The sequence below is a fragment of the Mercenaria mercenaria genome, chromosome 8, assembly GCF_021730395.1.
Source record: "Mercenaria mercenaria strain notata chromosome 8, MADL_Memer_1, whole genome shotgun sequence".
Classification (NCBI taxonomy): domain Eukaryota; kingdom Metazoa; phylum Mollusca; class Bivalvia; order Venerida; family Veneridae; genus Mercenaria; species Mercenaria mercenaria.
In genome coordinates, this window is record NC_069368.1 from 12,031,974 (window position 1) to 12,275,766 (window position 243,793).

Genomic DNA, 243,793 nt, shown 5'->3' on the forward strand with positions numbered 1-243,793 from the left:
CTTTTAGTTTTCTGCCAGCAAAACTTCAGATAATATTCAAGCCCGATTTTAATTTTCGTCCGGTCCATTTGCTGAAAACTCAAAATGTTCACATAACAACGCATTAAGAACATTTGTACAACGTATATTTTCATTTTGCGTTTGCAAATATAAATGATGAGTTTTTAAAATCTAGGTAACGGAATTTTTACATGATATAATAATATTCCACATAAAGTGCGTTGAAATAGTTTTTTAAGGAAATAAGTTTATGGAGAAGAAAAGGTGATTTTTTTTTACAAAAAGAAGAAAATGATAAAATAGTATATTTTGTCTGAAATCTGAAAAAACTGAACATTTTGTTGTTAGCGATGTCCACTGTGTTGTGTAAATTACGATTTCCTCAGATAGACTTGCCAGTGTTAGGTGATTGTCAGTTGTAGATGTAATGTTGAATTGTTTGTTTCATTGTAATGCCGAAAGGTGTCCAAAATAAGCCAAACAGCAGATGTAACTAATTTCGTTTTAATAAATATCTTAAGTTTACTTGGTACATATTTTTTAACTGGCACTTAATATCATTAATATTAACTCAGACATGTTTGTTCGCTTAACTTATTGAAAACTTATCTTATTTTGCATAGGAGACGATATTCTAAACCAAGCACATCCACTAGCAATATAAAATCTATATAACCGGAGACAATGATTTTCGTGATGTCAATAGTTTAACAAATACTTCTGTGTCAGTTAATAATATTTTACCAAAGAGATATAGCACTGAATTAGTGTGAAAATCTCTTATACTGCGTCTCAATACTAGGAGATTTTATAGAATCTGATTGATTGATTGACAAATAAATAAATTCTAAAGATATTAAAAGTTATATTACTTGAGAGCACGAATATGTTACAAGATATCTAGGAATGTAAATGACACTAGAATACACATTGTGTGGAGAAGTATTTCCTAGAGATGGTGACACATGACAATGCAAAGTGACATCGTGACAATGCGAGATGACAATGTGACACTTCAATACGACACACGGCAATACGATATCACAACGCGACAGTACGTTCGGCAATGTCATTAAATGAACAACTTCACCTAATCACGAAACAGCATACTATCTATAGTGACTGTTAGTTGTTACAACAGGAAAAGTGTATGTGAAGTGTGTTTTCGTTGATTATCTGTGCTACGAATCCTCACTCTATAACTGAAAGTTTGGAAAGTTGTACAAGCAAAGCGTATCTTTGAATTGTTTTTAATCAAATTGTGTTGTAAATAGCAAAAATAAACATGTCTACTAAGATTTCTTCATGTTAATATATTTATATACGAAAATATTTACCATGATGTTTTAACGCTATTGTAACTATTTGTTTCAGTTCGATGAATGGTTGGTTATTATTGCGACACGCATGTATGTCATGTCTTCCTAAAGACAAAATTGACTTTCTGAAACGTTATCACTGGATTCTATAACATATAAATGTTGTTTTAAAACCAATTTAAGGTTTGTAGGACAGGAATTGAAATGGATTTATCGTCATTTTACAGACATTCAAATAATAAATCACAGGTTTTGTTGCGAAGATTAAATCACTGTTCATTTACTTGAGGCGAAAATCGTTCTTTATGTCTTTTTAATGTTGAATTTCTGTACAATGAAAGAGTTTTGACGCAGACATAAAAGCTAATGCAAGTCATCTAAATTAAATGGGATTCTACTTTGATCACATAAAACAAGATTGGAATGTTAATGTACAGCTGTAGAAAATGAAATGTTTGTGTATATAGGCTGTGGGGAAGACATTTATGGCTTTGTTCCTGGTCATTTCTTAAAAAAAAACTTTTTCATATTCTATAGACTTTATTTATTTCTGTAATGATTTTGATTCTTGAAATTTAGAAACAAGTTTCTTTCAAGCAAAGTAAGTCCATTTGTTTTATTGTAAACAGCAGTTGCTGGCGTCGAACCGCTTGTCAGTCTAAATATGACTGATTAATACCCAAAATCACAAATTTGCTGACAATCATATTTTCTCAAAAAGACTGGGATGTTTATACTGTTTATATATATTCTTTTTTGTTGGATTTAACGTCACACCGACACAATTATAGGTCATATGACGACTTTCCAGCTTTGATGGTGGAGGAAGACCCCAGGTGCCCCTCCTTGCATTATTTCATCACGGGCGGGCACCTTGGTAGAAACATCGACTTTCCGTAAGTCAGCTGGATGGAATTTAATTGCCAGGCAATCGATAATATATATTGAAACACCGAAGACTTCAGGTTGTTCAACCGACTATAAAGAACTGAAATTGGAACAGTTTCTATATGTTTGTCAACGAACTAATTAAATGTTCTCATCAACATTTTGGCATTTTTTGAATTTGGACACATTTCAGTTATTTTCTATATTTATGTGACTTAAGTATTTTAAACTTAGATAAAGAAATGAAAGGCATATGGAATAAGGGAAATAAAGCACTAAGATCAATCCTCATTTGCGTATCATTAAAGCTTTTTCACTGCATTATACCACCATTAAATATTGCTTACAAAAATCCTCATCTTGGCTTAAGGTATATACTTACAGTGTATGTAGTGCTTCAAATACATATTACTGCATTTAATCATTGATCAATTATTTTTAACATACCATTCAGTACAGTTTAAACACTATCTTGGAATTCATTATCTACTCAACAAAAACGCAGCTCTGTTCACTGTAATAAATACGTAAAAATGTTTGGATAGTTAATGGGTCGTGAAGCATAACAAATGCGAAAGTACGTATTACAGTAAACGTAATGACATGTTAGACACAATTATTGAATTATTTACCGTTAGTCAATATTTTAGAAGTTTCGATTGAGATCACTGATCTGCATCCCCCAAAGAAGTAAAATATATTGGAAACTTCAACTACCGACAGCCTGGTGTTTCTCTGGCATACAAGTTAATGCCGATCCGACACATTGGTGTATTTTGATTAAGCAAAGCAGCAAGAAATATTGAGTTTTATTGCGTTTTTGGTTACGCAACGTTGGTCTTGGTGTCACTGTAGATATGTTATGACACTCTTCTGGTAATATATGAAATTGCTTTTGGAGCCTGTCTAAGCAAATGTAACGTAATATTTAAACGATCACGGGACTTTTCTTGTAACCTCATTTACTTTAAGATGTTTTTGTAAAAAAACAAATTACATCATTTATTTTGTGATAGATTTGTAATTTTCTATAGAAGCACATTCTTGCTGAAAAAAAAAAACTTGAAATGTAAAATCCTGGAAAGGAATGTAACCCACTTGGAATGAAAGAGCATGCTAAAGTTTTATTATAACACAGAGATTTTTACTCCCAAATTATTGCTATGGAACTTTCACATGCCTATATTAGAACAGCAAATACAAATACTTAAATTAATTGTACTAATTGTGCTTAACGTAAAAGTTTATTTATAGGTGTTTCCCAAATGTATACTTGAAGAAATGAACAATTACTATACAGTATCTTTGAACATACGAAATAAACATGTTTGTCTGTATAGACTGGTTGTTACAGGATACACTCTGGAATTTTCATATTTTTCTTCAAAAATTAAAATCCTTCATAAAGCACAACAATCACAGCAACAGCCACTTACAAAAAAAAAGAGGGGCCTCCGTTCCCAAGTGGTTTAGGTCGCTGACTTCAAGTCACTTGCCCCTCACCGATGTGGGTTGCAGTTTCACTCGGGGCGTTAAATCTCCATGTGCGGAAACCATACAGCTGGCTTACGGAAGGTCGTGGATTCTACCCAGGTGCCCGCATGTGATGAAATAATGCACGGAGGGCCTCCTGGGGTCTTCCCCCACCATCAAAGCTTGAAAGTCGCCATATGACATTGTATGTGAGTCGTTTCATTTTGATCAGTGATTAGAGAAAATAGATTGAAATGGATTTCCTTGGATAAAACTCTACTCGACTAAGACTGGATTCATATTTACATAAAATCTGTTGATCCAAAGGCGGAGCATTCAAGACCTGAACCAATTTGTCGACAACGCGTGTACATGTCACGTCGTACTTTTATACTGCGGAAACGGTGCGTACAAGAACATCAACATCACAAAGGCATGTCACGAACCAAGTTTTCTCTTTATTTTATGGCTTTCCTATCTTTAAACTCAGAATTACAATACAAATAAATTAAAAAAAACAAACAAAAAAAAAAACAAAAAAAAAAAAAAAAACACAAAAAAAAAAACGATGGAGTACAAAGCATTAAGCTTGTTAAAAAAGTCTCTACGACCTGTCAGCTTGGCACTAAAGTCTGAACTGAACAGTTGCGCTGAAATCAGATTATTGGCACAAGCATCAATAACCTTAAGGTATTTATTTGTTTTGGCAAGACAATAATTTCCAGTTAACACCGATTTGTATGACAACTCAAAGCACCGTATATTTTATGGTTATGTAACAAGTCTGTAATATTACACCGTTTTTCGGCTTTGACTGAATTAACAACGTTTCTCCAAAGTAGATTTTAACGAAACCTCTCATAGTTGTAAGCCAACATATTGTTTTTCATTTTGGTAAATAAAAGGTATAGATCTGTATGCCTGTTTTGAGATATTTTCACATTATTAAGGAGACCCACTAACTTCAAACTGATTCTGTGACCCGGTTTTTAGTTTTCGCATGTATAATAAGTTTTGGTCATAATGTTATTCTTAAGAAAATAGAAGTGTTGCCGATTTTGTCAATTAATACAAATATTGCCATTTTCTCATGGTTTGATTTACGTTTCCGTATGTCAGATAAAGGATATAACGCTGTCACTTCCGTGTTTCAAACGTGCAGAATTACATGAAGTTTGATTCATTTATCATGTGACTTGTTCAAGATTTTCTGTGAATGCCTTTTCTTAAGTTTTACTTTTCTGCCAGCAAAAACATCAGATAATATTCAAGCCCGATTTTAATTCTCGCCCGTATCACAGGACGAAAACTCAAAATGTTACATAACAACGCATTGAGAATATCGGCACAACGTATATTTTCATTTTGCGTTTGCAAATATTATAGATGAGTTTTTAAAGTCTTGGTTACGGAATTTCATATGATATAATAATATTCCACATAAAGAGTGTTGAAATAGTTTTTTAAGGAAATAAGGTGGATGGAGAAGAAAAGGTGATTTTTTTACAAAAAGAAGAAAATGATAAAATAGTATATTTTGTCTGAAATCTGAAAAAAATGAACATTTTGTTGTTAGCGATGTCCGCTGTGATGTGTAAATTACGATTTCGCCAGATAGACTTGCCAGTGTTAGGTGATCGAAAATTGTAGATGTAATGTTGATTTGTTTGTTTCATTGTAATGCCGAAAGGTGTCCAAAATAAGCAAAAAGGCAGAAGTAACTAATTTCGTTTTTATAAATATCTTAAGTTTACTTGGTACATATTTTGTAACTGGCAGTAAATGCCATTAATATTAACTCAGACATGTCCGTTTGTTTAAATTTTAGCCTATTTTGCATAAGAGACGATATTCTAAACCAAAGCACATCCATTAGCAATATAAAATCTGAATAACTGGAGACAATGATTTCCGTGATGCCAACAATTTAACAATTACTTTTTAGTCAGTCAATGATATTTTAGCAAAGAGATATAACCCTGAATTAGCGTGAAATTCTCTTAAACTGCGTCTCAGTACTGGGAGATGTTGCAAAATCTGATTGCTTGATTGATAAATAAATAAATAATGCAGATATTAAAATTTATATAATGTGAGAGCACGACTATGTTACAAGGTATCTAGGAATGTAAATGATACTAGAATTCACCCCGTGAGGAGAAGTATTTCCTAGAGAGGGTGACACTTGACAATGCAAAGTGACATCGCGACAATGCGAGATGACAGTGTGACACTTCGATACGGCACACGACAATACGATATGGCAGCGCGACTGTACGATACGTCACACGAAACTGCGAAACGACGCCCGACAATGCCATTCAACGGTCAACTTCACTTAGTCACGAAACGACATACTAACTACAGTGACTGTTAGTTGTTACAATAGGAATAGTGCATGTCCAATGTATTTTCGTTGATTGTCAGTGCTACGAATACTCACTATATAACTGAAATTTTAGGAAGTTGTGTTGTAAGTAGCAAAATAAACGTGTCTAGGCCTACTAAGATTTCTTCATGTTAATATGTTTACATGCATGTATGACATAATGTTTTCGTGAGTTTAACCATTGTGAAAATATTTACCGATTAATTTCCTCAGATGGTCTTTTAACGCCATTGTAACTATTTGTTTTAGTTCGATGAACTTTTATTAATGGGACATGCATGTATGTCATGCCTTCCGAAAGACAAATTGATTTTCTAAAACGTTATAACTGGATTCTATAACATATAAATGTCGTTTTAATGCAATTTAAGGTTTGTAGGACAGGAATTGAAATGGATTTATCGTCATTTTACAGACATTCAAATAATAAATCACAGGTTTTGTTTCGAAGATTAAATCACTGTTCACTTGATGCAAAAATCGTTCTTTATGTCTTTTTAATGTTGAATTTCTGTACAATGAAAGAGTTTTGACGCAGACATAAAAGCTAATGCAAGTCATCTAAACTAAATGGGATTCTTCTTTGATCACATAAAACAAGATTGGAATTTTAATGTACAACTATAGAAAATGGAATGTTTCCGTATATAGGCTGTGGGGGAAGACATTTATAGCTTTGTTCCTGGTCATTTCTAAAAAAAATCTCTTTCATATTTTATTGACTTTATTTATTTCTGTTATGATTTTGATTCTTGAAATTTAGAAACACGTTTCTTTCAAGCAAAGTAAGTCCATTTCTTTTAATTGTAAACAGCAGTTGCTGACGTCGAACCGCTCGTCAGTTTAAATATGACTGTTTAATACCCAAAATCACAAATTTGCTGACAATCGTAATATTCTAAAAAGACTGGAATGTTTAAACTGTTTATATATATTCTTTTTGTTGGGTTTAACGTCACACCGACACAAATATAGGTCATATGACGACTTTCAAGCTTTGATTGTGGAGGAAGACCCCCAGGTGCCCCTCCTTCCATTATTTCATCACGGGCGGGCACCTGGGTAGAAACATCGACCTTCCGTAAGTCAGCTGGATGGAATTAAATTGCCAGGCAATCGATAATGTATATTGTTAGACGGAAGACTTCAATTTGTTAAACCACTATAAAGAACTGAAATTTGAACAGTTTCTAAATGTTTGTCAACGAAATAATTAAATATTCTCATCAACATTTTGGCATATTTCAGTTATTTTCTATATTTATGTGACTTAAGTATTTTAAACTTAGATAAAGAAATGAAAGGCATATGGAATAAATACATATTATTGCATTTAATTATTTATCAATTATTTTACCATTCAGTACAGTTTAAATGCTATCTTGGAATCTATTATCTCCTGAACAGAAACGCAGCTCTGTTCACTATAATAAATACGAAAAAAATGTCTGGATAGACAATGCGTAGTGAACAATAAATATATGTCGTGAAGCATAACAAATGCCAACACATATTACAGAAAACGTAATGACACGTTAGACACAATGATTGAAGTATTTACCGTTAGTCAATATTTTAGAAGTTTCGATAAAAAATCACTGATCTGCATCCCCCAAAGAAGTAAAATATATTGGAAACTTCAAGTTTCGACAGCGTAGTGTTTCTCACGCATACCAGCTAATGCCGATCCGACACTTTGATGTATTTTGATTGAGCAAAGCGGCAAGAAATTTTGAGTTTTACTGCGTTTTTGGTTGCGCAACGTTGGTCTTGGCGTCACTGTAGATATGTTATGGCACTCTTCTGTTGATATATGAAATTGCTTCTGGAGCCTGTCTAAGCAAATGTAACGGAATATTTTAACGATCACGGGACTTTTCTTGTAACCTCATTTACAGTATGATGTTTTTGTAATAAAACAAATTACATCATTTATTTTGTGGTAGATTTGTAATTTTCTTTAGAAACACATTCTTGCAGGAAAAAAACAAACTTGAAATGTAAAAAACCTGAAAAGGAATGTAACCCTATTTGAATGAAAGAGCATGCTAAAGTTTTATTATAACACAGAGATTTTTACTCCCAAACTATTGCTATGGAACTTTCACATGCCTATATTAGAACAGCAAATACAGATATTTCAAAATAATTTCACTAATTTAGCATAACGTGAAAGTTCATTTATAGGCGTTTCCCAAATGTATACTTGAGAAAATGAACAATTACTACACAGCATCTTTAAAGGGACTGGCCTCCAGATCGTTCGACAACCAAAAAAATTTTTTTTTTTTCAGATATCTTGAAATAAATGCTATATTTCTTAAGAAGGCTTTAAAACTTAATTACTGACACATTATATGTTACGGAAACACATGAGAATTTGCTGTTTTTACTACTTTTTACGATGAAAATCGAAAAGGTAAACTGTTTTTCGATTATAAATATCTATATTTTGAAGTCGACGGGAAAATGTCTTTATTGCCGCGGCGGTCCGGGGCTCGATTCCTTACGCGGTCGTTTTTTTTCTTGATTTGGAATTTTTAAAATATTTTAGAAACAAAAACTCATATTCTAATGTTCATAATATGACCAAACTTCAATTTGAAAGAAAGATTATTTTTTATCCAAATCTGGAGGTCAGTGCCTTTAACAAATAAAATAAAAATGTTTGTATGTATAGATTTGTTTAACAGGATACAAACTGAAATGTACTTCCGCTAGAATATAATGGTTGTAATTTTAACAATGACTGCTACCACATGAAATTTAATGTTGAATTTAGCCCTTTGTGTACAGTGGTATTTTATATAATTCCGATCGTTTTAGATTATGGGGTAAAAATTCAATCATTATGTGTATAAGACAAGTTGCTGGGGAACATGAATGGTGTTGCACGTGTTATTACTTCTCATAAAATTGAGTTTGCTACTATTTCGCTTGGTTGCAAAGATATACTTATAGAGTCTACTGATAATTTTCACTCTCCCCAAAACAATAGCATAGGAGAAGTTGTTCGGACATAATTTACCATGAAGATACCTTCCAACGTGACGACAATATGTGCACAGGAGTGTATGTGTGATAGGCTAAGAAAATGACATAACTTTAAAGTATTTAGCTCCTTGAACACAAACATTTTTCTTCGTTTTTTGTTTACATTTTACAGTCTAATTACTTATGAAATGACGTTTATGTTGTGAGAAGCGCTTTCCCAAATTAAAACTCAAAGTAAAGTAAGTGAACCGTTTAACCCATTTAATATTTGCAGCTAATCTTGGTAAGTTTTATTCCAATCCCTACAATTACTGATTATTGATGTAAAGTTGGCTTCAAATACGGCCAGTGGTTTAAAAGTAGATGCCAAAACAATATTTCGTGAATATCCTGAACGGACTACCGGTCGGACAGACGTACACAAGAAAACAATTTATCTGCCCTATTTAGGAGCGTCATAATTCTTTCGTTCAGTGATGTTTGAACAACTCGTGGCTTAACCCCACGTGTAAACGTTACGGTAATTGCTTTATGTCTTGATGTAACATTAACAATAAAAGACTGTTACTGTACAGACATAAATCTTCTTGCTATGGGACTTATTGAAAACATAAATTGGAACAAATTGCAGGCTCGTTATAGTGTTTATGAAAAATAAAAATAATATTTCTATATCAATTTATAAAAATGATGTTTTATGGCTAAAAATCTAGTAATGTGTCCAATATAACAATATTATGTGTGTACATTTTGCGTGATGCGAGATAATAAACGGTGTCAGTCCGTAGCACAATTTACCGTGCAAAGTACCTCGAAGTAGACACCGAAGCCTCGCAATAAAAAATAAGGGATTTTTAAAAGAAAAGAAAAAAACAACAGAAACAACAACACAGACACTGTAAGTAAATATCTGTTGTTGTTTCACAATCAATGCTTGGGATTGTTGCTTCACGGAAATTGCTAGATATGACTACATGTCCATAAACGAAACTTTAACCAGTAAGTTGTAATATTTCCACATTCTGTCTGTATGAGTTACGTTTACATCAAGGGCATTGATGCCAGCATCGTCTTCCTGGTATATATACTAAACTTGTAATACATGTGATTAGTGCAGTCATTTGAACAGCTACAGTAAGACGCAATTTGAATTCAAACTATTGCACCGGAACATTGTAAGCATGCTCTTGATACAACATGTATTTCTTAGTTTTTTTCTTAGCTTGCGTACATAGCACTAAGACTATATTCATATTGTGAATTGTCTATTTTTCCGTTTTACGTTTCTTTGGATTGTGCAACCATGGATGAAAACTGTTCCCGAACCAGATATTTTGTAAGTTAGAAAATCTAGAGAATAGTAAGACATAATTCTCTGCATATAAAAGCATTTAAAGTAATACTTCATGTGTTTATTACGTAGTAGCTATTTCTATCAAAATTGTTTCAGGAATGCACATGTAAACACTTGCTATTACAACGTATCACGCTTCAAGTCGATTTATAATATCAAACAGCGAACTTTCAATGTCAGTGAAAAAGTTTTGGCCTGATTCAATACATCATGCGTCATAGATTATCAACATTGCCTTAAGTCAGGCCTGTATCTCTGGATTTCTCTCTGTCTGTTCTTGGGGCTTCATCTCACTCTGTCCCTCTGGTCAAATCGCTCTGTGTCTGTACTAACAGAGGATGAATTTCGGATTATTCATTTTTCAGATACTACTGCACTCACGTATAGTCCTTGCAGTAAAAAAAATGATATAACAGCCAAGATTTCAGTTTAATTTCACTGATATATTCCAGTATATCACCAAAAAGAATGAAATAAAACACAACGCGGCTATGGTGCGATTGTTTTGTCCAAGAGGAAGTAAACTTTCGGTCGTAGTGATATCCTTCAAGAACTGTGTATGAGGAATCGAGGGGGTGTTGCTTTCAATTAGTTGAAATAAGGGTTGTAAACCCTCTTTACAGGTCTAATAAAACGTCACGAATTAGTTTTTCACTGGAGTCAGATATGTACTTCTTCCTGACACAGTACTCCATAAGACTCTGTCAGGATACGAGTTATATGACCCAGGAAAGTGCCTACGCCTTTAGTATCTTGAACAATGAAATGGGTCCAATCGCTATGGTGACTATGTCTTAGACTAGCTGCTAAACGCTGAAGAATGTCCTTTGATAAAATGTACAGCTTGTGAGACAAATATCTCGTATATAAAATTTTCCTCTGGCTACCTTACCTAAATGATTCGTGTACCAACGATTCGTAAATGATTTCAATTATGAGCTAGATAATTTCAGGGATCAGGCAAAACATTCAATGTTTCAACTATCAACCTTCAACTCAAAATCAGCAGCTTAAACTCCTATAGGCTGGAGATACTATACTTGACTGGTTTTTGTGTCGAAGTTCCCTTCAGACAATGTCTTTGAACAACAACGTACGAGTCCTATCGCATAGATGCTCAGCCTATGTTCTCTTAATTAAAGCTGCAACTCATTAATATTGCCCTGACTCCCGGATGCTCATCGCCTATATGCTATCACTTATAGCATACAACTACCGTATAACCGTGATGCCTTGATTGTACTTCGCCAATAACGCTGAACCTCGTCTATAAGCTGGAACTCTCCTACTTTCTCAGTAGATCACCAAAACATATGTCTCTGCCTCAGCTTTCCGATGCTGCAACTCTTCTTTAGTCTATGAAATTCAAACGTCTCCTTTTTAATAATTTATCCGCCCTGACAGTGTAGTTGCAATATCTTCCTCATCAAGGTACTGGGATGAATTATTAGTTGAATCCTCGATGTCTCTTCTTCCATCGCTGGATACCGAATGATCTCTCCCTCATCCATCTACCTATTTATACCTTAGCAGACGTGAGCTTTGATTGGTGCTATTTATAGAATTTGTTTCTAATTGGTCCAACTCTGTACATAGCGTTTTACAACGGGGACTTGCTCTAACAAATATCTGGTTCCCTTTAACTATTGTATGTGACATAATGTGTGATGCTGGGATCCAGCTATCAACATAACGAACCCAAATCAGCCACAAATGACTCAAATCCTATTATTAACAGCAATTCAACAATCATTATAGCAATTATAGCATGAAATGGAGACAAGCATTATCTGTGCTTATGTGTAACGTTATCAATATATCAAACATACAAATTATTCTGACAGACTCCAACCTTACAAGTTCGTAACGGTTCCAAACCTTGAAAGTAAATTATTACAGCATTCTAGCTGGATTCAATAAGATTGTTTAAACCGCCAGTTTCACTATTTTAAACTCAATGCTGTCATTGCAAGCGAGGTGATTGTACCCCTCGGGCTTTACCAAACTTGTTTTCATCAATTTCAACCGTCTTCCACCCTTTCCAACTATCTTTCCATTATCTTACTCTATGACCTCTAAACATACGTCTCTACAAAAAGTTTTAGTCAGCTAATGCATGGTCACCCCCAATTAAAAAATAACTATCTGGTTATATAGTTATTCAGGACATTTTACAACCTGTTAAGTAGTGAATGTGTACCTAGAAAGCAATTTTTGTTTCATATTTCAAATTTCTTCTCGTTGCACTTTCTACTTGAGCATCGCCCTACCAGCTGATCTTTGGCATTGCGGAAATCTTGCCAAAGATACGCCGTGAATTTCGGTGATTATCTTTTATACAGCCTACCAACACGGAAAGACATTGTTGGATCGGATTGCTCAATAGATGATTCCTATGAATATGAAACGTTATTATACCACACGAAAGGTTTGCATATTATCTAAAATATCAATACAATGCTCTAGATTTTATTATGGAATACGTTCCCCTATTATTGTTATAGGCAAATGTCGGTAAAGAACTGAAAAACTACTTATATGTCTGACACAAAAATTGCGACAAGAATAATGACATTATCGTGAATTTACTAGTCTGGTCACGTCGCTTACAAATGCATTGCAACTGACAATAGTGTAGTTAACAGATACTAAAATCTGTGAAAACTTTACGAACAAACAGACTGCTTGTTTTTCTTAAGATTCATTATAAGTAAGTATACCAGTCAAATGTTACAAAATTGTCAGATTCAAAACGTCACAAGAAATCCATCTTTTCGTGCTTTGAACAAAAGTCTGTGGCTGGACGTTGATAATGACACTAGTGAACGATTCGTAGCAAAACAATCGCGACTTTAAAGATATCCAATGGTTATATTTCATTACAATAGTTTATATATAGGTATTTACTTCAAATTGAGAAAAAAAAACATCAAATATATTTAACTTTAACTTTACTTAACATATAAACAAATTGTGTATGTAAAGCTGCATTCATAGTTAAATGTAGCAGTAACAGTTGATTGTTTAAAAAACTTCCAGTTTTATAGTGTTAGTACACATTTTTCTTGTTCATTCATACATGTATATAGCGTGTACTGTTTTATCAGGCATAGTACTGTTAGTACGCATAAACCTGGTAATTTTATGTTTACATAAAGTATATGTATTTTGTTAATGTTTTCAAATATGAATGTTTGGTCTAGTATATCTTAAAATACTGAAAAAAGATTCAAAAGAAATATGCTTTTAGTTTATATCTTGAAGCACTTTTTGGTAAGTAATGTCAAATATAACATAAATCGTGTCGATGAATTACTCTACAAAAAAAACTGCTGAAATCAAAGTATAGTTGCGGATACATTACGAAGAAAAACATATTATTTATTAAAGGCTATTCATTTTCGTTCTAATATAAAAAAAACTTATGCCGTTTATATTCGAAGCTGTGACTTTAAAACAGCAGTTGCCTCCATCGTACGATTACAATTTTGAACGTCAAAACATAGTTGAAGATATTTCATCCGCACCTTCCTGTAGACGTCTGGAATATGGTATATCTATTCTTGTTGTTTTATGTATTATCAAAAACGTCAAACACAGGAAATTTCCAGATCAACCTTGTTTATAAAAAATCATCCTGTGGAACTTTCCGTCTAACACATCGTCACACATACTCAGTTTTAATGTTTTGCTATTTATAGGAGAGGATGCCACTCATTATTTATATTTATTGAAGTTACCAATCTCCTTTCTGCATTTAAAAGAATACATCTCTTCATCAAATGGAATAAAACGTTTTGTGTGAAAATCCTCTTATAGCAAATCACAGATATCAACGTTATAAAGACCTTTCACTTAATGTATCTTGCACTCTATAAAATGTTCTGTAGCTAGTATAATTACTTTTAGAACATCCCTTGTATTGAGGTCGTCTCGGTAGAGTATGAAAAATATTAAATAATTAATTCATGAACATTTTAAATTACGTTTTAGAAGTAGGCGTACTTTAAGTTATTGCGACAATAGATACCTTTTAAATGGTGACTGAAAATGGTTTATCGTCCTTTTGCAGACATTCCAATAATAAGACTTAGATTATGTTGCCCAGTCATAGTTATTTTACATTGTACCATCAATAATGCCACTCAAATTCTCCTAAATGTCTTTTTAATACAGAATTCCATTTAGAAATGAAGAGTTTTGTCACAGAAATAAAAGCTATTGCAAGTAACCCTTGTCTAAATTAATTGGAATAATTTTTTGATGTAAAAGGTCGGCATTGCATTTTAATGTGACAAAGAGTTCGTTAAACAATGTGATGGAAATAACATGTAAAACGCACGATCGAAGCTGCCGATATGCAGGTTTTGTAACTTTATTAAATAAAAAACTCTCCAAACAATAAGCAAAAATCTAAACAAATCAAGCTCAACATAACATGGTGTTAACTTGTGACTAAGTAATCAGAAAAAATTGTTTATTATTGAAAACCAACGTTCTGGCTTTGCGACCAGCAAGGCACATCCGTACTATCCGTTTATCCCCACATCCATACTATTCGCTTATCCCCACATCCGTACTATCCGTTAATCCCTATATCCATACTGCTGGTTTATCCCCATATCCATACAATTCGCTTATCCCCACATCCATACTGTTCGTTTATTAATGCAATGATAGTTAAACTGTATGGATCAAATAAGACTGAATGGATGTGCACCCTAACTTTGGTTTTAGCATAGCGGCGTACAAATATTGAAGTTTATTTTGCATAAACAGAAAACTAGCAACATTGATTGATTTGTCTTTCGAGGTTACGTTTTATTATTAACTTTAAATCATAATCTGGACTCAATAAATTGCTAGGATAGAAAGTTAATCAGTTCACATGATCTCTTTTATCAATAGTTTATATGCTATATGCACGATTGCACATAAAGTAAGAGTTCTGACTATTTCTTAATTGTACTCTGAAGCGTTCATGTTTCACAAGACAAATGTGACAGCCGAACTGTTATATAGACGTCTTAAATAAATACTGATTATATCGGCAAAAACAAAATGTAGCAATTTTGTTTTTTGGTTTTACAAACATGACAAATCTAGGAAGTACCTTCACATAACGATAAACATTCAAATACACATCAGTTAAAGCGGAAAAGCGGATGACCGAAACGAACATAGGCTCCGACACGAAGTTTCCGCAAGACATTTTGCTATCTGACACCGAGGATTTTATGTGAAGCTACCCGGAGGAAGTCCTGTATTGATTTCTTTGGTTCAAAGGCGCTTTATAGAATTTCTTCGAGTAACTCCGAGACGAATGTATACACCCTCTAGGCTCTTTGGTCAGATTAGATTTTAATCACTTGTTTAGAACTCTGTCTATTTCAGCCGTGATCCACTTAAAAAACACCAAAAGAGATTTTTTTTACATTTATCAAATTATAAATCTTCCAGTAGCACATTATTTTACTTAAATTAGATACTTATCGTAAATAATAAATATTATATTAATCAAATTTTAAAATACATAGGCAAAATAAAACATATAGACAACGTGGACGAAAGGAACGCATACCTACTAAATATCTGTTATAGGTCTTAGATTTAAGATTACCGCGTTCGTTATTATCATTACTTATGTCCAGTGTGAGGGGATCACTAAAGCTGAAAATATCTGAAAGCTGGATCAATAAACGAAATAGTGTAAACATATTGTATTATTCAGTATAATGCATTGGGACGAATGACTGTGTACATGGAAATATGCTTTTCTACAGTTCTTACTGTTTTTTATTTCCTCTCTGGCTTTCCGGCAAGACTACTTTACAGGAACATCATTCCTTGAAAAAAGGAAACATTATTTGAGCCGTGCCATGAGAAAACCAACATAGTGGCTTTGCGACCAGCATGGATCCAGACCAGCCTGCGCATCCGCGCAGTCTGGTCAGGATCCATGCTGTTCGCTTTCAAAGCCTATTGGTATTAGAGATACTGTTAGCGAACAGCATGGATCCTGACCAGTCTGCGCGGATGCGCAGGCTGGTCAGGATCCATGCTGGTCGCAAAGCCATTATGTTGGTTTTCTCATGGCGCGGCTCATTTGTAAACATTGTAAGTCTAGTTTATTCTAGCATGAGTATAAACAAATGCGAAAGGAAAATGGTTGTACTACTCAGAATGCCTGCTGAAGCCAAAACACAAGAGTATTGAATAAAGATATGTATTTTATGTTAATCATTCAGATTGAAGTTAATAATTTTCTTATAAAAATAGAATACCAGAAGACAGCTAAACATGTGAAGAGTGTATGTTCATTTGAATTGCATGCTAACAATCAAACGTTACCACAATACTTAATTTAGTTCGATTTTGTCCAATTACCTCGAAAAACTAAAAGAGTAGGCAATAATCCTACCATTTTTACTATTGTAGGTCCTTGCATTGTGCATGTAATAATCGGAAATGAGGTCACTTTGACCTTTAAGTAATGACTCTCAAAAATAGTGATAAGGAAACAGCCTCAATGCCATATCAAATTTCTCGTAGCCTTACCCATGTGTAAATGTTACGGTAATTAGTATTTATACCTTGTTGTCAACATTTGCAATAAAATATAGTTACAGTATTGTGGGTTGTAACATTATCAGTGTATAATATCTTATGTCTTTGATATCATTTTAAAATTAAATTCATATTATTATAACTGTGTGTCTGTATTTGCAATTACAAAATTTGGAATAAATTGTAGGCTAGTTATAGAGTGTATGAAAAACACAAAAAGTTATTTCTATATAAATTTATTAAAAAAGAAACGTGGTGTATAACAAAAAAAAAATAGCTTAAATGTTTCAAAATATCTCTCAATATTTATAACACTAGCGGGGAATAATGTGTACAGTTCATGTGATGCGAGATAATATACTATTGTAAGTCCTGGCATAGTCCTTAAAGGTCGTTTTGACCTTTAAATAATGACTTTTAATACAACAGATAAAGATTATAAATATAGTATCAATGCCATATCAAAGTTCAATATGATAAAGTGTTTTGGTCATTTTGCATCATCTAATTTATATTCCGTGGCTCGTGGTGTTACGCCATGGAATGCGATTCTTTTCCAGATATTGTTCTTTTAAGATTTAATTTCATATTATTATAAAAACTGTGTGCGTCTGTAAACTGATTACAAGGAAAGTTATCGCCAGCAAAATAATGTTGTTAATTGTTAATTGTTAATATAATACAGTACTAGATATTGAACCGTTTTTCAATTTTTTTTTCAACTGCACAACTAATGTTCTCCTATATAGAATCCAACGATTTTAAGATTTGGACATAATTCAGTTTTTCTATACTTCTGTGACTTTAGTAACTTACACTTTTAATCCCAATGAAAGGCATAGAACACATGTAATAAATCACAATCAATATATGAGTTGCATCCATCAGCCCGGGAGATCGTGGGTTCGAGCCCCACTGCCCGACATCGCCTTCCCATATGACACCAGTACTGAATTTTTTTTCAAGAAAGTGGACTGGAGAGTGATTCAAATAAGCTTGAAACTTTCATTACAATCCATCATGCATTTACCGGTTAAAACTTGGTGATAAGTCATTTCATTGTAATGTCAATTTTCATAGTAAATACTAAAGAGCTTTTTCTTGTTTTTATGTATGATGTGTGATATGGTACAAATATCATTATATCTAAATTTCAGCTTAAGTAGTGGATCTGAATTTATTTGATTAGACTTTAAACATTTTCTGACGTCACATAAAAATCGTGTATTTGACAACTTTTCTGCATTCAGGTAAGTAGGACATTGATAGGTAGGACTATCTGCAAGGGCAGCTACATGGAAATTAATTAAGAAGTTTAAAAAAATCTTAAATATATGCTTCAAAATCATCAAATCAGGACTTAAGTATAACATTCAGTCTTAAATGTTACATAACAGCAACCAGCATCATTTAAAACAAATGTTTTTCATAATCTAAACTTTTAGGCACTATCTCTACATGATGTTTATACAGGGCCGGATCAAGGGACAGGCCGAGGGGTCCCGTGCCCCCCCCCTCCCAGTTGGCTGAGAAGTGAGGTAGTTTAAAAGGAATGAAGTCAGCATCACGGATTCAGTGTTGTTATTTTTTTCTGGTCCTTAGGGACCGTGAGGTCATTTAATATCTGTGTAACAGAATTTCGCCAGTCTGCGAGAGGTGTTGCACTATTCATTACCTTAACATGCACATATTCTGTCAAAACGATCTGCTATTATTTTGGTTGGTTACAATGTATGCTTTCGGTGGATTTTCTTATAGATTTTATTTGCTACTGAGGAGGCAAGTCTCTAGAAGTACATGTAACACGACTCAACAGTGTCATTCGTTGAAATATTACAGATGTATAAAAAGTGCTTATGTGTGAAGCATTGCTGTTAATGAATACTCGAGTAATTGATGATGAAAGAAATCACTGGCTTGCTTTTTCTAAAGAGAAAAGAATAAATTGGATTCGGTGTCGAGGGCATAAAACTTTGTGACACTGCTGAGATGGTTATGTAAATACCAACCCAAGACATCAGTTTATCTTAACTAAAATGATAAGATATTTTAAGTTTTGTCGCGCTTTTCTTGCGCAACGTTGATCTTGGCGTCGCTGTTAATTTGTAAAGACACCTTTCTGCCAGTATATGAAATTGCTTTTGGAGGTTTCCATGTCTGAGCAAATATAACAAAATATTTTAACGATTTTGGGATGGTTTGTGTTATTTCACTGGGACTTTGTTATCATACAGATTTGAACTTTTATTGAAATATCTAGTTTTAGTGATGAAAAAATCTTTAAGTGTGTCTCAAAGATATTTTCCTTTTTCCCCTAAAAACTCAAGCAACTAACTTAAAACAACAAAGAACAAGACAGTTCTGTAAACTTTAAAAAAAAAAATCAAAACAACAACACCCCATCAAAAAAAAAAAAAAAAAAAAAAAAAAAAAAAAAAAAAAAAAAAAAAAAGCAACACCAGGGTACATTGTGCTTACATTTTGTTATATACACCTACTTTAGACCGCCTCGGTAGCCTAGTGGTAGAGCGTCCGCTTCGAGTGCGGGAGGTCGTGGGTTCGATCCCCGGCCGCGTCATATCAAAGACGTAAAAAATGGTACTAGCAACTTCTTCGCTTGGCGCTCAGCATTAAGGGGATAGTGCTAGGACTGGTCAGCCCGGTGTCAGTATAATGTGACTGGGTGGGGTATCATGCCACGTGTCTACGCGATATTCCAGTGAGAGCAAGCACTATATAAGTTGGGCATTTTGCTCACTGCTACAAGTAAGACACCGTCGTTTATTATAAACAAAATATTATGGAAAAGACGATAAACACCCGAACACACACATACCTACTTTAGTGGTCTGAGATTAAACCACCTTTGTTACTAACTTTACACATAACGTTATCAAAGTAACAAATATATTTCATTCATGTACATAAACATCAACTGCGTAAATGTATATGGCACAATATAACAAAAATCAATTCATACCAGCATTTATTTAGCTAACATATTAAGGTAGTTCTGCACGTTCGGATTGAAATTTTTTCTACAATGTAGAATCTGATTAAACCCCGCAGCATTTTTTCACAATGGGAGTCTATGGGAAAATCACACATTTTCTACAATGTAGATTTTAATGAAGCTTCTCACAGTCGTAAACAAATTCTACAAAATAGAATCACAAATTGTCTATAATATGGTGAAATAAAATGTATAGGTCCCTGTACTTATTTTTGACATACTTGATCTTTATAAAAGTGAATCGCACATTTCAAGCTAATTTTAAGACATTACTTTGAATTATTTTACGTGTCAGATGTTTTAATATCATATTTTAACTTAAGAAAGATATTAACATTTCCATTTCACGGGTTGCCATTAATTCATAAAATGATTTTTATTTCCGTACGCCGAATCCAGGCTTTATTCTACGTTTTCCGGATAAATGACGTTACGCTATCACTTCCGGTTTATCAAACGTGCAGAACTACATTAACGGGCATAATCACACTAAATAACTTTTATTTTTTATTCCATATAAAACCGACACGCTCCAACAGGCTGCATTATTTCAAATGTACGTAATTTATATATTCCTGCAGAAATTTGTCAGTTTCGAGTAAAAATGAAAAGAAAAGTTGGGTAACATTTGATGTAAGAAAATAGTCTTCATAATGAAAATGCTACCAAATTGCAAAATGTGATTTCAGCAAAACGTGGCATTTATTTTAAGAGAAAATACTCTCCAAAGCAAAAGCTAGTAGAAATATGAATCAATTATCTGAAGACGGTAAGGTTTCAATTATTTCGTAAATTCTTACTTTTTGTAAAGAGAATTCATGTATTATTCATAACGTTAACGAGATCCTGACTATCATTGTATGATGTTCTCCCAGTTTGGTGAAAGATTTATTAGCTACGCTTGATTGTCTGTATAGCATTGGAGCATTATTTAGTTTTCATGGCAATCAGATAAAGAACTAAGAGGGATGTTCAAAAATATCCATAGAAATGCTCATGTATCTTCATTTCTACTTCGAGGAAATTTGAAAACAATATGAATTCGAATTATTAAATAAAGAATTTTAGAACAAGAACATTCTTTATCTATTTTTTTTCTAAAGCAATGCCACTGCCGCTTAAGCGGTCCAACATTGACGCTGTCACTTTTGGTACTCAAACTGAACCACCATTATTGTTATAACCTAATGACAAAAATGCAGGACGCAAAAGTGTTGTAAAGAAAAGTAAAATTCACTTTTTAAATCAAAATATGTTATCCTGAAGAACTATTCTAGATGAGACAGAGGGCTAAAATCAAATACAATAAAACGAATGTTTAAAAATTGAAATTCCTCTTAAATACGTATTGTATTGTTTCTCTTATGCCTTAAATCGGATCCAACTGACATTCTATACAAATTAGAACATAATCCCATATCACAGGTACTTTATAATTAATAGAAACTTGAAAGAAAAATTAATCATTAAATAGTTTTTCGGTTTTCTAGTAACACATATATACAACATTTAAATACATTTATGCTTGCACTTTGTGTATTTGCTTCTCACAACTTCTTGACACTTACATAAAACATTTAATGACATCTGTCTTATTGAGAAAGGTAGATGATTTTTTTCCGATTAGTTATAAATATTTCAATATTGAAGTCTGACACGGTTTGTTTTGAATTTCTTAATTATGACTTAATGTTCATATGACTTAAACACGTGTTTTGATTAAATGAATTATATTTTCAATTGCTATACATATCATAAAATGCATTACTGCCGGAGGATATGCGCTTGCATTTTAATAACTAAGAAGAAAACTATGTAAGTCTTTTTTAAAAAGTTAGTACAAATGCATAGGAATGTGTTAAGCAATAAAATCATTTCGACAGACCATGAGTGTCGGGTTCATGTCATTTATTATTTCAAAATATCGAGATACATGAACTATAAAGCCGTTATTTCAAGCTACATACACGAAATGTTACATCAATAACTACCATAGTATATATACATGTAGATGCACAGGTATAGGTCAAGTTAAGGTAGCTAATGGGGTCCTTGGCTAGCGCAAGAGTGTCAGCGTTCGTTCGTAAAACTGTCGCATTTTTAACCATGTTCAAGTCTTAAAACTATTGTATTTTAAACCATGTTTAAGTCTTAAAACGATCGCATTTTTAACTATGTTGAAGTAGAATTCGATTCTGTTTGAGCCCATAGGGCAAGGAAATAAAGACATATTCGCGAGTAAGTGTAGTTATGAGTCCGACCAAAATAGGATACGTGGATTCAAGCCCCTACAACCACAACATGCTCACATGCAACCATAGGTATATATCCTAAATACAGGTTCAAATCTGGAGTAGCTCTAGAGACTATGGTTGGTCATACATTAATATCCCTACATGCTGGGCACAATGTATGGACGTGAAGATAGTTAAATCCCAAAGGCAGTTTCACTTTCTAAGAGTTAATAAAAATAGCCCATTATCATAGCCTTTGACAGACGGACAACTTTGCCGGTAAAAGGGAAAATAGTATCTCGAAAATTCGGTCACGTAACTTAAAATTTCGTATTTTCTGGTCTATTATGTCTATTCAATATAAAATAATATCATATGAAAAAGAAAATCACGTAAGCGGATGCTAGTGGGCCTGAGAGGTAATGTGTATTTCATTCCCTCTCATAAACATGCTAAATCAAAACGAGGCTGCTGTCAATAGTTTTCCTGGATGCATTCTGTGCTTCCAGAGATCTTACATATTTCATTTCTAAAAATGACAACTCCAGCACAGAGTTCGAGGCAAGCGATTTGAAACCACATACAATAACTCGGACAAAGAGACACATGACGCTTTTAATCTTCAATCATCATAATTTTTTTTCCTCAATATTTACGGGTTTTTATGTTGGTTGAAATTAAACTAAGTAAAGGTTAGAACCGACAAGCAAAATATTTGCCAAAATTCAATTCGTTTATGAACGCTCGTTTAATATTTATTTGCTACGGATTGATAATAGAGATACTGTTGATGTCAGTTCTATAACAAAGTAAACAGAAATATTACGACAGTAATTTGAAAAACTGGTGTGTTCTAACGCTGCTTGATTTCAAAGATGTAATTAAACTGACATAAAGATATTCCTAGATGGAAAAGTTCATATCTAAACCAGTAGAGATGTTATCATTTGACTGAACAAATTTCCATGATGTTATTAAATTGACATAAAATAATTCCTGGAAGCAAAATTTTAGAAATGGATGTAAAAAAACTAAATGATTCAGTTTCATCTCTTTTACGAGTAGTGATGCTTTCACTCGACTGAACGGATAATTTTGAACGCACATATTTTGTGAAATGCTTTGGTTGCAGGTATCAAAATAGAAAAAGTCGAACCTCCACAGGTCGCTCAACATGACAAAAATGAAAATGTTGCAGGCTCGGTTTGATTGAGCCTGTTCATCAAATCACATCCGAAGTAAATACAAAGTAAATGACACTAACGTTATGATACATTTCATTTCACAAATTTGCTTCAGTTTCGTTTGATTACGAACTGTTGGAAATAGCTGAGAGAATTACCATACCTATTACATTGAATGTTGCAATTAATAATATTACAGTTCTTTTACGCTATTTGAACACTGTCTTGAAAAAAAGATTTACAAAATGAAAAGATGTATTATATATTTGTGCCGTGCCATGGGAAAACCAACATAGTGGGTATGCGACCAGCTTGGATCCAGACCAGCCTGCGCATCCGCGCAGTCTGGTCAGGATCCATGCTGTTCGCTAACATTTTCTCCAATTCCAATAGGCTTTAAAAGCGAACAGCATAGAGGCTGACCAGACTGCGCGGATGCGCAGGCTGGTCTGGATCCATGCTGGTCGCATACCCACTGTGTTGGTTTTCTCATGGCACGGCTCATTTCTTAGAGCGAGCTCAGATATTATGTCATTAATCGGCCAAGCGCGTTTCCAAGCCGTGCTATTGCAAATGGCTTGATTATTAAAGGTATACTATGCCTAAATTTCACATTTGAAATATTACTGAGGGTTAAAGATTTATTTTTGAGAAAATTCAATTTTGTGCTTTGGCAGCAGGAAAGAAAAGAATTGTCCATATAGTGATGTTGAAACTTAAACGTTAACCTTAATATATCATGACTAGAACAAGGGTGCAGAATGTCACAATATACGCCCGTCACAGCAAATTTGTTTACACTAGCACCTGTATTTGCAAATGGAATTTTAATTTCTAGTTGTTTACAATGTTGTTTTTTTTAGAAATTATTGTAATCTCTTTATTTTTCTAAGTCCACAAAAAAAATCTTACCAGGCAGAGATAACTTAAATACACCCAAAATTTGAAAGTAACATCAATGTTGTACCACAGAAAAGTGTCTTGGTTTTTCCCTACGGTCAATTATAAAAAAGTTACAATGTAAGTTAATTTATAGTAACATCTAAGGAAGTTAATCTTTAAAGAGAAAAAAAAAAAAAAAAATCGAAAAAAAAAAAATTACAAGTCCACACAAAAATCCTTACCAGGAGAGATAGCTCAAAATACACCTCAGAATTGGATGTAACATGCTGTTGTACTACAGAAAAGTGGTCTCGAATTTTCCTACGACTTGTAATGAAAAAGTTACAATATAAGCTATTTATAGTAACAGCAAAGGGAAGTAATTCAAAAGAAGGGACCGTGCATGACACTCTCGTCTCATGATGGTGTACATTGTGCCAAGTTACATCAAATCCCTCCATGCATGAAGAAGAAATGCCCCGACAAAGTCATTCTTGTATCTGACCTTTGACCTTTAAGTGTGACCTTGAACTTAGACCGAAGGGACCTGGTTCTTGCGCATGACACTCCGTCTCATGCTTGTAAACAATTTGTGCCAGTTGTATCAAAATCCCTCAATGCATGAAAAGAAATGCTCCGGACAAAGTTTTCATTCTTGTATCCTTTGACCTTAAGTGTGACTTGACCTTACCCTAGGGACCTGGTTTTGCGCATGACACTCCGTCTCATGATGGTGAACAATTTTGCCAAGCTACTCAAGTCCTTTCATGCATGAAGAAGATATGCTCCGGACAAAGTTTTCATTCTTGTATCCTTTGACCTCTAAGTGTGACCTTGACCTTAGACTGGGAACCTGTTCTTGCGCATGACACTCCCTCTCATTATGGTGAACAACTGTGGCAAGCTACATCAAAATCATTCCATGCATGAAGAAGATATGCTCCGGACAAAGTCATTCTTGATTTTTCATTCTTGTATCCTTTGACCTCTAAGTGTGACCTTGACCTTAGACCTAGGGACCTGGTTTTTGCGCATGACACTCCGTCTCATGATGATGAACAATTGTGCCAACTTTCATCAAAATCCCTCCATACATGAAGAAGATATGCTCCGGACAAAGTCATTCTTGAATTTGACCTTTGACCTCTAAGTGTGACCTTGACCTTAGACCTAGGGACCTGGTTCTTGCGCATGACACTCCGTCTCATGATGGTGAACAACTGTGCCAAGTTTCATCAAAATCCCTCCATGCATGTAGAAGATATGCTCCGGACAAGGTCTTTGGACGCCGCCCGCCCGCCCAACCGCCCATCCGCCCGCCAGGGGCGTTCCCATAATACGTCCCGTTTTTCAAACGGGCGTATAAAAAAGAGAATTACACTAAACATTCCAAGAAATGCACTTGACTGTGAAAGGATGATATGCGCTGATTCTGTTCGACAAATATAGAAGCTTAAAACATATACACTTAAAAGAGAAACGTGCAGATGGTTATTTTCCACTGTTTTAAAATTTTCTTTTTTGCTTTATTTGTCGACAAATTGTATAATACGTTCAATATGTTTTAATTTGCACAGACATATTTCCAAGTAACAAAAAGTTGGAATATGGACAAAAAGAATTTCACATTTTTATAAAGCTAGTGAAAATACATTTTAGCTAAAACACGCTAATATTTAAAGATTTTATGGCACTTTCATTAATCAAAATTGCGAAAATATGCGGTGTCTGCTCAATAACTTGAACAGTTCTTAACCACTATACATTATGATCCCTGCATTATTAAAAAGTTGAAAATTAACTTTGTCTGTTCAGTGATGTAAGTTAAATGATTAAACCTTATGTTCGCCAAATTTGGTCAGAATGTTTATGAGTATACCATCTTGGTACAGTGTATCAACAAGCTAGATAGTCCAAGTCGCTCTTGAGTTATGGCTCTTGCATTAGTAAAATTCTGAAACAAAACCAGTGTTCTTTCAATTATAGGGGTATTGTTTCTTTGATATCTACTACGCTTGTACAGAATGTGTATCTCAAAAAGTTTGGATAAGTATTTTTAGAGTTATGGTCATTGAATAACTTAAAGTCAAGTTGATAATTGCCCGCCGAATAACAAGAGTATTTTTTAAGCAAAAGATTATTCTATGACTTGCGTAGAATATTGTGACACATTGGCACTCTTGTTCAACAGTGCGTTTATGGGAAAATTTCTGACATTCCCAATAAAAACTGTATCAATATATTCATTTAAAACGGAATATGGTCAGTGATCTCATCGTCATCGCATCTTTAATACTTTCTAAATAGACGTGAAAGATTTCCCTCCTATTTAGGAATCTGCAGAACTTTGCAAAGGCATTAGTGTGATAATTACAACAAGTCAACAAAGCGTGTGAAACATTCAAATCTAATTAGTGATTTTTACGCAAGTTTTCTGTTGTCTGAAAAATACCTCGTGAACCTGTTTTATGACACAAAAACGAGTGAGAATTATTTTCGTTTTAATTCCATGCAAAAGCACTTACTGATCTAAATTAATGAACAATTTCTTGAACGTAAAAATAGTTTCCACTGAAGCAGATACAGTTATCAAAATTCTGCTGAATGTATCTGTGCATGCAAGAGTTTCCTTCTTGTGGAGAACTTACATGATATAACAGAAACACAGATACATTGCCGACAATTAATCATATGCATTAAACTTGTAATCTGTATTATTAAAACTTAATCAGGTTAACGTTTTGCCCTACATTTACATTGCGCTTTTCTTTTTACATCTACAAGATAGAGCTTATTTCGAAATATTATAAAAGCATATAAATAATGATAACGGATTTGCAATCCTTTATTACAACAAGAAGCCATAGATATATAATTTATTTGAATATTCTGAACAAAATAATAAAGAACGAGTTGCATAGTTAAATGAAAAATAACATTTATGTTATATAATAGAGTTATTATAACAGTAGCACGATCTGAGATGCTGTATTCGGCTGAGTGGATTTTTGCCAGCATGGATCTCACGAGGCGCGCAAGCGCCGAGTGTGATCCGACCTTGCAAAATCCACTCGAGCCGAATACAAAACCCCAGATCTAGCTACCGTTATTATTACCCTTTTATTACATACCTCTACCTTTTTATAAATGTTGTTTTGTTATTGAACGAAATCTTCAATGTTCATCGATATTAAAATGAAACTCAGTGAAGTTTTTATGTGCGCTTTTTATAGAACTGTGTCAGGTCATGCACATTAATGAAAGTAGTCCGGCAGCATGCAATACAAAAGGTACAATACGGAATTTAAAAGGTAAAATATGGATTTTTTGCTGCCTGTTCATATTTAATTGTGAAATACAAGCCGATTTGTTTTACAGAATTTATATAGGTATATGATAAATGCAATTATATGCACATTAACCAATTCGGCTAGTGCTCTGTTGACACAAATTTTTACTGAGATCTTACAAAGATGCTGTCAAAGTATCATTTATAACATATTATGGATTTCCTTTCACACCTGTATTCAGCAAATCTGTAAATGGTAAAAGGAGTCATATGACACTAAAAAACATAATATTTTTATGATTAACAGTGACTGTCAAACAAGATTTACAGTCAAATTAATTAAACATGGATTTTTTCGTTATACTTGCTCATTTCTTGATAATCCCAATAAAGGTAATAAATTGAGTAAATACTGAAATCATTTCAGACGAAACTCTCTATTATAGAAGGATTGTTGCAGAAATGAAATTGATAGCCTTTGATGTACCGGATTGAGCTGTGTTACAATGAATAGGGGTACATATTTATTACTGGCAATGTGTCATGCAATATGCAATTAAATGCAATGAAACAATGACATACATTTTCGACGTAATTCTTCATTCAAAAATCACCAAATAAAAAAAAAGAGTAAAATCATGCAGACAAGCAAATCATTATTTGAATTTATCACGTATTTCGGAGGAAATGTTTAACTCCCAAGTAATCATATAATGTAGTATATATTATGTTCAAATCCACTTAAACGTTCAACTTGTTGTAGTTCATTCCTATTCACTTCCTCTGTGACCGTTGTGTGGTGTACCAGGGTCTAAGGTTCACGCTACTAAACTACAGCAACAGCAACAGTAACAGCTGTTCTCTATAATAACTACTATTTAATATTTTCTATTTTCTACAACATCAATGTTCATCTTGAAAATTCATTAATATAATCTCTAACATAAACTCTGTTATTTCAAATAATCTCTAAATTTTAACATTAATACTTCATCATTAATTGCCTCGGTCCTAATCTAACTTATTTCGTATGGAGTATCAGCATACGTAACTACAACCGGACAATGCAAAATTGATACTGAAGTTCTGTCTCAGAATTAGAGGTATTTAAGGAAATCTGCTCACCAGAATGACTAAATTATTTTTCCCGAAGAAAGGCACGCAGAATGTCCATTAGTAAATAAACATGTCATGATTCCTATTTAGTCAGCTTGTCAAAGCAATTAATAACTAGACAAAACAGCAACCATTACGTGGCCAGAGGGTAGCTAACCTGGGCGAGATATTATAATCTGTCAGTTTTTCATACGAGTACAATCTAAAGCTATTTGAAAAGGGCATTGCGAAATTCTTTTATGTATGACTTGTCACTGACCGAAAAACTGGATGAATAATGCTTAACTATTTTGTATAATGAATTTTTAAAGTCATTACTAGTATACCACAATTGAAAAAACATGAAAACATGTTCAATCTCTACTTTATGTCAAATTATCTGCTTCTTGAACATGAAACAGAACACTTAACTGTTAAGCAGTGAATGCTGGAGGAGCTCAGGATATTTTAAATGATTATTAATGTTTTAAAATTTGTAACAAGAATATGACGAATGGGCCTGCGCAAACAACTGATAAAACGTTCGGAAAATCAAAACAACCCGAAAATAAACATTCATTTGAAACGATCCTTCATTATTTTATATGACGGTGCTTTCAATCTTTTCAGTTTCGAAAGTGGTTGTCAGATATCATTATCATTCTGAGTACTAAACAGTAAATAAAAACTGTTTTAGACAGCAACGTAATATATATTAAGCCTGATCTAAACGCTACACGCAAGTCTCACATAACTCGTAAATTATCTTCTTTGGGATCATGTACATTGATTCGTACTGTAATAGAATTCCGCTTAAGCGAGTGCTAGGGGGCGGGAGGGATGTTGCACATCTCATAACCTGTCATGAACAGACCCAAACAAACCGGGTCTACTATTATCCATGCTTCCAAAGGATCTTGTCAGATTTTATTTGCTGATATGAATCTTTCTTATTTGAAACCCGTTATTTACCAGTCTTTGTAGTTTATAGTAAATATGCGAGTCATATTATTTTTTCCACGTATTACTAGGCTGTAAAGATTTGCAAGTTACTTCTGCAATATTATAAAGAAGATATTTAATTAGAGTTCGAATATTCCTGTGCAATTTTAAATTAATACTACATTTCTGACACTTTTCGGTAGATATATCAGCAAATGGACGGCATTTTGTGATTCAAAGTCATATCAAACACGTGCATTAGTCACTATTAGTTTAATCCAGACGTGGAAATCAATCCGCAAGTACATTACATAGTTTACGAAGACAGCCGAGCTCACCTCAACCATCATTTACAGTTATAAGATTCGTGTACTAAAAAACAATCATTATTCAGGTAAAACTCAAATATTACGTGTACAAATACCTCCTGTTTACAGTAACTTTTTGTTCTTCTCCGATAAACGTCATTAGAGACAGTATCTACTGTATTTATGTAATACTCTGTTGAAATGTAAGGAAACGTTTTGTGAAAATTCAGCCAATTAAAGTATGAATGTGTTCATTTCTGACCAGTCCCGCTGCTTTTATTGGTTGAAGAATTAAAAATTTACAACTTTTTTGGAGTCTCTTATATCTACAGCATCATTTTATCGTTTTCTAAACAAAGATTCTGTTACGTATAACACTAAAGAGTCAATCGGCATGAATTTGTAAAAGCGGTGTGAAGAAAGTTATTTGTTTAAATTATAAATTTTATGCATTCCCATATGTTGGCATTCAAAAAGGTTTTAATGCCTTGTTGATTATTTTCATTATTTGTATGGTATCTTTGGTAATAACATTGAAACGTTTTCCCCTTAATTCAAGTATTTTCTCATTAAAACTGGATTCGGAGCTTCATATAAATGTATTATCTATAATATTGATCATCAGGTGCAACTTGACTTTTACAAAATAAAGAATTCGAATTTTAAAGGAAAACGCTTCATTTTATTATTTCCAGATTGACTTTTACACTCGCCACATCGTTAATGTAAAACTTTTACCTTAATTTCTTATAAATGCAAGTTTGAAGAATTATTATTATCTCCCTTTTCTGTCTTGGTTGATTGTAATCAAATGAATAAGTTAAAACTGGTGTTTTTGTTAAGATTAGTGAAATGTCCCTATATCTATCAAATTCAAATATAAAACTAAAAATTATTTTGAAATAATAATAAATACCTTGCTTCTTACATTAAAGTTCATATTAAAAAACATGTATTTTATAGGTACCTATAGCTCTATGTTATTGATCTGTTATTCCTAAAATAACTTTCCAACAGAATATACAAAAAAGAGGAAATGAACATGGAACTTAAAAGGTAGCTCTAATTATATAAACTTAATGTTCATCTATTGTTATTAATCCTTACATTATCCGAAACTGATCATACATATGAACTATTTAAGACGCATGTCCCTATTTTAAAATCAGTCTATTCATTGCTAGTATTTTGTATAAACAATATTTGTTCTGACATGCTATATTTAGATTGCAACACACCCATGAATTAATAACAAGTGAACAGTTTTGTTATTTCCGCATTCTAAACAATGTAGCTATGCTCTAACTCAATGAAACATTTGTGTGCAAGACCTCCCAACGCAAAGCGCACATCGATCGCAAATATTGGCGGTGTTACAAAGTCATAAACTGAGGAATTGCTTTACTAAATCAAAGCCTTGAGACGTCTGATGGGGGCGTGTTCTGGAAGATTTATTTTCTGTTTTATGGCAACTATTGTGTACGTCAATGCCATTCTTTAACAGCTGGGATAAAGCAGAGAATACTCGAATTAACACTTTGTCTATCAAAAATATCATGACACTCTAATTGTAACAAAGCAAATGCCAAACTATTAATATACATGTTTGAGAAACAAATAGAAATGTGCCTAAAATCTAAGATAAACCCTACGGGACATAAACTGAAGCAATCAAAATGGTAAATTTGAATGCAGTGGTGGATAACCTTATTACTGATAGATCATATATAATCTGAATGGTCAGTACGAATGGAGACAGGTTAAGTTAGGACTGCTTGATCATTGATAATTCATCCGCGATGTTCACGAATGGGGTTATTTTGTGAAGCGCATGAACATCCTTTGATGTGATTAGGAATTAAATAAAGATTCTATGATTTTCAGAAGTACACTTTCAACTTTGGTAGCGGGCGGGTATAATAAATATGACTGTCTTACTGGATAGAATAAATGTACAATTACTGTTTTTCAATGACATTATAAGTGTGTGAGTTCACATCTTTGTAGATAAACGCATATTGTAAGACAAACATCATTTCACGGATTTCTATCTGAAAAGCAATACAAAAAAAAACAACAACTCAATTGCTTGTTTGCCATTTTAACGCTATCCCTTTGACCATTAATTGTTGTCGTAAAAGTGTACCACAAAAAGCGTCTACTTTCCCTGTAACAACCTACTTGCAAAAGTAATTGATAGGCTTCAAACAAGTTTTTTACGAAAGGCACAACCAGTCTTTTGTCCATCGTTCTTGTGTCGCTTCAGCAAAAGTAATTGATAGGTTTCAAGCAAGTATTTTATGAAACGTACAACCAGTCTATTGTCCTTCGATATTGTGTCGCTTCTGATCATGATGCGCTGCTTGGAACTTCCTGATTGGTAATTAAGGTTGGTAACAATATCTTTTTAAGAAATGCATGTATATCATTTTCTATGAAAAACAAATCCTTTTCCGAAAGCAATCCTGAAAAGTGGTTTATCATTTCGACATTATCTATCATTATAGACTGTAAACAAAACTGTGCCACAAATTGTGTCTATATCACCCGGTTATGTCACATCTAACTAGCTAAAGTGATTGATGGGTTTGCAAGAGAGAAATCAAGTTGTATGAGTAATATTTTGTAATATTCTATTGTTAGAATAAATTCAATCGGAAGATCTCTGATAAGTATAGAACACAACTAAGAAAAACAATAGCAGGCCATATTTGATTGAGTCTGGTCATGAGAGGTTACGTAACGTGCAACACCCATCACGCTTCTATTACAAGTTAAACACTTATCGTGGCCATTTTATCGAAAGTAAAATTGAATGGACCCAATGTCACCAAAAGATTTGAAAATTTAACAACACTGAGTTCAATAGGGGTCATGGGACTACTACTTTTAAGGTGCCTCATACATATTAAAAAGATGCGCACAAAGCTACACACCATTTTCCTACGAAAATGTAAAACAAATCAAGCAATGTTTTTAAAACCAGTAGCGTAACAAATCGTCCTTATGTACAACAAACTGAAATCACGTTATTTTCATTATTTATTACCCCTGTTTACCAGTCAAACGGAACAATTTGGTATTGTTTAGTTACTTATAAGGTGACCCGTCCCGCGTTTTAGCGATATATCGAAACTCCGTTTTTCATTGAAAGAACGGCGCACACAACTATGCCTGTGACAGTTAATGCACATATTAAGAATTAAATTCAAAGGGATTATTTGATTCTGTTACGGGCAAACATTACAGACATTCCAACAATAAATAGTAGATTGTCCTTTGAATCAATATTAATTTACTTGATACCAACAGTAGTGTCAACAATTAATCCTTAATTCCTTTTTAATAGGGAAATCCCTGTAGAAATGACGAGGTTTTATCACAGAAATGGAAAGTTTTGCAAGTAATCCTTACCCAGATTATATGGAATGATTCTTTGATCTTTTATAACAGGATCTTATTTTCTAAATATACAGCGTAAGAAAATGGAATAGCTGTGTATATTGATTATGATAACAATATAAGGTGAAAACATGATGCACCTGTCGACTATATTTTTATAATATAGGAATACAACACACTAAATAGCTGTTCTTCTTTATTCTATATAACATTTTCATATTTCCTATGGTGAGCTACCAGCTAGTTAAATAATGACAATGAATAATTGGGTTTGTTCATAAAAATTAGTAATATTGACAATATCTGTTGAATTTCCTTGTTGCTGTGCTTTCTGCTTTGTCATATAGTAGATGCGTATCAGGTTCATTCTTTTTCACATTTCTGTATTCCAGGTTTTATATGGGGAAATGATAAGAAGTCATAATGTATAATGTTCTAAACATATATATGTTCTTAATTTCTCTGACTCTATATTGACATGATCAATTCTTTACCTGATGAGCGTTCTTGAAAGTCACTGCAGTTACATGGAAAATTGGTAACGAAAATTTTCCATAAAAATAAAATGACGCGAGGAAATGATATAAATCTGCATTTTATGAACACTGCTAAAAGGTCATACATTATGTGTTCCAGATTTTAACAAAATAGATATATAAATTGTAGCATCAAGGTTTTAATGTCATCTTTCTAGTAAACATTTGAGGGAGTTCTGAATACAAATGGTCACATATCATGTTTATAATGACTATTTTATTGCATTAATCTTACTGTTCAAAGATATATATTTATATATGAATATAAGTTGAACTAATGTTTCTCCCTATCTTAAAGTAAATGAAATATAAGATATCTATGTTCAAATTTAGTTGAAACAATAAGCTTACTGTTGGACTGTTCCATTTATGAAGAATGTTTATTGCCTGACCAGCTACCGGCAACACTTGTTGCAGGAAGTAGGAAATATAATTTGGAGACGATAGAAAAAAACAACCTTAGCGTTGTATAAATACAGGCAAATAATAGGTTATACTACTGACAATGTCTGCTGACGCCAAAGCAAGAGCTTTATATTCAACGACAGTCTGTGTTTCTTCAAAACTATATTCTGAACATATTACTTTCTACAAACTTTAAATAAAGGAAATGAATAAAAAAGAACGGAAGCAGGTTCCAAGAGAATGTTAATGGATATGGTTACTGTTTGCAAAAAGATTATTTTAGACGGTATGACGTCCCAGTAATGATGTTCACAGACAAGTGGAAAAACTTCAGCTAAAAGTGCATGCTGAACATTAGATAGCATAGAAAGACCAAAATTAGTTGAATCGCGGAATACGTAAAATTCTTTTCTAACCATGTGCCATTTTGACAAATCGCGAAGTATAGAGTTATCATTATCTTTTTATCACTATCAAGTTTGTATTTATATGATGGCTCTCTGAGAGATTATAAAACAATACAATAATAATTTATGTCAGATATCAGTTATCGTTTTAAGAATATAAAGTGTATGTATAACAGATCCGGTTCCAGAAATATTTCACTGGGTTGCGGTGAGCGGCGACAGTTAAAGAATGAAGGCGGCATCGGCGAGCCGAGTGGGGTTAGGTACGGAAGGGGGTAACCCCTCATGTTAGGTAGGTCAGGGCGTGTCCGCCTGGAAATGTTTGAAATATATGAATAAAATGGTGGCCCCTGCTGCATTTTTTCTGAGTTCAAAGTTTGAGGTACGGGGGTAAGCCCCCTCCTGACAATGGAATCACAGGGTCTCTCCATTGTCATGTTTGAAATATAGGTATGAAATGGTGGTCACTGCTGCATTTTTGTCTAAAATTTGAGGTACGTAAGGGGGTCATGCCCTCCTATTTAAGGAGACAGATGGTATTTCCACGGACATTTTTGAAATATAGGAATGCAATGGTGGCCTCTTGTGCATTTTTGGGTCTAAATTGTGAGAAAATATTATTTTGATATTCGACCTTCGTCTTTTGATATCTTTTTATGAAACAAAATGGTATTCGGTCGAAATATACGTGGAACATAAGTCAATTTTTATTCTTAAACTTATATTTTCTAGCATGCAGTCATGTTGTGTTCAGTTCAGTAATTGTCTAACGAAAGATGCCAATGCGAAAACACGAAAACTCGACAAATAATGTATTTGTCGTGTTTTCGTGTCGGCGAGGCGAGAACACAAAAACTCGACAAATAAGGTATTTGTCGTGTTTTCGTGTTGGCGGGGCGAAAATACGAAAACACGAAAACTCGACAAATACTTAATTTGTCGAGTTTTCGTGTTTTCGTGCTGGCGGAGCGAAAACACGACAGCACGACAAATAAAGGGCGCCAAAACGACATATTCATACCCGCCAACACGAAAACTCGACAAATAAATGTGTCGTGTCGGCGCCCTCTAAACGTCGTGTTTTCGTGCAAAATTTGTCTTGTTTTCGTGTTGTCGTGTTATCGCCCCGCCATTACGAAACACGTAATGGCAGAAATCAGCGAACATATATATCATTTATGTTTTTACATTTCTAGAAATAAGCATAGGAACAATAAATATCAACACTCCATAAAATATTACAAACATGTTAATAAGAGTTTCCGCATGCAAGGTCCTTCCGTCAGTATATTAATGCAAAAAGAAATCAATGTTTGGCTGACCCAAGAAAGTAAAATGAATTTAAAGCATTAAGTGTGGACAGCACGGAACACTGTGGTATTTCTAAAATATGTAAGCTAATGCAAGCCCAACAAATTTGTTTATTTTCAATTGAACAAAAACGCGAAATTTTGTCGCGCTTTTGATGCGCAAAGTTGATCTTGGCGTCACTTTAAATTTGTAAACATGGCAATCTTCTTAAATATATGATTGCTTCGGGACCTTTTTCATGCACAATATTAGCAACGACCTGGGGATTGTTCTTGCAATTTAATGCCACAGTGGACATTTTGTCACATTCATGTGAGGAAGCCATCCAGCTGGCGCACGGAAAGTCGGTGGTTCTACCCAGGTTCCCACTCGTGACGAAATAATGCACGGAGGGGCACCTGGGGTCTTCCTCCACCATTAAAGCTGGAAAGTCTCCATATGACCAATAATTGTGTCGGTGCGACGTTAAACCCAACAAAATAAAAATAAGATAAATAGATACCAGTATTCAGATATCAATAGTATAATAGATTTATGGTAGAAACAGAGATTTTGGGGTGTGAACGTTTACGTGAAAACATCTTAAGGTACATTTATATACTGCAATTATGCACAAGAATATGTTCCACAAATGGTAACTTATAAATAGTTTACATATTTATTATTCTGACACAACCAGATTGTGTACCCTATTACACTTTGCAGACTAAAAGTATGACGTTAATAGCCACTGTTTGTACGTCACAGTTATTACGTCCCGGTGTAATGAAGTATTTCGACCCCCATAGAATAATTACCCCCGGTCATTATTCTATAGAAAAAGTGACCCCCAGTCATAGTATTATGATCTAAGGCCTAATTGCTGCATTTTATGCCCCCACTCGGGGGAGGGGGGCATATAGATTTGCCCTTGTCCGTCCGTCCGTCCTTCCGTTTGACCATTAGCCCCAGATACCATCACTTGACACAGAAATCAGAGCATTCCGCAACGGGAAAAGGGATTCTATTTCTAGACGCTGTATCTTGGTGTATACATTTTTTCAGGAAAATACCAATTCACAATACGTTCACAAAAAAACCAGTGTGAATAATCCCTGCAAACTTCGGTATGAAGTAATTCTTCAGAAGAAAACTGCACAAGAAACTGCTAGCATAGAACTTAGTATTAATAGAAGTTGCAATACTTAGCAGTGGCAGTAAAGTACGGTAGCGGCAACAATAGAAAGTAGTAGTAGTATTAGTAGTAGTATTAGTAGTAGTAGTAGTAGCAGTGGCAGTTGCAGTAGCAGCAGCAGCAGCAGCAGCAGCAGAGGAATAAGTGATAGCAACAACAGCAGCAGGAGAAGAAGAGGGAGATGTACAAGACGTATTGTTGGAAGCAGGTATAGTAGTATCAGTAGTAGCAGTTGTAGTAGAAGTAGTAGTAGAAGAAGAAGAAGAAGAAGTACATGGAGTAATAGCAATAGAAGTAGCGGCACCAGTAGTAGTAGTACAATCAAAATGTTAACTATTGGCAATGGAGGGTATTAGAGTTGTAGATCTAGTAAAATTGTCCGTTAGGTTTGGTGGGGATCACTTTTTAATAGATATTATCGTCGAAAGTCATTTTAGGAGCCGGTGTTTTACACGGAAAGAGTAACATTTTTAAATAGAATAATGTCCGGGAATCGATATTGTATGAGAGTTCGAATGTAGTAATATCGGCAGTGAGTATTTTACATGGAAGGAGTCACTTTTTCTATAGAATAATAACCGGGGTCGTTATTCTATGAGATTCGAGGGGAGTCATCTTTAGGGAGTCAGTATTTTACTTGGAGGGGTCAGTTTTTCTATAGAATAATGAGCGGGGTGTGGGGGGTCGTTATTCTATAGAGTTTTCAAAGGGAGTCAGTTTTTTATAAGGGGAGTCAATATTTTACAGGAAAGGAGTCACATTTTCTATAGAATAATGACCGGGGGCTCGTTATTCTATGGGGGTCGAAATATTTCATTACACCGGCATCAAACGTCGTGTAGTGGCACGCTGGAAATGAAAACCACACAAAACGGTCAAAGTTTTTATGGATGTCGCGAACGCTGTAAATAACCTTGTTGTCGTCTGGTCATTTAAGACCGTGGAGTACATTAAACTTTACTATAATAGAATTCCCCTCAAGCCGGCGCTAGGGCAGCGTATATCAAAACCTGTCATGAAAGATTGGGTCAAACTGATTGCTATCATTTTGCTTAGCTGCATTCTAGGTTTCCAAAGAATTTTCTAATAGACTACAATATTCTAAAAGTTGGCTATATGGGTACATGTATAAGCAGTCTGGGCCCAAGTACTATATTTCTTACAAATGTACTTCTTTTCCGATAGCAGTCAAATGAAAAATGTCTTGGAAATGTAAAATTCTAATCTAAATTGCAAAAGCAAGACAATATTTTCTGGATGATTGTTCCTTTTTCTTGCTATGGGTTGTAACTTTATCCATGACAAACAACCATTTATACTTGCTTTGAAATTATCTTGTCAGCGAAACATTTATCACCGAAGCATTTGTTGATTTATATATTGTATGTCTAGGAAGGCCTGGTATTTGAATAAATTTGAAATTATAGATAATTCGATGATAAATTTCCTTCAATTTGCAGCATGACATTAATGTACCACATTGCATATATCACTGCTGTTGTATGTAAAAAACCGAAAAAAACTAACGAATTAATAAGAAAAGCAACAGTCGTCACTAATGTAGCGAGATCTCAGCGATTTCTGCCAAGTCTGGCGAGCAGAAGAATGGCGGTACATTTTGAAAAGCCAGACTTTTTTCGTAATCGATTGTTCAGTATCTATTTTAAACAAGAAATATCTTTAAAAATGATGGTCAGCGAATTGTAATAAGGAAAGAAGTTTATGAATTTTTCATCTAACATTCATCTTTCATCTAACATTTTGCAAAACTAAACACCGCACTTTAACAATTTAAATGGCTCTCTTTTAATTTTTCGCAAAGGTTTCGTAGGGTTGCAATTTTGTTTCGTTTATCCTTAGACGAATAATTACAGCAGTAGTTTGATGAAGATTCATGAAGCGGTTTATGAGAAGAGGTCATTAAACGTGTTTATATTTTTAGCTAAATTGGTTCCTATCCCCATTTGTAACAAAATAGCAGGAGACCTTACGATATTGTTACACATCGAGTTTGATAAAAATCCATTACATTTTAGTGGTTAATGTGAAGAAAGGCATATCTACTTTTAGCTATAGTGGTCCCTAATAGGGCCCAAGTTCCTATATAAATAAATTTGGAAGAGGACCTTATATTGATGCTCCAGACCAAGTATGACAAAGATCCACCAAGCTGTTCATGAGTCGCTGTATAAAGGCATTTCTAGTTTTAGCTCTAGCAGCCCCTAAAAGGGGTTAAATGTCCCAGCTGAACAAAGTTGGCTGCGGGCCTAATAAAGATGCTACAAATCAAGTTTGATTAGAATACATGAGAAAAAATCAATTAAAGGATTTTTTTTATTTATTATTTTTATTTATTTCTAAAATAGGCCAACTGATCCAGCTTTAACAAATGCGTATTCGCTATTCATGAATCTTTGGACAATGACGTCACACCTATAAAAAAGTGAAGGTCAAGCAAAACATACAATTGCAATTATTTCAATATTTCTGTTTCATAAGCAAAGTTTGACCATAGTCATACCACATAGATAAACTGTATGCAGCGTACCTTCATTTCAGTGTAATGAGATTGAGTCATTATATGCGCATGCGTCGGGCAGTCACCGTCTTTTTCTTCCGGCACAACAAAACTAAATTTTTCACTTCTTTTCAGGGCCCAAATCACTCTCTCTCCTTGGTAAACAGGTAAAACAGTGCCCAATTAATCGCCAAATATAACATACCTACTAATTTACATCGTTCTGTTAGTCTTAGGAATTCTGTGGAATTTTAGGTAGTACTTCCGGTTGTAACATTTTTTTTCAGTCACTTCCGGTTTATCCGAGTAATACTCAATTCGGGTAAACAATTAGTTTTGAGGACTTTCCAGGTTATAACATCGGGTTGTCTTTAATTATAGACACCGTGTCTGCTTTTATACAGTTCCTGCCAGTACTGTTTACCCACTGACTGATCTAGGTAACTTCCACTGAACCAAACATGAGACTTTTCATAACCCTCATGTTCTTATTCATAATCATTCTTGGTTTTAGGTTAACAGCACAGTACCAGATCCCAGACTTGGTCAGCACCAGCAATATTACAGGTTTGTCAGTGAGAGTCCAAACCAAGAATGCCATTGTCAACCACACCATTAGATCTGTTAAGGGCAGGAGTAGGCCTGTCCTAGGTAAAACGACCCTGGTATTTTTACACTGCTTGTTGGTCTGTCAATGCCCAGATATTGAACTAAATCCTGGACCCAGTACTTCCAAATCGCAATACTTATGTGGTCACTGTGAAGAGGAAGTCACCTGGACCCAGAAGGGCATTCTGTGCGACACCTGTGAACAATGGTACCACACAGACTGTCAAGGTATCGGAGACAGCACGTATGATCGTCTTTCTGACTCAAGGTTTGCCTGGCACTGTCAATACTGTGGACAGGCGAACTATTCCTACTCCCTAATTGAATCCCTTGACTCCCTTAATGATAGTAACAAATACTCCCAATTAGATTATAGTTCTACCATTTTAGATGCGAGTCACCGACCAGATCGGTCAGTTAGGTCACTCTCAGATACCCCAAATTTCAAACCCTCCCCAAAAGATACTTCTACTCCCAAAACAAAGGTCAAAAAACCCTCCAAAGTCAAACATGACAAAAGTGAGAGGATAACCATTCTTAATATTAACTGTAGGTCCATAAAAAATAAAATCCCAGATCTCCATCAATTAATACAACAGGTCAAACCAGATATCATCTCTTGTACGGAAACCTGGTTGAAACCAGATATCCAAACCTCTGAAATCTTCCCAAGGACCTAAACTTCCAGGTTTTCAGGGATGATAGAACCTCAGGCCAGGGAGGAGGTGTCCTTACTGCAATCTCCAAACACCTCATTTCTCAAGAACAACCTGAACTGAAAACCAACTGCAACCTGTCCTGGGCGAAAATTACTATCAAAGGGGCCAAGGATATATACATTGGCACATACTATAAGCCCCACGAAAATGATGAGGACTCCCTCACAGAGTTATGGTCATCCCTTTCTAAAGTACCCCAAGACAGTACAATTTGGTTACTCGGTGACTTCAATCTACCTGATATAGATTGGTCATCTGAGGCCCCCAAGTCCAAATGCAGATTCAAGGAAATGTATGAGGACTTCATTGATAGGATAAATTCCTTTAATCTACAGCAAATGGTCAAGATCCCAACCAGAAATGAGAATATCCTGGACCTATTCCTCACTAACTTCCCTTCCCTAGTTCAATGTACTAAAACAATCCCTTGTCTAGGTAAATCTGACCACGACATTGTTTTCCATGAAATCAACATAAAGATAGGCCGTCCCCTCCAGCCCAAAAGGTCAATAAAATGCTTTAACAAAGCAAATTGGGATGATTTCAAAAGGGACCTATCAGAGTTTGGAAAGAAATTCGCTGATTCTGACCACTCTGACCCCGCCTTAGATTGGAATCTGTTCAAAGATGAACTAAATCGACTTAGTTCTCTACACATTCCAACTAAAACTACTAAGACACGCTGCGACCTCCCATGGTTAACTCCCAAGATCCTTAGGCAAATCCGCAAGCGTGATAAAATGTACACTAAATTGAGGAAATCCAACCAATCCCCATGTAAAAGTATCACCTTTAAAGCCCTTAAATATAGCATCCAAAAACAGCTAAGGAACTCATACTGGTCTTACCTAGAATCAGTCATATTCATGGACGATTCACAACCAGGTAAAAATAAGAAATTCTATTCCTTCATAAAACATAAGAAAACAGAAAATTGTGGTGTAGCACCTCTTAAGCATGAGGGTCTAACATATACTGACCCTGCCACCAAGGCCAATATACTAAATAGGCAATTTGAGTCGGTCTTCTCAAAACCACAACCACTCAGTTTGAAGCAACTCTGCAAAAAAGTTACTACAAACACTTCAGCACCCAACATGCCCATGATCTCCGTTACAGAAGAGGGTGTTGATAAACTCCTGCAGGGGCTCTCTCCAAACAAAGCCTCTGGCCCAGACGAACTCTCACCAAGAGTTCTAAAAGAGCTACACCACGAGATAGCGCCCATCCTTACAATTATATTTAGGTCATCCCTGGAAACTGGCTGTGTCCCGCCAGATTGGAGAAGTGCAGTTGTCGCCCCTGTTTATAAGAAAGGTCCGAAATCCAAGGCCAGTAACTTCAGGCCAATATCTCTCACCTGCATAGCTTCCAAATTATTGGAACACATTCTAGTCTCCAACATCATGACACATTTTGACAATAATGACCTCTTAAGCCAGTACCAGCATGGCTTCAGATCTAAGCATAGCTGTGAATCACAACTGATCAGCTTTACACAAGAAGTTTACGACAACCTTGAGCAAGGTCAACAAACAGATGTAATAGTAATGGATTTTAGTAAAGCATTCGACAAGGTTGATCACAATAAATTGATATTTAAACTTAATGAGCTGGGTGTCCACCCTCTGGTATCACAGTGGATAAAGTCATTTCTGAAGGGTCGAACCCAAAGAGTAGTTGTAGACGGCTGCACTTCTGACACCCTGCCTGTCCTGTCCGGTGTCCCTCAGGGATCCGTCCTAGGGCCCTGTCTCTTTCTGGCTTACATTAATGACCTACCAGATTCTATTAGAAGTAAGGCAAGACTGTTTGCAGATGATACCATAGTATACCTTACAGACAAGTCCTCATCTGATGCCCAAACACTACAAAAAGATTTGTACGCCCTTGAAAAGTGGGAACAGGACTGGTCAATGGAATTCAATCCAGACAAGTGTGAGGTGCTGAGAATTACTCGCAAACGAAACCCTGTCATGTTTCCTTACACCCTGCATGACAAGGAACTGAAATCTACCGATACCGCTAAATACTTAGGTGTTACATTAACTAAAGACTTAAACTGGTCTGAACATATTAATACTATTTCCTCTAAAGCAAACAACTCTCTTAAATTCATCAAAAGAAATGTTCAGACAACAAACAAAAAGGTCAAAGAGAAAGCCTATAACACCTATGTCCGTCCACAATTCGAGTATTGCTCATCCATCTGGCACCCCTGGCAAAAGTCCCTCTCATACAAAGTCGAAAAAGTGCAAAGATCAGCTGCACGGTTTATCTTTAACGACTATAACTATACAAGCAGTGTAACCCAGATGATTAACACCCTAAACTGGCAAACTTTAGAACAACGGCGCATACAATCTTCTCTCATCTATTTTTACAAAATCCGAACAAATCATGTATGCGTCGACCATAACCATCTAACTCCGACCAGAAACCTGAACTACTTAATTCCACAGTCCCGTACTCAATACCACATGAATTCCTTCTTCCCCCGTACAATCAGACTATGGAATGGCCTTCCCCAATATGTACAGTCCAGCCCCAGCCTCAACATATTTGCTGAGCGGCTGGCCACTGTACATCTGAAGTAACTTCCTTCACTATGTTTTTTAACTTAGCACCTGTAGTAATTTTTAATCTTTGCACCTAATGAGTTTTCTCATTTTTAACACTGCCCAGACAAGCGCCTTCCAGTCATAATCGTTAATGATTGTTGGAAGTATCATGTAGATGTAGATGTAGATGTATATAATAAAACAGATTTCAACTGAGTTCAATATTTGCATACCATACTAAAGAAAAATATTCATATGTAATAAATTAGTTAAATAATTTATAACAAATATATCAAAGCAAACAAGTACTCATTTCAATATGCAATCTGAATAAGTCACAAAAGCAAGAAACCTTTTCATATACAGACGACAATTGTAACAAGGAAAATCTTTTAAAAAGCACTTCTCTACATGAAAGACTCTTATCACACCCTTATTCATGTGATACGCAGACCGTATTCAGCTCTTTCTTTAATTTGATATATGTTGGTATTTGAACAGGTTTTTATCTTACTTATTATTTTGAGATATATCAATATTCTTGCTAAATATACTGAGCCAAAGTTAGCTTTAAAACTGTGAACAGCGTCGTTTAGGATAAACGCTTTGTCTACATTTCACTCAGCGTAGCACAATCAACAGAGTGAAAGAAATTGACACTCTCGTCCAATCAGGCAGAGTGTTGCATAAACCTTCCATTTTGATAAATTATCTATAATGCGTTATCAAGTAGTTTGATTTGCAAACTGGAGTCACATGGCATAGGTAACGAAAACGAATTTAGACGGCGTCGCCGAAAAGTATTTAGGTTAATGTTCATCACTTGAAATAGCTTTTCTAGTTGTTGAAATTGAATAAATCAGAGTTTCGAAAGAAAACATGACATGTTCATTTCACCACTTAACAAAATATTATTTACCTTATCTGAAAAAGAATGTATCTGTAAGTAATATAAGGAATTTTAGTTTTCCTTCGATTATTGAAGCATGTGGAAAAAGTCTGTTATTTGAACATATAACTTTGTATTTGAATTTTGTATAAACTTACAGGACATTTAATTTTTCTTTTACAGAACAACTATGAATCAAAATCAGAAAGTTGGCTACGATGACTTGTTACTATGCCTTTGAAACATGCCTTCAGATCCAATTTCTTTAAGCAGGATTTTACACATCTGTACTTCTTTGATATGTTTTTCAGATAGTGCTCGGCAGATTGCTTTAATTTTACCTTTTGGGATTGTCAATACAGGTCTCATTGATTTCATTTGTTAGAGATTGAATTGCTATTCTGAACCGATCTGCTGACTAACTCATACATTATGTCATACATAGATATAAACTTTTGTATTACTTAGACATCAGTAACTGAACATGTCCTTTTAAAATTATCTTAGAATGTCACCTTGTTGGTATTCAAAGAATAAGATTCGAAGAATACGTGTTTGTGACGTCATTTATAAACGTCATTATTGCTTTTAATTTGATTTCAATTTGTTTTGGTAATTGATGTATGATGTATCTCAAGGTCTGATAACGGAGGTTTCATCTTATAGGCATGAACACTGTAAATAGCCGACCTTCTTTATTCTACATAAAATGGACAAATTTCCAATGGCTGCAACACAAATCAGACCCATTTTAAATGTCTGTAACATAATTTTTCTTGAGGAATATTGCCAATGTTGAATAAAAATCAAAAGAAAAGTTGGGATCATGTTTGATGCCAAATTTTTTTCTATTGCAAAATCAGCTAAAACATAGTCCTCAAATTGTAGTGGTGCTGTATGACCTAAGAATACATGAAAAATTATATCATGCTACCATTTCATAATGAAAATGTTTCCTAAATTTCAAGCATAGATCTGTCACGGCATTTCAGCAAACACTTGCAAAGAAATAAGGAAAATAGCTCTACGGAAAAAAACAAACTGAGAACTATTTGAATCCGCCATTATCATACATATGTTGTATTTTTTCCCATTGTCCTATTTATTGTCTGTATACCTCTATTTTTGGAACAGTGCCCAGTATTGATGACAATTACATGACTTTTAGAGGCAAACTTATGAGTCAAACTTTTAAGTCATAATTATATTTATTCCAGTTTGGTCGTATTAGATTCTTAGCAATTTGAGCGTTTACAATTCTTAGATATCAGTTTTTTGTAGTGCATACCAACACAAAGATGAAACGATTATATGGCAGCTTTCAAGATTTTTGGTGGTGGAAGACACTTTAAGCCCCTTCGTGTATTATATCAGTTACTGGCAGGAAAATTGCTAGAACCACCGACATTTAGTAAGTCAGTTAGATAACGAAGAGATGCAATCTGTTCCATGAAGTTGCAACAAACCCGTTTTCTGTATCTGTCAGTTTTTGAGAGGTAATCAAATAAGGATTATTAAACTTGCAACACAATATATTGAAGGAATAGTTTATCATGACAGTTGTTGTTTTCTTAATGCAGTGACCATACGTGTCACTTGAAAAGTTGTTTCAGTTAATTTTGAAAATTTGCGCATTCAAAGTTACAAAAAACACAAGATACAGTCTAACCTGTTTATATCGGTCATCCAAGGAACTGACTGCAAGTGGCAGTTAACTACTTTATACAGGTTTTCGTTGTATGACTTCAAAATAGGGTTAAAACTTAATTATGCTTATAATTAACACACGTTGTATTGTTTGTTTATTGACTGAGGCAGTTTCTCTCTCCAAAAATACATGTATACGGATTAGTTACCGCATCAGTCGCAAGTAATCTTCTAGCTTATTAATCTTTAGCCGGTCCATCATTTATTTTGGGCAATACATTTATTTTTCGAAGGGGTGTTCACTGAAAATTTACTGACCGAATAGCGAACAGTGCAGACCATGATCAGCCTGCACTGCACTGGTCGCAAAGGCAGAATGAGTTGCCGCCAGCAGACTAAAGTTTAATGTTATCTAATGAAAAGAGCGACATCCTGTACTGAAATGTATGTAATTGCTGGCATACAATCGTGCAAGTCACTGAATGTGAATATATTTAACTAAAGTTCTTAAAACAGCGGGTGGCAAAATGGCTAATTATTATGGTGTAACAGTAAAATTGCTAATATGTAGGTATGTGAACAAATAAGTAACATCTTTTATTTCACAGCCTAAATGGTTGTAATGTGTTAATACCAGTGTACTTATAGGAGCAATAAAAAGCTTTCATTTTGTTGCAAATTGATTGATAGCAAATCAGACGCAAAAACATAGTAAGAAAAATTAAAGCTATATATTTCCCTTTAGTCACTTGTGTGATAAGACGCTTGATGCGTTGCGGAATACACTTGAGTGACTAAGATTCTGGAAAACGGAGAATATTCAAACTGGAAGGCCAAGGGAACGAACAACAGCTTATCGTATATTGTTTCTTTTATGCCTTCACTGGAATCCACATTTATAAAAGCAAAAAACATTGAGATCTATTTAGTCTGGACATGTTATGGAGTGAGCTTACAATTAATAGCTATATAATTGTATAAGCATACCTTTAGAGTAGATAAATGACTCTGAAAGTTGCCACAAGCAGATTATATAGTCAGAAGACAAATATAATTGCTAGACAATGGTATCTAGTTATGCCCAGACTCATGTAATGGGTTTAGAAGAATCAGAACTGCACTGATTTAAAGATGGAAAGAACTGAAAATCAAAGTGCTTTTCAGTTTTACCATTTTGATTAATTTCAATGCACTTAAACATTCAAACATTAACAAATACTGTTTTGCCGTGGACCGATGTAATCAATGCCTTTAATGCAAGATTTATAACAAAAAACAAACAGAGATGTTATAAGGGCACGTTGACAATCAATCAATTCTCGATCAAAGTTATCCGATACCAAAACTGATCTCGTTTCATATCTTAACATGTAGTGAAGTATAAAATAATAATTCTTTCATAATTATATGGTGCAATTTGTTAAAACAACCACTTTTTACATTATTTGATCACTTACTCGGCAATACAGAGTAGGAGTAGGTTATTCAACAGGTCTATCTGAATATGAAGAATGTTCCCATGAGTTATAAGGGATTTGCTACTAAATCAAACTATAATGCGATACTATACTACCAATAGGGTTTTGTAACTGATGTTTATTATCATTATGAATCAGCGAAATAAATTACGTAAGGATGGTATTGTCTAGATATATAAAAAAAAACTATCGGGAAAAACATAGACAGTTTTGGAAAATGGTGGTCCCCATTGCCCTTACCGAATAAACTTGGAAACCGCTCCTAAGGGCTTAAATTATTGACTTGCACAGTGCAAGTAAGCAATTAAACAATGCAAGATTTTAATGAAATGTAATTTTACTCTATTCTTTAATGTAAAAGCTATACATTGTAGATTGATTTTAATTTTGTGTCTGATTTTTCTTTTCATTTTGAATAATTAGACTTTCGGGTCAGGAATAAAAATTTTCCGACATTTGCAGCTATTTTAAAATATCTCATTGACAACACTGTGTAAAACAGTCACAGTATATGCATGATTTATGAAATGTATTAGATGTGTCCTTGTTTCATCTGGAACATTATTATCTCATAGTTTGCGGCTAAGTATATTTCTATGGAGACTTATCCATCATTTTAATGTATCTAATATTTTTACGTACATAAACGCCCAACGCGAAGATATTTTTATTGTTTTTTTTCAGAAAGAGTAAGAATATGTCTTGTAGCCTGTGTCATTGTTCATAGATATTGGTACAAGAAACTTGTATGAACATATGAAGTATTTAAATTTAAACAAAACAAACGTTCATTGCGAAAACAACACTATGTATTGCATTTATTATTCCTGCAATTATCAGTAAAATAAATATCATATTCCATTGCTGAACTCACTTTTCATCGATGATAGACAAATATTACCAGAATAGAAACATCGCATAAGTCTGCCTTAATTTTTTTCCATCAGTCATTGATGTTTAGCCAGTTCGTCCTTGAAATTTTCACAGAAAAAAAGCTAAGATTAACCTTGAGTTGTGTACTTGACTTCTATGCAATGTTAGACATAATTAAATTTGCTGTCAAGGAAGTTTTATCCAAATTTCAGTTGCAATCCAGATTACCCATATTCACCAAGGAAACATTTGAACAAGTCATAGCGCCGCTTCCTTTTTAGATGTTTTCAGAAACAGGATGACGTCAATTTGATTTGAGGGATTAATCATTTTTATTCTGAAAAAATAAATACGCAAAACGTTAGTTAGCATATTGAATACCTCCGAATCTTCTCACGAAATATCAGTTTTATTTTTTATCAACATAAAAATATTGGTTGTCTCCTTTTGCAGCAGTGGAAAAATATCGTTTTTCTGAGCATTAATCATGACAAAAGTCAAACAGGGATAGTCACATTTCAAAAGCACAGATATAATGGCATGCAACGAACCCCAGTCTTAACCTACACCTTAGTGCTAAGGTGTAGGGCAATGCAAATATTATAGCATGTACCCAATACCTTTGCTGAAAGAAAAGCAACATGAGAAACTCCGATTCGCAATAAAAGATTAAATTTGTCTTTTCAGAAATATCATTGATTTCGCTATAAATTACATTACACCAAGACACCCCCTTCTTTATTCCACATAATGATATAAACAATTAAATATTGAGACACTATTTTCAGTGCGTTATAGCATTTCTAAGATATTAAAACCATAAATAGCCAATTATCATAACATGTCTTTAAAATAACTAATGTTGCTATTATATGAGGTTATATTACATTCGAGAAGTAATCCGATTCGGTTTTATGAAACAACAGTGAAAATCTTGCCATGAAAATTGCTTCAAAACAAGTGTACTTGATGAAAATAATTACCCAGTGCAGAAAACTAGACGGAGGTCTAGACCTTTTCTCAATACAATAAAAACAAAAGTAATTTTCACATCCATGTATGGCTTATTATACTATATTTCTTTAATAACATGCGTTAATACTTAAGAATTCACGTGTAATACTTAGTAGTCACTTCCATTTCATATTTGTTGTAAACTATTAATGATATTCTTGTTAGGGACACGTATATATGATAAAAACCATTGTAAAATAAATTAGCACCATGCCAGTAGAACAAATTTGTACGTGTCAAAAGCTAAAATTTTCAAGTTTGTTTCCCGAGGAACAAAAAGTACAAATAGCAAAACTAAGTTAAACGTACCCACAGAAAAAAGAAATTTTCATACCCAAAGCAAAGCAATAAATAAATAAATAAATAATAAAAATGAACTACTAAAGAAAAAATCAGTTCCCATAGTAACACAGTTGTCTCTTTTTAACTTTTTTAGCAAAAATTGTTATGTTTTCATAGCAACAAAATGTATTTCGCTCTCATCGCAACGAAGAGTATTGGTCTCGTAGCAAAGAGAAGAGGCAAGAACGCAACAGAACTGTTGCCTTTAGATAATGTAATTGCATATGATAACCTTAACTTGACCAAGATTATCGAAATACTATGTCGGTGTCAATGATCAGTATGGATACGTCCATTGTATAAGAAGTGTTTGGTGCGTTGACTGCATGAAATACGGCGTCTAAACTTCACAGTGAAACAGACTGTTTGAAATGCATAATTCATAACATGGATTAATATAGATGCTTAGACACTTCTCTTATATCTTTAATATGTCTTCGTTGTTTAGCGCACATATTTGTATCAGAATATATCGCTTTTATATCGTTGTCTAAGAATATTTGAGCCGCGCCATGAGAAAACCAACATAGCACGTTTGCGGCCAGGATGGATCAAGACCAGCCTGCACATCCTCGCAGTCTGGTCAGGATCCATGCTGTTCGCTTTCAAAGCCTATTGCAACTAGAGAAACCGCTAGCGAACAGCAAGGATCCTGGCCAGACTGCGCGGAAGCGCAGGCTGGTCTGGATCCATGCTGGTCGCAAACGCACTATGTTGGTATTCTCATGGTGTGGCTCATTTCAAGTTGTTCTGTTTGCTGTTTTGTTTAAATACGTTTCTTCCTTTGTAAATATATTTTGTATTATCATAAATCGCCGTTCCGCAGTGAGTGCTATATGATCGGTCTATATACAACACATGTTTACTGGGCTAGTAAGTCAAAATTTTAAAATAAATCTGTAAAAATCATTTTCTTATAGCATGTAACAAGCACCTGTTGAATGGCTTGCCGGTAAATGGTAAAAACTATTGGGTCTACGTCTATCCTTGAGACCTTTGGCAAAATGTTTGCTACGACCGATCGGCAAGCCGTCCAAAATGCGTATAGCATCAACAGGTAGCCTATGAACTATAGGTGATATAATGTCCAAAGTGTCAGAAAATATTTCGACGTTTTATGTGTGCTTTTTTTCAATATTCTAATGTACATTCCCGTGACAAATTCTATTTTTGTGTTTCCAATGCATTGAATAATATGAATTTGGTGAGGTAGTAAATTCTGTATTGTTATATTCTAAATGTTGCAATTTTTTGTGCGTTAGTTAGAAACATTACTGAGAAGTAGGTTACGAAGTTTCCCTTTATCTGGAAAAACTCCAAACGTTTAGGTTAAAATATATAAGTGAGTTTCAATTTTCATTTTTTGACAGTAAATTAACAGCTTTAAATCTTACTCAAGAAAGAATTTATTATTCATCTTTTACCTTTCTACGTACTATACATAAGACATTGGTTACATAATTTAAAAAAGAAAAACAACAGACTATGAATGAATCTGTTTCTCCTTGTGCCAAAATTGATCTTAGCACTGAAATCGGGCATTAAATGAATACTAGTAAATGTTCTTTAAATAGACTTTTGAAGTCTGCTTAGCGAAATTCATTTAGTATTATATATGATCGTTACAAAGGTCATTCATTTTTAAATTACTTAAGGAGGTAGGTTACCTTGTTACCAGGGTAAAGTCAAATTAGTTGAACCGCAGCATTTTTTTTGTATTTCGTGTAATTTAATGTTTTAACTGATACAATCTCAATTTCGTTTATCTCTGTCCCTTCAAGTACAATTTTTTTCCAGGTTTGAATTACATGACCCTCAAAAGGTATTTTATATTGAAAGGAGAAGGAAAATACGGATATTTAATACTTTTCAGTGTATTTTGGTTTCATTGTTTTCCGTAGAAGTCTGCGTAATAGACAATTTTACTAGTATGCGCGTAAGCTTTCTAATATATGCTTAAAATGCACAGAACTACGTACTTTAAAAATAAGCAATTAATTTTGCGGGTTAACTGACACGTAACGTCATGAGGTCAATGACGTCATTTTAAGGCAACAATGTTTTGAAGCGTTTCTGCGGCAATGTATTCATTGTTTCTGCATTGCATTTTTAAACCATGATGCATCAGATCGGAGACAGGTTCATGATTTTCAGAAGAAATGATATACAAACACATTTAGTTTGTCGTAAATGCGTCGTAAATCGTCACGTTAGCTTCCGGTTGGACATGCGCATATTCAAACATTTAGGTAACCTACCTCCTTAATGTGAGTACGGCAAAACTGAATAAAACTGAATAAATAATCGTCTTATATTATCGCTTCTAAACTAATGTACTTTCAAATAATTCTGCTTTACCAAACACTGCAATCAAGCTGCAATATAATGTATTATTTAGCGATACATTTTTAATCTAAACTAACTTTTTCATTTTAAAATAATAGATATATTTTAAGAGACAAAGTAGTCATTTAGGCAAAATATATCCAATATATACTTCAGTTGATCTCATTACATTGCAAACAATTGGTATAGACACATGCAGTTATCGTGCTAGTTTAGAATAATTTTGGAACTATATCTACCATGTGCATGAAAATGAACATTGCATGAGTAAATAATTGTCCGTGTGTTATATATAAATGTATCGCATGAACATGTTTAAGTTTTGTTACATTTTGTAAGATAGTTAAAACAAATTCATATATATAAAAAGATTTAATAAGGTTAAGTATTGTCCCTCATCGACCACATTGTATAACAGATATGAAGCTGTGTTCACCGCAATATGTGCAAAAGGTATTTGTCTGAAATCACAAAAAAAGATGATCTGTAATAAGATCTTTTGGAAGCATAAAACGCGACCAAGCAAAGAAACAAAATGGTTTGACTGAGTTGTTTTCTCCTAATTTTTCTTCATCTGATCACACTCATTCATGTTTGGGTGTATCACAATAAGACTGTACTATCAAACTTGGTGACCAAACATCGAGTATAGACATTTAATCCTTGAAAGAGTGAACATGTATTTACTGACTGACACAATCCATGTTTCAAACAGAACACAGTCAAGATAATCAAGAAAATAGTTCTAGATGCAATACAAATGTAAATTTAGAATTTCTTATTCCCTTAGAACTGTTGTCATTTGAAACACTATATACAAAAGAAACGTTGTCTGCCTTCACCTTTCTCTATTTTATCATAGTGTTAATCGGAGGATATATACTACTTCAAAATTGGCTTTGGTTTAAAGTGTAAGAAAAAAAAGCATTGCAAGGCAGTTAAAAGTAAATAGAAAGCAGTCTGTTTGTACTTTTGGAATAGAGAAAAGTGGAAACTTTACAGGTCGCTCAACACGACAAAAATGAAAATGTTGCAGGCTCGGTTTGATTGAGCCTGTTCATGGACGGTAGTGGAAATGCATGCTACCGTCCACGCCCTCTAGCCCCGGGTTGAGCAGAACTCAACATTTACACATGCTAAAAGTACAAAAAACAATTTAGAGACATCCGCAGATGTATTCAAACGGCGGTGAACATGGAACCTTCAATGATACACGCGTTGAGGCGTGTAATTCCATGAAGAGCGGCGTTTGGTCCCCAGATAAAGTAAAGGGTTTGCCCCAAACGAGAAAACAATGGGCAGAACTTAACAAACTGGAATTTAGGAAGGGGATCTGAGGTTAAGGAGCCTGCGTATCACAGGAACTGTCAAAAGACAAAATTAAAAAGCAGGCACCATATCCAAGGGGTGATTATACAATACCCAAGGCTATGATAGCGGGAGTATTGGAACCACCCAGGCCGAAATGGTCATGTTGAGAAACTAAACAGTACCAATAACACGACATAAAAGTCGTGCTGAACGATCTGAGAAGATCGAAATATAACAGCCCTGATTGAATGTACGGGCCACACGGCACAAACAACGCTGCTGTTGTTTGAAGTCATCATAAGACCATACAATAACGACATTAATTTGGCTGAAGTGTTCGTTCTGAAATCTCACCGCTGGTCAATATTTGAGGATTTATTAGGAAATTAGTTCTATGCTTCCTACGCAGAAATATAACATCAACAGGAAAATGTCTGTGTCGGCAGCGCGAAATATTATGACATTTAATAGACATATAACTGATGTCAGCCCCTAATATCAGTATATTCTAGACTGAGAAAATCGACAAGAAAGTTTGAATCAGTCTTCGCATCGCTGTTTATTTGTAATGGCATCATTCTGTATCTTCGTCATTTCCAACATCGAACAACTATATTTGTCTGGTTTTGCAGTCTTGAAACTAATTCTGAAGCCTATTCTGTCAGAACGAATAAAACAGAATATTTTGAAGTCCCAGGGCCGTTTGTCCATACTTGCAGCAAGTTTTATTGTGTTCTAGCAATTATCTAGTTCCATTAGCCTTTTATAGGTTGGTCACATTGCCCGATCGGGATTTGAAGTCCAGTTGAGTTTTCATTGCCTGGATGGACTTATTTTATGTATGAATAAAGGTAGGAATTGTTCATACAGAAAAAATTTAACCGCCAATACCGATGTCCTACAATAATTTCCCCTTTGAAGACAATTATCAATTTAATGTTGAAACAAAAAATAAAAACAATATTTTCAATGAATGCGCAGGTTTTGAGGTGAATTTCAGTGTTTTTGAGATGAAATAACATTTGTGAGTTTCTCAAAGACATTACGTTTCGTCAAATTATGGACACAAGCAGTATAAACTGCAACAATCAGAATGATTCTGAATAATAGAGTTTCTATTTTGATTGTAGACACAATGCATGATTTTTATTCTACTAATATGTTGATCATTAGGTGTAATGTACACATGCACACATCAGACTAACAAATATTTTACAGATGTATGCAAGTTCATTTCAAATTAAATCATAAGGCTACTTACTATAAATATATAAAGGCGAAATGTATAATATATGTACAACTGCTTCAACTCATGATACATTATAATAACTTTATTGTAATTTCGCCGTACAACGTTAATAACGAGGTTAAGGAGGTAGTATACCTAGTCTCGATTACATGCCCCTTGGTCAATGTACTAAAATACAAATTAAGACGGGAACCTGACAAGTAGTATACCTTAACATTTGTATGTGCGCATGCCCAACCGGAAGCTAACTTGAGGCTTTACGACAACGTTTACGACAAACTAAATGTGTTTGTATATCTATTCTTCTAACCTGTCTTTGACCTTATGCTAAATAGTTTAATAATGCTGAAATAATGAATAAATTAACGCAGAAACGATACAAAACATTGTTGCCTTAAAATGACGTCATCTACGTCAAAACGTTTCCGTGCAAAATTAATAGCTTTTATTTTGAAAGTTCGTAATTCTGAGCACGTTTTTATTTGAGCTATTTAAGCACTTTTATCTACTTATATTGAAAAGAAATGAAGGAAAATGGATAATGGTAACTTACCTTATTTGGTATTTAGTTGGGCGAAAGGTTACTAATTCCGGCAATTTTCAAATAAAGATTGGGCAGTATGATTCATAATCAATAATTTTTCCGTTTCCATTGACTTAACTTAATGTTACGATGGAAACGTACCTCATATGTAAAATTAAAAGGTGTTGACACTGGTGTATTTGAGGAACATAGCTTCAAACTTTTATCTGTATTTCAACACTATCAATGAGAATAATAATTGCAAGCACAATGATTTTTTTCCGTTAAAAAGCCGGGCATTGAGATAAAAAGGAAGATAAATGATATTTTAAACATCTCTGTTGTCATGGCTACTATAAACGTTGAGATAGATAGGCTTCCATGTCAAATATTTGATGGCACTGAAACCAGTTACCATACATAGTTGTTTAAAAATAAGAGAAAATGCATTACCACGAAAACACGAGCGCGGTGATATATACATTTTAAGCTTATCTTAGAAAGCTAACGCGCATACTAATAACAAAATTATCAACTACGCAGACTTCTACGGATAACAGTGAAATGAAATAAACTAAACACTGTTAAATATAATATTTTCCTTCTTCTTTCAATATAAAATACCTCTGAAGGGTATGGATAAAAATTGTACTGGAAGGGACAGAGATAAACGAACTTGTGATTGTAGCAGCTAAAACATTAACTTACACACGGTCAATTTAATTTGAATCTACCCTTGTGACAAGGTATACTACCTCCTTATTATAGATTGTAAAGCCAAAGTTCTGTATAGGTATGGACTTGTTTGCTTGAGCTGCTCTTGTCTGGTCTGAATATTAAAACATTGGTGGCTCTTTCCGCCCTCTTGTGGTTAAATAATTATTAACTGAGTACCTTATTTTGGTAGCGTCTTTATAAACAATCTAGTAGGTGATTTCAACCACTAAGTTTTAAGAGATAAGGCTCCATATAGTTTGATTACATCTTACTTTGAGCAAAATAGTTCATGAATTATGCATAACATTAATGAGATAATGGTTTGCTTCTATTGATGTCTTCGTAGTTCGTCGAGAGTTTTATTATTTACGCCTATTTATCCCTATAGCCTAGGTACAATCTTTATAGACACATTTTAAATCATATTTCTACATAACGTCCAGATAAGGATCCTGTCTGTATTATAGTTTAGAAGGCTCTGCAGCCATGCTACATGACTTCATGACCTCAATGACCTCAATGCAATGGTAACTTAGGTATTTTCTCATTTTCTATACACCACTGTAACAGCAGTTTTATTGAGCTGATAATTTTGGCTAATTCATCATTATTAGTTGTACTTAATTCAATTGTAGAACGTTAAATGTGTTTGTATGCTTATATGCCATTCTTTTGTTATTTCATTTTAAGAACAAACTTTATTTGAACACAATAATGTGTTTGACGACTGACAGCCATTGATATTTCAGCAGATCTATCAAAAACATATTTAACTAGTATGTCTTCTCAAATAACCAGTACTGATGAAGAAAAATACCAATATATTATCTGACAATTATTATCCCGAAGTCTACGGTATAGGTAGATTTCCCGAAAGCACAGAGCATCCCAAACACTCTCTAGGACAGGCTTTAGTGGATATTATCAATAAAAGCTGAACTCTTATAAATGATTATTGAGTGGTGTCCGTGAGACTGGTATTGAGTGGAATCCGTGAGACTGGTATTGAGTGGAATCCGTGAGACTGGTATTGAGTGGAGTCCGCGAGACTGGTATTGAGTGGAATCCGTGAGACTGGTATTGAGTGGAGTCGGGATATGACAGGTAGTCATTGTTGATATAAGATATCTGTGATCGATGTAATAGCTGTATTTTTTATGAAAACCTGGTTTGAAATATGGTAAGAACACCTTTTCCGTTGTTACATTAACGTTTGATGTGTGTGTAAGTGTTCGGTTTTAGGGATTTATCAACACTACAGTGCTGCTTTACTGGGATACCACGTAGTAGACATTAGACATAAAAACTCCACCAAGTCACATAATATTGACACCTAGCTGACCAGTCCAAGTACCGTCCTTTTAATGCTGAGCACCAAGCGAAAAAACTACTGCTTTAGTACCATTTTTCATTTATTTGGTATGACGTGGGGAGGAAGCGATACCACGACCTCTAGAACTCGAAGCGGGCGCTCCACCGCAAGGCTACCGAAGCAGTTTTAATGTTAAAAGATCCTGTCCTTATTCACCACTTTTGAATCTAGTATCTCACCACTTTGTTCCGCTATTTCTTTTCAAACATCCAATGAAACACCATATAAAAATAAAACTAGGGCTAAAAGTTTGAACTACATTTTTACCATTGTCAATATTCAAAAGTTGGTACTTTAATTCATTATTTGTTACAAATTTCTAGCGAATGACTATTCTACATTACGAGAAAAATGAAATGAGCAGTCATTCATTTTTTAAACCTAAAATTGATATATAAAAATATAATAAATACTTTTCAAACGACACTAGCTGTCTTTTATAGATTTATAAAATAACTTCTAATAGACACCTGTAGTCGTAGAATACAAACCTTTAACGTTTTACATGTATGAGTTTTCATAAATACTTTTTCACGAAAACGATTACAATGATTAAATTTAAAAAGCTGCCTCTGAAAACCTTCAAAAATATGATATAAATTACTGATAAGTAACTAATCAAAAGTAAAAACATAAATGAATGTCCGAAGCTTTTTGTTAGTTGAATCACGATAATAAATTTCTAACAAATTTACAATATTCTATCCCACCGGGACATAACAACTTCATGTGGAACAAAGTGTTTTAGCAGTTTAATTCTAGATTCAACAAGTTGTGAAGACAACACTATTATTCAGACTGCCTTTCTGTTTCGTAGCGATAATAAACCGGCATCACCAGTTTACACTGTTTAAGAAAGTAGTTTTGTATATAGATCACACCAAAGTACACTTATATATTCACGCATGAACATAAGGATATACTAAATGGAAAGCTCATACTGTTTTGATGCAATGCTGCAAATAGTTGAATTTGCAAGCGTGCGTCGTCCGAGGGTACTTATAATGCGAATGTGGTAATTTGCGAAACGGCTAAATCATATCATATAAAATTTCTGCGAAGTGAACTTTATGCGGTATTTTGCGATATATATATCAATCAAATGCGTGTGACATGTAGATTCAAACTCAAAAGCTGTAAAATTTGCATACCTTGGCGGGCATTCGTTAAATCAGTTTAATGGGCTCAATGTTTTTTTTTCTGTTCCTTGAGGATCAATGAGGCCAGTCAATTTTACTACACAGAGTCTCGATCAAACTGGTACTAGCGAGCATGAGGGGTGTTGCAGTTTTCATTTATTTAATTTGCTTTCCTTCTATGTGCTTCCAAAGGATCTTTTTTTTATAGATTTTATTATGCAACATAGTTATGCAACACAGTTAACATTAATTATAGTGTATATATAAATAAAGATATAAACTATTTTCGTATATTTATTCTAGACCAGAATTATCTAATAGCTTTATATAAGAGCTAATAGGAACAAATTGACATTTACATTTGCGGAATTGTCTTAACTTGCCTCCAGTGTGGAAGTTTATTACAACGGATTATTTAGTCTGAAGACAGGTAATAGATCTTTTTGTACAAGGGAAAAATAATGTTACGTGTGGCAGACATACACTATAGAAACATGGTCACAATAATTATATGAAAAACATAAATCATATATACAGCATAGTTTTATGCATGCATTATGATTATGTTGGTGTCTGCTAGCAGAAAAGTCTTACAATTGTATAAAAGAAAATTTAATAACAACTGTCTAACTGAAAAATATTGTTTACTGTTTTCTATAAATACCTTTTAATGGTAATCTAAAACTATTTATATAGCATTTTAGTGTCGTTTGATTTTGTATCATTAAATGGACGTCAGCCGCAAAGCAAAGTAATATCAGACACTGTTTGATTGCACATGTTCATGACAGATAATAAAGTATATTATGCCTCTCACGCCTCCGAGTTTGAGTTTTTGTGCTACATCGATTTTGGCATCGCTACCATTTTGCAATGACACCGTTCTGCATCAACGTCATCTTCAACAACATATGACTGTACCTGTCTGTTTTTGTAGTATTTAAATTACTACCTGTCTGAAGAAATGTAACAGATTATTTTGAAGTCTAATGGTCTTTTCTTGTCTATGTATGTAAGACCTCTTTACAAACATACTATTTTAACTGTATTCCAAAAGTTAACCAGTTATAGCAGCCTTCTAATGTCGGGCGTTGAAGCCCAGTCGAACTTTTCCCGCCCAAATGGACTTATTTATATGAACAGAAGTAAGACTGATTTATACAGAAACAGTCAACTGCCACTTTGGAATATCTCTAAGTAGTTTTCCTTTGAAGACTATAGCCAAATATTGACGAAAACATTGAAAACTATAGTTTCAATAAAATTGATGCAAAATACACTATTTCTATGATGGAATAACATTTATGAGTAACTCAAAGACAATATTTCGCCAAATTATGGACAAAGCGGCATGAAATGCAACTACCTGTGAATGAAAGGGTCTGCATTATACAGATAAAATTTCTTATTATAAACTCCGAATGCTCTATTTGATATGTTGATTATTTGGTGGAACGTACGCATGCACACGCCAGAATACTAGTAACGAATATTTTACAGTTGTGTGCACTTCATCCGCTGCTTCATATTTAAACATAAGGTAACTTACTTTACATAAAAGCGAAATGCATTGTACTTGTAAAATTGCTTCTACTCTTGATAAATCATTATGACAAGAAAATAAAACAATTGTTTTGCTTTCACTGAGCAACGTTTTGTTCTGGACCCGTTCCTGTCTGAACATTTAAACAAATATTTCCTTACTGCCCTTCTTGTGGTTAAACAATTATTTCCCTTTCCTGTTCATGTTCACCTCGCGATTAAACAATTCGCAGTGCTAATTATTCTTTTTTTGTAATATAATCAATAATTTGATAACATTTATTGCAGAAATACTGATTTCTTTGAGCAATTTATTTTGGTAGCAACTTTATAAACAACCTAGTTGGTGATTTCAATCATAAGTTTTTAGGTGATAAGGCTCCATACAGTTTGATTAATCTTACTTTTAGCAAAATAGTTAATGAATTATGCATAACGCCAATAAGATAATGGTTTGTTTCTATTGATGTTTTCGTAGTTTGTCGAGAGTTTTATTATTTACGCCTATTTATCCCTATTACTTTGGTACCATATTTAGAGACAAATTTAACACTGTATTTCTGCATAATTTCCATATAAGGAGCTCGCCTGTGTTTACCGCAAATGTATCTTCCACAATATAATTATTGATTTATGCTCGTATAAACTAAAATAGAGAAAAGTGGAAACTTCACAGGTCGCTCAACACGACAAAAACGAAAATGTTGCAGACTCGGTTTGATTGAGCCTGTTCATGGACGGTAGTGGAAATGGATGCTACCGTCCACGCCCTCTAGCCCCGGGTTGAGCAGAACTCAACATTTACACATGCTAAAAGTACAAAAAGCAATTTAGAGACATCCGCAGATGTATTCAAACGGCGGTGAACATGGAACCTTCAATGATACACGCGTTGAGGCGTGTAATTCCATGAAGAGCGGCGTTTGGTCCCCAGATAAAATAATGGGTTTGCCCCAAACGAGAAAACAATGGGCAGATCTGAACAAACTGGAATTTAGGAAGGGGGTCTGACTTAACCCGAAACCCGACTTAGTTTCCATTCTATTTTCGGCATGAGAAAACGACAAAGGCTATTATGTAAACAGATATAACACACATAATATGTTATAAAGTCACGACTAAATCATAGTTATCCATATGAACCAACTTCTACTTTTGCAATTTGAAACAAGTAGTTTCCAGCAAATATTTTACTTAGACTTACAGTACTGCATCATTAGTAGTATATTTGACTAAATCTTAAAATGTCTGTTGCTGCTCGGTGTGGATATGCAGTCTTGCGCGAAAACATTCATGTTCCTCAAGAAACAGATTCGTTAGTTACGACTGCACAAACTGAAACTTTTAAAGGCTTAGGAAATACTTCATACAGCGAACAACATAAAAATACAATTTTGGCTACAAGTACATCAAGCTTTGAAAGTAGATTATGTTTCATATTCGCCAGTGAGTATGTAGTTAAAGTGTTCAGAAAGCGTGAGCAACATTTTTTTGTTTGTTTTGGTATCTGAGATAAAACGTTACCAACAATGACGTTATATTCAGACTTTGGAGCGGGCGGAACGCAAAAATGTGCACTATCAAATTTAGCAGGATTTACGCTTATGATTTTCTTGTCAGAAACAAAGTCACTTTAAACATTTAATATATTTGGAAGGCCGTTTCAGACCCATCAATGATGAAAATATCATCTGCATATAGATGGACACACACTTTCTACGCCAACAAAGAAACATAGATCACTTTTTGAAAAGACAAATTAAATAAACTGTTTGATCAAATAACAACACTGAATGCTCTCAGTACAGAAACATTGAACTACCTTAATGATCAAATAATGACAACACTGAACGCTCCTGTACAGAAACACAGAATGGCCTCAGTGCAATGATAATTTAGTTATTTTCTCATTAACTATACACCACTGTTACAGCAGTTTTATTGAGCTGACAATGTTTGGGCAATTTATCCTCGTTAGTTGTACTTACTTTTATTGTAAAATGTTATATGTGTTTACCCAGGCTTATATGTCTCGTTTTAAGAGCAAAGTTGATTTGAACACAGAATTGTGTTTCACGACCGATAGCCCTAGATATTTCAGCAGATCTAGCAGATCTATCGAAAAAAAGTGTTTAACTAACATGTCTACAGAAATAATCAATATTGATGAAGAAAATTAACATTGTCATAGTCTTAATACGTTATCTGACGATTCTTATCCCGAAGTCTAACATTCTGTCACTAAAAACACAGAGGATATAGGTTTTAAACATTATCTTTGGATAATAGGCGTGTCTGTATAACATCATTTCCAAAGCACCTGACTATATCATAAGTAGAAAATTGCAGTTATTTCCTTTGGCATTTACAGGTATGACAGTTGAAGAGATGTTTTACTTCAGTTCTCAATGTATTGTGATATAAATATGATATGAATATATTGACTCTTGAAAATAAATACATCATCAATTTAAGTTACAGTGCATGGACTATTGTTGCATCTACAAGACGATCCTTTGGGAGGAACCTAGCCTATCTATAAAAAGATTTAAAAAGTACAGCACACGTCAGACATTCTAATAACGGCTTAAGCGTATATTATCAATGAAAACTGAACTCTGTTATAAATGAACATTGAGCAGAGTCCACAAGACTTGTATTGAAATACAATGCTTCTTCTACGAAACTATAATACCAGACCGTCTGGTCCCTACAATTAATTTTGCTGGAATGCTATAGAAGCAAGTTGTCTGATCTCCGGCATTGATGTATTATACTTTCGTAGCCGTAAGCGAATGTGTAACACACAGAAGAAATATAAAAACCTTAATTGTCGTACAATCGTGAAACGATTTTATCTTGTTAATTATTTCTTGTAAGATGTACGTTATGAAAAGTATTCTAATTATATTACCAACGAGAAAACCTTGGGCTTTTTTCATTAACAAATGTTTGAAGTATGTACGTGCTTTGAACTATATATATATAAACTTTGCATTTATCAATAATATCTTGCAATGTCGAAGGAGAATATGTCCACTTTTGCTCAAAAAAGGCTTAAAAACTGAATCTCTCTAAATGGTATGAATTTCAGATTTTCTTTCATAAAAATATCGTTTTAACTTCACGCACTATTTTACAATTGACGCATTATCAAAGAAAATATGTGACGTAAATGAAAATAATTTTTAACAGTTAAACAAATCTGAAATTTGCAATATGAGCACAACTGCCGACTACAATGAAAAAGGCCATAAATTTTATGAAAGAAGCTGGACCTATAGTCAAAATATCTTTGTGGTCATTGTGTGTTCGCACTACTGAAAACGTTCCTATGTGATCTAGATATCGCATATAATGCTTATTTTCTAAGCAATCTGTGATTTAAGCAATATTCAGTAACATGTTTTGAACAGAAAAATGGATTTGTTTCTGAAAATCCGAATTCACTCATAGAGGAGATTAATATAAGTTCTGGTACTATACACTATACATTGTTTTCCAAATATAACCATTTTGAAAAGTTTCCAAATTGTGTATGCCATATAGGTGAACTTTGTCCTTTGCCGAGTCAATAGATCATTCAAAAATTCCCACCTGTCCTGCACATTAAGACCAGTGTATCACAATTTATCTATTACCATGTCATTTGGTTCACTAAATAATTTGCTGAAATTAAACCTTGGGAAAAAAAGTGCCACCACGTGAATCGAATTACCGGATTTCCATTGACAATCTAACTTATGCGTTTTGCAATTAATTTTATCATTCGATTTAGGCAAGATAAAAGATTCTTTGATTTTTCAATTGATGTTGTTAAAGCATTATAATATATTTGTTAAAGATGAAACTTTGACTGGACAATAAATCTTAAATCAAACGTGCTACCCAGTCTGATTTTAGAGAAAAAAACCTATTCTTTGATAGACCTTATGGTACTTTCCAGTGTACTAAGTGGTATAAATACAATTACATAAACTATATACGTGTGTTTTACATTGAACATTGGCCGTGATGTTACATAGAGCATATCTTTGTGATAACTCTCTCCTGTTAAGTGCCTATCATCGTATCTATATATTTCTTTTAAACTTTTTTCATTTCAAAATATTGGTTCAGTAAATGTAGACATACACACAGCAGATATAATCGTAAAAGTCTTAGTGCTTGGTTGATTTATACTGATGTAATAATAAAAATCACTGGATATGATAAAAAAATCCCAAGTGTACTTACTTTGGCATTAATTTCGCATGTGATAGCCTTAAAAATTCTATTTTGTTATGATAATCTTTCGGGATTTGACAGGTCGTCATTATTGATATAAGATATCTGTGATAGCTGTTCTTTTCAGAAACCGACTTTGAAATATGAATAAAAGAACAGCTTTTCCACGTTGTATTTGGGAAATAGATTTTAGTTTTACGTGCTTTGTTGGCAAATAAAGCACGGTTTTGAGCTTAGAGGCGTAGTAAGCTAATCACGAAGGCCGAAGGCCTGTGTAATTAATTAATTACGACGTATCTGAACGATAAAAAACAAAGCACGCAAAACTAAAATCTATTTCCCTTCTAACTCGTTCGAATTACACCAGGAAGGGATACTAATCCGGAATAAAATACGGGTTTAAATTCGAGAGAGTAAACCGGAATAGCCAAAAGTAGGTCATTTTGCAAAACGTGTTCTAATCGACAATACAATACACGATAAAATCCTTCTTTGTTTATACAAAAGAAAACCTTAAAAGTGTTAGAATAACGTTTAGTGTGTGTCTGTATTAGCGTTCGAGATTTGGGCCTTTTAAACATTTTTATTCAGTCATATAAAGGACGGTATCCCTACTTTATAGTGTTGCTTTACTGGAATACCAAGCTGTAGACATATGACATAGTACCCCATTCAGACACATTATATTGACAACGGGCTGACCAGTGCTATAATAGTACTATCTTAATGCTGAGCATCAAACGAGGAAGCTACGAAGAGCATCTTTCACATCTTTGGTGTAACGCAGCCAGGGAGCGAACCCACGAAGCAGGTGCTTTACCACTATGTTATTAAGGTGGTTTGTCTTAATTCAGCACTATCAAATCAAATGTCATCGTCATCTTCGTTCCACTGACTGTATCTTGTGAAACACCATATAAAATAAAATGAGGAGTACAAATTGAACTACCTTTTTACCACTGTTCATATTTATCTACAAAATGCATTTGTATTTGTTATTGTAGCCCCCGACAACAAAGTTGTAAGAGGGGGGTATACTGGTTTAAGGTTGTCTGTCTGTGTCACAAATTGACATACGGGCCTTATTTTATCTGTAGTGTAAATGCAGGTATTGCATCATCTTTTTGTAAATTTTTGAGTTATTGAGGTAAATGTCAGATTTCACGCATGAAATACCTCTCATATTTTTCTGTATTTCATAACTTAAAGTTCCATGTAAATTTCATTAAATTCTGTTCAGTAATAAGAAAGTTGATATTTTATAACTTCAGTAATTTATGTTTTTATCCCCAAAACCACTATAATGGCCTCAAATTGTCAATTTAAATTCGCGCCAAAGTAGTTAGATTTCCCGGCTATATCGTGAATCCCGTGAAAATGACAATAGTCATAGCTCACGGCTTAGCCGTGAATCCCATGAAATTTAGTATTTGGCCGGGACTTATCCTTTAAATAGACTGGACTAGATATGCCTTGCGCACACCACCTTCCGACATTATAGACGAATCTATGTCTGAAATAATTTTCTTGCTAGAAATTATTATGCACGAATCGAGGTAAGAAATTTATTTGTTAATTTTTGTATATTTTATGGCATTACGAATTTTTTTGGATTAAATTTTTTGTTCATTTCTACGAATTCTGTAACATTTACTTTTCGGCATATGATTTTTGCTAGTTTCGGTATGTCCGATATTTATTAAATTTTCAGGACTTTTGTAAATTATTTCGAAAGAGATGAATCTAAAATGTTTCATTTATATAAAGTAAAATTTGTACTGAAATTTGTAACATATATTTATAAAAGTACTTTTATCCAAAAACTTATGTCAAACATTTTGTTAATTATGGAACGCCATTACTGGCCATTGTATGTTATGTATAAATCTAATGGCAAGTCTAGTGCATGTTTGTAATATATTATTGTAATGTGTTAATTGTGTGCCAGTCTATTGCATAACACATACAATGTCCGTGTTAAGTGTATGGCATTTGATATTATAGGATTCCAACATCATTAACGTTTTGATTTATATTGTAATTTGTTAATTGTAGTTTAAATAATAGCTGCAGGTTATCATGTCCGTATCTATAATGTTTCATCATAAACTTTCATATCTTTTTCATTACTTTAACTTTAGTCTTTTAAGTAAGTAATCTTTGTAATATGAAGTAATACGTGACGTATTTTAATCATGTGACGTTTGAACTTTATAGCACATATGTTTTGTAAAAAGTAGCACTATTATTTATGGGGAGCCTACGGAGTATGTATAACCCAAAGGAGCAGTTTTATGCCCTGACTTTGGGGGTGTTCTATTGCTTACTCAAATGTTTATATATTTTAGCTCCTTTCCCGCCAGACGATTTACCTGGTGATGTCATAAACCCGGAGTACAATCATAAGTAGATGCCCGAGTTCACTTGTCCTTCACTTCGCCCTGGAGTGATATTCCCAGCGAGAGACTTTCTCCCATGGTTGTGCCGAAACCGCAAAGACGATGATATTTGTTATCCTCTGAAGTACAGACTTCAGGATGCAATCACCTACCACCATAGGGAGCCAACACGGAATCAACGTATTCACGGTTTAAAGACTGAATTTTGAATTTAGAAGCAAGTTTTGTTTGGCTACTTAAGTTCAACAATTACATTTAAAGACCCTGTGTCCCGTCAGATTAGAATGACTATAAGAACTTTTGTATCTAGAGATACCTGAACTTTCACTTTTTTTTTTTTCTTCCTCTAATCAGTTTTTTTTCTTTCATATCGATTCATTGTAATAATCATCTATGTAAATAAATTTGTAAATATTGTAACGGGTGTTTGATTTGTTTCTGATGGTTACCTGACTGTCGTCCGGAACGGCCTTTTCCTGTCACAATGGTGTCTGAAGTGGATTGCGACCAACAGCAGTAGCTATTCGAACATATTAACACCCATTTAACGCAGCAATAAATTGTAAAGATGCCTCTGTTTTGTTCTATTGTATCACATATAATAGTTTTATTCATTTTTCAGAGTGGACGTCTTACCTCAACAAGACAAGACAGATCCATTGCTTCAGCTAACCAGCTTTATGCCAAAGACTGATAGTCAGTTGCATACTACACTGGATTCTGGGTGATTCGTTCCTTTTATATTTTCTTTTTGGGTTATTTTGTGTCACTCTATGATTAACCACCATATATCAGTGCTTGAGAGTGAACGCCCTTGACAAGGAGAGTTATCCTCTCACTCTTAATTGTCTTCGCCCTACTTCTCCCATGATCCATTTGTATATGGTACTGTATACATTCCTGATACAGTATTTTTCTTTGTGTTGTTAGGCAAGATGTGTTCCACTCATTTGCATATACTTTTACCTACTTTTTAGTTTTAGTGCTACACAGTTGTGTTATAACCTATACGTTATCTAGGATAAACACTTGATTTTAATTATTTTTTTATTTGTTTACACTAAATGTTAACACTATACAGTTGATTGATATTTGATAAGCAGTATTGATGCAGCTACTGTCACTGTACTTTGTTGCTGTTTGCCTATCAACCGTGATTGACTCAAAGTACGGTGCGCAACTAGTGTATTATTATTTTAGTGGGACGTTGTGTAGTATATCACGTAGTGTTTAGTACTTGTTTGGCTTCAGTGGTAACTGTTGAGCCTTAGTGTAAACTATGTAGTCTAGTATTCCCTCACGATTGTTTTAACTAGAGTCTCAGGTTTTAAAGTAGCTGTTGTACATGTAGTGTTTTATATATGTTAACGTATGTAATCATGACTATGTCGTAGAGTTAACCGAATGTAGGAAAAGAGTTAGGTATGTAGGAGAAGGAGTTACGTAACTTTGTTAAGGAAGAGCAGCTAAGGGAACGTGAGGAAAGACATAGTAGATTAGAGCAGAGAAAGATAGGATAGAGGCAGAGAAATTAATTAGAGGCAAAGAAATTAAGAGCAATGCATAGAAAGATAGTTAGAACAGAGAAAGATAATAGAGTTAAACTAGGTTGCAGAAAGAAAAGATAGAATATGAAAAACATAGTAGTTGAGAGCAGAGAGAATTAAGAGTAGAAACAAGAGAGAAAGAAGAAGGAAAGGTTAGAAGCAATAGGGAAAGATTAAGATAGAAGTTAGGTTGCCGAAGGAAAAAGATAGAAATAGAACGACGTAGTAGCTTTAGAGGCTGAAGGAAAATTAGAGTTAAAAGTCAGTTAGAACTATATAAGTTAGAAAAGGAAATGAGAAGTTAATGTTAGCTAGTAAGTTAGAAAACAGAAAAGGAAAGCAGAAAGTAGGAAATTAGAAACCAGCATAAGTATTAAGACAGACATAGAAAAGATGAGTAAGAAAAAGGTAAAGGTTAAATGTCCTCACCTTTGATGAAAAATTGATTTCCATGATGCGTACTTTGAATGTGTACGAAACGTACGCTGTTGCGCAGGAATTGGGATAAAGAGATATGGTCACTTAACTTCCCGTTCCTTCTAAGGGTACGGCAAGAGAGTTTTTGATAGTCTTCCGTTGGAAGATAGGTAGGATATGATAAACTGAAAGCCGCTTTGCTACGGTCAGTTCGAACATCCACGACGATGGCTATAAGAAAAAGTTAAGAACTGAGAGCCTCGGGATAATGAGACCTTTGTGATGTTTCTAAGCCAGAATAAGTAGATTTAGATGGTATGGCTAGATTGATAAGAATAAAACCGTAACGAAGGATTGTTAGATTTTATTCTTAGGGACATCAATTTTTAATGTATGTAAAAGAGAACAAGACCAGAATTTGAGTAGTAAGAATTAGTTAAAGCTAGGATGTAGCAAAGATGCAGATTAGTTGCAAAGACTCGTGGAGGTCCCAAGAATGTCGTGAATCGAACCAATAAGACCGAGCTATAAACCCCATATGAAACACCTCAGAGACAGTATCCTATTAGTCGTAATTAGCCTAGTAATAGAGTGGTAGTAGCAATGTTGCTAATTAAGGTAGAAGTTTTCAACCCTTTGGTGTACTGAAGTGTAATAAGTTTGGTCGATTAGGCAAATCTTTCATATTAACTGTAGGATGGAAAGTAACGGCGGTAATAAGTGCCAATTCAGCAGCAGAGTTAGAGGTAGAGACAGAAAGTAGTAAAGGGGAGAATAGAAATAGTAAGGAAAGTAGAAATAGAGGTAGAGCCGAGACCGATCAAGGAGTAAGAGTAGAGGATCAGAAATAAGATAGAGATAGGAGTAAGTCAAGTAGGTCAGAGAGTGGAAATACAATTAGAACTAAGTGAAGTTGAGGAGTTAGGTATGCTTAGTGTAAGTACATGTCCTACAAAACCCGTACGTGTAAGAAGTGAAGTAATCGCATGGCGATACAGTGTACATGTGTGAGAGTGAAACGGGCCTTAGTAGAAGCAAGTCATTTAGAGAAAACCCCGAATGTAAGTACATAGATGGGAAGTGAACATAGCTAGATGTACTAGAATAGATTATTGATGTCCGTATTTCAAGGGTACAGTAGAGGCGTTGTTTAGATAATCCTACCAATGATTAGAATAATTGGTAATGTAAGTGAGCTTGTAGAACCACAGTTAGTAGTTTAGCGTCAGCATTTAAACTAGGGCCAAGCCAAAGTTAAGAACGAAATAAAGCTAAAGTTTCCGTCTCCAATTTTAGAAGTATCTAGAGAGGAATTTCTTAGAAAAAGCAACAGAAAGATAGCACACTTAAGATTTGTGTAGGAAGAAGCTGAGAAGTAACGATTGAAGCAAGTGGTAGAGTATAAGGTTCATTAGGTTGAGATTAGGAATAGATTGTTAAAGAGAGTATACCGCCCAGAATCTTAGACAAAATTAGACAGTTGATTGTACCTTAAATTTCTTTGAGAACAGGATGAAAGTTTGTCATCATAATTCGGTTTACTGTCAGGCCATTTAGTATAAGGAAAACTAGTGATGTGTATTAAGGCGAATTTTACTGCTCAGGAGTAATGGCAGAGTTAGGAGGTACGTCATCATGTATTTGTCAATGTACTATACTAGTAGAGTTAGTATAGTCCGTTAGGAAAAATCCTTTGATTGATACTCTGTTTAAGAAAGAGGTGCTGTCGACACGTTGGTCCGATTCGAACCTATGCTATAAAAAACAGGTACATTTTGACTATGGTAATTACTTACCAGATATCCAGAAGCATAGCACTACCTAGTATTGAAACTGAGAGAGTAGAGAGACAGCAGTAATAGTACAGTAGATTAGTAGTGACCAGAGGAAATGCGTCCCGATTGGAGAGAATCGCAAGTTTACGTCAACAGAAGTAAGTCTATACCCAGATAAGGGTTTTTAAATAAGGTTGGAGCAGGCTTATTGTAAGAGGATCAGAGAGATTATACAGATCGATCCGAATGAAAGTAGGTGATGATTTTCGAGTAGAGAAAAAAGATATATTTTTGTGTCCTATAAAGCAGGTACAAAACGTACATGATAGAGATAAATCTAGAGTTACAAGTAGAATGTAGACAGGAATAGTAATTTTGTTAGACAAATTCTCCAAAGGTAATGACAGATATATATTTTTGTATGCGCAACTTCTAGGATACATTGTAAGTTTATCTCAAATGTCGCGCCATTGCAGTTCCCGCTCACAGATTTGAACAGAAAAAGGGTCAGCCAAATCTTTTAGTGTGGGGGTTGAAAGTCCAAGAAAAAGGCTTTCCAGACTTTGAAGGCTACTTAATGGGTCCGCCCTATTTTGAAGTTGCCAGATTTAATCAAATTTTTATTTTGAGAGTAGAGCTTCAGAATTAGGTTTAGGCTCAGTAATTGCTTCAGGTAATTGATGGAGAGAAATTACCCTGAACGTATGCAATAGAAAATTGCTACCTAGGGAGCAAAAGTTACTCAGTGATAGAGAAGAATGTTTGTTAGCGATAGTATGGGCAGTATCTAAGTTTCATCACCGGTAATTGTTCGGTAAAGACTTGATTAGAGACAATCCATCAGCCGCTCACATTATTTGGAATAAAACCGTAACTTAGCAATTCCAGGCTGATGAGATGGCATTGGCATTACAGGACCATATTGGATCATTTAATTAAGCAATTCCTGGTAGAGAAAAGTAGCCGCGATTATTTGAGTAGAGTGTAACATGTGGCTATATTATCTGATGTACAGATAGTGACAGTGTGTGTTTTCTTTTTGTGGTATATGCTATTTACAGTAATCTTTGCTTTCAATTACGAAAATTATAGAAATTTCTTTTTAAGGGGGGACGAGTGTCCACTAATTGACATACGGGCCTTATTTTTATCTGTATGTAAATGCAGATTGATGGCATCAACCTTTTTTTTTTTTTTGTAAATTTTTGAGTTTATTGAGGTAAATGTCCCAGATCTCACGCATGAAATACCTCTCATATTTTTCTTATTTCATAACTTAAAATTCCATGTAAATTTCATTAAATTCTGTTGCAGTATAAGAAAGTTGATAATTTATACAAAATACATAATTTTATGTTTTTATCCCCAAAACCACTATAATGGCCTCAAATTGTCAATTTAATTCGTCGCGCCAAAGTAATTAGATTTCCCGGCTATATCTGAATCCCGTGAAAATGTGACAATATCAAAGCTCACGCTTAGCCGTGAACCCATGAAATTTAAGTAATTTGGCGACATTATCCTTTAAAAAGACTGGACTAGATATGCCTGCGCCACACCAACTTCCGACATTATAGACTATCTATGTCTGAATTATTGTTCTTGCTAGAAATTTATTGCTCGATTCGAGGTAAAATATTTATTTGTTAGATGTTTTTATGATTTGCATTTCTACGATTTTTTTTGGTAAATTTTTGTTCATTCACAGAATTTCTGTAACATTTATACTTTTCGGCATATGATTTTTGCTAGTTTCGGTATGTCAGGATGATTGATTAAATTTTTCAGACTTGTAAATTATTTCGAAAGAGAATCTAAAATGTATCATTGATATATGATGTAAAATTGTACTGAAATTTGTAACAGGATATTTATAAAGTAACTTTGTTTCAAACTTTGTCCAACATTATTTGTTAATTATGGAACCCAATTACTGCGATGTATGTTATGTAAAAATCTATATGGCAAGTCTAGTGCCATGGTTGTAATATAATATTGTAATTTGTAATTGAGTGCCAGCTATTGCATACACATACAATGTCCTTTTTTGTGTAGGCATATGATATTATATGATGCCAACTATCATAAACGTTTGATTTAATTGAATTTTGTTAATTTGTAGTTGTAAATAATAGCTGCAGTTATCATGTCCGTATCTATATTGTTTCATCATAAACTTTTCATATCTTTTTCATACTTTAACTTAGTCTTTTAAGTAAGTAATCTTGTAATATGGAAGTATAAGTGAAGTATTAAATCATGTGACGTTTGAACTTAGTAGAAGCACATATGTTTTTATAAGTACACTAATTATTTATGGACCTACGAGGTATGGGGATACCCAAAGGAGCAGTTTTATGCCTGACTTTTTGTTTTGTGCTATGTGCTTACCATATGTTATATATTTAGCTTCTCCGCCAACGAGTTTTACCTGGAGATGTCATAACCCGGAAGTACTATGCCCAGGTGCAACTTGTCTTCACTCGCGATGTGATATTCCCAGCGCAAGCTTTCGTCCCATGGTTGTCCGTAAAATCCGCAAAGACGATGATTTTTGTTATCACTCTGAAGTCAGCTCAGACAATCACCTACCACCATAGGAGCTCAACACGGAATCAACGTATTCACGGTTTAAAAGGGAATGTATTTGAATTTAGATCTATGTGTTGTTTTCTACTTAAAGTTTAAAGTTTCACAATTACATTAAAGACCGTGTCACGTCAGATTAGAATGCTATAAGAACTTTTGTGTTCTAGAGATACTGAACTTTCTTTTTTTATTTCTTTCTTCTAATCATTTTTTTAGTCTTTTCATCTCTTATTCATTGTTAATAATCATCTTCTGTAATAAATTTGTAAATCTATTGTAAAGGGTGTTGATTTGTTCTGATGGTTACTGTCGCCGGTGTACGGGGCCTTTCTCACAGTCTGTCCGTCCGTCTGTCTGTCAATCTGCTTCCTAACCACAATCTTGCCACCATCTATCCTCATTCCCCTTGACACATATATAATGAAACATTCCCAACAAGTGATCAGTATCAACAGTATTGCATGGGGCATGTAAGGTTTTTCAACGACAAAAAAATTGCAGATACGGGACTTTGTTTCTTGTTCACATACGATGTACATACAGTCTCATATGCAAACTTGTGCGCGCCTAATCTTCCGAACCCTTCACACAATGTATGAAACACAAGTGATCATATCAACCCAGTTGTGCTGGTGCATGTTACGCTCTTTTATTAGATAAATATTCTGCATAGTTATGGGACTTTGTTTTGTTACTATACTGTATACATCCAGTCTATATACCACACAGTCCACATAATTATGCAATCTGTTTCGTCAAATTGCAATGTATGTTCCATGCATGTGGGGGTACATTCATCACCTTTAGTGATAGCTCTAGTTTGTTACAAATTTCTAGAAATTGTTAAAGGCTATTCTAAATTAGGAATTAGTTTTTAACTTACACTTGTTATATCAAAAATATAATACATACAAAATGTACCAGCTGTCTCTCATAGACTGTAAAAATAAATAACTTCAAATAAAAGATGAGTAGACGTGGAATCAAAAATAATATCAAGCTTTCATAAACCATTTTTAACAAAAACGATGACAAAAATTCAATTGAAAAAGCGGCATCTGAAAACCTTCCAAAATTTGATATAAAATACTGACAAGTAGTAAATGAATGCCAGAAGCTTCTTGATGGATGAATGACGATGATTAATGTCTAACAAGTTTACAATATTCCACCCAATTAGGTCATTGTAGCTACTTGAAGAACAAAGTCTTTTAACGGTTTTATATAACACGAACCAAAAAGTGTTGTTATTCATAGACAAAGCAACTATTTAACTATATCAAACATTTTTTTTATATACATCATTATTACATTCATTTGGGTTTACGCATGCAATATGATTGGTGTCTGTTTGCAGAAATGTTATAAAAGTAAATTTAATAACAACTATCTTACTGAGAAATATTGTTTCCTGTTTTCTATAAATAACTATTTAATGGAAATTTGAGACGATTTATATAGAAATTTATTATCGTTTGATTTCATATCAGTAAATGCATACCATTCTTAGAAAATATCTGGAATGCTTCTACTACAACAGGAGTACTCGAACAAAAAAAAAAAAAAAAAAAAAAAAAGTAAATGATGCAAGTCAAAAAGTCAAAAACAAAAATTAGTGCGGACACGGGTTTAAAGATCGGAAGTACCAAACAAAATGTTTAAAACTCTTTTTGATTTTATTGCGGTTAAAATTTTAAACGATACCATCTCACATTCGGCATAAGTTCTATCACATTATAAGAGCACATTGACACTCCGGTATTTATCATGTTGCATTATGTTAGTAAGACTTAGCCTTACATTTTGAGAAAAAAATCAAAACAACATCAACTCAAAGACGGAAACGGTTGTTAATTTCACATGAAAATTGAACAGCATATAAAACATGTATATTACTTTACACAACACGTGTCAGCTTACTGGCATATAGACTGAATTCCGGAAAAGGGCTCCATAAAGGGGTCACACTTTCGGGCAGTTCAGCTTCTTTAAGAACTCACCATTTTTCAAAAAACCGTTACATATATGCGTTTTGATACATTTACAATTATGTCTCAGTGCTGAAATTTCACATAACTAGATTGAACGTAGTTTTCAGCAATTATTTATTCTTATTTGTTTACAAATGTTATTCATTTTTGAAGGGGGACAACTTTGTGAGATTATTTTAAGTATCCATCATACGGGACAGTATGGCAGAAAATGTAATGGTCAGGTAGATTGTTGGTAAAAATGTTGTTCTAAATAAATTGTCATAAAATAGATCCTGCAGTTATCGAATGGGTTGAAATGATTCAACGTTCAATATCACATGACTGAACAAACGATTTTGAACGCAAATATCGTGCATAATACGTTGATTTAATTTATGTAGTTATTACTGGAGTGCAATCACTGGTGAAATAAAATTATTCGCGTTTCGAAATTACTTTTCTTGGTAGTTTATCCCAGTAATAGTTTGGTCTGAAGTTTATGCTAGTATATTTGGGCGCTCTTTGTCCCGTGAATTTCGTGAAATATTTCGGCGTATATAAGCGTGAACTGATATTGTTCTCACCACTCGAGGTTTATGATTGGCAGCAAACAGTCTGTAATTCAGTATGAACGATTCAGAAAACACAAACAAGGATTCGTTATGGGACCTGAATGACTTCTTCGATGAATAATTCTATGAATAGAAACATGAGAAGTGGGATTTTAGAGAAGATTCACAGAGTGAGCTGCAGTATACGACAGGAAAGAGGAAGGTTGCTGGCGATTTCGATGACGACATAAAGATCCAAAGAGCTGAAGAAAGAGTTAGGGTAGGCTCGAGAAGCTTTGAAAGAATCAGACACAATCGTCTGTCAGTAGTTTTGGACATGTGGACATTGCTGTAAGTCATTTGAATTTATTTTCATAATGTTGAAATCGCCCCTGATTACCACAATGTATGCTTTACCATCGATGTTATATAAACACAAGTCCGTTAATCTGCACGTTAAATTCATGAGAACATTTATTACACAGGATTATAGTTTAGAGCAGAGATCAAGCATTTTGTTATTAATCGTAAACAAATAAGACTATGTTACGGCGGATTTATCACATACTCCTGATATTGGACTAAAATAAGTATTTATTCTTTTAATATAGGGTTCGTTGTGTTCATATAAGTTTAAAATGCTAACTGGAATGTTCTCTTAGTCTTTTCGAAGGTTTCGGTGCACAGGTGCAGCCAGAGCTCCGATGGCGGGATTACAAACCGGAACTAGATATATCGTCTGCTATACGTATGGTAACGTGGGACGATCGCTCGACAAGCTAGAATCCACAGTAGCAAAGCCACTCACGGAAGTCACCATCATTGAGAAGATGATAAGTATTGCTTTTATTCATATTATGCAGACGTTAAATGTCAAGCGAATTTCTGCAAATCTAACTTTGTGTTTCCGTAGCAGAAAACTCAGTGAAAGGCAGACTGATAATAGTATTTCAAAAATTTGGAATTAATGCCGATACAATAACCTTTCTGTAATTCACTATGGATATGTTACTCTTTTTATCAAAAAAGCCGCCGTCATTTGTTTTTTAAAGAATAACAGGTCTGATCTAGAAAATTTAGTGATTTTATTTTTCTGCTGTTAAAGATTTTGTCAAAAAGACCTTAAAATGGGAGTCCTTTGTCTGTGGAGATTCATCTTAAAAGAAAAGTTTGATCCTAGATTTTAGTGTATTTTAAACAGAGTAGTTTATTTTTATAATGTTAGTGAATTGTATTGACCGTTTTACTAGTGAGTACAATAAAAAGTTGCCTCTACGCAATTCATGATTTAGGACCTCAGACACGGAGGCTTTCGACGCTTGTCCCGTTTCTTGGAAAATTGAAAACGATTGGTTAGTTCCACCGGTATTTCTTATACTCAAGTGTTTCAATTTCTTCTTGTTTTGTAAAGCTAGAATTACATTGGTGGCTCCTTACTGGCCATCTAACACCCCCCCCCACCCCCGACCTGCGTTTTGCGCACTTTTTGTTTTCAAAAAGGTTTTAATCATTGAGGCAAAGAATCGTTTAAATCTTTTGAATTTAAGAAGTTCCGTGACTGGTGTGAGAAAGTGACGTTACCTGGTTCGCCATTCACTGTGGCATTGTACTTTGTGTCTATAAGTGATAGCTGTTGCAGGAAGTCAAAGTTAAACATGGTTTTCTACTCTATTAATTGGTCATACGTTCTGTCAAATGTACAAAATCCTTGTATAGATGATTGTTTGAAACTGTTTAAATGACTGTAAAAGAATAACTGCCAGACCAGTGGTAAAGAATTCTAATATTATGAAACAGTTTATTGAACATTTCCCTTCTGAGAGCAGTTCCCTATCTGATTTAAGATTATATTGTTTATTTATTTATATATATTTTTTTTTTTTCATTTGCCGGTATTTTAAGAATCAATGAATTACTAAGGATTTCAAGATTTCAGAATTTCATTGTTAGATATAGTTATTGAAAATCAGACACTGTTGTTCTTAGGGACGGAAACGTATACCAGACATTCCTCCTGCCTAGTCGTTAACTTGATAGATATATACGAACACAACTTATATCATTTCTTCAGAATATATTTTTCGTTCAGACATTTTCAAGAAAAAGCTTAATAAACGTATGTTTTGCGAAGTGATTCAGACAGCCGCTTTCTTATTCTTCTGTTCATCTTGGTTTAAAACAAAAACTTCACTTAGATGTTTGGACTTCATTCTTTTCGGTCGGGGGCTGATACTATGGTAGCTAACAGAAGTAATTGTGAGAGGTTGTGGCAGAGGCATGGCAGGTGGAAATGTGTCATCAAGAGATGGCTATGTGAAAGACTCTTTGAAAGATCGTCTTTTTGTCACTCATAATTAAGACTTTTAAACATACCAGGTTGAATTTATTGCGTGCATTTTATTTTTCTATATGTTACACTCTTTAAAGGTGCTTGAGACTAATAACTTGAGGTTAAATAAATATGGTAATGTCACACTGGGTTTTATTTACATCGGAATACTGTACTCAGTGTTTTACATGTAACAGAATTATCTATATTGTTTAACTTACAGTTGCTGGTAGCGGAATGCCGCATTAGGTTATGTGCCAGCAGCAGAATGCTGCGTTTCGTGCTTTTCTTGCAGTGGAATACTGCGTTAGGTTATCTTCAGGAAGCGGATTGCCGCGTTATGTGTTCTTGCAGTGGAATGCTGCGTTATGTGCTGTTCTTGAAGTGGAATGCTGCGTTATGTTATCTGCAAGCAGCGGATTACTGCGTTTTGTGCTGTTTTTGCAGTTGAATGTTGTGTTTGTTTATCTGCAAGCAGCGGTATGATGTGTTATGTGTTCCTCTTGCAGTGGAATACTCCGTTAGGTTATTTTCAAGCAGTGGAATGTTGCGTTATGTGTTCTTCTTGCAATCGAATGCTGCATTATGTTATTTTCAAGCAGTGGAATGCTGTGTTATGTTATTTTCAAGCAGCGGAATGCTGCGTTAAGTTATTTTGAAGCAGTGGAATGCTGCGTTATGTGTTCTTCTTGCAGTGGAATGCTGCGTTAGGTTATTTTCAAGCAGTGGAATGTTGCGTTATGTTATTTTCAAGCAGCGGAATGCTGCGTTATGTTATTTTGAAGCAGTGGAATGCTGCGTTATGTGTTCTTCTTGCAGCGGAATACTCTGTTTGGTTATTTTCAAGCAGTGGAATGCTGCGTTATGTATAGGTTAATAAATGGGAGAGCGGTGCCTTTGAGTGATAATGGCCCTGGCAAGGTGATAATAGCCCGAGGGCTTTAGCCCGAGGGCTATTATCTTCTTCCAGGGCCATTATCACTCAAAGGCACCGCTCTCCCATGTATTTACCTGTTTATTACATGTTTACCTATGATATAGTAAGAAATGTATTTTTGTGTCATTTTTATGGGTACTTGCATCTTCTGGCACAATAAATTTCAGCTTTTCAGTTTCTATATTATTTGTATAAGAGTCTATTTACTGTATAAAATCAAATACCTGGATAGTTGTACTTTCTTGCTTATTGCATAATTTAGGGATAAAAAAATACGTTATTTCACGAAGAATACACGATGTTACGCTCAAGATGATAAAATAAAACGGAAATATTCGCTGTTTTACCTCCATGAAACGCCATGACGTCATTTCTGTTTACGGACGTTAATTTCCCGCGCTAACGCCAGGGCCATTATCGATAATGGCCCCGGGGCTTATTATGATAATGTGATAATGCATGACGCAATGCGATAATGGGAGAATTTTCAGTACAAAATTGTTACTATTTATAGGTACTCATGTAATAAGTGTTCTTCTTGCAGGAAAGCTGCGTTAGGTTATTTTAAGAAGTGGAATGCTGATTTATGTGCTCCTTTTGCAGTGGAATACTGCGTTAGGTTATTTTCAAGTAGTGGAATGCTGCACTATGTGTTCTTCTTGCAGTGGAATGCTGTGTTAGGTTATTTTCAAGCAGTGGAATGTTGCGTTATGTGTTCTTTTTGCAGTGGAATGCTGTGTTAGGTTATTTTCAAGCAGTGGAATGCTGCGTTAGGTGTTCTTCTTGCAGTCGAATGCTACGTTAGATTATTTGCAAGCAGTGGAATGCTGCTTTATGTGCTCCTCCTGCAGTGTTATGTTATCTGCATGCAGCGGAATGCTGTGTTATGTGCTCTGCAAGCAGCGGAATGCTGCATTAAGTAATCTGCAAGCAGCGGAATGCTGCGTTATGTGCTCTGCAAGCAGCGGAATGCTGTATTAAGTAATCTGCAAGCAGCGGAATGCTGCGTTATGTGCTCTGCCAGCAGCGGAATGCTGCATGATGTTTTCTGCAAGCAATGTTATCTGCATGCAGCGGAATGCTGTGTTATGTGCTCTGCAAGCAGCGGAATGCTGCATTAAGTAATCTGCAAGCAGCGGAATGCTGCGTTATGTGCTCTGCAAGCAGCGGAATGCTGTATTAAGTAATCTTCAAGCAGTGGAATGCTGCGTTATGTGATATTAATGCTGTGTTAGGTTATTTGCATGCAGCGGAATGCTGCGATATATGTTTTCTTGCAATGGAAGGCTGCGTTAGGTTATCTGCAAGCAGTGGAATGCTGCGTTGTGTTTTTTGTAAGCAGCGGAATGCTGCGTAATGTTTTGCTTTATGTGCTCTGCAAGCAGCGGAATGCTGCATTAAGTAATCTGCAAGCAGCGGAATGCTGCGTTATGTGTTCTGCAAGCAGCGGAATGCTGCGTTATGTGCTCTGCAAGCAGCGGAATGCTGCATTAAGTAATCTGCAAGCAGCGGAATGCTGCGTTATGTGCTCTGCAAGCAGCGGAATGCTGTATTAAGTAATCTGCAAGCAGCGGAATGCTGCGTTATGTGCTCTGCAAGCAGCGGAATGCTGCATGATGTTTTCTGCAAGCAATGTATTCCTGCTGAAATGGGTTTGAGACAATTGGGCTTTGGTGATCTGATGGTCCTTCATAGAAGTGGCATATTAATGTACAAGGTAACCACGGTAATTAAGTATCGTTAGTAAGTATTTCTTTGTTTTCCATTTACTGCGTCAATAACTTTGATACAGAAGACTGTTAGCATTTTCTCTCTTTGTTATCTCGATATGCTTCCAATTATATACCTTATTCCTACTTTTATTGTTTCTTTTTTGACTTGTTGAAGGTAATTGAGATTAGAGAATAATTGATTTACTCACAGCTTAAGCGTGAGTAAATAAAATTATTCGCGTTTCGAAATTACTTTTCTTGGTAGTTTATCCCAGTAATAGTTTGGTCTGAAGTTTATGCTAGTATATTTGGGCGCTCTTTGTTACCTGATTTTATTTGCAGACGATTGCATACTATTAAGCGATACGCCCCAGGGCCTACAATCTCATTTAGACATTATATGACTATTGTGAACGCTGGAAATTAACAGTGAATATTGAGAAATCGAAAATCTTAGTTTTCAAAAAGAGTCATCGGCTGGCCGCGAATGAAAGATGGACTTACTCTGGAACAGACATCGAGGTGGTGGAACAATTTAATTATTTGGGTTTTGTAGTGAGTAAAAGCGGCTCATTCAAGCATGGAATAGACACTTTAGCGGGAAAAGCTGTCAAGGCGATGAGCTCGTTACAGACGCTAACAAGAGGGATGGAAATACCTGTAAATGTTAAATTCAACTTATTTGACTCTTATGTATCTTCTATATTATGCTACTCATCAGAAGTCTGGGGATTTTCAAAAGCAGAAAAACTTGAGAGACTGCATAGAAGATTTATTAAGTTGGTTTTGAATGTCAAACGATCTACGAGTAATTTAGCCATATATGGTGAAACGGGCAGATATCCGTTGTGTATAACATGGAAATGTAGAATATTGAAATATTGGTTTAAGGTTGTATATACTAAAAACTGTATTACTGAAAATATTTATAGCGCTATGTTAAAAAGTTGTGAAAACGGCGAAAAGAATTGGGTATATAGTATTAAAATGTTATTGAATCATTTAGGTTTCGGCGAAGTGTGGTTGTTTCCCACATCAGTAAATGTTAACTGTTTCATGCCAGTACTCAAGGCAAGATTGTTGGATAATTTTATTAATGAATGGCAGTTAGGTGTAGATGAAAGTACTAGTTTAATACTGTTTAAAGAATTGAAAGACTGTTTTGAATTATCTCCTTACTTGTTAATAGTTGAGAATTTTAAACACAGACATATGTTATCAAAAATTAGATTATCATCACACTGTCTGAATATAGAATACGGCCGGCACAGGAACATTGAAAGACAAAATAGACTCTGTGAACTTTGTGACAAACTTACAGTAGAAGATGAGTTTCACTTTACATTGGAGTGCGATGCATTCAAAATAATACGAGCAGAATATATTCCAAGATACTATAGACAGAGACCAAATATGTTTAAGTATGTAGAACTCTTAAAATCAAATAACAAACGTTTATTGCATAATGTGGCATTATACCTAACCAAAGCCTTTAAGAAAAGACAGGATTTATTAAATCGTACATGAGAAACACTCTCGCATAATAAGATGACTTTATATTTGATTAATTGAGACATGTATACGTTATTGAGCCAATTTGTTATTACTATGCATGCTTTAATTTTTACTATTGTATTAGTAATGTCAATATGCTGTATATGCATACGACTTGAATAAATATCTGTTCTGTTCTGTTCTGTTCTGTCACGTGAATTTCGTGAAATATTTCGGCGTATATAAGCGTGAACTGATATTGTTCTCACCACTCGAGGTTTATGATTGGCAGCAAACAGTCTGTACCCGCCCTCCCTCCCATGATGTATGTTGGTGCTTGTATTTTAGTTATAGCTTGCTTCAACGAAATAAACTGGCATGAAAATCGCTTGTCTAGAATATTAGTTTATTTTATTATAAAATAAATGTTGTTTTTGGTTTATGTTTAATATTCTACGCAGGTTATGTTAAGTTTTGAATATATATAATGTGTGTTTGTTTTTTCTAAGTAAATCACTCCGATTGTTAGTTGTAAAGCTACAATTTTGGTTGTATCTGTTTGGTTCTGGTGATGTTTTTTCTAATAAAATCTTAAACACCAAAAAAAAATTAGAGATTTTATTAATTATTCACGTCTGTGTTTTACGCAAACTTGAAACATTTATCTTAACAACATGATTAAATTTACTTTTAGTCTCGTTTCAGTCCAAATTTATCCGGATACTAGATCGCTTGGAACCATACGAAGAAATTAAATCGATTGATGAAATATGAATTTACTTCGCGAACAGTTGTACACTTATATGCTGCCAATTATATACCTTATTCCTACTTTTATTGTTTCTTTTTTGTCTTGTTGAAGGTAATTGAGATTAGAGAATAATTGATTTACTCACAGCTTTAGCGTGAGTAAGTAAATATTTTTTTGTGTGCTTGTTTTTGATTTAGCATATCTTCTCAACAGTACTTCAGTTATTATATATAAATATTATAAAGGATATATATTCGACTTTAAACTCATTGTAGGATGAATAGAATAAGTATGACAATTAAGTATACCTATATTTTATAATGTCTATACTTCTGGCATTCGAAAGGTCTTAATTGTAGTGTCAGTGATCATGCAAGAACTGTAAACTTTCAACTCTACATACCTTTATTTTACATGTGTCATAAGGTCGGCGTCACCTAAATCGTTCCAAATTATGTGATGTTAGGAAGTTAGAAAGCCCTTAAAATATTGGAAATCAACCGGCTCCGTGAAGAGTGAAAATAAGAATAGGAAAATAACAGGAAATATAAGGCATCTGCCTCTTAGGACTGTAGGAAGATTTCACGTACTGCCTAAATTATAAACGTCTCATGAAGTTGCATGTCATGTTTTTTTCTTTCTTCAGAGAAATCTAGGTATGTTTTTATTGATCGGTTACCGGGTATCAAGTTACCCACCGGACCTCTAAACACTGTCTAAAGTGTACGTTATTCGAATAGTTTTAGTTTTCAGGAAAAACTTTAGTGTTATAACTCTTGAAACATTCTGTGGGATGAAGTTTGTATTAATTTCTTTCCCACAGATCTTATGTTGATTGCTTTAAAGATAAAAACAACAACACTGTTTTGCCAAAGAAACCTTTTTGTTTTGCGAATCGTAATTGTTTAATAATGCTATGTTCTCGTGTGAAAATCTCCTTCTTAACCTTAAAAGAAATTCATTGGAAGAGAGTTTTTTCATAATTTTGATGGTTTAGTTAACATGTTTTCCATTGATCACTCGATCTGTTATTAACTGCGACAACTGGGCAAATCCCGAAAGAACAGTGTAACAAAATATAATTTTTGGTGTTATCAAACGTGAAGTTAATGTCAGAGTAAGTACTTTTGGGACGTTAATATGACACTGCGTACTTGCAGATAATATCACAAAATAGATTAACATAGTATAACTTCTCCATTATACGTATATGAAGGAAATTCGAAAAATTCAATTGCGATGACGAAGAATGTTGTGAGTCATTTTTAAGGAAACTATTGTTGATTTGTATTTGGCATTTTAAAATGACATGAAATCGCGTTCTACTCATTTCAATATTAATGTTCAATTTTACCAAAAATGGGAATTTAACAATCATCAGATTTTTTCACAAATGGTAGGGTTATGAATGCCAAAATGTATTTACGTATGCTTTTAGGTTCGTTTCCATGGAAACTGATCCATCAAATTTTTTAAGTATATAAATTTGCAAAACCTTTTCGGGAGTTGTTGTAATAGCGCAGTTGGTAGCTTGCCATGTAACGATAGGGATCGGCTAGCGTCTAAATAAATTTAATTCATAGTTACTTTATTACAGTACATAGTCCATATGTTCGGATTTCGGGTCTGTCCAAAACATAAAAAATAAAAAGAAGAAGAATAATGACAACAATTAAATAATAATGTAGGAAAGGCTCATAACTTGGAAAACAAGTGAACAGAACGCAAGGGCGATATGCTCAACTAAGTTTGGTACCTGTCAGTCAGGAGTTATTGAGACAGACAGATGGAAAAACGGACAGATGTCGAAGGCATATATATCTGCCTCTCAAGATGACGATGACGATGACGATGACGATGACGATGACGACGCCATTAACTATGTTGCAACACTAAGTGCACGGACAGAATATGTGAAAAATGTGTTTTCTTGTTAACCCTGTTTTAAGACGAACACGTATGTCCAGGACCTTATTCTATATAAGTTTGAATGATCCTGATTTTGTAAAAATAAGGTCATACAGTGCACATATAAGGGATCCAGTGCTAGGACAAATATGATGCATTGACTGGAATGCTGAAACATTGTGAACTGTTTCACGTTTTATTTAATACGATATATGCATTGTTAAAATTTAATCGTGATAAGTTTTGTATTTTTGAGTCCATTTACGTTTGCAAAACTGGTGTCTTTGTTTACAAACATTTCATGTAAAACGTCAATGCAATTTTGCTGCCTTCTATTCTCTAAAATCATTAAATGAAATTTGAAACTGTTACATCAGAAACAATTACATGGAAGTTGTACAATCTCAATAAATGCATGTTTTTAACAAGTGAACACCTTCATAAAGTTTGAAGTGTGTATGTTTGTACCATAAAATTGAAAGTTCAACGGCTACATTTGATAATTCTAAAGACTTAATTAAACATTCGAATCGATATTACTTGAACAGTGGGTGAGAACAGAGAAACTTATATTTTCGGTATTTCAAGGCGAAATTTTATTTTAAATTGATGATCGAAAATTTGTAGTGTTTCCAATTTTCTAGCACAGAAGATATCAAGGTTACAGATGAAGCACAATAATTTGATATTATCCCGTTATGTTATATTCCAATACCAGTGATTTCATGTTTATGTTAAAATATATTACCATTAATGTAAGTATTGTATAAAATTATACATGTAAAACTGCTTTCACTGATACGATCTTTCCCATTATTACCATACTGGCGGTTAATTTTGTAAACAAAATCAAATTGTCGAGTTTTCATTATATTTCTTTGTTTCAGAAATAAACGGAAACTTTCTATATTTTCTCCAGACGATAACTAGAGCAGAATTTTCATAAGTGGCCTAGTATAAAAATGTTACATCTGAAGTTAATGAGAGAAAATTTGTACCTGTTAAACCAAAACTTCTTATTTCGGGTCTTTTAAACATTGTTTTCAACTAAATTCTATTTTGATTTGTTGTAGGCATACCCTACATCTAGCAGATTAAACTTTTGCAACCGTATATTATGGGCTAGACATACGTAAAAGAAGAACTTATCAAATTTTTAAGAAGAACATATATCGAGCTATTCCGTTTTGGGAGAATGATCACCTATATAGCGCCTGTCTATAATAAATCGCTATCCACCCAAAAATGTACAACAACTTGATAAAAAGTAAAACGTGAGTTTCACTTATTATTGGTGGAATGTTTTAGTTGCAATTTTGAGAGTTGATGTGTTCTATAAGTAAACTGCTTGGTGATGTTAGATGTTTCTTTTATTTGTTCCTTTTGATTCAATGATTCATTTACACATGATTTCTGAAGATATTTAATTGCCCCTTTAAAGTCACACCAACACAAAATGCGACTTTTCCAATTTTGATGATGGAGGAAGACCCCAGCTCCCTGTCTGGGCATTTTGTTTTATCATCACGCGAGGGTATCTAGTTAGAACCATCCACCTTCCTTAAACCAGTCGGATGGCTTCATAACACAAAGATTTCTACACACCAAGCAATGTTTCTAACCAACTTCGGCTATGGACAAGTGATTCTGATTCGAAGTCAGCGACCTTTTTCATGCGGTCATGGAGGCACCTTTAACAAACTTCTATAAACTACTTAGTATCCACGCGCAACGACACATAATGCACACAATGTGATACACACTGTATTAACGTCAGAATGCTTATATTAGAGAAGTTAAATTGGATTTATGTATTCATTTAATTATTTCAGTTAATGACATATTTTAGAGTTTGTGATTTTTCATAACCGATATTGTTCCACATTCATATGCACTTTTTCATACACTAAAATATCATTTGAATAGTCAACCGTTTTGAAACAGTGCAATTTACGAATGTCATGCACAATTATATTTCATTTAATTGCTGAATACATTTATCTGCACAGTGCACTTCGGTGGGTTAAAAGATTGTTTTGTCTAAAATGATAAAGTAAAACACTGTCACACCTATTTAAGCTTACATAGCCATTCTAATTTGTCCAGAAATAAGCATGATGTGTTACTCATTATGACTTAAATAATATAAAGAAATAAGTACATATATTTAAGAAGATATACATACTACAAAAGGTATGTCATGAAGACAAAAAAATTGACTTGATTTGAGTTATAGCTTCCAATTCAGATTTACAAACATATGCCATCAAAATGACTATTAGTTCTATTAATCAAATGACTTTTGCTAAGAACGAGGTAAAACTTACGAAATGATTTACTAGAACGACATGTCGTGTCGTATTAAATTTCATAGAATGTATGAACCTTTCAAAACTCAACAGTTCGAAATATCTATCAGAAGCATGTACTCAGTCGCTGTATGCCTTCAACTGGAGAAACGACAGAAGGGTTGAAGGTACGTACATTAATGCCGAAACTGAGTTACTCTATGTACTTTACATTGTATGCCCAAAGAAAATTCTGTAAAGAAGAAGGCTTTTACTTAACACATAAATATGAACTGACCGGATATCAGATCTTGGTATTTACTTGTGCCAGAAATAGTTTTCATTTATATTTCTTGGTTTCTGTAAGGTACAAAATCATTTTTCGTTCAGATAAAAAACAAAACAAAAGGTCAATCTAGGATGGATTTGGCTGGCGCGCTTTGCTTAGTCCAAGTCTTGTTCATACTTGTGTAAGTATTTCTTATGAAAAATCTAAAAATCAAAACGTAAGGCAGAACATCAGATATGTTAATGTTTAATATGATTGTAGGTATTTTTTTACAAACGAGTTGTAGGAATGAATATTTTACAGGAAGAATCTACGAAGAGATTTGAAGAAACTATGAGAGCAAAGAAAGCTTATATCAACCGTCAGACTTTTATTTTTGTGTGCGTACATTTTAATAAGAATGAACGTCTAGATGTTTTATTTTGCATTAAGCATGTCAAGTCATGATAAGTGGCGATGAAAATGAAATAAATGAAAACCAAACACAAATTATGCAATGTTTCTCAAACTTTTGTTTCCTTCAAATCAACGTATGCTTAAACACTGTTGCTTTTTTGTGCCACAAGTCTGTTGGTTGCAAAATTAAACTGTAGTTTTATCTGATTCATTGCTTTATATATGTTTTCTTGCTTGCTTGATGTAATTCAAGAGATCGGGTTAAATTTAAAAACAAATGAACCAGTTCAACATCTGATGCAGACAAAATACTATCAATACCTTGAACCAAAAAAGGAATGAAATAAATAGGACGTGGTTTCGTAAAATAGTATTAGTTAAATGCAAGTATAAAAGTAGATACGTAGTAAAACTTGAAATTTATTAATGATTAGTTGAATTGATTTACTAGCACTTTTCAGCTCCTAGTCAGTTTCACTGGGACTTTTATCTTTATACAAGCAGTGATTCTCGGTGCGCCATGCACAAAGGTTCTCCGCAAGGTCCTATGATAGGTTGGTTTTGTTACTAAAGAGAAACCGATTGGTGAGCTACAACTTGGAAATTTAATGGTTACCGATTGCTAACCTTTAAAGTAAACCTTATAAGTAATGTTTTGCAATGCCTGTTGACGTCTCATAAGCCAGACTTGACCAGCTCTACCAGCAGGAATGACCCTATAAAATACACTTTACTTTTAAACATTTTTTTTGTTGCTTGTCTTATATTTTATAATCTAGTGGGTTTAAAGAATTAGGACGCAAATCTTCAAACTTGCATAAGGCAGTTCCGCATTCAATGTACCCTAAGTATCATTAACCTTAGGACATTTATCATCTGGATGAAATCTGTAAACAACAGAGCATCTGTTTCAAAACAAGCATTCGTTATTGTTTGCAATTACCAAGCAATGCTGTAGGGAATAAAAACAATTACACTGCACATGAATACGTACTGAGGGAGCACATATACACTGACAAATTGTTAACACAAAATTAGATAGTTTTCAAAAGTGCATTCTAATAATGTACCAGGATCACAATGTCATGTATAATTATCTTAATCATTTATTAGTTAGATATCGATTAATTAAATACACTTTCTGTAATCTTAATTTAAATCAATTAATGCGAAGTACGTAAATAAAGCCACATAATTATCCAAATGTGTAATCAAATAATTTATTTCTACGAGAAACTAATTTAGTTGTCATGAAATCATCTCGATATTCAGTAATTTCTCCAATGGCAAATATTGTTAGAGGGGCAGATGTGTAGTGTTAAGGGTGTCGGCTGCTCAGCTAAGAGGTCGTAGGTTTGTGCTCCACTAGGGTCATGACCACACCTTCTCATATGACATCAGTAATGGTTTTCCAGGAAACGGACTAAATTGTGATTGAAGTCAGCTTCAAGCTTTCATCACAATCAAACTGAAATAAAACAAATTAGTATAAATGAAATATTGCTGTGCATCGGGAATGCACTCAGCATTTTATATACACCACTACTTATACTTGCAAAAACAATTACTTGGATAGCAAAGTTTTTAGATGAAATAAACATTAAAAAACTGATGAGCTTTAATATCAAAATGTGTAACGTTCTCATAGCAATAAGAAGTATACCAGCATCAACAAGTAGTTTTACGTTCCAGAGGAATTAATAAAAGTTGCATCCTTATAAAAACAAGCAATACAAGCACTCAGCAAAATATGTTATGTACGAGCAGCAACAAAAAGTGACAAGTACACTTAGCAACAAGAAGAGTTGTGTGCCAATAGCAACAGTCAAAATTGTAATCATTTAACCGTTGCTTTAGAAACAAAAAGCATCCGAGCTGATACTTTCAAGAAATTTTCCTTACCCATAGCAACAAGAACTGGTAAATGCCCTTGTAGAAAGTGCATATTAGAGTAAATTTAATTGGAAACGTTCACGTATGCTCTTTAGTTATATAGCATAGACGTAAATTTCACAGGCTCTGTACATAAGAATAAATTAAGTGGTTTACGTAACATTATATAAGGGAGCAATAATAGCGGGATATTCGGCTTTAGAATAGACATTGTGGCTCGTGTTTGGCCATGACATGCTGTCGTGTTGCCGTTCCCGCCTACTGCACGACATCACGATAATTTTTTTTGTTGTGTTGCAGGCAAAAGACAGCACGACACCGCGACAGCATGAGGATACGGTAAGAGTATAGCGACGACACAACATCTCTTTTTCTGTCGTTGTGGCCCCCTATTTTGTCACGTTCTTGTGCTGGCCGTGATACACGTGGCAACACGTGGACACAACAAAATAGCATTTTCTCGTTACGTTGTTCTTTTGTTCTGGCGGAGGTGCCCTACGACAATACAAGGACACGACACATTATTTTGTCGTTGTTTTGACGTTCGTTTGACCTGCGGTTACATTACACATACGCAGTTCTCGATACAGGAGGTGAATGAAAGTAAGTACACCTCGTTTAGTAAGTCACTGAGCAATGATTGTATTCTGTTTATCAAAGTCCGCCCGGTAGACTAACACAGTTATTTCATTGTGAAATTTCGGCGGCCGTATAGGCCCTTCTGCGCATGACCGGCAGAAGGTGTCATAAAACAAAGATGGTTATGTCCTCGTGTTGTCAGGTGTCCCTGCCATCACGACAGTACGACAACATGACTAAATCGTAACCTTTCGTGTTCTTGTGTGGGTGCTTGGCGCCCTCCACCAGGAAGAGAACAGGACAAAAAAGACCGCCAACACTATAGAAAAATGAGTCATTCGTCTCTATACATTTTCGTTATTATATATATTACTTCTTCCAAACATTGTACGTACATGTAAAACGATTATTCTATATTCAAAGAAATATTTATAGGAAATGAGTGTCTCTGTTTATCTTTGTGCCAAGCGTTGATCTTCGTAAGTCGGCACTTAAATCGGGCATGAAATGATGTTTTAATAGACTATGGAAGTCTGCTTAGAGAAAATCAACATTTCTCTAAATGCGTTTTCTCAAAACAGCGATTATTATCATTTTCATCTAAAAAGATGTTGCAAATACATAACCATTATTTCACAGCTGCATTAGTTAAAAATACAATAGAAAATCGTTATAAAAGGATGAAAATATCTAAGATGAATCAAAAACAAAGAAAGTATTGACATGTGCAAACTCATCTCATGCCTTCCTAGCAGCCATTTTTGACACGAAATATTAAAAAAACCCACTTCAATTCAAATAACTCAAGTAAAAAAATTAGACTGATCAATGGGAAGAAAGATAACACACAGCAAAACTTGAGATTGTCAATTAAATGAGTATAAAAGTCGAAAAAGTGGCATAGTTTTGTGAAAATCGAAAAAAGAGTTATGGAATATCAGCTCATCACAGTGAACAAGTGTCATTCCCATTAATGGTCACTGAGATACCAGCTTACATACACAAACTTAACAAAAATTGCTAAGTCGGAAAAGGTGTATAATTTTGAAATATAATTTTGAAATAAAGCCAACTAGAGTTATTTAAGAAATACTTTATAGCTAAAGAGTGCTTTAACACTATTTATGCACGATGGGCGGTTATACGTCGGGCGAAATAATTTCACGAGGGCGTAGCCCTCGTGAAATTATTGTACGACGTATTACCACCAGAGTGTACAAAATAGTGTTTAAACACGGTTTTGCTATAAATTATTTCAATTCTAATATGCCCTTAATCTAAAACAGAAGATAAAATATAGTAGCGCTCGTTCTTGGTCGCAACAAAAACATTGACGTCACCGCACATTAACGTGACGCATTATAGCGTAAGGGAATTTTAACAGAGAAAAGCAATATTAGAATGAAATTTAAGTCTGTTTGTCACAGTGAATAAGTGTGCAAAACCCACAAGTGGTTACTGAGATACCAGCTTGCAACAACAACAACAACAACAACAATTACTTTTATTTAAGTCAGGTCACATAGTGTAACAGTATGACTGAATAAAGTAAATAAAGTGTGGGTTTTTGTTAGCAATAATACAATAAGATAATTTTTTTGTAATGAACATGGGGACAGTTATTTTGTCATCAACAAAGCATATTGCTAATGTTTACAAATGGATGGAATTATCTTGCAAATAAATACATCCTAATCGCCTTAAAATTACAGATAATTACAGATGTCAAAAAAGTTAAGTTAAGAGAAAGGTAAAAGAAAAACAAGTGTCAGTCTCACTAAAATACAGGTATACACAGCGATATTGAATGCATATGCGCTGACAAGATTTAATGGACCATGCCAAAATACGGTCAGTTATCGTGGGGAAAAAATCTACAACCGTACTACGATAGTACTTTTGCACGAAAATCCCGCTTACTGCGGGTTTTATGAATGACATTCTCGATAGTGATTAAAATAGAACAAAAAGTGTGTCAAGTGTTTCTGTGAACATAATTTCAAAACAATATAGTAAAGTTATAGCGAAACAAAAAAAGGACTTTATTTCATACAAAACCAAATTAGAACACCGACGCGCCGGCGAATGAGCGAGTCCAATTCTTCGAATAGTCGAGCTAAACTTTGCAGTCGTATTTGGTTATTACATGGAAGTGTCGTGACATCAATCAAACCGAGTTTGCTATTATTTTGCTTTGTTGCATTCTATGCTTCCAAAGGATCTTTTTACAGATTTTATTATATATTGCAGATGAGAATAGATTTTAATTATTTTTATAGTAGAAACAACAATTTAACAACGTATATCTGTCTAATGTGTCTAATTCGAGAGACAATGCAGTATGAACGATAATTTACATCAAAATTTATTACTAATTTTGTTTTTCGAGGAAATACTTTACATTTATAGCTTTAATCTGACAACCCATGTTCACGTTCAATCTGTAAAGGTTATATTGTCCAGAAAGAATTCCAATTAATATTCCCTATTCATGCCAAGTTTTGTTTCCTGTTTCTTAATTCTGTCGTTAATAGGTTAAACTCGCAAACAAGCATGAACTAGAGATGCTTTATTTAAACACTTGAGCGTTAGCAAATATTACTGCGTGACGAACTCTGGATGACTGATATGATGTGTTAATCCTCTTGTGATAACATTCTTGTTAGCCTCGATTACTCGAGAAATGAATTTGCCTGTTAACAATCAAGCTGTTGCCAAGAAAAAACAACAATAAACCCACACACGATAAAAACTTCCTTATTCAATATGGCAAGTTATGACGGATTTTTTCAAAGCATTTTAACCTTTAGCATGCTAGATAAATTGTCGTCTGCTGGAAAAGTCGTCTGCTAAAATTGTAAAGTTCATTCAATTTGCTCCAAAATTGGAAGAAATATTGTCAGGGTAGCAAACAGCTTGGAACCTGATCAGACGCCGATTTAATCGGCGTCTGATCTGGTTCCAAGCTGTTTGCAAAGGCTGTTAAATTCGCCTGCAGCAGGCTAAGGGTTAAATAGAACTCGAATATTGTTTTAGACTGTTGCTTCACAGTCGTAAGACGGATATAAATACAACACGCAAATCTCACATTACTCAAATTACTGGTGAAATCTGAATTGTATAACGTAAATTACGAGGAAGTGTCTTGGCTATTATGAATCAATCCTCTCTTACCATTTTTTAAAATGTTGTCCTAAGGTGTATTCGACGTTTACTAGAGTATTCTGAAATCAGATAAAGAAACGACTTTAAAGCTGGATGTTTAGCTTTTCTCTGTGACTCACTGTGCCTGTTGGATCATGCGGTTGATTCCATGATAAGTAACTCTTCATTAAAGCCCACTGAGCTGATTTGATATGTTTTCGAATGAGCCGTGCCATGGGAAAACCAACATAGTGGCTTGGCGACCAGCATGGATCCAGACCAGCCTGCGCATCCGCGCAGCCTGGTCAGGATCCTTGCTATTCGCTTTCAAAGCCTATTGCAATTAAAGAAACCGTTAGCGAACAGCATGGATCCTGACCAGACTGCGCGGATGCGCAGGCTGGTCTGGATCCATGCTGGTCGCAAAGCCACTATGTTGGTTTTCCCATGGCACGGCTCAAATCTATTTCGTCTGGCGTTGAATGATGTTTCTCTTGATGTCCGGTCGTCTGCATTAAATGCATCCGCATGCGAATTTAATGAATGATATCGATTACAGGAACATTTTATATTTTACATACAATGCCGTCTAACGCTATCACGTGAAGAATGAATTCACCTTGCGGGGATAAATTTTATTAGCACTTTGGAACACGGTTTGGAGTGAGTTCGAGGTACTACCTCTTAAAACTCCTCGATGGTGTTCGTACCACTTGTCTCATGTTCCAATGTTACAAGATACTGTAGATAAAAGGCTGTTTAGATTTTATTGCAAGAGAAGTATTTCAGTGTTAAGCTAGTTCGCGTACTCGAACTCAGTGTTCTTATATTTTCTGGTCGTTTGAGTAAGAGATATCTAAAATAAGACGAGTTATCTTATGTAGAATGGCAAACATTTTACGTCGTTTTTTGCTAAAAGGGGAACTAAAGAACTCGTTAATATCCGGTGGCTTTATTGCGTACAAAAGTAAAGAAAATACTGTTATTGACGTTAAGAAATCTATCATCACTGAATCTGAGTGAGTGAGTTGGGTTTTACGGCGAATCGACACAAAATGGTCGTATATCGCCGAGCACTGAATCGGAACAAAACATGAGAAGCTCAACTGATTTCCAGTTATTAATCTTGAATTTCGTATGAATGAATTTTCAGACTCTGAAAATGTTCCAAGAAGTTGATAGTTTGATATATCGTGTCTATTATAACGATATATTTTTAGAAAAAAATTTGAAATTGATGCAACAACATTTGAGCCGTGCCATGAGAAAACCAACATAGTGGGTTTGCGACCAGCATGGATCCAGACCAGCCTGCGCATCCTCGCAGTCTGGTCAGGATCCATGCTGTTCGCTTTTAAAGCCTATTGGAATTGGAGAAACTGTTAGCGAACAGCATGGATCCTGACCAGACTGCGCGGATGCGCAGGCTGGTCTGGATCCATGCTGGTCGCAAACCCACTATGTTGGTTTTCTCAACTGTTAGCGAACAGCATGGATCCTGACCAGACTGCGCGGATGCGCAGGCTGGTCTGGACCCATGCTGGTCGCAAACCCACTATGTTGGTTTTCTCATGGCACGGCTCATTTGACAGCTGTAATGCGATTACTTGGTTTGAATTCAGTTCAAGAACTGTCTGCTTCTATTTCAAGATGTGATATATTTGGTATTTCGGATACCTAACATGATAAATGACAAACTCGAAATTTCGTAAAAGCTGTTAGAAAGCAGTTCATTTAAGTTAAATCATAACAACTCGATGTTGTTATATATTCTGGGACTTTGGGATCATGGAGATCATCCAATTTCACTAAAAACAGAAATTTGCTTACGCCAGTATTAAGGAATATGAGTGGTGTTGCACATTTCATGACATCTCATTTCTCATTTACAGACCTAATTAGACCGAGACTGCTATTATGTCCAAATGATCTTTTCACATATCTATTTCTTTTCATGGTCTATTTATTTTGAGTTCTGCACTTTAGTGACCAATACCCGTTCATCTGTGCACGGGGATGAAGTTGTTTTAGTATGGACAGAACATATACTATACCGTCGTTTTCTATATCGAGACGTTTGCTAGTTGCCTGGAAATGTTGTTTTGTTGTTCTGTTGATTTTATCCTCACCGACCTGGGCTTGTTATACTTTTCAAAAGAGATAGACTATCACACCACTTTTTAAATACACTCTTAAATGCCATATTCAAGAGTTTTCACAAGAATAATTGAACAACTCATTTGAATTGTCCTCTTTATAGAACGTCATTGAATTGCAACGAAGCGAATAGACACAATTCCAAATTCCACAGCATGATACTGCGATATAGTCTGTATCAATCTAGTGTCAAATAGTTACACTTTGAGAAGCCACCAAACTCTCTTTCGGAAGATATCCGATTCTACAAAATATACCAATGACATCTGAGATGTTTCAGCTTCTAAACTAGGAAGTTGCCAAACATATTAATCTTTATTGGTGTAGGTTGAAAATAAAACAACACGAACAAAATCAATACTTAGATATTATCTGATGATGAAAAATATGTATGTTAACAGATATATCAAAAAGCAATGACATTGTCAAAATGTAAAACACATTTATAAGTAATTCAAAGCGGCAACCTACACGCTGAAATTGCAAATAATGAGACATTTACCTTTATATTTCTGCATTTAATTACTGAGGTTATTAGAATATGTGATCAATAAGAAAAAAACACATTAACCTCGAAATGTACTAAAGAGAGTAAATTGTAATCTACATGATGAGACAATATTTTAATATTCTTCTGCATTTCTATAGTGGTAGGATATCAACATGTTCATACATTTGAAAATAATACCATAAATAATTGCCGTGCCATGAGAAAACCAATATAGTGCGTTTGCGACCACAGTCTAGTCAGGATCCATGTTGTTCGCTAACGGTTTCTATAATTGCAATAGGCTTTGAAAGCGAACAGCATGCGCAGGCTGGTCTGGACCCATGCTGGTCGCAAATGTACTATGTTGGTTTTCTCATGGCGCGGCTCATATGTGAAATCAGGCACTTTAATGATAACCGGTACGCCAGAAACCGCAAAGTTTTAGGCATGTATGCCACTGATTTCCCAGTTGCCTAGGGAGCTTTCACAAAAATGTCGTCAATCTCATAAGGCTGCCATGTATCTCTTGGTTACTCTATACATCTTTATCAGACTATTTTTCGCTTTATAAAGTCTAAAATTATATGCATGTAACACACCTTTTCAACAGATTTACTAAATAATGCAATGAACGACGTAGGTATAATTTGTCCAGATTAAAAATATTGGCTACAGAATGCTCGCTTTCTGTACTGTCTAGGCGAAAGGAATTTCATCATGTTAAGTTTCTTTTACTTTTCTGACCTATGACTAACCTGACGTTTCTATATGCAGCATAACATTATTACAAAGACATAGAAAACACTAGAGAGCCATGATATTTTCTGGTGCTATTTGCTACTTTATCACAGTAAATATACACTGAATATATCTAAAGAACAGTTTTACATGTATATACACTGAAAGCATTACCACAGTGTGCTAAATGGATGTCATTTACTTACTGCAACTTAAAGCGTCTTTCAATTTCGTATTTGTATAAAACAAGAAAAAAAAAAGAAAATAAAAGAAAAAAGAAAGATAAATATATACAGAATGACGTGAACACTATTTGTGGAATCTGACTTTTGTCATAGATCTGCATACGTTTTCATTCTAAGTATGTATTTGCTCGATGATGTAACAATCTTGTATTAAACGATATAACGAGCATACTTGTGATGTTATTTTTGTTATGTATTAAACAACAGGCCAAAATACCCTTTATCTTTTATTTATTATTAGGTGTACCGAACAGTATTACGCATAATTTTGATCCTAGGAAGTATGTTCCAAATATAAAGGGTATAAATTATACATTGGAAGTTCGATAGTGTGTACATATCCAAGTTCCTGATTTCAGACGACGACTTGTGTTGTCGTGCTTTAGTTTGCATCCAAATATATTTTTTATTACATTTTTTTTTTATATTCTAATGCCGCTTGAAACAGTATACACAACAGTTATCAGTTAAACTATATAGTGTTTTAGAATTTACTTGCCTCCGCAAGTAACTGACAACTTTCCTACATGAAGCAGAAATGGAAGATGAGTGACCTGAAACACATTGTGTTCTATCAGATAATCACGGAATCACATTTGACACAGGTAAAACATCAAATCATTATTCTTGCAACGAAGCCATGTTGTCTTTCATTTGTTTCTGTTGCTTATAGTTGCAAGTAAATTAGATGTATGTAAATAATAGACTTCTTAGAGAACATGGCTTCCATAGGCTTTTTGTCTTTTAACAATTTTTACAATGTCATACATGAATTAATATTGAAGAAGAATAAAAACTGAAGTAAAAGTTATTATATAAACGTGAAAAATTATTATGCATTTTTAGAAAAATGATTGTCATAAATTATCAAACTGACACAGACTTAAACGAGAATATAAGAAGCATAAGAAAGTCTGTTTTGAAAGTATGAAACTTTATCCTAATTGATGGCACAGCTTTGATATAAATATCAAATAAGCCGCACTATGAAATAACCAACATAGTGCATTTGCGACCAGCATGGATCCAGACAGGCCTGTGCATCCGCGCAGTCTGGTCAGGATCTATGCTGTTCACTAACGGTTTCTCTAACTGCAATAGGCTTTGAAAGCGAACAACATGGATCCTGACCAGACTGTGCGGATGCACAGGCTGGTCTAGATCCATGCTGGTCGCAAACGTACTATGTTGTTTTTCTCATGGCGCGGCTCAAATGCCAGAATTAATATTCATATCATAAGTTTGTTTCACTCCCATTCTGGTTTTTGGTGCTCAGGCCCGTCGATCCATTTGACGTCAGTCGCACAGTTACATTTTTCTTAAGGCTTCCCCTAAAACTTGTTCTTGCCATAGTTGTATACTCTGTCCTGATTTTTTCCGGCACGGCTTTATCAACTAGACCAATAAACATCTTCTTGAATTCTTTCCTAAACATCTTTCCAGTAATTAGATATATGTAAAAGTTTAGAGCAAAGTGTGTAATTCCAATTTCTTCGATAACAGCCCTTACAAGATGATAAATGTAATACTTTCTCCAAGTTGAATTTTCATCCTCGATGACACATATAGGGCCTTCATTAAAATTAAGGACCGATACATATACAACGGTAACAGGAAGTGTTGTAAAAATGAGGTAAAATGAAACTGCTAAGAGCATTATTGTTGTCGCAGAAGTTTTCTGCGTACGCCCTTGTAGTATTGTATGTTCGTACTTAGATAATCGCTTGGCTTCTCTAATCACCAACATATTGAATGTTAAGACACTTAATGGAACAACAAGAAAGATCAATAACTCTGTGGCCCAAGAATAGATGTTCCACAAAGACTTATTGTCCCCATATAGTGCTTCCTTGCGTATGCCACACTCCCCGTCTTTATAGGTCCAAAAGTATCCTTGTATAGCACAAATTGCAAGCGAGATGAAGGCTAAAAACAACGACACCATTTCAGCTCTACGTGTGGTGCAATACTGTTCACGTTTAAATGGATGACATATTGATATATATCTTTCGACTGTGAACGCCAATACTAACAATGGCGCCAAATACTGGAAGGTGAGAAAAATAACTGTAAAACTTTCACAGATGACAGGCATATTTATAGTACTCACTCCCCAAATTTTTTCAAGTTCATAAAGCAAATGAAGCACAAGAAAGATGAAATCCACTAATGCAAGTGCCGCCAAATAAACTCCAGACGAATGACGCATGCGCGGTCGTATCCAAATAAGAAATGATAATATATTTCCGGGAAATCCGACTGCATATATAATTGGCGTCAGTGTTTTATCAATAAACTGGATATCATTGAACATTGGAGATTTAACTGACGTACAGTTTGTGACGTTTGATGACGTCATAGTTGATATTGTTGATATCGTGTCTGACACGTCGTTCAAATCAACAACAGTGTATCCACCAGCTGTAGAATTACTTATATTCATCTGAAAGTATATAAAATTGTCGTAATGTATAGTGAACAAGTGAATGATTATGATAGTTCTGCACGTTTAGATCAGGTTTTTTTTGTAGAATTTGATTAAACCCTGTTTTTTTTCTTAAACTGGAAATAAAAAAAGATAGGCTCGTGTGCTTGACTTTGTGCTAGACTGATTTGAAAAATTTGCACCTCACACAAGTTTCATAATGGGAGTCTATGCAAAAATTCCACTTTTGATGACATTTTCGCGAACAGAATTGTTTTTACAATGTAGATTTTTATGAAACTTATCACAGTCGTTAATAAACATATGGCCTTTAATATATGGTGAAATAAAATGTATAGGTCCGTGTACTTTTTTTTGAGATATCTGCCCATTATTAAAATATCTTCACGTGTCAAGCTGATTTTAAGGCGCTATTTGGAATCATTTAACGTGCCAGATGTTTAAATGGCATATTTCAACTTTAGAAGATAGTTTTGTTGCTGTTTTAATAAATATTTTCACGGGTTGCAATTAATTCATAAAATAATTTTCATTTCCGTACGCCGCATCCAGTTTTTATTCCACTTAATCAGGATAAATGACGTAAAACTATTACAAACGTGCAGAACTACCTTAATGTAATTTACTTTTAAAGATATGTTGACAAAAAGCATGACTGAACATAAAGAATCATAACTTGAATCGACTCTTGACGAACTGGATCTAGATAATTGTAACAGTCAAAATGGCATACTCTGTAATTTTTCAAAGTAAAATAGTCTAATGAAAGACACTATAATCTGTAGCAAACGTCGATAAAGCGAGATATTACTTGCATGTGAATGTTTAGTTTGGGAAAGGGTTCAGCAAGTCAGCGTACAGAAACGTTACTGAGTATGGGAACTTGCTTCCTGTTTTTTTGGGGAAAAACAACTATTTTTGTACTTGTTTCAGTAAAAGGCCCGTAGCTGACGAATATCATGAAAAATTACACAATATCATAAAATAAAACCGGAAAGATTTATCTGACTTTATCTGGATTCAGAGTTGTTACATTTGTATTCCTGCGGGGATATGGACTCCATTTGATATCTATGTAATATAGTTAAGCTTAAGCAGGTGATAAATGCATTTTCCATCACCTCTCATGATCAGATATTTTCATATCGAGTCTTCCATTATTGTTCTTGTTTGCATTCTATGCTTCTAAAGGATCTTTGTACAGATTTTAATAACTATAACAACAGTGATCTTTAAATGCTGTGTGGCGGCCGTAAAACGTCCCCTTCCCCCGTATAAGGATTAAGTGTTGTTATTATATTTTCGGGTCTTTTCGGATCATGGAGTCCATTCAATATCTATGTAAGATTTTAAAAGATTTTCCTATACAAGTCTAACCCTAGGTAGGGGTTCATTTGATCCCAGAGGGGCATGATTTTACAAACTTTGAGAACCACTACACAATGCAAAATGTCAAATATATGTATATAAGCACAGTGCATTACGGATTTAGAAAAGAAATTTTAAAAACGAAACCATACAGCAGTCTGTTTTAAAAAAGTCAACAACAGGGTGGAATCAATTTTTACTCCAGGCATATGATTTGAACACACTGTATAGAGAACTACTACACAATGCTACATGCAAAATATCTGAGGTTTTAGACAAGACGATTATAAAGAATCATGTACTAGAAAGTCTTTGTTAATCAAGGGGCAATGTTGACCCAATAGACATGATTTAAACAAACTTGATTGGGGACCTCTACGAAATGCTACATGCCAAATATATAAGCTCTACAATATGGTTTTAGGCAAGAAGATTTTCAAATGTTTTCCTACACAAGTCTGTGTAAAAAAGTGACCTCGTTTCCTGGCGGCCATCTTACTTGACCAATTGAAAACATTTAAACAATCTTGGAACAGGGTAAAACAATGAACATTTCTATGAAATTATTATGAAATCGGGAAAGCAGTTTCTGACGAGAAGATGTTTAAATTCCAACTATATACATTCATGGAAAAGTTACCACGCCCTTTAGCGACCACGAGTCGGAATAATTTGAATAAACTTGGTAGAGGGCCACTGAAGAAATATTTCCGTCAAGTTATTTTGAAGTCCTGCAAGTAGTTTTTTATAGTGTTTTTCCTTAAATTTGTAATTATTTGGGGTGGACGGACGGACGACGGAAAGTGAGTTATCACAATTGCTGACCCTTAGCATTTCATTCTCAAGTGTGTTCCCGGACGAAAAATGTTCGTTTATTGTGTTACTTTGACAGATTTGTAACATCCTGAAAATCTTTTTTAACCAGTATGCTTTTAATCTACGTTAACACTTAGTTTTAAACATATTCACAGTAGTATCCGGAGTAATGATATTTGAATAAATCTACAGCTCTATGTTAAATGTCAATGCAAATTTTAAATATAATTAAAACTAAGAATGTTGGAGAACTACATAATTTTATTCACCAAGGATAGTTAATATATACAAAATTCACGTACTGCATTTTTTTTTGAATCCAGAAATTCATCACTTTTTTACCATATTTAAAGAAATTTAAACAGCTATATTTCGTAAGATATTGTATCAAACACTAAAGACTACAGCTATATATTTTCAGTATAGTATACACCATAACAACAGCAAAGGTAATAAGCAAGTTCTAAGCTAATTAAGGTTGCTATTGGATAAAAAACATTAACCATTCGATATTTATCTGGAAATACAAATCCATGCGGACTCCAAATGGTCAATAGGTGATATATATTATAAACATGACGTTTGTTCAAAGCGTTTCGGTGAAGTAGGTCATAAAATCACACGGTATAATCGGCGATTAGCAAACGATATAGGACCGATAATGAACGCATCAGACTTGCATGTGATGTCAAATTTGTTCGCCTTTTAACAAAATGTTAAGGTCAATTATGTTTTTCATTATTAAACTGGCATTTGGTAGTTACTGTCTATTTAGACAGTGTATGATATTAATTGTAAAACATGTATCCAATCCAGCCCAAAACATGCCAAATCGAATTGATTATCATTGTATATCTGGCTATACCTTCAACAAAGAAAAATAAATGCTAGCAGCTAATTGCAAGTCATGCCATTGTAAGCAAATATAACATTGACTATCTCCAATCCCTAGAATTCCATTTTGCTCATGATGGACTTATCTGAAATTACTAACCAATGTTTCCATGCGTGGTTTACATCTGAGATAATGTTGTTGTTTTTTTAACTTAGGATTGATTCATATAATTTGTACAACGTATTCTATACAACGTACAAGATTTTCCGTAAATTTGATTTAAAGTTGAAAACGTCAGCTACCTCTATGCACACACATCTGACAAAACACAATTTTGATTTCATTAAGTATTTTAACAACGTACAAGTTAAAAAAAAAAACACACAACAAAAACAAAACAAACAAATTTGAAAAATAACTCCCGAAGTTACATGGGTTAAAACACCGAAGACATTTTCTACTATTCTTACGTCCCGTGGAACACTCAAATCTCTAAATGTTAATATAACAACTCGTGGTGACTGATGACACGACGTATGAGTTTGCGTGTGTCACGTAATTAAAAGATCCGTAGAAATGAGACAGTGCTACTCCAGACAAAGTACCTTGAAATAAATCTGATAAGTAAATTAGTTTCAAGAGAAGCTATAAGCGACTATTTACAAAGAAACCTCTTGAATGAAACAGTATCATTATGAGGTTAATGAGGTCAGCAGTAACGTAAGTTACATATTCGCTCTGGAGAATTACAATAGTTAGCTGATGTAATGTACTTGTTGAAGGTGATTTGTTTCATCTTACATGCAAGGTGTTCAAGACAAAAGCGAAAAGGAAAAGCGTTATCTTATAACAGTAGAAACTGATAAATAAATATGATGGTGAAAGACAGACACATAATTAGACGGAAATTGAACAAAATCACTTGCAACAACTATCCTCTTGCTGTGATATGCATCGTAATTTACATTATGAGGATATTATTATTTCAGTTTTAGAAAATGTTTAAAGTGCTTGAGTAGATAATTAATAGCATGTACATACAAAATTAAACACTGGAAACACCTGAATCATAATATGCTATGAAATATGCAGATCTATAGATATATGTAATATTTTTTTCTATAGATTATATAATAAATTTTTAATTGACTCATTGCCTAACCGGTTAAAAAATTTAATAGCACATCTACTCAGTTTAAAAATACAAATTATTTGCTATCTTATCCATCTAGGCATTTGTTAGTAACTGTTCTCATATTATATAAATATTTAGGTTTACCTGATACACGCCATTTTAACATCCTTGAATAGGCACTTAACACGATAGTTGTTACCTTTTATCCCATAACTCTATTTTGAATTGAAGCTTATTCTGCTTAAGAGACAATATTCCAAAATAAAGTGTGCATGTCCATTAGCAAAATAATATCTCAATTACTTGAGACAATGCTTTCCACGAAACCAAAGATATAACCAATACCACTGCGTCAAGCAAGGCTATTCTAGCAAAGAGATACACGCCGCGAATTTGCGCGAGTATCCGCTATATCATGTTTCAATGCGGGAAGACTTTGTAGGATATGATTGCTAAATAAATGCAGTAAGTTCTATGAATATAAAACGTTCTAATATCATTTAAGTTTTGATTAAAGTCTACGAATGTAGTAAAATGATAAAACTTACTCAGTGGTGAATAGTACATAGGCACATGTAAGTAAATAATGATTAAAACGTCCTAATATCACTTAAGTTTTGAAAAGAAGTACAACGATAGAACTTACTCAGTGGTGAATAGTGAACAGGCATATGTAGATCTAAGTTAAGAACAGCTTCCAAACAGGAATTTACTGTGTCTAAAAAGAACATTTGATAAAGGTTTCCTAAATTTACAATGTCGTTTTATCTCATTAAAGGAGCATACAACATGGAAAGGTACCGATTGTCTGACACCGAACTTTTCGGCTTGATTTTAACCGAATAATTTTTGTTTTAGTTGTATGTTGATAACAAAGGCATAAAAATCATGAAAATAATTCTCAAAACAGTCAATGTCTGGTTTTCTTTTTATCAGCAGGTATACATAATTAAAATCCTGCAAATTGTAATTTCATAAACATTTCATCAAATACCACTATCATTGCTTTAGCTGGTGTCTTTGATCGGTCTTTGGTATTGCGTGATACCATGATAGAATAACTAGTACCCAAAATACTAACATTTTTCATTATTATATCCGCATACGTTCGTATAAACATACTAGTTTTGGGATGTCGATTCGGGTTTTCTTTAAAGACGTATGGTAAAATATTAAACAAAAATAAATTAAGCGATACAATGATACAAACCAAAGTTAACAAGAGATCACAGAGTGATCTTGGCGCCCACCAATGTGCCATTTTTGAGTGTTCCAAATTTCAAGACTTATTGACTAACACAAGGTCAAATTTCATTTCCGTACACAACACTGTGCATGTGGTCCATGCATGTGGTCCAAATTTGAAAGCTGTAGCTTGAGAAATGTGAAAGTAAGTCACTAGATCAATTTCAAAGACAAAGTTCTTTGTACACAAAACTATGCATGTGCATCAAGTTTGAAGGCTGTAGTTTGAGAAATTTAAAAGTAGGTCACTAGGTCAATCTTAAGGTCAAAGTTCATTTCGGTACACAAAATTATGCAAGTGGTCCAAATTTGAAGGCTGTAGCTTGAGAAATGTGAAAGTAGGTCACTAGGTCAAAATCAAGATCAAATTTTATTTCGGAACACAAAACTATGCATGTGGTCCAAATTTGAAGCCTGAACCTTCGAAAATGTGAAAGTAGGTCACTAGGTCAACGTCAAGGTCAAAGTTTTCTTCGGTGCACAAATCTATGCATTTGAAGGCTGTAGCTACAGAAATGTGAAAGTAGGTCACTAGGTCAAAATCAATCAGATGTCAAGGTTCATCTTGCCACTCAAAACCATACATGTGGTCCAAATTTGAATGTTGTAGGTTATTGACAAGAAGATTTTAAAAGTTTTTCCCTATACAAGTCTATATGAACCATGTGACCCCCAGGGCGGGGCCATATTTGACACTAGGGGGATAATTTGAACAAACTTGGTAGAGAACCACTATATAATGCTACATTACAAATATCAAAGCCCTAGGCTTTGTGGTTTGGACAAGAAGATTTTCAAACTTTTTCCCTATATAAGTCTATGTAAACCATGTGACCCCCGGGGCGGGGCCATATTTGACCCTTGGGGGATAATTTGAAAAATCTTAGTAGAAGACCACTAGATGATGTCACATACTAAATTTCAAAGCCCTAGGCACTGTGGTTTTGGACAAGAGGTTTTTCAAAGTTTTTCCCTATATAAGTCTATATAAACCATGTGACCCCCCAAACGGGGCCATATTAGACCCCAGGGAAATAATTTGAATCATCTTGGTAGAGGATCACTAGATGATGCTTCATACCAAATATCAAAGCCCTAGGCTCTGTAGATTTGGACAAGAAGAATTTCAAAGTTTTTCCCTATATAAATCTATGTAAATGATAGAAATAAACAAAGGGCCATAACTCACTAAAAATTGTTGAACCAGTCTGATTTTCAGGGGGACACAACTAGGGTACCAATACATCATTCTGACAAAGTTTGGTCAAAATCCCCCAGTAGTTTCTGAGGAGATGCGATAACGAGAAATTGTTAACAGACGGACGGACGGACCACGGACGCAGAGTGATTTGAATAGCCCACCATCTGATGATGGTGGACTGATAAAAGTGAAAAATGAAAGTGCTAAAATGTAACTTTATATATTTTCGGCACATTTTCATATATCTGGAATACAGTTTATTTATCCGTGCTGGTTTTTGCTTGATAAGAAACTGGCCAAAGCCATGAACTATCAAGTTCAATGCAGTTCATGAATGGCCCTTTAATACACGTTGTATTCCTTTCATATCTAACATTTATCAGTAAGACACCACTTGAGTTTTCTGTTTAACACCAAAGTCGGGCTACACTAAAAGTGCTTAGTTTGCGGTATGTCTTTTTACTCCTATTGATACATTTTGAATGTAGTTTATTCAGTAATTATTCTATTTTCGTTGTTTTTATGTATTATAAGACACTACTATTAAGTACAGCGTTCTTCTTGAATGATCAGCCATATTCATCATTTATATATAAGCACTTTGTTACACACACCCGGTTTTATTGCCATGCTATATTTGAAAAACAGTACATCCATTTATTTCTTATTTGCTTTTTATTGAAGAAAATGTTATTTTTATTTCCGCATTTTAAACAATACATCTCTTGTTCAAATGCAATGAAACTTTTGTTTAAAGGACCTCCCAATATAAAGCGTGTATCAATCATAAATATTGACCGTGCTGCAAAGTCGTAAACCAGGAAATATTTTGGGAAACTAAATGATTGGGGAATTAGATTGATTTTAGCATAACATGCAAAGGGATCATACAATATTTCAAAAGTTTGAAAGAGTTTGTTTGAAGATTTCATTCCTTTGAAGTGTGAAACGTTTTGTCCTTTTTCTCTGGACGAATACTATTACTGATATGCATTCAATAGCATAAAGATTGTGTATATTGTATATACCAGCGCATCAAATTGTCAGCAATTCATGGAATGGTTTGTAAAAGCCAGAAGTTATTCGAAGCAGATTACGTTATATATTCTTGCGTGTCTCTTTATACCAATCGAAGGTCGATAGTTTTTACAATACTAGTATGACCGACTTATATTCAACACATGTTTACTGGGCTAATACGATAAAACTGTGAAAATACATTTCTGGATTCATCTGATAAAACATTTACTGAATGGCTTGTCGGACTGGGGAATTATTGCCTTAAATCCTTTTTATCTCGGGCAATAGTTTTGACTAGTGAACAGCAAGCCATCTGGTAAGTGTATACTATAATACGTTTTGTCAAGCATATCATTCTTACCATCATTTTGAACAAAAGATAGAGATTGTTAATCAAAATCTGTTTTGATTTTCACTTGAACGTATAAATTCGTTTCTTTTCTTGTCACTGACTTTGTTTACTAAGAAAAGCTATGTTGCATGATTTTTTGCTGTTATTTGAAGTTAGTTTCGTGAAATATGGATGCTATGAATGAAACTATGTTTGAATTAGAGCCTCAGTATAGTTTATTCATGTCTGCACGTTATTCTGTATTATTCTGCACACTGACATGGACCGGGTTAAAATCTTACGACTGTTTGACATTTATGTTGCACTGTACATTTATGCTCTCAGCCTATTTTGTACATCCGACTTTGCACGTGAATCACATGACACTGTATTTTAAGTCTTATAGTTTTATCAGATTATGCCTACTTTCAAATATATTTGTTCTTTTGAATGCCCCTGTTCCGACACCTATACCAATATACCCTTTGATATCAAACCAATATGCACGCTCGAATACATAAACTTATTACATCTGCGCTTTATATTGTTTGCAAGTTCATTGCCCTTTTATAGGAATTCCAATAATAAATTTTAGATTTTTGTGGTGTAGGTTAAATTGAAGTTAATTTATTTGACATTATCAGTGGTGTAAATAAATCGTTCTTTTATGTCTTTTTAATGTGAAAGTCCTCTAGAAATGACGAGTTTTCTTGCAGGAATAAAACCCTTTACAAGTAATCTATATATTTAGTAAATGGAATTATTCTTTGAAGCACAGGATTAGCTATTTAATGTTCAATAAGAGGAAATTAAATGTCTGTCTATATGACACGGTAAGGAAAATATTAAAAAAGGCGTAGTTGTGGAATGGCTATACACAATTACAGCTTTGATTACTTTATCCATTTCAAAATAATGGCTGGGCAACAAAATTAGCTTTGATATCCGAGGATAAACGAAATTATTACTTGATGTGTCTATTTTTCGAGGCTGCATTTTGATGAATTGCAATTATATTTCATATTGTTAAGGAAGTTTTCAAATGTTGGACACCTTTCTAGATTTGCGCTTTTTCGAAATTTGGATAGAGCTTTAATTTGTTTAAAAAAATTATTGTTACAATATACAAAAAAGTGAACTACTGGATGCTAGACAATGCTTATGAATGAAACAGCGACAAACTCTGCAGACAGCTCAAGAATCTTGCATTAGCATTCAAAGGAAAGATTGGACAACTAACGGAATAAATTCAGCTGAATGTAATACTGATATGGTGTATATTTTTCTATTTTATATACTTTGCTATCAAAATAGATACAGTTGTGACATCTCGATGCATGAGCTGAGAATTCTAAAGATTCTGAGTTAAATGTACATATTTGCCCAATTTGTCTCTTTTACCCATTCATTTTGCCATTTTTAAATGTGTAATTTGCTAAAATTATTTTAGATACACATCTAAAAAATCGAGTTTTAGTTCAACAGTTATGCGCAGGTACATATTTCAGGACGTTGACGAACTGTTGTCATAATATAAATGGTACTAAAAAATAGATATTGTGAACAACACATTGACGTCTTGTGCACTGTCACAAGCATGGCGAATAAGCCTGCATTTGACAAGACTCAAAATTGATGTTTTCTATATATAATATCTTAAGACTGCTATAAAATGACATCGATTGCAATCTTGACATTTCTAAAAGTGGATATAGAAAATTGCATCAGACAGTGACATAATGAAAAATGACAAGATATGCTTGATACACGCAAACATTATATTACTGGCAAATGTACTTTCTCTTTCCAAGCCATTCCATATTAGCTTGGACATTATTCATGGTTTCAAACATCGTTCGAAATAATACTGAGAGCGACAAGACCTTATGATTTGTATGTGAAACATGTAGTTTTGTAACCTATTCGAACCCTTATATTTTTACATTAATGTTTAAAACATACGAGGATTGACGAAAACCACTGTGTATTTAATTATACAATGTAATATCTTTAAGTATTAGTTTTATTAAAAAATATACTTTGCCGTAACAACCTACTATCTGTTAGTTGTGACGATTGGTTTGACCTACACATATCACCAAAAGAAAATTACAGTACAACTCAGCCTATTAGTCAACGTACTTGTTTCGTACGGGAACCGGAAGTAAAAGGTTCGAACCCTACTGGAATCTGTTTTCATACTGCTGGTTGGTGAGCCAACAGCTATATAAAAAGGATGGGGATTGCCTACATGTATAATGCATGGCATTTAATAATAGGATACGGAAGTTAAATATGTACAATGCACATGTGTCTCAGATGTCAAAACGACCAAAATGACATTAAACTCATGCAGAAATTATTCTTAACGAATGTAAATGTAATTTATTGCGTTTAAATTGAGTTTTATTTATGTATTATAATGTGCTTCATTATACAGGCAATATCAGTGGTGCGTGATGGGTAAGATTATACGGAACCATTTATTCATTTCCCTTCCAGATCCAGGTGATAAAATACTGAAAGAACTAAATAATATTTTGTATGACTTCTTATGGAATGGACCAGCAAAAGTTAAAAAATCTGTTATAACTAAAGATTACTCTGAGGGAGGACTTAGGATGACAAATGTTGAGTGTTTCATTAAAAGTTTAAAGATAACTTGGATTAGAAGAGTAATAAGAACAGAAGGAAAATGGATATCTATGACCAATCGTATGTTTGATTTACACAAACTTATAAATTGTGGTAAACATTATGCTGATAAAATGATTCAAAAAACCATCAACATGTTTTGGAAAAATGTTCTAAAATCATTTTCAGATTTTATTGAAACTGTCCCTGTTGATAACATGCAGGCCTTTTTAAAATGCCCGCTCTTTTACAATCATAATATTGGAAACAAGAGCCTGTATTTTAGATCATGGTATGAAAGGCATATCAATGACTTGTATCAAAATAATAAATTATTAACAAAGGAAGAATTTGAACGTAAAACAAATTTACAAATAAATAGTTTGAATTATCTTGGTACACAGTATAACGAAAGCTGTATAAACTTTCCACAGAAATAATGAAACTCAATCCAAAGTCACTGAAAGATGAAGTGAATATTCATTATCCATTGATACCATTACCAGCAAAGACGCTACTTAAAACTGCAGCTGGATGTAGGGATATATACACTTTGCTTAATATGAATAAGGATTATCCGACAAGTCAAACTAAATGGATAGTAGATTTTTCTTTTGAAGATGACAAATGGAAGAGTATTTATTATAATAGTAATCCTTTTAGAGTAACGAAAGATAGTAATATACAGTGGATGCAGTTTCGAATTTTACATCGTATTCTACCAGTCAATAAGTATCTAAAAACAATAAACCTTAAAGACTCAGATCGTTGTACTTTCTGTAAAACAGACATTGAAATAATAGAACATCTTTTTTGGAGATGTAAAGAAGTTAAAAAGTTCTTTGATGTTTTATGTACCTCCTTGAAAGTAAACATGTAGAAGTAATTTTTGCTGAGACTAGTGTGCTATTTGGAGTTGATAGTGTTTCCAAAAATATGATTCTTTATCTTAAGAAATTCATATTCACCTGTAAACATTTAGACTGTAAACTGCCATTGGCTGGATATAAAAGGTTTTTACAACATCATTTTAATATACATAAAGCAATTGCAGTTAAAAATCAAACATTAGATTCTTTTGCCAATACCTGGCAAATAATACAATCTGTAATACGCTAAGGAATCTCAGATAACTATGTATTAAAACTGAAAAGGAGAGAGTTTCAAATAAGCTTTCAGCTTCCTACTCAATCCTGTATGCTTTCTTTATATATATATATATGTTGTGAATGAATTGTGATTAATAAAATATTGTTTAAACCAAAACTGAAATTTTTCAAACTGGGCTTAATTATAGAAGTTAATATATAAGTCTGAATATGCTATTGAAGATAAACCAACAATAGTGGTTTGGACGAAGTGTGATAAGCAGTTGCGCATTTCGCGGTCGGGTCAGGATCCATGCTTTCGCTAAATTTGTTATATCCATGTTTAAAAGGTAACATGATGGAATCTTTGAAACTGGCATCAGCTGTCGTCCATCTTCAAGACACTAATTTGTTTTTCATGGGCTAGGATATTATATATATGCTGAAATATGTTTATTGTAAACTAAACATTATATATAATATAGGTTCATGTGAACGAAGTTTTAAAGTTAAGTTGTCATTTGTACAGTGTCGTATTGGAATATATTCTTTGAAATATTTGTTTGTATCTTGTATTAAAAGGTATGACATTATGTGAATATTTTGAACTTGGCATATTGTCAGTTCATCAAGACATAACCTTTGACAATTTTTTAACATGATGGCTTGTATATGTAATATATATGCAATAAATATGTTATATGTATATGGTATGTAATATAAATGTAATATATAATGGTATGATGATATTATTCTGTAAGAAATATTGTAAGGTATGGAGGGGGGTGGTTCCCCGACCCTCACATATCAGTTTGACGGGGAGAATAAAATTCATGTGAACCTTAAAAAAAAGAAAATTATACGGGATCTTCACACTAAATAGCCTGGATGAGCACAGAAGACACAGGAGTTACAAAATAGTGTATTTTGTTCATTTGCATGTTCTGAAAGCCTAACCCGCGAAATAACTTGGATCAGGATTTTTATTTGCAATAATATGTTTCTTAGATGAAAGATTTTGAATTAACGATTTTCATGACAGAAGTACTGCTTAGACTGTCCATTTGTTATTGTTCGAGTAAATTAGTGAGATTGAGAAATACTAAAATGTTTGTAAGATTAGGTACAATTACAATACGTATAGGTTTAGAACAGATAATGTTGGGAAACATTTTGTTTGGTGCTTAGCCCTTTAACAGTTGTAAGTCATACTACTTCTCTGAACATTTTGAAGACTTCACTTAAAGCAGTTGTAAGTTACTTGTACTGAGCTACTTTAACATCAATCTTCTGTCTAATTTTTTACCACCTATACTGAGGCATCTCTTCTTGCTTTAAAGGCATTGAGTACATCGTACATGGTGAGATATATCATAAAAGGTTATAATTTCATGTATCTAATATGAGCATTTCTTCTCTTTTGGTATCGTGCCTTTTGATACAGTTACGTTTGATAGGATCATCCATTTACATATAACAGTAAAACATGACAAGATGAGGTTGTTTTTGGTTCATATCTCACACGTTAAACTCATTGGTGTTTGTGCGCGGGAAGTAACAAGGTGGTATCCCAATGTGCTTCTTTCTTGCTTACTTTGATTTGACTGCCTATTTATTTGTTCACGCATACACAAACCTATACTTCTGTAGGGATTTATCTTCAGTAGAGGAAAAGGTAAGTTAGAGAGTGATGTGGTTCATTAATTTGTAGGACTAAATGTTGCACTGAACAAAAAGATTAGTATAAAATAATCAGTATGAAATGACAAGCAGACGAAACTTCAGCCAACTGTTTTTCTTCTTCTGATTTTCGGCTCTTCCCTGTCTATATAGCATTACATAACCATAAGAATGGTTCAGAGTTTATTCCTATGAAACGTATATAGTGGCTGCAAGACTTTGTAGGTTTTGCCTTAGATAAATCGCGAAGGAAAACTTTTGCCTTGCTTAGAAAAATTTCGCGATGTCAAACATATCAAAAGAGATATAATTATGATTCTCAAGACACGCTAACATACTTACTCTGCGGTGTGTGTTTGATGAAATGAACTACACTGACCTCAAATAAGTATCCATTATGGGAATCTGTTGGGAAAATTATAAATTTTAATTCGTAAAGTAAGTTCTTTTACAGACATACTACATACATTAATGGCAAAGTACGGACCCAGGTATCCGGGCAAATAACGTATAGCTATAAATGCCAGTCTATGAAGAACGCATATCTGTCGGAGCCGGACACAGTAGTGACATTAATAAAAGCTACTCAGATAACGTATTTCGTGGATAATTCAACATTTGTAATACAAAAATTTCAGTTAAAGAAACAGGACATGAGGAAATGAGATAAAGTTGCCATTTGTTTTATACTTTATTAGTCATGCTGGAAATTGTAACATGTTCTGCTGTCGGCTTTCATGTTAATATTTGATAGAGTTCTCACAACGCATGGTCAATTTCCATGATATTTATAATGACTGTATTTTCCGATACATTTTCTTGCAATAGCTTGACTGTCCTGAGGTTTGTCAATATTCTACTCTCAAGCATACATGTCCGATAAAACAAAATGTGAAAGTTTACCGGTATTACAGACAGATATTTATTGTATAGACAGTTTCAAAATAAAGCAATTTGTTGTTTTGTTAAAAACGTGACATGACTGGGAATGACTTGACATACTAGCGGATATTCAATTCACAGCGGTCAAAAGGAAGTTTCTAATATCTTAAAATCGGCTTTGTATCCTGTCTGTGACATTTTGTGATAATTTTGGTTTTGATCAGGCTATTATTTATTGTCTAGAGTTCCGTCTAGCCGAGACAAAATGAATTTTCAAATGGTTAAAATATTTCATTCAATATCAGTTAATATATGTTGTTTACGTAGGGTTTCTTATCCACTGAATAAGAAATGCTTCCCGCCAACAAAATATCTACTTTAAAAAAGATAATTAAAAAAGAATAATGTTCTATTTAAGAATTATATTTCTTTAAATTTAGACTTGTGTTTGCCCTACTTAATGTTATGCTTTTCTGTTTATCTACATATACACATGTATGTCTATATATTTTCAAGTTCTATTCGGCACGGATTATTCATAAGCATGTTTAGTACGGTGACAAGTACAGTCTTTCTTTAACATCATTATGGGGACAGAACTTTTCCTCCCACACTAATTCTGATTCATATTCTTGTTTCAAATTATAAGATTGCTGATTATTGCCATTTCGTCCTGGAATCTTGGCGCGTTTTAAGAGCACCAACACGACATACTTTTTTGTCGGGTTTAACGTCACCCCGACACAATTATAAACTAGTGCGCCAATACGACAAAAACATTATTTTCTTATCAATATCCATTGATCTGCTTCAGCATTTCAGAAAAGTTACCATGGAATTTTACATTCCAAATTATCGTTTTTCCCCTGTAATTTGCCGAACACTCGCTACAGTCAATGTAGTGGAACAAATTCAGTCTACAGTGCAACCTGCATTTGTAACACTTCACCTTAATGTAACGAAAAACTGATATGAGCCGTGCCATGGGAAAACCAACATAGTGGGTGTGCGACCAGCATGGATCCAGACCAGCCTGCGCATCCGCGCAGTCTGGTCAGGATCCATGCTGTTCGCTAACAGTTTCTCCAATTCCAATAGGCTTTAAAAGCGAACAGCATGGAGCCTGACCAGACTGCGCGAATGCGCAGGCTGGTCTGGATCCATGCTGGTCGCAAACCCACTATGTTGGTTTTCTCATGGCACGGCTCAATTATAGTATTCTTCCAGAATTCCATTCTCTTACGTTATATCCTAAAATATGAGTCAGGAGGAAGCTCTAAAATTGATTATCAAATGTTCTAATTACTCTTTTACTCAAAATAAGAAAATACTTACTGTTCTTTCTTACAATTTATACAACTGATTTTTAATTTCCTCACTGGCTTTTGCCACAATACTTTATAGGACCATCATTCTCTGAAAAAAAGAAAGAAATATAACTCATAAAGTTACCATCAAATAAAACTTGATTAATCTAACATTAACAAAGGCGACAGGAAAACGGCTTTACTACTCTTAATGTTTGCTGACGCCAAAGCACAAGTGTAACTATTTCTCTTGATAAAATACTTAAGACTATATTTATTCCGTAGCACGGAAATACATAAAAAGAATAGAAATGGTTTCCAAGAGAACAGTAATGAATATGTATAATAAAATGGTAATTGTGGGAACAATGATAACAATAGATGACGTGACATCCCAGTAAAGAAAAAATATATAAATACCACGTTCAAAGAAGGCAGTCCCACTTAAATCGTAACCTCATAGGCGTATGTAAGTAAGTAAGTAAGAAATAAGTAATTAACTAAGTATGTATGTATGTATGTATGGATGGATGCATGTATAGGTCAAATAGAGATAGTCCCGATATTGATAGTGAATGGTGACCTTTGAATAAATGTAAAGAAGTTTTTACACAATTTAATTTTGTTGACATTTTAATACAATTTTAATTATAACATATTTGTCTAAATATGTAAAACATTTGATAGATGTACGATGCTCTTGATAATTCTAAAAAATAATCACCATGAAACAGACGTTTTTCTAGATTGCTTTTAATTGAGAATTTTGCAAAAAGATCTGCTAACCCTATACGAAGTTGCACGGGGTATATCACCCTAAAGCTGAAGGAAAATTAAAATAATCTTGTCATATATTTGTGGACATACAGTATCATTACGAAACACTGGTATTCGTGCAGTTAGCCTTAATTAGAGGCAGTGCAGTGCTGCTTTAAAACACACAGCTTAAGAATACTAGGACATCTAAATGTGGATGTATTTCTCATAAAAGTCTATCTGTATTAATTCTAGTTTTTATTTGATGTGTTTAAAGGAAATGAAGCTCTCTAGAGTTTTAATAGCTTCGGCAGGATTCCGTCGTAAGAGTATTACAGTTACAAACTGTACTCTTGTCTTTATCAAGAAAATGCATTAGAACTTGATGTCATGCAGTAAGTTGTCTTTGATCACCTTGCATTCGTTTATACACTCGAGAGCTTATTTTTTTGTAATCGGAGCGAGCATAACACATGGACATTATTAAAATTAAAGTAGCCACAGAAGACAATTTACCGTCTCTAGCTTTTCGTTATTTTAGCTCTCTAAGTTACATATCAGCAATCATAGGATCAAAGTAAGATTTATCCATAACTGAAAAATGAACTCCGATCAATTTTGTTCCCGGATCGATAGAGTATATTTCTACAAACTCTGAATCAGGCCTTTTGTCTCATTTGTTGCAACCATACAGGTTTCTATCCGTGTGCATGAGTTAGGGTCACGTGATTAGATAATGAAGGCACTTTGCGTTGCTCTGCAAAATATGGACAAAATATGTGTTTTAAAAGCATTTTTTGAAAATTTTGGATGTAATAATGGATATTAATACACTATGAGTTCATCGGGCAAAAAGAAAAATAAAAAACGTAAAAAAGGAAGCAGTAGTGGAGATGAATTTGTAAATCTAAGTAAAGTGTATATCGTCGGAGGCCCGTCACAGGATTCAAAATCGAAAGATCAAAACAAATCTGTAAGTGAAATCTTGAACGAAACTAACAGTATATTATTCAATAGTTCAAATAACGTTTTTGAAGATATTAATTTGTCGGATTGTTCGTTGTCTAACCACAACATCGCGCCTGAAGATAATATCAAGATGGCGTCTGCGCCCGGTTCATCAACTGCAACCTCGCCGGCGCATCACACTCCCTCGAACAGTGACAATATGAGCGTTGTTAAATGTCTGGAAGTAAAATTAGACAAGGTTGAATCTCTTCTACAAAAGCTTGATTTAGTAGAGAAGAAAGTTCTTTCTTTCGAAAAAGTTCCTAAACTTTTGACTGTGCAAGTTCACGATAGTAACAAGGGATTTGACCAAAGAATGACTGATATTGACGAAAGAGTAAACAGGTTTGAGTTCATATCAGCTGGATACCAATCACGTATTGACGAGCTTGAAAGAGAAAATTTAAATTTGAAAGACAAAGTTACATACTTAGAGTCGCAAAGCATGCGAAACAATCTTGTATTTGGAGGTTTCCCTGAAGAATCTGGTGAAAATTTGGAGGATAAGTTTCTCAAGTTTTTAGTTAAAGATCTTAAACTAGCACAAAACATTGTAGACTCGATGAAGCTAGAGTGAATTCATCGGATGAGGGTTCCGAGTTCCGACGGATCCCAGCGGAAACGTTACTTCGTTGTGAAATTTACATTTTTCTCAGACAGAGAGCTTGTTCGCCGGCAAAAACATCTCTTAAAAGAAACGGGGTTTTTCCTTCATGAGCAATTCCCGCCGGAAATTGATGCCACAGCTAAAGGAAGCTATCAAGGACAACAAGAGAGCCTGGCTGGTATACGACACCCTGTACATCGAAGGTAAACCGGTAAAGTGTAACTAGGACCGCACGGAGAATGGACCAAAAATCTTAGTTTGGAATTGTAACGGTTTAACTGACAGCAAATTATCTGACCAAGAATTTGTTTCTTTCATAACAAACAATGACATTATTATTCTGAGTGAGTCACGGACAGATAAAAACTCTTCTATTGATATTGATGGATTTACTACTTTTAATTTTTATAGGAATTTTAGGCATAAGAAAGCTAGGAGAAATAGCGGGGGAATTACAATATTTTTGAGAAATTCGCTAAAAAATGGTGTATCTGTTGTTATAAATCACTTTGACACGATAATTTGGCTCAAGTTAGATGCTCAATTTTTCAACTTTGATAAAGATGTACCTTTGTGGGTTGTACCTATAGTCGGACGAATCACCAGCATCACATATTGTTGATGCAAATTTGTTCGATTTACTCATGCAAGATATTAACTATTTTGATAAAATTGGTTGTACTATGATAGCAGGTGACTGGAACTGTCGAGTGGGAATTAGGCCTGATTATATTCTTTGTGACTCAGTGATAAATTTTACTGATGATTTAAATTATACACCTGACCAGAACGTCCTCAGAACCTCACTCGACAATATGTGCAATAACCGTGGAGTTAAATTATTAGAACTCTGTAAAGCCACGGGATTACGAATCGCCAACGGCCGTTTAGGCCATGATTATAATATTGGTGCATATACATTTTTTAACCGTAATTCAAGTAGCGTGATTGATTACTTTTTGTTGAAAGAGACAGATTTTCATGCTATAAATTATTTTCAGGTATTACCATTTAATATGTTTAGCGACCATGCCGCCTTATCGTTTTGTATCGATGGATTTGAGCCGTGGCGCGAAAATGAAGGGTTACAGTTTTCAGACACGCATAGTTATTATAAGTGGAATGCCGACAATAAAGAAAAATTTAGAAGTAATATTATCGGAAGACTACAGGATTTAAATAATATAATTTTAAACGAAACCTTAGAAATTGATTCTATGGTTAATGCATTTTCTCGCGTAATACTTCAAACGGCAGAACCGTTATTTAAGAATGAGTTCCAACAAAACGGCTCCAAATCGAGGCGTACTTTTTACGACAACGACGGCTGGTTCGATGCGGAATGCGTTACGGTAAAGTCTGAATATAAGAATGCGTTAAGGGTTTTCAATAGTAGCAAGTCTGAGTATAACAGGGTACAGTTGTGTAACTTAAGAACGCGCTTTAAATTTACTGTTCGCAAAAAGAAGCGGGCATATAAAATTAAGCAATCACTTGAACTAGTAAAATTGAAGAATAAAAAGCCTCGAGATTTTTGGAAGCATTTTAAATCAAAAACTAATAAATCCGATCACAATATCCCAGTATAGGAGTTCAAATCTTATTTCTCAGAACTATTTAGCGAAATTAGGACAACGGTAGTTGATGATGCCGAGTTTTTTTAATGAGAACAGCGATTTTAATGTGAATAATCCTACATTTGATGAACTAAATGCGCCTATTAATCTACAAGAATAACCTCGGCAGTTAAAAAACTGAAACGAAACAAATCTTCGTGCCCAAGTGATAATTTACTTAACGATTTTTTTATTGAAACTATCGATATACTTGGAAGTCATATTACTGACTTATTTAACAAAGTTTTTAATTCTGGTTATTTCCCGGAAATCTGGACACAAAGTTTTATAGTGCCTTTCCATAAGAAAGGGAATAAAAATATACCAAATAATTATCGTGGAATCACTTTACTCAGCAATCTTGGTAAACTTTTTACCAGCATACTTACATTGAGAGTAGAAAAATGGTTCGAGGAAAACAATGTTATTTCGGACTCCCAGTTCGGTTTCCGAAAGGGTCGTAGTACAGTCGATGAAATATTTGTATTACAAAGTTTAATTGAACATGCTTTAACACAGAACTTAAGATTGCCTTGCGCCTTTATCGATCTGCAAAAGGCATTCGATCGGTCTACCGTAATGCCCTGTGATTCAAACTTTATGGTATGGGTTTCGATGATAAGATACTAAAAATGTTTAAGGCTATGTACGCAGTGGTAAAATCTTGTGTTAAAAGTTGTAACCAGTGCTCAGATTTCTTCGAAATATCCATTGGCTTAAGACAAGGTCTTAATAATTCACCGGCATTATTCGCCCTTTTCTTAGAAGACTTAGAACTATTTTTACAAGATACAAATACATCAGGACTGACTTTATATGATATATGTGTGATCGTCTTACTGTTTGCTGACGATATGGTTATTGTTGGAAATTCTGTGCAGGATTTACAAAATAGCTTAAACAGGTTATGCGAATATTGTGAATACTGAAGTTTACAGGTCAATATAGAAAAAACGAAAGTGGTAGTGTTTCGAAAAAGGGGCCCAGTTAAACGCAATGAATGTTGGTATTTTAATGGTCATCTTTTGGAAGTAGTAAATGACTTTAATTATTTGGGCGTGGTATTCAGTTACACTGGTTCATTTGTATTACATAACCAGTATGTAGTAGGAAAGGCGCTAAAAGCAGCAAATACATTGTTGTGCAATTTAAGTAAGTTTTAATTAAGCCCATCTATATCTCTACAACTATTTGATTCGTTCGTTGGTTCAATTCTTCAATACGCCTGTCCAATTTGGGGATTGTCTAAGTCCAAAGAAATAGAACGCGTGCACTTAAAATATTGTAAGGCAATTTTGGGAGTCAGACAAAGCACTAGTAATGCGGCCGTATACGGCGAATTGGCACGGTATCCGTTATTTATCTCGAGACATTTTCAAATTATCAAATACTGGTTACAACTTCTATCGTCCAATAACATACTACTAAAATACATATATAATGATTCGTTTAACAAATGCTTAAATGGTAAAGCTAACTGGGCCAGTAAAGTTAAGCACTTGCTATGTCAGTATGGCTTTCTTGACGTCTGGAATTATCAGGACAGTGTTGATTCCAAGACATTCTTGTCCATTTTTAAACAAAGGCTTATAGACTGTTACGTCCAACAATGGCGGGCAGATTTACAAAGTAACAATGCTCTTAACAACTTATATTTTTATGTAAAAGTCGACTTTGTCCAAAGTGACTATCTTCACGTTCTTAATACAAAAACCTTACGTCAGGCACTAGGTAAATTGCGTGTTTCAGCCCATAACTTGCGAATTGAAACAGGTAGGCACGGTAGAAATTGTATCGAAAGGGTCGAACAATCTGTCAGCTATGTTTGTCGCGTGACATATAAGACGAGTATCACTTTGTCATTAAATGTAAAGTATATGAGCAGTTACGACACCAATTCATAAAATCGTATTTTTATAGACGTCCCAGTATGCACAAATTCATTCAGTTACTCAAGTCAGAAAATAAATGTGTTATCAGAAATCTCGCTAAATACATTCTTCAAGCTAATAAGAAAAGAAATGAATTATTGAATCCTGAAGCTTTGTATATATAATATGTTTGCGTGTGTATGTGTTTTATAATTACATGAGTCAGTAAAATAGCTCTTAAAACGAGAAAATACGCTCTATTAAATTTTTGACCTTACAGTTCATTCTCCAAATCCTAACTATTTTATTTTTAGTTTGCAAATTGATTATTTTTCTTTCCACTGTGCCTGTGACAACAAGAGACATTAACTATTTAAACAAGTACTGATATAATGTAAGATCGTATGTCATAGAAAAAATATTGTTTGTAAAGACTTACCGATATAACATTTATTTTGAAATGACCATGTACATTATGAATATTGTATGAATGTTTTGTACAACGAGGTACCTGTATATGTGTACAAGTTGAATAAACTATGTTCTGTTCTGTTATGTTCTATTAAACTGTACACAAAGGTATGGACGGGTTATACATGTGAAACCGCGATCAAAAAGGTGACATCAATGAAGGCGATCCGTCTTTGTCAGAAAAATATCACTTACGGTATATACTGACAACGCTGTAGACTATTATATCAAACATAGTATTACTAGTAGCTTATTTCCTGCCTTTTTAATCCATATTTTCATGACGGTAATTCTAGCATCCCATCGCAATGGTCATTGAAAGTCTTCAACACAATGGACTGTGCCAAAACACATTATGTTTTAGAACCAGTAAGTGAAGGTATCCTTGGCGAGGAGGTTGTTGCTTTTAATACTGAAGATGATCAAAAAGTAACAAATTGACTAACTGTTTGAACACTTCAGCCTTTAATTCCATATTTATATATTTGTTTTTCATATCTTCATTGTTTAACATTAATAATGCTGTCACTAAATTCACCTGACATTTTGAAGTCCTGTTGAGTTCTGCTCAACCCGGGGCTAGAGAGCGTGGACGGTAGCTTGCATTTCCACTACTGTCCGTGAACAGGCTCAATAAAACCGCGCCTGCAACATTTTCGTTTTATGTCGTGTTATGCCACATGTGGCTTTCTCACTTTTCTGTTCTATTAAATATTTCCAATTTTATATATTGTTTGAGAATGGTGCTATCACCGTTTTCCTACGTTATGTTATTATGAACGATATATCATATCCCGGGTGTATTTAATTTAACGTATGATGTATTGCTTTGGGATTTGTCTTTCTGTACTGTATATATAGTACATATCTGAATGAATGATCGATGTTAATTCTATATTTGCAACAAGTGATGATAAATATAATCTTTCCTTCGCTCAACTTTTGCAGAGCAGACGTTTGAAGAATCAATGTTTTTTCAATTATTTTCTTCAATTAATGTTCTTGTTTACTTCTTTTTTGTTTGGTTTAACGTAACACCGACACAATTTTAGGTCATATGGCAATTTCCCAGCTTTTGATGGTGGGGGAAGACTCAAGGTGCCCCTCCGTATATAATTGCATCACGGGCGCAGCTGGATGTTTACCTTTTTAATGTATCGTAAGCAATCTGACATATCAAATAAAATGCTTACGGGAATGTGCCAGGTTTTACTTAAAAAGAATTATTTTGCCTTTGAAAGTCCATTGTATTCTATAGTTTTATGCATTTTTCAATGTCGCGTAACCAAAGTCGCTAACGATTTTCAGTTCTCTTCAAGATGACTGACTCAGCCGGTGAAAAGAATAATTCACAATACCTGTTAATTTAATAAAGTGACATTTTGTTACAAGCAGAACTGTAGTATCCTCACTTCGTTTTTTTATCGGTTTGTTAAAATTAATCTGTTTTCATAAATAAGCTAACAAAAGCGTCTAAAGCAGTGAAGCAATGGCAAGTCGTACACATACAAATGTATCTGCAAAAATAGTATAGAAGTCTTAAACTGTGTATGTACAAGGGAAGTAAATTAATAAATATCTTCACTTGTAAGTACTCGCTTGAGGCAAGAGTTGTCATTCTTTACGAACACAGGTATAAAAAATATCAAAACTTCAGTTATTGATATTAGCAAAACTTTCAAATAAACATAATTTATAAAATATTTTTCGTTTGTAATTTGAAGGATTTAGAAAATAATTTTTAGACATTATACCTTAGCAAAAATAGGTTCTGTCTATACATCTAAGAAAGCGTTCAGTTTAAAATGAATGCAGTTACATGTACCCTACTTCATGCATCAGCCAAGCAACGTTTGATACATTGTCCGACTTCTTCCAGTCGCCCTACTTAAAATATATCCGAATTCTGAAGTAAAACATAGTGAAGCAGTCAAGCAAGGAGATATGGACGGCTTTTATAGCAATTGGATATTCAACAGAAATGTATTCAGACGCTATTATAACTCTGGGATCATTACATTACATTACAATATATTAACCCCACATATCATATTGCGGATTAATTCGATTTACGATGCCCTTCGTCTTGTGTTCTTTCATACCGGTATATTATTTATAATTGAAATGGCTGAATAAATAATAAAACAGCTGTTTCTAAACGTTCATGTGGTAATGGAACAAGTATTTATTATTGTTCACAGATATCTAAACAGTGCTTTCAGGAAAATTATCTGCAAGAGATCTTCGACTGACAGCACCGACTCTTCTATAGTTTTGAGAATGATTCGTTTATTTACATGACTGACCGGGCTGCGGACGTTTAGTAAAATATAAACTGAGCTGAATAAAATGAAGATAACTGTTGTCTGTTGTTTTTGGTTTGGTACCGTTTTTCATTAATATTTTCAATTTTCAATTATGTAACGTACGGCAACTGTTATGACAAGTGTTCCTGGATTCTCTACCCGCAAGTAGCTGCCATATTACCCCAATGGGTCAGATGTGGAGGATGACTATCAAATCATCAAAGATAAGCCACATCCGAGGATCAAACTCGCGATTCAACGATCTATAGAACGGCGCTTTTCCTTTTAACTGCAAAATGGACTCAGTGAGGAATAAATAGTCCGGTGTGAATTATTGAGACATACTATATATATATATATATACACTGCAAAATTATTGATAATACTCGATGATGATTTTCAAATGTACTAATAAAGCAAGTAAATAACCATAGCAGAAAATTTAACTGGTTCAAATTTGAATGATTTATTTTCATTTAAATCAGTACTCACTAAACGAATCACTTTTGAACGCAAAACTTTTGCTAATATATTTTATGGAATAAAAACAACAGCTACAATTCAATTGCGGAAGTAAAATCACTTCAGCTGAAGGTAAACTAACTTCAATACTAAGTTTCGTTGTTTTTCTAAGCACTGTATCATTAAAAAATGTTCAAAATTATCAACCTCAAATAGGTGGTAACTACGGCTTATGTGATCACGTTCAAAATTATTTTTTTTTTCACAATAATCGGACGCTCTTACTGAGAAATAGAATTTCTGAAATGTGAAAAAGCTCAATTAATTCGTCATCTGAGCTTAGAAGAAGGCCATCTTAAATACTAAACATCATTTAATAACAAGCCTGGTGCAAACCATTTCTCATTAGAGACATTATTGAAAAGAATTCAAATAAATATTGCCATTAGCTTTATCAGGAAACCAAGTTACATGGTACGGGTTTTTCATTCAACTATCATTATGTATCAGTCAGAAGTTTTCGAATGACCTAGTAGACACTTGAATTTGGATCTACTAATTCATGCATATACTAGTAGACAATAAATTCAGTACCCAATTCACGGCTTGGTAATTTAACAGATCTATACAAACGATGTTTCTGGACTAACGGTTCAACTGTGTGGAAGCATGTTATGGTCAATAAAACGTCGTACTTTATCTCGGTAGAAACAAATATATCGATATTATATTTCCCAAAGCATCAGTGATGAATGACAGAAAGATAGGTATGTTAAAAGAGCTGGGATTTCCGTAGCAGCAGTACATAGCTTTTAGTAATTAGTAAGCTCACACTCTACATGTAATGGTCTTTTTATTGAATCAGCATCTCAGGAAAGGTTTGTCAATTGAGTCACATTTAGATAAAGGATAATTACACGCTTTCTATCGGTACTGCAACAAACGTTTCAATGTAACACAATTTATCCATCAATACCAAGAACGAAGCTAAAGCTGTATTGGTATAAAAGCCAGCAGTCCTTTTGAAAATTATCCAGAAATACTGCTTGTTAGTTTTAGCCAAATGTAGAAGCGGTTGATTTTTAAATTTTTTGTAAAGAAAGTTACTCATGCGTTTTATTTCGGAAATTTTAAGTTTGAAACATGAAAAGATTAAAGATATTTAAAATTACATTTTATTACAGTCTGTAAAACAGACACGTTCTAATGTAACTTGTTACAATATGTCATTGATTCTAGTATAACAGACATTACAAAATACATAAGCCAAAGAAATTCTGAAACTTGAAAGAGAATCCACATAGCATTTACCTAAAAATAACATTTAATATCGATATTAAAATTGTAAATCTTCTTGTGTGTTTTGTATTGCCCTTTAATATTGAACAATTTTAAATGATATATACGTTAAAACTTAGTTATTCTGTGCCATTAAGTGATTACGGTCTAAAGAAATATATATGAGCCGTGCCATGAGAAAATCAACATAGTGGGTTTGCGACCGGCATGGATCCAGACCAGCCTGCGCATCCGCGCAGTCTGGTCAGGATCCATGCTGTTCGCTTTCAAAGTCTATTGCAATTAGAGAAACTGTTAGCGAACAGCATGGATCCTGACCAGACTGCGCGGATGCGCAGGCTGGTCTGGATCCATGCTGGTCGCAAAGCCACTATGTTGGTTTTCCCATGGCACGGCTCATATATATTGGCCAGAGTGCTGTAGATCCTCGGTGTAATATTTACTCCAAGGGTAAATATCATGTAATAAAATTGGAATATCAAGTATTTCTACTTCTGTAACATTTAAATTTTCATTCATCACCTTAAAGAGGCTGTGAATAGTCAGCTCTTGACAAAATATTATTGCATTTAATTGAACATGGAACCAACTAGTCCATAAGTGACGTCATAGTTATGAACCACCTCATTACATTAATTCTTTTCAAGCTACACAATGTTCAGTTTATAAAGTAACATGTTGTTGACAAAACAAAAGTTTTCCTGTTTTGTTAAACCATAAGATATTAAAAAACAAATTTCTTTATGCATGTTGAGCATATCTGGCATAAAGGAAGAAATTTAACTTCGGCATAAGAACATAAGTACTTATTTAAATGGAAATATGCTTAAAGTTATAACAACCAGGCAAATAAATGTACACTGCAAAAATGGTCTTCAGCAAAACAAACTGCAATGAAATTAATTTTCAACATGGCGGCCATTGTGATTTGCGTTTGTAATGTTGCCAACAACTTCAGCGAAAAAAGGGTGTAGTGGGCGGTTTAGAAGGGCAATGGGCGAGAAAGATATTATTGCTTGACGTGGCTGATAAAACGCTAGAAACGGTGTAATTTTGTCACTATACTCAGCAACATAGGTATTTCAGACCTATCATGACACATTTTCGTCAAACGAACTTCAAGAAATACAGCCACAATTCAGCAATGCCACAGAAACCACGTGCACACGTGAACAATTTAAAGTCCTTCCTATGTTATTGTATTTTTGCAACTTTTTCTGCTAATTACTTATAGCTTCCATACAAAAAGAGCCAATTTTCAGTTACATAGCGAAAGGAAAAACTGTTTGAATATATGTTTTACGCATAACTACATTACGCCATTAGTATTGTGCTTAAGACAACAATAATTTAATGAAACGCTTGGGCAGTAATCACTTAAGAATGACAATGGCAATTTGTATCGTAAATACTGGTATTTATTTCAGTTTTCCGATGCGAATCATGTACAATTACCCTAACAGAAACAAAAAGGAACACACTTCTTTCATGATTGGTCTTTAAAGTGAATTTGAAATGAAATATTGCCGTAATTGGTTGATTGTATCATCTCTGGTTGTATGTCCAATTACATATTGATCGTTCGTTAAATTGTACACCGGCTTACAAAGAAAACTGAAATTTCTACGACTATGGGATGAATTAGGACTATATTTTTCATGTAATTACTTTCACAGAATTCTTCACGCGAAAGTACGTATCAACAAACGCGAAATCAATATAAACAAGAGGACCAAGCTGGCCATATATCGCTCACAAAAGTTTTACAGCTGACACAGGTATTACAGAAATATTTCTGAAAATTGATTTGAAAGCTTGCTTGCAGATTCAGAGGAGAACATTAGCGAAGTTGTCTGTTGACGCCCTCTACAACCCCCTCCCCCCAAAACTAAACCTGTCTCCAACAGTTGTTGGTATGCTATGTACTGTCAATATGTCAACTTCTCAAAATGAAGATATTATCATTATTAATATTTTTTAATTATTATTACAGTCATGTTTCATCTTAGCAAAGCCAAATGAACTTTAATGATTCCAGTAGAGGGTCGCCAAAGGAAAAAATTCTGATATATTTTTCAAAATCGGACCAGTGGTTTGGTGGTGGGGGTGAGGTTATTTTTCTATTTTTAGTTAATGCTGTTACATATATATTTTGACAAATCGGAATAATACGAACATTATTGGTAGGTGTCCACTAAGGTTTAGACTAAAGCTTTAGAAAACATGAATGAATGTGGTCGTTTTGTAAACATTTAAAGTTATAATACTGTTAAAAATCACCGTTAAAATAAAGCAAATAACTTTGTAGATTTGTAGAAAACAGTCTAATGAACAAATTCGCCCGTCAGTTAGACTTGGATGGCTAAATATTGCTGAGATACGAATGGATATAAAACCATGAAATATTTAATGACCAGCTGGTCACTAATTCACTCGCCAGGCTTCGCCGAATTCCGTAAACCAACGAAGACAGTGTCACGTGACAAAAATTTGAATACGTCGAAAACAACAATGGCTGATCGGCCGTGATAGGATTTTGTGTAAAGACGGCGGATAAATGCAGAAATTTATAAATATTTTGCTTTTCGATGCCATTTCTACAAACAATGCATTAATGTTATAAGATTAAGCCTGTTGTTAAATAAAAGGAAAGGCAGTTTACCAGAAAATGCGATACGAATGTGCTAGACATGTTGTTGTTTTGTTTCTTAAAATAGATTAGCGTGGCTCTTTTTACGGTCCCGTACGAACAATCATTTAGCGTGGCTCGTATTACGGTCCCGTACGTTTCACAATCAATTTGTCTACATATGCACAGTAGTCCATAGCTAAAAGTTCAGCTCAGAGATGTTTATATAATATGCTGTTATGGATCTCTGAGCTAAAATGAATCCCGTACTGACACCTAACCAGGAATCGTTCCAGAGGTCTGTCACGCTATAATTTTATCAAATGCAATGGACTCACCTTTTACTATACAATATTTCTAATAAATTTTCCTTTTGATCTGGAATAAATAATCCATGCAACATAATTTGAACACAAGTTTCAAATTGGTATCCCTGTCTGCAATATTTTGTCCGTCATTGCAGTTGTCACCTGATCAGGGTACTCTTCATTTTGAAAAAAAAAACAATAGGCTGTAGAGAATCGTTATTTATTGACATTTTCTGAGAAATTTTATGTTATTTTATAGATTTTATGTGATTAAATTAAATTCATAATTAGGTAAAATTTTGATACTGATTTTCAAGAATAACCACGTGCTCTGAACTGTTGCATGACATCATGAGTTTCTCAGGAGAGACTGACTGTGCGAGATGTTGCGGTTTGATACTGGTAAGTTAAACAAATGGGGTTTCGCCATAACTAAATGAATGCGACCATCAGAAAATAAAAACAATGTCAATTAAGTTATGTTAGCCAGAACTAGATCGTCCCGATTGCCAATGACTGACTGTGACTGGGAGGCGACTGTCTGGTCGACACTGATGATTAAGCATTCACTGAAAACACAAATTAGTGTGCAATATTAAAATCAGCACTATTATATTACAAGTTGCAGGTTAAAAGATGATAAAACAGATATTTCAGGTTTGAACAATCTAGGCCACTCCTGAACTCATTAAGAGTAGCACTAGATTTAACATGATGTGGTAGGTTGTTTCAGAGTCTAATGGTTCTTGGGGAAAAATTGAGTTCTTGTGATAATGGGTGCGAGAGGAGGGAATATAGAAGTGAAGGTCCTGAGAATCTAGCCGGTACTGGTGATCTACAAAAATCACCCCAATGGACTGAAGGATTTTATATAAAAGAATCAGGGATGTAAGGATGTGAAATTTCTCCTTGTTTCTAACGTTTGCCAGTACAGTTAACATTTCTGTGATGCTTCATCTACAAACATACTTGATTTGAACATATCTGGCGGCAGCCTTTCGTATTCTTTCAATTCCATATGTTAGAGACTGTTGAATGCCAAACAGTTGAGCAATATTCCAATTATGGTTGAACATGTTTTATACGGAGTGTCTTAAATTTGTACATCTATCATTTGTTTGATCATTTCTTTTCATGTATTTTCGGGTCTTGTTTGTCTTTTTTGTGATCTAACACTGCTGGTTCGCCTAAATATTAAGCATTTTTATAGTTTTAAATTCATGGATATGTAGCTTATAGCGAAAAGCAATGTTTTTTTTATTTCTTTTTATATACCCTAATCACTTCGCATTATCGGAATTCAACTCCTTTGACCGGGTCTTTTTCCAAAGCTCTAATTTATGGAGGTACTGCTAGAAAGTCTCACAATCATGCATGATATTTATAGTGAGATAAACTACTGTATCATCAACAATGAGTCTTACGGTGCTTTTAAGTGAGCCTGGCAGGTGACGGACATGTTAAGAAAAGGCAAGGCCTAAGGACATACCCTTGTGGTACCCTTGGTACCAAATGTGGCATATCTGATTGAACACCTTTTGTGTTCGTATTGTATTTAAAGGAAATATTTAATCTACATGGATGTTTTTCTATATATACCTAATTGAAATAGCTTGTAGACCAGATGATTGTGATCGACTTTGTCAAACGATTTGATAAAGTCCATTACTGTTAGGTCTGTCTATTTACTAGCTTCAAGGTAATCAAAAATTCTTGACTAAAATTTAATAATTGAGATTCACAACTGTGCTTTGAGCGGAAGCCATGTTGGAAGGAATTAAGGAAATTTTATTAACTAGATGATTAATAATATTTGATAATAAAACATGCCCCATCAGTTGGAAGCAATTGCAAGTAAAAGAATAGGTTTGTGATTGCTGGCTTTGCTTCGTGGGCCCCTTATGTATACAGGGACAACGGTAGCCGTCCTCCAATCTTGTGGAACACTGCTGGTACCAAGTGAAGACATGTAAATGTTAGTCTCATTTTTATAGAGGAGCAGTGTTTAAGCTGTGGGCGGACATTGTGTTGTAAGCTGTTTCTTTTACTTTCCTGTTTTTTGTTTGTTTTGTTTTTGTTTATTCCCCTTCTGATGAATCTAAGTGAATTCTTTGCTTTTGATATGATGTTATCAACATATTCTGACCAAATGAGATACATGTATTTACTTAGTGTGACGCTCAGATATTTAGCAGCGTCTCTAGTTTTCAGTAGGGGGGGGGGGAGAGGAGAGAGAGAGAGAGGACTTATTATTTTCAATAATTAGTTCCAGTCTTATCAACCGAAATACCGAAAAAGTAAGCATATTACATGATATTCAAACGATGATGTGAACTTCTATAGATGACATTTTTATTATTCACACTTATTGCATATGTGTCATACGATGACAACAATATTGCATGCAGACATGAAATTAGCCTTTTTCTATATTCGAAATCATTTCCTGTTTATGTACGACTGAAAATTAAAGAAAAGTAAAGAAATCGGTTGAATGACTTCAGTACAATGTAATACAAAACTGCCGCACGAATAACCACCTGCGGTTTATTTCACTATTCATACGGGACAGTACGATTAGCCACTTCCTTTAGCGCAGTCACGGACGTATCCGAATGATGGCGGTTGTGTCACTGAAACCGAAAGTAACATTTTTTTTATATCCGTCTCCATCGGTTAAATCTATCTATTTACAAGTAAATGTATCCAGCCAATGTCTTCGTGAACGGATGTTTTATGCGTTGCTGTAGAAAAATGACCTTCCTATAACTTTCGCTACGTAATCTTATCTGGCCAGTATTATAACTATAATAAATACCAATACTGCCCATTCTTTATTATAACATTCTTTGTTTAAAAACCTTCAGTATATTTCATCTTCGGAAACATTTTCTGTTTCAATTACAAGTCATGCATTACGAATGAGAAATTGTTTAGATGCCTTTATTATCTCATCTTCTCTAATAACATCTTCTAAATTTGTACACAGTGCTTAGATAATTTCATAAATTTGGCATCTTAAGAGTTGCACGCCTTTTGCGTGGGCCCCTGGTATAATTTTCTGGTTAGTGCTTCAATAATTCTGCATTGACATAAACCTTCTGATAAGTTAATGTGAGAATGAATACATATTTTCTCTACCAGTAATAATATGAAAAAGTAAAACAGGTAATCGTAGTTTTTGCCTCTTCTGTTAAAATAACAATGGATCAAACTTAGAGCAGACATTTGGTGAAATGCTTTACTAAGATTTCAACATAATTATATTTAATCTGAAACTAAAATTAATCTCTATGTGCTCAAAGTATATTGGTAATAATAATATCACAATTCGTTCCCGGACGGAAGACCGCATAGTATTTCATGTTTAGTTTAAACTGTCATACTTACATAATGGCGGTGGATAAACTTTAAGCTTTTGCGTGCAAGATAAAATCAGATGTACACTTAAATTCAATGGTATAAAACAAATGCTTAACAATTCACCTGCAGTAAAAATGTTTAAACAGTTTCAGAGCAGAGAAAGCTGCTTGTGTTCAAAATTCCAGACTGGTTCAGTAAGATGTAAATTTTAAAATTACATAAGTTCATAATACCAAACTGGTTCTATAAGATGTTATTTTTCAAGATTACCTAAGTTCAAAATTCCAGACTGGTTCGATTAAATGTTAATTTTAAGATTTCGTAAGTTCATATTTCAAAAAGTTCTGCAATACAATGTAGTCAGCGATATTCGATTCCCTGTGTTTTGTCTTAAGATTTAGAAAAAAAAAACACCAATATCTAACTGCGGTGTGGTTACAGGTCTAGTACTTTTTATTCTTTCCAATCACATTAACACTGCTATATGAGGAACGAAATATTGGATAAAAAGAGCGAACAAAAAAGCTACTGACAATTCACACCAATACAGTCAAACCTGTGAAGAAGACCAACTCCGAATAAAGACCACCTCTGAATGAAGACACTTCCGAATAAAGACAAATTCCAAATAAATTCAGTCATTCAGTCAGTATCGTTTTAGTATGCATCCCTTTTAGCACTTAAGCAGTCTAAATTGAAAGATGGACAAGTGCATTATAGAAATGTAGCAGGGTAAGGTTTAGGGAAATATATATCATATATGTAATAGAACAGCTGATTCTGAATGCTTTGTTAATGGAACAATTATCGACTATTGTTCACTGCTGTAAGGAAACTAAAGCAAATAATTATCTGCAAGATACCTTGGACTGACAGCATAGACTATTCTTAAATTGCAAATGATATATGGACATACTCGTAAATTATCAAAATGTCATATAAAGAATGTGATATGAAATTTCATCAGTATGATTTAAACGGCTTTAGGGGATCGACTTTGAATACCAATCAATGCGCCGCTCTTAAAGATCCATGTTCACGTATCTGACGCGTTGAGTGCATGAATAATTCAGAAACATGTACTACATAAATCCCATTGGATCATTCAGTCTATCTGTTAAATGTTTTATTTCCACGTACCATTTTGTAAATTTGGAACATTTGACATAAATCTGAAACAGAACAGGCATATTTAATGGCCATTAACACAACACCTCTAACATTGAAGTAGACTACCTGCGATAAAACATAAAAAACTGTGAATCACACAATTTCATCTAAATGCATTTATCACCTAAAATCAAGATGTTTTACAATCATCATGAGTGAGTAGAAAATGTCGTTTAATTCTCATTTAATTTTATTTCATATCAGTCAATATCACTATAGTAATCTTAATCACTTTAAATGAAAACCAGGGGAATACAGAAATGTAACGTAGATAAAAATCAAAACTTAAAAAAAAGTACGAAACAATAGAAATATGATATCAATTCTGACAAGTATTCATAGCATTTAATATTTCAATAAAATAAAAAGATCTTGCATAACCTAGCGCGAAGCGATGTATCATTAAAACTTATATGTATTGCAATTGATTTGTAATGAGAAAAATAAAGTATTTTTCTTTATATTTGATTGTACAAAGACTCAAATAAATTATCACCTTTGCGATTTACACTGAACTCGATACCTATTATACTATTCGCAATGCACGTGTCTGTGTGACTAAATGGGGAATTTTCCCGACCCTTTCTATGCCTTTGACGGGATACCTTAAAATTAATGTCTGACAAAAAATATAGTCATGATCTCTAATGTACATGAATACACCAGGTAAACGTATAAAAACAATACACACTAATTCTCATGTAAAACAATTCGAATAAGATCCAAAACTAACGCATTCTTGTTTCAATATTCGTCTGAGCTTATTTATGAAATACATACCACAAAACACTGTTTTCCTTAAAAGTCCATTACTAAGGGAAAGTGAGTTGGCAATTTTTTTCATAGCCAGTGCATAGACTTCTGCAAGACACTAAATAATGAAGATTGGCAGGTCAAAATTTACAGAAGGTCTTTGGAACTCAAAGAAATGTATGTGTATTATGTTGAAATTTCAATGAATCGACAGAATGACCCCCCAGGTCTTTTTAACTTTCTTCATACTTCATAGAAAAATAATTGTACATATACTGCGATTTATTTCGAATTACTACATACCAACTTTCATTTTCCAATAAAATGAAATAGTTTCTGTGCTTTTTAAAAGAAATTAAAATGTTCACTTTCCTTAGTATTGGACCTTTAACTATAAATTGAACACTGTTTTTCTTAACTATAAATTGTTTCAAACTGGCCTTTATGCTGCTGGTCGTATCTGGTGTAATTCTGTCAGATTGATGAAATGTCAATCATCGAAAACAAATCTTTACACCGGGAAACTTAGTACCCGTTCACCGAGAAACTCGTACCAGACGTACAATTTAAAGAAACGTAAATCTACTTAGACATATACACAATTTAAATGCAATGTCTAAAATATGCTTATGACTGTTAAACGTATAGTTTGATGTCAATTCTAAAGCAAGACATAAACTAGAAAATGCTTTTGTAAAAAAGCGCATGTCTCCCCAAATGCAAAGTCCTATAGGCAAGAAGTCAATAGGGGTCAGGAGCGAAAGTCGAAGAGACACTGATGGTTGGCTGCAATAGGGATCATCTACTTGGCATGTCCAGTCATCCCGCTAAATTTCAACACTCTTGGCCTAGTGGTTCTCAAGTCACTGTTCAGGCTCCTGTGACCTTGAACTTTGATCAAGTGACCTCAAAATAAATAGGGGTCATCTACTCTGCATGTCCAATCATCCTTTTAAGTTTCAACATTGTAGGTCAAGTGGTTCTCAAGTGTTATTTCCAAAAAATGATTTTACATGAACAGGCCACTGTGACCTTGACCTTTAATTGACTGACTCCAAAATCAATAGGGTCATCTACTCTGCATGTTCAATCATCCTATGAAGTTTCACATTCTGGGTCAAGTGGTTCTCAAGTTATTGATCGGAACGGTTATCAATGTTCAGGCCCCTGTGACCTTGACCTTTAATGAGTGACCCAAAAAAAATGGGGTCATTTACTCTGTATGAACAATCATCCTATGAATTTCAACATTCTGGGTCGAGAGGTTCTCAAGTATGATATGAAATGGTTTTCCATGTTCAGGCCCCTGTGGCCTTGACCTTTAACAGTGACCCAAAATCATATAGGTCATCTACTCTGCATGACCAATCATCCTATGAAGTTTCATCATCTGGGTCAATGGTTCTCAGTTACTGACCGGAAATGGTTTCAATGTTCAGGCCCCTGTGACCTTGACCTTTAAGGAGTGACCCAAAATTGATAGGAGTCATGTACTTTGCATGTACAATCATCCTATGAAGTTTCACATTCTGGGTCAAGTGTTCTCCAGTCATTGATCGGAAATGGTTTTCCATGTTCAGGCCCCTGTGACCTTGACCTTTGATGGAGTGACCCCAAAATCAATAGGGTTCATCTAATCTTCATGACCAATCATCCTATGAAGTTTCAACATTCTGGGTCATGTTCTCTAGTTATTGATCGGAAATGGTTTTCAATGTTCCAGGCCCCTGTGACCTTAACCTTTGACGGAGTGACCCAAATCAATAGGGTCATTACTCTGCATTTCAATCATCCTATGAAGTTTCAACATTCTGGTCAAGTGGTTCTCTAGTTATTGATCGAAATGGTTTCAATTTCAGGCCCCTGTGACCTGACCTTTGATAGAGTGACCCCAAAATCAATAGAGTCATCTACTTTTCATGACCAATCTTTCTATGAAGTTTCAACATTCTGGGTCAAGTGGTTCTCAAGTTATTGATTGGAAATGGTTTTCAATGTTCAGGCCCCTGTAACCTTGACCTTTGACGGAGTGACCCCAAAATCAATAGGGTTTATCTACTCTTCATGACCAATCATCCTATGAAGTTTCAACATTCTGGGTCAAGTGGTTCTCTAGTTATTGATCGGAAATGGTTTTCAATGTTCAGGCCCTTGTGACCTTGACCTTTGACGGAGTGACCCCAAAATCAATAGAGGTCATCTACTTTTCATGATCAATCATCCTATGAAGTTTCAACATTCTGGGTCAAGTGGTTCTCTAGTTATTGATCGGAAATGGTTTTCAATGTTCAGGCCCCTGTGACCTTGACCTTTGACAGAGTGACCCCAAAAACAATACGGGTCGTCTACTCAAGCAGTCCTACAACCCTACAAAGTTTGAAGGTTCTAGGTCAAATGGTTCTGCAGTTATTGCTCGGAAATGAAGTGTGACGTACGGACAGACGGACGGACAGGGCAAAAACAATATGTCTCCGGGGGGAGACATAATTATTCAACAACTTACATTTTGGTGCATAAAACACTTCAAATCCTTAGTCTTACTATCATCCAAAGCAGCGAAATTAAGACAATATTGCTATGAAAAAGATGTATTATTAAACTTGTATCAATGGATTGAATGCAAACATTATGCTGAAAGCTTTGTGCTTTTTGTGTGTTACAACTTCCGGTGTCAAACTGTTGTTGAATCTAATGCACACTAACTGACTAACAATAAGTTTCATTGTTTTCTTGGAGTACAATTCCATCAAATGATCTCGATAATAACAAATTCAAGTAGGCAATAACCGTGGCTTTCATGATTATGTTTAATAAATAATACAACAGTTTTCCACATCATCCGTGCTCTTTTATTGGAAATAGAACTTCTGAAATATGTAGATTTCTATTAAACCGTCATGTGAGCTTTTAAGTAGTCTATTAATATGTCACTGTAAATACCAAACATGAGTATTTGTGCATTGGAACAAAAGTCTTTTACAAATTGTTTATATAAAATCATGATTTATTCCAATTTTATGCGGTTATTAATACTTTAGGAATCTCTGTATTTATACGATACATTGGATAGGTGATTAACACATGAAAAATTGTCGCTGGAATTTTGAATTAATTTTTTTATTTACATTAGTTTATAATTAAACGTTAACAAATATTGTTTGTAGTAAGGAAACAAACCTTTACTAATTAAAAATATGTTGTACTGTGACAGCTGAACTGGTGATAAGATATTTGCCATGATTGTGTCATTGCCGTTATAATCTGAAAAGTAGATCCCTCGGAAGCACCGAGAACAATGCAAACAGTGAAAATTGCAGACTCGGTTTGATTGAGTCTGTTCATGAGCAGTAATGGAAAATGCAACACTGCCCACGCCCCTAGCACCGGCTTAAGCAGTATTCAATCTTTAAATCTAAATGAGTTAAAATCATGATCCCGAAGGACCAGAAAATATAACAACACTGAGATGAAGTCGGGGCGACTTTTTACGGCCGCCACACATAAGCCTTCTAAATTGAAGCAGATTTATGCACAATGCACATGATTAGCACGTATGTCTATGACTTCAAGTATTATTCACATAAAATTTAGAAAACACATTAAGTACAAAACTTTTCATGGTTATCAGGAAGAAAAAAGGATCGATATGCATTTCTCATCACCAGTGACAAATGACACGATGACATGTATGGAACATTGTTAAATGTGCTTCAATAGCTTTCAGTAATTGGAAAGCTAACTCTAGCCATGGGGTGTCCTATTCACTGAAAAAGCATGTCTGAAAAGATTTGTAAATTGAATCAGATTTTGATAAAAGATAACTGTACAATTTCCACCCACCCGTATTGCAACATCATGTCAATGTAACATGATTTATCCGTCAATGTGAAGCTACAGTCATAGAGACAGAAAATGCAAAAGTGAGTACAACCTAATTTGTCAATGTCAATTTGTTTTTGCAATAACAATTAGATACAAATATGTTCTCATTTTTATAAATAACATATGTAATTATCATGATAATAGTAACATAAAGGAACAAAAAAGAAAACACACACTTGTTTTGTAGTACAAAACAGAGAAATACTACCATTATAATTACATGATTGTTAGTGATGTATGAGCGAAGAAACTATACATCAATAGTTATGCTGGACACTGGCCTACACAGACAACTGAGTTTGCAATGAGTGTTTGATGAGTATTTGTATGTCATTGCCTCCCTTGCTTTCTTGGCAAAATGACGAACGATGAAAACAGAAAATACACAATGGAAAGCACTAGTTCAGCGAGATCCTCCAAAAAGTTACTTGAAAAAAACAAAAAAGGAGTTATTTTTACCTTTCATTTCTATATATACATAGAGGATATTTGTTTGTTTGCAGTGAGATATCAAAATATATCATCACCGATAAGGGAGACAATTGAATATTTTCACGAATTATTTTATTTTATGCTAGTTTGTGAATATTAACGAATTTTCTGTTTATTACGTGCATAAATGTTCATATAAATCCAATATTTCACTGACGAAATTCGGATTTATTTAAGCTAACCGTGTTACATATGACACATCCGTAATTACATGACACTTGCACATTAATATCGATATAGTGGTGATTAGTTCATTAAATCAACACGACGCCATTTGTTTTAAAAACAAAACTGCATTTAAATATTTTGTGTAACAATACAGTTCCGCGTGTAACAGAGACATTGACAAATGCCGTAGTTTAAGTTGAAGCATATTAAAACTTTTCGGGTCAATCCGTCAGTTCGTTGAAAACGGAAGCTTGCTTTGTTTACCAAACACACGCTGAAGGTCAATTGAAAAAACACACGAACAATCTAAACAACTGTGGAATATGCGTAAGTCCTTGGAAAATCAAGCTGCAGAATTAAATATCATCATGGATTCAATAGAAATAGCTAGGAATATTGATCTAGAGCTGCATAGCATAACAAATGGATGGAAGTTGGAACACTGGCTGGGCTTGAGTTGGTCTTGCCCTCTTGGAGTGGGAATACTTCGACGAAAATGCTGGCAAATTACGTAGGTTGAGTTGATGTCTTGTGATAATTAACTAGACAACACCAACTAAATGTGTTGCCGCCAGTAAATCTATCCACACGATAGTGAACCAATGGAAAAAGTTGAGGAAACACACATATATCTGTAGCTACATGAATGGCAGGCCTAGCAACCAAGCTGACAAAGATAACATTATTTCTTAAAAATTGCAAATTAATTAATAGCTAGCTTGTTCTATATAGATTGTCTAGCAGTTCATGATTCGTGTATGCTTGAGTATTAGTAAAATCCAGTAATTTTAAGGCAGCAAAGGGAGGTAATTAAAGAATATATTTCAAGGGAGATAATTTATCTGGAAAAAAAAAGAAGTTCGGCACTGTGAGTGATATCAATTTATATCTCACTGCTATTTTTCAGCATTTCACCAACAAGCATAAAATAAATCAGTGTTTTGGACGTAGTCGAAACAAGATACAGTAATTGTACAAAAGCAAGGACCAGGCTATGTGCGCGGGATGACGGCAAATGTTGACATGTCTACGAAAGCGTTTAAGTGTGTGTCAAAATCATTGCTATGTTAAAGAAACTAATGTCGAAAGGATACTGGTGTAACATAAGCGTCAGTGAAATATACGGATGCAGGGAAATATCAGTTTTCGTCATAATAAACCTTTAATAACAAAATCTGAAAACATTGTTTATTGCAATGTATCAATGAATTATCAGTAACTAAACTTATGACAGGCATATGTATAATGTTAAAGAAGCTTGGAGACACGGCGACATACATTATACAGTATTTCAGGCTGATGCACATGGATCTGTTGCGATACCAATTCAGTTTGGTCTCGCGTAATGGTTGACAGGTTACTGAATACTATTTTTTTCTTTCTCACTAAGGGTGGCCAGAGATGTCTAAATTAAATTGTGGGAGTAGTCATGACATTTCGGTAGAAAAAAATGGAGAAATTGCTGTGTTTGTTAAACTTAATTTTCGTATTAGAAATAATACCAGGTCATTGCAGTGTGATTTTGATGTATTCTTGCAGCTATTAGCAAATGTGCCAAGAAAATATCTGCAACAAGATATATGTCTCTACTTTTCTCTTCGTTTTATGTCAGTTTTAGAATAGTTTTTTAAAATGAGGCCAGGATTTGTACTCTAACATTGGTCTAGCGATGTATGGCAGCTCTGTGAAAATTGTCCATTTATATATTTTATAATGAACATAAATGGGAATTATTTTTAGGTCTGCTATTATGTTTTTCACTTTAATGATCCTATACTTGTAATTAAATCGGTATATGTTATAGGTGTCGTCTTATTCCAGTTGAACACTTTTAATTTCTTAGACACGTCTTTCTTCCTATTTGATAAAAACAAGCTGTTTGATCATCATTCTGTTTTATTTATCAGAATATAATATTAACCACAAGCACGCTGTGTGATATTAATATCCAAAGTAGTTAAGTGTGCATTAATTGCACGTACGCTATCCAAATAAAACGGTATGATATTCTTTCAGGATTGAAGCGGTTGTCGAAGTTAATATGAAATCGGGTGTAATTTTAAACAAGTGATTTAGAAGATAAAAAACACACCTCTTGAGTTCATTGAGTTTGTTAATATGCCACTTGAGGTACTGAACATAGATTATTTCATAAATAATATTTCATAATATTTGTCTTGAATCTACAGTACAATTCGCTTTATATCCAATTTTTCCTAAACAGCTGGGACATACATAAAATGCAGGATGGAGAAAGACTTTTGTTGAAATGTTGAGTTACTCTTAAGATGTCTTTGAAACGTACACTTAAAAGAAGTTTGGGTACTGATCATACCGAAAACCAGTAATGTTTAGAAAAACGATATTTAGACGATTGAGCAAGTACACGAAGAACTACTAAAGAAACAGAAATATGTAGCGTTTGATTGAAGATTAAGTTAAGAAGGTGCTTTTATAAATTTCACTTAAGACTTACGCACATGTTATTGTAAATTAATAAGGTCACACTGAAGCAATGACAATTTGTCTTTTACATGGGAACTTTACTTTCTTGCAGATCAAAGCTATTCGATTACATGCGACTTGATCGTTAAAAGGTATGTATAAGTACACATTTTGCGCTACTTAGATGATATATATTGAAACTACATCAAGTCTGTAAGTTTAGTATGTGAACACTTCCTTGAAAAACATACCACATTCATCAAATTGAACGTCTCGCATCAGCCCCAGGCATTTCCTAGAATGTTTAATATCAATATAAAAGGTGTGTAGGTATGCGAGTACCTTACGTGATGTAGAGAAGCGCTGAAAATGGTAAGTAGTTAACTGTTAAAATTTGCAAAGAAGTATCTTCTAATACGAAAACATAAAACACTTAGAAAAAACGGCAAGTAAACTCACGAGTAGTATTTTTTTCAGTATAACATAATTTCAAGTGATTTTAAGTGGTCACAAGAGCATGTGATAGGCTCAAGAACTATAAGTCCTTTTGTTCTACCTCTCACAGTTTCGTCTAGATCTAACCTTTGCAAATATTTAAATATAATAACAGAGAGAGCGACTAGAGATATTCTTGTTTTCCGAATGATTATTTATTTTGAAGTTGACTAGAACTAATCAACGAGGGACATGGCTACGTATCAGGCTGATTTCAAAACAATAATAAAACGATGTAGCTTTGGTATGTTCTTACTATTTGTTGTGCTTACAATAACTTTTTTTTATGAATATGTAACTTAAAATCTTGTTGGAGAAAAAGGAGAAGACTATGGCTAAAAATGATTTGAACGTTTTTGTCAAGATTGCATTTTTTCGAGTCGAGGACGAATTCATTTTTTTCCAAAATCAAAACTGATCATTTGGAATGCCGTATTTGGAATACCGTCTTACTGAAAAAACATTGAATAAATACCAAAGCTGCGCTATAACAACATTCTATTGTGAATGAAACAACAACATATCTTATATTTGGAAACATGTAGGTTTCAATTACAAGTTATGCATAATGAATGAGAAATTGTCTCGTAACCCTATTGTCTCACTTTCTCACATTACCGGAGATACATTTGTAGAAACGATTCATTTACCATATTTGTACATCAGCTACAGTACATTCATAATTAAAAAAAAATAGAAAAGTACCCCAGTCTGGTTTTCAGTGATCTCATGACATACTGATGTGTTAATATGTAAATTTACGTACCTCAATGAATTTCTTCAACAGTGATCTTGATTAGATTGTCTACTCTGAAAAAGAAAACAGGAAATGAATAATCACCGCAAAAAATCTGTGAAATATGGAAAAAACTAATATAGAATTATTACGGCTTTTTCGACACAATTATAGATCATATGGCGACTTTCCAGCTTTGATGATGTAGGAAGATGGCTTTTGTATGATATATATTACAAACAATATAAGCAATATATTTTCTTTCTATAATTCAACATGAAATGCGCAAATATTAAATATGTGTTAGTATAATGGAAGCAGGTTAGGGGATATAATGTTGGCCGATCATAGTAATAGAGCCGAGTAATCACGGTATAGCGTTAAACAAATACCAGTAAATTACCTTAGAAAAAACTGCTTGTTTTAAATATTTACATTTCCAAATATCAGGCTAATTAGAAGAGATTTTATTAATATGTCACATACAGTTCTGCAATAATCTGTAAAATTCGATTTTCATTACCCTGTTTTGTGCCCTTATAATTTATTTACAATTCCAGATTTGTGTAGAAAATGAAGCACCTGTTTCTAACCGTCTGTGTGGTAATATATCAAGTATTTGTTATTGTTCGCAATTATCTTAACATTGATATAGGGAACAAACATTCCTGAACGAGATATTGGATTGTACAATCAGGAAGCACTTTTGTAGAAACATGGTCACAATGAATATTACTATTATTCATCAAATAACATTTATTATAAATCTATTTTTATTGGACCATGGCACTGGTACAGTCCTTTAATTGAAAATTCAATCACATATTATCATTATCATCATTTTTCATGATTGTTATACTACATCTCTTTTCATGCGTTCATAAGTGTTAATATTTATATCCGCTGTGGAGTGTATAATGACTAAACAAAATAAAGAAAAAGAATAAAGCAATGACAAGGTGTGGCAAGCAAAGTGGAAAACAATTTACAAATGTGTTTAATAATAAAGACATTTTACAAAGAGAGTTAATTTCTGAGTCTTGTACAGCTACCCTTATCAATTATCAAACATTTCCATCGAAATTCGTTATCCAGATATCCCGAATGTAAACATTTATAGATTGATCTGAAGGGGTCGTTTAATTCTCATTAGATTTCAGGATCGTATAATTCACTTTTATTTTAAGGCATTATCTGTATCATCTCTATTGCTATAACGCACCTGGTTGGAACAATAAATTTATTGAAATTCCAATAAAATCGTAAAGGGCTTTATAAAGTTGTAGATGTAGGCAAATATGTAAATAATCAACAATATAAATTAAACAAATTTTGTTTTATTCTTTCCATGAGCTTTGAAAATCAACAGACCAGGACATGTTCTTAATGATGTCCCAAGACTGCCAATAGACTGTATCTTTTCCTTTTATAAAACAAGAAATGTGTCACAGACACGGATGCCCACGCAACATGAGAAGGTCACAGGCATAAGCTATTTATAGTAACAACTAAGGGAAGTTAATCTTAAAAAAAAAAATCCAAAGTCGTCACAAAAATCCTTACCAGGTAGAGATAGGTTAAAATACTTCTCGAAATTGGATGTAACATGCATGTGCTACTACAGAAAAGTGGTCTTGTTTTTTCCCTACGACCAGTAATAAAAAAGGTACAATATAAGCTATTTATTGTAACAACAAAGGGAAGTAATTCTAAACTAGGGACCTGGTTCTTCTGCAGGACGTTCTGTCTCATGAGGGTATACAACTGAGCCAACTTACAAAATCCCTCCATACATGAAGAAGAAATGGCCAAGACAAAGTCATTATTGTATGTGACCTTTGGCTTCTAAGTGTGACCTTGACTTTAGACCTAGGGATCTGATTGTTGCACACGACACATCGTCTATCCATGCTTATTATTTGTGTCAAATTATTTTGAAATCGGACCATGCATTTCAAAGTTATGGACCGGACACGACCATTACCCTTTCCCGAACACACACACACACACACACTCACACACGCGCACGCGCACGCGCACGCACACGCACACACACACACACACACAAACAAACAAACACACACGCGGACAGGGGTAACACTATATGCGTCCCCCCCAACCCTCCTCCCTCCCATTTTATGGCGGGGGCATAAAAATGGGTGAAACTTTTATCCTTTGTCTTAAGAAGGCACTGGTTGTTTTCTACCACGTTTTATCCTATCCTTTAGCAAAGAAACATATCAAACTGAACCTTCAAATAGCTGCATGTCTTGTGAAAATACTAGAATAACATGAAGTTACAAGACATTCCAATAACAGTTTTACCAGTCATTGGGGCTTTTGAAGTTCAAACCACAGCGAAACCGAATCAATTTCTATAGAAAGTACAACCATCTAACTGGAAATTCATATGTTAATACTAAAAAGGTTCGTAAAGAACACATTTTTTTTTAAATTTTAAGACATATACAGACTATGTTTTATTGACCTTGACACTTTTATAATTGAAATTATAACAGTTATCATTAGTTTCACACTAGCCTTATTTTTAATATATGATTATACTGATATATAATATTATTCCTGTGTTATTTATTGACATTTTTTTCACTTATGAGCTAGAGAAATGTTACAAACTTACTGAATAAATGATTTTGAACGCAACTAAATGGGCTATGTGTAATGAAAAGAGGTATAAAATAGCAGGCGAAGTAATAATTTAAATGAAACAAACCAGTTAATACATTTTATTGTACCATTAAAATGTTCTTGAAAATAGCAAACGCAAGTAGAAAGAGATAATTTACTTCAAGATAATACGTTTTAATTTAATAATTTCACAGCTTTTAACGTCTTCTGCACATTTAATTTGAAACAAAAGTAGGGTAAAGTTAAACAAGCACCATGATGTCGTAATCACAATAAGGAGAGTCAATCTGAGAACTGATGCGCGTGCCAACTCAAAAATTCTGTACAAAAGAAACCATTTTCTGACATTTCAAGTTTTTATACTACACAGTTATATAAGCTCACAGGAACAATTAGACAAAATACAGCATATTTTGCATATTTATTAACAGACAACAGTAAATAAAAACAGTTAAAAAACTAAGGACTGATTTTTGAAACTCATGAAAAGCAGATACTTATTTTTGTAGCAAGCTTCTGTAAAAATGTAAATATAAGAATTAAATACTAATTTGTATGCGTTTATACTTCTTGCAAATCATCGAAGAACCGCTAGCGCGATTCGTAAATCTGCATGAAGTACCAATGTCGTTTATACTCGTATATGTGTACGTGATTTAGTACAAAAAACGCGTTATATATCATGAAGTGTGCGTTGACTCTTGACACCGCGCATTTAGTAATTGTTATGGTGAAAGGTCGAGATTTCAAATGTTGCATGGGTAGTATTGTACAATAAACATAGATTTATAAGTAATGCATGTAATCTGGCCCCATATATTAACTTGGTAAAATATATTTAAGCCAATTTTTGTGTTTTCATACTAGAATATAATGTGAAATGAAAATGGCTTGAAAGACTTAAAGATATGTCGTGTTGATTGTTTCGTATGTTGGTATTAATGTGTATTATGCGTACTGATGCAGGTATTTTGTTGTTTAAATCATATAGATCACTGAAGTTATCTGTTTTGAAATGGTATATACTTAAATGGTGCACTAGACTCTCCTAACAAAACGTAAAGTAGAACCGACATCTATGATATTCTTACGCGGAATGCAGTAAGTCGAAGCAGCTGTTGCAATACCGTACAACCTATTAAATACCACTTAACATTGTAAAATCTGTTTAGGCCAAAGAAAAATAAATATTTCTAGTTTAACATCTAGGAGATGATATATCATTAAACAACATGTTTATCTTGTTTTGTCAAAGTAATTACCTTAACATATAAACAGAGATTAAATAAAGGATATGTTTATACAATTTGGTTTTAACAAAACATTGATTAAAGTGTTGAACATCATGTTCAAACAACTCAACTGACACTGCCTCCTTAAACTGTATAAAAAATAAAGATAGTTTTCTTTAATAGATGCAAGTTTGTACTCTGTTCCCCATCTATCTTTCTGGCACACCTTGGGTACAATACAATTTTCCATAGTTTATATTTTTTAAGTCTCTTCACACAAAACAGGCTTGTTGTTCGAGCTACATAACAACTTCAGAAAGTTAAATATTTAGCAAATAAAAACTGTACTGCATAACCGCACCATGTCGGAACAATCATTATTTGTCCCAGTGTAAAATGTACTGCTTAAAGTTGTTCAGAAAAAAAACAAATGAGCCATGCCATGAGAAAACCAACATAGTGGCTTTGCGACCAGCATGGATCCAGACCAGCCTGCGCATCCACGCAGTCTGGTCAGGATCCATGCTGTTCGCTTTCAAAGCCTATTGCAATTAGAGAAACTGTTAGCGAACAGCATGGATCCTGACCAGACTGCGCAGATGCGCAGGCTGGTCTGGATCCATGCTGGTCGCAAAGCCACTATGTTGGTTTTCCCATGGCCCGGCTCATATTAACATAACATAATTATACTTCATTGCGCCAAAAGTATGTGCGTCATTTCGTTTTCTGTTTAGTCTTTCGATACATTGATTTTTATAAAGGGAATAACTTTATACTAAATATTTGGGAGTTTCTTTTAGTTTTGATCCAGTGTATTTTTCTAGAAAAAGTTATTGTCCTGTTACAATTTATTCACCGGAAATCGATCTAAAACCCTCAACATTGCTGAGGGATGCATGTAAAAACACAAAACGCTAGAATAACGCAACAGAAAATGTTTCTCAATAAGAAACAATGAGAGGCCGAACTGTAAGTGAAAGGTAACCACCATAAAAACAGTACTGGTCGTACGGGTGTGTAAACGAAAACATTCGAGCCTGTCGGTCTTGTCTAGTTTCAAACAGATTATTCACTACTATTACCACCACATTGCCTCTTACAGCCGTTTGTGTGTGGTGCCTGAAGTATGCGTGCTATTTAATAATCCTTGTGTATTACTACTTATTTCTTATGATCCATTGATAAACTATAAACCATTAGCCGTAAATTGTGCACAGCTGTAGAATCAAAGCCGGCGGATCTGCCATTAATTTATCCAAACATCGAGTCTTTGTCTGCGGAACGCAAATTTTATACTCTAGGAAGAAAGTTATCGCAAAAAAAGCTTGTATTCTTTTAACCATAGTTAAAACTAGAAATGAATCCATAGGGCAGGGATGTGCTTGGATGTGCTTAGGACACAGAACCGTCAGCTCTGTGAGTAATGCTAATTTGACAATAGAGCAATTATACTATGAGTAATGACGCTCTGACAATAAAACACTTATATACTAAAGTTACGGACTGGACAAGGAACATGACCATAACATATTGCATCGTCTTGTTACGGTGAAAGTTTGTTACGGTGAAAGTTTGTACTAAGTTATTTGAATATCCTTCAATGCATATAAATCATATATATATAAGGTAATTTTTTGGCCTCTAAGTGTGATATTGAACGTTGGTTTAGGGGACACAGTCGTGCACTTAACAAATCGTTTTATTATGTTGTGTAATCGTGTTATTCTGTTTGTTGAATATCTCTCTATGTGTACAAAAGTAAAACATGTAAAATAGTACCAAATTATATGAATTGATTCATAAAAATGTATTTGACCTTTAACGGTGGCCTTGAACTTTAAGCTAGGGATCTAGGTATTGCACACAACACATTATCTAGTTATGGTGAAATTATGTGCCTTGTTATTTGAATATCCATCAATTTATATAAACTTTACAGACCGGACATGAAAGATTTGAATAGCCATGCATACATAAAATGTTAAAAAATGTACACATATAATATCCATATTTAGACTGAAATGCTTCACAGTGTCATTAAAAGAAGGGATTGTCTAATGGTTAAGGTGTCGGCCGCTCTTACCGGGGCTCATGGGCTCGAGACTCAATGGGGTCACGGGCAACTTTCTCATTTGACATCAGTACTGGTATTTCCAGGAGCGGTTCAAATAAGCTTGAAGCTTTCACCACAATCGAGCTAAAATAAATTAGTATAAAAATGTAAATTCAACACATGAACTAGAAACTGCATAAACATGTCAACAGTCACTACACTCTCCTTTCATAAGGTAATGTAGGTGGACACGTTACTAGACTGTTACAATGTAGTTGTTTTCAATTCTGGATTGTCTGTTATAATGCTTTGTGAATCATCTGAATTGACAACATCATCTGCAAATTAATGAAGGGCGCAGCACTGATATAAATGTTAACGATATATTTAAATGGGTAAATGAGCACATGTAAAGTGATTACATTAGCATAATTGGGAATCATCCATTTTCTTTACCGGACCGTTTGAAGACGTATAATTATGTATCAAATAAATCGTCGTGAAATTACCTCTTCACACGTTAGGTTATAGTCAGTATTTTCTTTTCATTTTATCAAAGGGGCGCCAATTTTGCTAATTAAGTATTTTTCTGCATCAGTGATAAAAATCACAGGCTCAGACACCCGCACGGATAAGATCACATTCTATGTCTTAACTAGATCAATTCGTTTGAACAGATTTCAATAAACTTTCACTGGCTTATCTGTTAATACTGGACAAAAAGATTCACTCCCAATATGATTTTCACAAGCATCATCAAATTTAAACAACATTAGATAAAGTAAGATATTAGCATAGCTCCTGGATAACATATAATCTGTGTTAATATTCAAATTAATGTCTAATCTGATTAGGAAGCCTAACGAGTGTTGCATATTTCATTACCTCTCGTGAACACACACGATCAACAGGTCTAAAATAGTTTTATTTGGTTAAAAATATTTTACTTCTTGGCGGATTTTGGTAAAGATGTTACTGCTTGCATTTGCAAAGTAACCAAGTCTGGTATCAGACTAGAGTTGTCCGTCATTTATGTTTGTATAATCACTGTTATGTATATATTACTGTTCATTGCTATATATGCTTAATGCTGCAAAATAGACAGCATTTCTTCTTATTTCAATTTGCTATTTTGATATTTTAACTATGTTACGATTGAACATTGGTAATTCGTTTTCTGTACTGTTTTCATACGCGGACAGAGTGACAGGTCAACAGGGTTGCCAGGGCTGACAAGTCGACAGGGTCTAAAGTAGGTACAGAGGAAGATATAGCTAATAGGGTTATTAAGGTTTAAAAATCGACAGTGCAGATAATAGGTACAAAGGAAGACATAGATAACAGGGTTGACATGTCGTCAGGATAAACAAGCCGACAGGGTGAGGAAGACACAGTTGAAAAGACTTGCAGGTTGATGAGGCTGATAGGAAGACACATCTGACAGGTAAACAAGTTTACTGTGTTAGCAAAAAGACAAGCAAATCTATTTTGCGCCAGATTGAAATAAGATGTTAAAAATGCACTTTATATGAGCAGTTTATGAGAGTATTGAACTGGACACATGTGCTTTACACGTGCACAATTTCAATTAATGCTCAGTCTATAAACTTACTGTGGTCTAGTACTCCCACGTGTTTTTGTTTATTTAACAAATTGCTGTTGCAACCAATTTTATATTTGTTTCAAGCAAACTACCACACGGTTGTGCTATAGCGTTATCTTTGTGCACTTAACTGAATGAACACAAGTGTGACCTTGTTACAAGGAATAAATGGAAGAAAATCTGTCGACCTTTCTAAAATGTCAATCATGTTAACCTCCCTACCCTGTTAACCCACCGGCCTAATCAATGTGTCAACCATGTAAATCTGTCGCGCCTGTCCACCTGTCAACCTAACCTCAAAAAATTGTGCGGCTGCTATTTAATATAAACAGTCATTTTCTTTTCAGAGTCTCATAACATACTGCTTATATAAACATCATCATGGAACTAGTCACACGTGGATCACAGAACGTTAAACTGCAAAAACATAATTACTGTGTCAGTAAGAAACATGGAAAAATAATGAATTGCTGGATGAAACAATAAACCTTAGTCAGAAACCCTTTCACATTATGTAACAAGCAAATCCCGCCTTTTATTAAGCGTTATACACTGACTCAATTCTTTGATTAACTTTTCTAAACTTTATTATAGAATTGTAACTGAATCACATGGAAATCTTTATAACTTCATTACCATTAAATGCAAATTAACTGTTATCATTTCTGACAGAGTATCGGGATCCTGCAAGAAAACTATGAAATAAGAAATTCTAACAGGACCCAATTGTTTCCTATTAAACAAAGAAGACTGAAAATTGTGTACTATTATACAACAATTCATTTTTCTGACGCCACATATATTATGTCATAGCAACTTACGGCATAGCGGCGCGCTTGAAAAGAATCCGATAGAAAACAGGCAAATATTTGATGGATGTCGTCAAGGATGTAAATAATAATCCCTGACAATGTGTAAGAATTGAAATAATATACCTCAAACAATGATTTGCTCTTGGAATAAATCATTGTTAGTTGTATCTAAATGCGCCCTTGTGTTATAATTCCTTCGCAACTAAACTCAAAACAATGATTTTATTCAACGACAAATCACTGTTTGGGATATATTATTTCTTAACCCCTTAGCCTGCTACATTTCTAAAATGGACTGATCCATCATTCAATTTGGGAAATATCATTTATTATCGAAGGGGTGTTCACTGTAAATTTACTGACTGAATAGCGGACAGTGCAGACCATGATCAGTCTGCACGGATGTGCTTGGTCTGCACTGGTCGCGAAGGCAGAATAACTTGCCGCCAGCAGGCTGAAGGTTAAATAACTATATTACAATATAACCTTTGTAGCAAACTTAGAAAATGGGAAAATGGATGCAGCATTAGCGACTGAAATCACTGTAATAATTAAACCTTAGCCTGCTGGCGGCAAGTGATTCTGCCTTTGCGACCAGTGCAGACCAAGGTCAGCCTGCACAACCGTGCAGTCTGATCATGGTCTGCACTGTTCGCTAGTCAGTCAGAAAATTTGTAGTGAACACCCCTTTGAATAATAAATGGTACTGCCCAAATTGAACGATAGACCAGTTCATTTTAGAAATTTAGCAAGGTAAAATGTAATCAATGGGAAAACAATAAGAAACTTCTTTATCAATTCAAGATCTAGATTAATCTATTAAAAAGATGAGTTCAGACAGAGGTCACGAAATTGGTCGTGGTTTTTATAAGGACTGTATCCATTTAACCCTTATCCTGTTAAATTTCTATAATGAACTTGTCCATCTTTCAATTTGGGCAGTACCATTAACTGTTAAAAGGGGTACATACCAAAAAGATACTGACTGAATGGCGAACAGTGCAGATCATGATCAGACTGCACGGATGTGCAGGCTGATCATGATCTACACTGGTCGCAAAAGGAGAATCAGTCGTGTCCAACATGGTAAGGGTAAAGGTTGCATTTTCCCTTAAATAACCTAATATTAAATTTTATTGCAAGGCGTATGCACACGGACTGGTCACCAAAGTAGTTAAAATTCTTTGAAATCACTCTTTTAATAGATCAAAATAATGGTTATAAAGTATAGAAAACCAACTAAATTCACATCTTTTATTCCTGAATCCATTTCTCGGAAAGAACAGCTGAAAAAAAATCAAGTGTTCGGGTTATGGTGCTTTTCAAAAACCAACATAACTGTATTTATTATAAGCAAATGAATTTCCGCTTATATTTTGATCTCGATTTGCACATCGACCTACGTATGAAATTTAATAATTTATGCATCTTAATCATGTCTGACCAGCGTTCGGCTTTAGTCAGTATCAACTAATGCACTATTTAACATCTGGAGTCACTGCATTTTAGGTGTGTCATTCCACTTAACAGAGAAAAAAATTCTTTAATTATGCTAACATATTGCAATTGTTTCTTATGATCCATTGATATACTATAAACAATTACCTATGAAACGTGCACAGCTGTGTGATCAAAGCCGGTAATCGGCCATTAATTCAATCTAACATTCGGTCTTAGTCTGTAAAATACTTATCCAATACGTTTTATCTTATTTCTGGAAACAAGCAACAAAGAAAGCAATCGTATAATGCATGTTTTCGTCTTGTATTTGCAATAAATTGTCGTTTGTTGCGGAAATAAGGAGTTTAAAGATTGTACACAAAATATATAAACTAAATGATGTTTTTTGTACTTAGATACACGCCAAACATCCAAATTGTTAATGTGTACCTTCATCTATAGGTAAAATTCTTTATACAACAGCTGTGTTTATTTACAATGTAAACCAATTGAACAAATAAAAAGTAGAAATAGAAACACCGGAAGCATTGAATACACCAGCATAGACACATACCATAAAACATTCACTCATGAACTGCCAGTGTTCTGGAATTATATAGCCGACGTCCATCATCAAGATACACTTATATTTTCATAAAAACAGTGCAAAAAGGGTTGCGACAGGGAAATAAGGAGCGGAGGCAAAAACAGAGTACGAGATAAAAAGAAAAGGTGGAGACTGACTGAACACCGCCAACATACGAACCAACATAAGAAGCACGTAAACCTATAACAACAAAAAACAAGCATCGCCATTTGAAGAAGATTGCATTCGGGCATGCCATCCTCATGCTTACCCTAATAACAAGTTATAAAATTCAAAGCAAAAAGTTATCTCTTTTATCATGTATTTTTGTTATCCATTAAAATGGTTAAATGTAAGTCAAATATTTGAAGTATTGGCTTTATTAGATATAATCGTTTTACCAGTGTTGATCCTTTATACGAGCGTACTAAAGTTTCATTATTTAAAAATTAATGAAAATTTTATAGTATGACATTAATAAGACATGTCATCTATATGAGCAAAGAGGTTGGTAATTCTACATCTTTATTAGGACCGTTTGAAGACGTTTAATTTATACATCAAAAAATCAGCGTGAAATTAACTTTTGAGATGTGGACTATAAATAGTATTCACTTTCGTTTTATCAAAAAGCGTCAATTTGGCAAATATGAGAAATCATGTACAAAAATAAAGATCAAAAGTTTTGAGGTATAAATAGTTCAAACATCTTCCTTTTATAACTAAACAAGATCAGTTTGTGTAAGATAAAGTCTCCGTTTTTTCTGTTAACGTATTTTCATATGATCAGACGAAAAAATGATTAAATCTCTCGGGCATTCCCCAATTTATATAACAACTCTTTATCTAATAATACAGTCTTGTCTGGTGTGGCACGTGTAATATATGTACTGAACATACTATAGAAGCCATTATCACAGTCTTCTTTAATCTTCTGACCTATCGCAAAACGATGACCGTCGTAAACTAGTAATGTTTGGTAATAATGGTAAGACCCTGACGGCACCCGATTTTCCAGGGTTTTGTATATAAACTATACATTAACCATGTGGATTGGCGAAAACAAATTTGAATTTCGTCAACAGTACGTGTATCAAATTTCGAGCTAAATGATTGCTGTTATGGATAGCAGATATTAACTACAAAAGCAATATGCTATAGAAAAGTTAAGCTGTTTCTGTCCTATCAGAGGTCGATCATTGTTGATATTTTCCATGCGGAATCAGAACAAGAAAACTGTCAGAGGTACAGGCTATACTGTACAAAAGACTTACAAAAAATGTACAATCTGGAACTCGGTATCTCAAATACCAAAGGAACAAAAGCTTTACTTCGAGATAACCAAAATTCGACTTAAAATTAAAATGGGATTTTTTGCATGCATGTGTTTTCGGGGATAATCGGAAATTTGAGATAAGCGAGTTCGAGATATCGAGTTTCAACTGTATATAGTTTTCGTTTATAGTTCAAGTTACAAAAACAATATCTCGTAGATACATGTAGTTTGGTTCGATTCCTACCTGTACCCGCGAAAATAAGTGGCTAGATTACAATGCAATAGGGCAATATCTAGTGTTATGTAGTAAGTCGCTCATATAATCCCAAAAGTCAGCACAGATATCAGCCAAACCAGGTGTTCGTCTCGGAACGGTTTAAAAGTTTGGTTCAAAGTTACGAAAAAATATGAAGGTTAATAAAGTCTCCACTCCACAAATCAACACATAAGGGCAAGTTTCTGAAGGCTGTATAAAAAACTGTGTAAGCGGATACGAGATTTATGGTGTGCTTATGTTCTATTTTATTATCATTATCATTGCAATACGTATAGGCAAGTCAATCAAAGGAATGTTGAAATAAACTAATAATCTCGTTCATTTTACATGTTATGTTACGCACTTACGAAGGGCTGGATTCTAATGTTGTAATTACTTGTAGCCCAACCTATTTGCCTTTGTACCCATTACGTATCTGTAAGTGCTGTTCAGATCATATACTTAGAAGCAATAAAATATAATTAAACCCAAATTCTATTTAAATGGAACCAATGGGCATAAGAGGCCTTTCTTTATCAGGAAAATGTGGTTGCTGAGGATGGAGCATCGTTTCAAGCCAATACCGAGACTCGAATTGTCCAACTAAATTGAACTCTAATTGCTGCATAGAAAAGGTTTTCTTTGTTTTTCTTTTTGCATCCCCTTCCCCTTTACTTTTAGTAAGTTTTCGTGGCTCCCCTTTGTTTTGGCAGCCGAATCCTAAGGAGTTACTTGATTGTTTTATTTTCATGCTTGTGTGGGTGCGTTTGTATGCTTGTGAGTCTATAACGGTGCCCTACTGTTTTCTTATGTGTTGCTTGTTCGTTTTCCTATGTTATTCAGTTGATCGTAGTTGTATGTTTATCTTTGGTACATGAGTGTCTGCATTATTGTGGTTTACGTTGCAGTGCGACTGTTTCTAAAGAACACGGCATTCCCTTGTATATTTGTCCTTGTTCAACTTTCCCCTTCGGCTTCCTCCTCCCCACGACCCCATTTCGTCCTTTACTATTTCCTTCCCCTCCATCAATATTTAGCATGAATTAATATGTACTTGTTGGATGTTTGAAGCAACCCGTCTGAAATATTTTTCCATTACATCTTGTTTTTGTTGTTGGCATATGCGTGGGGCTGTCTTTTTGGTGCTGTGTGCTTCCGAGAAATCTACCCTTACCTATTATCTTTTTTAATGAAAATTTAACTTCGTATTTGTGGACGAAGTTGTACCTAGAATGTTTCCAAACGAGTACGCAAAAATATCGGTGTTTCATCAATATATCACATCTGGCCATACAGTCATATGAAAAGACACATGACTTCTTAAAACTATAAAAAAATCAATTTCATACTTCCCAAAATGATTCCACAATTACTGTACGCATCAACAATGTCCAACAGGTATATGGATAATCATGAAGAGACGACAAAAAAAGCGCACTTTAAAGATCATTGATAATATCAAGAACATATGGAAGAAAACTATTAATCAAATTTTGTCTCTTGGTCGATGCAATACAAAATGTCGCAATGAATGACAGGGTTTGAGGCATCCTATGGGGATGCTACTAAAAGTAATCCCGAACTAGACTACAGTGAAATCAATATTTGGTATTTTTCACTTTGAAAATATCAAATATATTTTTCACTTACATCCAAAAGCATAACAGAAAAAGGTTTCAACATTTCCTACAATTTCCATGCCTTTGTTGCAACATGATGTACGTCCTAGCTTTTTAAAGTGCATCAATGTAAGTCTTCCACCGCGGATTGTCTAATAAAATGATTTAAAAAAAATATGACAATAATTATGACAAATATACTACCCTTTACAACATCAGATTTTATGTTCAGTACAACACTATTATAAATGTTCAATAACGGTTTTTACGGATAAATGAGATTATACCAGAATAACTACTTTCTATACAGGACCGTTTGAAGACGTTTAATATATCAAATGAATCGGCGTGAAATTACTTTTTTTAAAATGTAGACTATACGCTGTATTCCCTTTCGAAATAGTCAAAAGAGAGTTAAATTAAATGTATAAGTCTATATTAATAATATAGATCACAGGTTAAGAAGAATGAAGCCACATACTACGCCTTAACTAGATCAGTTCATTTGAACAGTTTTCTATAACTTTTCTCTGGTTTGCCTGTGAATAATTAACGGAAGGATTAATCCCATCATAATCTACAAAAGCATGATCATATTCAGACAATTGGAATTTGATAAAATTAGATATTCTTCGTATAGAAAGCATAGCACCGAGATGATTTATACTCGGTGTTGATTTCTCGACAGTCCTTTGCAATCATCAAATCCAATGTAATTTTATAGTCCAGAGTTCCGCTTAATTCGGTGCTTAAGGGAATGAGTCTAGCATTCTTCCAGTAGATCTTTATTAAAGTTATCTAGACAGACAGAAGAAAGTAATATTTATGCTAAGGTATTTTAAAACAACTTTTATTTATGGACGTTATCCTGACATATTGCATACTAAGAAATATAGATATGCTTTCAGTACTTGGAAATATCTTCACACTCGCTAATGATTGAGCAGGTTCATTATTTTGGTACAGACAGAGACAAGAGACTTTGTTTTCATTGCTAAAATGTCATTCATGTCAATGAAAAGCATTTGTTTTCGATAAAATAGGTTTTTATATAATTCCTTACTTTTTAAATTAAATACATGCATGTCCATATATTTTGCCGAAACGAACTAAAGAAAAGAAATGGACAGAACAAATAAATAATAGTAATTTTGTGACAATGCCCAGCTGTCAGCCTTGTCAATGCAAGATCGAAACATTTTTGCAATGAAAACATGAATGATATAAATAGTTAATGTTTACTAAGTCATCCCTTATAATAGTTTTTGTATGTAAATATTGATTAAATGATTGATGGTGTATGGGCCGGAAGCCTAAATCACATAAGATTTGAATTTGAATTTGAATCTATGTTGTAATATGAAGCAAATTATAAAACACATTCTTTATGTCAACGTAAATCATAGGTACACACTATCAGGTCGGTAAATCCACATACCGAGCGAACCTCAAAAGCAACAATTGTTTTATTATTAAATCCAGTCTACTTACAAGTATACAAATTAAATACAAATATATGCAGCCTTTGGTCATTTGTCGTAGTAAATTGTGTACGACGTTGCATTGTTTTGACGTCAAACCGTGGTGAGGTCAATACGTGTTTTTGGCACCGCCTTTGAGTCAATACGACTTTTTATCATTGGTCATGTGACTACATCTAGACCAAGGAAAGGACTATAAATATAGATTTAATAATAACATGAAATAATTCCTGGCACAGCTTTAAACTGCAAAACAAAGTTAATAGTATGGAAAAGGAAACTCTGAATGCTCTGAAACCCTAGTCAAAGACCATTTAGCCCTTATCAGTCTGGACAGATTGATTCTGCCTTTGAGACCAGTGCAGATCATGTTCAGCCTGCACATCCCAAAACAGTCCAATCAGTGAAAATGTAATTCTACTTCCTAGCATATTTTAGAATTGAAATTAATAACACCATATCACGTATAATTGTACTGTATTAAGAGCAACTGCTCGCTCATACATCATGTAATATGATTTGAGATGAAATAAAGTGTTTTCTATGTCTATGTCTATGTCTATGTCTATGGTATGCACCCCTTATAACAGTTAATGGTACTGTTCAAATTGAAAGATAGACAAAGTTTATTATAGAAATTTAGCAAGGTAAGGGTTAAATCGTGAAGTAGTTTATGCTATAATGATTTATTTTAGATCGATTGTAAAGCAAATTGTATTAATCACTCTCTACACGTCATTCTTGATGGAATCCATCGCCACTAGGGTTTGAATGAGAAAAGAGGAAGCAGTTTCCGTTTAAAATCCTGAGCGCCAAGCATGGGAACTACTTTAACATTTTTAACGTGTTTATTATGACGCGGCCAGGGATATATCAAACCCATGACCACCCTCTCTCTCTCTCTACCACTACGCTATCGTGGCGCAGAGACTTGAAGCAGAATTTCGGAATCTTGTATAGATGCTTGTCTTTGAAAAGAAACTGATTATACAAAATATCTTAGTCACACGTGTGGTAAATGCTTAGGATCATGTAGCCAAACATGCTGCAGACGACAATGAAATAAGATATAAAATAACTCAATTCTTCGATTAACTTTTCTGATTTACATAATCATAGAACTTTTATTAGAGTATTGTAACGGCATCGCACGGAAATCTATTCAACTTTATTACCATTAAATGCAAATTATCTGTTATCATTTCTAGGACGTATATCGCTGACTAGGAAATAGTAGAATAACAATATTAACTTTGTAGCAAACAATAAGATTTTATTGATAAAATAGGATAATAGGTGCAACATTAGCAACGGTATTGCTATAATGAATAAATCAATGAGAAATTGTTAGGCAGAAACTTCTTTATCGATTCAAGATCTGGGATAACAGAATATTAAAACTATGAAACCAGATTGAAAATCATGGTCTAGAATAAATATATATCAACCGATTGTTTTAAGTCATCGATATACTCTTTTACATTTAGTTCTTTACACTTTCTGCATTCAGCCAAGAAGGCCCCCAATGTGTTAAAGATCCGACAAAAATATCAGTACTGGACCCACGTTCGGCTTCGTACATTAAATGGCGACTTCTTATTAGCTATAATGTCAAAATTCTCCTCACTATATTTCATGTGTATGAAAATGTAATTACGCTTGTTGAGTACTACTTTTTTCTTATGTTCAATAGATATCCTATGAAGCTTTACCTATCAACCGTGCACGGCTGTGTGATCAAAGTCAGAATAACGAGCATTAACTGAGTTAACCATTCGATCTTAGTCTGCAAAACACTTTTTCCCAGTTACGGAACAAGCGACAAAGAAAGCATTTACTTCATGCATGTGCTTTTCCTGCGTTTGCAATGACGTTATAAAGAGTTTTAAAGATTGCCTAAACAAAATAAATGATTTTACCTTGAATAGTGTTTGTTTGGAAAACAAAATGTAAACGACAATTTGACCTTTTAGCTCAATTTTAAACCTTAACCTTTGACCTACTTGCCTAGTTAAAGGCTCTTCGCACATCATCTTATCGCCATAAATTTATATTTCAAGTTTGAAGTCAATACTTTGACTGGTTTTCAGCTTATTTCCAGGACACGAAATATGATGTTGTCACCTCAATTGATGACCTTACCATTTAACTTATAAATTCAGTTGTTACACACTGTCTCGTTGACACATACTAATATGCCAAGCTAAAGTCAATACCTTAAATGGTTCATAAGTATTTTTACGGGCATGAAGTTTGGCGAACAGACAGACGGACTGACGTACGTGCCATAATAGGTCCAATTTTCCAAAAAGGGATTACTAAAATAAAATGTTATGATATGCCTTAAAAGCGATATGTCGCCTTTACAAACAAAGTGATTTCGTTAGGCTAACTGGAAATCAAACTTTCTTATCGGAACCGTTGATATACATCAAATAAATCGGCATAAAAATAAGTTTTGAAATGTAGTCACTTTCCCTTCCGTCACAGATGCAGCCATATCAGTAAATTATTCTGCTTAAAACAGATCATGTTTAGATCATTACAATCTTTCTTTTGTAACTTAATTAGATCAATTTATTAGAACGGTTTTTCTGTTTATATACAATATAATTAATTTTGATTAAATAATTCTCTAAGGCATTTCCAAATTTACACGGAAGAGATCTTTTTTGCCTGGCGTAGAGAGATATACCGTTGAAGCTTACATCTCTTTACCCATCGAATGATAACTTATCAAATATGACAACGGAAAGAATATCAGGTTCTTGAAAGCAGAACGTTCAGAGTAATCTAAAATTTTGCTTTATGTTTTTCGTTGAGCATAAATTAACTTCCAACTTGGTTCTTTTTCTTAATTTTTTTTGTAATAAGTCTACTCTTATAGGCCGCGTTTCAAACTTTCAAAGTTAAGCAGCAGTATTTCTTGTGCTTTATTGAGTTTTAACGTTTGCGTTCACAGTTTTCTTTATATATATCATATAATATATTCTAACTCATTATTTTACAATAACTAGGTCGCAAGGCCGCTCGCTATAAGTAATTGACAATTTTGTTTCATGTATTTAAGACGATTGATAATACTATCTTTAGTTAGTGTGTCGGCTAGAACAATTTGGATTGTTCTGCCTTCTCTTTTTGAAAAAAAATAAATAAATGTATAACTTGGTCATAGTAAGACACAAGTTGAATATAAAAGAGAAGTTGTTTTTTCATGCCTGAGTTTACATGTAGGACAATATCATTTTCGATGTCAAAATAAAGCGCATGCAAAAAAGTACATAAAATTTCCCCGTCTTGTATTGAAGGCATTTGCAGACGTTATAGTTATCATAATAAGATAATTTTCCAAAATTAGATGACAAAAAAATAAATGCTAACATAATTACATTGAGAGGAGCGTAACTAACATGACATATTTATGAGCATTTTACAATACAAATTCCGTGGGAAAACTTGTAAACTAACGCTTTTATTTTGCTTCAAAACATTTGGAACCGTCTTTTCTTTTTATTTGGAAGCTTCCCAAGATTGTCCGGCAAATTGGCATCGTAAAATATGAAGAAGTTCCGTTGGTTAGGATTTGTACTTGTGTAAAGTTTTGATTTTATAAATTGTATAAAATGTTAATGCTAAAATGATTATAGAACGAAAGATAAGCTGTAGTATCTTCTGCGAGCAGATTCATTGTCTATAACAAATGATTTGAAAACACCACTGGGAAATTAACAGTATACATTTACTTGAATATCCATTTGTATATTGCTCCTGAAAATATATTAGAAACTATACGTTATAAAAGTATCACAAATTATTTCCTGGAATTCGTTTCTAGACATTGTATGCATATTTTGGTAAAACAGAAAACTATATTTGATTGAACAATTAAAAACTATAAGGTAAGGATACATTTCACTGAAGCACATAGCACAGCAAACAAAGCCTGGGTCATATATCGCAAAGTAGGCCAGCCACAAATTGATGAGTTGCTTCTAAAGTCCAATAATAAGTACTTTATACACATGATACAAAAATGGGGAAGGGATTGAAAAAGACTTAGCTAGTAACACAAGGTGATGGTTTTGCCAGGTGATATCATAAAGTACCACAGAGCGAGCAGCTAATTTATAGTTACTTCCATTTTCAAATTCATTAGTTAAAAGACTCCGTTTTGGCTGCTCATAGTACTTAATAACAAATTGTATACAAATCAAAAGTTCTAACTAGATTCCCGATCATGTTCAACCATAATTTCTTCTGCAAAGAAGATATTGATAATTGCAGCACATTACTTTGTTCACCGGGACTCATGTCTGCTAATCTTCAATTTAGTTCATTAAGTTTAAGTATTGTACTTGCAACATCGTTATTGTCAGATTAGAATTATTAAAAAAGTAAAGTTTTTAAGAGAGGCCATTAAAACCCCGCAATTAAGAAAATCGGAACATTTCATTGTTAAAAAAGATTTTACTGTATTTACAGAATATCTATTACTGTATCATCAAAGAAATAATATGAGAGAAGTAATGTCAAGTTTTGATTTAGCAATATTTTAATGGTTCTGTTTTTTTAAACCCGGTATATTTTATAAAACGTGTAGTTCACTTATTGCAGGAATTTGATTAGATATAAAAAATTATGAATTAATTATTCGGAAATCATAAAGCTTCTATTTAACCTTTTGATTTCGCGCCTTGTTCCAATGGACTGTCGAAACGTTGACATTTTAAATTTGACATTGTTGACATTGAATCAAAGCTGCAAAATCCATACTTAATCTCTTTTGATTGATAGAAATGGAAATTTACGTGAATGATCCCCAATAAATGAAGACTAAGTGTGGTGATTTAAAACATATTTTATGGATATCAGCAAAAATAGTCATGAAGACTTAGGGGTCTAGTTAGGACTTTTGTTTATTTAGTATATATGTTACTTGATGCACATAATAAAGATTACTGGCTTGGCATAAAAAGTTCTTCTTCCTCCCAAAATAGTAGAATATACTAGCAATAGCTTTAAAAGTATTGCATGAAAACACGTCGCCTGTAATCTGGAAGTCGGACGTTAGAGGCGAGTCTTGTTATCGAAAAGAGACCCAGCTAGTTAAATAATGGTCACCAACTGCATACCCACTTAATGCCTGGCATTAGAAGAGGAATCTGGACGTTATGCTGTTCAATGTATGTAGGTGTTCCATACGAAAAGCCTGGCTGGTCCTTTCAATATAAGTCACACTATCACTTTACTAACGTTTCCTTTCCAAAACCCTTTATTTATGCGATTTTCACTTTGCGTCCTTTCGTCCATGTAACATACCGAACGTTACTAAACAGAGATTCTACTCTGTCGAAAAAACGAAATTTTGATCAAATACGAAACTATAAAGATAAACTGCATTTGTTCTAACAATTATAATAATTCATAAAATACCGTAAACAGTTAAAAAGCTTGATTTATACATTGAATTTAGACAATATTTTCTTAATCCGATAGCGCAACCGAGGTTTTGTAAAAAAAAAACGATTTCAATTCATGCGTTAATTTTGTGAATGCTAATTTGCGGAAATGACACTGAACGCTTAATTAAAGAAAATGAACAATAATTGAATGTTTATTCTTTCTTTGATCTGATAACTTTCACATTAGGACGAATTTTATTTAGTTTATGATAATTGCCTCATAAATAACCCATTTAGATTTATATCTTCCTTGGTTGGTGGTTGGCAATATCAAAGTCATTTTTCAATAAATCGTTTTTCAATTTACTTTAATTTTTTACACGGTAAATCGCCTGCTTATTTTAGTAACGATATCGCTTACTAGGTCATGCATTACAATAACTATATCGCCGGAGACTGCAACAATTTACCCAAGTGCATCTCAACCAATATTTGTATTTCTGTTCTGAAAAGAAATGCCATAAGGATGTTATATGCAACATTATCTACCTCCTAAGTGGGAAATGTTTTCATAGTCTGGGTCTGGGAAGAACGCCGAAAGGATTGATCATGTTTAGATTGCATTTTACGAAAAAAAATCAAAGGTGAATGCCAAGACCCTTTAACAATTGCCTCTTCAGGGATAGAAAATCACTTATTCATATTTTTATTAAAAAAAACGCAAGCTTACATACAATATCAAAATATGCATGTTAAGAAATGAGAACAGGGACATTATCTACCAAAATCCTAAGTTAATAACTATATTTCGTCCGTAAAATCCTCTAGGACTCAGGATTTTGAAACGTTATCGGAAGATAAAAATCACTCTCTTTTAATGCTTTTAACTTTCCAAAATTCAGTATATACAAATATTATCAGACGATCCCTCTACCCCCAACCCCCGGAAGGGGGCATTTATCTTCCTGAGCAGAGATCGTAGTTGCATATTTTGTTTCGTAAGTTTAAAAGTGTTATATGTGATTGTTTTGATTCTGTCTGATCATGAAATATAACTGAGTTATTTTATAACATTTTATTTATTTTGTTGTGCTTACATCCACCAGTTTGACCAAAACATTAAGGATTATCATAACTAAACAATAGTTATAATTTATATAAATTATTTTAATGGAGAAAAATATAAGCATAAATTCTAACAGTATGTCGAAAACCAGAGGCTTTGAACAAAACGAATGTGACATACGCATTATAGCTAACGTCGACGTATGACAACCTAAATAGCTGACATCCAAGAAAGCAGCTTGTTCAATATAGGATACCAGAGAACGCAGCTAGCCAAAAGCGACATCAAAAAACGCAGCTATCATCCAATATAGTTGATTTTAAATAACGCAGCTATCCAAAATTTAGTGTTTTAAAGGGCCATAAAAATTGATTTGTCGTTCGTGGGAACTACCGCATCAAATAACTTCATTCCCGAGAAAAAATTCACCCGCCCCGCACTACATAAAAATCTCCGAATTTTTTTCTGATTACGGGGGTCCGAAATGAAAACGGCAAAACAGACCTTCCCAACTCAAAATTTCTTTCTTTCAATCAAATCACAGCCAATTAATATACAAACAGGGAAATGTCGAATCATTTGTGTGCCCAGCTCGCTCCCACTTTTTTGAAAATTTCCCGAAGAACTATTAATCAATTTGGTATGGCCTAAAGAACGCAGCTCTCCCAATAGTTGACTTTAAAGAACGCAGCTCTCCCAATAGCAGACATCAAAGATTATTATTAAATTTTTTTTTTTGTTGATTGCGATTGGTTTTAACACGGTCACATGATCTGTGATAAATTATCATACTGACTGGTGGGCTGGGCCTAAAGTACATATTGACCGCACCGAAACCGCCACGTGCGAAATCACTTAGGTACGAATAAATGTGACGTCATACGTAAACAACAATGGTTTGACGTCAAGACAATGCGACGTCGTACACAATTTACTACGAAAAATTACCAAAGGCTGCATATATTTGTATTTAATTTTTATACTGATAAGTAGGCTGGAATTAATAATAAAACTATTGTTGCCTTTTAGGTCCGGTCGATATGTGGACTTATCGACCTGATAAAAGCGATATCAACCTCGGGCTGCGCCCTCGGTCGATATCGCTTTTGTCCGGTCGATAAATCTTCATATCTACCTCACTAAAAGGCAATAATTGTATAATACGGCTACCCAAAGCTGACATCAAAGAACGCAGAAAATTGCGATATTTCTACAGAAATTTATCGTATTGTGCTTATTGTACATTGTTAAAATATACTGACGGAAATATCAAATGAAACCTAAAAATTTCAAGAAACCTGTTTCATTTGATTGTAAAATAAAGAATATGTAAGCCAAACACGCTTATACGTATCTGAAACTAATTAAGCAGCGAAGTCGTAGGTATTCAAATGTTTAGATCCAAACAGAGCTAATTAGCAGCGGAAGCGAAGTTATACACATTTAGGTGCTACTAATGTATCTTGAACATATGGCTGTAATTTGGCATAATTAAAATACACTCCGAAAATAGCTAAATGTGAGATACGTGTTACTGTTTACCTATTTATTGAAGTACTAAATGTTGATTTTATGCATAATTTGAATAATTTAGACCAGAAACATTATCTGTGTTACTTGACCAAAAGAATGGTAGGTAGGTAGGTAGGTAGGCATTTATTATTATTTTTTTGTCAGGAAGAAAAATTCATAATTATGGATCATTTATTTTTATGTACAGATAACAATAAGGAAATGATGCAATATGTAACTCTTATTATATTCACCTGTGTTTTCTTGTAAAAAGGTGGTGCTTTCGATACCATCGAATCAGACATTCACTGTATCTTAGTGCTCAAAGACTGTCAACATATTATTATCCTCTGAAGTCGGTAATATGTGAACACCATCACATCAAAGGAGAGAAACAATCGGAATGAGAAAATCTGACCGTGTACGAAGAATATATACAAGCCGAAATTAAATATTTATTGATGTCTGCTATTTAAACTTTGCAGCAGGAGTTACGTGACATAAGAAAGTTAAATGACCGGGACTATCTAATATTGTCAAATGTTAAGTCTTTTAGTGTATTTTTTATTCATTCACTGTTTCGTCTACTGAATGACTCTTTCAGCGAAATTCTAAAACATATTTAAATGCGAGATATTTCCAGAACAAAATATGCATCATTTCATTTCACATTGTAAAACTGAATTTTCAATGTGCATAAAGTATATATCCAGTATTCGTTTTACACTTGAATTACACGTCATACAGGCAATCTTTTGACCAGATGTCCTCGAAGACAGAACATTTTCGGGGAGAAAATCCGATGCAAGAACACTAAGAAGATTTTTCATGAAAAATGTACGTGGGAAAAAAATCAAATCATTTTCTACCAAGGCTTAGATCGAAAATGGTGCTCTGTTGCAAAAAGTAAGTAGATTTATTTATTTTGTTTTGTTTTGTTGGGTTTATCGTCGCACTAACACAATTATAGGACATATGGCGATTTTCCAGCTTTGATGGTGGAGGAAGACCCGAGGTGCCCTTCCGTGCATTATTTCATCACGAGAGGGCACCTGGGTAGAACCACAGACATTCCGTAAGCCAGTTGGATTGCTTTCTCACATGAAGAATTCAACGAGTGAGGCTCGAAACCACATCGATGAGGGTCATTTGCCACGTGATTTAGTCAGCGGCCGTAACTACTTGGCCACGGAGGCCTGGTTAAAACCACTGACATTCCGTAAGCCAGCTGAATAGCAAGCTAGTATGAAGAATTCAAGCTCGACCCACATCGGTGAGGGGCAAGTGATTCGAAGTCAGCGACCTTAACCACTTGACCGCGGGTATTCCCTAAAAAAGTTAGTAAGCTATTGATATAATTTATTAAATGCTAATAAGTGTAAGTATGAACTTAATTATAGATATTGCTCTTGATATTCTTGTTTAGGTGAGGATTTACCAAGAACATGTTTCGACTTAATTATCCAGTGAAGACAACAGTTGGTTGTACATCAAGAGACTGAGACAAAATGGGCGGCCACTGGACCTAAACAAAGGTAGGTTAGACTGACATGTGTGTCTGTCTTTACACATATTAGTTATAGGCAATATACTTCGCAAACAATGATATTACCCATAACAGTTCACAGCGTTGGCAAATTTCAGTAGCAGCATTCATGTAAAGTGCTAATTATTAACAACCAAAACCGCGTCTCTTTGTATGTCCAAAGCAGTTTATTTTTCCTGTGAAACTCTGTTAAAGGATGAACATTTTAATGAGTAAATCAAACGTATGAATGACTTATATAATAAATTGCCAGAAACAAAGCTGATAATTCATCGAATTGTACAAAGCCAAATGCATGGGAACAATTGGTAACACTTTTAATAATGGGTACGAAAATGCAACACTGCCAACATTACTGATAATAATCGTTGAAGCATTAGAGAAAACAACAATAATTAGATTCTTATATACAGGATGTTCTGATTACAAACAGTGTATTAGTAAAACACTCATAAAATGGAACAAAATATTTGGCATCTCCTTTCATAAAATCAAATGACTTTAATAACAGATAATTCAGAAATTCTACAGGGAAATTAAGAGTAACCATTTACTGGTGATTCCGTTTTCCCACTATGATTATGCATATATGTATGTGTATCGTAGTGGAGCGTAAACTTAGAAATAGAATCAAATCTAAACATGATTGGCATGTGATATTAAAAGTCCTTCCTTTTAATACTACAGGGAGAAATGAATTTTACAATTAGGCCTATGGTGAATCTTAACCGCACACATGCAGCTTTTCATGAAATGAAAACACTATAGCGTGAGACTAAAACGGTTTATTATTGCATTAAAAATACTTTTTCACAAGATATATTTACGTGTATAAACATGGAAATTCATGTGCTGTAAATAACATGTTTCCCCCAAAAGTCGGCATCAAGGCAAAATATTTATTATTGCGCAAATAAGTATATGGTATCTACATTTAGTTTTTTTTATAATCCATAGTATGGTTGCTATATTAGCTACCAACCCCAACGCATTGCAATGACCCAAGAAATGAGACACCCATGTTTACTCTGTAAGTTAAAAAGACATAGTTGATTTTTCGTTGATAAGCGTGAATTTATTGAAACAAACGTAACCTGAGTAATTGTTGTTTTTAGCAATCATACCAGCGATGCTGGGAAGAATGAATCGGTATGCTTACAAACTGAAAACGCATTTCTGGAGCATGTCGGTTCGCTATGCCATTAAAAGCATGTGAACAAAAACGTGAATCTGTGTCCCTGGTCCCTGTTCACCGATTTTTAAACAACATAAAAATATAGCTTTCTTTTCTGACTTAAGTTATTTCTTACATATCTTAAGTTTAAGCTGTTTTATGAATAGGACTTAAGTTTTTTTACTTAGACTTAAGCTGAAATCATCACAAACTTAAGTAAAATCTTCAACTTCATTAAGTCAAAACTTATACTTAAGATGCTTTATGAATACGGCCCCTGTAGTAGCAACCTATATCAAGTAAAACGAAATTACAGAATATGACCGATTTTTGTCGCACTGATGCACAGCGCGGCGTTATAAAAACTGAAGATGCGTTAAAGGGTAGTTTTCAAGCCACAATAATTCAATTGTGTGATTTAAAATGTTTGGATAAAGGCAACGTTTAGCATGACAACAGAACATATCTACAATATGATCTTTAATTTGAAAATGATGTACATATAACATTCGATTGATGACACATAGTCTCATAAATCTTCTTAAATAAGACCATCGTAGTCTTGATAAAAATAATTTTCTTTTCTTTTCGGGTCAGCAACGATTTTTAATATAGCATATTAGTCTCAAAAAAGAAAACGACAGCATAAAACATTATCATTAATACCACATGACAATGATTACGAGATTCTCTTGTTAAATGGCCTGACATAATATGGTTTGCCTGTTCTATCACAATCAGCGATATCATCTATCTTATCTCTTTCAATATGGTAATATAAAATCCGTATTGTATGTTCAGTAACAGTAATCACAGAAAACGACAATAACGTAGAAAATGCTAAAGCGACAATATCCTATAGTACAGATTGCTTTGAATAAAGTTACAAATAATCTGTTTTGTAGTGACAATAGCCTACACGCTACCTCTTTACATATTTCTTTGAATAAGGTAAAAAACAATTGTGTGTCTGTCCGACCTCAGATAACAATAATAACCAACACTGTCTTTACCTGACGAGGTGATATATATAGAGGATATTTGTTTGTTATGGTGAAAGATCGAAATATATTTCACCGAGTGAACACTATAATGCAACATTTGGCGCAGCCACGAGTGAAAATGTAAATTATAGTTTTCACGAGTGAAATATATTTCGATCTTACACTGAAACAAACAAGTTTTCTATTTATTTTATGTTTTTTAATGGTTTTAACCAAATTACATGTGTATCCAGTTTGTCCGCGCAACGTCACGTGCATTGTATCATGACGTCATAATGTAGTGATGTCAGGATATCTTTGTAGAAAAACTGTAAATAGTTCTATTACGTTTCCTGATTTCTGTTACACTTTGTTATGATAGATTGTATATATTTATGATCCTGTTAGTATTCATAAACATCTAAATCTTTACTGAAGTATATTTTGCATGGAATTTTCTATTATTTATAATTCCTATTTTTTTGCATTCAAGTGTAGTTCCGTACCAGTGAAAGATAAAAATGATATTTTCACTGTTTGAAACAGTGAAAATATCAATTTTATTTCACTGATAAATTTCAGTATTTCACTAAAGAGCATGAAATAAATTCTATTGTTTGTCCCGTCACAGTCAACGACATTTTGCAACGTGCAAAACGTGTTCGACATTTCTTTTGAAAGCCACACTAGGTCGATCAAGCAAGACTGAACTATGTATTTCTACCTAGGTCTTTATGAAAGAAGTACAGCAATTAATACTGTTGAATCCCGGTATCTCAAAATCCAAGATCGAGCGTTTAACTTTGAGTAAACCGGAATTTGACTTAAAATGGTATTTCGTGCACATGTTTTCAGGACAGGACTTCAAATAACTTCGAGATAGCCGGAATTTTGAGATAAGCGGGTTTAAAATATCGAGCTTCAACTGTACGTAAACAGCCAAACAAAGTTACAACAGACTTATTTTGTTTCCTGTTTTATCTTGCAATCCCAGCTAGTCTTAAGGCTCGTCTACACTATTCAAGAAAACTTGCACAAGATATAAATCACAGCAACTTGTATAGTGTAGACAGTACATTGTGTCCCCCATTAGTGTCTTTTGAGTGGCAGTTTCCAGATAATTTTCGGCTACAAGATCTTGTAGCGTTTAGAACTCATCCTATTTTTCTTGGATGGTAGTGCTGTCAAATGCTCTGATAAAGGTTTTTTGATGAGGAGCACCTGCCCAGTATGGTATTTTGTTTACATTTAAAAAAACCATCATATATTTTATTCAATTTGTTTTGACCATATTAATTTTGTAATAGATTCTGTAAATGGTCAAAGGCATTTTTTAATACCGATTTGCCAATAAATGAAAATGAAATGAAAATTGAATGTTTGGCTTTGATATTTAACAATAAACAGGCAGTGTGGACGCAGAAAAAAATGATGTTTTTTAAATTTAATGCCAAATTTAAAAGCCAAGTTTTTTATAATTCAATAATAAATTATATCTAGTACTCCATGGAAGGTAAAATCAGCAAGTTCGGTGTTCTCAAAAAGTATTTTTTCATTATCAATGATGTTTCTCACAAGGTTACATTAAACAAAATATGATGTTTTATCATATTTCCTGAAATAATATCTTTTAGGTAGCTTTGTTCTTCAACTGGATATGTATCACTTCAACTAGAGTTTTTCTCAATCAATGTTTTCACCAATGATTCATTTTTTTTAAATGTACAAATATTTGATCTATATAAAGACTTTGCAAACCCGGGATCATTTCGGCCATTTTTTTTTACCTGTCTGATTTTCCCCCCATTTAAAATTAATGTGTCTTCCAAGTTCAAGAAAATATTGCAAAACACTAATTGCTTGTACAAGATATAAATTATCTAGTGATTTATGGGCCCTACAAGATGTTCTTGAATAGTGTAGACGAGCCTTAACACAACAGAAACTCAGACAATGTGACCCGCTGTAGTAAAGTGTTGTAATTTTTGATTTTCAGAGTGGAATGAGAATAGGTGGCGACATAAAAACAAGATTAACTTCTTTGCCCGATGTAGATCTTCTTACATATTTACTACGTTGTCTGGTCTACAGCTATTATTTTTACAGTACATGAAGATGTTTTCGGGATTTAATTCGACTGGAAACTGGCGTTGGCTAAATTGTCGGTGGCGTACATTTCTATGTAAATTTTAAGGCTTAATGTAAACTTTGAAACCGTATGCGATCAATTTCTTAAACTGCTGGCTTCTTTTCAGGCTTCCATTTAGAAATAGGTGTATTTAAGATCTATTCTCGCATTTCGTAACACTACGGGCTTGATATATTATTTTTACAGTGTGTGGGAAAATACATTATATACTGTAACTTATATCATTATTAAATACTTCTGACGTGAATACTATGAAAGCCGAATAATTAGACAACGAAATATGTAATAAAGCGGTCATTTGTGAGATACAAATTACAGCAATGGTGCGAAATAGATAAAAAAAGATAGTTATGAAGTTATGCCTCATGCCAAGCTAATTAGAGATGGAAGGTATATATATTCTTTGTTACGTGACTGTATCACCTATAGTTAGATGGCAATTACTCGTAAGATTAACAAGGTTTCTTGGCTCTATTAATGATATGTACCTATTAACTGTCGTCCAAAATCAGTATTATGAGTGGCATACTATAATGAGTGGCCTCCGTGGCCGGGTGGTTAAGGTCGCTGACTTCCAATCACTTGCCCCTCATCGATGTGGGTTCGAGCCTCACTCAGGGCGTTGAATTCTTTATGTGAGGAAGCCATCCAACTGGCTTACGGAAGGTCGGTGGTTCTACCCAGGTGCCCGCTCGTGATGAAATAATGCACGGAGGGGCACCTGGGGTCTTCCTCCACCATCAAAGCTGGAAAGTCGCCATATGACCTATGACTGTGTCGGTGCGACATTAAACCCAGCAAAATAAATAAATAAATAATGAGTGACATACTATAATGCTTCTAACAGTTCAAGCAGCAGAGTATACAACTACTGAAGTACTTTGATGTAAGGAACATTTGGCCAATTATCTCTTCTTCTGTAGAACAGAAGAATGAATTGGGTGTTTAGACTCATACATGTACAAAACGTAGTTTAGTAAAAGGTGTATTAGTATTTAGGTACTGTATTACACTTCAGCAATTTCGTATCTATGTCAAATTTCTTTCCAGCTTGCGGTACAGAAGATCATAACCGAATCCAATACAAGTAAACACTATAAATCATAGTACAACATAAATACAATTTGGTAATCACATGTCGACTGACCGTCTACGAAATATATCGGTGAGGTGATAAATATTAACCAGGACTACACGGTTGTGTTGTTTTCTTTACCATCAGTGATCAGGCGCAAGTGAAGAGAGTGACTACAGCTTTTCGGTAAAGGAAAAGTCGAGATGTTGCGAAGAGGACAAGAACAACAGCCATAAAATATGATAAATAAAATACATTTCCCAATGGTGTGGCCAGATCTTATGTATCTGACAGTCTCTTCCAATACATATTCATGTGTTCAGAACATTATTATACTACACATCTGAGTCTGCTTATTGTAGCTGGGACAGACTTTTATCTTCAAGCTTCAATTTAAATTATCTTTGAAATCCTTCACAATGAATATCTTGCATGACATTTGAAATTACAGTACATGCTTTTTTCTTTACTTAAATGTTCAGGAATTTGAAGCCACACAAGTTATTATGTACATTATCTGCTGCATCATTTCTTTGCTACAGTTATTACTGTAATGCTTGGAAAGGGAGTAATATACAGCATTTTGTATGACTGTTGATTATTGCAGACGGGGCAATTACAGACGCTGAGCATTGAAATAATACAACCAGGCGAATATTATGTGCAAAACGAAAATATCACATCGAGTATTGAAGCTGAGCATTGAAACAACGCATTCAGGCAAATATATAAAAAGAGTTTCGCACACATAATGGAATTAATGAATCTGCAAGGGAATTAAGTTGGCTTTACTTTAATAACTGTCCATGTGTAATGCCCTAAAATTTGATCCATGATCCATTTAGGAAATATAATACGGACTAATACACAAGACTAAAATTTACAGAAAAGCGTCAATTCTTATAACTGAAATTCATCGGTTAAGTGCATCAAACAGTTATCATGTTTAGAAATACATAAACACGTTTTAAAGAGTCACTGGCAGTATCGCAACTTAGCCATTAGCATTTACAGTAACGTATCTTCGAATGATTCCCTTGATATCAAGACAAGACTTGATATTAAAAGCATCATCTCAATATCATGAAAACAATAAATTCATAGCACCGACTGGAGATAAAGAGAAAATTTACGTCTGGTAACTTGGGAAATTTTATATAGCCTGCTGTTAAGCTTTGTATGAGTTTTACATTTGAAAATTACATCGGGTATGGTATAATTATTTCCGTGAACATGCAAACTTTTGTACCATAAAAATGGTCATATTTAAACATCTGAATTCTGTTGTGCAAATCTCTGAAAGTATCGTTATAGTGTAATGTTCTAATTTCTGTACACTGTGCGTACAGTAATACCTCGGTTTCTGTAGTACAACAGGCTATTTTGTCAAACAGGTCCTATAGCAGGTAAATAGGAAGTTAGCTTGCCACAAATACATAAAATCCAACATTGTCGTTGGCCATGTCTACTTGCGTTGTCATTGATTTCAACTGGTATACTGTCAGTATTGTTTATATATTATGTGAATTGTTAGGTATATCTGTTGTCCTTCATACTTTTCTACTGTTTGCAATAACACGCTTATTATTATTTTCAAAATCTATCTTATATATATAGATATAAAGGGCATACTGTATGCGATATCTTTAAAATTCAGTAACGGGTGGCATGTTTTATGATATGAGGCACTAGTTTGTTTAATGTGTGTAATGCTTTCAGCGACTGTTATACTACATGTTACGTCTTACCTCTTTTTGTGCATAGAAATATATCGCAATGTAACACATATCATAATTCAGGAACAATCTATCCAATATAACAAGATCCTGTGGGATCACAGAACACAACAAAGCTATATAAGTATGTTTATGATAGATAATGAAATGCGCAGCACCTCTCTTCCCCTTTAAAAATCTCTTTTGTAAATAAAACATTGAATAAACACCGCGATTCAAAAGAATCAGTCGGATTTACAACACTGAGTCCTAGTACTAGTCGAGATTTTGTGTCATTGTTTTAGGTTAGTAAGAAGAGAGATCGCAACCCGGAAAAATGATAACTGACCTGGTTTGATGCGGTTTTTAATAGCAAGAAATGAAAACAACAGTGCAACACATATATCAGATATCGGCTTGAGGGAAACATGTTAAGATGTTTGGGTGTTCAGTTTTACAGTGGGACGCTATGCTTTCCTCTTTGATTGTGTCTGACGGAACAGGTGGAGGACTCTATGATAGGTAGTTCTTAAATCCGACCAGGGCTAAGCTATTTTGATTTCTGTCTTTGGCCTGTTTCGCCGGGCCCTAAGGGTGTTTCCCTTGTTGATCCGTCTTCTGCAAAGGCGTTTTATGTTCATAAGGATTGATTTTTATATAGATATACAAGAGCATTTTTGTGTTTTACAAAACATGCTTTCTGTTGCCATTGCGTATGTTAGGGTTTCACTTGGCGGGAATAACTTTTATTTACACTGCCCTGTGACAATGGAACATGATGGGGGTAAAAGTGAGGCTAGGTGCACCATAAACAGGTCATAGCTTCCCAATAGTGGTTTTGCCACTGACCGTTCCAAGGCGGTGCCCCACTGTGTTCCTTTATTTGTTCATTTTGACCTAGTGTGTTTGCTTTGTGTGAGAGTGTATGTGTGTGTTGGTCGTGTGCGCGTCCGCGTGCTGGGTTGGCGTTTGGGGAGGCTGCGTGTTCAGAACATGGCTTTCCCTGTTGGATTTATCCTTGTTTTTTTTTAGAAAAGAATTACACTGAACGGACCACAAAGAACCGTCATAAACAACAACACATATCAACTGATAGAAGTTGTCAACAAAATGTTTCCATACAGACTCTTACACTATTATAGTATTTTCTTGGGATACACTAATCAAACAGACGCCTTTACGAGTTCAATTTGCAATAACTCCCTAAACATTCAGACTATTTTCGTTTGCTCAAGTTACCGATTTACATATCGTAGAACTTTTATAACAAAATTGGAGCTGTTTCACACGTAAATCTATTCCAATTCATTACCAATAAATGCAAATTAACTGGTATCTTATCGTATATCGTGCACGCAGACTGTGGGTATAATCACAGCAATAAGTTTGTAGCAAACAATACCAAATTATTGATAAAAAACGATAATGGATGCTGGGTTTGTGATGGTATTACGATAATAAATTAATCAATAGGGAAAACATTACTGAGAAATTGTTCAAGACAAATTTCTTTATTGATTTAAGATGTTGGATAGGATCTTTTAAAGCTAGATTTGGATGGAAGTAGATATTTGGAAGTGAGGCTGCTGCCAGATACTATTTCAATCAACTAAATGTCTTGAAACAGGTTTCGTGTGTGAGCAAAACAAACCTATTTCGACAAATGTAAGTCCAAGCTCCTATGGAATGTGTTTAGGTATTGAAGTTTTAACCGCATTACTGATGATTTTTACTATATTTTCACAGATTTATTCAATAATCTGATAAACAGATTAGAGGTTTTGTAGGCAAGACAAATACTTTTCGGTTCCTAATTCGATTTCTATTCGAAATTTTTTGAATGGCTTGCCAGTCAATAAAAAAAACTGTTGTCCCTCGGTCTTCCGTCTTCTGGAAATAGTTTTAGTTATTGAGCGACAGTTATTCAGCAGTAATATTTGAAGATACAATATTATGCATACAGGTATAAAAAATGCCAGTTGCCACAAATCAGAAATGAACCCACAGGTATCAATATTTTTATACTTGCAGGTACAGGTTCATACCTGCATTATATACTCTGATTACTTCTGAAAATTTGATTGTTTCAATACTTAGAGATCTAATTTGGTACCTACAAGTAAAGTTTTATATCTGCAGTTCATGAATCAATTTTACAAATATTTTTATTCAAACGCATAATATTACTGACGAAAATAAAAATGGTCATGTTGATAAAACCTTTACTCTCTAAAATGAATAAAATGACAACGATCAATATAATTTTACAGATTATGTTGTGCGCATAATCAGGTATAATCTTGCAAATGTTTCTTAAATATCTATTCATGTGATTTTGTAATGTAGAGATATGTCACAGTTGGAAATTGTAGCCTGTACATAACAGGCGGTATCTAAAACACACTTCTAAAAATGTAAAGAATAAACTGAATTTAATTCAAGTTAATATTTATACTCACAGTATCTAGTTGAAAACACGAAATTTATCCTTTTTTTGGGGTTTAAATTACGCACACATCTGAAAAAGAAAACATATTTCATGTCAGTCTGAAATTACGTTTTGACGAACTAAAATCAAAATGATGGTTTCTTAAACACAATTCTTATGTAAATAACTGAAAAATTTTGTATCCGTAAAATATTTTTATGTGTGATATGCAGTATGCAGTTGTGACTGATGTCGGTCCTGTTAATGTTGTAACTGAAGTTAAACACGAAGACATGCTCAGTACAGAATTAAATAGTGATTTACTTTTTACATGAAGCCAACAAATCAATTATATCAATTTGGCAGATAACAATACCCAAGAAATATCACTGACTTTACGAAATAAATGTAGGCCGACAAATTTCTGAACTATAAATAGCAAGTTTTCCTTTGATGTAAACCCTCACAGTGTTTAGTATTACGAAAATATTTGGTCTACTGAACAACACGTTTATTGTATTTTCAATTAGTGAACTTAGCGCAGTAGGCTTATTCAAGAAAAATCAATTTCTACATACATGTACATCAGTACGTTACGAAAACTTTAGTTATAACAAATGATAAAACGATATTCTGACCTAAAAGAAAGATACACTGTGTGTCTCATATACCATATCAGGCACTGGCTACAACTGGAACAAGTTAAGCAAATTGTTGGTTCGTTGAAAACCTTTTGTACAACATTTGTCTGCGTGTTTGCATTTGTTTAGAAATGACAGTCGATCAAAAAACGTTCCAGTTATATAAAGTAAAGATCTAACCCTTTTAAAGGAGGCTGTGATCCGCAACGCCAGTGATGTTCAATCCTTTTACAACTGAATGCTACGCTTTTGTGTTTAATTGTGCTTGACGGAACTGGTGGGATATCATGATAGGCAATAGGCAATCCACAGGGACTGAGGTGTTTTGATCCGTCTTCTGTCCTATTTCGTAAAGACCTTAATTGTGTTTCTCTTGATACCCAGTCCTCTGTATAGGGACTGAGTACATGTGTTTATGGTCATAAAATTGTAGAGTTTACAAGCTTTAAGGTACCCATTCATGTCTTAGGTAATTTACATTTACACTGTTTTGTTATCTTTGAACCATTGCGGTTAAGGGTAAAGATAGATGCCCACTATATAACCGGTTTAAACTCCAAAACGGTGGTTTTGGCATCGACCGTTTCCAAACGGTGCCTCTGATGAGTTCCTATATATGATCGTTTATGTTAATGATTTCAAACTCGCTTTGGAATAAAATTATGACTTTAAGTGTGAATTTCAATTTTCCTATTTCCCTTGATAATGTAATTAATGTGTACTATTCATTCACACACAATCCGCTCTATGTTAAGTTTATATAACATAAAATGCATCAGCTGAAATGGAATCAAATATAGAGTAACTCCTTCAACGAGGAATACAATAAAGCAAAATAAGAGCAGATTCAGTTAACAATTGGAAAACATGAAAAAAAATCTCTGCAACACAAATGTTCCTGTTATTCTTTTTCGAGAGCAATACTGGTACATGGTTCGTTTTTATTACATTTTAAAAAGAAACGCGAGTTTTGGGCCCTTTATATGTGCTTTTTAGGTCTGCATGCCCTAAACGTATTTAACCCCCCTCCCCAGTTTCCTTTATATTTATATATTTATATAGGTTACTGCCCCTTTTTCATATGTCTTTTGTCCGTTTCGTAATTTATGGTAAGTATATTGTCTTGCGTGTCGTTGATGTTTCTCCCCCACCCACTTCGACTCTTGCATTTTCGCCCCACCCCCTCTCTTTGTACTATGAGTGCCTTATGTGCTGCTTTTTCCTGCATGTATGTTTGTTTGCTGTGTGTGTGTATATGTGTGCCGTATATGTTTGTCTCGTGGGCGTAATGTTTGCGCTTCTGTGGTTTGCGGTGTAGGAAGACATGTTTCTTTGGAGCTGAATATCAATTTCTGTTTTTTTCACTTTTTCCAACACACCCATCCTTTCATCTACTCCTTACCCATTTTTATATGTTGCATATAATTAAAATATACTTGTTGTTGGATTTATGAAGCAACCAGTCTGCTATATTTTTTTGTCATAGTTTCTTTCTTTTGTGGGCCTACTTTACGGTGCATGGCTCTGTGGTTGTGTTTTTGGTGCTCTGGTTTTGGGACATCTACCATTTTCTTTTTACTATTTATGATTATCTAAACGATTGTCCTAAATTGCTACAAGAAGTATTACACAAAAGAGGAAGAACTGAAATGCAAACAATTAGCGCTTTATGCTATGCATAAGGCGTCGAAAAAAGTTGATTTTGAATTTGAAACAATCTCTCATCCCTTAAAAATCAATGAAATTAGTTAAGAATGAAGAAGCGACAAGCTTCTTGCCTAAATATAACTATTTGATAAATAAGCCAGGAAATAAATAAAGGCAAATTGGTATCTAAATCTATAAACAGATTATATCTAATGATGGGCACTATGAGCACATCAACTACAGTTGACAAATATTTTTACATACGTAATATGGTACAATACAAATAAAGCGAATATTGCATTAGTTAGAAAGTAAATGGAGTCTTAAACTTATTCAACATTTAAAGCATTGAATCCTCATTCGTGACATAGTCTGAGTAAGCGTAACATTTCATTTGTTTGGATATTTGGTATGTAGACAAGCTATACTGAGTGGCTATATCTGGTTTTTCTATCACTGAAATGCTCCCAACATACTGAAAATGATGTCTGTAGATGTAATCAGTAAGAAATAAGAACGGCTTGCAACCTATTCCTGGCTTCGTTCAGAAATCCCTACCGTTTCATCTCAAACAGCTTTTTGTGAATATTCCGGACAAAGTTCCCAACGATCAAGAAGAATTCCAGATGGTAGAAGAAACTTTTGAAGTACAATTTTATCTTTAATTGTATTGAAGTTATTTTATAATTTTGTGTGATACTCAAAGAAATCAAGAAAGATTCTTGTTAACGGATGTAACAGTATTTTAGGCCTTAAAATCAAGCTTTGTATTACTCTGTCTTCAGATACATGACTTGCCTTATATTTTTCACATAAGAAGTACATTCATGTTGATTCCTACTGAAAAGGCCTACGGTTCGTAATATAATCAGACAATGATTTTTCTTGCAAAGTGTGAATATCTTCCTTGTTTCGAAATCATCCGACCATGAGCAATATCCTAGAGCCACCGGCATAACATGCATACGATAACATACAAATTATGATAACAATAATCGTGAAAATGCGGATGCATAATTCTGTCGCAACAAAGGAATAACGTGTTGGCAGAGATGGTTTATCAAATAACTACAGAGTTGTAAGATATATCAATTTTGACAATCTGTCAGAACAGAACACTTACAACATTTAAAGGATTAAGATAAGCGTATCTTAAAGATCATAGGTAATTTGTCAGAACAAGCTGATGTTGCTATTTGTACAACAGGTGAGGAAACGCTTGTACATTTGCGCCCTGTTCTTAGCTATTCTGAGGTAACACGTTATTTTGATATGTCTAATATACTAGCTTACTTCAAGCACAGGATCTCAATATCACATAATAGTCAAAACAATTTTTTTCAAAATTTTTTATCAGATATACGTGATACAATCACCTAGCAGATTTCATAAAGACAAGTTTTTTTTATAGACAAGGGGGGACATTATCCTCTTGAGTGGTAACAAGATTTGTCTATAATACGGTCTGCCGTCCAGGTTTCTGATTCCAGATTACCCAGTTTGACAATTGAATTCTTAAAGACGAATATTCTGATCAGAAGCCATATATAGCAAAGAAAAGTTAAAAAAAGACCTCTAAAGTGCTGACAAGGCGTTTCTATGATTCGATTTGGTAACCTAAATATGACAAACTTATCCGCATTTTTTGTAAGACAAACATCCAGACAAAGTTTTTTTAAGACGAGCAGGAAAATCGTTGGCAATACACTACGGAAAACGGCAATTATTTTACTTGGTAACGTTAGTTAATCAAACGATTCTTCACTACCAGCATTATTAAAATAACCATATATGAAGGCATTCGAACCGAAACATATTATGTGAAACAGACAAAAATTTAAAACATGGTTGCACTTTCTCTTTGGCAGTAGACAATGTCTTTATACAAGTTGCTATTTGTTTAATTTATTTTTGATTCGCAAAACAAACTTGACGTTAAGTAAAAGTTATGAATGATATTAAGTATTTTACAAGTTGTTCGTGGATGCCTCTTGCGTTTCATACCAGACAAGTAAATTTCAGCTTCACATACCTTATTCAAATAAAAAATACCGACTATTGACAGGAAATAATATACGAAAGTGTTTATTGTCTCTATTAATTTCTTATCATCTGATAATGTTTTTACCGGATATGTTTCCGCATGTTTCGAAGTCATTCGCGACTTTGATAATTATGTAATTCATCTACCTTTTCGAGTCTGAAAGATATCGAATGTCCCCCGTACTCTCAAGTTATTTTTTGTGACACATGTATTCAATCTACACAACAACTCTTAGCAACGCCAGGGGCCTCAGTTGCCGAGTGGTTAAGGTCGCTGACTTCAAATTACTTGCATCTCACCGATGTGGGTTCGTGCCTCGCTCGGGGCGAAGAATTCTTCATGTGAGAAAGTAATCCAGCTGGCTTACGGGTGGTCAGTGGTTCTACACAGATGCCCACCCGTGATGAAATTATGCCCGGAGTGGTATATGGGGTCTCACTCCAACATCACAACCTGGAAAGTCACCACATGACCTATAATTGTGTCGGTGTGACATTTAACCCAACAAAAAATAAAACAAAACAAACTTAGAAGCGTCAGCAGGACACTCAACATTCTCTTTTACTAGCAGTGACAATTTATCAAAGTGCATCTCAGTTATATACTAATTTGTTTTCTGATTAGGTTCTGACCGAGACAATATTATTCATTGTCTGGTGACAATGTCGGGAGGACTATTGATCTTGTTACTTCTTTCCTAGAAAGTTATTACATGAATATTATATAAATGGAGAAAGGAAATAAATCAAAGAACGGATTATACATATTGCCAAACATATTATCGTATGCTTTGATGTAACGTTATTGAGATCCATATTTGATTATGGTCAGAAGTTCTGCCAGGATAAGTACAATTCTCTATTTCCAGGAAAAAAGAGAAGAATATACAGTAGACATGAAGACATGACTTCCATAAGGCCGCATACGGCCGGATTTTATTTGAAATGGGTAAGGGTTCTCATTTTCGAATTATGGATTTCCTTTGAACTGAGTTTGAGTATATACGCACAGTTTTTATTTCTGAATTATTTAACGGGAAAGAAAATATTCAGTTGATCCTTGAGTATTTTCTAAATTTAAGATAGAGATCTATATCAAATTTTGCATCAGAACTAAATTTTCATTGAAGTCTAGAACACACAGAAGAAACAATAACCATAACATCATGTATGTTCACATTTATAGAATAACCAGTCTGAACAGCGACTGTATTAACACAGGATACACATAATGACGTTGCGATCTCATTCAGCAAGTTTGTCACGTATTTCATGCCACTAGTTCACAATTCTGTTATCTGGCCCACTAATAATTCATCAAATTAGCAAAAGCACGTGTTTGCCTCTGATAGATGCAGACAATCCGACTGTTATATATATGTAATATGGTAGCAAGTATTCTTTTGATGTAAGCTGTCATTACGGCTGAAAACATTAGTAATAAAGCGTTATCTGCAGACCAGAGCGTTCGTTCGTTCTCTGTAACCGAATATACGTAGCTTTAACTGAATAAATGCCAAGTGAGCTGAATGCATTAGGATAATGAGAAAAATTAGCACAAACTTGTAGATAAGCCGAACAGAAACGATTTATGTTACGCAAACAATCTTATCTAAATTAATGTAGTATCATGCACATTCAATAGCATATCAATCGTATCTGTTGTAGATGTGACGACGGTATTTCAACTTTCAATGAATGACGTTTAAAAACGCAGCACAACTTATCAGAATAGTGTAAATCCCTGACAATATTGACAGCAAAGATGTAAATCTTTCAAAAACATGGGGCTTCCGTGGCCGAAGGGTTAAGGTCGGCGACTTCAAACCACTTGTCCCTCACTGATGTTGGTTCGAGCCTTACTTGGGGCGTAGAATTCTTCATGTGATGAAGCCATACAGCTAGCTTAAGAAAGGACGTTGGTTCTACTCAGGTGCCGCCCGTGATGAAATAATGCCCAGAGGGGCATTTGGGGTCTTCCTCCACCATAAAAAAAGCTGGAAGGTCGCCGTACGAAGTTAAACCCAACAAACATGCCTGGTATATAAATCACATTATCAAATGGAATGACGACATTAACACTTTGCCGATATGTGGTTTGTAAAAAGTTAACAGAACAACGTTTTATCAATCAAAACTAATCTAAAGATATAAAAACACATTTCATCTGGCTGAAAATGTCTACATACACGAGCAAATTACGGAGCTATAGTTTGGTTAATGGAATATAACACGACATGTGAGCGCCTGGTTTTTCGTTACAACTTTTTTATCCAGGTAGGAAAAAAATCATAACATAGCCAAACTTATCTGCCAGAAACAGCACAACCCTGGGAATTATACCACAAAGGGAATAGTATTTAAAGTAAGATTTCAAATGGATCATTACTGAATAAATAATACATCAACTCATAGCCAACATGTTAGAGCTATATGTAAACAATGAGACTTTATATAGTCAACTAATCAATTTAATCAATTAATGAAATGTAATTCTACAGCAGTCAGCGAGCTAATGATCCAGATAATGCATTTTGCAGCAAAATGATCGCTTTTGATGACTGTATTTCTTGTCATGACATTGCTTAAAGTTATGTGGAACCACTTCATGCTTGGAAAGAAAGTTATTTTCTACAACAGAAATACAAAGGTTTTGAGATTTCTTATTCGTTGTACTTCGATTTCTTGGCGGGGGCTCTGATTACCAAACATAATTATTGCAGCGAGATAATTACGCAAAAATAATTAACGTAAGAGCTCGAAACCACTGTAAGATGAAACACATTACCTCAGTACACCACTTTCTAACACATATGTTTTTAAGTGTTATTACAAATTACTGCTCTAGCTTACGGTAATATTGCATCAGTGCATTTTATACGCATTCGAGTTTTATAAAAACAAATCAAGTTTCCATCTTGATTTTAGATTTATAACAGTTTATTTATGTATTGAAAATCGTAGTATATCTTAATATGCTTAAGACAAGGAATTCTTTCTGGAATAAGTACTTTAAAATGAAGCACAGGTAACTCGTTACGAGTCAAACAATATCATTATGATCTATCATGATTTATGGATAGTTTTCTTTTGGTGCTTTATTGAATTTAAGTCACATCTACAAACTTCATGACATATCATGACTTTCATGGGTCAAATGATAGAGCAAAACCCTATACGCTCCTCTGGATAATATTTTAGATACGGGCTAGGCAGATGAGTAGAACTACCGTACCTCCGGAAAGTAGGTGAATGGCTTCCTTGTGGCACTTTTACCATTCTGCCACAGAGGCACCAAACTTCTTACAGGTGGTATGCAATATCTTTCTTCATATTATCGACTTTTATCGGATCAGCATTATTTATTTTAGAGAACAATATTCCTCGTAACTGTGGAGGTTAATTGCTACTCACATTGCAGGTGTTGAAATTCTTTCAGATCAGATATAAAATATTACGCCAATCGCGCACCATCGCGCACTGTTTGCAACAATTTTTGAGGTAATCCGATTTTATATCATATCTTTTTACAGCACGATAGTTATCTAGACACTCTTGACAATCGTCCTGTGAAGAGAGTTTAGAATGTTCATTGTAATAATAAAGAAACATCTTATTTAGTTGAAATCAAAGTAACTATCGTTTTCATATATTCACTAGAAGCTGTGTGTTCTTTGGCACTCCACAATAATACATCTGATATCAAAATTTATACGAAAATGTAGATTTTTAATTTATCTTCATTTAAAAAAATTGTTACCAATATAGGAAAACAATATACAAAAACGTTTAAAGTAATGATTACACATTGTCAAATTTCTCTTAAAATGTCGAATCTCCAATTTGATGTTTTTAATGAAAATCTGCGGTTGTCTGGCAGAAAAGTTTACAGAAATTTACTTAAAATCATTTAAATTCTTGTTACATTGAACGTTTCCATTTCAGCATTCGATTAGTGTATCGAAATCTGAAAACTAATCACAAATTAGTTCCTCAGATACCAATACTCATTTATTTAAACGTGAAGATGTTTAGCCAAACTCGCATCAATTTTTCGTGTCGAAAGTACTTTCAAATGATATTTAGATAATGTTTAATCGTGTTTAGATGGAATCTCCTTGACAACTGTAAACACTATATCGGTTGTTTGCATCGTTTCAGAGAGATTCCACTTGCTGATATTTATTCTGCTGTCAAAACTTGCCGCAACTTTTGACCCCAAATTGAATATATGCTTTGATTTTGCTGAAGTATTCCCTACTGTGTGTAATGTAACAATAATTTATGCATTATATGCAAACCTGCGATTAGACCTAACCCATATTCATGCTCATATTATTGTTAACAGCCTCGTTCCAGACTACTCCTATTTCGACGCTATAATCTTGATATATATAAGAAACGGGTTTAATATTGGTATACGACTAAAAAAGTAATGAAAGTTTGTTTAAAAAAAGGACAAAGAAAGTCTGAAAAACTACTATTAATTTACAGGCAACAGAGAAAAATACTTTAAGAATCGTAAAGCTATAAATATGCGTTTGTTTTCTTTTTCGGTTCGCTTTTACGTCTTTCTGAAGGCAACACCTGGAGCGACTTACTTAATTGTAACATATTTCACAGTGTTAATTACCCTTATAAACGTTTAATGTATATATACATTAGTATCTCTGAATATAATTGCCAGTGGATACCGCGTTATTGTCCTCGGTCCCGCAATGCAACCATGAAGTAAGATAACATCATTTTTTTTCAACATCTACATTTTAACGAAGGATTTTTATCCATTGTTTTCCTATTTTTTGAACAAGCTATCATGTTACGTCTTAGTTCAGTTTATGCAGTTAACCCTTAGCCTGCTAAATTTCTAAAATGGACTGGTCCATCATTCAGTTTGGGCAATACCATTTATTATTCGAAGGGGTGTTCACTGAAAATTTACTGACAGAATAGCGAACAGTGCAGACCATGATCAGACTGCGCGGATGTACAGGCTGATCTTGGTCTGCACTGGTCGCAAAGGCCGAATCACTTGCCGCCAGCAGGCTAAAGGTTAACAACGAAGGGAGCAAAACAAACTGTCTTACGTGCATATTCTTCATAAAATACCTTGCTCATTACAGGTGTTAATGATTTGTACTTAGCACTATCTACCCATTAAATGTTAAAGCAGCATACCTCCAGATTTGGCTACAAAATAATCTTTCTTTCAAATTGAAGTTTGGTCATATTATGAACATTAGAATATGAATTTTTGTTTCTAAAATATTTTAAAAGTTCCAAATCAAGAAAAAAATATGACCCCGCCGGGAATCGAACCCCGGACCGCCGCGGCAATAAAGACATTTTATTCGTCGTCGTAAGCAATAGCGCTATAGCTGAAGTAGTGAATAATGACTTCAAAATATAGATTTTTATAATCGAGACAGTTTACCTGGAGTAAAAGCGTGACATACGCTTTTCGATTTTCATCGTAAAAAGTAGTAAAAACAGCAAATTCTCATGTTTCTGTAACATAAAGTTTGTCAATACTTATGTTTTAAAGCCTTCTTAAGAAATATAGCATTTATTTCAAGATATCTAAAAACATTTTTGTTGTTGTCGAACGATCTGGAGACATGCTGCTTTAACTAATTACATAAACTATACACTCATTTGGGCATAAGCGTTGCATAATAGAGATTATTTTTGCGTTGTGTGGTAAATGTTAATTCTTACCACATATTTGGAAACAGAAACAACTGTTAAATCAGTTTTGCAGAAACACGGTTTGCAAGCAATAACTTAAATCCGGAAGATAGTTATTTTCTGTGATCTGTCGGAAAGAAATTCATTATTTTGCTTTAAATTACTCAAAGGCGATTTATAAGTGATTTGATAAATAATTGCGCAGGAATTTTCATTTATATTAAGCAAAGTGACAAATAAGAACGCACCTCTCCGATAGTTCGTCAGCTGTAAATATGTGATATGCAACAAAAAATAATATGGTAGCCGAGGAGAATATCAAATATAATATTTTTCTGGTGCTTATGACATCATATCGCTGAGCAAAAACGTCAGTAACTCAATACAAATATATGAACTAACGCAAGCCGTACTGTCATGTTAATATTAGTATTCCAGTCATATGATGTTTTATGCACAGTTTAGGCTAAACAGAATACATTTATTTATAATTAGTATGTAATGCTTTCGTAGTCGGTCCTGCACATCATACTCGGTTTCTTTTAATGAAAAACCAAACAGCGTCACTTCCCTTTGAAACAAACAGTGTATTAACTACTCCGTTCATTATTTACTAATTTCCTCTATCAATAAATGCATACGAATTGATCCTTTACTTAAAAGAAATATAATGTATATTCACAAAAGTCTGAAATACCGACACAGAACATTTTTAAGTATACCATTGTCAATACAAATACTAATTTTTTAGGTTTTACAAGACAAGAATTATTGTTACACTGAATGGGCACCTAACTGCCGTAAGACCAGCAGAACCTTTAAGAAACAATCGCAGACTCGGTTCGATGAAATCTATTAATGACAAACATTCTGATGATATCTATTGTCCATTTATTGACCTACCTTCCTTTTTTCACTTTAAGCGGCGTGTATAGCAGAATGGATGCTTGATATTTCATCTTTAAATGTCCCAATGTTTTGTATAATTCCAATAGAAACACACAAATTTATATTTATCGTATTGTCATTTTTAAATACGAATGCTTGTAAATCATTCGTTTCAAGAATTAAAACAAAAAAGGAAGTAACAGAAATATACATCTGTACGTTTGAAAGCTGTTTGGCATAATATTACTGTTTGACATTTATTCTTTGGCAATTCGTCCAAACTAAATGGTAAATTATATAATTTTCGGGCTATATATAACTTTATGAAAAATATTATGCGCAGGTTCCACACACCGCGGTATATCACATGTGCACGGAAGATCTGCCTTTAGATTAATGCTTTTTAACAACTAATGGCGTGGTTTACCAATTAACCCTCTCGTTTATAAATTTTGACTGCAAAAACGTCAAATTATTTCTCTATCTGTATGATCAGTCGAGATGAATTTACTTTCATCTTTTACCAAACTAATAATTTCTTTCGGTATAATCTCCTGGTTTACATCAATCAAGAAAATGCGTAACCCCCAGAGTCTTGTTATTCAAGTGCATGACAAAACTCCATTAATCTGTTGACGTAAGATGTATGTCCTTGCATACTTTCTTATAAGTTCTATCACCCTGACATGAAGACTAATTCTATAGCATTTGCATTATCTGTTTTTCACCTCTGCATCTCATATACCAGCTCTGACAAAAAACTGCAACGTAGCGAGGCTCCATTATAAATCAAACAGAATGAACAACATGATCGAAGAGGACTGGAATCACGGAGTCCAAATAAGCTGCGACTTATTCCAGCAGTCACTAGTGATGGGCCGACAATCGGCGACAATCGAATAATCGTCGGTGTTGCATTCATGAACGCGATCGCCGACTTCACTTTTCCCTGACCGATTAATTACTTGGCACCCCAAACGGATAATTTAGTTGTTTCTGACCTTTTTCTTTCTGGTACTTACTGTTCTTTGGGGCAATTACGCTAAGGGAAACTACTCTACGTAAAAATGGCTTCCTCCAAAGTCTCGAAAGAAACTGAGTTCATCTTTGATCACCCAGATTTTGGAAGATATATGGCTTTTACAAAATTACGCTGGAAAAAGCATCAATCTAAACTCTTGACATTAGTATGGCAGTATGCATAGCATGCTGTTAGACTTACAGCAAAGGTATTTTCAATTTTTGATTTTGTGGGATTGAAATCATTCCAGTCGTTATTAAGAATTAATAAATCGTTAATACTTGTTTTTTGCTCCTTATGATTTTAATTTAATCTCACAATATATCATTGGATAAGAGTCTGGTGAAATTGAGACCAGTACCTGCTTTGAAGTTTACTATCTTCACAAATATTTTACTTTTATGCTGTTAACTTACTTATGTTTATGAAGGGTTACAATAGAAGTCTGTGTGGTTCATTTCTTAATTAATGACATAAAACATACACTGTGAGGTGAACTTATAGATATGCAACTAGAGTAACCGATTATCCGATTATATCCGATTAATCGAATCGGTTGGCTTGTCCGATTATGCCGATTAATCGGTTGGCAAATCTAACCGATTTGCCCATCACTAGCAGTCACTCTACATATTATCCTTTCTTATATAAACCATTAACTGTGTAATTTAAAACTGAGCTAGCTCTTTTATTTCTTTCATATAATATAAAACGATATATTGTAACATAACTTTTTATTTCGCACATTCCTTGCTGAAATACAAATGTTTTCGGATGTGTTCGTTGTAATATGAAGTGTTGCTGCATACTTTAAAAACCTAATGATTTCTTTACCATTTAACCTTCTCTGTTCCCAATTTAAGCTGTGAAGACGTCAATTATTATTATGTATTCTTGATTAATATAAATGTGTTTCCTTACACCTATAATCCAATTGATCATTTGTTTCAATTTTATCTACTGGTTTACATCACAGAAAAAGAGACTACATGTATATATATCCTGTCAACTGTTTGCAACAATTTTTGAGGTAATCCGTTTTCATATTGCATCATTTTTACAGCACGATAACCATAGAAAACTAGCGTGCTAGACACTAGTGACAATCGACCTGTGTAGATAATACTTTTGAGAGAGTTTATAATAGATCTAGGAATTGAAAATATTTTCAGCACGAAAATTTAATGCGAGTTTGACTAAACCTTTTCACGTTTAAATATATGAGTATTGGTATCTGAGGAACAATTTTGTGATAAATTTCCAGATTTCTATACACTAATCAAATGCTGAGTTGGAAACGTTCAATGTACCAATAATTTAAATAATAGTAAGTAAATGTTCGTAAACTTTTCTGCCAGACAACCGCAGATTTCCATTAAAACATCATTGGAGATATCCGACATTTTAAGAGTAACTTGACAATGTGCAAATATTACTTTAAACCTTTTTGTATCATTTTTACTTATATTGGTAACAATCTTTTTTAACGAAGATAAATCTACATTAATTTTGATATCAGATGTATTATTGTGGAGTGCCGAAGTACACACAGCTTCTAGTGAATACACGTAAACGATAGTTACTAACTTTGATTTCAATTTAATAAGATGTTACTTTATATAACATGAACATTAATATAGATAATGTTTAAACGTGTTTAGATGGTATCTCCTAAACAACTGTAAATACTATATCGGTTGTTTGCATCGTTTAAGAGTTTCCAACTGCTGATATTTATTCTGCTGTCAAAACTTGATGCAACTTTTGAACCCAACTTGAATATATGCTTTGCTTTTGATGACGTATTCCGTACTGTCAATAAATTATGTATGATTTATTTAGACCTAATCCATGCTGATGCTCATGTTATTCTTAAAAGTCTTTTTGGAGCAAATCGCTCCGGAATACTTCTTTTTCGACGCTATATTCTAGATATATATAAGAAATTGGTTTACTATTGGTATACGATTATTAAAGTCATGATAGTTATAAAGGTTAGTCTAAAATAAAGGACAAAGAAAGTCTGAAAAACTGATTATTAATTAAATTTAGATACAGGCAACAGAGAAAAATACTAGCATAAAGCTACTTTTTTGTTTGTTATGTTTTACACAATTATAGGTCATATGGCGACTTTCCAGCTTCAGTGGTGGAGGAAGACCCCAGGTGCCCCTTCGTGCATTATTTCATAACGAGCGGGCACCTGGGTAGAATCTCCGAGATTCCGCAAGTCAGCTGGATGGCTTCCTCACATGAAGAATTCAACGCCCCGCGTGAGACTCGAACCCACATCGGTGAGGGGCAAATGATTGGAAGTCAGCGACCTTAACCACTCGGCCACGAAGGCCCCTGCGTAAATCTATAAACATGCGTTTGTTTTCTTTTTCGGTTCGCTTGTACGTCTTTCTGAAGGCAACACCTGCAATCTCAGATGCACTAAGACTGTTTGGGGTCAATCTTAAAAAATACATAAAGAAAACAGAATGTAACATAAAAAAATTACTAAGCAGCATCTCCCCATTAAATGTTTACTAATTACATAAGCTGTACACTCATTTGGGCACAAGCTTTGCATAATAGAGGTTATTCTTGCGTTGTGTGGTAACACCTTTATGATGTTAATTATCATCTCATAATTGGAAACAGAAACAAACTTTCTAACAGTAATGTTAAATGGTTATCAGTTTTGCAGAAACATTGTTTGCAAACAATAACTTAAATCCGGAAGATAAAGTTATTTCTTGCGATTTGTCGAAATTCTTTATTTTACTTTGAATTACTCAAAGGCGTATTATAAGTGATTTGATAAAATCATTGCGCAGGAATTTTCATTTACATTAAAGTGACAATGTGACAAATAAGAATGCATCACTCTGATAATTTGTCAGCTGTAAAATATGTGATATGCAACAGAAAAAATAATGTTGACCAATGAGGGGGTGGGGGGGGGGGGGGGCGACAATTTTCTTTGGTGCTTATCACATCATATCACTGAGTATCACTGAGAAAAGAAGTCAGTAACTGCAATACATATATATGAACTAACACAAGCTGTACTGTCAGGTTAATGTTAGTATTCCAGTCATATGATGTTTTATGCACAATTTAGGGCAATCGGAATTCATTTATTTATAATTAATTAGTATGTAATGCTTTAGTAGTCGGTACCGCACTTCATACTAGGTGTCTTTCAATGATAAACCAACAAGCGTCACCTACCGTTGGAACAAACAGTATATTAACGACTCCGTTCATTATTTACTAAGTCTTATAACAATTAATACATATGAGTTGATCCTACTTAAAACAAATGCAACGTATATTCGCAAAAGGTCCAAAATACAACATCGACACCACTAAGTATCGAAAGTACATCGAAACAACCACTTACACATACTATTTTAGGTTTTACAAGACAATAATTACTGTTACACCGAATGGGCTCAGTACTGCCGTAAGACCAGCAGAACTTTTCAAAACAATCTCAGACACGGTTCAATTAAATCTATTAATGGCAAACATTCTAATGATACTTCGCTGTTAACACCTAGATATCTTATTTATTTCCTGACCTACCTTTTCTCCTTCTTGATAGTCCCAACGTTTTGTACAATTCCAGTATAAACACAAAAAGTATATTTATCGTATTGTCATTGTAAGTACGAATGCCATCAAGAGTTAAAAAAAAAACAAAAAACAAAAAAAAAAAAAAAAACAAGAGCTGTCTCCATAGGATGACACATGCCCCCGATGGCACTTTGAATGAATAGTTATGGCCGATGTTAGAGTTTAGGACCTTTGACCTACGGACCTGGGTCTTGCGCGCGACACGTCGTCTTACTGTGGTACATATTCATGCCCAATAATTTTAAAATCTATGCATAAATGACAAAGATATGGACCGGACACGCCCATCAATGCACTATCATGAAATATGACCTTTAAAGTCTAACTGTGACCTTGACCTTTGAGCTACGGACCTGGGTCTTGCGCGCGACACGTCGTCTTACTGTGGTACACATTCATGCCAAATTATTTGAAAATCCATCCATGGATGACAAAGATATGGACCGGACACGAATGCACTATCATGAAAAATGACCTTTAACGTCTAAGTGTGACCTTGACCTTTGAGCTACGGACCTGGGTCTTGCGCGCGACACGTCGTCTTACTGTGGTACACATTCATGCCAAGTATTTGAATCATCCATCGATGACAAAGATATGGACGACACGAAATGCGAAGACAGACGACAGACTGACAGACCGACAGACTGACAGACGGTTCAAAACTATATGCCTCCTTGGGTATATAAAAAAGAAGTAACAGAATAATGTATTTAGTCCGTTTGAAAACTGATATTAAGCATGATATCATAGTTTGACATTTATTCTTTGGCAAGTCGTTCTAAGTAAATGGTAAATTGCATAATTTTCGCGCTATATGAAAAATATTACGCGGAGGTTACACACACCGTAGTATATCACACGTGCAGGTAAGATCTGCCTTTAGATTAATACTTTTTAACAACTAATGGTATGTTTTACCAATTAACCCTCTCTTTTACAAATTTAGATTGCAGAAACGTCAAATTATTTCTCTATCTGTATGATCAATTGAGACGTATTTACTTTAATCTTTCACCAAATAAATAATTCCTTTCCGTATAATCTCCTAGTTACATCAAATCAAGAAAATACATAACTCCCAGAGTCTTGTTATTCGAGTGCGTGATAAAACTCAATTAATCTGTTGACGTAAGATAAATATCCTTACATACTTTCACATAAGTTTTATCACCTTTCATGAAGACTAATTCTATAGCATTTGCATTATCTGTTTTTCATTCCATAATACCAGTTCTGACAAAAATAACTGCAGCATAGTGACACTCAATTATAAAACCATTTTGAATGAACGCTGTGATCCAAGAGGACTGGAAACACGTGTCCAATGAGTTCCAGTAGTCATTCGGCACAGAAGGAAGGACTGCTGATTAATATGTTAATCATCCTTTCTTATATAAACCCTTGTCCCTGTAATTAAAAACAATGTTAGCCTTTTTATTTCTTTTATATAATATATTGCAATATAATATAACATTTCATTTGGCACATTCCTTGCTACAAGACACATACTTACGTATGTGTTTGCTGAAATATGAAGTGTTTCTGTATACGTTACAACACCTAATGATTTCTTTACCAATTAACCTTCACTGTTCCAAATTTAAGCTGTGAAGACGTCAAATTATTCCTATAATCTTCATGATTAATACGAAGGAGTTTCCTTTCATCTTTTATCTAACTGATCATTTGTTTCAATTTTATCCCCTTGCTTACATCACAGAAGAGGCCAATACCCCTGTCAAGTGTTCAATGATAACGTTCACAGCCTGTTCACATAAGAGATATACAGAGCTTACATACGTTTACATAATCAAATGCTTTCGCTCATCTTATAATCGATGTACTACCTCGCTTGTTTAGAATTTCCAATTTGTTGATATATCCGTTCCGCAGCCTTAACGTACTAAAACGTATTAGCGTCTGATGGCCTTTTCACGCTTCCGTAGAAACAACATTTATTATACGAAATTTTTTTAAAAAATATTTCTGAAATGTCTAGGTCTGCAGCTCTCAAATACGTTTATATCTTACATCTGAGGCATATACTGACACTCGCAGACAACATCAAAAATGACATTTTGAGCGCGCATATATTTAGACGGGGTGACCCCTTCGCGTGACCTCTGACTATCTGCGAATCAAAAAACGGCTTTCGTTTTCAAGTTTAGCATTTCTACTTTCGTTTTCTTTACTTCCGGAAATAGCTGAAAACCGAGTGACGTCATTTTCTGTGTTGTCAAAAACATTCATATGCCTGGCGAGATTGCATAAATATGTGCTGGTCGTCCTAATATATAACTGTCAAAATCCCATTGTAAAATACATCCAGTTGATGAAGTTAAATTCTAAGAAGCGTGGCAATTTAATCCATCAGAACAGAAGGAGTAAACCGAAATATGACATATCAGTTAACAGATATATGGTTTCCCAATATATCTTGTACACAGAAAATGCAACAATATTTGCTTACATGACATGAAAGATCAAGACTAAACACATTTATAAGATGGCTATGTTTCCCTCACATTTAGTTTGATAAAATTATATTGGGTACTTACAATGAATAAAATCCTATAAAGATGGCTGAAAAATCGATAAATATATAGAAGTTAATTATATTTGCACTTCATTTCATTGATATTAGTAAAAAAAACCTTGACATTCCATTCTACAGTAGCATATGCTTTTTGCTAGACTAGCCACTAGACTGATAATAATATACTTCTACATTTTTCCTATTTTTGACGAATTTAATTTCATAGAGACAAAAGCCAGTCTATTTTAGAGATTTTCAGAGGAATGATGTTGAAATTATGATATTGGACATATGATGTAGACTGGCTCAGTTCACTACATTTAATTATAAAAATGTAAAAAAGATATATCATAGTCTAGGAGCTAGTCTAGCTTTTTGCAAAAAAAAAGAGATTTGCTGCATTTTTCTGATTTGTGTAAATTAAAAGTTACAGAACTAAATCGTATAGTGTTTGGCTGACAGGAGAAGGAAGAATGCGTTTATCACAATACAGTATTTTGTAAAATTTAGAGGGCTATAATTCCTAAATCAGACTCGGACAATCTATGTCCTGACACTATGCTCCACTTCACTTCAGAATGGTAGAATCTATTCTTTTGTACGGTTGGGCCAGATCTGATGAGCTATTCGAAAAAAGGCTGATATTGGCATTATGCAATTTCAGAGTTCATGGGAATGATCGGCAAATCAAAGAATTGCGCTTGTGACTGATGATAATTTGCCAGTCATATTCTGTCGTTAATTCAGCGTAACTCCAAAAATATAATTTAGATTACACTCCTTTCCCTTTGTATGTTTTTTTATGAATTACACATATTTTGATGTGTTTAACATTGGAATCAGCTTTCGAGGCATTCAGTTTGTCATCACACCATGACACCATTCAAGGAAGGTGCTTCCTGACTACATGTGGGCATCGTCAAACAGCTGCACGCGTTTTCGTTACTTTGGTGTTTTTCATTTTGTGGTTCAAGCAAAACGTCATAATTTTAAACTGAACAAATGGGGTATCTAGATATTTAAATATCAGTATTATTTAAAGTAGCTTTCTAATAACAAATACTTGATGTTTATAAGTTGAAGATAGATACAAAGATATTTAGGACGAAGTAAGTTTCGTCTAAAGACAACAAGAAGAAAAGCTTACTATATCGCGAACATTATCTTTTTCCATTTGCGAACCATCATCAACCAACCACTTCGTTAAAACTAAGGGCACGAAAATCACGAGGGAAAATGAATTCAATGCGAAATAATTACAAATTATCTCGATATTGATTCGCTGCTTCGTCACAGAGCTTTGTTAAGTTAACCGACAGTAGCAGCTCTTCGGTTTTCCTCAAAGTTTAGATAAATTTATCATCGTTTGATCTCATTAAAACATTAGCAATGTTGCCTAAAATATGTTTAGACGTGGAAGAATTAATCACCTGGGCAAGAAGGAATGATAAACATTAATACAAAAGCACACTGATTAGTCGATTAGATTAAATTGATCAATCTTTTCCATACTGACAGGGGGCGAGTGTTATTTCCAAATTTACAATCCTTCAAGAGGAGCAATTCTGAAGGGTGAGCGGCGGGACATGATACACCTTGGAAACAATAAAGGTCAATATAGTCAGTATCATATATCATATTCAAGTAAAAAGCATTTTGTCTTGCTAAAATTCTAAAGTTGCATGCATTTGCATTTACAATAGATACAAATGTACTATCAAACACGAAAAAACGTCTGTATTTTTGTGCACATCGTCAAACGGAAGACATGTCAATCGCCGTACTGGTTTTACGTAAGACATGCATCAATAGTTTACACACAAAAAACGAAATCGGAATATATACTAAATATGTTACTTCTATATAAATCTGACCATTCCATGCTTCACGATAAAGTGAAAAGAGATTGCATCAAAAAGCGATAAGATAGCGTATTTGACATATTCGCCTTGCTTGCATGACATGTTTGAACGTCATACAGCCTTAACTACAGTTTCTTAACAGTGTAAGGAACAGTGTACTACTCTTAAGGTAACTTTGACCTTGGACCTAGTGACCTTGATTGTGTGTTCTACACATCGGCTTGGTATGGTAAATATCTGATGCTAGTTTTACTAAATTCATTAGTGCCTTAAGAGATATAGAATCGACAGGATTTTAAGCTAACTAATCTTTGATCTCTAGGTGTGACATTAGCCTTGAACGTAGTGACCCATATGTGCTCTGCACTTCGTTTTGATGAATTTAACAATTATTTCTAGTTTAATGAAAATCTTAAAGGTGGTTTTAAAAAATATGAGGTGGACACAAAGTTATGCTTTTACATATCTGACCTCTAAAAGTGTTACCCAGTGATTTGGATCGTGCGTTCAACATGCAACATGTCGCCACGATGAGGTTAGCGAGTGAATTTCAATTTGCTCTGCATGTCGTCTTGGCGAGGTTAACAAGTGGTGTTAGTTTTATGAAACTATTCCCAGAGTTTAAGAAGATAAGGAACGTACACAGCGGACGGTCTGCTGGACGGACGTTCCTACATATGGGTATTTATGTGGCTACTCTTTTGTTCTCTCTATTGTTCTTTTAGCCACGTAAAAGAATAAATAGCGACATAAAAGCCTTACGGAATGAATGGCATCAAAGAAAAAGTACAGTTACCTATTGTTCCTATGGCCACTTAAGTACGCAAATGTGGGCTCGTACCAACTGACCAATGGACGGACATGCGTAGTTTCGAGATAGCCCAAAATACTTTGCATCTGGGGACATATCTTTACACACAGACCACTTCTGTCTAACTTCTTATGATTTTTATTTCAGTTTTAATTTAACTACGAAAGTACCTATTCTAGTTACACAGGCGCTTGTAAACTGAATAGTAAGCTTTAATCGATAATGAAATAATGCCAGGACATTAAACCTTCGTTAACACATAGCACCACTCTCAGAACTAATGTCTGTACTAATTGGCGTGACAGCACGGAAACAATAAAACGACTTACAATTTTCTTTTGCAGCATTACTAAGCCCTTACTAATTCACATAAAATCATATTTCTCTGTATCAGAGACACAAATAGAATTTATGACAAAGACCGAGTGTTTGGAATGTAGATTATGTTCTACAAGACACAAATCTCATCAAAATGAACATTATGTGATATGATTATGTTCCACTTTAATGTCAACACTTTTCCAGCTTACGTACACAACTGTACAATTTTTATCAACCTCTGGCACCAGACCAGAAAAAATTCCAATGTTCTTGTTATACTCTATCTCTTTGCATAGTATGGTAAACATTAGGGGCCTCCATGGCTTAGTGGTTAAGGTTTCTGACTTTGAATCACTTGCCCCTTACCGTAATTGCTTCAAAGCTTACTCGGGGCGTTGAATTCTTTGTTTGCCGAAGCCAGCCAGTTGGCTTACGGAAGGTCGGTGGTTCTTTCCGTGATGAAACAATTCATCTGGGGTCTTCCTCCACCATCAAAGCTCGAAAGTCGTCATATGACCTATTCAATGGCGCATGTCTAACCTGAAACGCGCAGGTGGACAAATTAAGCATATTGGACAATTCATAATTTATCTTCCGTCGTCTTTTAAATGTTTCAATGTTTAACCTCAATTAATCTCAACGTATTTTAAGTTTTCGCCGATGTTTTAGATTTGTCTTTCACAAAGTCACCTAACACATTTCCGATCGAGACTACAACCGATATTCTGATTGGATGATATGAAAAGGTATATCAAGCGTTGTTTCAACTACAAGTTTCGCTAAAATGTGTTTATATGTATGTGACAAGAAAATTCAATGAGATTTTTAAGTTTAACAAACAAATTAAATGCAAACCACTGTATGATTTCGCATTCAGATTCATATCTAACTTCCATTCAACATTTCGAGCTTTAGTGTAAAATTGTGAACATTGCATGCTCACATTTTGTTTCTTTGCGTTTTGCATACGTGTGCACACGGCCGTGTCGTCTGGACCGGAAAATGACTAGAATTTGTGTAAGAAAAATAACGTCGACGGACACTTAGAACACGCGACCTGCCTCTAAGAAAACATTGGAAAATATCATATACGATACGAATCTAGACTAATCTGTCTGGATATTTACTCGGCTCAAAGATAGAAATCCTCCCCAAGTTATAAAACATTCTTTTTGTAGATTACACAATGTTTACTTTGATTATTATTAAATGAAAGTGAAAAGAATTTAAATAGATTGAAATAGATGGGTTTGGTATACTGTCAATTTGTTGCCAACCAGACAGGTGATATAGAACATAAGTACAGGGAGAAACTTGTCTCAACTTCTACGACATTTTCATGATAAAATACCCTAAGAAGTCTATAATATTCAATAAGTAAAACTTCAACAGAACGGAACAGATTGATGAAGTCATTCCAAATACGAAATAACTGCAATAGATCCATTTTAATGACAGAAAATAATGTCTATTAATAAAGTGACAACTCATTGACATGAACAGCCATACTATATTTATCAAAAAAAAATATCAAAAAAGTTCAATATTATTTCAATGCAATATTAACTAAATTGGACGATAAATTAAGAATCCAATAGTATATTGCCAGTCTGTAATCCACTTATGGATTTTTATATCAATATGGCAATGAAGTCTGTTGGGACACCTTTTCAAAATATTGATTTAATATTTTTTTTAATTATTTAAAAAAGCTTGTTTCTCTAATTGATTTCAATGTACAACGACGTGGATTTTAAAGTATTTTGACATTAAGGACCTGCAACTTTATACATATTAGGCACATCCATTATTTTAATTTTCAGTATATCATTGGAGAGAAAAATCATTTTACTTTAAACCAGTATTGATCAATATCTGGCAGAATTATAGCAAAGTAAAAAAGGATTAAAAGAAAAATACATTAATTTTTGCTAAAACAAATTTTATACTATGTAGAAACAAATTGATACAATTTCCATTTTACACGTACATCGTTCTGAAAAATATGAATTGCTGGAATGCAAATTGTGTTTTACACATATACGATCGTATGTAATGTCTATAATAATTACTGCAACAGTAAGGAAATAATAAACGACTACGAGTAAACATATTAAGTTTACAACGTAACCCCACCCAGAATATTTCACATAACAACATTCATCTTTTGAAATCCCAAGTCTATAAATGCCCTTCATCAAAGAGTTAGCGATATTCATAAAAGCATGATAAACTTCATAACTAAACGGAGGCTACCTGGCACTATTGCTGTTTCCAGTTAACTTATTGATCCACCTAATCAGTAACAGTTTTTTTTCTTCTAAATTTTCGTCTTTAGGTTTTTTTTTTTTGTTCTTGCAAAATTTAGAAACACGTTATTATATAATTTAAAAGGTGTTCAGGTTTCCTAGAGTAAAATTTCTGAATCTTATTTTACATTAATTTCATTTTTTATAGCCAAAAATGCCATTCCTTATTGAATAATTATGACCAGTGTTTTACTTTCTTTTTAAAAACAAACAAAAAACACACAAAACATCATTTGATAAAGAAACGTTGCTTTAAGCTTGAAGTCTCAAACAATATGCTAGTTTAATTACAATGTTCACTATATAGTCATGACCTCAATTTTCGAAATTGATCTTGCTCATAATGGATGACATTTACAGTTGAAAATACCCGTTTCCGATGATCAATTCAAGTTTTTATTAACTTTTAATATTTTTGAAAATCAAAAAGTTTCAAGAAAAACAACAGCTGTAATATTATTCGAAAATAAGATGTACATGGCTGAACTGATGAAACGTATTGGTGGACAATGTTACCGAAGTTTTACGCAATGTATAACATGACATCTGCGCTTAACAACATGAAACAAAATGCCATTAAGTTAAACAATAACAAAATCCTTTACATTTAAGACATTATTCAAGAACTAGAGATTGCAATTTGGTAACAGTACAAATCTTCAAAAATAGAAGAGTGATAGACAACGTCTGAAAATGTCACATGAAAATGTGTTTGGTGAGAGTCAGACTTGAAGTGTCTCTGCCATTATCTATTAATTGCAAAACGGTACTTGCAACTGATGTCAGTTTCTAGCTCTTGCATCAATCAAGCAAAATAAATCCCCAATGTCCCTCTTCTCTTTCTAATAAGACAACATTGGCTCCCTTATTTCTTTCTATACAATAGATATAATTAAAGTAAATATTTCGTATTAATAGGAGTATGTCTGTCCTACTTGAGGTGATTTGCGAGCGAATATGTACGTCATCCGTGGATTAAAAGAAATGCATTCAAATACAAATAAGGAAGACGGATTTTTTGTTAAACTATGCGTTGTAGTAAAGTGTGAATAAAAGTCATGTATAGGAATTTGGTAACATATCTTTGCTTTCAGGGGAATAATCCCCTCTAAAACGTATAACCGTTACATGGTCTTTAGAGTCTAAATAAATTAATCACGAAATAACTTCATCAATCAAATTGATAAGTGAATATTTTAAGGGTCTCTATACTGTTCTATCTACATCATTTTATTGCACTCACATAAATATACTTTTCAGATGCAACAGTAGTGTCATTCTACAACGCAATTATCGCACCTCAATTGAGATAAGTATTTACTGAAAGCAATGATTCTTTATTCTTTGCCAATCTAGTAAATACATCTTAAAAATGCAGTGCAAACACAAATCTTCGATGTTACACATTTGTCACTAACAGCATTAATTTTGAGCGATAAAAAGTGGGAATACTGCTTAAATTGTTATGTATCTTCATCGCAAAGATGATTATTAACATGTTTGTTTGATGTACTAGTAGTTGTAATAAGGTATCCCTTTGCTGTATAGTTTGAGCTTTGGCAATTATAACTATCACTTAAGCTAATTTTACTATTAGCAAGAACATGAGATTTTAACCTTACAAAGAATGCAATCATCAGCACAAAAGAGATCATTAACATCTTGTGAAAATGCTGCTGATTAGTTTGTACTGGTAAAACGCATTTAGTTTGAACACAGAGAGCGGAACGGAGACGGAAAACATAGGATTATTTCCAAACGATGATGGAACATATTATGAGCAAAATAGTCGATACAGTAGATTAAAAACGCCCTGCCCCCAACCCAATTCTTGATTCCCTAACACGGAATTTAAAGTTCGCTTTATTTGTAGGAAAAGTAGAACTTCATCATATCCCGATATCAGTATTCAAATATCACTTCAGGGAACAGAATTTGGCATAAGTTATCCCGTAATAATGGTGTAGATTTAAAAATGTTTTTGAAATCACCTATTCGTTAGACACAAAACTATGATATTCGGAAGCAACGGTGGTGATGTTGAATAAGAGCATGCATCATAAAGAATTAGTATTTCAAGGTAGGTAGAGAAGCCTATTAAAAGCAAATTTTACAATAATTTAAAAATACACATTTTACAATTTTAGTAACGGAAATGTTTTTGATAAGAAATATATTCCCTATTATCAGATGGTACGCGTGGATTTGTATATTAGTTAGAAGAAGAGATTTTTCTCAGAACTTTTATGACCATATGGGTGCTATAGCCCCGTATGTGACCAAAATCATCCAGTTCAAATTTCAATAGTGTATCATAAATACAATTTAGTTGCAAAGTGTTCTCGAAAGTCGCCTTAAGCATAACCTGGATACACCTGCATATGACGACAATATTGAATTAGCTATTGCGTCCATTAACGAAAACATTAATGGTGACCTATTTGTGATTGTAAAAGATATTCCTTAATCTACTGTATGACTGCTTCCAGATATAAATAGATGACAACTTAACACATAACAATTCTTTCTTTAATCTTTTTAATTTGGTTTATTGCAAATACTCAGGAAATATTAGGATTTTGAGAGTAAGTGACTCTGTTTTATATATACAGAAATCCCCTGTAGACATCCATCCCTTTTACCATGGGAAAACATGTAAACTTTCATTTTTACTAGAGTAGATTGAGAAGCTATATTTTCTACAACGATTCATAAAAATAAATAATTAATGGAACACGTTGGCCAAAATCAGCGCTAACATTTGTTAGCGAAATCGAGAAGATATTGGACTGTATCCATACGATTTTCGTTAAGGGAGTAATGAGAGTACCGGACCTAGCATATTTATTTAAAACACGATTGATTTACATTGTATCACGTTTGGGATGTAAAGCGCATCTGTACAAAGCCTTAAGATGGTCAAACATTCATATTTCAAGATATGAATAAATACGAAATATGAAATACCACAATGAAACGTTTTGTTTTACCAATTAACCTAATTTTTTTTAATGTGTTTTGGAAATTTCAGCTCATCATTTTCTATCTTTATGATTAATGCAGACAAGTTCCCTTTCATCTTAAAAATAGCACATTTACTCTTTCAATATAATCCCCTGGTTTATATCTTATCAAAATGTATTGCAACTCTCCGAGTCTTGGCACTCGGGTGTTCCACCAGACAGCGACCAGATGAATTTCTTTTGATAACATGTCAGGTTATGTCTTTACTTTTCTTGAAATAGTTGTTTTCACTCTAATGCTATATTTCATTCCTGACTGAAGTTATTCCTTTCCAGTTAATATACCGCGTCTTTATGCTAAAATTATTACAAGTAGTAACTACCGTATAGTTTGAGTAAACTAAAATATAGTCTAAGAGTAACTGTACTGTAAGAAAAAATAAAACAAATCAGTTATTTGATTTACAGTAAGCATCTTCCATAACCAATCAAATTTTGCACCGCTTAAAAATTGTGCCGAAATTATATAAGTTCCATAAACCTTTGGACGAATCCCAATCTGACTAAAGTACATATCCTATTACACTACGCATAGGATCTGAGAACGACCTATTCATTGCCTCGTTCTGACGACCCTTTCGCTAGCCAATCAGAGCCTAACTTACAACATCTGGCAAATCTACCTGTAGCCTTGACTTTTGATATTTACAATTTTTATGTCATAATGTACCAGATAGCCGGTTAGCTCAGTCGGTAGGCCACTTGCTTTGTAAGCGAGGGGTCCCGGGTTCGAGCCCTGGAATGACTGCACATTTTTCTTACTCTCTGACATTCGAACAAGTCGTCTGATTGGATAAAATAAAAATAGCAATACTGGAAATCCAAAATATACAAAAGACGAATGTGAATGGGTCGTTCCCAGATCTTCGTTTAGAAGATCAAGTACTTTTGTCAGATTGGACGAATCCCGACGTTTCTACCTTTTCAATTACGTCATTTCTTACAATAATACGTAAAACAAAAGAATGTTGTAACTCATACACAATTTTTAAGACAAAAAGAAACTAGATGCCCACGGGCAACATGTCGAGCCCATCAGCTGTCTAAAGGACTGTGAGTTGCACACGACACTCTGCCTCATTGAGGCAAACATTTATGCCAAATAAAAAAAAGATTGCAAAAAGTTACAATACAAGTTATTTGTAGTAACAACAAAGGGAAGTAAATCTAAAAAAAAAAACAAAAAAAAATCAATACATAAAAATCCTTACCAGTAGAGACAGGTCAAAATACACCTCAAAATTGGATGTAACATGCATGTTGTACTAAAGAAAAGTGGTCTTGAGTTTTCCCTACGACCAATAATAAAGAAGTTACAATATAAGCTATTTATAATAACAACAAAGGGAAGTAATTCTATGTTCTTGCGCATGACACTCCATCTAATGATGGTGAATAATTGTGCCAAGTAACATCAAAATCCCTCTATGCATGAAGAAGAAAATTAATGCTCCGGACAAAGTCATTCTTGTATCTGACTTCTCACATTTGACCTCTAAGTGTGACCTTGACCTTAGACCTAAAGACCTGATGGTTTTTGCGCATGACACTCTGTCTCAGGGTGGTGAACATTTGTGCAAAGTTACATCAAAGTCCCTCCATGCATGAAGAAGAAATGCTCCGGACAAAGTTGTCATTCTTGTATCCTTTGACCTCTAAGTGTGACCTTGACCTTATACCTAGGGACCTGATTCTTGCGCATGACACTCCTCTTATGATAGTGAACAATTGTGCCAAGTTACATCAAAGTCCCTCCATGCATGAAGAAGAAATGCTCCGGACAAAGTCATTATTGAATTTGACCTTTGACCTCTAAGTGTGACCTTGACCTTTGAGATAGGAACCTGGGGTTTGCGCATGACACTCCGTCTCACTGAGGTTAACATTCATGCCAAATATAAACAAGATTGCTCCATGCATGTCAAAGTTATGGTCCGGACAAACAAATCCGGACGGACGCACTGATGCACACACGCACGCACTAACGCACATACACCAAACAGCCATTTGGACAACTATGTCTTCGCTTCCGCAAGCGGGCTCGACAAAAACTCTATTTTTCCTTGTTCTAATTTCATTCATTTAATTTATTACGAAGGCTGTGCGTTAGGAATGTATACAATTAAATAATAACTACATCACAAACTCATTTAAATGTTAATAATGTGATATGATTTCCCTCAATTTCCATGTCAAAATTATGCCAAATTACGCCATTAACCAAACAGCTCTTGCCAACAGCTGTCGTATCATCACATAACACATTCCTGATATGAAATAGAGACTAGTATCTGATGTGCAAACCACCTTTCTTTGCAAACGATAAACGATAGCACCATAAAGAGTGGCATGAATATTCTTTCAGACACTGATAGATATTAACCTGTGATTTCTCTACATCAAATGAAAATGGTACTATTTGATAGTAAACGCAATGCACGGAATGTAAATAATTGTGATATTTCATGACAATATTTTCATAGTTTGTTAACTTCCTGCTATACAGTTCAACATGCATACTGTTTTTATCGAATACAGACGTAAAAAAAGATTTACTTCTTCGCTGGTAACAACCGTATATTCTATATTTGGAAGAAACTCACTTAGTTTGTTCCAGAATATTAGCGTTATTCATTCAGCTGACCGAAGTATGAACTGCCTAATAGTATTTCCAAACATTGTAAAATATTCTAATGTGTGATAAGAAGGGGATGTAAGGATAGGATATAATAAAGTTTCCGTTTTGTAGTATGACGTCATAGTAGAATCACTTCATGATTTGATACAGAAAAGTTGCTTTAATTCTTAGACATTCCGCAAGTTATTACAATCTGTCAACTAATAAAATCATAATCTTAATTCGACAACTTGATATTGCTCATAATGGCTGTTACTCACAGCTGAAAATACCCGTTTCCGATGATCAATTCAAATTTTTATAAATTTATTTTGATATTTTTGAAAGTTAAAAAATTCCACGAAAACCAACAGCTGTAATATTATTCGACAATAAGATGTACATGGCTGAACAGATGAAAAGTTTTGGTGGGCAAGATCTCAGTATTGTTCTACGCATTGTACAACATGATAACTGCGCTTAAAAACATGAAACAAAATGGCATTAAATTAAACAATAACAAAACCTTTACATTCAAGAAATTATTCAAGAACTAGAGATTGCAGTACACATCTTAAAAAGAGTGACAGGAAACGTCTGAAATTGGTAAGAGACAAACATGAAATACTTGTTAAAAAGTGTCTCTGCCAAATACTTGCAAAAGATGTTAATGCCTAGCTTTATATTCAGGAAAGCATACATAATTCTTTCCTGTATCTGTCAATCAAAAGAAATCTCTAATGCCTTTGTTCTTTTCCTAATAAGACAACATTGGTTCCTTGATTTCTTTATATACAACAAATATAGCTAATGTAAATATTAAGTACTTTGAGTAATATGACTGTTAGGCATAAAGCGAGGGAATATGGACGTCATCCGTGGAATAAGTACTGTAATTAAAAGAATACTCTTAAGTTCAAACAAGGAAGACGCGATGTTTGTTAATGTATGCGTTGATAATGTATGTAGTCAAGTTTCAATAAAAGTCATGCATAGGAATTTCTTTCATCTTTATTGAAACATATCTTTTCTTTTAGAATAATTCCCTGGTTTACATCAATTCTAAATCGTATAACCGTTACTTGTTCTTCAGAGTCTAAATAAATTAATCTTCGAGATAACTTTATCCATCAAATGGATAAGGGAATATTTTAAGTGTCTCCACATCTTTTTATTGCACCAACCTAAAACTGCTTTTCAGATGCAACAGTAGTGACAACGCAATTATCGCGCCTCAATTGAGATAAGTACATAAAAATCTAAACTGCTTTGCTAAAAGTATTATCTTTACTGAAAGCAATGATTCTTTATTCTTCGCCAATCTGATAAATAAATCTTAAAAATGCAGTGCAAACACAAAATCTTCGATCTTACACATTTGTCACTAACAGCATTAATTTTGAGTGAGAGAAAGTAGGAATACTGCTTAAATTGTTGACACGAGTCCCACAATGCGTGGGCAGCATCAGCAATATACATGTACATACACAATTGTATATCTATAATATATACATACATGTACATACGTATACATGCAGAGAAGAACAATTTAACTGTAGTAATAAATTGGAAAACGACTACCTTTCAGTATGTGTGAAAAGAAGAAGAAGAAAAAAGAGAAAAATATTCTAATGGTTATGTGATATTAATGAGATTCGCATTTTCTAAATTAGATATAATGTACATTATTTGGATTAACGAAATATATCAATGATGAATATTAACATGTTTGTTTGATGTACTAGTAGTTGTAATAAGGTATCCCTTTGTTGTTTCTGTATAGTTTGAGCTTTGGCAATTATAACTATCACTTAAGCTAATTTTACTATTAGCAAGAACATGAGATTTTAACCTTACAAAGAATGCAATCATTAATACAAAAGAGATCATTAACATCTTGCTAAAATGATGCTGATTAGTTTGTACTGGTAAAACGCATTTACTTTGAAGACAGAGGGCGGAAAGGAGTTATTTCATAAGTGACTGAAAACATGAGATTATTTCCAAACGATAATGGAACATATTGTGAGCAAAAATAGTCGGTGCATTAGACTAGAAACGCTATGCCCTCACCCAATTCTCGCATCCCTAACAAGGAATTTAAAGCTTCATCATATCCCGATATCAATATTTAACTGCCATTTCAGGGAACACAATTTGGCTTACTTTATCCCGTAATAATATACAATTATCGACTTTTTCATAGGTTGATATCAGGATTTATCAACCCGAAAAGAGTTATATTCATCGAGCCGACGGCGAGGTGAATATAACTTTTTGAGGGTTGATAAATCTTGATATCAACCTATGAAAAAGTCAATAGTTGTTTTATTACATGAATAAATGTAAAGTCAGTCTTGTTATTACAATTGTAACTTTAATAAAGAAATAAGGAATAATTTGGACCAAATCAGGTTGATATTGGTTTTCCAAGCACCTACTTCGATCTATTTTTATTTTCGTACTATTTATAACCCAAGATAAGTTGATATGATATGTACTCATTACTTTTCGAACCGTTTTCAGCCAATCAGAGAAACAATAGAATACAGTCATGTAATAATGGTGTAGATTTAATATGCGAATAAATGTCAACCTTGCATGATAAATGTATTTGAAATCAACTATTCGTTAGACACAAAACTATTATATTCGACAGCAAATGCGGCGATGTCTAATAAGAGCATCAAGGATTTAGTCTGTCCTTGTAGGTAGAGAGGTCTATTAAAAGCAATTTTTACAATATTTTACAAAAACCGATTTTACAGTTTTTAAGTAACGAAAATGTTTTTGATAAGAAATATATTCCCTATCCTTCCTTAATATAATCCTTCTATCATCCAGATGGTACGTGTGGATGTAGTGAGGAAAAGAGCTTTTCTCTTAGAACTTTTTTAGCCTTAAGCATGAACCAGGATATCAAATTGAAAACACCTGCATATGACGACAATATTCAACTAGCAATTACGAAATCATTAATGGTGATCTATTTTTGCTATTCTAAATGATATTCCTTAATCTATTGTATGACTGCACTGCTTCCAGCTTAAGTAAATGACACATTCTTTATTTGGTCTTTTCTTTTAAATTTGATTTATTGCAATTACTCAAAAAATATTATGTTGTTCAGAGTAAGTGATTCTGTACTATATACAAAAATCCCCTGTACACACCCCTGTCTTTTACAATGGGAAAGCATGTAAACAGCTTAAAGCTATATTTTCTACAACGATTCATACAAATTAATAATTAATGAAACTCTTCGGACAAGATCAGCGCTAACATCAGTTTTTCAGCAAAATAAATGAAGGCAAACAGGTATTTGATTGTCCATTTGATTTTCGTCAAGGGGAAATCGAGAAGACCCAGCCGAGCATATTTACCTAAATCCCGATTGATTTAAACTGTATTACGTTTTGAGTGTAAGTGCGTCTGTTAAAAGCCCCAAGTTGGACATACATATGAATAAATATGAAATATGAATTACCACATGCAAAGGTTTGTTTTACCAATTAACCTGTGAGGCTACCAATATGCCAAATTATTTTCTGTCTTTATGATCAATGCTGACAAGTTCCCTTTCATCTTAAAACTAACACATTTACTCTTTCAATATAATCCCCTGGTTTCTATCTAATCAAAATGTATTTCAACTCTCCAAGTCGTCTTGGCACTCAGGTGCTAAATAAGACAGCTACCAGATAAACTTCTTTTGATAACGTGTCAGTTGACGGTATTTACTTTTCTTGAAATAGTTTTTCACTCTAATGCTATATTTCATTCTTCACTGAAATAATTTCTTTCCAGTTAATATACGGCGTCTTTATGCTTAACCTATTACAAGTAGTAACTACCGTCAATCTGACTAAAGTACATCTCCTATTACGCTACGCTTAGGATCTGAGAACGAGCTATTGATAGCCTCGTTCTGACGACCCAATCGCTAGCCACTCACAGCTTAATTTACAACATTTTGCAAATCTATAGTTAGCCTTGATGTTTGATATTTACAATTCTTATGTTGTAATGTGTCATATAGCGGGTTAGCTCAGTCGGTAGACCACTTGCCCTGTAAGCGACAGGTTCCCACATTCGAGCCCTGGATTGACTGCACATTTTTCTTACTCGAACAAGTCGTCTGATTGGTTCAAATAAAAATGGATTTGTGAAAATAAAAATAGCAATATTGGAAATCCAAAATATACAGAAGACGAATGTTAATGGGTCATTCTCAGATCTTCGTTTAGAAGATCAAGTACTTTAGTCAGATTGTAACTACCGTATAGTTTGAGTAAACTAAAATAAAGAGTAACTGTACTGTAGGAAAAAATAAAACAAATCAGTTATTTGATTTACAGCAAGCACTCTTTCACAACCAATCAAACTTTGCACCGCTTGAAAAATAGAGCTTTATGAACGTTTCTTAAATTCATGCCGTGCCATGGGAAAACCAACATAGTGGCTTTGCGACCAGCATGGATCCAGACCAGCCTGCGCTTAGGTTCCATGCTGGTCGCAAACGCACTATGTTGGTTTTCTCATGGCGCGGCTCATTTGTTTTCCTTCGGTTTGTCACATGCTTTAAAATAATCATTGAAACGAATTATCAATTCTTCACAGTTATTGAAACAGATAGTTTTGATTCTGTACAAGACAAAAAAACTGATAAAAAACATCTGCAGTGATTTTTCTTAGAGAGTAAAATATGAGAATTTCACAGTTTTTTATGAATAAACTGAAAACTTGGTACGAAATAGCTATAAGATCCATAAGTGTGTAACTGTCAACCGCTGGACAATTCCTGACGTTTCTACATTTTCAACTACGTCATCGCTTACAATCGCTTACAATGCTAGGTAAAACAAAAGAATGTTGTAACTCATACACAATTATTTAAGACAAAAAAAACTCTGATATTTTTCTTTGTACTAATTTCAGAATATAATTCATTACGACGGCTGTGCGTTAGGACTGTATACAATTAAATAATAGCTACATCACAAACTCATAAAAATGATAATAATGTGATATGGTTTCCAACAATTTCCATGTCAAAATTATGCCAAATTACGCCATTAACCAAACAGCTCTTGCCAACAGCTGTCGTATTATCACATAACACATTCCTGATATGAAATACAGACTAGTATCTGATGTGCAAACCATCTTTCTTTACAAACGATAAACGATAGCTAACCATAAAGAGCATGTGAAAGTGAAATGCCATTTCAATAAATATATGAGCCGCGCCATGAGAAAACCAACACAGTGACTTTGCGACCAGCATGGATCCAGACTAGCCTGCGCATCCGCGCAGTCTGGTCAGGATCCATGCTGTTCGCTTTCAAAGCCTATTGCAATTAGAGAAACTGTTAGCGAACAGCATGGATCCTGACCAGACTGCGCGGATGCGCAGGCTGGTCTGGATCCATGCTGGTCGCAAAGCCACTATGTTGGTTTTCTCATGGCACGGCTCATGTTTGTCCAGTGCCTGGATAAAAATCAAACACCAGCACCGACAACCCGAACTGAGTTGATATGGTTGTCGCGCTTTACAATAGTCAAGCCTAATAGTCTGTTTATCAAAGAGAGACATTGTTTTAGTGGGTGCTGACGCCTTCGTTTCTTAATACGAGCTATAGGCATAATTTTAAGATTTTGTTTTCTGACAGCCATACCGCTACTGAGACGTACATATACTTTCTAACAGAAGAAAGAGTGCTGCTAGTTATTTCGATAAATTGCACGCTTTCCAGTCTGTTTTTTTTATTGCAGCGGAACTTGCAATATGATGTCTTTACCATTTAAAATCAAAGACATCATATTGCTCAGAATAAAACATTTGCTTTTTTAAAGAGAAAATTTTGTGTATATCATAGTAACTTCGATACTGAAGCTTTATTTATAGAACGAGTTAAACCATAAAAGGACATATGGTTCACGTTTGTTTCCAGTGCAAAGAACAGTTGGCTAACATATATGACGCCAGGTTTGGTCGAAGTTGGATGATACTTTAAATTTACTTATTTATTTGCTTCGTAGTAACGAATTCTAGATTTATATAAAACCGTACACCGTTATTCCTACCTATTTAATCAAAACTTGAACAGTTGAAACAGAAGTAAGGAATTTAAGTATAAAGTCGGTACGAAGTAGCTGAATAACTCTTGAACGAACTGTGTGGTACCATAACGATAACGAAAAAAATACATGTCTAATCTATATTCAAATGTAGATTTAAAGTTAGCATAAACTGTCACAAACAAAATGTTAAATAAGTCTTCAATTTGCCATGTTAAGGAATACTGAAGGTAGTCAGTCTTTTAATTCAGAGTATCAATAACTGTATTCCTCATGGGTAGACGTGAACCTGATATTAAGAGACACAGTTATCAAGTGAATTGGTATATAGCTATTTTAAATTTCTTAAAACTGTTTATTCATTGACAGCATATTATTCGTTACACTTTGAGAAAATCTCCAAGCATGTAATAGTGTTGGTAATATCGCAACTCTATTGAAAGAGTTATATCAATGTCTAAACTTCATTGCTAAAAGCATTGTTTTTATTGGAAACAATGATTCATTCTCTTCGATAGTCTAGTAAACAAACATTATCATGGCTTGCAGTGCAAACATCGAATATCTTCGATCTGACACATCTGTCATTAATAGCATTAACCTTGAGCAAGATGAAAACAAGAATTTACTTTTCTGTTAAAGCAGATAATGCAGCTGTCCGAGTGTAGAGAAAATGCAGAATTACATCGTTAGAAAAGCATTTCTTTTAATATTGCATATGGACTTACGCTATCGGAGCCATAAAATGAGGTAACAAAAAGAACTGATTTCATAATACTTGCTACTAAGTGAATTAGAATACAAACCTATGACAAATATATTAGATGAAAACAAGAAAATATAACAAGAAATTACTATATTCATATTAACAAAAAGTGTGGAAGGCATGTTTTATCCAAATGCATTATGACCCAGTTCAATGAATATTTTTCAGAGTTTTGTTAGAGATAAGACTACATGTTATTATCCCGGCTTTTAGTATTTATTTTAGATGCATAATTTGTATATTAATAATTAGAACTACACTAATGCTAACTTTATCATCAAGAACACGAGATTTTAACCTCACGAAAAATGTTATCATGAACGCGAAAGTGATCATTTACATCTTGTCTTTACTTTTCAGAGGGCGGGTACGGATTTGTTTCCTACGTCATGGAAGAAATGAGAACCATTTCGTAAGATGATTATGAATATTATGAGCAAGAGCTGCTAATGCTGTAGAATCTACAAAACTCTCCAATCAAGAAGTTAAGATATTTTACTAGTTTCGAGACGGTCATACCTGAACATTATGGACGAAATTCATACTTTGTGATACAACAGTCACCAGGATATCTTTGCAAAACCAGGACTTTGGCAAACTTCACTACCATTTCTAAATGACTTGACTTAGAAACATCTACTTTAGTTTGGAGAAATAAATGGTACAATTCGGTAATATTTCAAAAATATATATGTACAAAAAGATCAATTAAATAAAACAATCGGACTTTTCCAAAATCCGATTGGATATACGCCGTCCAATTGGACATTTTGAAAATCCAGTCGGACAATTGTCCCATTTTTTTTTTTGCGAACTGGAAATTTTTCCGGGCGGACATGGTGAAATTTTAAAAGTAGTGTAAAAATTCCTGGACAATGTTAAAATGGTATGTAAAAACGTTACCATCATGAAATAGCTGTCTTCTGAGAAATCTTTTAAAATCCATTTGGAATTTTGTTCAGCTTATAACTACAAAGAAACGTGAAATACAAATTACCACGTGCAACGATTATTTTTTTCTTATTAACCAACCCATGTTCTTAAGAAGTGTAATCAAATGAATATGTCAAATCTGTTTCCATCTTTACAATTAATGAGACGTGTTTCCTTTCAACTTAAAACTTACATATTAACTCTTTCGATATAAGCCATTGAATAACATCAAATCTGAATATATCGTAAATCTTCTCTTGGCATCCATGTTCTCAGTAATTGAAATATTTAATGGGAAGACACCAATATAAAAGGTAAACTGGAATTGTCTTAGTACATTCTAACATATCTGCACTATTTATTCAGCTGCTTGGAGCATAAACTGCTTAAATTTACTTGTAAACATTTTTAAATGTTTTCGATTTCCTTCAAATAAAAATGTCGAAAAAAAAGGGATAAAACCTCCTCAATTAATTAAAAATAACAGTATGTTGATTTCAGAGAAGTTCTGTAGTTAGACAGCATAACAGAATGTTACTTTTATTTTTTTAATCACTTTCATTTTTTTTCATTTACAATTTACATGGTCCTGACGTCAGTTTTTGAGAACTTTATACAAATTTTAGATTTCGTTAGCAGTTAATTCCTATGAACAAAATGTATCTGGCAAATTTTATGTAGGTTTTCAATTGGTTGGACCATGATACGCCAGCACCGACAGCCCTAATATTGCCTGACTTGGCATAATTTTCGTTGTTCAAAACAGTCAAACTAGAGCGTCCGCTGATGTACATGGTACATTTTAGTAAAAGATCTACGTATTGCTTTAGTACGTTTTAGGTATTATTTACGCGCGGCCCTCTAAATACAATTTTAATCAAAACCTCCCACATAACAAAGCAAAATTGTTTATTGTGTTTGTTCTCCAAATGTGCATACTCGTATATCTTCTAACTGAGGAAAACTGCTGTCAGAGTTTGTGACAAATTGTACGTATTCTGGTTTTTATCAGAACGTAACTGGCACATTAATTCCGATATCATTCAATCTAAAGAAATCATGTTGGGTAGAAAATAACATTTGTTTCTCGATGAAAGACACTAGAGCTGACCACTCTCATTCAACAATATAAATTGAGGAATGCTAGCTACGATATTAAACCCTATTTCTAGTTCTTGCGTTAATAGAAACAAGAAATGTGTCACTAGTTTAACCAGTAAAATGGGTTTGATGGAACATGTTTCTTTTGCTTTCAATGCATTCTAGTATAAAATTAAAGCGGAATACGATCAAATTACATCTTTTAGGTGATATTTTGATTTTATTCTGTATGCTTCCGTTTCAACGACTAGCAGATTTATATCTTACACAAAAACTCCTACATCATTAACTCGGAAAAGTGCTGATAATAACAGAAACATGAATGCTGTTGTTTTCTTAACCCTTACTGTGCTAAATTTCTATAATGAACTTTTCCATCCTTAAATTTGGACAGTACCATCGACTGTTGAAAGGGGTGCTTACCAAAAAGATACTTACTAAATGGCGAACAGTGCAGATCTTGATCAGACTGCATGGATGTGCAGGGTGATCATGATCTTCACTGGTCGCAAAGGCAGAATCAATCGTGTCAAGCATCATCAGGGTTAAACATTGGTTTCTTTAAAATGATGTTAGGAATAACAACTTTCAATCTGAAATGTTCAACTGTGCTCGGTAGGTTTTCAAGCAAAATGCAGATCAGCCAGGTCTTGGGGATAAAGAATAAATCTGATATAAGTTTTAATGCAGACTAAAGTGATTAAAGAAGTGTATCTATACGAACATTGACATGTAAACGAAGAGTGATTGGATTCTAGAAAAACATTACAAATAAAAAATATATACATTTCAGAATTATTCAAATACAACTTAAATCATCTACAACTGTAAAGTAATCTAAGCAGGCAATATGTCAAATTAACCACCTGGAAATTTAATATCAAGAAAATTAATGGCTGTAATATTGTTCGACAATTAAATTTAATTGACCGAAATTACGATAAGACATGTCTCATCAATTACCAATTGTAATGTAAGTAGATTTATTAGAAAAACACATTGTTAGGCATTTCCCTTAGACTATCTGTATTATCGCGAATGATAACTGCTCTTAACAACTTCAAACATTAATCCTTTAAACTTCTTTGAACATCAATAAAATCCCAATCACAGAGATAATCCAAGTAATTCAAGAATTATGAACTGATGACTGTAAAACCGCGCCATTTCAAAGGAAGCTGGAATGAACATGTCCATTTCAGATAGGGATACACTGCAATATTTGTTGTGTAGTGTCTTTTCTGAGAATGAGGTTGCGGTGACAGCAACAGAAATATCAATATGATACTTTAAAATGAGTTCTTGGATAAAATGAATTTACACTTACACTTGAGTACAATTCGCAAGTTTGAACCCAAAGTATTTTCATTCAGAGTTTCTAAGCTTCTTTTTTTCTAGGTTGACGTAAACCTGATACCAAGAGATAAATTAATCAAGTAAGCGATTACGTAAATACTTTAAGTTTCTTAAAACTGTTTTTTTCCACATCTCATTAATAACACCAACAGGTATTTCTTTATGCAGTAGTATTGCCATTATCTTATCTCAGTTGAAGTCAGTATATTTAACACGTGTGCACATGTTCCCTGGATGAACTTCTACCAAAGTCCTTCAAACCATAGTGATTTGTTGATTTTACCGCCGTTGGACGGTATTTTCTCTAAATGGCTCTATGGAAAATCTCTTATGAAAATAATGGCCCTATTTCAAAATTATTAATACGTCTTTGGTGAAAGAATCTAAACCTCAGAAGGCAGCTAACACGATATTAAAATAATATCTCACAAAACTGATATTCCCTGACTGTCCCACTAAATTTCTTCAGATCATTCAGTTATGCTAAAGTAGATGGCAAGAATAAATAGGCCACTGCTTTCTTGTTATACGAAGATACAGTAGAATCTTTGAAAATAATCTTGTCAGAAACTGCTGGTTTGGTTTCAAAATTAATTTTTCTCCGCCTTTTTCGAAGAAAGAAAGAGGGACATAGAAATGCGCAAGAGCCAGACACCTAGCTCTAAGGTCAATGTCACACTTAGAGATGGTTGAAGGTTAACATGGTCTGTTTCTTGTCCGGTCCATAACTCTGCCATCCATGAAGGGATTTTAAAATTACTTGGCATAAATGTTCCCTGTAATGAGATAACGTGTCAAAGACCCAGACTCGTAGCTCCAAGGTCATGGTCACACTTAGAAGTCAAAGGTTAACAAGGTCTGTTTCTTGTCAGGTCCATAATAAACTCTGCCATTTATCAAGAAATTTTAACATTACTTGGCACATAATGAGTAATTTATCCTGTGCAAGACCCTGACCCCTAGCTCCAAGGTCAAGGTCACCTTTGGACATTTTGGAAATTTTTTGTCTGGTCTGTAACTTTTTATGAATTGTTGTTTATCTAAATAACTTTGCATAAATATTCACCATTACAAGACATGAATGTGTCTTGTGCAAAAGTCAAGGTCACAGGCACCCAGGTAAACATTTTTTGTTCATGAACTTACCTCCCTTTTATATGATAAAATATAATACATTTGTTTTGATATCAATTTTCCCACTAATATAAAAATGAAATTATCTTTATTGACAGATATAAAAAGCTATTAACAATTGTAGACTTGTAGAATGCTAACCCAGGCACAAGTTAAAACTTAATGGTATATATATATAAAACTTTGGTTGCAAAACATTAGGTTGATATGTAGTGCAGCTCTGTACTGACCAACAGCAGAATTAACTTTTTCTTGTGTGTAATTTAAAAACAAGTGTTTTAGTAATACATAAGTGGTATGCATTTCATTTGTTTACTAATTACCTCCTTTTAATATGATAAAATATTTCATTATATCTTTATTTATTTTTCATTACCAATTTAGAAATAAATTAAAATTAAATCTTTAAAACAGAGTTATTGGCATTTGAAAGCATTCACCTATTGTAGATTTCCAGACATTTCCAAACTTCATAATGTCTTCATGAATGATATGCTACATATTGTCAGTATGCTGTAATGTCATGCAGTATATTTTGTGAAAAATGTCCTTAGGCGGGGGACGTTGGTAACTCTGTTACAAATTTTCGTTTACTAGCAAAGAAGAAATATTTTCCTTAAAAAGATGGATTAACATCATCTAATGCTGTTTCTTCCTGCAGCTAACATCAAGATTGCATGAAAGTGTCTGTAGTTTATTACGCACAAGTAAAAACACAAAACCTCCTTCTCTGCCTGGTAGACTTAAATCGATTGCACTGTAAATCTAGAATGTACCAATTGTTAGACCATATACAGGTCTTTCTGTAAATTTATGAAAATTAGTCTTTTATCGGGATTTTTTTTGTATTTACATGTATTAGACATACTAATTATATTTATTTTGACATAGCAATACACATGCTTAATAAGTTTACTGACACATACCTTTCAAACTGTAAATAGTGTCATACAGAATGAACAATGTCATTTAACAAGACGTAGAGTGATAAAATGAACAGCACTCAGTTAGCAACACTGACACATTTTTATTGTAGTTCATGAAATTGCGCTTAATACATATGCGCCGAAAAAGTGTTTATGCCTAAGTAAAAGTCAGGTCTGCGATCTTAAGGTAGTAGAGGTGTAATAACAATGTTTACAAAATGGCATTTGCTTGGTATATTCTTAAAGATGACCATGTTTCGCACTGCTTTGCAATTTTTTAACAATATTTACCATGCCCTTTTTTCAAAATTTTGTATGACTTATGGTATCTCCTCTAGCTCAAGTAGAGACAAATTTCAAAGTGATGACCACTTTACAAAACGTTCGCAAAGAACTCATTTTACCATTAATTTTAATAAAAGAATCATCAAACTATTGGTAAACAATTATAAAACACAAATTAAAAATATGAATATCATTTTATCTAGGGTTCCTCAAGTACACGGACTTAATGATATAGAATTCTAACTTCAACATAGAAAAAATAAGGTCGAATCCTGTGTTTCTGTTTTGAATTTTGCTTACTTCATTCAAAAATGACCTTGAGCCAGACATAAAACCTACCTAAATTTCTTCCACAATATGTAATCTAAAGAGTGAAAGCAAAATAGAGAACTTTTACCACATGTAACTCAATATTTTTAAAGATGTGTAACTCTACCCCTTCTGTTTAAGTAGTAAATTCAATTTGAACAGCAAGAAATCGCTTATCAAATTACTTTTTTTCCATTTTTGTACAATAAATCAATCATAAGTCTTGAAAGAAGTAAAAACTTACCAGAAAAAATGGAAAATAAGAGAAAAAAAAAAAATTGGTCCCAGTAGGGCTTGAACCTACGCCCCCTGAGAATTGCAGTAAAAGTGGGTTTATGTTAGGAATTGAATACTCTTCAAAAAGGAGGTACTCTATTACACCTCTACTACCTTAAGCCAACATGATTTTCTTGTTAAAAACCCTTAGGCAGATATAAATGCTTCGGCACTTGTCACATGGTTGAAGTCCTTTATGGTGTTATTTGAGCCGCACCATTAGAAAACAAACAAAGCGCGTTTGCGACCAGCATGGATCCAGACCTGCCCGCGCATCCGCGCAGTCTGGTCAGGATCTATGCTGTTCGCTTTCAAAGCCTATTGCAATTAGAGAAACTGCTAGCGAACAGCATGATGCGCAGGCTGGTCTGGATCCATGCTGGCCGCAAATGCACTATGTTGGTTGTATGATTTAAATTTTCTAGAATGTTTTGTATTACACCACCTCTATGACTACATTCTGCATTCTACCAGTCTGATCGTTTATTTTCAAACATGCAATCCAATCATAAAACGCATGTGAAACGTGTATGAATATGAAGGATGTTACTAGGGAAGCTGTATGGGTCAAAACCTTAAGAACTTAAAACGTAGACGTGTATAATAAATGGTGTTAACCATCAAACAGGTTAAAAACGGATGGAAAACATCTAATTTGATAAAAATGGGTTAGACATGATATTGTCTTGCATAACGCCCAAGTTTTAAGTTTTTTTTAACGCAATACTGATAGCAATATCGTGATGGTAAGAGTTAGTGATGTACTGTAAAGACATAGTGTTAATGAATTTAGTGAAACACCCCTAACTTTTACAGTCGGTCTCACCATAAAAAAGAGTAACGCGTTACCTTCTACAACAATTAATAATAAATAAATAAATAAATAAATAAATAAATAAATAAATATAAACCAATAAATCAGGTCGCTTTAAACAGTGTATTAACATCTGCAATACGATTTTGTGAAAATCGAAAATAAAGATTGTATTAGACATGTTTACCCTGTCAAAAATATGCAACCTGTCTGAATTGTTTTTGTATAACGCTTTGTAAAAGGCATGTTTTTTTTTTTTAAAAATTATGATTTACCACTTGCAACGTTTCAATTAACCAATTAATTCGATCTGTTTCGAAAATATAAGCTGCAAATGTGTCAAATTATTTTCTGTCTATGTGATAAATTATACAGAAATATTCCCTTTCATCTTAATCCTAACACATTTGCTGTTTCAATATAATCCCGCAGTTTACATCAAACCAAAATATATTAACCCTCCTCAGAGACTTGGCACTCAGGTGCTCAAATGATTAAACACGGTTTGCTCGTGTTTTTACATGGTTAAATGTCACACAAACACAATAATAATCATATGGCGACTTTGTACTTTTGGTGGTAGAGGTAAACCGCAGGTGTCCTTATCTTGGTAGAACTACCAACCCAGCGGCAGAGTATTAAACAACCTACGGAAGGACACCACTCCAAATGTTTACGAGAGATACCGTTCTCACGTGAACGCGTAAGTGCCTTTATTCTGTTGAAATAATTTATCTATATCTCCTCTCAGACTTCCAGCAATCATTTCATCAATAAAAATTTAAGCAATTGCAGTAGTTTATTTTGTGTGTTTATGTTCGTTTACGTAACTGTAAAATTGGTGTACTCGCCCCTTATCCACAAGACATTTTGCAGTCTTAGCAGACTTTAACTCATTCTGTGACATTAATGCGTCGACCAATTGTTATCTGAATACCGCGTGCCGCTTCTAGGCGGTGTTGTTATCTACATCTGGAAACCGCACGTCGCGTACATGCGTCTTTACAGTAATAGCTCTGAATTCCGCATGACGCATTCAGTCGTCACATTTCATTGGTCTTAAATAAAATCTTTGAGTTCTTTCTAAGTTAGACTAGCAAGTTGGACCCATCATTTTTTTGTTGCGTAACATTTATAAAACATAAATAAAACCGGATGTTGTGAAAAAATAAATGCTTTCGTTGAAAAAAAAAAGCTGTAAAAGCGAGCGTCGTTCGGGTTATAATTTGTGATTTCTCGAAGCCTGAAAATTACGGATGATTCTTTATATGATCGAAACATAAAAAACAAATGAATAAATAAATAAATAGATACCAACAAATATTTATTGAGAAATGACAGTTGAAATAATGCAACCCAAAAGTATATACTTTTTCGCTGACCAGTCGCTATGCGACAAATAATGCCATCTGCGGGATCAAACAATTTTTCGGCTAATTGAGTTTATTCTCATTATTATCATTCTTACGTTTTATTTCAATAAAATTATCATTAAACAGTGTGCCAGAATTTCATTTAAATCTGTCAAAATTTAACAGAGATAAATATAAAAACATAGCTATGGAGCTTTAAAGGGCATTGAGTATATTCTTTATAAATACGGCTCTAAACATTTGAGTGCGGAAAAAAAATTGAATTATAAATGATCGGGTACTGTTATAAAAAACACACTTCAGTAAAGACAGACGTACATAATTACCGCACAAAAATAACGTGTAAGTATCATACCGAAATGCAAAACAAAAATTTCATAGAATTATTTTACACTTTCATACCGCGTGAACATTGTCACATCTTTGCGTCGTGACCGTGAACGCACACAACACTGCCTGAACAAAACTGGTAGAATTGCGGATTATATCATTGAAAAGAAAAGAACTAAAATATTTTCTTTTACATGTAAGATTAAACTATCTTCAACTCATGCACACCAGATCTTTAATTCTTACCTATGCGATATAACAATGCTCATGTGTGTATAAAAAAGTAAAAACATCTTCGTTGGTATCTATCTATTTATTTATTTATTTATTTATTCATCTATTTATTTTGTTGTTATTTTGACTGTCTCTTGATCTATAGAATAAAGTGTTAATAATAACTCAATTATTTCGACAGCTTGTTTGTGATACTTTAGAAACTCCACAAAATTGTTTCAAAATTCAAATTTTTATAAAGTACATGTACATGTTTTCTGAAAATTAGCCCAAAATAATCTCATATTCAGCACAATAGTTACTGTCTAAAATAGCTAAACAATATCTGATGAGAGAATACGGTCATTTGTTTTGTGTCTTTAATTCAACAGTCTGTTGGAATGACTGTCCTACAAAGCTGCATGAAATTAACTTTGTTGCTACTTTAATTTATTTACAAAGAGTGCAAATTCCCTATTAGCACATATTTGATGTCATATGTCACTAATTAACAACAATATTTGAAGCAAAAAACTACGAAATCAATGTTATCTCTCAAAACATCTCTCGGTATTCAGGGTAGATTGGCTTATCAGCCTCCTAGGTGGTGGCTGAAAGATAAATATCAGCAGTAGAAGTGGAGATAACGTTTTAGGGCAGAATGAGTTAAGAGCAAATTTTACTAGAACTTTGATTAAATTGCAATAATGCCAGATCATCAATACAGAAAAGTCACTTGAAAATGGTTGTTAATATGCCATTTAATTTCAAACATATCATTTTGAAGAGAGCAAAATAAAGTTTCGTTATCAAACACAGCTGAGACTGAAATTGTTTAATGAACATGAAGTCGGTAAGGAAAATGAGACAACTTAAATTTCATTCTTCAAGCTTTGGACTGAAAAATCGTGTCTTAGTTTAAGTAAGCTTATTATCTTTTAAAACTAAATACAGTATCCTTAGCTGCTGTATAACCGTATCATTTAAAACCAGGCATATATAACGACCGATGTAATAATTTTTGCTGGTGTCAAAACTATACTAGGTAAAATTATGAAAAAAACATATTCGCTGATTTGAATACTTTGAAACGTCAGACTGAATCCGGTTAATGTGTTGGTATTTTTTCTGTGTTATGCGTGAATACGGAATATTAACTAAAAGTTATTTTTAAAAAAAGCACATGTCTCCCCATGCATTGGGTTTTGATCAGATAAAGATCCAACCTTTAAAATAATCAAATTGTCTCATAGAGGCGATATATACTAGACTTTAGACAAATCACTCTCGTAAAGTTTCATTGAAATCCAGACAGGGGTTATGAAGGAGATGTCCAAACAAGAGTCTCTATGTAGAGTGATTGTAAAAGTCAAGGGGCAAATCTCCGAAACATTTTATCCGAATGGAACGTGCCGAGAATAGGCTCAATTAAACTTCTCATATAAATCACGGCAGTAAAGTGCTTTTGAAAACCAACTGGCGGTTTATGTTGAAATGTGGGGACAAGAATCCAAGACTGGATCACTATGCAGATAAACAATTGTACAAACCGTTACATGTGCGCAATCAGGCTTGGTAACGATTATTTCTGTGAAATGCCAAATTATATATACGTATGCCGGGAACTTTTTATTTACAAAAAGACCGTTAACGGGGCGTAACCTTGCACGGAACGTTCTGACATTCTGTAAAAATTACATATTATATCAACAAAAATAAAGCATTTGTATGAAATGAAAGGTAATTGGAAAACGAATTTCATTTGATAGGGTTCAAACCGCTGTTCAAGCATGATCTTTTATTTTATTATTCTTTTTTATTTACATAATCAAGCATTCCAAGCACCGTACATATAATGTTTTGAATCTGTCAAAAAATCTTCATTAGATATTGCTATTGAAACGATTCAAATTTCTATGAAAGGTCTCAAAAATAGGTACAACAACAGTTGAAACTGATTAACAAAACGAAGCCAAAATATATTCTATCGCAGATATCTTACAACTTCAAATAAACGTTTCCTGTTTTACACACACAAATAATAAACAATGTTTAGAAATAAGGTCAAACAGTTTATACTCTGGCCAGCTGGAAAAATAGTGCGGATATTCTGAAATTAATGGAGATAAGTAGTTGCTGAGAATTTCCGGGAACAGTGCATTGAGATTCTAAGTAATCATAGTTTGGTTGTAATAATTTAAACGAGGTTCTAAATTTAACTATGATATGAAACTTGCTCACATAGTTTCATATACAGTCTAAGGAATCTTGGTCAGATACAGAAAATATCTGTGGTTTGCTGCCCAGCATGTTGTCTCATTATCACTGACAAGCTAACTGACCACAGTGAATTATGACCCAACACTGGAGGCTGATATAATGTTGAACATCTTGGTAAATTGTAATCTAAAAATCTGTAACACATTAACCTCCTATGTTTTTTTCTTGATCAAAACTTGAAACCCTTTGTCTGAAGAAAAATTAAAATGGTGATGTGTAGACTTCAGTCCCAGTCCAGATGCACATTTTACAATATCGGTGAGCTTCCAAGCATGTCTAAAAAGCACAAAAACACAACATTCATGAGAGCACCACACAAAAAGGTCTCAGACTGAAGCAACCTCTGAATTAACCACTAAGTCTATCAAATATTACGTAAATTGATTAAAGTGCATGTTACACTGACACTACAGTTTATGTGCAAATATATTAAATGTATCATTTATTGGACATACTAGACAGAGGGAAGGGGAGTAGGGCATCAGACCGGGGCTTGGGGGCGTGTGTAGTTTGCCCCACCTCCAGCAAGTTTACTGTTGATATGATGTAAGCTCAGGATCTAAACTGCTTATACTAATTTCATCTGTGGATATATTTAATTTTATTATAAGTTTGAACCCATACTTCGAGACTCATATTTGTGTCCTCCCTGATCCCCATGATAATATGACCCCGGCCCTCCTTGTTGAAATGGCTTCTACGTGGGTATGTATGTAATTAATATATTACATACATGTATTTATACATGTACAAATTGTATACATGTAATTGTTAGGTTTTATTAATGTATTTAAGCTCGATTGTGAAGAAAGCTTGTAACTAAATTATTGTTTAAGCAAGGTCAAAAGTTCAAAACTATGTACTTTAAATAATTTTAACTCTAAATATTATGCTAGCGGCAACTGTAGTGGCAATTGTATTTGCCTCTGCGACCATTGCAGAGCAAGATCATGATCTACACTGTTTGCAATTCAGTTAGAAAGTTTTCAATTAATATCCCTATAAACTATAAATGGTACTGTCAAAATTGAAAGATGGGCAAGTTTATATTGTAGAAACTTAACAAGGTACATAGTAAGAGTTAAAGCTTCACAAGGTTGAATAAAAAAATTAAGAAATCATGATCATTAATATTCTACAGTTGAATATAGAAAAAAATGTATTTTGTGTTGGCTAAATTTAAAACATACTTTTAATTATTATTGCTTTTTATTTTTACTTTTTGTTCTAAAAACATGAAAAGCCGTTTTTTATTGTAAAAGCATAAAATGTTTGAGGACAGGATGTTTAAATTAATGTCGACCAGGAGACTCAAGAACACCAAATTCATTTCTTTCCCGTCTGACGTTATACATGTAATAAGTCATTATAAGACATGTGCATCCTTCTTATTATGCCTATTCAAATGTCAGGCTGGTCTGGATCCATGCTGGTCGCAAAGCCACTATGTTGGTTTTTTCATGGCGCTGCTCATATTTTGTTTCCTTTTCATTAAAAGTTACTAATTGTTATCAATATACATTTTGTTACAGAGACTCTACATATTATAATTAAAAACTATAACTATTTAGGGCTTTTGATTGTTAGCAATGTTTTACCTATATTTGACATTGAAAAAAAAACTGAAATTAAAATATAACAGAATTTAGAACGATAATTTATTTATAATTTAATTTTGACACTCTATTTTTAAGCAGCAAAATCATTTATTAGCAATAACTATGTACAAAAGCAATCCTCAAAATAAATCATGAGATAATTGTTGCTAAACTGATGTATAAATTATGCCCATAGGTCTTCTTTAATATTGTTTAGCTTCTGCTGTGTGCTTGTAATTCTTATCAGCCCCACTCTATCCCTCAGATTTCTGACCACCAGCTGACTGTCATGGTATATTAGATCAAAGGGTCTGTAGAGTATTATAACTGTATTCCTGCTGAGGTGTTACTGCTCAGGGCTGAGCAGTTTCTTGTCAAGATTCGTTAGACTGTATACTTTAGGATACTTGATATGAAAAACAGGGAAGTACAGTATATTATACGTGATAGTTTAGTTCTTTTATAATCACTTGTTCTTTCTGGTTGATAATAATTATTAAATAAGCCGAATAGTCTTGAAAATAAGTTTGCTTGTTCAACTGGAGGTTAAGGTAATTCTGCACGTTTGATAAACCGGAAGTGATGGCCTCATTTATCCGGATAACGTAGAATAAAACCTGGATTCGGCGTACGGAAATGAAAATCATTTTACGAATCAATGGCAACCCATGAGTAAATTTATTACTATGGCAACGTTACTATCATTCTAAAGTTAAAACAATGATATTAAAACATCTGATACGTTAAATGATTCAAAATAATGGCTTAAAACAAGCTTGAAATGTGCGGATATCTTTAATCATGGGCAAATATCTCAAAAACAAGCACACGGACGCATACATTTTATTTCACCATATTATAGGCCATATGTTTATTTACGACTGTGAGAAGTTTTATTAAAATCTACATTGTAGAAAAAATTCTATTCGCGAAAATGTTACGAAAATTGTGATTTTCCCATAGACTCCCATTATGAAAACTTGTGTGATGTCCCAATTTTTCAAATAAGTCTAGCAAAAAAAAAAACAAGCACACGACCCTATCTTTTTTATTAGCCGAATTTTCTAAGTATATTCTGAAGTTTTGAAAAATCAGGGTTTAATCAAATTCTACATTGTAGAAAAAAAATTGATCCAAACGTGCAGAACTATCTTAAAAGGGAGGGCACTAGCACTTAATTGAGTTTGGAATTATTTTCATCCTTTAAATTGATGTTTAAGTCCCGTTTATGTACAAAATTTAAAACAATGGGTAAATACTGTTTGCTCTGTTTCGTATCTCCATATCAACTTCAGGCAAACTAAAAAAATCTTGTCTTATATTCAGCTTTATATACATGTCTTTTGTATTCAAGGCATTTCCTGGATTTGTTTTCCTATGGACATTCAATTACAATTTTGCTTGTAACTATTTAGATATATATATATACTCATATTTATACAATTTCAGCGATCATAAAGGTAAGCCAACATGCCTGTTTTAAGGCAAGTGCATGACTATTTGGAAATTGGTATCCGATACGAGAATCTAAAACTGCTATTATTTTCATAATAAACGTAGTATGTCCGTTAGTCAGAATCGCCTCTGATAGCATAATTTCTGTTTTGGTGAAAACTGTAAAATGAAACCTATTCACTAATGATTTTCCTTGCAAATGGTAGTACAAAGTAAATAGTGTTGACATGTCTAGTCAGAATAAGTCTTGTTTTGCGTGTGTGCGTGATTTATGTACGATTTGCGATTTAACTTGTCTATGAAAGATTTATTTTCGTCTTTAACAAGCAGAATGAAAGATTAGTGTGCATGGTGCAAACCTGTTATCATCAAATTGATTTAGTATTTTGCTCGTGGCACTGGTTTTAATATTCCTGAAAGCATGTTTCATCTTTGCATTTTGTGCTGCCTCTCTGGTAAAAAAACACTCTACCTTTTCTGTTTCAATCATATCTTTATTCATTCTAGACTACGCTTTAAAATATAATTCACATCCGTGGTTAAATGTCTGCATTTTAAGAATATAAACTGTGTGTTAGGGTAAAAAGTCTTACTGTTTTTAATTTTAACAAAGAATAGCTTTCTTTAATATGGTTCTTTTCGAAACACTAAAAAAACTTCAAATGTTTTCACAAGAATTTAAACATTTTACATATAAGATTAGGACAAAGAGAGTATATATTCATAAATACGCAAAACATTTTTATATCTTTAGTTATTATTTTTGAACATATGTGAATGAATACATTATATAAATCATTTTGATCAAAACTACCTTGGCAACATCGATTGTTTTTGAAGTTTTATACTTCATTTTATATTGCTTCAATGATAACAACTATCAAATAAAGTATTTGATAATTGCAAGTTACAGGGTAACATAACGTATCTCGGACAACGTCATTACGTACCAATGTCTATGTATAAATTTACATCACTCCAAATAAAACTTAATGCCTGACTGCCTGACGCTTAAGACCAGACTACTTCTCAGTTCATAAATGAATGTTTTTCCAAAAGGAAGTGTGTGGTACCAATGTATATAATTTTACAATAGCAACACAAAAAAATCCCCACATAACAATAAGAATTATTTACATGGTATCATTGCGCTCAATGTCCATGTCAAAATTATGCCAAATTACGGCTCTTGTCACCAGCTGCTGTAGTATCATCATATAACACTGTCCTGTTTTAACAGACTCGTATACAAATAATGGGTCAATCCGTTTCACATTTGCGGCGCGCTGGCAACAGGCTATGCATTCGTTTGGGTTTCCAATACTGCCCGGCGGTCTGGCGAGAAAATCATATATTTTCGCGATATATATTTCAATAAACATTTGGAAATTTGTGGTTGATACGTGTAAAGGAAGAAATACACCTCAAGAGAAAAATCGCTAACTTATTTGAAAAAGGCCACGCAAGAAAATTATAACATATTAGAAGTCTGTTAAGTCTTTTTTAAAAAATATTTTTTGACTTGAATATATCCAGTCTATGTCCCAGATTCAATGCCATATGATAATATTATAATCAGTTCTCTGAGAAAATCTGCAAAATGTCTGGTAATTGCCACTGTTACATAAAATAAAGGAAAAAAATCACAAAAAATCTGAAATCTTTTGACAAATTCTTCATTATCAGTCAAGTGGTTAGTCTATGCAAACCTTCCACATACTATATTTTATCCACATATATTTTATCCACATTAAGGATAGGTGTTATGTAAGATCATTTCAATAAAACATAAATGTTAATGGTGGGAAAAAAAAGAACTGCCCGGCATTTGTAACATTATTACGTTTAATGTAACTTCAAATTAGAATGGTACTATATGTATATGAAATTCATTTATATAATCGTAGCAAATATAAATAAGTAATTATGTAGCATTCTGTGACTTGAAATATGGATGATCTTCCTTATCATAAAACATTACAGACATACTGCGTTTGGAAACGAAAGTAACTTGACTTCCTTCGTTTGTAATAACCAAACTATAATTTAGAAAGTAGAGACATAGATTGCTTCCAGAAATTCTCAGCTTGCACTTATCTTAATTTGTTTCAGAATATCAACAATATTTATTCAGCTGGCCCGAGTGTAATTGCTTGAACTTATTTCCAAACATTGTGAATTATTTTGTAGGCGTGAGTCAAACGGGAGAGTTTGGAGAATTTTAATGTGAAGGACTTCATACCAGAATGTACTTTTGTTGATTGCCGATTCTTTTATACTTTTATAGAAGCAGTTATAATAAAGTAGGGATTGTGAGGTTGTTGCTGACTTTACTACCACTCGTGAAAAGAATGAATCATACTGGACCTGCTATATTTTTCCTTGTTTCCAAAACATCTTGTTACATATGATATTTTATTGAAAACTAAAAATGGTTTCTCCGAAATTATAAACTGTTTCCATTTTAAATTTGAAATTTCGGGTGTATGTAATGATTCGATGCGGACAATTAGTTATTTTATAGTCTTGAAAAATGCATTTGTTCTGTTCGCCTCCCGGATCAAGCGTACAACACAGGCGTTTACAACATGGTTTGGCATAATTGTAGTCCTTTAGAATAGGATGTACATATTTCAATAAATTTGGTACCATTGCATGGCCCTACTTGACAACGACTATATTGTTTCCTTTTACAAGTTTTAAACATCACTTTACTTACTTACAGACAGCAAAAATACTTTTATTTTTACAAAATTTTCCCTTCAACACTGTCGCGTTTTCTGTTTATTCTCCACATTATATGAGAAGAAATGGATGTATTTTCCGACAGACAAAAAGTACTGTTAACTTAGACAAATTGTTCTCATTCTGGTTCTTATTATAGCACGACTGGCGCATTCATTCCTATAACGTTCAATCAAAAGACATCATGTTGTTTGGAATAGGAATTTGATCCCTGAAGCTAACTACTGTCATTCAACAATATAAACTGAGGAATGCCAGCTCAGATATTGAACCTCTTTAGTAGATCTTACATTAATTAAACAAAGACGCGTGTCACTACGAGCATTATCTATTTGATTTACAAAATCTATATATGCGTCTTCAATATAAATTAAAGAATAAATTAGCTGTAAACATATTGGTCGTTTTGTAGAATTCAAAGTATATTTTGACCTTTCAATCTAAGACAACAAATACTGACTGGTCAAGTAAAACATCACAGAACGTATGGAAACCTGAAGCAGATGAAATAATACGCATTTCTAATTCACTTTTCAGAGAAATGTAAACGAGTATTTATAGAATAAAATACGTTTTGAAGGCCAGATTGGCTCTTCTAACAACACTTTTATTTGTTTGATAGACATAAAATGTAATTTCTGTGCAGTTGTCGGTGTAAGGGAATACCAAAGTTTAGACGAAAATCACGCTATATAGATAAGTTACTGATTTGCACAACTCTTCGTTCTGTGTCTTGAAAACAGTCAAGATTAATTTTCGAAGATCAGGAATATACTGCTGATAAGTTATCACAGCACACTGGACTAACCACAGTTCATAGGAAGTTTGGCATTTCAAATAACCCAAACGCAAATAGGCTATGTACGCTAGGTGTATTGAATCATTTATTTTCATATATTCACATTTATAATATTAAACTGGTTTACTGCGTGATTTCGTGTTTTAATGACTAGCATATAAACAATTTAAAACCGTTTTCATTGACTTGTGGTTTTATATTTCACTGGTTTGTGGATGTCTTATAATTTGATTATAATTTAATACTGTTTTCATTGACAAGTGACTGCCTAACAAATTAGAAAGTAGAGATTTGCGCGTGTTTTAAGTATTGTTTTCGTTGACACTCAAATGTCTATCAATTTGTTTCTATTTTTATTAACATGTTACAGGTATGTCAAATTTCATTGTCTCGTGGATGTCTGAAACTATTACAGTAATACAGTTTTCATTGAGTCGCGGATATCTACCAATTCAATACTTTTTTCATATTATGTTACTGTCTGACAATTTAATACAGTTTTCATTGATTTGCGAATGTTTAACAGTTCAATTTCTTGGATAGCGTAGTGTCTAATGCTGCATTCCTTGGGTGTCTAATGGTCTAGTTCCTGTCATACATTTTGACCCTTATCATGCTGGGCACGATTGATTCTGCCTTTGCGACCAGTGTAGATCATGATCTGCACTGTTCGCCATTCAGTCAGTATCTTTTTGGCAAGCACCCCTTTTAACAGTTAATGGTACTGTCCAAATTGAAAGATGGACAATTTCATGATAGAAATTGAGCAGGGTAAGGGTTAGTTAACAGATACACAATGCTGAAAATTATTGACTGCACTTTATTCATGGTTTTAAAAGACAACAGATTAAATAACTGTAAATATTAGTTGATATAGTCATTAGGTGAACAGAGTTGGTTCCACATTGATTACGTTCAGTATGTGTTACGTTAATTACATCAAAGCTAGTTAAAGTGAACCGATAGAATCGTCCATAGAAGTCGGTATACAGACCCTTTGAAAATAACTTCAAAAGCTATTAATATTTTAAAAAATACGAGATAATCAAGTGATGTGCATCAAAATTTTGCCGAGACAGCAAAAGTATAAGGAGTATTTTTATTACAAAATTCTATTTAGTTGGTAGACTCACTAGTGCCAAACCTAAAAATAATAAAATAATAAATAAATTATTCTTGTTTATTCCCAGTTGCACGATTGTTGCCTTCTTGCCATAATGACACTTCTAATGACCCGGGACCATTTTGGTTATGGTATTTGCTTTAAGGAATTGTCATACGCGACCGTAATGGTCGTTTTTCGTGGCTTTTTATTACTTACAAGCTACAAGTTACAAGTTTATTGGCAAAATTCAGCAATATAAACTTGCCTTTGGCCATTTACAAAACATAATACATTATGGCAAAGACAGGTACAAATACAAAAACATTTCATTTGCAATATATACATGTAATAATCACAGAAACAGTTCATTGTTCAAGGGTATTAATACGTGTATTCATAGCTCCTTTTATATATTTGGCTATGTTAACTAGCTTAGTTTTATCATTAGTTGACATCAAAGAATAGTATTTCTGTCTACTAGGCCATGATACATTACCTAGATATTTCTTTCTAATATCATGATATTTTGTACAGCATAACATAAAGTGGTATTCAGATTCAATCATATTCTTATTACACAAAGCACATATTCTATTTTCCCTTGGTATGTTGTTATATCTACCAGTTGTGTGAGCTAAGTCTTATACGAGTAAACCATTTTCTAAGTTCATCATTTGATAATTTAACAATATAACTTTCAAAACAAAAAGTAGTTTTAAAGTTACAATAAGTATCTAGCTAACTATTAAGACCAAGGTATGTAATTATTAATATATAATAAAGGCATACAGTTAATTTCGCGATGTATGCGTTTCATTAGTTTTATTAAGCTTTACAAGATATGGAATGCTTAAGTACTATAAAAATTTAACGGTATTTGTATATTTATCAATAGCCACAATCTGCGGGTAAACAAGCGAATGGTTCATGTACGTAAATTGGAAACGTCATTGGTAGATCATAATAAACAAATAATAATATGTTTACCTGCCCGCTCATTTCGCCTACACCGGAGTGTGTCAGTAATAATTACTGGTCAGTGTATGCATGGAACGTGTTCTGGCTTAGCGTATATAATTATCTCTGTAATTATCTGTCTATGTACCCAGTTACAATGCTGTTCCTAAACTATTGCTATATTATTATGCACAGTAATCTTTATCATCCTACAAATTACTTTGATTTTCTAAATAATGGATATGTCAGGTACACCTGCCTGCCCGAGGGTACGGCCTTGACTTTATATATCAAAGTGTTTTCCAATATTATTAAATGGTTGATTCTGATTTCATTGAAATGCGTTATTTCACGTTTAAATACATGCAAATATGTTATTGCATTAACTATGAGTTCATACGGTGTTTTTGTTTTTAATATAATTGTACGCCCAGAGTTAATGGTACTCTATTTCGGTACAGAAAGAGCTTTTTTCATGCAAATAGACACGGAACGGAATAAAAGCGCATCGCATATTATTCAACCTGCACGAAATAAAGTAAATGAGAAAAAATGTTGTAATGTTTGGTTTGATTATTATTGAATTACTCTTTCAGATAAAAAACTACGCTGTCTGGTCTTTACTGTACTCACTATACTGTCCTTAAGTGTCCTATTAAACGACTTTTCTGCGAAATCCGTACTCCTTAACACACTAACTCCATTTAAGATAAATGTAATCCTATCATTTGATAAGTTTACACATGTTGCAGCTCCTAATCTCTCCTCTGGGTGTGTAACAGACTTTTATGTATTTAAAGCCGCCAAATAAGTGAAACAATTGCAGTGGTAAAAATAATGTTGATCGTATATGGTTATTACCACGCATTTTTACATAAAGCTCGTCGACAAAAACTTAATACCTACAAAATATTAATATTCGAAAGTATTCTAAAACATTGAACTTAAGTCGTAATGCTAAACTAAAACGGGACGGCTATCTTTGAGAAGAAACAACTATTAAAACCACTTTCTTTTGGTACGAAAATATAAAGGGACAAGAAACAAATTACTCAAGAATGAATGAAACAGTATTATATTAGACAATATTTAACAGTGTTATAATGTAAACGAGTTTAATTTGAAATGATCCGATTAACGTCCTTGAAAAATAAACGTGGAGAAAAAATTTGGAGAACAAATGTTTGCATTTAAATTTTGATGTTTTCTACCTACCTTACAGCATAATTATGAAATTTTAACACAATGAATAATTTCAACAAACTTTAAGTGATCACATCAAGGCAACGATCTGCATCACCATTTAAAGTGTTCACTTCCTTTTTTAATTCTCACCTTTACAAAATTCTCTCCCACTGATGGCCAGATAGCGAGAAATAAAAAGTCATTCTAAATAAAAACCGCCAAATAAATCAGATTTAATGAAAGTCGGTCGTAATTTTCTCTTTTAACAGTGAAAAAATAGAAACGTATGCGCTAGGCTTATTTTAATACTCGATATTTCAATTCAACTTCTTTACACAACCATTTAACGTTTATCAAGAGATATAGCATCAGTCCAAAATCTGATATCATCAAAACTAAGACAACACAAAAATTCAAATTTAAAACGTTTCTTCAGCGATAACATTTAATCGGCCACTGCTGTGCTTGAAAATGAATTTGAAATACTTAAAGAAGTTGATATCTCGTAAAGTTTTCCTTTCGATTGCATTCAATTAGGTAATGATAAATGTTCTGAAATGATAACAGAACTAATATATCTTCATTAACGTCGTGCAATAGTACTTAAACATAATGATATAAATGTTTTACCCACGTATATTAAAGTATTTTGAAAGATCCGCGGTCTTGTTTCCTGTAATGTTTCCCAATGTATTTTAAACAAATTGAAATATCGAACGTTTGAGTTCGAATATTTTTTGTACCAATTCATCTTCTTGCTTTAAACGCAACTTTTCCAAAAGTGCATATGAAGGATGTAACATAAAACAAATCGGTACATAACTACGCAACCATGAAACCAGATTTACCATTCGACAGCACACAAAAACAACTTTTTAACAGTATCATTTATATTCTGTACTTATATCACATAAATAACAATTTACATGATTAACCACATGTCATTAATTTTCTATTTTTGGTTTTCAGTTTACATTCCCTGTATATTTTAACAACTCAATTAAAATACGTGCCATGTTGATCACTATTATATCTGTTCTGTTTAGTTATTTTAATCAAATAGTTTTCTTTTTATTATTATTTTTACATTTAGATGGGTCGTAAATGCGTTAAGGTGTTTGAACTCAATTTGAGAAAAATTTCGCGTTTAATGACAGTCTAATAATTTATTTTAAAGGAAGTTAAAAGAAACCATGACAATACTGCTCTATCTATTTTTCTCCCTCGTTTTGATGCTGAAATAAAACACTTTAATACACATGAATCACATAAAAAAGCTACCTTAACACTTTAAAAATAAAATTCATTATTATTTCTATAGTCGGAATTATTATTCAAAGTAATTATCTAAAACAAACCTTGATAAGAAATCCTCCTTTTTTATTTAGTCTAAATAATTATCATCCATTTAACCACAAAATCCGAGTATTAACTTTGTCACTTTTTCAATTAATAGTTTCCGTTAGATAATATGCTTGTATCAACATTTTCTTCTCAGAGTTCAGGATGAAAATGCAAATGATATTCCCAGTGAATGATTAAGCGATCAAAGCCGAGCTTATGGTGAAACGTGAGAGAACTCTTATCGAAGGAGAAAATCGAGCGTATCGTTAACCTGTGTTCGTATCACCGATATCCGAATGCAGGTACTGTCGATAGCATGTACAACTTCGTCAATTAAACATTTAATTTAACTGACCGCTGGCGGGGGTTAAATTGGTGTATATAAATATATAATGAGCGGCAGAACTTCTACTATCTAGGATGGTAATTAAACTGATAAAGAAAACGAGTTTTCCGCGTTTTTTAAAGAAGAAAAATATAGCAGATATTTTTGGATGCATGTTAAATACGACTTCCTTAAAGCGTCACACACTTAAATTTACTCCATCCCTGATACACAAGGGTACTTTAACAAAGAAATCCTCAAAGGATTAGTTTTATTGTTTATGTTTAAACGAAGTTTTTACGTTTGAACAGACACTTTAGGTTAAGAGTTTTGGTAAATATTTATGTCATTTTCAAGTTTAATTATTTAAACATACAAGCTTTAACAGTTGGATATAATTAATAGACAAACGTACGCGTTACAAGGGAAAACAGGAAGTATTAAATCTAAAAAAATCAATGTTATCCTTTAGTTTAGCTTGGATATTGCTTTAGAATAACAGCGATTTTCACGTAATAACGTGATTGAAACGGACTAAAATCTGAAGTATGCTAGTCAGAAGCTGTTGTATGAAAATGTTCATACTAATGCAAAACTTGGACAAGGAAAGATATTAAAATTGAAAGCTAACGGCCCCGCCCAGTTAAGAGCAGGAGATGTAAGAACTTATTTAGAGTCAGGTTGCAAAGCCTTTTTGTTGTAAAATATACGGCTTGAATTTCACCATGAAATACCAAATGACAGAAATCAAAATTCGTATTGCACCAGGTGGAAATTAGTATCCATGACGTGGTAAATTATCCTTGCACAAAACATGACACAGTAAAGAAATGAAATGTTCTTATTGGTCGTGACGTAGATATATATTCGGCGTTATTGGTAACTGGCATCCTGTTTTAAATGAACATGATCGGGCGTACAACCCTACGCCGGTACCTCCTGAATGTTTTTAAGAATATTATCAAAAGCATAATTAACATACTGTAGCACACCATTTAGAAATAAGGTAAACAGGAAACAATTTGAAAAAAGAATTAGAATTGAAAATGACGTTTGTTAGAAATAAAGTAAAAATATTTAGGTAAACATATGCTTCACAGTATGTTTGCTATGACACCTGAAAATAACAATTGCACAAGTTGCGTGCAATTGAATAAACTCACGGTTGTCAGTGAAACTAAAATATCTCTTTTTTCTGACGCGACATTAGAATGAAAGTATAAGACTGTAAACCATAGTAAAGGCAGATTTATGTAACTGGATAACAATGCGTTGTGGTGGATAGACCTACAAAGGCTGTTGAGAGCAATTAATCTGTACTAATATTTCTTTCATTCTTCATGGTGACGCTGATATTTTCTCAGAAACCTCTTTTCTCAATAAGAGATGCTGCTTTTGTCTCCCGAAAGTGCCATTAAAAAGGATGTTATGACAGAGATATTTATTCTAAAGGACTCTAATGACTGATGCCAGTCTATGTGATAGACAGCTAATGTAGCAACGCATAGTGAGGATAGATCTGCACTTTGCTATAGAAGTGCACTTTGCTATAGAAGTGTTATGTTCATGCAAAACCAACGCCCCCCACCCCCCAAAAAAAAAACAAACAAGAAACAAACAAATAAAAAGCCAAGTCGTAGATACCCACAATATATATTCGACCCTAGATAATTATGTATTAACGCGTGAAAAATCTTTTCGTACATTTAAACATTTCTTGATCCGGCGGCAGAAAATATTGTTTTATGCAAAAATATATGGTCGTTCTTAAATCAATTTTGTATCGGAATAACATATAGACCATCGAAATATCCCCATAAACTGCCAGATATTACTACAATCATTTGGCAAGTTATTCCATTATTTGGTCAACATGTACGTATGCCAATGGTTACATATGCCTTACGTGATAAACTATATGGCGTTACTGTTCCCACACTGAAAGTATTAAAAATAAAGTTGTACATTTCAGTTTCAATTATTAAAAAACAAACAAACTTAAATTGTCAATAATTTCAATATGTGAGCTACAAACCCCCATCCGTAGTTTAATTCAAGCGCATTCTTAGATTTTATGTCAAAAGATAACTAATGTCTTCATGCGATGAAAACTTTCTTTACATGTTCCTGGACTACTGAGCAAGTTCATCTTTACATGCTTTTATAGGACGTGTTTTCTGACTTTCATTGGTCCAGATTGCAGTCAGCTTTAATGTCAATTCGTCTTCGTGTGCAGTTTCAGGATTACAAATTTCACGATATAAATAGTCTAAAAAGAACGTAATGCACATGGATCCAGTTTCATCATGTGTGATAGTTTTTACACATAAAGTTTCTTTGTTTTCCGTGTTGAATAAATCACCAGGAGAATAATTTTTGTTTGTCTTGCTTGAGACTTGATAATAATCTCTTCCATCATTTTGTAGACATCGCCTCATTTCAATGATCTCTCGAATAATCGGAACTGTATAAACAGCTCTATGAAGCAGCTACTTTTCGATATTCTTACTTACATGTTTTTTTTTTATATTATTTCAACCCAACAAATAATGAAAATGATCGAAACTACACTGGGTTTCTTCCTTGCAATGCTACATATTTGTTTTTCTCATCACTATTAGTAGGTTCGTATTGGTTTTGTCAACCGTTGTATCTTGGTGTGTGTATCCGACACTATATTCTCCCTCTGAGGCGACCAGTTATAACATTTCTTTTAAGGTGGTGGACCCGTAGTGACAACTGGCAAATCACATACTCTCCGTAATGTGTTTTCGGCATTTTACGTTTTTTAAGGTTTCGATTGAGGCCTTGAGAAACAAAAATCAAACAACACCAAATCATAGAAAGAAAGAGTTGTTTGACATGAAAATTGAACAGCATGTAAAACGTGTATATAACTTTACGAAACAAGTGTCAGTATACTGATATAAACATTGAATTCCGGAAAGGGGCTGCCTAAAGGGGTTCCACTTCCGGACAGTTAAACGCCTTTAAAAACTCACCATTTTCAAAGAACAGTTACACATGTTCGTTTTGATGCATTTTCAATAGCGTGCGAGTGAAGAAATTTCGCATAACAAGTTGGAACACAGTTTTCAGCAATTGTTTATCTTTATTTCTTTACAAATGACATTCATTTTCAAAGGGAGACAACTGTTCCCGATTATTTTAAGTACAAATGGCATTCATTTTCAAAGGGAAACAACTTTTTCCGATTATTTTAAGTAATCTTTGAGAAAAAGTTGTCTCCCTTTGAAAATGAATGCCATTTGTAAAGAAAAAAGATAAACAATTGCTGAAAACTATGTTCCACTTTGTTACGTGAATTTTCACCACTCGCACGCTATTGCAAATGCATCAAAACAAACATGTGTAACAGTTCTTTGAAAATGATGAGTTTTTAAAGGCGTTTAACTGTCCGGAAGTGGAGCCCCTTTAGGCAGCCCTTTTCCGGAATTCAATGTTTATATCAGTATACTGACACTTGTTTCGTAAAGTAATATACATGTTTTACATGCTGTTCAATTTTCATGTCAAACAACTCTTTCTTTCTATGATTTGGTGTTGTTTGATTTTTGTTTCTCAAGGACTCCATCGAAATCTTAAGGAAACTTATTGGCGCGTGCAGCCACTTTACGTCAGAATAATTCCGAATTGCATGACGGGAGTACGTAAAAGTTACGAATGCCATTACAAGTCAATTACCTTGATGACTTATTATTACCATTACACATCAGCACATTTCCACTGCAGTCGAAACTGTTATATACCTAAATATGTCTGGAATTATTTGTCGGTCAGTCTAACCAGACGCTACATGAAGTCTTCATGTAGGTGCACAACTTCACATGCCGAATAGTAGAATCTATTCCTATTATGTTTCATGAGCTTAGGTCAAAAAAGTTTTAAGACGACAAAAACAGAAACAAAAACGTACGGACAAGGGCAAATCTAAGGCCAACTCTCTTCTAAAAATCTAAAATAGTAACAACAGCAACTCTGAATAAAACATATGGGTACAGAACAAACAATAGAGGGACACTAACATATGACTTTTATCTGGAAAAATATTTCAAACTATGTGATAATATTTCTCTTCTGATTTAATGTTGTCAGGGAAAGATGTTCGTGTGTCATTTGCATGATGTGTTTGTGAAATTTAACATGAAATGAAGTGAAATAATACAAAATTAATCTAGATAAAGTCAAATTGTACGTTATTACTAAACTATTGTCTATGACCGCTGCTAAGGTGCTGCGCAACTTGAATTACCAAAGTTTCAGCATATGACAAATAGAAACACTATCAATGAACAGCTCCACACCATATTGCACAGTTACAGGACAGTGTATGTAAAAAGGTAAAGGTAAAAGTAAATTTTATTTACCGTCGTTTTGTGAAACAATTAACATAAGCTCTGTAGAGCTTTTGAGCGGCCCTATTTTAAGAACAGTTAAAACCAATTACACCTTAACCCCAGCAATTTGCTGGTACCCATTTACAGCTGGGTCGACTGAGGCAATCTTGATAAAGTGCCTTGCCCAAGAACACACCGCAATGGGAGTAGCCAGGATTCGAACCAGGGGCCTTCACCTCAGTTGGAAAGCGTCTTAGCCCTCTTGACCACTGCGTCCACATGTAACAGTTATCCCAAACCACAGGGACAATATGTAAAATAATACATTCTATGAAGACAAAAAAATAAAAGACATAATGCTCGTGTCAAAATATAAAGAACCACAAAGGCATGGACTCAATGTTTTTCAAGAAATTATAGAAAAAAAGAAAAACACCTTGAAGGGTCCCACGAACAAGGCCAGAAAATAGTTTTCCAAGCAGCTCAGCGCTAGTGGGATTTAACAACTACCCGTCCCCGTCACAGGGGCTTCCATTTGTCCCGACAGACACAGAGAAGGGAGAGTAACCTGTAAACTGGCTGAAGTAGACTATCGAGATCTATTTTGTTCTTTTCTGACCATGCATTCTATCGAAAGTCGTAGAATATTTTCTGTGTGTTATTTCTCAAAGGAGAAAAAGGAAACCAAGTCGTATCTAATAAAGCGGCGTCTACTTCTATTATATATTTGAATGATATTATATAATTTTATGGATTTTGAAATTGTAGACAGCAGTATTGATCAGTTATTTTTATCACAAATAGTGTGACATTTTAGCAGATAATCTCTGGGATAGAGGAAAGAACTTGTCCTATTTTATTGTAATCATGTGCTGTTTGAGCATTGATCAATTTCTAGAATGAAATTATAGAATTTTGTTACAACTGCTGGGAATTATTACAGTAAATACTAACTGACCATCTATGCAGGCAGAGGGAAATACATAATTCTTTCAATAAGAAGTTCTAAAATATCTCTTTTGTTTAAGGAAATTAAATTATCCATTTACTTCACAGTGTCATGACTTAAATATAACTGAACAGTGAAATATTTCCATGACGACATTTTCCCCGCTGTTTTTGATTAACAGTCACATCCTTTTTGTGAAAAAAAACAACATAAAAAAGACTAGTCATATATGGAAAAAGTAACAGTTCTACCCTATCTTAAGTAAACATACAAATGTAGATAAGGCATTACAAAATTACTTCAACGGGCCCACTTAATTTTGTTGATTTTGCAGTGGACATGATCAGCGCCTTCAGTAAACGATGCTTCTCCTGTGAAAAGTCTCCCCGTACTTGAGTTCAGTGTCGTTACATTTTCTTGTCCATTGGGACTGTTGAGTTCAATCAATATCTGTGTGTAATAAACTTCTGTTTAAGCCGGTGCACAAGGGGGATAAAAGGTTTTGCACTTTCTATTTCCATTATATGTACCTCTCATGAACAGACTCAATCAAACTGAGTTTGAGGCTGCTATTATATTGTTTGGTTGCATTCTATGCTTTGAAATGACCTTCTTATAGATTTCATTTAGGAGGCTATGATTACCTCAAAACCCACAATATTATATCTGTTACGATAAAGGTGTTCTGACGTAACTTCCGTTAATTTTTATTTCCGTCATATACGCGTAGGATAAGTCCAACAAATCGAGCTCTAGGGCTTAGTACGCATTGCATTCAATATCTTTCTGAATGATTTACACAGTCTGTACGTAATTTATTGACTGGGAGAAATACGTAGATGAACGCGCTTGAATAAAGTCGTATGCACGTGTCCAAGTGCATATAAATAGCAACAATAGAGTATGAACTTCCTCCATAAATGTCATATAAAAAAGATTCCAAGTAGAGCCGTATGCCTTTCATCTGCCTCTTGCAGTTAAATGCGTTGATGTTTGTAATTTGCTAAACCTGCATCGACTTGAAGACAATGGTAAATGCCTTCATGTAAATTTAGTCGGATGCTATATTCCTATTAAGATAAAGATATGAAAAAAAACAACAACAGCATACGTTTATAATGCATTTTACAAAATTAATGTTTCAGATACTACAGATTAAGCATATTGCAATCAATTCACAAAACATACAATATGTATACCATGTCTAAGAATTTTTGCGAAAAGTTAATCATGTACATATCAATACCTATGCTGCTATATGGTTGATGTTTGTAAAGACTGCGTTTTTGGAACGTGACATTCCTATCAATATTTATTCTCTTCACAAAATGAATTGAAGGCTTCGTTATATTAAATATTAAAATACGTTTTAAACGTATTTTCCAGTACCTAATTCATTTGCTAGCCGCTTAAATACTATGAAACAATTACGATACAAAGAGTTTAACCGGCCAGTTTTGACAAGTTAATTTCATTTCTTCCAGGACAGGAACCACTGAGAAATAACCAAACATTTATACAAATACGGTGATTTAGCAAATATGATAGAACATAATACATCATTACATATGATTACAAATACAAGCTACTTTTCAGACATCTATTTCAATAGCGACTAGAATAAGAACAACATCATCGAAATTAAAATCATGACACTAAATGTGCACGTTCTTATTTTTAAGATATATTCGCATTTCTTGTTTGAAGGCAATCTAAAATAACTTTAAGCAGTGATTATATATATTTCTAGTACATGTAATGAACTCTATTGGTTGTAACTGCATGGTCAACGTATTCACATTCTGTAAGTAAACAGGTGACTGAAAAGTACTACTTAAAGGTACACACTTCCGAAAAACCCCATAATAAAACAACAGTTGTTGCTTAAGCGAAAGAAGATTCGGAGCATCTTTTCCTTAATAGTGTATTATAATCATAACCTGAAACGATTTGTATTGTTTAAATTTTCATTGCATATCAATATGAAAATACATTAAGCTTTTATGACTGCAATTAGTATGACAACTGACGGGCGTGTGTTTAATATATTAAGACATAAAAGTCTTGTTGCCAATTTGTAAGTGATTTTAAGGTTTTTGTTTGAAAGTAAAACCTAGCAACATGCTTTAAACCTCATAAATGGAAGTACATTTCATTTGCTATACGCCTACAATACTTGAATAAACCACTGAGATAATGATATCATCAATTCCGTTTATAACAAGGCAGTATGCAGCAATGATACTGGCTTCAACTCAGTACTTGCATTTGTCAGTTCGAAAAATATGAGGAGAAACTATCAAGAACAAATGCATAGACTGATTTATATTTCGATAAACAACATTGCATTAAACGGCAGAACACGTGCACGTGCACATAATAACGATTGTTTAGCTCGTTAAATGAGAATTTTGAGATGGCTTGAAGCAACGAAAACATAAATATTTGTAAATATACAATGTTGTAAATTTACTTGTTACATAGATCAGCAGTATCTATAAATATTGTTTTATGCATGTTAAAACAAGCACATATTATACTAATTAGAGAATGGTTTTATATAATCATAAACTATTTTGCAATCGACGGATATAATATATTCATATATAGCTTTAATATTCGAAAGAAACCAAATTATCAACTCAGTTGATATGTTTACTGTATTCATTTTTCCTTCCAGAACCATTCAGTAATTCTACAAAATTAACGTATTGTCAAGTGCAAAAGCATCATTTTTCTTGACCATAGGTAAAATATTCAATAAATACTCCAATATGTTAGTTTTTAAGAATGAAATATAAGAGGCTTATTCTCCGTTGCATTTAAACAACGTATTTCAGCACATGCAAAGGCTGAATACATTATACGCTAAATAACGAAACTTTTCAAGTTCGAAGTGAAGGCAAAATTACTAAAAATAGAACAATGCCGCTGTATTGCAAACATAAACAAACCGATTAAGGTAGTCAGTTACTAAAAATAATTAAACAATAATATAATAATAATTAAAAATACGCAAGCACGTACGAACATACACCCGACAATCTCTACGACTCTTTCGTACGCAACGTAAGCGTGCTCAAAAACAAAACCCGTTAAGATCTTTTTCCCCACAACTAAGCTGACAGACGAAGGTTTAAAACTTCTTGTCATTGATGTAGCAGAAGAACACTTTTCTCATGGCTTACACTACAATTATTTTATAAGTCAGCCTGAGGCCCTGCAAGAAAGTTTACGATATCCAATATCCACTAATTATTACATACTCGTTTCTATTCCCCGTTAAGTTACACTGGTACCGGAAACGTCAATATTTTTCCATATACTGACGCCTGAATTTCATATCGGGTGCGTGAGGTAATTCAGTGTGTGCTGTTGCACTATTTTCTTCTATTTAGTTCAGTATTGTCAATCCTATTCAGGCTATTGAACAAATGTATGGTACTTACATTATATTTATACGTGTAGATGAGTATGTAATAAAAAGGTTATTATCTTTGCATCGGGAAATATGCACTCGTTCTTCAGCGGAAGAATATTGCGCTCCTAAAGTCGCGCAATATTTTCGCTGAAGAACGAGTGCATATTTCCCGATACAAAGCTAATAACCTATAAATATTCACTAAAATATTTATCTTTAGGTATTCACTTCAAATGTTGAAAATCCTCATAAAATGTTTTAACTTTACTAAAATATAAATTAATTGTGTGTGTAGAGCTAAATTCATAATTAAATGTCTTGCAGTAATTGTCGATTATTAATTTAAAAAACTGGAACTTCCAGTTTTTTAGAGGCTGTGTTAAGCTATAAGTGTATACAATGTATACAATTATAAACCTAATAATACTCGTAAACGCATTAATTGTACATTTACAAAAACTATATGTAGTAACTCTTCATGTTTTTAGAAACGAAATTTGGATCTGATTTAACTTTAATTGCAATAGTTTTATTTCAAAAATGGTTACTGAAAATACTTAAGATGTAATTAACGATACTCAGCTTTAGCTGAAACTACATGTTCTAAGTTATG

The 243,793-nt window shown here is 33.9% G+C and overlaps 1 protein-coding gene across 2 annotated transcripts; it reads right to left on the bottom strand.

Moving 5' to 3' along the window:
- Positions 1-95,671: 95,671 nt before the first annotated feature.
- Positions 95,672-234,496, bottom strand: LOC123523042 (FMRFamide receptor-like). 2 transcript variants are annotated; one of them, XM_045300631.2, is made up of 5 exons: positions 234,142-234,496; positions 175,757-175,815; positions 141,699-141,742; positions 114,860-114,940; positions 95,672-99,286 (listed from the first exon to the last, which is right to left on the bottom strand). In XM_045300631.2, the coding sequence occupies exon 5, from the start codon at positions 99,284-99,286 to the stop codon at positions 98,078-98,080; it is 1,209 nt and encodes a 402-aa protein (XP_045156566.1). In that variant the 5' UTR covers positions 114,860-114,940; positions 141,699-141,742; positions 175,757-175,815; positions 234,142-234,496; the 3' UTR covers positions 95,672-98,077. The 2 variants fall into 2 exon arrangements, with proteins under 2 accessions (XP_045156566.1, XP_045156568.1); XM_045300633.2 differs by lacking the exon at positions 234,142-234,496 and adding an exon at positions 186,648-186,865.
- Positions 234,497-243,793: the final 9,297 nt, after the last annotated feature.

Coding starts and splice junctions, on each gene's coding strand:
- LOC123523042 (XM_045300631.2), bottom strand. CDS start 99,286: ATGAATATAAGTAATTCTACAGCTGGTGGATACACTGTTGTTGATTTG.